The sequence below is a fragment of the Cibotium barometz genome, chromosome 53 (genome assembly GCF_041138505.1).
Source record: "Cibotium barometz isolate CiBa-2024 chromosome 53, ASM4113850v1, whole genome shotgun sequence".
In the NCBI taxonomy this organism is placed as follows: domain Eukaryota; kingdom Viridiplantae; phylum Streptophyta; class Polypodiopsida; order Cyatheales; family Cibotiaceae; genus Cibotium; species Cibotium barometz.
Genome location: NC_141098.1, coordinates 9,388,917 through 9,632,709, shown reverse-complemented (window position 1 = coordinate 9,632,709; position 243,793 = coordinate 9,388,917). Strand labels below are relative to the sequence as shown.

Below are 243,793 nucleotides of genomic sequence, written 5' to 3'. Positions count from 1 at the left end.
CTCTCACACACATGCAAAGTACTCGTGTTAACTTCAATGGCGCATGTGCACACTCACACACACATGCACACAAAAGAACACACAGAGGATATATCTTTAAGTTCATAATCAAGCTAATGGACAACATATGAACCATAATGCATGGAATGGGACTTCAACCCGAGGTATCATCGGTTAGAAGCCCGATGTGCAGAGAGAGAGAGAGAGAGAGGGAGGGAGGGAGGGAGGGGGGGAGGGGGGGGGTGCTACGCACATAGTGCAAGATGTTATTTTTTAATTATTTATGAACTGCCTGTAAAATGCACTGTATTGTACAACACAGCACTCTACATTTGCGATGATGTGCAAATGTGTGCTACTCATCAAATGAAAGAATAGTTGTCCCGTATCCAAATATGAAAGAATAGTTGTCCCATATCCAAATATGAGAAAGAGCATGTTTGCCATACAGAATTCACCTGTGAGAATTGACCCACCAACATCATCCTCTAGGCCTACACATGCATGTGATCCCTGAGAGACGAAGATACTCACACTGTCTTAGCAGAAACAGGTGAAGTTCCCCTTATTGTTGGTGTAATCTTGTGTGATGTACTGCTATTTCTATCCACTATTTTAGCTGCCTCCACATGCATTATCATATTCTCAAAGCACAGAGATAAGAGAGGTTTTGCTGCAAGTATTGCAAGAATGGACTTGTAAGAGAAGTCTTGATCTCCAATTTCAGCACCTTCACCAATAAAAGGGGTTGTGATAATTGCTGGCTTCACTGCTTTCACACTGCATCCCAATATCCCAGCAGATCCTTAAGATGCTTGTTAAAAAGCTTTGGTTTCCAGCAGGGAAGATAAACACTCAAACTGTAACTTGATATTAAAGAATTATGAAAACTACAAAGAAAAACAAGACTCTCTCTCGCTCTCACACACACACACACAGTAGCACAATGGAATTATGTGACCTGCAATTCAGCTGACACGAGTACTTCAAAAGGTGGGGCTGCTCTGGAGTCCTACCACTGCAAAGCCAAAAATTCGTAGTTCTTAAAATGAAGATTTTATTGATGAAAATACTTGTGAATTTACTTGATAAAAACTTAAGTACTAAAATACATGAGAATTTTAAATATTCCATATTCATAAGAAAAAAACATATGAAAATACTAGGGAGTTTTATCAGTGAGATTTTAATGATGAAATGCTAGTGAATTTGTCACCAAATCAAAAGATGCTGACCTAAAGCTGGGTAGAGACATGGATACTGATGGTCCGTGCCATTGTTTCCTTGACTCTGATAATGCCCCTGAAAAGCACAACAACTATCAGAGCTTGGACAAAGGTAATATTCAAACGTTCGGAATTTCATGATAATTTCTTTTAAGTGCTAGTGGAAAAATAGTCAAGATGCTTACGGTCGAATGGAAACAATATCTCGCATAAAGGTTTCTCAGAGGGGCCATCCATCTCCAAGATATCAATAGCCGGCCGTTTAATATTCAGGTCTCTTTGTCCAGACCAGAATTTAAATAAAGGGTTCCACCGCCACCACCCTTGCTGCTGCTGTACAGGCTTCAGTACCTACAAAGACAAACACATGCATTTCTCTCTCTATGTATACATCAAGGACACCCTTGCTGCTGCTGTACAGGCTTCAGTACCTACAAAGACAAACACATGCATTTCTCTCTCTATGTATACATCAAGGACACTATGTATACATCATTTTGGTCTCATAGACCCTTTGGGTCTTTTGAAGACGTTAATATAACTCTCTCTCATACACACACACACACACGCACACACACATATATTGGCCTGAGGCTATCTTGTACCCTTATGGGCTCGTTTTGTACTCACCTGATTACCATTGTATAGCTTTTCCTTTTCAGTTTTTATCCCATGACTCAATATATGTTCTCATGGATTCATTGTACTACTTTTGGTCTTATAGACCCATTGGGTTTTTGAAGATGTTAATATAACATTCTCTCTCTCTCTCTCTCTCTCTCTCTCAAAGACCAATAGAGATGCTAGATTTTCAAGAGGATACATTGATACTCCCTGAGGTCATGCCATATGAGGTAGACATAAACAGATGCGTAATGGACAAAGGGGCTACAGTCAACACTAGATTGAGATGGGTACAACACATGGTTTCTTCATATTCAATAGAATGAAATGCTGGCCCACATCTTCAAGCTCAATTTCCATCCACACGGAAGGGATGGGAGCATCGTTGTGGATTACTTCATTGGGTTCCCTGCCTTATTTTGTATATGCCTGATTTCCATGTTCTCCTGCATGACCATTGGCAGCTTGCTTTCAACCTGAAAAGCACCTACAACTCACCACCAACCCCTCCTTAGATTGTCACTTACCATCAGTATCTGCTCTGAAGAGCAAGACCCAGTCCACAACCTTAGCTTGTCTTACCTGATGGCCCCAATCAACACCCTTTTCACACTCACAGTGAAAGCCTCCCTTCTTAGCCATGCAGTCCACACCACAGCCCATCAGAAATTTCCATACATAGTCAAGTCCACCAAGAAAGCCCCAGATAGCACCACCCCCATGGTATGATAAGGAATGTAAGACATTACCTTAGAAATAGAACGAAAAATTCAGCCTTCACCACTCGCAGGCCAACCAAACAAAGGAGGTGTATAAGCACCAAGAAAGCCCCAGAAGGCACCACCCCCATGGTATGATAAGGAATGTAAGACATTACCTTAGAAATAGAACGAAAAATTCAGCCTTCACCACTCGCAGGCCAACCAAACAAAGGAGGTGTATAAGCGCCTTGTTAGATGCAAGACGCAAGAGTTTCTTGCAAAAAAAACACAAGAAAAGAAATGTTAGATACTCTCTGCAATTGTAACTCCAAAATTTTTTGGCTTTGCTTCCTAGAAAGGAAATTAGCATGCCCCCTCATCGACCCAGATATATGGCAATCATGCACGCACACTCCTTGATGCAGCAGCCAATCAGCCCCTGATGGATGTCACAGACAACCCTCACTCTAATCTTAGCCGGGCTTTTCAATGAGTCCATTTGCAAAGGCCTCCCCCAAACCCAATCTCAAAAGACCATTATACCCATTCACAAGGCAGGGCCTTAAATTGGCTGGTGTGCACATGAAAGTATATGTTGCCCGCACACTTATCCCCAACCAGTGAAACCAGTACAATATTTAATAAATCTGATAAATCTGAAAACTCGTCCTCCTGGGTTAGCTTTTTCTATGGACACAACACTAGTAAAAGCCCTTCCTCGACCTTGCAGTGCCAGCTGGTTCTTCCAATATTTCTGTTGAAAATACAAGTGATGAAGGGTGCAATAATTTGGCACCAAGGGGGGGCATGCAACCTTAGGATATAATGGCAGTGGATTTGATGTAGCGTGTACGCATAAAAAGGAGTGCAATGAGACCCAGACTAGCTCAAAAGAAGGTGCCTCCTTCAAGTGGGTCAGTGGATGAGTCGTAGTCAACAATCAGCATTTAAAGTAGCTAGCTACCTACTTGTGCTAGGAGGAAGATACAGCAGGCTCAGTTACACGCTATTAGCTCACAACTTGTGATCGAAGGGGAGCAACAAGCCGTGGTCCCCCCCCCCCCTCTCCTGCATAAATGGCTTGCCGCCTGGTGTCTCTCTCTCGAAAAACACAAGGTGTGAACAAGCTGGAGACCCCCTAGCACAGACTTGTCCCACCACCACCCCACCCCACCCCCTTCACCCTCCTGCGCAGCATGTGCGCCCCCCACCTCCTGCGTTTCCCTATCGCCCTCCTCCTGCCTGTCCCCCTTATCCTAAGCCACAGCTCGCACCCCTGCCTTCCCGCCCTTCTGCCCTCCTTCACACCCTTTCCGCTTTGGCCTCAGCACCCGCCTGCCGCCCTCCTGCCCAACTTTACTTTCGCCTTCTCCCTACTGCTTCCCCCCCCCCCAACAGCACTGCAGCCTGCCTTGCCCACCGTCTTCTCTTCTTCCACCCGCCCCCCATCTCCAGTTGTTTTTTGCCCCTCACACAGCCATTGCCTCTTCGCCCTCCCCATCCCACGCTGCCTCGCTCCCGCGCCTTCCTCTCCTACTTCCTCTCCTACTCCTTCCTCTTCAGGTTACTACATTTGGGTTTCTATTCTTTCCGTGAGTCTTCACCCCCTCACGAGGACTACATTGCACCCGCTCCATCCCCAAACGGAGGCTGCCGCCCCTTGCCTTTTCTTAGAAGCGGACCTCCAGCTCTTGGTTTCAATAGTTGCCTCCCTCAAGGCCCCTTCCTGGTTTGAAAGATCTGCCCCTGTTTGTGTACCCACTTGTGTCTATGTGTGAACAGCCCTTGAACACTCACTATGTGAGTGAGTACATGTGAACCATGTGACATGTGGAAGCTCTGGTAATCTTCTTTCAGCCCCAGCCCTAAGCGCTCCATAGGAACTCTTGATGCAAGAACAATCAACATAGACAAAGAAGAGAGAGAGAGAGAGAGAGAGAGAGAGAGAGAGAGATTTTATTAACGTCTTCTAAAGGCCAAAAAACAGCCTATGAGACAAAACCTGTGTACATCACCATCATGTCTCAATGGACATCAAATGGATACAAAAGAAAAAAAAAGTAAAAAGTACTCTATAATGTGCATTGTGGAGATAAATCACATACAGGGGTTAACTACTGTGGGGTGGGTGGGAGAGCGGGGGGGTAAATACATCCAATAAAGCAACTAGCTCCAACCGGTGCCAATGACTGGGTGTAGGATGTCATACATCGGGTTAGGGGCAAGATATCTCCCAATCTGTGCTAGATCAATTTGGGGTCTGTCCTCTCTGCTATGTCTCCTCAAGATCTCATCAATCTGTGTCTGGTGGATACCTGAGGGGCAAGGGCCAGGTGGACGCGGGCATCTCCTAGATCATAGCTCTCTCGCTCGGGCTGATGTCACTCCTCTACTAGTAGATGTAGAGATAGTGCATCTCCGAGTGACCCGGTTTTGGACCGAAGGAGCTGTGGAGGATGTCCCACCACTGAGTGGCTAGAAGAAGGTAGTGATCCGTGTCTGAGATGTAGTATCTCTCTGCTGTGGGGGCTGCTATAATAGCCGCTCTCTATGATGTCGTAACTCCATCAAAAACCCCCCTAAGCATCTCTAATCATGAAACTGCATAACTTTGTTGAGTGGACCAAATCCCTCCCTAAAGAGACAATAGTATCCCCCCCGAATCTCATAGTATACTAGGCAATGGCAAATATAATGCTCCTCTGTCTCCACCTCTATGTGGCACAATCTGCAAATACGTCTCCCTCGGGGCTCCTGTAGCTCTCCTTGCCTCTATCTCTAGAGTGTGAAGATACCCGAAGCTGCCCAATATTAGTGTGCATGGCATGAGACATATATACATCCATATACCCCGGTCTCTACACAAACCCATCCTCTGTGAGCTATAAGAAATGATCGTGGTAGTGCTGCCTCTTCACAGGAAGAGGCTGTGGAGGATCAATCCATGTATGACGTGTGTATAGCTGTATCCAATCCTGACATATCAATCGGTTCCTCTCCACATGGGAAAGTCTCATGGTCGGATGGTCCTCATCATACTGAAACGGAGGGAGCCTGTCCATACTCATCCCATGTAGTGAAAACCACTGTAAAATCTCTGCATACCATGACTGTCACCCTGATGCTGCTACTCGCTCTGATGACCCTAGGGCCTATCTTAGTAATCTATCTGGGGGCATGTGCCTAACCCGCTGAATAAATGTCACTGTCTGAAAGAGTGCCTCCACTAGCATGGGCAAACACGCAAACTCTACCAAAACTATCTCATGTGGCATCAAGGTTTTACTATGAATCATCCGTGAGAACATAAGTATTTGCAGGCGCTCTAAACCTCGCCATCCGCTCGCTGATAGTCCTCGAGCCCAGATGAGGGATGCATACATCAAGGCTAGTGTGACCATGGTATCAAAAATCCATCCCTTTGTATGGGGTTCCTGAAAATGCGCCTGGTGACATTGCCTCTCAAGTAAAGCTAAAGCTGCATACCCTCTGGCTACCCTGTCCTAAACTGCCTATCTCATGGAGAACCTTCCTGCCAGGCTAGTAAAGGTGACACCAAAATATACATATGAAGTCACTACATCCACACGTCTATCCTGGTATATGATGTGGGTGGTCTCTCGCCCCTGCTTCGTGGTATTGAAAATCATAACCTTGGTTTTACCAAGATTGACCGTCAGGCCCCTCTGATTACAAAACTCTCCCAAGGCATCCATGTGCCGCTGTAACCCCTGCTGTGTATCCGCGACGAGTACTACATCGTCTGCATAAAGCATCAAAGCTACATATAGATCTGCCAAAGATGATCCACTGCCCCCCCCTCTGCCCACAAAATCTGCTAGCTCATCAATGTATAATCCAAACAGGGTGGGAGATAATGGACATCCTTTCTTAACACCAATAGTGCTAGCAAGCTCCTCTGATAATCCACCCGGGCATCGCACACGACCCACAAATCTCTCATACAAAGCAATAATCCCCCATATCATCTTTGATGGTTCCCCAAGTGTCTGCAATCTCTGCATAAGTCTGTCGCGAGGCACAGTGTCAAATGCCTTGCGGAAATCCACAAAGCAGCAATATAATCTATGTCTATGTGCCTTCGCCTCCTCTATGAGGCTCCTGAATGTGAAGATATGATCAAGAGTGGAGTGGTTTCGGCGGAAACCAGCTTGCCCAGTAGCTCTGAATCCAGAGATCTCTGCCAATTTACAGAGCTCATGACTGACCCATAAAGTTTGGCCAATGTGTGGCCTACCATCACAGTCCTGTAGTTACCCGGATCCATAGGGTCGCCAGCCTTATGGATGGGGGCAATAGTGTGTAAAGTCCATGCGGGCGGGAACCCCTCTACGATAGCCGTGTTAAAGAGATGTGCTATAAATGGCGCCACCGTGTCGGCTGCATATGAAAAATGCTCACCTCTAAGGCCTGTGTGGTCCTCCACGCGTCTATGCTAGAGTCGGCGTATAGCACTCTCCACCATATTTGCTATAAAGAAGGTAGAGTGAGTGGGCCAAGGCTCTGAAGGATAGGGTATAGGCGGCTGATCTAGCACATCATATAGTAACTGAGCATACGTATGCCAGATCTTGAGGTCAGAGATAGGGGTGTGTGAACGGTGTTCTCGTAGCCTCCACCAAGCCTCAGCTGAATCGTTGCTCAAAAATAAGTGGTACATGTCCCAGTGTTTGGTTTCCTCAAACATGTGTTTCAGCGAGTTAAAGATTGGTTAAGTCTCTGTGCCTTGCGGCCCGAGATTTCACCTGTCTCTACCTCCCGTTTGAGACGTGAACGAGTAGCCCGACACTTGTCATCATACCAAATATTTTGGGGCATCTTTCCAGTGTTACTCTTGGCAGTACTCCTATAGGAATGTGGGAAGCTCAATAGGGCGGATGTATGAGAGAGAGAGAGAGAGAGAGAGAGAGAGAGAGAGAGATGGCTGTGCATTCAATATATTCATATAGTACAAAAAGGTACATGTATTCTAGCTACCTTTAGCAACCCCAAAAGGTCCTATCTAATTGACCAATCTCCATAGGGGAGAGATCTCTAACAATGAGCAATGTTGTGCCTTTTATAGGCTTTTGGAGGAATAAGCCAACTGGCCAACCTGCTATTGACCAATTCCATGGACACTAATAAAAATTGATGCTGCTGACTGAAGTACCCAACCTCCTAAATCTGGCCGACAGGGTTCTAGTCCACACCTAGGCCTCCTTATGCCAACAGCTGCTACTTCTCCAATCCTGATGTTTTATCTGCTGCAAATCCGGGATTAGCTTGGGATCAGGCATGTCCATGTGCATGCACATGACAAACCACCTCTTATAGCCACTAGTGTGTTTGTGTGGAAGCACTGATGTCATTGGTTTATCCAAGTGTCACTGCTGCATGAGTAGAGTGTTGAGAAAGACAAGGCATTCAGCCTATGAAAGCATGTACTTGGTGTACACTTTAATATATTAATCAACAGAGTATTAAGTCATGCAACACATTCTCTCTAGAGCTTCAATCGCTCTCTTATCTCTCTTTCTCTTCTCTCTCTCTCTCCATGGACAGTTTTGTATCACCCCAGTGAGATAGCTTTGTTTTGTTTCTATTTTATTTTCCGTTCCATGATGAGATATGCCAAGAACATTATTGTATCACTTTGGTGTTACAGGCCCATTGGGTCTTTTAGCAAGACGCTTAATATATCTTTCTTTCTTTCTATCACTCTGCACACATAGTAGCCATGATGGACATTTTTCACGCTCCTTAGCTTAGGCCTGTATAACCCTAACCCTAAGGCTCACAAATGGTATCAGAGCCATGTGTTTCACCCGCTGCCCGCTTAAGCACAGATTCACGCTATCTGGGCCACCACCCATTTCTATTCATACCGTCAATCACCTGTTAGGCCTGCACAGCTCCGGCCGTACACAATTGCGCAGCAGCACTTCGCCAATGTCAAGCTGTTCATGTGCGTACAGCAGCGTCGGACCTGGTGTATACACCATTAGTTACGCATGTGTGCCACCCTATCTAGTATCAGCAGCACCACGACTTGCTGCCTGTGGAAGTGCAGCCGAATTCTTGGCTACCGCCGCCCACCTGGTCGACTTATCCATCTCTGCTCCAGCTGCACCACGTCACATCTACAGCTGCCTGAGTCGAGTCCTGACATCGCCAGATCGTCCATGTCACCAAGGTCCGCTGGCAGCAAAAAAGCGCACCAGCCGTTGAGCAAGACCTCTTCGTCAATTTTTCCTCCGACTGTACCAGCTGCAAAGAGCACAGGACATGAAAAATCAAATTGGGGCTTTCTCACATAAATGGTAAAATCCTCTAATTAAATCTCCAATATCTTGAAAAAATTAGGGCTTTTGTTGAATCAGCAAAAATTGAAGACTCTGCATGTATCAAAATTTAGGGGTTTTCAAAATTGGGGCAAAATTTGCCAAATGGAAGCCTCCACAAATTTAGAAATTTGGGGCTTTTCCATTTTGACCCTATTTAAGGCCTTTCCAACATCCAAAATTTGGGGCTTTTCCAAATTGAAACTTCCTTCAACACATTGAAGACATTCCAAGTCCTCTGCCCAGGCCCCCAAGCCTAAAACAACTGGCCAAGCGTCAATTGCTTATCTTCATCGACACTTCACCACCAGCTTTGGACTTCCATAAAATATTTATTTTTAGTTTTTATGTGTGAGTGTCATGGGTCCTTTGTCTAGGTCGTCCGGGGGATGGGGAGGTTGGGGGGAGAAGGGATATTTCTGATAGACTGATGTAAGTGAAAGTCATGGGTGAAAAAAGCTCTTTTGGCACCTGTTCCCAAGACCTGTCTATGCGCGTCCATGCTTGTTAAGCCTCTGGGTAATGCTTGTGGAGTCTTTGAGCCTTTTGTGCCAAGCTCACTGAACCATGCTTACTAGCCTTTGACTCTGTAGTAGCAGGGAGAGTGAAGTGTTGAGCCCAAATCATAATGACTATTGATTGAAGGTCTATCTCGTGACATCTCCACCTTCACTTTGAAGGGGGGTTTGTTGGGTATTTCGGAGACTGTGTGTGTATACCCATCATGTACATGTACCCTTGTTTGTGTATCCCCTTGTGTCTGTGTGTGAACAGCCCTTGTTTGTGTGTGTGAACACTCACTTATGTGAGTGAGTGAGTGAGTGAGTGAGTAAATACATGTGAACCACCTCTTATAGCCACTTGTGTGTTTGTGTGTAAGCAGTGATGTCGGTTTAGCCAAGTGTCACTACCCCATGAATAGAGTGTTGAGAAAGATAAGACATTCAACCTATAAAAGCATGTGCTTGTTGTAAGCTTTAATATATCAATCAACAAAGTATTGAGTTGTGTAACACATTGCTTGGTTGATCAATCCCCAAAAGGCAATAAGCTTAAGAAGGCAGTTTTTTTTTTCTTGGGAGTAAAACAGGGCTGATTAAATCTCATACAAGCATGCGCTAGAGCGCCAAAAAGTACAAGTGTCACGGGACCCTTTAATCTTCTTGAAGCGAATAATCAAAAACTCATAAATTATATCAAATATTAAAACAACTACTTGAATTAAATTAAAAATTAAAGCACACAACAAAACATAAGGCAAGAGAAAGAAAAACATCACCATCAACACAAGGCAACACAAGACTGGGTGCAATCTCCCCCCCCAACGTGTGTGGCTCCACTCCCACACGCGGTATTTTAATCATATTAATAAATTTAGCCCTTGGAGCCATAAATAGCATAGCTTTTTCAAAATTGGGCTTTTACAAAATTGAACCTTAGTTCAATGCTTTTAAAGCATCTCATAAAAAATAATCCTTGCCCAACATATGTACAATGGGCCAAACCATACAAAATTAAATATTTAGTAGACATGTGCTTGGCTAGATAATCTCATCCAATGTCCACCTTGGTTGTCTTGAATCCATGATCTATAAACATAATCCACAATGTTAGATCATAATTACTTTGAAATCACTCACAAAAATAATTATAACAATTGAAAATCATTCATTACCATGCTTCACACATGAACCATGCATCACACATAATTAATTGGATTTACTCCCATGATAAAATATTCTGAAAAATCTCACTCCCGTGACAGTCCTCCCGTTTGGAGAAGCAATTGTCCTCAATTGCGTCAAATGATTTAACAACCTAACAAGGTTAACTCAAATAATTAAACATAGTTCAATCACCATTCGCCGGCAATAATATATACATCAATAACACTAGATGATTAGTATTTACCTGTGCGACACCTCATTTGGTATCCTCGCACATATTTCTCTCATATGACACCTCGTTCGGTACCCTCACACAATCTTTCACTGGTGCGACACCTCATTCGGTACCCTCGCACGCATCTCTCTCGTGTGACACCTCGTTCATTACCCTCACACAATCTTTCACTGGTGCGACGCCTCATTCGGTACCCTCGCATGCATCTCTCTCGTGTGACACCTCGTTCAGTACCCTCACACAATCTTTCACTGGTGCGATGCCTCATTCGGTACCCTCGCACGCATCTCTCTCGTGTGACACCTCGTTCGGTACCCTCACACCTGCCATCTTATTCCAATGATGATTTCAATAAGCATGTGTTTAAGGTAGGAATCTTGGTTTCCTGTTCAGTCTTGAAGATGGTGTCGTGAAAGGTACCTAGATCAATAGATTATTTCTAACTTGAAAGAGGTCTTGTTTACAATTGACGTTTGTAGACTTGAACAAATCTCTGTTTTTGAATAAGAAATCTGTAGTCTTCAGGAATCTTGTACTTGATTAAAGTTTTGGTTTGACCATCTCTTTTACTAAAATAAAACTTCCTCTTGAGCTTGAATAGATCTTGTACTTGTATCTTGTGAAAATTTAGACTATACTCTCTTGTGATTGATACTTTAATTCGTACTCTCAAGTGCCACCAACCGCACTCAAAGCCAAAAAAACTTGCCCAAAAACCTATACAAAATCTCAGGGAGGGAGATAAGAGATGCAAGACATAAACCACCGTGCAGGAATGTTGGGGTACCGCCCTGCACGTTTCCTCTCTGCCTCCCTTCTCTTCGCTGCACTTTCATCCGCCTCGCTCAAGAACGGACTACTCTTAAACAGGTTTCAAGTCATCCTTTTTCTCCGATTAGCATAATGGCTAATCAACCCCCTCCGTCCGGGCAAACCATCCAGTTTTCACAAGACAAGCTTGCGATCCTCTTCGCCGAAATTGAGAAAGACTCCAAGACGACACTCACTGGAAAAATCTTTGGCTCTCACTCCTCCCGTATCCAGGCCCGTGATTCGGTACTAGCAGCATTGCCTTCCGACTATGCACTCCATTTTAAAGATGTAAGGCTCCTTGGGAGACGATTCTTCCAAATAGACTTTGATGCAGAGGAGGCACCCTCAGAAGTGATCAAGGGCAGTCCCTTCCCTTTGGGCCAAGGAAGATTTTCTTCCTACCCTACACCAACTACTTTGACCTTGTTGAAGAAGACCGGAACCGTTACCCTATTACACTCAGATTCCTGGGTCTTCCTCATGCTCATTGGCCATTATTGGATGCCATTAGGGCAGCGTTTGAGCTGGGCCTATACATGATGCCCATCATCCCAGATTTTCCCACCTCTACTGCCAGCAGTAAGTCATTGCCTCGACTGATGATGTTCCCAAGGTTATGGTGTTGGCTCATGACAGTGAGCCCTTTTGAGGATTGTGTGCTACTTCTGGGACCTAATCCCTTGAAGCAACGTATGGAGACGTCAGGCAAACCTGACTAGTGCCGGGTCTATCACCAGATGGGCCACTTTGCGCCGGATTGCCCTAGGGCTAGGAGTCATCGGAGGCGGCGCAAACGCACTCCCCAAGCAACAGAGCCTAATGCTCCGCCTTAGCTAGCCTTTCGCCAGAAGTGGCGGGTCGTCTCTCATGGCCATCCTCCAAGTAGGAATGTTGGGAGGCCCTTCCCAAAGATGATGGACACAGTGATGATGTAAAGGGTCAGAGTGATGAGTTTGCAGAGTCATCCTCACAGAAGGATGTTGCATCAAGGCAAAATGACTATGTTGAGTCCTTGCTTGGGATGGACAAAATGCAAGATGCACTTGGTATGGATGCACACCACCTGTTGCCATTTTATGAGGCCTTACAAGATGTGCCACAGATATATGCCACGGTGTCCTGCAGGGAACCCATGCATTGCACACATATGCAGAGACTATGCAGAGTCAACGACAAAGTGAACATGCTGATATTGGACTTTGCTCCAAGGATTACCCCCTTCTACAGAATTATGAGAGGTGGGTCCACACTCTGGCCAAGCGGTTGCTCAGGTCCGGAATCAAAACCTCCTCTTTACCATGAGGAATATCTCATGGAATGTGCAGGGTCTAGGGAGGCTTCCTACACGCAGTAGGAAGCGCCTTGTTAATCATCAACTCCACCGTGCCATTACAGGTGGACCTATGGATGTGCTGCTTGTGAGCACAAATTGGATATGTTTCAGTGTGGTAAAACTGGTAAGATCCTTTCTGGACACACTTTTTGGTCCTGTGCACAAGGGACCAAAGGTGGGGTATGCATTTCAATGTCAGCATCACTTTTTCCAGAAGTTTTTGGCCATGGTCTTATTATCATACCTGCTAGAGTACAATGGATTTGGTTATGCAAAGAAGGGACGGAAACTAGATATCTTGAATATCCATGCGCCTAATATACAGGGACCTGGGGCACCATCATAGAACTGCTACCCCTGGCTGATCATTGGATTGTTGAAGGAGACTTCAATGGTTCAGTAGCCATTGGACAAAAAGGGTGGCCGTGAGGGTAGAATACACCCCTTGGAGAGAGCCTCCAGGGAGAGATTTATACTCTCCTTCTACAAGGATTGTTGGATAAAGGATGATTTCCAGAGGAGGCCTAACTCTTTATCTTACTCATGGCATAACCGTAGAAGTGGGGATGGATGCATCTTTGCACCGTTGGACAGATTTATGTGGATGACTGGGGCCTGGCTAGAGAAGGCTCTATTGCCATCTTGCCAGGTACTACCAAATCAGATCATTGCCTCAATCTTATGCATCCGGGAACTTGGGGGAAAAAAAAAGCGTGTACTCCATGCTCACATCCCAAACTCTCTCTATGAAGATGCAGACCTCCCTGGAGGTTAGAGAGATTTGGAGGCTTTGTAATGATCCTGACCCCCACAAGAGGCTTACCTTGGCCCTGGAGACGACTAGCCAGCACTATCATTCTGTAGCCTTGGCCAAGAAAGAAGAGGCTCTGGACAAGGAACCAGCTATCAAGACGTAGGTTGGCTGCGCTACAGAGAGAACACAAGAAGCATCCTGTGTCCTCTTGGATCCCAGACATCCTCCACTGTTAGAGCTGAGTTACAGGTGGCCATGGATAGGCGGACCAAGTTTGAATTTCATGCTAATGAGGCATTTTGGACACAGATGGGTGGAAGATGGGTGGCCCGCCTACCGACTTACCCCGGCGACTTCATGGTGCGCCAATGGGTGACACAGTCCTTGCCCAAGACCACCCAACAGAAGATTTAGGAGAGTCGGCCCCAACCAACCACCTTGTTGGAAATTCCAGGAGCTAGCCTCCCAACCAGAAAATGCATGTCTCATGTTTGAGCGTGATGTGGGCTCTATACATCCAACGGGCGTCACCACTGCATGACGCGGTGGCTCAGCTGAAGCAGGAGCTTGAAGCACTTAAAGTGAGCCAGAAATCTCAGAGTGAGGAAAGCACTCTGCTCCAACTCAGAAAGGAGATTGAGGAACTGAAGACACAACAAGAAGCCAAGAAGGGTCTATGGTGTGTCATATGCCAGTCACTGGGGACACACCGTCCAGGAATGCCCAAAGAGGAGCTGCTGCTCCTGCAAAAAGGGAGGACATGAAGATAAAGACCCTTACTATCTGAAGGGATTCTGTTAACTTCATCAGCAACAAGCCCCTCACCCCGTCTCAACAACCCCTAACCCCACCCAGTATGCCACCACCTCGCTTACCGTTCCGCCAACCTTCCACACTGCTACACCTCCCCTTTGCCAACCTACTCCTCAGGTGACCTACCTTCCACCACTCATTGCCAATCCTCCTGCACTAGCCACTATGGCAGCAGCCCCCATGAACCATTCTACTTGCCCTCTCCCATCCCGCAATCACCTCATCCTGTGCTACAGATGTAGGGAATATGGCCACTACCAAAGCCGGTGCCCCCTTCCTGAAGATGCACCGCCCTGCAGAGGCACTGTCCAGAATCTAAGGATCATTACACCCGGGATTGCCCCAAGCAACGGACGTCCACTTCAACCGACTTCACATTCCAACTTACCATTCAATTGGTCTCCCATCATTTGACATGTGAAACAGTAGTGCACCTGCTCCTTCACCTTACAAAGGTAACATACACACGGGTTATCTCCGTTGTCTCTCAGTCTGTCACACACTGGCACACCTAGAGGAGGAGGTCACTTCAACCTGCAGCTGCAATGTATCTGCACCTCTATAATACCACAAAACAATCAGCAGCCCCAGCCATTTTGCGCATATTTTTGACAGGCTTGTTAGCAAAGATACTTTCTAGCCATCCATGAAAATTTCCTCTAAGGATGCCAGGATGCAAAACATAACTTCAAAAGCACACTAGTCATACGAGAGAAGAGACTTAATGCAAGCCTACAAACTGAAACCATAACTTTGCAAAAGCTCTAAGAGAAGTTTACTGCAATAGTTAGAGCACAGAGTTTCCACCTTTGCCCCCATTCCATGCCTAAATACATAGCCAAATTAACTTATAACAAATCATGATGCAATTGACATATTCCCATGGTCCCACCTCCTCTAGTAGTACTAAGCTAGTACACTCCCAACTTATTAGCCCTATCTACCGACTACCAGCTCCAGAAACCTGCGAAGCTCCAAAATACCGAGGTAAACTATGCCAGCCCATGAAATTGCAGTCAATCTCTATGCAGCAGATTCTATAGAGCAGGCTTCAGTCTAATAAGAGAGAGTAACTCATATTTGGCCACACCCATTAATAGGTTTTCCCTGTCTTTCATCCTCTTACATTAGCATGCATCAGCATCAACAAGAAGGGGGACCCTGCAGCAGCAATGTATCTGCGCCTCCACATTACAGCAGAGTAGTCAGCAGCACCAATACATTTGTATTTGGGTGTGAACACTTGCAATAGGCTTTGTTAGCAAAACGAGATTCCTCTAGTCGTGCCTAATAAAATCATCTAGGATGCAAGGAACTTCAAGAACATTTTAGTCATAAGAGAGTGGAAAGGTAACAGCAAGCCTACAAATTTTGCAAAAAGCTGTGAGAAAAGCTTACATATAATAGAAGGAAGTTTGTTTGCACATTGTCTAGTTGAATTAGCTAAAAATGTGCTTTATGATAGTTGAAAATGTACATAAGGAGCATGAGCTTAAAGAAAATAACAGATGCATGCACGTATGCATGTGACCACATGTGCACTTGCAAGTGCATGCAAATGTGTGCAAGCAGTGGAGTTACATACATAAATACGCACAAGCAAGATGAGAAGGCCAAGGTTGATGTTGCACCCTATCACTCACCTGTGAGAAGCTTGCCAGCTTACTTGGAAGCCCAACCTCCTGCAATCAAACAAGAACAACACTGTTACTACAAAAAAAAATGTAAAGCAGCTCATCTACAAGAGCATTAAAGCTTCAATTAACATGCATGAATGCTAGGAAATATCGGACAATTCTGTACTTCATTCTTGACCATCCTTGAACCTGTACATAAACCATACTTGAAATGGCAATCTACTTTCTTTTTTCTGGGAAGAGATCCTACTATTCAGTCGACAATGTTGCACCTCTCTCGATCAACCCACCAAGAGCAGGGGGGAGGCCATCATTCACTAGTGAGGGAATGGGGGTTCATCGGTAAGGCGAGCAGGAATTGATTTCAAGACCTCCTGCTGAAGAGTCCAATTACTTACCAACTCACCTATGAAGCTGCAGAAAAAATGGCAATCTAGTTTGACATATTCTACTATTGTGCAAGGCTGTGAAAGTCTACCGTGTACTTTGCATGTGATGTGAGCCCAAGTGGCCATCTCCTTCTGCAGCATGTGAATCGAAACTCCCAATGAACCCTCGCCATGATGGAAACATGAAAACTGGAACTCAAAAAAAATTATTCAAAACTAACTATTCCCAAACCCTACTATGCTCCCTGAATCTTAGGACGACTCCTCAAGCACGTAAACAACATGCAAAGCGCTAGAAAATAAATTTTAAACTGGTATAAACCTGCCCTATGGGCTGCACACGCTGTGCCCATGCTACAACCCACACAAGCCTTGGATGCAGGCTGTGTTGTACTTGCAAGTGGGTCGCAGAACCAACTTATCCCCAATGCCAATGCACATAACTTTACCTTTTTTCCATGATCACATGCCTTTGTGCTATTAACAAGTACTCTTGCTGCCCACCTGCATTAAGTAAGTCAAAGCTCAGATATTTGCCTCCATTTAGGATTCATGCATGAATGATTCATTAATATGGAAGCCTTACGCGCAAGAAGTGGGAGGATTCCAAACTGTGCCTGCAATTACGACAAGCTGCAGAAAACATTCAAAGATAATAATAATCAGGTCTGAAGTTGAAAGCATGTTTGATAGATGACAGCATAGACATGGTGTCTACCAACTGAGTTCCATAGAAAGAGAAGAAACTCAAAAAGTTTCACTGTAATTCAATGTATACAGATTATTTAAATTCCTGACAGTAATTGAAGGAAGTAGTTTTATATATTAATATAACAGCCAAGTTACAAAGCATCAGTTTGGTTAGGTCTCTGGGAGATAATGCTGCTAGCCATGACACTGTGGTCCTAAATTACTAACAATTAAAAGATATTATTGTTATAATATAGAATATTAAAGTTACAACACATATATATTATTGTTTACTATAATAGTATTAGCATGGAATTCATATATATGGACTTTTTGGTTCCTATTTTGTGCGTACATGCGTGTGCATGCATGTGAGTGTGTCCAAAAATATAACTGTAATGATAAGCAATGAATAAACCTCATCAAAAGCTCCTGCTGGACTGCTATCATATTGAGCCAAATATAAGCCACCCAAAGTGTACCTGCCTCACAATAACCATCTGCAATCAGTAACTTTATCAGATCCTTAATCTTTTGGCTCAAGCAGCATGCAAGACAAAGTCCAGGTACATACCCAAAAGCCTGCACAATTTCTAAATCTGATGGAATAAACCTCTTGGCAACATCTACTTTCACCAAGTGTAACTGATAGAATGCCCTGAGAACAGAATATCATCTTGTAGTTTGAATAGTAAAACTGTAACATATGGTATATCAAAAACAAATATGTACAAAGTAGAAGAAGGAGATCCTTTGAACGGAGGGCTATAAAAAGGTTTCAGTGGGGTGATGACCTTAGTTCATAAATTTTTGCAACCCTCCATGGTAGATAAGCATCCTAATGACAGACTCTTATCCTGGAAGTATCTCTGGATGACCAAAAGTTCTGGGTGGCCAATATCTATGGCTAGCCCTCTCATAAAAAGAGAAAGCTTATGAGGGAATGGCTCTGAACACCCATGGATTTTGGTGGGTTTCAACATGGTAGACAAGCCAGGGGACAGGAAAGGTGGTAATGCTGTGCTAATGGGATCTTAGAAGGGCCAGTGGGACGAGCTCTGTTTGCATAAGAGGCTTGTTGATGGCTAGGAGTTAGGGGGATGAAGGTCTGAGTATGGGCACACTTATTTTAGCTTGAATATACTAATAGCTCATCTAGACTTGACAGAGTATATTTCAAAATGGAGCAGAAAGGTTCCCTCATAATCTGAGAATGTAGGTAGGACACCATTTTACAGGTCAAGAATGAAGATCCCATCTGGGTTGAGTATCTTGGGGGAACCCTATGCTCAAAGGAAGACTCTTCAGCTAGATATATCAAGCTTAGAGCTGGTTGCTTTACCTGATCCCCTCCTCCATATCTTCTGGGCAAGCTGACTGGATTGAGAGACCTATTTAAGATGATGGTTGTCTTGTTCCATATGGGTAGGAACAAAACCCCAGGCTGGGATAGGCTCATTGTTGAGTTCTTCCTAGAGTATTGGCAACCCCTTAGGAAGCATGTGGCTTTCATCATAAACAAAGCTTTTAGTATAGGTGAGCTGGCGAAGAGGGTAAAGAAGGGTCAAAGAAAGCTGGTTCTAATGAGATAGCACGAGACAAGCTCTGCCAATAAAGACCTATTACTATGCTCTCGGTGTTGTACAAGATACTGGCTAAGGTAATAGCTATTAGGATCTCCCCCTTTCTTTTTTTTTCTTTTTTTCTTTTTTTTTTTTGGGGAAAAACGATCCTTCTATTAGTTAATGAGAAAACGCCATAAGGCTACAAAGCTCACCTCACAAGGAGGGATAATAAACACAGTGAACACCGGAGCTCCACCCCCGTGGCTGGCCGCTCTCTGGGGGGGGGGGGGGGGGGGGGGGGGGGGGGGGGCGCTACCTAGTAGTACATGCGGGAGGTGAGAAGAGCCAAACTGGAGGCCTGTAGTGCCAAGTGACATCCTCGCCCCTCGCGATGAGGAAAGGGCCAGGCTGCCAAGTGCGGAGGAACGCCTTGCGGCGATCTCTCATGCGATCCGAGTCGCCCTGAAGTTTCCCCCAGTGTCCTCTCAAGGTGTGAATGATGTCCACCCAGAGGGCCTGTATGACCTCCGCCGGTGGAGTCACCTGGCGGTCTATGGCCTCCCTGCATCGGGCTCTCCATATGTGCCAAGCCGTCATGCTGCTGATCATCTCCCATCTGTGCCCGTCCCCCTCCTGGGAGACTGCCGAAGAGAAGTCTGGCGTCGGAACCACCGCCATCGCCCTGTCAGAGACCTGGATGCCAGGGACGTCCTCGTATCCAAGGGCCGGGCCGCTGTCCGTGGCCCAAGCCACCGCACCCCACGTCACCATCATCTCACCTGGCGAGCCTGCAAAAACCATCCTGAGAGCGCGCTGCCAAACCTGCTGTGCCTGTGGGCAATCCCATAAGCAATGCCGCTGCGACTCCTGTGCATGGCTGCACCGAGGGCAGGACGCTGGGTGTCTGCCAAAAGCTAGCCAAGCCCCCACAGCCAGTCCTCTATGCGCTGTAAGCCAGAGAAAAAGCGTCACCTTCCGGGGCCGGAAGCTGGCCCAAAGGCGCTGCCAGAAGTCCCTAAGAAAGGCAGGGGAGAGCCCCTGTCGCCGTCAATGCTCGGCCGCCGCCGGGGTGCCCACTATCCTGTGCCTCTAGATCCGCCGCCCCAGCCTCGCTGTGTACTGAAAAAAGGGGGTGCCTGGGCTGGTAGGGGCCGAGTAGGGATCTCGCCAAAGCCACTCGCCTGGATCCCACTGAAGGCGAATAAGCGGCCTGCTGTCCCAAGCCCATAATCTCCAAGAATAGTCCTCCCCTATCGAGGCCGGTGAGGGGTCTACATGCCACTGTCTCTGATGAAAGCCGACCACCCGCACCCTCTGAAAGATACAACCCTGGAACTCATCCAAATCTAGTCGGGTCCTCTGAAGCTGGCCTCCCTCTCCCACCTCGAAGGTGAGTGGGCGACTCTCTCGGCTGAGCCGCAGACCGCTAGAAGGATCTCATGCCGAGTAAAGACGCCCATCCACTGTGGAGGTGGAGGGTCCTGTACTGGAGTCCGCCACTCCCGGGGGATGGCCGCCTCAATGTCCTGCCTCATCAACTCTCTGCCCCTCATCCCGCTGAGTCTCCTCTCCTGAACCTCTAGAGGCAGCTGCTGAAAACATATCCAGTCGTCTAGGGACTGGGCTGGGCCGGAGCTCAACGGGCCCCACGACACGTGAGATCGCGATCCAACCATATGACCATTGGGAAGTCGGATCAAGGGGTTCCAGATCAATGGCTGCCTCAGGCGCTCCTCATCGGTGCCCGGGGGAGTCTGGAAGAGTGACGGCCTCAGATCCTCCCAGGCCCTCAGAAGGCTAGCTGCAAAACGCTCCTCGAAGCCAAGGCCCACTCCTCTGGATCGCTGCTCTGTAAAGATCCACCTGATGCTGGGGGTCCAAGGGCCGCTAAGAGAAGGAGTGCGGCTGAGAATCCTGGAAACAAGAAACTCCTTCCACGGCTCAGCGCCTGGTAGGAGGCCACGAACCACCAACTTGCCAAGCAAAGCTCGGCTCTGACAAATAGGATCAACTATGCCCAGGCCGCCTCTCTCCCTCGGCTGAGTGATCACAGCCCATGCCACCTTGGCCCTGGCGGGCCGCCCGTCGCCACCGGACCAAAGAAAGTTCCTGATGAGCCTCTGCACTTGGCCAACGCACGCCCGAGAGAAGGCCCAGCAAGAAGTGATGTACCACATGGTAGCAAGCAGAACCTGGTTGGCCACAACCACTCGGCCAGCCAGAGATAAACGAGCGGTACTCCAATACAGAAGCTTCTTCCGAATGCTCAGAAGAAGGGGGGCTATCTGCTGCTCCGGAGATATGTCAATGCCCACATAGCATCCCAAATAGCGCACTGTAGTGCCGGGGGGCAGCCACTGAAACCCATCAACTGGCCTCCAAGTCGGGGGGGGCACAGAACTGACCCACAACCCACACGACTTGTGCCAGCTGATCAAAGCGCCCGAAGCTCTGCAAAACCTGTCCATGGCTGAGGCGAAGCGGCGGAGGTTCTCCTCCCCTCCCTGAAGATAGACAGCAGTGTCATCCGCAAACTCCGAGTCTAGGAGCTCCTCCGAGGTGCGGATGGGGAGCTGGAGGCCCCGCAAACCTGTATCCTGTGCCGTCAAGAAAGTGCTCATGGCCTCCGCCACAAAAAGAAAAAGAAAGGGCGCCAAGGGGCACCCCTGCCGCACCGAGCGCGAGAGCTGGAACCTCTCTCCGCGCACGCCCTGTATCAGCACCTGGCTATGAGCCGATGTGTAGAGTGCAGAGACCCCACGGATCCACTGAGGGGGGAAGCCCATCCTCTCCATAGTGCCTTCCAAGAAGGCCCAGTCCACCCGATCATATGCCTTCTCGAAGTCGAGAAGGAGCACTGCCAGATCCTCCTGCCGAAATCTAGCCAAAGCCGTAGCCTCCCAGAAAGAGAAGATGTTATCCAAGATGCTCCTATCCTGGATGAAGCCTGTCTGCGTGGAGTGGATGATGTCCGGAAGGTGAGGCTGAAGCCGCCTGCTGATCGCCTTAGCTAGGACCTTGTAGGCCATGCCTAGCAAGGTGATCGGTCTCCACTGTCTAATCTCCAGTCTGTCTCCTCCCTCTTTGGGGATCAAGTGAATCAACCCCTCTGCCATGCTGTCCGGCATGTCTCCCGACTCCATGATCTCCTGGAATGCCAATCTGAAACCCCTATGCAAGAGACCCCAGTACCTCTGGAAGAAAGCCACTGAGAGACCGTCCTCTCCTGGGCATTTGCCCCGAGGAAGTGCCTGAAGAGCCGCCTCCAGTTCCGTATCCGAGAAGGGGGAGAGAAGGGAGTGCTGCAAATGAGCCGGCACAACCGGTCTCGTGAAGCTCCAAACTGCCTCCCGAGCCTCTCTCACCCTGTCATCTGCTGGCTCAGCAGAGAGCAGATCCCTGTAAAAATCTGTGGCGATCGCCCGAACCCTGGGGGGATCCACCACTACCTGGCCATCAGCCAGCCGAAGACGCCTGAGACCCTCTCGTCTGAAGCGAGGCCCTGTCGCCTCAAAGAAATCTCGAGTCACTCTGTCTCCAGCCTGTGTCCAAAAAGAAGCCCGAGCATGGAATCGGAACTCCACCCTCCTCTCCTCGATGGATCTGATCTCTGTGCGAGCTGACTCCATCTGCTCTGAAATCCAAGGGCTCGTAGGATCCCTCTCCTGAAGTCTCTGAAGGGAAGCTAGACTCCTTCCCAGGCTCCTCTCCTGCTCTCTGAAAGCCTCCAGACGGTCCAGGGCAGCCTGTCTGAGCATCTTACTGATCTCCTGCAAACCCCTGTCAAGATCGCTGGCTGCCGATCCTCTCCTGAACTGAAGCTCCTGCCAGACCTGCTCAACTCTGGTCGCAATCTCGGGCTCCTCTATGAGACAATCTGGAATCCGGACGCTCTGGCCTCGCTCTCCTCTCGTAGGGTCCTCGATCTGGAGAAGCACTGGAAAGTGGTCTGAAAACGAGGAGCCTGCAAGTATACCCACAGTGCCACCTCTATCGCAAGCCCACTCATCAATGTAAAACCTGTCGATGCGGGAAAGGTTAACTCCTGTGGCCCGTCTATCCGAGCGCGAGAAAGATAAACTCCCCTGCAACCTGCCAAACTCCGAGAGAGTCCACGGATCCTGGCCTCTCACCTGCAGCACTAGTTCCTCCGAGGCAGCGAGCTCCGGCCCATGAATGGTCTCTTGGCTGCCCCCCATCCTGTCCTCTGCATCCTCCAGCATGTTGCAATCCCCCCCTAGGCACCAATGGTCTGCCATGGGGAGGGACTGCCTAATGGTGCTCCAGAACTCAGCTCTCCCGGTCGCCCCATTAGGGGCGTAGAAGTTGAGGAAGCCAATGCGGTCTTTCCCAACCCGAAGGATGATCCACTGTGCTCGACCCTGGACCAGAGTGCCAGAATCCACAACCTCGGATAGAAGTTGCTCGCTGACTGAGATGCATACTCCACCCTAGTTCCCCTGGGAGCCATATGCCGGTGACCAAAAAGTGTGACTCCTGCCTGGCAAGATCTTCCCGCAGGTGCGGGTACGCCCGACAGAAAGGTGGTGCTCCTGGATGAAAAGGATATCTATGGGTCCTCCAACGAGAGCCCTCTGGATCTCCTGGCGAAGTCTGCCCCGACCAATGTAGCAGCGAGGTCCACCAAGACCCTGGATGTTCCATGAGAGGATCCTCATGGATGAGCTATGGCAAGTGAAGCAGCCGCCACTGGCTCACCCCTCTCAGCCGGCCCGGATGAGCTGCCCTCCACTCTGTGAGTCGTGGGCGCCGGCTTGGAGGGAGAATAGTCACTGTCTGTCCGGGTGCGGAGTCTCTCCAAAAAGAGGGTGACCTGTCTCTGTGTCCAGCCCCACTCCACCTTCGCCCTGTCCAGGGCATAGGCGTGAGACCAATCCTCTGCATATATGTATCTAAAGGTAGGCTGCATCCTCGGGGCGGCGTGGAGGAGAATCAGTAGCACCGCCTCAACTGAGGTGTGGACCGGATCCGCCCGCCAATCTCCTATACCAAACAAGCTCATGCGGGCTGAGTGTAATCGGGTCTGCAATAGGTCCGTGAGCCCCAAGTCACTGAAGTGGTGAGAAAACTCCAGTATCTGATCACGCAAAACTTCCTCTATAGAGTTGCAATCCCATGCTGTGTCTGGGGCAACACTGAGAGGAAAGGAGAAGGCCACCATGCTGCTCACCACTGAAGGAGAACGAGAGGGATGGCACACCACGCAAACTCGCAAGGGCGCGACCAGTGTCTCGAACGGGCCAGCATCCAGCTGGAGACACCTGAAAAAACCGTAATCCACTGGGAGCCCCATCACTCGCGGGGGCCCCCCAGGGGAGACTGGAGAGAACTCTGTGGCAGGCGAAGCTAGGATCGCCATCTCCACCGGCCCGGAGTGGCGGTGGAACAGCTGCTGAACTGAACTCTGGCCTACCCAGCTGCGCTGCCCCGGGGCAGTGGGTGGTCTGGAGGAGTATCCTGGAGAGGCCGAGGGAGGGATGGTGGCTCGCGGAGAGGAGGGGGGAGAGCGAGGAGAGGATGGAGAGGCATCTGCCAGAGGAGAGGTGTCAGGGGGGGCCGCCGGGGGAGGCGGGAGGGGGGGGGCTGGGGGGGAGAGGGGAGGGTGGAAGGAGTGCTCTCCGAGTGAGGGGAAGAGGGGCCAGGGGTCGCAGAGTGCGGCCCGGGATCCTCAGGAATCTGCTCCATGGAGGGGCCGGGGCCCCCCGCGGGGGGAGGCGGGAGCGGGGTCTCCACGTGGGGGCTCCACCGGCGGCCTCAACGGGCACTGAGATTGAATCCTCGTCCATCGGGGTGGGACCTGCTGGCCGCCTATCCCTGACTGGAGCATAAGTGCGGGTAGGTGCCTGGACGCCAGCCGGAGTCGCCTGTCCGCCAGCCTATGCTGCCTGCTGGCGTCTGTGACGGTCCCTACGGGCCGGGCGTTTCCGCCGACGAACCTCCTACCATCCGCCAGCCTCCAAGGTCTGCGCGGCATCCTCCGCCGGGGCCTGCTCGTCAGATGATGGCGCCTGCTGAGACGAGCCAGGGATGTCCGGTCTCTGAGGTGGATGGCCACCCCTCGGGCCTCCTGAAGGGGGTCCAGAGGCGGCAGAGCGTGAAGGATGAACCCCCTTGCGGGGACAGGCGCGTGCGAGGTGGCCCATCTCCCGACAGATGTAACACTGGCCGGGGAGGCCCGAATACTCCACGCGCTGTATCAGATGTCCTCCAGAAAGACAAGGGAGGAGGATCGTCTTCGGGAGGGACTCCGGTGACGGAACCACAACACGAATGGCCGGGAGTCCTGCTGCCCGAGCTATCACTGAAGCCGCTGTCTGAGGCGTCTCCACCACCTGCCCGAACGCCTTGCCAATGGATGACAAGAGGGGCAAGTACTCCCTGCGGAGTCCAGGAAAGCAGATAGTGATGGGGAAACCTGTCGCGCCTGCTAGGGGGTCAGAAGCGGGGTCGAAACCGTGAGTCCATCGCGCTAGGAACACCCGGGATGAGCGGAGGGCAATGGGGCTCCGAGCCAGCACCGTCTGAGCTGCCTGGGGGGACTCGAAATCCACCTGGTAGTAGCCACGTCCCAAAAAATCGACGCTGACGATCTTGGCAGGCACGCCAACGAGGCTGCCTTTAAGAAGGTCGCGAAGCTCTCTCCGCATCGGACGGCTACCCACTATCTTGCAGACCAAGGAGGAGGCCTCAAGAGCGGATACTGTGGAAACAAACAACTGATGATCTGCATTTGTGAACTCCAGACGGAGATCGGAATCGGCAGGGGTAGTCGGAGCGGCTTCCATGGAGTCCTCCAGAGGGAAAAGGCCAGAGACCGGGGTCACCAACGGGAGGGACACAGCCCTACGAGGAAACGGAGAGGCGGAAGGAGAGAGGATGGCGGGGGCGGAAGGGGGGGGGGGGGGGGGGGGAGAGATGGCGGGGGAGGAGAAGGCGGGGGGGGAGAGATGGCGGGGGAGGAAGCGAGGAAGGAGGCGGGGGAGAGAGGCGGAGGAGATGGCGGGGGACAGGCGGGGGGGGAGAGGGGGGCGCGCGACGGCGAGAAGCAGCAGGGGGAAGGTAGACGGGAGGGGGATGAGGCGGAGCTCGCAGGAGCAGATCCGACGGAACATTATCTTTGTTCCGATCTCCCCCTTTCTCCAAGCTGTGGTTGCTAAGAATCAACATGGATTCATTCAGAGGAGATCAATATTGGTCAACGTATATAGTTCTCTCTTTGCTGTGGAGATTGCTCAGATAACCAGGCAAAAATGCATTATACTCCAACTGGATCTTAAGAAGGCCTATGACAAGGTTCGCTGGTCTTTTCTAAGCAAAGTGTTGAATAAGATGGGATTTGTAACTAAAATTGCATCTATTATGTATGTCCTTTGCTAGGGGCTGAATCCAAACTCCTCAATGGTGGAAAAATTTACCATTCAAAGGTCTGTTAGACAAGGATGCCCCCTTGCCCCTCTACTTTTTTCTATGGTAACTCACCCCCTTATCCTAGCCCTGGAAATGGATGTAGAGGATAATCAAAGAAATGAGTAATAGCTGGAGCAGTGCAAACAGTTAATCATTCAATGTTTTGCTAATGTCTCCATCCTCTTCCTTCAACCTGAGGAGAATAACCTCAAGAGAGTACTAGCATATCATCCATTGCTTTCCTGAAGCGTCTAGTCCTGGATGCAACCTTAGCAAATCTAGAATTATAAGTCTAATAGAAAAGAACACTTTTGATTTGAATTGATGAGGTTGCCAAGTGGAGAACAAGGGAATGGCTTCAAGGCTCAAGCACCTTGGCTACCCTATGGGGGTTGAGTTTTCCAACAGGCAGCTTGTAGATTGGGTTATTCAGAAGATAGAGCTCAAAATTAAGAAATGAGACTTCATTCTTCCCTTTCATGCCAGAGTGATTGTCATTAGATTCATTCTGCAAGCCTTATACTCCTTTCTTAGAAATGTTGCTGGCTCAAAATTCTGAAGCCCATAAGAGCCTTTTTGTGGAGGATTGGAGTTCAGAAGAAACCTTCTCATTGGTTATCTTGGAATAGAGTGTGCAACTTGAAGGATTATGGGGGACTGAGTATATTGAATCTAAAAGTACATGCTAGAGCTAGGATTGCTTCCCAAATTGGCAAGTTTGTGGCCATGGAACAACCCTGGACTTATATGATTAAGGATAAAAGTTTCTTATGGGGCCCTCCCCTTGGGCAGCAAAATACTGCATAAGAACATGGGATATGAGAGGTAGATCTAAACTTGAGGATGCCTAGCATCTCTTCTTTGGGTGCCCTCTCTTTGGACTCAACTAAATAGATGGACTCTTGGGACACTTGAGCAGAGAGCTGCTTGAACACGCTGGGTGTTGGGCAAGGACATAATTCCTATAGATGAGTGCAATCAAATCTTTGGTGTCGAATGATATTTCCTTTGAGGGCTCTGATTCTCAGGGAGTTGATCCTAATTTGTTGATTTCAAAATGAAAATAAAATGTATAAACTGTAGCTGAAGTCAATGACTGGTCCTCTAGGAATTTTTGTACCTTGTTGAAGAGGTTTTGCTACTACTATTGCTGCTGCAAATGGAAGATATTGGTTCTCATATGTTGGCTTACTCCTTTTTGTACAGACTCCCCTTCCACTTTAGAGGGAGGAAAATCACTTTGTAGAACAAGCCAAAAGGGGAGGCAGGTGTATTGGTCAAAAATGCTGCTGGCTATCTTCACCTAGGTTGCATGAAACGTTTCTGTTAGGGAAACGTCATAGGACAGCCTGACAAGAAACACAAGGAAACGGCAAACCTACGTGGATGGAAACGCCGAGGGTAGGTTGAGTTTCAAAGCCAATATACAGTGCAAAACATAAATGAAACATTAAAACCGCATTTAAAAGAAAGACTTGCTCCGAGTTTCTCATGAATCAAACATTGAGAGACAAATACATAGGTGACATGTCAATGACATGATACAATTACATAGATTCCACAATTTCATCATCAAGTAGATCCTCAATACATGCTTCTAAAGCATCCTCCTCCAATACATCCCACTGTTGGCATGGCCCTGAGACATAGGAAGCCTCTTTCCTAGATATTAACCCGAGGTTGCTATGCACATACACCAGATCCTCAGCTTTCTTATGACCTAGTCGATTGCGATTAACCGAATGAATAATCCCATGAGTAGACCAATTGCGCTCACAAGCTGAGGCACTCAACACCTGAGACAACACCCGAATGGCCAATCTTTGCAAATGTGGAGCATTTGTGCCATGATTCTCCCACCATGCAATAGGAGACATTGTCTGCATAGTTTTTACACCGTCACCAAAGTCCCCCTTGAATCCAATGTAATTAGACAACTGCTCCTTGTATTTTGACTTCTCAGCAAGATCTTTGCCCACCCTATCCAATGTCTTCCTCCACCCTCTCATCACATCCTTGTCAATATGCGGCTTCTTTGAAAACCATCTTGGATTGAGAAGGAAAGCTGTTGCATGAAGAGGTGAATGCAGCATTTTCCACCTTTCTTGCGCAAGTGCTCGGATCTCCTCATAATGAGAACCCCCCTTTTTCTCTTCTTTCAATAGCTCCCTGATCTTCTCTAGCATCGCATCTGATCAATGCCTTCATACACAACACCCATGCATGGCTCATCTTTGTCGACCATGCGAAGCATGGCCATAACTGGCCACAAAACCTTCACATAATTCTCCACATTAGCCCAAAATGCGTCTGACAAGATCCTGTTTTCAATTACCTTTGCTGGCTCATTACAGGCCTTCCAAGCATCCCACTCATCACTTGTAACAAGATGCTTGAGTGAACTCTTTACCTTCACTAGTCGATGCAGCATAATGAAGTTAGAGGCAAACCGTGTATCCCTTGGACTGATTAGCTTGAGTTTGGACAGCTTACCAAACATGGCTCTTGTGGCATCATGACTTGCAATAAACTGTTGAACCTCCTTGCTGCTTGTGATTGCCTCCTCCATCCAAGTGATAGCGGCCAGATCCTTCAACAACGAATTCAAGCAGTGAGTTGCATAAGGAGTCCAAAAAATATGAGGGAACTCCTCGCCCACCAAGTGTCCTGCAAGCTTGCAATTTGCTGCATTGTCCATGATAATCTACACCACGTTCTCAACACCTACTTCACTGATGATATCCTTCAAAGCCTCTGCAATAAATTGTCCAGTTTTCTGACTCCCGCTAGTGTCAACAGATTTCTTAAATACAACACCCCTTGCACTTGAGACCATAAAATTACAGAGTGGCCTCTTAGCTGTATCTATCCATCCATCAGAGAATATGGAGCAATCATCATGAGGCCAAGTAGACTCAACGATAGAGAGACAGGAACATACCCTTGATCTTTCGTTGTCTAGAAGTGTGGTCCACAGCTTCTCGTAGTTGGGAGGCTTGTATCCTTTGCCAAAAGATGCTATCGCTGACACCATCACATGGAAATACAAGGAGCGAGCCAATGCAAAAGTAAGACCACCGAGCCACCACCACATCTACCTCCTCTCTGGACTGCTCCTTCAACATGCCTTGCAAAGAGGGTTGTGTAACTTGTGGCACCAATGTCTTCTTGGTTGCACCATGCTGAGTCTTTTGCTTCTTGAGAGCACTCTCATGGTCCTCCCGAACCACATTTGCCCAGTCTTCAGAGTAACCTTGCAACAAACCTGAATACCTTCCCTTGTTATGCCAAGCAAACGGGCTCGAGGATAGGAGCTAGCAAACTCGATCTTGCAAAAGCTACAGTTCCATTTCTTGCTTCCCCCTTTACTAAATGCAGCTATAGGAGTGGCATACTTCCAAAGGGGCTCAGGGGTAACTGGTGGTTTGGGCTTGAATGGAATGGGTTCACAAGAGGCACTGCGGAAGTCGATGGTGAGGAAAACATTGTTGGAGTCACCTAAATGCAGGGGCTCTTCTTGTTTGAGGTGGGTTTTTTCGCTCAGACTCAAGAGTCTTGGTGCAAAGCCACTCTGGAACCAGCACAAGCTCAATGCATTTGCAATTTAGGGCTCTTTTTCGAACAGCATCAAGTAATGAAAGAGTTTTTGAGGTCAAGGGGGCACCTGCAAGATGAGAAAAGCACGGTTCTCGGGGCACAATGAAAGCACAAGCACGGGAGAGGTTTGGTTTGGTTTGTTGAATTAATCTTCTCTTCCCACATGAACTTGTAGGAGTGCAGGTGCACACGGGAGAGTGCAGGTGCGCTGGGAAGCAAAAAACGTAGAGAATGTGTGCTGCGAAGCAAAAACCATAGCTGAGTTTTTTTTCCCCCCAAATCTTTGCCATGTGGCCAATTTTTGGCCATTTTTTAAGATGAGGTAGGATTTTTAAAGGGGGGTGGACCTTCGAAAAAAACGCCATTTTCCTCATGTTTCCAAGGTGGGAAACGTGCGCACCAGCCAAGAAATGGGGAAACGGCATTTCACCGCCTCCAACCCACGTTTCTTGTAACCAAGATCTTCACCAAAAGAAGTTTGATAAAGTCTAGGTTGATCTACACTTGGTGGAGTCTGCCTACATGTGAGAGCAAGCTAGGGTTCCATTAAGGTGGGTGAAACCCATGGCTGCCTGAGGGTAGAGACGAGAGAGAGAGAGAGAGAGAGAGAGAGAGAGAGAGAGAGAGAGAAACCAAAAGCTAGAGAGAGAAGCAAACTTTGCACGACTCAAAGCTGATTAGGATTTGATTGATTGATGTATCGAAATGAAGTACAAGGCCTTTGCATATATTAGCCTTTTCAATATGCCAAACCCTTTGTGGCCCTTATTAAATGCAAGCTCATCCACCTATAAGAGGTGGTTCACACGCGAATACTCTAAGGCACACTTACATCCATTAAAGGGGCTGTTCACACACATACAAGCTCCGTTATATCCCAACAATCCCCCCTTCAGAGCAAACGTTGTGAGACCCGAAAGCAAAAGATGTTGCAACCACCTACCCCATCCACCCTACCTCACCATCTGCACCTCCTGTGCCATGGTAGTCAAGGTAAGACCGAGGTAGCAAGGCTAGCACTTAGTCACCCCCCTAGTTCCTAATTGGGATAGAGAGAAAAAAAAAAGCCTTTAATAACTGAAGGCAAACACACATAGACACAATCAGATTTTAAGGGGACTACCCAAGGCAGAGAATCCTTATTTGACACACACATTGATAAAGGCAGCTAGAATGCCCACTCATCGTCTACCTCATCGAGGAAGACTTGGACCATTGCTGCAAATATGTTCTCCTCTTCAGCAAGTTCCTCTTCATCTTCAGCAACAAGATTTGCATCGTGTTTCTCTTGCTCTTTCTCTAGCTTTTTGAAGCAATTGGCCTCCTTATGCCCCATTCTCTTGCAATACCTGCACTAAATCTTCTTGTTGGTCCTCCACTTCTTCTCTCCTATAAAAGCTTTGTCATAGTTCACACTGTTGCTTGCTTGACTTTCCTTGTTTCTTCTATCTTTTTCAAGCAGCAATGCTACCATATCTTCAAATGATGTTGAAGCTATATGCATGACTTTGATGGTTTGCTGAAATCAGGTAACATCTTGCATACTTTTGGTGAGAACTTCCACCTTGTCCTCATCATCAGGCTCACACTTGAGGCTAGTGAGCTATTGAACTAGTGAGTAGAACTTGGCAAGGTGATCACTTAAGTCTTCATTATCTAGCATTTTCAACAGTCACAGGGGATGCCCGTCCGAGGCCTTCAGGACGGGGGAACGCCGTCCCGGCCTCCCTTTCATGCGGGGATGCGTCCCTCTGCAGGGAAGACATCCTATGTTCTGTCCCTCACCAGGGGACGGCCGTCCCCTGTCAAGGGACGCTTTAATTTTGTGGGACAGCTAGCAACTTTGTTTGGAGACGTGAAGAAAAAAACGAGATATTTTCTTTTTGGGAAGGCTTTGTCTCGTTTTATATTTAAAAGCCTGTCATGCGAGCGATCTCTGCTCTCCTCCGTCTCTGCTGTCGTGCGAGCGATCTCTGCTAAGTGCTCTCCTCCATCTCTACTATCACCTTTGCACACTTGCTCTCCTCCGTCTCTGCTCCTTCACTGCTGCTCTACTCCATCTCTGTTGTCGTGCGAGCAATCTCTGCCAAGTGCTCTCCTCCATCTCTGTTGTCACCTATGCACACTTGCAGTCTTGCTCTCCTCCATCTCTACTCTACAGTGTGCAGTGACTGCAGAGCAGCATAGGTTCTTGAGGCTTGAGCCTTGAGTGCGCCACAAGCCCACACCTCCATCTAAGCTGCCCAGGCCCAGTGCCATCAACAGCCAGTCTTTAAAGTTCAATGGCCTCTTCCTCGCGAGCACTAGTAGCCCCTGTTGGGGGCAAGGGTTCAAATTGGTCTTGGTGGGAAGAGGTGAATGCACAGAGACCCGGAAGCGGAGGAGGTTCACGTCAATGGTGCTGCAGGTTATGCCCATATACACGAACAAGTGGGGCAAACAAGGTGAGAGCTCACATTCTCCATGAGTCTGGGCATGAGGTGCAATTTTGCCCAAATGTAAGCCAAGAGAAGAGGATGGAGCTCTTAGAACGGGCTGCAGCACAAGCGTCTCTCTTTACAGCAAGGAGGGTGGCACGTCCTGTGGCAATTGACCCCGCAGCATTTGTCAGGCCGCCACCTGTGTATCGGAGGCATGTAGTAGAGGCTCTAGAGCTTCTGCGTCAGCATCAACTAGCCATACATCATCCACACCACACAGGCGTCCTTTAGCATGCCATCCACAGTTCCTACACGTCGACAAAGTACCCTGGATCAGAAATGGGATCCCAAGAGAAAGGAGGATGTTGATACGGTAGTGGCTCGCTTCTTTTTTCATGATCATATTGCCTTCCATGCTGCCAGATCTAAGTACTTCAAGGTTATGGTGAGGAAGATTGGCGAGTATGGTCCATCTTACACTCCCCCATCCTCAGAGACCTTGCATACCACTCTTCTTGAGAAAGAGAGGCGTGTTGTAGAGCAAGCTGCAGAGAACACAAAGCATATGTGGAAAAAGAATGGAGTGTCTCTCATCGCCGCCGATGGATGGAGTGATACACAAAAGAGGTCTATCCATGGGGTAGTGGCCTATTCTCGAGGAGAGATGTATTGCATCAGGGACTGGGAAGAGTGCTGATGTGCTTGCTTCAGAGTGGACAAAGGCAATAGAGTTTGTTGGTAGTGACCTTGTTGTGGGATTTGTTGTGCATGGCGAGGCTGCCAACAGGGCAGTAGGTGCCATTGTTGAAGGGATGTATCCACATGTGACAGTGTCATTTTGCATGGCACATTGCCTCAATAATTTGCTGAAGGATATAGGGAAGTTGCCTTGGATTGCACCCATCATTGAGAGGGCAAGTCACATGGTCACTTTTGTGTTGAATCATCAACTCTTACTACATGAGTTTAATAAGAAATCAAGCAAGCAGCTCTTGAAGTACTCGGAAACACGGTTTGCGTATAACTTTGATGTTGGGCCAGTTGAGTACATGTAGTGCCGCATTGAGGCAGGTTTTCATTAGTGATGAGTTCACATCTCCGTTAGCCTCTACACTACTGGAGGGCGGAAATGCAAAGATGATGCTGAAGATCTTGAGTTTTGGGAGCATGTGCGTCGCATTGATGCAATGGTGCAGCCCATAATGCATTTGTTGAGGCTTGTGGACGGCATGAAGCCATGCATTGGGAAAGTGTATAAGGCCATGGACATGATGATTGAGCAGTTGAAAGAGCTCATTAATGAGCAAGAGCAATTTGATCATGATGACGAGGATGAGGACGACACTCTCAAGAGCAAGTATGAGATGGTTCAAGATCTTTGTGTCAAAAGATGGAATGCGTATCATTCTCCTTTGCATGCAGCAACATACATTTTGGACCCCGAGTTTCAAGGCAAGGGTCAAGAAAATGATCGAGAGGTGAATAGTGGTTGGCAGATTATCTTAGAGAGATTGGTGCCAGAGCCTAGTGCAAGGCGCAAAATAAGAGACTCACTTGCAGAGTATAGATCTTTTCGTGGCATGTATGGTTGCCCCGATGCACAGGAGGATCAGACTTGGGTTAGGGCAGCTTTGTGGTGGGAGGATTTTGGATCATCAAATGGACCAGAGTTACAGCAGTTGGCTATTCACATTCTCAGCCAGGCTGTGAGCTCCTCTTGTTTGAAGCAGTTGTGGAGCTCCTATAGTCACACTGCATCAAAGAAGAGAAACGCCTTGGCATAGAAAAAGCCTGTGATTTGGTTTTTGTAAGTGCCAACTTGTGTATGTTGGGCAAGGGGGTGATTGCAAAAGCTGATCCTTTTGTAGAGTGGGAGCAGCAACAAGAGAAGGAGAATGAGCACGTTGAGGTCATAGAGACTGCTCATGACAATGAGGCCAGCGTTTCCTTCAGTATGGATTCTGATTGATGATCTTAGATTAGCGCAACGCCGCAGGCTTCAACCTTGGACGTCACATGTGGAGCTCAGCCTTTAGGGCCCACTACCCAAGCTATATTTATGTAGACATGGTTTATTTTCTAGTATCTGCATTCTAGAGACAGTAGACTATGCTTCAGCCGTGAGTCTCGACAGTTGTATTGTGTTTTGTGTACACAGTTACCAATACACTATTTTTGTAACATGAATCATGAATTGTGTCATTTTGTGTGCTTTCTTTCAGAGTACTCAAATGTAATATAAATACTTAACATTTGATGGATATATTGATGCATTATTTTGTGTACCGTCCCACCCCCTGTCCCCGTTCCCTGCCTCCACGCGTTCCCCATCCCCAAACCCTTCCCCATCCCCGTTCCTGTCCCCCGACCCATGTGACTATGATTTTCAAATCATAGAACTTTAACTTAAAGAAAATTCATTACCAAAAAGAGTCTCCAGTTTGTCCCAAATTTGCTTGGCGGTTTGCATGAAGTCTATGTGATGAACGAGAGTGTCTTCCAAACTGAGGCCGATTAGTGCAATAGCTCTCTCGTTGGTTGTCGCCAACAGCTTCTTCTTTTCTGGCTCGTTGGCTCCTAGGTACTCATCATCTCTAGAGATTATGCTCCAGACACCCTCCCTCATCAAGAGAAGCTGCATCTTGGTCTTCCAAGTAAGAAACCCAGCGCCGGAGAACCAAAGATGACGATGTTGAGTTGCTGATGGTGATGCCCTGAAGAAGCGTGGCTCGCAAAAACTGTCAGCGGTGTAGAAGTAGCATTAGCAATAGCTGCAGGAGAGGGGCACGCAACGAGAGGCGGGGCTACCTACGCGTTTCATTGCCCTGATAAGGTTTAATAAACCTTATTAAATCCACATTAGCACGTTCAGCCGGTGAATGCGTAGCACTTGCAGTTTTGAGTCGGAGTTGGAGGCAATCGTAAGGTCGGCGTGCAGGTTTGGCAGCACACAAGGCAACGGGCATTAGGAGCAGAGGTTCACGACTGTAGATGTAGAAGCGGTGGAGGAGCAGTGGGCTGTGGCGATCAACTCTAGGCATGGCAATTAACGGAAGAGATTTTTTTTTTTTTACCATAATGCTGAGGAGAAGCGGGTATGGGAAAAAGATAAAGGCGTGAAGCAGACTGTTAAAAGCTCTTATGCCAAGTGTGAAAGCAAGCTAGGGTTCCATTAAGGTGGGTGAAACTCCATGGCTGCCTAAGTGTAGAGACGAGAGAGAGAGAGAGAGAGAGAGAGAGAAACCAAAAGCTAGAAAGAGAAGCAAACTTTGCACGACTCAAAGCTGATTAGGATTTGATTGATTGATATATCGAAACGACATACAAGGCCTTTGCATATATAGCCCTTTCAATATGCCAAACCCTTTGACCCTTATTAAATGCGAGCTCATCCACCTATAAGAGGTGGTTCACACGCAAATAATCTAATGCACACTTACAGCCATTGAAGGAGCTGTTCACACACATACAGGCTCCGATATATCCCAACACTGCAGAGGGTTGGGGCTGGACTACTCTTGGAGTTATTGAGCATAGGGCTTCTGGCATTGTGACTGTTTGCTCTCAAATTTTTGATTGTACATGTCCACACTTATATGGTGCGCAGTGGTCTCTAGCTTTAGCCTTTTGTAGTGAAGTATGCGGGGCTGTTGTAATGCTCCCCCTAGAGATGTTTGTATATAAAAACTTCCTCTATCAGCAATTATTTAACTAAAACACTTACCATTTCCAAAAAAAAAGGTACATATAATGCATGCAGGCTGCATAAGCAAGCATATGGGATGCATGGATGAGGCATAAGAAAGCATATGAGATTAATGGATAAGGCATAGGGGCAACCTAATAAGGTATGAACTTCAAAATTTTTACATAGAAGCTTTTGCATTTTGAACGATGCTGCACGGAACATCTCGTACAGTACACATGCAGTATACAAAGTACCGTACAGATCACGAGGTTGAGTACAAGTACAAGATGCAACTATGCTTGGGTGGAAGCCCACTGACACAACACACACCTTTAACCGTTGCTTATACACAGATCAATCATGCATGCAAATCACTTGCATGTTTCGCACACATAAATTTTGAACGCACTTTCATATCCATTGCGAAAGATCAAAAGAAATGAAAAGCACCTTCCACTAAAAAGCCATGGTGGCCCAGCACTATAACCTGAAGAATCTTGAAGCTGAACGTGTTTACTTTTCATTGCAAGCCAACCACCAAGATTGACGTGCTCTTTTACTATAGTAAGGTACCTGAAACAAAAGAAAAAATTCAAGTAAGTCAAGCTAGCATAGAAAGAATAGACGTACTCCATGCACAATCTCAGAATCCATGTCTCACTTTTCATCATTGGGTACCAACCTGGTCTAGTTTGAAAAGCTATACAGATACAAGTGTATCATGACTCATTGAAGGATTCTTAATGATACTAGATAAGTGAGTGTCCATTCATGTGTAGACTGAATTAACTGAGCGTCCTTCGAGACTCTTCCTTTCTCATTTCATAGCTAAAAAGGAATATTGTGACCGAAATAAAATCCTTCCATGTGAAGTGCCTGTCTCTACTTGGTTGGATGGCATGTCCCTTTGGGATGGGCTTTACACGACACAGCCAAGTTGACAGCAGGTCATTTAAACTTTTCTGGCCATGCCCAAACTGTCCCACTCTGAAACCTCACACAATTGCGCAAACACCACAACTATGTGAATAGGACTAATTAAACCTCTTCCCTCTCCCGAAAAGCCTTTTGAAGGGTCTGTTACAGCTTCCAACTCTTTCACTGTCTGAATGTGAAGCCTAGCCACTACATGTGTCAGACAAGATGTTTTCCAGGTGCATATGAGAGCCTGGGTGCCCACAACTTCCAGAACCTTTCACTATATGCATGTGAACCCTAAATGTCAGATGTTACCCATGAATTCCATGAGAAACTTTACCACGAGGGCCTCTTGGCAGAGCACATCTCCCATGCGGGGCCCATGCACTTGCTTTTTTTAACAAAAAGCCGTGTACCTCTGTATTGAGACCATCCGCCCATGTTCCAGCCCATTTTAGTCTTGCAGTCTGCCCCTTAAGCGCACACGTTGTGGGGCGGAAAAGTAGAACACCGGATATGCCTCTATACTCACTCTACCCACACACTCTTTGACTCACACACATACAAGGGGCACCATATACAGCTCACAGAATACCAACACAAGCAAAACCAGCCCCCAAATTGGCAAGAGGAGGGGTGGCTCAAAGACAGGATAGCTTGAGCAATGGGTTTGCGACACTTGAAGACTCACACCACACACACCACACACATCAGCATGTGAGGAAGAGAACACCTTGAATCCATTAGCAAATCACTAATAGCAAACTCAATTAGGAGGAAGGAATCATGAACAGAAAGCTTTACACACAAGAAGGGCTACTGATTTCAATTGAAGATGCTACACACACTAGGAAAGGGCACCCTCAAACTGCAGCAAATTGGAGCATTTCTGGACTAAATGGACTGCACCAATGCGTTCGGAACGGCCCAAAACCCCCAACTACACTATCTATGCGCTCAAATCCGACCTCGGATGAGCGAATTAGAAGCAAATTACACTCCAAAATCACACCATTTTGGGTAGCGACTTCTGCACACCTACAAAGAACAGCAACTCTCCCCTCTTTTGCTGCAGCATTCACACTCTTTTAAGTGTCCCAAACTCCCCTTTTCATCCTTGGGCACCCTGGGCTTTTCGTTTGCCTCATTTTTGCCCCTGAAAGTGCTCGAAACGCCCTTTTTGTCATCTGCTGCGTCACCGATTCTTGCCAGATCTCCTATACATTGGACACTTGCCCATCGTAATCCACTTTTTTCATATAATGGCCATTATACGCATGCACACACATCAAGGTGACAACCCGTGGACCACACAAGAACCTTCGTTTCCCATGAATTGCCAAAAATTGGCACTGTAGCTGACCTCATCTGACAGGTCCCTGTCCAGCCTTCTCCAAATAATGCTCCGCGTGCTCATATCACATGTCAGCATCCTTGTCCACAACTGACGGTGCCGAAATCTTCTTTGTGAAGCTAACCCTCATTTCATGCTCCATTTATTGAAAAAACAAGGTAAAACCATCAAAGGGATAAAAACTGTACATATTGCATAGTCCTGCTAGATCTGTACACATGTGGGCCCCACAACCTTTCATCGGAGATGGACATCCCTTATTTGTAAATGCCATGCATGAGTATGTACACATGCCAAGAAAAACATTACAAAAAAATGCCTAACATAGTTTGGCCACCCCCTAGCCTGCTAGATCATTCATGATCAGCCCAGCAAGAAATAGAGATGCGAGACTTCCAGCATCCAATGTTGCAATATTCTTGAAAGTCACTGTCTCCACTCCTTCAATCTCTTCATCCTTCTCCACCATCATCAGTCGTGCATGATATAACTTAAGACGCAACCCATTCACCTTTGATGCATGTGGGGTCCCATCAAGGTCAGCCAATTGATATGTGCCATTTGCAAAGCAATCCACCACTCTGAAGGGACCTTCCCACTTCACTTGGAACTTCTTTTGGAAAGTTTTATCCAACATGCTATTATAGCGTAGCACTAAATCACCCTGCTCAATACCCTTTTTTTTTATCTTCTCATTTATCTTCGCTAATGCCCTATCTTGCATCTTCTCATAATGTTCTAAGGCACTCATCCTGTCCAGCTGAACCTCTTGCAAATGTAAGAGTCTCTCTTTGAACGCATCACTGGAATGCCCCAGTAACTTTTCTAACATCTTTACTGGGCAACTCTACCTCCACAGGCAACAAAGTTTCTTTGCCATACACTAAGTGAAAAGGCGTAAAACCTGTGCTTGTCTTCACTGATGTGCGATAAGCCCATAAAGCACTAGACAGCTCCAGATCCCAATTCTTGCCCTGATGCTCTGTCACCTTTGCAAGAATCTGTACAAGTTCACCATTGAATCTTTCATTCAAACCATTGCACTGCGGGTAATAAGGAGTAGTAAAATTATGCTTAATCCGCATTTTGGCACACAAGTGTTCTAGCAAGTCAGCTCTAAAAGCAGGCCCCTGATCAGAAAGAAGCTCCAAAGGCACCCCAAATTTGCAGCAGATGTCTTCATAAACAAATTTTGCAACATCTTTTGCAGTGATTTGCTTCACTGCTCTAGCCTTTGCCCACCTAGAAAGATAATCCACTGCTGTCAAAATATAACTCTTCCCTCTGCAAGTAATGGCTAGCGGTCCCACTGCATCAATTCCCCACTTCTCAAAAATGTCAAAGGCCAAAATTGTCTTGCGCAACTCTGGCTTCAGAACTCGTTTCCCATATGCCTGGCACCTCTCGCATGAGCTACACCAGTGATGTACATCTTTTTGTATACTTGGCCATATGTAACCTTCCTGTAAAATTTTGTGCAATGTAATTTTCAATGCAAAGTGGCCACCGCATGCTCCTTCATGATTCTCCTCGAGCACTCGGTACAGCTCTTCCTTCCACAACACACGCCTTAACACCAAATCAGCCCCTTGCATGTATAAGGTGTCACCAATGAGTTTGTACTTGGAAGCCCTGCATACAAAACCATACTTCTTTGCCTTCTCAATACTCTTGGGAATGACTCCTGTCAACAAAAACTCCTCCTCTAGTATCAAACATTCACGACCCCGATAAAGTGGCAGATCGGCCTTTAACACACATAACTCGCCAATCATTCCCTGGACTGCTTCATGTGCTTCTACATTAAGAGAACGCTCCACATGCCGAATGCTCCATGCTTCAAACTTCTTCAACAAGCTCTTAATCTTGAAACACATGTCCCTTAATGCAGGGTTTTTGCTCTTCCATACTCCCAGTACTTGCTTTACCACCAGTAGAGCATCACCTCTTATGCATAGTCTCCTTACACCATGCTTAATGCAAATATGTAGCCCTGCCTCCAATGTAGAATACTCCGCTTCATTATTAGTATGAGCATCAACTTTGAAACCTTGCTTGCAAACTAGCTTGCCCTGTGGGTCATACAACACTATGCCACCAGAGGCTGCATCATGACTTTTCCTATATGAACCATCAAAGAATAAAACATGTGCATTGCTGATCTCTCTCACATCTTCCGCTACTTTCTTGACAGCATCTTCTTTGATTAGTTGAGGACTCTCCTTATATGTCAGCAAATCTACGAGTGTTGCCCTTGTACTTTCTTCCACCAAGAATGAAAATTCAAACTCCTGCAGCTCTATCACCCACTTCTTCACTGCATTTGACATGTTCACCCCATTAACAAGCTGAGGTAAGAAAGCATAGCTTGTCAAGAAAACAAATGGTCACGGCAAAAGATAATGGCGAAAACGTCGACATGCGAAAACAACACTGACCATTACCAATTCCACTTCTGACAAGGCTCTTTCAGCCACTGTTTTCACTCTACTAGCACAATACACCGGTCTCATGAATTGACTTTCCTTCCCTTTTTGTAGTAACATAGCCCCAATAGCATCTTCTCCCACTGATGGATTCACATAAAAGACTTGCTCCCAATCAGGAGCTTGCATGGCCGGCATTGTCCCTAAAACCTCTTTGACATTCTGAAATACTTCTTCACACTTGTCATCCCACTGCAAAGGATCATACTTTACCACCTGTTGTAAGGGATATAAAAGCTGCGAGGACAAGGGAATAAATCTTGCCATGTACTTCACCTTCTGAATAAAAGTTGCCAATTGCTTTGTAGTATTTGGTGAAGGAAGAAGAACGATTGACTTAACCTTGTCTGGATCTGCCTCTATGCCATTCTCTGAGACTATGTGACCCAATAACTTCACTCTTGGTTGCGCCAAGTGACACTTCTCAGGGTTGAGTTGCCCTCCACATAACGAGCCAAAACTATCTGTAATTTCTCACAGTGTTCAGCCCTGCTACTATAGATGCAGAAATCATCAATAAAATCCTTCACAAAACTGCCAATGAATGGAGACAAAACCCAGTTTGCTCTCTTTTGAAAGTGGGCTGGTCCATTAGTGAGCCCATATGGCAAAACCTTATAACAAAAACAGCCCCATGGTGTAATAAAGGTGGTCTTCTTCTGATCTTCTGGAGCGATCTTCAGTTGAAAATAGCCTGAGAATCCGTCAAACACTATAACGCTCATGACCAGCCAAAGAATCCAACATCAATGAAAGGAAGAGGATACGGGTCCTTTTTGGTGGCTGCATTTAACGGCTTGAAATCAACACAAACTCTCCATCTCCCATCCTTCTTTGGCGTGACCACCACTGGGCTTACCCATTCTGCAGTCTCCACTGGATAAATGAAACCAGCATTTAACAGTTTGTCCACCTCTTCACGTAAGGCTTGCATCTGCTCTACACCCATTCTTCGTAGCCTTTGCCTAATTGGTTTTGCCCCATTCTTCAGCTCTATGCATAAACTCTCTCCCTTGAACCCCCTAATTTCTTCATAAGAGGTGATAAAAAGATTTGGGAAACTAGACAACATCTCCAAATACCTATCCTTTTCCATGGCTGAGAGATCTGGACTTAGCGTCTTCATAACAAGCTCTTGCTTTTTTGCCATATCCATTTTTGATTGCATCAATTCGTCAATCACTTCATATGACCCTGCTGCTGCAGGTTCTTCTTCTTCTTTATTCACCAATGCCATCACCTCATTTTCCTTATGCTCTCCATCCACAAGAAGAAAAGCCACTTCCATATCCTCTTCACAAGTGGTCGTGCTGTCACTATCAACATCTGACGTGGTGGATGATTCTTCATCACTTGACTCATCTTCATCTTCAAAATCTTCATTCATAGGCTTCCTGCCATCCATATTAAACGATTTTTTTACACCTGCCTTGCCATAGAGAGATATTGTGCCACTTCTCCAGTCCTGCACTGCCCTTACTGCTCGTAGCCATGGCCTTCCAAGAATGATGGGATAGGCTCCCAACCCTACTGGCATAACATGAAAGTCTACCACTGTTTTAACATGATAAGCCTCAATTTCTAGATCCTTGACCACTCCTATGCATTTGACTTTTTGGTAATTAGCCATCCGTATGCGGAACCCTGACACTCCCGCAACTTTGAGTCCCATTCTCTCTACACATGTCTGTGTAATCACACAAATCTGAGCTCCACCATCTACATAACCTTCTCCAAGGTTCTTTCGCTTGTGCCAGACTTCCACCACTGGACATATGTCCGCCAATTCATCAATTGAGAAAACCTTTACTGAGCCATTTTCACGCTCCCTCTCTGCTGGACTAACCAACTTCTTCCATTGGCGCTTCAGCTTAGGCACCATTTCCACCAACTGCCCAAACGTCACATCCGCCTTTCTACCTGAAAGGTCTACTTTGAGGCTGTAACTTGATTGCCCATTCCCTAGTGGAAAGTCTGACACATGAAACCTCCTGCGTGCTCTTCTCTTTCGTTTTGCCTTGACATCTTCACCTTCATAAGCCTTTCCCTTCTTTTTACTTGGACCTGTAACACCTCTTCCCTCTTTCTCTTCTGTAGTCCTCTTCCCAATAGGCATCACCAAGGTATCTTCGGGCATTGCTGCTTTCTCTAAAGAGACCACACTTATAACCTTTGTCTTCCCTTTTTGTGATGCAGTCAAACCACTAGGACCTCCTTCACCTTTTACTTCAATGCCAAAATCATTTGATCTGTTTGGGAGGTGTGCGGGCAATGGATACATGTCTCCCCCCATTCTTGGTGGCTTATCACATTGAAGGCTAATGTGACCCAACTCCCCACAGTTGTAACATGTAGGCGTCCACCTCCACTTTCTACCTTCACCTTGGCCATTTCCATTTTTGGGCTGTCCACCTTCACCACTATTCTGCCTTGCACGAGGGCGACTATTCCCCTGATTATTTAGAAGGTTAAGGCTGAGATTTTTCATTAAGTCAACTACTTGTCTCATTTCCTGTCTCAACCCATCCTCTTGCACAAGAGCAATGGGAACCACTGGCACTATTGGAGAAACAACTGGAGCTACCGTATGCATATGATGATGACCCTCTTCTGGAACCCGCCTCTGTACAACCTCAACTGGTTTAAATTCTGGCCTCCTAGGCAATGGCTCCTCTCCCAATTGGCTCATCCTCTTTAACTTCCACTCCTTGTTTCTAGCTACCTCCAAGCTATCCTCAAATGTCCTCGGTTTCTTCAATTCCACCCGCCAACGTAAACCCTCTCTAAGACCGGCCAAAAACCTGTCTTTCTTCATCATATCTGGGGGGGGGGGGGGGGGGGGGGGGGGGGGCACCTGTGGATGTAATGCCCTGCACAAACTCTCCCACAAGGCTGAAAACTTCTTAATGTACTCCTCCACTGGTTCATCTTCCTTTTGCGCCAAACCCTGCACCTCATGCCAAACCTTGTCAGGGTCTTCCTCTTTCACAAACTCTACTAGCAAAGCTTGCTTGAGGGCCTGCAACTCCAACGCAACTAGGGGGTCACTAGCTCGCAATTGCTCTTTATACCCTTTAAGCCATGCCCTTGCTTCACCTTTTAAGCAAATCTGCAAAAGCCTCAAGATCTGAGGGGGTTCCTGTATATGGTTGCTTATGCAAGCAACCTTCATCCTCTCCATAAAATCCTTTACATTCTCATCCTTTCTCCCATGGAACTCTGGGTATGCAAACGCCATGGCCACTTGCTCTCAAGACCACCTGAAAACACTTTCTAATGCAAACTCCAGAGAGAAAACTCTGCCAAGATAACACCAGCCACTTCAATCCCTAGAAGAGAATAAAGATATGCACATCGAAGGATGTCTCGTAATAGATAATGGGAATGATGACTGGCAAGGGAGATTCCAGTATATCCCTCAACCTCTCTGGGCCGAACATGTACACAATACGCTGATGATAAAATATCTTCCTGTCCACATGCACATTCACACTGATCCTCTGTGTAGCATGAAAGGGCAAGAATGGCGGTCTTTGCTGGTTATTCATAAATGCCTAGAAACCTGCTGATTTTTGCCAAAATTTTGGTAGCATAACGGCTGTACAGTGCATAAAAGTCCAAACAACCAGCCAACCAAACGAGACCAAGGATTTATGGAAAACTTTGGGAAAAATTCGGCGGAGTCTCTCGTGTAAACCGGCTCTGGAAAACCAAAAAACTATCTCAAAAACTGAGTTTTCTGATCAACTGTGCATATACCAAAACAATGCCTCAACGGCGTCAACAAGCACGTGATGCAATCCACTGACTAACCACAGTCAAATACATCTAATGTCGATGCGGAATAGAGGTGCTCGAGGGATATGCTCCAGCAACCTAATCCACCAATGTGTTCCTACGCCACGCTAAGAACACACTGGCTTCACAAAACCTCACACAGGGCCCTCACAAAGGCTATGCAAACTACCCAAATACATAAAAATGACCACAGTCTAATACATCCACAATAACCAGGTAGATCTGACAACCGCAGCGGCGGTATGTCCGTAGGCATGATTCACAACCCACGAACCCACAATCACAATACATGTGAATCTGCTTACTGCATGCCGCTGAGTGCAGCCGCCGAATGGCTACACTCACCCTGCAATGAATGCGGGGCCGGAGCCGTGTACGTGTAACCTGTAACCGTCGAATCTGAAGGTACTCGAAGAAGCTCCTCAGTGGGGGCACCAAAAAAGATGTGAGGCGGAAAAGTAGAACACCGGATATGCCTCTATACTCACTCTACCCACACACTCTTTGACTCACACACATACAAGGGGCACCATATACAGCTCACAGAATACCAACACAAGCAAAACCAACCCCCAAATTGGCAAGAGGAGGGGTGGCTCAAAGACAGGATAGCTTGAGCAATGGGTTTGCGACACTTGAAGACTCACACCACACACCACACACATCAGCATGTGAGGAAGAGAACACCTTGAATTCATTAGCAAATCACTAATAGCAAACTCAATTAAGAGGAAGGAATCATGAACAGAAAGCTTTACACACAAGAAGGGCTACTGATTTCAATTGAAGATGCTACACACACTAGGAAAGGGCACCCTCAAACTGCAGCAAATTGGAGCATTTCTGGACTAAATGGACTGCACCAATGCGTCCGGAACGGCCAAAAACCCCCAACTACACTATCTATGCGCTCAAATCCGACCTCGGATGAGCGAATTAGAAGCAAATTACACTCCAAAATCACACCATTTTGGGTAGCGACTTCTGCACACCTACAAAGAACAGCAACTCTCCCCACTTTTGGTGCAGCATTCACACTCTTTTAAGTGTCCCAAACTCCCCTTTTCATCCTTGGGCACCCTCGGCTTTTCGTTTGCCTCATTTTAGTCCCCGAAAGTGCTCGAAACGCCCTTTTTGTCATCTGCTGCGTCACCGATTCTTGCCAGATCTCCTATACATTGGACACTTGCCCATCGTAATCCACTTTTTTCATATAATGGCCATGCATACGCATGCACACACATCAAGGTGACAACCCGTGGACCACACAAGAACCTTCGTTTCGCCAAAAACTGGCACTGTAGTAGCTGACCTCATCTGATAGGTCCCTGTCCAGCCTTCTCCAAATAATGCTCCACGTGCTCATATCACATGTCAGCATCCTTGTCCACAACTAACGGTGCTGAAATCTTCTTTGTGAAAGCTAACCCTCATTTCATGCTTCATTTATTGAAAAAACAAGGTAAAACCATCAAAGGGATAAAAACTGTACATATTGCATAGTCCTGCTAGATCTGTACACATGTGGGCCCCACAACCCTTCAAGTCATCGGAGATGGACATCCCTTATTTGTAAATGCCATGCATGAGTATGTACACATGCCAAGAAAAACATTACAAAAAAATGCCTAACAACGTGTGGGCCTAAACTGGCCACTGTACACCATTGTTATGTACATAGTACTAGTCCTCGGGATTAGTGGCCTGATTCGGGAAGATTAGGGGAGCCCTGGGATCAGGAGGAAGCACGCTAATACGGTTGCCTAACGTTATTATTAATAAATCTGTGTACTGGCTATTTATAACAAGTTGGTTATTTATAGCAGGCAATGGGCACTATGTAAGTGAAACATGGATTATTGTTGTCATAACCTCACCATTGGTCAAAGTTCGACCAAAACTCCGGCTGCGCGTGTGGCAGAACATAGATCGGCATGCCAAAGGACTGGCATGGATCTGTGGGAGTCATACCTTAGCATGGCTAGCCTGCACCGTACAAACCCCTCTTAGGGGTTTGTACTAATCACTCGTGTTTTGCAATTAGGAGATCCATGGTTTGTAACCACCATGTGTCTCACGCAAACAGCACTATACAACAGCCAAAAAGCACGCCTCAGCACGCTACAGTTCACAACTTTTCTCCTTCACCCTTTGTAGTTCCACCCCATACACATATGAGTTAGGGTCTCTCTGTTAGCAGTCATCTCCTGTCTGTACCATAGTACTCACTGAGGGCCTCTGTGGCGGGTGTGCCCGCCCAAGAGTTCTCTCCATTTTTCCCCAGTTTTCCGTGTTTTTTTCCCTACTTTTTATGGTCGTGGGGCAATAGTGTGCTCGCCGACTCCTACTCTTCTAGCCAATTAGTTTATGTCCTGGCCGACTAGCTATTTTCTGGTCATGGACATGCAGTCTGTTGTCGGCTGCCTTTAGGCTGGCCGACCAGCACTAGAGGGTGGTATAAAATACCACCCTTGGTCCCCCACACCTTTTGTACCGGATCTTTGTGTATATAGTAGCAGAGTTTATACAGCTTCTCTCCCTCTCTTCTCTACGTTTTTCTCTCTACTGCATTTGTCTCATATTTCTGCTGTGCATTCCGACATGGTATCAGAGCCCCAGGTGGCTTGAAGCTTGGAGACAGTGGGAGCTTGAGGGTTTGCTGATTTGTGGTGCTGATTGGAGATTGCTTGGGCTGTTCGCGACTTGGAGATCGGATAGAAGGCGGCCATCACCATTGGACAGCCACCTTGCATATTATTTGCAGCCTCTTCTTCATTTTTTTTCCCCACCCACCCTCCCTTCACAAGACCTTATGAACCCTTTAGATGACAGATTTGCCTGATGGCTGAGAAGCACGTGAATATCCCTACTCTCCCCACATTCCTCGTGGATCGACAGTTGGACGGGACCAACTACGGCATATGGAAGGTAATGATGGAGTCTCTCTTGGAGTCTTAGGACTTGGCTGATTTCATTGTGGTTGGTGTTCCACGGCCAAAACGCAGTGGCGCCCCTTGCGGTATTTCTTTACTTGATTAAATTTGAGTACCAAGTACCACTGGTAGAATCCTCCACCAATAGGATCCCTTATAGTTTCACCCAGGACTTCCAAATGAGAACTCTCGTTATTACAGCACAGCATACCATAGAGAAGGCACACCTGTACAACACCTCCCTGCTTGAAAAGGTCTTTCTCCATCTCTACCATGGATCCCTCAAACCCTTTCCCAAACAGCAGTAGGGTTGTACCAAACCATATGTCCTTTCCTACAGTCACAGCTTGCATGTAACCTCGAGAAAACTACAACCTGTTCGCATGAATCCAAAGACATGCTTTCCACATGAAACCAAAGACCTGTATCCGATAAACCAAAGACCTGTATCCCATGAACCATAGGCATGTTTCCTCGATACCAAAGTCCTGTTTCCTCTCGAAAAACCAATGTCCTGTTTCCATGACAGATATACCATCCAATCACCGTTGCCAAAACCCAGAGAGGGAAAGATAGAGGACGTGTCAAGCAATCCCTGAATACACATAAGTCCAAGACGAAGAGTAACAACACCTCTTCCAAGAACATCATCCTCTGCATCTTAGCTTGATCCTCTGTATCCCAATCAGAGCCTGCAATTCATGATGAGAGAGAGAGAGAGAGAGAAAAAGCCTATCTCTATTCTCCTGTACCAAAAAGGTTTGGGGAATAAGGCCACCACCACCGCTCCCCCCTCCCTTGGTTTGAAACAGTAGCACTGTCGAACAGCAGCAGGAGCATCAATAGTCCACACAGAACCTCCACAACAGTAGTCGAGACGAGTAGCAGCGCGTCCTCCAACAGCCCACGCGCATGCGAAAAGGAGGAGGGAAGGTGATGATGACGATGCTGGCCTGTTCCACGCTGGAAAAAAACCGCCCACCTAGCTGCTTCCACACATGCAGCCGCCACCAACACGTGGCCTGCTCCATGCCCGCCAGCACCCGGCTGGTTTGCAGCTATGCGCCCATCCCCTGCACCGCCCTACACCAAACCTGTGGGCATCGCCCCGGCTGCATCTTGCCCCGCCTGGTTGCTTCCACACATGTAGCCTGCACGTGGTCTACTCCATGCTGCAGAGAGACTCCCGCCTGACTGTTTCCACACACGCTGCCCACCTGGCTGCTGCACTTCTAAACCTATAGTCCTGCAAGTCGCCTAAGAGCGAGAGGGAGATCGCCAAGATGATGTGCCACCGGACGACCATCCTTCGAAATCCGCCACCCTTCGCTTTTATAACCATGCGATTCGCTTTTCTCCCAAAAAAAAAAAAACTAAAAGCAAATAGTAAAACGCATGCTTCCAAAAATATTAATATTTTAAGTCATCAAAGGTTATAAAATCTTATAAACTCAAAATCCCTTTTTGTCCCTTTCACACTTGGGCTGGCCACATATGGGTTTCCTTTTCATATCCAAGCTGATGCCGTTCACGCTGTCCATCCCGGGCCCGTGTCCACCTGCTTGTTGTCCAGAGAAAAACACAGGTTCGTAACATTATTTAAGTATCTTATTGAGTCCATGTAGACATTTGGCCCACCCTAAATATATGACTCATTTCTATCTTCCCAATACAATCCAATAATATTACACTATCAAACCACTCTATTCCCAGACCAAGGTATTTATAATTCATACACATGGTATTTACAATGATTCACTCAACTCATACTCATATCTACAATCATTCTACTAATTATTCTAATTAGTAACAAGCCCATATTTGTTATTACATGAAATAAGTAGTCGTCATTAAATGATTGACAACGCAACGAGATTAGCCGCCAAAAGCCATCTCCCGCCGCCAGCTTCTCCATCACGCTTCTCGGTTCCCATGTCTCTATGGCTAGCTTCTCCATCACATTGTGGGCCCTACAAGATTCTCCCACAAGTTTCCACCTTATTGTTATTCTGAAAAAAAGATATCAATTTTTGTTGTCACATCTTCCCTCCCCCCCCCCCAAGATCCCCAAGCATGTCTTGGGGGTCTGCTGGCCATGGTATCCGAGGGTAGCCAGTATTCATTGGCACGTCCAGGAACCTCTTGACCATTTGCATCTGCCAAAAGAAAGGTGTTATTTTTAAATTTTTTCTTTATCCTAAAGGGGCTCTCCCAGCGTCAAAGAAGCTTCTTATCTAGCCGCTTTCTCTACACGACCATCAAATCTCATGACCAAGCTTCCTTCCTCGAATTCTGGCTTCTTCTTCTTCTTCGTAAGAGCGTCATGCCTTGCCTTGCGCCGTTGTTGTGCTGCCTCCAAATGTTGAAGTGCTTGAAGCCACTTCTCATCCAAGGTCTCCAGTTGTACTAGGCGTTGGGCATGAGTTTCGTCTTCATTACTTGATCGTGCAAAAGATGTGCGAAGGCTTGTGATTTCCAATTCTATTGGCAAAATGCCTCCACTCCATACACTAGCTGAAAAGGTGTGAAGCCAAGAGAGAGCTTATGAGTGGTTCTATAAGCCCATAGGACCTCTGATACATGCACATCCCACTTCCTTTTCATGGCATCCACTAGCTTAGACAAGGATCCACAAAGCAAACCATTAGTCTTTTCAACTAAACCATTGCACTAAGGATAATAGAGGGTTGACATGATATGATTTATTTTTAATGTGCACCAAAGACTTAATCAAGTCATTCCTAAAAGATCTCCCTCCATCTGTAAGGATTTCCAATGGGCACCCAAATCGGGCACATATGTACTCCTTGAGAAATGATGCCACAGTTATTGCCTTATTGTTGACCAAGGCCTTTGCTTCTACCCATCTAGTTGCATAGTCGGAGGCAACCAATATATAATACTTCCCATAAGAGGAGCGAGGAAGTGGACCTACAAAATCCAATCCCCATCTTTCAAATGGACCATATACTAGAATGGGATTTAAAAGTCCAAGACCCAATTGCTTGCGTCCATATGCCTGACACACCTCAGAACTTCGACACCATTCATGGACATCTTTGTTGAGTCGAGGCCAATAATAACCTGTGCTAAGGATCTTCCGAGTAGTGCTACCTAAAGCAAAGTGACCTGAACATTCATGACATAATTCCATAATCCTTTTAGATTCTTCCAAGCTCACCACCCTCCTAAGGACCTTATCCTTACCTTGCTTGTATAGAACGTCACCAAGGATTGTGTAAGGACGAGCTTTCTTTGTAAGTCTTTGCTTCTGTTGAGGGGTCAATCCATGAGGGAAGTATCCTTTATCCAAGTATTGTTGAACATCTTGGAGCTATGGCCAACCTGTATTCATCAATGCAAGAGTAGCTTCTTTGAAAGAAGCCAAAGCTTTAGTAGCCAATTCATCTGCCTTTTGATTATCCTTCCTTTGAATATGCACAAATTTGCAAAACTCAAAAACTTCTTTTAACTCCATTGCTCTTTTATATAAATCTTGCAGATTCAGACTCCTTGCTTTGTATTTTCTTTTCATTTGCCTAATGACTAGTTGAGAATCTCCTTTAACCTCTACCTCTTTCACCTCCTCCTTAGGCAATCTTCTAATCCAAAAATCAAGGCATTGTACTCGGCCACATTATTTGATATAGCTTTTGGAAATTCCCTACCCTTGGCCCGTACCTCTTTTACTTCTAGATCAAATAAGATTATCCCCCCCAGCCCCACATTGCTTGGAAGAGCTAAAAGCTCCATCAAAATACAAAGTGAAAATGGTTGGTGGAGTCTCCAAATCATCACATACTTCTTCCTTTGTCCTCGTTCCTTCTTCTTTTTCTTCCCTACCTGTAAGCAAATCTAGAAGAGAGGCTCTAGTGGTACTTTCTATGATAAAAGTGAAAAAGAATTCTTGAAGCTCACAAAGCCACTTTGCAAACTTTCCTGCAGGATTGGGTTTACGAACAAGGAATTGTAAAGAAGGCTGAGATGTAAGGAAGAAAAAAGACCGAGGCAACAAGTATGATCTGAACTTCTTCACTGCAAAGACCAAAGACAAATCTCCTTTCTCTATTTCACCATCTCTCTCCTCGGCATCAATGAGTTGTCGACTTGCATAATATACTGGTTTCATGCGTCCTTGATCACCCTTTTGCAAGAGTATAGCACCCACTGAATGTGATGACACACTTGGATTCACATAAAAGTCATCCCTCCACCTAGGAGGCTGCATAATCGGACCTTGACTCATGCATTCTTTAAGCAAACAAAAGGCTTGATTTTGCTCTAGTCTCCATTGGAAGGAAACATTTTTCCTTGTCAACAAATTTATAGGATACATCTTCTCAGAAAACATGTCAACAAAGCGTTGATAATACTTTGTTTTACCCAAAATCCTCCTTACCTCCCTTACATTGGAAGGTGGTGGAAGATCCATAATTGCTTGTACCTTCTCAGGGTCCATCTCTATGCCTTGCTCCGAGATAACATGTCCCAAAAGAACCACCTTCTTTCGTGTGCCAAGCGGCATTTTCCAGGATTGAGACAACCCTTTGCATCATCAACACTTTGCAAAGCCATCCTCAACTTTTCTAAGTGATCCACACGGCTTGAATAAATGCAAAAATCATCCAAAAAGACTCCTATAAACTTTTCCAAGTAAGGTGCAATTACCTGACTCATGAACCGTTGAAAAGTTGCTGGTGCATTGGTTAAGTCAAATGGCATCACTCTATAGACATACACAGGAGGTAACAAAAGAGGTCTTCCTTTGATCTTCCTCACAAATCCGAATTTGAAAGTACCATTCACACACTGAATACAATTCATGGCCTGCAACTTGGTCCAAGATATCATCTTGAAAGGGTAGAGGAAAATAATCACTCTTTGTACATGCATTTAAAGAGCGAAAATCCACACAAATACGCCATTTTTCACCCTTCCTGGGAGTGACCACCACTGGAGAAATCCACTCTGAATTTTCTATTGGAAAAATAAAACCAGCTTAAAGTAAGCTAGTTACCTTCTCCTTGAGCACATCTTCTTGCACCACTCCCAATCGCCTCAGTCGTTGCACCACTGGCTTGCTTTGGGGTTTGAGATCAACTTTGTACTCTACTAAGGTAACTTGGCGTACCTGTGAGTAGTTGTTTGCAAAAAGATAAGGAAAAGCATCCAACATTTTCAAGTAATTCTCTCTCTCAGTACCTGTCATGGACTCAGAAGAAGCTCATTTTGTTGGCGGAGATTGGCGAGTTCCTCTTTCTCGGGCATGATTGAAGAAGCTTCTTCCACCAAGGTTCCCTCTCCTTCAGTGTCCCCCCGATCGATGCCTAGGCAAAGGCCAAACACAACTCCTTCCACCTCTCCTTCTGAGATGGATGCCTCGGAGCTGCCACTTGTCTCCTCATCATCGGATGACTCTGACTCTGAACTCTCAGAAGTTGACGATTCATCTCTTACCACTTTCTTGTGGCGACTCTTAATGTTCTAGGCGGATCTTCTTATTCTCTCCTTGAAGAATGAGATCACATGTCTCCCACTTCTAAACTGTACTCACATGGCGAAGCCATGGCCTTCCCAAGATCAATGGGTAAGCCCTAGCATCTGGCTTTGTAGGAATAACCTGAAAAGTTGTAAGTTGCACAAATGATAAAACACCTACAAAGGGCGGGCACACCCACAACAGAGGCCCTGGTGTTTGGTAAAGACAAGAGATGACTTCTAACACCCCCTCTCAGCTCCTGGCTGTGAAACCAACCACAGGGAGCTGGGGTGCCGCCTGAGCAAATCCTGAGATAGCCACTTCATGAAGAGGTCCACCGCCTCTGGATGACAGTGGGTTCCTCCAGTGGAAGCCCAATCCTGCAATTCCACCACCTCACAAATAGCATCACAAGCAGCCCGGTACTCTGCCTCTGTCGATGACAATGCCAGAGAGACTGCCTCTTACTGCTCCATAAAACTGCTCCTGGGCCGGAAGTAGATCTCCTCGTGTCCGGATCTCCTCCCCAATCTGAGTCACTCCAACCGTGGAGTCCGACTCCATCAATCAATCCCCCTCCTGTGTAAAAGAGTCCATGATCCTTCGCATGCTGCAGAAACCACAAGATACGCAATCCTGCCTCCCAAAGAGTCATCTGCAACCATGAGTTCAACTGTCTCATCAGAAAGCTCCCGTCCAATCTAGTGTCCATCAACCAAATCAATGAACCATTCTGCTTCCGAGTCAAAAAGGCATCACACTGCTCACAAGGATCAACACCTGTTACGGTGCAAAGCCAAGTCCTAGAAACCTGCTGAAGGCCACGCAAGGCCTTCTAAAACCTGTCAACCACCCCCTCTGAATCTGGAACCACAAAGCCTGGAGAATCCACCTCCTTCTGCAAGTAATCAACTGCCACCTGCCTGGCTTTCCAAGAGGTCCCCGTGGAAAGAACATCCTCATCTACAGGAGTTTCTTTGCCCCGAATGCTACGAGACATCAGAGCATAAGTTACCTGTTCAGTTTCCTCTGACTGACGAACACAAGAACCACCAACAGCAGTACTAGAAAGTTCCTGCCAACTGCTGCCATCAACTGTCAAGCTATCCACCATCTGGTTCGGGAAAGCCTGCACCTGCAGCGTATCCACACTTAAGTGGCCATTACCAGACTGCCACTCATCACAAACCTGAGGACCTGGGAGAGGGAGTGCTGAAAGCTTGTAAACTCCATTCTCCACTCCTCCTTCCCAAACTACCTGGCCTGTTGTCTTGTCCCGGAGAGCAACAAAATGCTCATCAAACTCCACCCATACCCCAGTCTTGCAAACCTGATGCACTGACAACAAATGAAAACCAAGTGAGGGAACATACAACACCTAGGAGGAATGCTTCCCTCCTTTGCCATCGGGAACTATCTCCAACCTGCCCTCACTGTGAACTGGGATAGTGGATGTATCCCCAGTAAGAATGTGACCAAAATACCTGCAGAGACCAAGTGAGGAAACATACAACACCTAGGAGGAATGCTTCCCCCCTCTGCCATCGGGAACTATCTCCAACCTGCCCTCACTGTGAACTGGGATAGTGGATGTATCCCCAGTAAGAATGTGACCAAAATACCTGCAGAGATCCTGTAAATCTGAACGGGAAGGAGTCATGTGCCTGGAAGCACCACTGTCTAGAATCCACTCCCGAGTATCCGTTGTTGCGGAGAGTCCTCCAATCTCCTCCTTGCCTGAAGAAAACGAAACATCGGTGTCCATCACCTCCAAGTGCACAAAAGCCGGAGTCTTCATGATTGCTGCTGAGGAATCTTCACCCTTCTCGGTCTTCCGCTTGGGACACTGCCTCCAGTAGTAGCCTTTCTCGCCACAATCATTACAGGTCCTCTCTGCCTTTAGTTTCTCGCGATCAACGTCGGACTTCTTCTTAGAAGACTTCTCCACTGAAGCCTTCCCTTTGCCCGTCTTACGGTCTTTCGACCATTGGCCAGTTAAGGCCTCCGAACCTCCACCCTGTGGAGGGTTCGTGAATCGTTCATCCTGGTCCAAGACCATGGGCACAAACTCCTCCCACGTGATGGTGCTGAGCCTGCCACTGGTAATCAAAGACGAGTAAAATGCTGAGTACTAAGAGGGCAAGTGCGATAGCAACATTATGGCCATGTCCTCTGACGATATCTCCTTCCCAGCCTGAAAAACTTTCTGCTGAAGAGCCTGCAACTTGTTAATATGCTCTTGCATCGTCGACGACTTTGCAGGGCTCATAACCCGCATCTGTACTTCCAAGGAAATCCTCTTCATGGGCAATACCCTATTGTAAAGAGAAGCCAAATGCTGCCATATACCTCTGGCCAGCGTCATATGCTTTACATAATTGATTACCTGCGGTGTGCAGTTGAGAAAGATAAATGATCGGACCCTGGTGTTGACACGATCCCACAACTGTGCCTGTGCCTCCCAGTCCTACCTTCCATATGCCGTAGTTGTTCCCGTCCAACTGACGGTCCATCGCGAACGTGGGGAGTGTAGGGATCTTCACATGCCTCTCGGCCATCTCTAACAGATCTGCCATTGCGGGGATGTACTCTGAAAAAGGATGGGTGGGTGGGAACAAAGAAGAACTTACACCTGCAAGTGGCTGTCCAGCAAATCAGCCCGCCGTCCTCTTGCTTCTCCTCTTCCCGAACAGTCCCGTTCAGTCCACCAATCAGCAACACAACAGTCCCTCTCTTGCTCACACAAATCCCAAGAACTATCAAGAGCCTAGGGCTCTGATACCATGTCAGAATACGCAGCAGAGATGATGACCAAATCTGGAAACACAAGAGCAAGTGCAAAAAATAGACAGCAATGGAGAGAGATGCGTATAACTCTACTATGTATACACAAGAAGATTCCGAATACAATACACAATGTGGCAAGGGGCTGTGGGGCCATTTTATATAGCCCCAACCAACAGTCGGCCTGTTCATAGGCAGCCGACAGGACTCCAAGAGTGCCCACGACTGTATACACCAGTCGGCCAACTCAAAGGGGTGTCGGCCAGCACCAAGAAGGTCCACGACCTGTCCACATACGGTCGGCCAGCACCACTAAGAAGACTAATGTAGTCGGCTACCAACAAGGACATCCTGCCACCTCAGGGCTGCCTCCCAAGCCACAGAAAAAATGAAAAAAATGAAAAAAAAAAATACGAGTGAGTGAGGAAAAATGATAAAACACCTACAAAGGGTGGGCACATCCACAACAGAGGCCCTGGTGTCTGGTAAAGATAGGAGATGACTTCTAACAGATACCTGATACAGCCACTGCCAGATCCTTTACCACTCCTAGCGTTTTAACCCCTAGTATTATCAGTAAGTTTGATGCAATAGGAAAAGTTAACAGAAGACAACTTCAAATTAGCATCTTTCATTGTTTTTTCACTCATGACATTTATTGATGCACCTCCATCAATGTATGCATTAGAAATTGTTTGCCCATCAATGATGACATCAATCACAGGAACATCATCCCCCATATCTATGTCTACCTTTTGAGCCATAGGGATCCCATTATCCCTCTTCTTCTTTTTCTTGGACTCTCGTGCTGGCTAACTTACCCCATTCCTTCCTGAGTTTTGGAGAGAGTGCCAAAAGATGCCCAAATGTGATTTGTGCAGTTTTCTCCCTAAGGTCTGTTAAAAGGTCATAACTAAGAGATCCTTGTCCAAGAGGAAAATCCGATTGTCCAATTTTTCTCCTAAATGACTTTTTCTTCTTCTTTTGTTTCTCCTCTTTCTCTTCTTCTTCTTCTTCAACACTCCTAGTTCTACGATTCCTTCTTGCCATCAATGGCATCAAGGTTTCTTCTTCTTCTTCTTTGTGCGCTTTCACCCTACGAGTCGGAGCTGGGGACTTCCCGAACACCGTACGCGAGCCACGAATGGCTGCAAGCATACAACCAGAAACTAGCAAGCTCAAACAGAAAGCAAAGGTGTGTCACTCAACGCTCAAACCGCCGTCGTGAAGGATTCTCGCGTCGCAGTGAAGGAGGAGCCGCCACCGCTGCTCTACCGCCTCGCCACCGCCGTGCCGCCACACAGTGCTCGATCGCTCTCTCTCTCTCTCTCTCTCTCTCTCTCTCACACACACACACACACACACACACGCAGGAGAAGGGGACTGAGAAGATAAGGCAAGAGCACACTTTGCATTCAACACATTGAGAATGAGAGTTTTATGGTTACATTTGACTCTTATATGAAACCTAGCCGTTCACACATAGGCGTCCACACATGGCCTGCCGATCCTAACCCTTATCCTGCTAATATTCAAGGTGCGCCTCTCATCGGCGATCACCCAATCCCTTTATCCTTTACATGTGGTGCCGACAAGCCCGGCCCATGACTCAGAATACTTAAATTAATTACATGACGTAAAACATAGTACGTCTCAATGTCCGTCATAGGTTAACATGCCCCCTTTCCTGATGTAGATTCGGAATCTATGGTATGGTAAGCTCGATAGGGTTTGCTGTGGTAGACCGTCTGCAAAACAGGGAAGTACAGTAAAAGTATGCTGAAATTCAAAAGATATAAAGTGTAATAAATTCAAGCATGTTAGACTACAATGGATGTTGCATGAGAACTTAGTTTAAGGGGTCACATGAATGAGCTAGCGTAGCAATTTAAGAGGAGTTTAAAAATATTGAAAGGCGGCTCCTTCTTCACTGCGACGCGAGAATCCTTCATGACGGCGCTTTGAGCGGTGAGTGACACACCTTTGCTTTCTGTTTGAGCTTGCTAGTTTCTGGTTGTATGCTTGCAGCCATTCGTGGTTCGCATACGGTGTTCGCCAAGTCCCCAGCTCCGACTCGTGCGGTAAAAGCGCACATTTTTGGTGCCGCTGCCGGGAAAATGCCCTGCACCAAGCTCCAGTTTGCAGCTCGGGCTTCTGCGTGAAGTGAAATTTATACTGTAGGCAAATGTGTGTATGTTATTGACGTTTTTTGTGTTCTGCAATTCTGGTTATCCTGGGTATTCTCTTGTTTCGCGCGAAGCGCGTGCGCGCTCTGTTTTTTGGTTTTCTGCATTATGCGCGTGTGTGAGCACACGGACGAGGGGATCTCTGAATCCTAGAAAACTTTTTTTTTGAAAGAAAAAAAAATGAAAAAAAGAAAAAAAGAAAAAAGAAAATTAAAAAAGGCAAAATTAAAATTAAAAGAAAAAATAAAAAAATAAAAAATAAAGAGAGAAAAAAAAAAAGAAAACGAAGCCCGTGTGGAGAGGAAAGATTTTTTATTTGGAGAAAAAAATTTGAAAAGAAAAAAACCCCAAATGACCCCGACCCCGATCCCGGCCCCGGTCTTGGTCTCGGTCTCGGTCTTTTGATATATATATATATAGGAGAGTGAGCCTCCATAGCTTTCTTTCAAGTGAAAGCTAAAGGGAAGTGGAGCTCTATATGTAGTCCACCCCCCAAGGAGTGGAGTGAGCATGTGGGATAAAGCCTTCACCCTTCCCCCACAAGCAAATAGACTGTTCTGAGGACCACAGAAGCTCCGGATAGGCAAACACTGTGCTGTAAAGCACACTAGGACCCCTCGAACGATACGCTCGTCTCGAGCTATCACACGCCCTAGTCCAGGTTCGACCATAAGTAAAGGGATAAAATACGGGTTGAAAACAATACAAAAACAAGTAAAAACGGGGTGCGAAACACACGAGAAACCATTTGGGTGGGCTTCAAGGGTAGTTACCAACGCCCGTAGGGTACCCACGTCACATGCATCTACGCTCTGGTCGGATACTAAAATCTGAGCAACTAGAAAGTATTTCAGTCTACGCAGCTCACACCATCCCTTCACGTTAGCATCTTGGCCTTCAGTTGGAACCCAAGGAAGTGCAACCCAAGATCCACGAATAGCGGAGAGTGACTCGTCCTCTGACTCAGAAGCCATGGAAGGGCACCCTACCAAGAACCCTGAGGAGGCAAGCCAAAACATGCCAGTTTGGGCCCCACAACCCGGATCTAGCATGTTTAGTTGTCTAATAGAGACCTTTAGTAGAGCTACACGCTCTGAACATGCGACAAGTGAAGTAAACGAAGAAGGAGGGGTAGTGGATTCGCAATTCACATCTCATGTAGACCCTACCCTACCAAAGAGGGTCCATGTGGATATTCTACCCACTTCGTTTAATGAAAGACCCTACTGAGCTACCACCTTCTGACGCTCTTCCTAAAGTAGAGGTCCCTAGAAGTCAATCCATAAGAAGTGACATTACGTCCACTTCAAGAGAACCGTTTGGCACGCCGAGTCTAGATGGGATATTTCTCAATGAAAATTGGGAATATGATCTACACACGGAGACTCTGACTGACCTATACACGGGTTACACATACCATGTAGGTTGGTTAGAAGTCATACGATCTACATCTAGTGCCACTAATCTAGAGGAGCAACAACAAATGATATGTGAGGTTATTCATAGAATTATCCAACTCGAGAGGCAAAATAGGGGAGTGAACCTAGTTTCCACTGGCCCTATGAGATTTTTGGATACGGGCAAGGCCAAACAACCAACCCTGTCACAATTGGAGACTCCCTCGGTGAGTCCCATAGACCCTTCGTATGTTGTTTCGCCTGGAGTCTCAATGCAGGTTGAGCCCACAAGCAGTAACTTTAGCTTTCCAACCTTGGCTCAACTTTCCATTAAGGAATCCACAATGCCTACTCCTATGATGAGCATGACGGAAAGTGCACCTGTTACCACTGTAGTTAGTACGACACCGCTACCTAGTGGTACAATACCTACCACAGTACGTACCAGTGCATATCGACCATATGTACCTATTGCTACTCATGCTCATACGCCTCTTGTTATGCCAATGGCATATGCTCCACGACCGCCTTATCACGACCCTTATCCAAGAGGAGCCAGGCCTAGTCACATATCATATCCTACGTCAGCTGCATACATATCAAGACCAATGCCAACTCCTGTCAACCAAGCTATCCCAGAAGCGCCTCCACCTGCTATGCCTGCTCACCTAGGTGATCTCGCAGCGTTTGCTCAAACGATCGGACGATCTATTGCGGAAAACATGCGGAGCATGCCTGAGAGAGAACCTAGAAGCAAGGCGGTACAAGTGGCCAAGCTCACTCAGAACTTCAGTGGTAACGAAGATGTTAGGAAGCACATTGAAGTTTTTGAACACGTGTGTGATTCCTTGGAAGAGCACAATGAGCTACATAAGTGTAAAGCCTTAGACTTAACCTTGGGTGGGAAAGCCGGAGATTGGTATCGAACTTTAAGGGTTCAAGAGCGTACTCACTATCCCACTCTCAAGAGATTGTTTTTGAAAGAATACATACGTAAGGGTGTGCTTTGGGGAGTAGCATCTCAACTCCAAAAAGCTGAACGCGAGGAAGAGAAGTCAGTGAGAGACTTTATTAGTCGATTCTCGCTGCGCTCCCGATGAGCGCTTCAATAACAACCAACTGCTCGATAGATTCATCCGAGGATTGCGCCACGAGGACATATACAATGGCCTAGTCATTAGAGGTCTTACAACGTGGGAAGCAGTCACTGCCAATGCAATCCAGTTAGAAGACAACTTGATGATTGCAGGTAAAAAGGTGTCTTCGGAGAAGAAATCCGTTAGTTCGCAAGTATCTGGGCACGAGCCAATGACGGTAAAACCTATTGCCAAGGAGCCCAAGATATCCGAAATGTCTGTGACCGACCTTACTAAGGCTCTCCAAGAATACTTTAGGGGTAATCGAGCTCCTCAAAATAGCCATATGTACCCAAGGAGAGAGCAACAATGGTGTTCGGTTTGCTTAGGACCACACAGCACGAGTGAATGTCCCACATTCAGAGTCAAATTCAATGGGAATTGCAATGCATATGGTAAGTATGGCCATCAATCTAAGGATTGCCTAGTACTTAAGCGTATGTTGGCAAATCAGGCACCACTAGCCTGGTCAAACACACCTCAAGTACCCGCATTGATGCTTGCACCACCGGTCGAGCAACCGTCACAGCACATAGTTCCAAGGAACCCGAATGTAGTCCAGTCTGTGCCGTTACCACCGCCAGTGCTAGGACCACAACCTCCACATCCAAGGATTACCCCTATAAACCAGATGGGTTGTGAGTCACATAGTGCGTGTGGGGGTTATGAAGAGGAGATAGACCCCACTGTTTCATATGGGATTGATACGTTTGAAATGACTCCCCAGTACTACATGGAGGATCATTTCGGGCAGGTCAAGCCTGTATATCAAGCGGCTGCTCTCGCCACAAGAGGGCAAAACCTTAATACCTTGGCGAAGAGACCACCTCTTCAATGCTACGCTTGTGGTGGACCGCATCGTGTAGCGGAGTGCCCTAATAGGCTACAGAAGACCGCTACTCAAATGCAACCAAATCAAGGGAGCACATCGAGAATGCCGGTACTTACATGTAATCGTTGTGGCATAGATCATTTGATTGCTCAATGTCCACATAATCCTAGTGTACCCAAGATTTCGCCATTGAATTTGGTTGAGATCACCAACCAGGCACGAGGAACCACACCTGTTGTACCCGCGAATGTAGTTACACGGTCAACAAGTGCAACACTTAAGGGGTTTGGTGGAAGAAACACAAAGAGAACTGGAGCCAGCAAACCCTAAAAGAATCAAAATTCCAGACACAGTGTTTTCTACGTAAGTTCAGCCTCACGGGAACCATAAACCGTTAGCTGTACCTAGCATCATTCGAGAAGAAAGTGAGGATAAGACATCAGGAAGTGGGCAACCACCCTTCTTGCTTGAAAGAATGTTTAGTGAGGGAATGCCTGACCCCATCGAAGAGGAAGTAATTCCATCTTCACCAGTCTCTAGCCAGGGGCCGATATCTCGAAAAGTACTGTTGAATGTGTCCAAGCTAATGGATTTCATGTCCTCTGAAATCAGAACCACGATCATATCCAAGTTATACAGAGATCCTGAGCTATTCTTAGCTCTTCGGTCATTTCTCAATGGAGAACTGAAGGCAGGGTTACCACAATTTGCAAATATGAATAGACCCGACACGCTTCAAGATGAAGGGGAACATTGGGATCTACAACCCAACCTAGATGAAGACTCGGTCGTTGAAATACCTGTTAACAAGTTGGGACAGTACTTTGAAGGTGGCGAATCTAATGCAACCCTCCCCATTACTACCAAGGGATTAACTCTAAAGGGAATCCTTGATGGTGGTGCTGGAGTGAGCATTGTGACTAAAAACTGTTGGGAATCTATGGGAAGACCTCACCTTGAAGTCACAAACATAGTGGTTAAGATGGCAAACGGAACTATTGCCAAACCTATTGGAATGTTAAGGGACCTTAAGATCAAGGTCTTGGGATACAAAGTAAGACATACCTTCATCGTAATGGATTTCTCTAAGCATCCTATGTCATATCAAATGATCTTAGGACGTTCTTTCATGAGGGAAGCACAAATGGTGCATGACTGGTCGAAAAACCATGTCTACCTACAATTCCACGACTCTGTCATTCGAGTTGATCTTGAGAATGGTCGCGCGCATCCTTTAGGAAGCAAGGTTATCATCGATAATCGATCGGATACCACTAATCACTCATCCCCATGAAAGTATTGCTATACATGCAAAGAAGAGACTGATGATGGGAAAGATTCTCCTTATATGGATGTCCTACCAGGTATGACTGAGTCGGATAACGTGGATTGGGTACACCTAGCGGCAACCATAGACACATGGGGAAATAGAGGCACAAGTTGGGTAACGCCTGAGGGGCAAGATATGACACCATTAGTGCCAATAACCATGATAGGTGTTATGCACTTGACTTCTGATAGCAATAAAGTGGCAAACTCCATTGACACTGAAAGTAGCGAAGACTCTGACCAATGCAACTCTAAGTCTGAATCTCAAGAAGAAACTGACTCTGAGCCTAATGGGGGGGATGAATCAAATATTCACCCAAGTGTGGAAGCAAGGTGCTCAAGGCCTAGGACAGTGATCTCCTGCACTTCATCCGAGAGTGAGGGGGACACAAGTGAAGATCGCCCAAGTGAGTCCGAATCTGATAGGAACAAAAATCAAAAACTTGGTAAGAAGAAAACGAGACATAAGCGACAACGCTATCGAGCTAATGTACGAACCACAATAAACAAAGAGAGATCCACTGCAGAATAGCTTAGTTATGTAGGAGCTATGGACGCTCATCGGAAGTTAGCGGATAATTGGGGACAATACCTCCAAAGTGTCATGTGGTGTATTCCGCAACCTCATGACGTCGCCCAATTAGAAATCGAAGAGAAGCCAAAACTAAGTCGTACTGCGAGAAGGCGGCAAAACCAAGAGTTAGCTCAGCAACAAAAGAATGCGGAATTAAAAGAAAAAAACCTGGCACAACAGGAACCGGTAGACTTACACCCCGCACCCGAGCATTTCAAATCATTTACCACAGGGGAACGTAAAGTCGTCTACACAAAAGCCCAACGAACGCCTACCAATGAGAGTAGCGGTGTCTACGATGGCCCGGCGGTAGTTAAGGAGATAGAACTAGCAGATCCAGGTGAGGAGTCTAACCCAGTTTTTATTGCTCAAGACCTTACCCAGACGGAGGAAGCTACACTCAAGAAGCTTCTTAAGGAATTCAAAGACATATTTGCTTGGACATATCATGATATGAAGGGTGTTCCACCCTCGGTGGTGCAACATACGATTCCAATGATTAGCACTGCTAAACCAGTCCAGCAACGTCCCTACCCAATGAATCCTAAGTACGCAAAGACTGTACAAGAGGAAATTGAAAAGCTTGTAAAATGTGGATTCATATACCCTATTGAGCACTCAGAATGGGTTTCTCCGATAGTCATCGTACCAAAGAAGAATGGGAAACTCAGAGTGTGCGTTGATCTCAAAAAGGTTAATGCAGCCACCAGAAGGGATCATTACCCCTTGCCGTATTCTGAACATGTGCTTGAAAGAGTTGCAGGCAAGGAGGCATATAGCTTTTTAGATGGGTACTCTGGTTACAATCAGATCACAATTGCAGTAGAGGACCAAGCTAAAACAGCTTTTATAACGGAGTTTGGAGTGTTTGCCTTTCGCGTCATGGCCTTTGGCTTGACCAATGCACCTGCAACATTCCAACGATTGATAAACACAGCCTTTAAGGAATATCTAAGAACCATGCTCCACAGGAAGAATCACACGATGGTTATTGATTCTGCTTGAGTTTGATTTCACTGTTGTTGTGAGACCTGGCAAAAAACATGTCATGGCTGATCATTTGTCTCACATACCTAATGGTGAGGCTCCTACGGGAGTTGATGATGACTTACCTGACACTTCCCTGTTCATGGTGGAGACAATGCCTGAATGGAGTGAGAAGATTGTTAACTTTTTGGTTAATGGCTTTCCACCCAAGGAGCTTCGTAAAGATCTAGCGCGAAAGCTGATCAAGGAATGCGAACCCTATTGCCTAATAGCCGGGACTCTTTATAAAAGAGGAAAGGATGACGTTCTTAGGCGTTGTGCCCGAGAGGATGAGTATCTATACATTTTGCAAGAGGCACATATGGGCGTAGCCGGTGGTCACTTCTCAGGAGACTTAACTGCGCGAAAGATCTTACAATCAGGGTATTAGTGGCCCACTATGTTCGAAGATGCATCACTTTTTGTGAAGGGTTGCGATGAATGCAAACGCTACAAGAAACCCCAGCGGAAAGATCAGATGCCCCTACACCCAACTAAAGTAAACCAACCATTTGAAAAGTGGGGTTTAGACTTTGTAGGTCTGATTAGCCCAGCGGCCCGCAACACACAATCTCGCTATATTATTGTGGCCACTGACTATATGACCAAATGGGCTGAAGCGAAAGCGACACGTAAGGCAGATGCAAGGACAACAGCCAAGTTCCTTTTTGAAAATATAATCACACACTTCGGTTGTTCTTTTGAACTTGTGAGCGACAATGATACGCATTTTATAAATGAAGTAATTAAGGAGCTCACAACAAATTTCATGATATCCCATTATAAATCTACTCCTTATTATCCGCAAGCCAATGGCCAAGCCGAGAGTACCAACAAGACTTTAATCTCTGTTTTGACAAAGACTGTTGAAGCTCATCGCACGGATTGGGATCTATCAATGCCAAGAGTGGAAACAGGCAGTGTGGTCTCCAAGGCTCCACTTACTATACCAAAGAGTACATACAAATGGGTTCCAAAAGCTTCGTTAACAGCTACCTCCCCGCTCAATCTTGTTCAGACAAGAAGCCTTGTAGAAGGAAAGCAGCTACCCGCCCGAGAAAAGGCAACGTAACATCACGATGGATTCCTAAAAAATTATTAGTAGCCCAAGGGTACTACGAAGGGAATGACCAGATTTGGGTCCCTAAACATAAGCTGAATCCCTCTACATCACCTGTAAAACCTTGCAAACCAAATGTTGCCACCCCAACGACAATTCAAGACCGTGGTAAGGGAAAGGTAACAGAGTGCTCCGCACCACTTCTTCCAGAGCTACTTTGGATTCTCAAACGATATCGATCAATACCACCTAGCTCAGGAAGGGGGGAGCCACATGAAGCTTCTAGCTCCTCATGCCAGGCACACGTTGATATAGAAGTTTCTTCATGCTCTACACCTACTCTTGTCAACACCCAACAAGAGACCGATGAGTCTATGTCTCCCCTTGTAAAAGTATCGTCGGAAACCATTTCCTCCATTCGTCAATGGGAGCGTACACTACCATCTCTGCAATTTGATGTGGCCACAAGGGTTATAAAAAGCTATCTGCCCACATCACCACCTATGACCCGCTGGACAAATTGGTTCCAAGAGGCTGCAACATCATTGCAAAAAATATGATCTACCTAAGGAAAGGGGGAGCATGTACTCACGCTCGACATTCTATTGCTTCCTCCCTAACCTTCTCCCCTGACTATGTAATTGCCAAATTCAAGGGGATGTATATATATACCTTCATACACAAAAAAGAAAAGAAAAGAAAAACAAAAAATAGTAAAAAGAGCAAGAGCACATTAAGAGAAGAAATATCCGTATACAATCAGGAACTAGATTGACCTGTCATAAACCTACTGATGCTATATCTGTGTTTGCAGATATGGCAAATGCAAGAGCATCACACACTTCATCCACCTTTAGTGAGAGGTATCATCTGTACCTTTCTCAGATATTTCACATGTGCTATCCTGTAATTAAAACCGAATTGGATCATATAGATGTACTAGCCAGAGAGGAAAATGTTGAGGAATTAGAATGGCTAATTCGCCTATTGACCATGACTGACCCCTACTCCGTAGAGGACATATCCCCGATAGCCCAATGCTTTTCTTTTCCACAAAATGGCTATCCTCGCATGGTTACATTCTTGATGAGTTTATGTGGATGGGAAAACGAAAAAGATATATCTGACAACGATGAATGGACGGATGAAACTCATGGCACTACCGAGGCTGACTTTATTTATTTGGATGATGCGGATAGAGGCTAAGCCTTAGGGCTAGAGCCAGGACTCTACAACATCCTCTTACCATATCCTCAGTAGTAGTGTGGTGAGACTGGTAGGTAGGTTAGTGTTTTCAAGTTTTTTCTAGTTTGGAGTCCTTAAACGAGTCTTTAATTTTTCACACTGATGCGCCTCTCGAAGTATAGTGCTTGTTAGTTGGTTGTACAGGTTAAAAAGTTTGAGGTGGGTTCACTTTCAAGTCCTGAGACAGCCGCAACGTTCATACATAAATATCTCATCAAATTGCGAGCATTTCTCATCGAAACAAGGAGATCTTCAAAATACAGGGGTAATTCTTCCATGCCCACTCTCTTTCGTTTTTACTGTTCAATTAATTGCATGAATTATAATGCTAACCACATGGAACTTGTAAAAGCACTACTTAGTTTTTGCAGTTGCCTGACGTGCTAGAGTGAATCATTAATGAGTTTAACCTTATTGGATATATTCTTGAGAATGCATGAAGTCTTTAGTTAACCTGGGAATATGGTTGACTGAAGTCTAGGGTTATAACCATCTTAATGTTTGAACAACCTGGCTCTGTGTGTGTTGACCTCTAGGACATAGCTTTTACCCCTTTGTCGAAAGGATGTAAGAACACATTATAGTTCAGGAGCGAAGATCAAAAGAAATAAATAAATAAATAAATAAATAAATAAAAAGCCTACAATGAATGGCAAAACAAGTCTATTATGTGCTCTAATGTTGGCCTATCGTCTTATTGACACTTGGGAGGCGAGAAGTATTCTACTCCAGACCGATGCCCTGGGTTGGTAGGGGGTAGGCTTGCCTAAGCTGAACTAATAGATTCCTGGAGAATGCCTTGTGTTAAGCATGATACTAGGATCAATGTTAGTTTTGCCTTAGGGAGGTCGCCATTGTGTGTAAAAATGTCACGTGCATAAAGAAATAAAGGCAAAAGGCTACTGTAACTCTGATGTTTCTTATGTCCCTATGCTCGTGGTATTAACTTGTTCTTAGAGCAGACACATTGTGGTCATCTGTTTATTTATTAAGCTGGGTAATTTCCCTTGACTTAGGTCAGTTATAGACCTTGATTAACCTTCGACACCTTGCTAACTCTTGATTTGCTTTCAATATTTTTAAACTCCTCTTAAATTGCTACGCTAGCTCATTCATGTGGCCCCTTAAACTAAGTTCTCATGCAACATCCATTGTGGTCTAACATGCTTGAAATTATTACACTTCATATCTTTTGAATTGCAGCATACTTTCACTCTACTTCCCTGTTTTGCAGACGGTCTACTACAACCCTATCGAGCTTACCATACCATAGATTCCGAATCTACATCAGGAAAGGGGTCATATTAACCTATGACGGACATTGAGACGTACTATGTTTTACGTCATGTAATTAATTTAAGTATTCTGAGTCATAGGCCGGGCTTGTCGGCACCACATCTAAAGGATAAAGAGATTGGGTGATCACCGATGAGAGGCACACCTTGAATATCAGCAGGATAAGGGTTAGGATCGGCCGGCCATGTGTGGACGCCCATGTGTGAACGGCTAGGTTTCATATAAGAGTCAAATGTAACCCTAAAACTCTCACTCTCAATGTGTTGAGAATGCAAAGTGTGCTCTTGCCTTATCTTCTCGGTCCCCTTCTCCTGCGTGTGTGTGTGTGTGTGTGTGAGAGAGAGAGAGAGAGAGAGAGCGATCGAGCACTGTGTGGCGGCACGGCGGTGGCGAGGCGGTAGAGCGACGGAGGCGACTCCTTCTTCACTGCGACGCGAAATGAGTGACACACCTATGATTTCTGTTTGAGCTTGCTAGTTTCTGGTTGTATGCTTGTAGCCCTTCGTGGCTCGCATACGGTGTTCGGCAAGTCCCCAGCTCCGACTCGTGCGGTAAAAGCTATGTGCGTTTTTACCGCACGAGTCCGAGCTGGGGATTTGCTGAACACCGTGCGAGCCACGAATGACTGCAAGCATACAACCAAAAACTAGCAAGCTCAAACAGAAAGCAAAGGTTTGTCACTCACCGCTCAACCGCCGTCGTGAAGGATTCTCGCGTCGCAGTGAAGAAGGAGCCGCCACCACCGCTCTACCACCTCCTCACCGCCGCGCCGCCACAGAGTGCTGGATCGCTCTCTCTCTCTCTCTCTCTCTCTCTCTCTCTCTCTCTCTCTCTCTCTCTCACACACACACACACGCAGGAGAAGGGGACCGAGAAGATAAGGCAAGAGCACACTTTGCATTCAACACATTGAGAATGAGAGTTTTAGGATTACATTTGACTCTTATATGAAACCTAGCCGTTCACACATGGGCGTTCACACATGGCCGGCCGATCCTAACCCTTATCCTGCTGATATTCAAGGTGCGCCTCTCATCGGCGATCACTCAATCCCTTCATCCTTTACATGTGGTGCCGACAACCCTGGCCCATGACTCAGAATACTTAAATTAATTACATGACGTAAAACATAGTACGTCTCAATGTCCGTCATAGGTTAACATGACCCCTTTCCTGATGTAGATTGCGTCCTCGGAATCTATGGTATAGTAAGCTCGATAGGGTTTGTTGTGGTAGACCGTCTGCAAAAGAGGGAAGTAGAGTGGAAGTATGCTGGAATTCAAAAGATATAAAGTGTAATAAATTCAAGCATGTTAGACCACAATGGATATTGCATGAGAACTTAGTTTAAGGGGTCACATGAATGAGCTAGCGTAGCAATTTAAGAGGAGTTTAAAAATATTGAAAGTAAATCAAGAGTTAGCAAAGTGTCGAAGATTAATCAAGGTCTATAACTGGCCTAAGTCAAGGAAAATTACCCAGCTTAATAAATAAACAGATGACCACAATGTGTCTGCTCTAAGAAAAAGTTAATACCACGAGCCTAGGAACATAAGAAACATCAGAGTTACAGGAGCCTTTTGCCTTTATTTCTTTATGCACGTGACATTTTTACACACAATGGCGACCTCCCTAAAGCAAAACTAACATCGATCCTGGTACCATGTTTAACACAAGGCATTCTCCAAGAATCTATTAGTTCACCTTAGGCAAGACTACCCCCTACCAACCCAGGACATCGGTCTGGAGTAGAATACTCCTCGCCTACCAAGTGTCAATAAAGCGATAGGCCAACATTAGAGCACATAATAGACTTGTATTGCCATTCATTGTAGGCTTTTTATTTATTTATTTATTTATTTATTTTGATCTTCGCTCCTGAACTATAATGTGTTCTTACATCCTTTCGACAAAGGGGTAAAAGCTATGTCCTACAGCTCAACACACACACAGTCAGGTTGTTCAAACATTAAGATGGTTATAACCCTAGACTTAAGTCAACCATATTCCCAGGTTAACTAAAGACTTCATGCATTCTCAAGAATATATCCAATAAGGTTAAACTCATTAATGATTCACTCTAGCACGTCACACAACTTCAAAAACTAAGTAGTGCTTTTAAAAGTTCCATGTGGTTACATTATAATTCATGCAATTAATTGAACAGTAAAAACGAAAGAGAGTGGGCATGGAAGAATTACATCTGTACTTTGGAGATCTCCTTGATTCGATGAGAAATGCCCGCAATTTGATGAGATATTTATGTATGAACGTTGCGGCTGTCTCAGGACTTGAAAGCGAACCCACCTCAAACTTTTCAACCTGTACAACCAACTAACAAGCACTATACTTCGAGAGGCGCATCAGTGTGAAAAATTAAAGACTCGTTTAAGAACTCCAAGCTAGAAAAAACTTGAAAACACTAACCTACCTACCACTCACCACACTACTACTGAGGATATGGTAAGAGGATGTTGTACAATCCTGGCTCTAGCCCTAAGGCTAAGCCTCTATCCGCATCATCCAAATAAATAAAGTCAGCCTCGGTAGTGCCATGAGTTTCATCTGTCCATTCATCGTTGTCAGATATATCTTTTTCGTTTTCTCATCCACATAAACGCATCAAGAATGTAACCATGCGAGGATAATCATCCTGTGGAAAAGGAAAGTCTTGGGCTATCGGGAATATGTCCTCTACAGAGTAGGGGTCACTCATGGTCAATAGGCGAATTAGTCATTCTAATTCCTCAACATTTTTCTCTCTGGCTAGTACATCTATATGATCCAATTCGGTTTTAATTACAGGATAGCACATGTGAAATATCTGAGAAAGGTACAAATGATACCTCTCACCAAAGGTGGATGAAGTGTGTGATGCTCTTGCATTTCCCATATCTGCAAACACAGATATAGCATCAGTAGAGTTATGACAGGTCAATCTAGTTCCTGATTGTATACGAATATATTTCCTCCTCTTAATGTACTCTTGCTCTTTTTACTATTTTTTGTTTTTCTTTTCTTTTCTTTTTTGTGTATCAAGCTATATATATACATCCCCTTGAATTTGGCAATTACATGGTCAGGGGAGAAGGTTAGGGAGGAAGCAATAGAATATCGAGCGTGAGTACATGCTCCCCCTTTCCTTAGGTAGATCATATTTTTTGCAATGATGTTGCAGCCTCTTGGAACCAATTTGTCCAGCGGGTCATAGGTGGTGATGTGGGCAGATAGCTTTTTATGACCCTTGTGGCCACATCAAATTGCAGAGATGGTAGTGTACGCTCCCATTGACGAATGGAGCAAATGGTTTCCGACGATACTTTTACAAGGGGAGACATAGACTCATCGGTCTCTTGTTGGGTGTTGACAAGAGTAGGTGTAGAGCATGAAGAAACTTCTATATCAACGTGTGCCTGGCATGAGGAGCTAGAAGCTTCATGTGGCTCCCCCCTTCCTGAGCTAGGTGGTATTGATCGATATCGTTTGGGAATCCAAACTAGCTCTGGAAGAAGTGGTGCGGAGCACTCTGTTACCTTTCCCTTACCACGGTCTTGAATTGTCGTTGGAGTGGCAACATTTGGTTTGCAAGGTTTTACAGGTGATGTAGAGGGATTCAGCTTATGTTTAGGGACCCAAATCTGGTCATTCCCTTCGTAGTACCCTTGGGCTACTAATAATTTTTTAGGAATCCATCGTGATGTTACGTTGACTTTTCCCGGGCGGGTAGCTGCTTTCCTTCTACGAGGCTTCTTGTCTGAACGAGATTGAGCAGGGGAGGTAGCTGTTAACCAAGCTTTTGGGACCCATTTGTATATACTCTTTGGTATAGTAAGTGTAGCTTTGCGTACTTAGGATTCATTGGGTAGGGACGTTGCTAGACTGGTTTAGCAATGCTAATCATTGGAATCGTGTGTTGCACCACCGAGGGTGGAACACCCTTCATATCATGATATGTCCAAGCAAATATGTCTTTGAATTCCTTAAGAAGCTTCTTGAGTGTAGCTTCCTCCGTCTGGGTGAGGTCTTGAGCAATAAAAACTGGGTTAGACTCCTCACCTGAATCTGCTAGTTCTATCTCCTTAACTACCGCCGGGCCATCGTAGACACCGCTACTCCCATTGGTAGGCGTTCGTTGGGCTTTTGTGTAGACGACTTTACGTTCCCCTGTGGTAAATGATTTGAAATGCTCGGGTGCGGGGTGTAAGTCTACCGGTTCCTGTTGTGCCAGGTTTTTTTCTTTTAATTCCGCATTCTTTTGTTGCTGAGCTAACTCTTGGTTTTGCCGCCTTCTCGCAGTACGACTTAGTTTTGGCTTCTCTTCGATTTCTAATTGGGCGACGTCATGAGGTTGCGGAATACACCACATGACACTTTGGAGGTATTGTCTCCAATTATCCGCTAACTTCCGATGAGCGTCAATAGCTCCTAAATAACTAAGACATTCTGCAGTGGATCTCTCTTTGTTTATTGTGGTTCGTACATTAGCTCGATAGCGTTGTCGCTTATGTCTGGTTTTCTTCTTACAAAGTTTTTGATTTTTGTTTCTATTAGATTCAGACTCACTTGGTCGATCTTCACTTGTGTCTCCCTCACTCTCGGATGAACTGCAGGAGGTCATTGTCCTAGGCCTTGAGCACGTTGCTTCCACACTTGGGTGAATATTTGATTCATCCCCCCCATCAGGCTCAGAGTCAGTTTCTTAATGAGATTTAGACATTTATGCAATAGCGCCTTAGGTGTCAGGTCATCTTTCTTTGCACATGCTAGATCTATAGAGCTCACCAGAGTTTATGGCTGAAATGCATTGGTCAGAGTCTTCGCTACTTTCAGTGTCGGGAGAGTTTGCCACTTTTTTGCCATCAGGAGTCAAGTGCATAACACCTATCATGTTTACTGGCACTAATGGTGGCATATCTTGCCCCTCAGGCGTTACCCAACTTATGCCTCTATTTCCCCATGTGTCTATGGTTGTCGCTAGGTGTACCCAATCCACGTTATCCGACTCAGTCATACCCGGTAGGACATCCATTTAAGGAGAATCTTTCCCATCCTCAGTCTCTTTTTTGCATCTATAGCAATACTTTAATGGGGCTGAGTGAATAGTGGTATCCGATCGATTATCAATGATAACCTTGCTTCCTAAAGGATGGGCGCGACCATTCTCAAGATCAACTCGAATGACAGAGTCCTGGAATTGTAGGTAGACATGGTTTTTCGACCAGTCATGCACCATTTGTGCTTCCCTCATGAAAGGACGTCCTAAGATCATTTGATATGACCTAGGATGCTTGGAGAAATCCATTACAATGAAGGTATGTCTTACCTTGTATCCCAGAACCTTGATCTTAAGGTCCCTTAACATTCCAATAGGTTTAGCTATGGTACCGTTTGCCATCTTAACCACTATAATTGTGACTTCGAGGTGAGGTCTTCCCATAGATTCCCAACAGTTTTTAGTCACAATGCTCACTCCAGCACCACCATCAAGGATTCCCTTTAGAGTTAATCCCTTGGTAGTAATGGGGAGGGTTGCATTAGATTCGTCACCTTCAAAGTACTGTCCCAACTTGTCAACTTGTATTTCAACGACCGAGTCTTCATCTAGGTTGGGTTGTAGATCCCAATGTTCCCCTTTATCTTGAAGCATGTCGGGTCTATCCATATTTGCAAATTGTGGTAACCCCGCCTTCAGTTCTCCATTGAGAAATGCCCGAAGAGCTAAGAATAGCTCAGGATCTCCGTATAACTTGGATATGAGCGTGGTTCTCATTTCAGAGGACATGAAATCCATTAGTTTGGACACATTCAACGGTACTTTTCGAGATATCGGCCCCTGACTAGGGACTGGTGAAGATGGGATCACTTCCTCCTCGATGGGGTCAGGCATTCCGTCACTAAACATTCTTTCAAGCAAGAAGGGTGGTTGCCCACTTCCTGATGTCTTATCCTTACTTTCTTCTCGAATGATGCTAGGTACAGCTAACGGTTTATGGTTCCTGTGAGGCTGAACTTGCGTAGCAAACACTGTGTCTGGAATTTTGATTCTTCTAGGGTTTACTGGCTCCAGTTCTCTTTGTGTTTCTTCCACCAAACCCCTTAAGTGTTGCACTTGTTCAATCTCCTCAACTGGGTTTGGGTAAGTTTCAATCTTTTTCTTGAGGGTTTTTTGGCCCACGTGGCTTGTCTTGGGGAGTCTCAGTCACTTTGGGCGGCTGAGAGGGCATTAGCTGACTTGGTTGTGGGGCCGGGGGAGTTTCCTTTTGTTTCCCCTGATTTATGTATTCGCTTGATTCTCCTTCGTTGAGCTCCCGAGTGGGGTCTTCCCTTAAGGTAGTGGCTTTGGTCCCCATGGTTTCTGTTGAATCAGAATTATCTTCAGGATCATTCATATACACGGGGTCGTCTAATATTCCTATGTAAGTCTTTGAACTAGGCTTGGAGCTCATGGCATTAAGCGATCTCTTCCGCCGCGTTTTCTTTTTCTTTGCTCGAGTAATTGATGCAGTATCTCTCTCTTCGAGAATGTAGTTTTGATTTTGAAGCATTGACCGTGTAACTACATTCGCGGGTACAACAGGTGTGGTTCCTCGTGCCTCGTTGGTGACCTCAACCAAATTCAATGGCGTAATCTTGGGTGCACTAGGATTATGTGGACATTGAGCGATCAAATGATCTATGCTACAACGATTACATGTAAGTACGGGCATTCCCGATGTGCTCCCTTGATTTGGTTGCATTTGAGTAGCGGTCTTCTGTGGCCTATTAGGGCACTCCGCTACACGATGCGGTCCACCACAATCGTAGCATTGAAGAGGTGGTCTCCTCGCCAAGGTATTAAGGTTTTGCCCTCTTGTGGCGAGAGCAGCCGCTTGATATACAGGCTTGACTTGCCCGAAATGATCCTCCATGTAATACTGGGAAGTCATTTCAAACCTATCAATCCCATATGAAACAATGGGGTCTATCTCCTCTTCATAATCCCCACACGCACTATGTGACTCACAACCCATCTGGTTTATAGGGGTAATCCTTGGATGGGAGGTTGTGGTCCTAGCACTGGCGGTGGTAACGGCACAGACTGGACTACATTCGGGTTCCTTGGAACTATGTGCTGTGACGGTTGCTCGACCGGTGGTGCAGGCATCAATGCGGGTATGAGGTGTGTTTGACCAGGCTAGTGGTGCCTGATTTGCCAACATACGCTTAGGTACTAGGCAATCCTTAGATTGATGGCCATACTTACCACATGCATTGCAATTCCCATTGAATTTGACTCTGAATGTGGGACATTCACTCGTGCTATGTGGTCCTAAGCAAACCGAACACCATTGTTGCTCTCTCCTTGGGTACATATGGCTATTTTGAGGAGCTCGATTACCCCTAAAGTATTCTTGGAGAGCCTTAGTAAGGTCGGTCACAGACATTTCGGATATCTTGGGCTCCTTGGCAATAGGTTTTACCATCATTGGCTCGTGCCCAGATACTTGCGAACTACCGGATTTTGCCTCCGAAGACACCTTTTTACCTGCAATCATCAAGTTGTCTTCTAACTGGATTGCATTGGCACTGACTGCTTCCCACGTCGTAAGAGCTCTAATGACTAGGCCATTGTATATGTCCTCGTGGCGCAATCCTCGGATGAATCTATCGAGCAGTTGGTTGTTATTGAAGCGCTCATCGGGAGCGCAGCGAGAATTTAGATGCTTTAATCGACTAATAAAGTCTCTCACTGACTCCCCTTCCTCGCGTTCAGCTTTTTGGAGTTGAGATGCTACTCCCCAAAGCACACCCTCACGTATGTATTCTTTCAAAAACAATCTCTTGAGAGTGGGATAGTGAGTACGCTCTTCAACCCTTAAAGTTCGATACCAATCTCCAGCTTTCCCACCCAAGGTTAAGTCTAAGGCTTTACACTTATGTAGCTCATTGTGCTCTTCCAAGGAATCACACACGTGTTCAAAAACTTCAATGTGCTTCCTAACATCTTCGTTACCACTGAAGTTCTGAGTGAGCTTGGCCACTTGTACCGCCTTGCTTCTAGGTTCTCTCTCAGGCATGCTCCGCATGTTTTCCGCAATAGATCGTCCGATCGTCTAAGCAAACGCTGCGAGATCACCTAGGTGAGCAGGCATAGCAGGTGGAGGCACTTCTGGGATAGCCTGGTTGACAGGAGTTGGCATTGGTCTTGATATGTATGCAGCTGACGTAGGATATGATATGTGACTAGGCCTAGCTCCTCTTGGATAAGGGTCGTGATAAGGCGGTCGTGGAGCATATGCCATTGGCATAACAAGAGGCGTATGAGCATGAGTAGCAATAGGTACATATGGTCGATATGCACTGGTACGCACTGTGGTAGGTACTGTACCACTAGGTAGCGGTGTCGTACTAACTACAGTGGTAAGAGATGCACTTTCCGTCATGCTCATCATAGGAGTAGGCATTGTGGATTCCTTAATGGAAAGTTGAGCCAAGGTTGGAAAGCTAAAGTTACTGCTCGTGGGCTCAACCTGCATTGAGACTCCAGGCGAAACAACATACGAAGGGTTAATGGGACTCACCGAGCAAGTCTCCAATTGTGACAGGGTTGGTTGTTTGGCCTTGCCTGTATCCAAAAATCTCATAGGCCAGTGGAAACTAGGTTCACTCCCCTATTTTGCCTCTCGAATTGGATAATTCTATGAATAACCTCACATATCATTTGTTATTGCTCCTCTAGATTAGTGGCACTAGATGTAGATCGTATGACTTCTAACCAACCTACATGGTATGTGTAACCCGTGTATAGGTCAGTCAGAGTCTCCGTGTGTAGATCATATCCCAATTTTCATTGAGAAATATCCCATCTAGACTCAGCGTGCCAAACGGTTCTCTTGAAGTGGACGCAATGTCACTTCTTATGGATTGACCTCTAGGGACCTCTACTTTAGAAAGCGCATCAGAAGGTGGTAGCTCAGTAGCGCCTTCATTAAACGAAGCAGGTAGAATATCCACATGGACACTCTTTGGGAGGGTAGGGTCTACATGAGATGTGAATGGCGAATCTACTACTTCTCCTTCTTCGTTTACTTCGCTTGTCGCATGTTCAGAGCGTGTAGCTCTACTAAAGGTCTCTATTAGACGACTAAACATGCTAGATCCGGGTTGTGAGGCCCAAACTGTCATGTTTTGGCTTGCCTCCTCAGGGTTCTTGGTAGGGTGCCCTTCCATGGGTTCTAAGTTAGAGGACGAGTCACTATTCGCTATTCGTGGATCTTGGGTTGCACTTCCTTGGGTTCTAGCTGAAGGCCAAGATGCTAACGTGGAGGGATGGTGTGAGCCTGCGTAGACTGAAACGCTTTCTAGTTGCTCAGATTCTAGCACCCGATCAGAGCGTAGATGCATGTGACGTGGATACCCTACGGGCGTTGGTAACTACCCATGAAGCCCACCCAAATGGTTTCTCGGGTGTTTCGCACCCCGTTTTTACTTGTTTTTGTATTGTTTTCAACCCGTTTTTTACCCCCTTACTTATGGACGAACCTGGACTAGGGCGTGTGATAGCTCGAGACGAGCGTATCGTTCGAGGGATCCTAGCGTGCTTTAGAGCACAGTGTTCGCCTATCCGGAGCTCCTGTGGTCCTCAGAACGGTCTATTTGCTTGTGGCGGAAGGGTGAAGGCTTTATCCCACATACTCACTCCACTCCTTGGCGGGTGGACTATATATAGAGCTCCACTTCCCTTTAGCTTTCACTTGAAAGAAAGCTATGGAGGCTCACTCTCCTATATATATATATCAAAAGACCGAGACCGAGGCCAGGGCCGGGGTCGGGGTCGGGGTCAATTGGGGGTTTTTTCTTTTCAAAAATTTTTTCTCCAAATAAAAAATCTTTCCTCTCCACAGAGGTTCTGTTTTCTTCTTTTTTTTCTCTCTTTTTTTTAAAACTTTTTTTTTATTTTAATTTTGCCTTTTTTAATTTTGTTTTTTCTTTTTTTCCTTTTTTTTTTCTTTCAAAAAAAAAGTTTTCTAGGGTTCAGAGATCCCCTCGTCCGTGTGCTCACACACGCGCACAACGCAGAAAACCAGAAAACAGAGCGCGCACGCGCTACCCGCGGAACAAGAAAATACCCAGGATAACCAGAATTACAGAAACAAATTGCAGAATACAAAAAACGTCAACAACATACACACAATCGCCTTTCCTACAGTATAAATTACACTTCACGCAGAAGCCCGAGCTGCAAACTGGAGCTTGGTGCAGGGCATTTCCCTGGCAGCGGCACCAAAAATGTGCGTTTTTACCGCAGGAGTCGGAGCTTGGGACTTGCCGAACACCTTACGCGAGCCACGAATGGCTGCAAGCATACAACCAGAAACTAGCAAGCTCAAACAGAAAGCAAAGGTGTGTCACTCACCGCTCAAACCGCCGTCGTGAAGGATTCTCGCGTCGCAGTGAAGAAGGAGCCGCCGCCGCCGCCGCCGCTCTACCACCTCGCCACCGCCGTGCCGCCACAGAGTGCTCGATCGCTCTCTCTCTCTCTCTCTTCAACACACACACGCAGCAGAAGGAGACCGAGAAGATAAGGCAAGAGCACACTTTGCATTCAACACATTGAGAATGAGAGTTTTAGGATTACATTTGACTCTTGTATGAAACCTAGCCGTTCACACATGGGCGTCCACACATGGCCGGCCGATCCTAACTCTTATCCTGCTGATATTCAAGGTGCGCCTCTCATCGGCGATCACCCAATCCCTTTATCCTTTACATGTGGTGCCGACAAGCCCGGCCCATGACTCAGAATACTTAAATTAATTACATGACGTAAAACATAGTACGTCTCAATCTCCGTCATAGGTTAACAACGTCATAAGTTTACCGCACGAGTCGGATCTGGGGACTTGCCATACACCGTATGCGAGGAATACCTCAAACTTGTCAACCTGTAGAACCAACTAACAAGCACTATACTTCCAGAGGCGCATCAGTGTGAAAAATTAAAGACTCGTTTAAGGACTCCAAACTAAAAAAAACTTAAAAACACTAACCTACCTACCAGTCACCACACTACTACTGAGGATATGGTAAGAGGATGTTGTAGAGTCCTGGCTCTAGCCCTAAGGCTAAACCTCTATACGCATCATCCAAATAAATAAAGTCAGCCTCGATAGTGCCATGAGTTTCATCCGTCCATTCATCGTCCTCATATATATCTTTTTCGTTTTCCCATCCACATAAACTCATCAAGAATGTGACCATGCGAGGATAGTCATTTTGTGGAAAAGGAAAGCATTGGGCTATCGGGGATATGTCCTCTACTACGGAGTAGGGGTCAGTCATGGTCAACAGGCGAATTAGCCATTCTAATTCCTCAACACTTTCCTCTCTGGCTAGTACATCTATATGATCCAATTCGGTTTTAATTACAGGATAGCACATGTGAAATATCTGAGAAAGGTACAGATGATACCACAGGTCAATCTAGTTCCTGATTGTATACGAATATATTTCCTCCTCTTAATGTGCTCTTGCTCTTTTTACTATTTTTTGTTTTTCTTTTCTTTTCTTTTTTGTGTATCAAGCTATATATATACATCCCCTTGAATTTGGCAATTACATGGTCAGGGGAGAAGGTTAGGAAGGAAGCAATAGAATGTCGAGCGTGAGTACATGCTCCCTCTTTCCTTAGGTAGATCATATTTTTTGCAATGATGTTACAGCCTCTTGGAACCAATTTGTCCAGCAGGTCATAGGTGGTGATGTGGGCAGATAGCTTCTTATGACCCTTGTGGCCAATCAAATTGCAGAGATGGTAGTGTACGCTCCCATTGACGAATGGAGCAAATGGTTTCCGACGATACTTTTACAAGGGGAGACATAGACTCATCGGTCTCTTGTTGGGTGTTGACAAGAGTAGGTGTAGAGCATGAAGAAACTTCTATATCAACGTGTGTCTGGCATGAGGAGCTAGAAGCTTCATGTGGCTCCCCCCTTCCTGAGCTAGGTGGTATTGATCGATATCGTTTGGGAATCCAAACTAGCTCTGGAAGAAGTGGTGCGGAGCACTCTGTTACCTTTCCCTTACCACGGTCTTGAATTGTCGTTGGGGTGGCAACATTTGGTTTGCAAGGTTTTACAGGTGATGTAGAGGGATTCAGCTTATGTTTAGGGACCCAAATCTGGTCATTCCCTTCGTAGTACCCTTTGGGCTACTAATAATTTCTTAGGAATCCATCGTGATGTTACGTTGCCTTTTCTCGGGCGGGTAGCTGCTTTCCTTCTACGAGGCTTCTTGTCTGAACGAGATTGAGCAGGGGAGATAGCTGTTAACGAAGCTTTTGGGACCCATTTGTATGTACTCTTAGGTATAGTAAGTGGAGCCTTGGAGACCACACTGCCTGTTTCCACTCTTGGCATTGAAGCGTTAGAGGGGTGGCAAACAATCAAAGATGGTTTTGCCACTTGACTTTGTGATTTTTCGTTATCTAGCATTTTGTCTTGAGTCGATGGCTTAGGTGCGGGATTTTGAGCGGTGAGACCGAGAGCGGGTTCTTGCGTTGTAACTCGCCTGGTTGCCCAATCAATATTGCACTTGGTGGCTAACATCCATTTGCGCCCTAAGTTTACGGTTCCCTCCATGGTACCACCAAGCATAACCAAAAAGCTTTGAATTACGGTCCCCTTGTCATAGGCAACCGAAGTGTTCAGAATTCCTGAGACAAGGGTTTTCTTCTTGTTGATACCTTTAACTTGGATAGCACTCTTGGATAAAGGTGGTTTTCCAAGTTGACACCACACGCCATATGATAGCAAATTGTGTTGAGCTCCTGTATCCAATAATGCATTATACAGCACCTCCCCGTAAGGACTCTGTAACTCAATTGGGTATCTTAGAGGCGGGTCAGATTCCAGTGAATCCTCCTCTGCCTCCTCGAAAAATGCTTGCGTAATCCCCAAGTTGGCTTCTCGTTGGCGCCTAGCACGCTGTTGACGTTCTTTGGCTTCAATTCTTGCTTGTATCTTCTTAAGCTCAGCTTGTTCTTTAGCTGCCTTCTTCTGATGGATTGCATGTAACTCCTCTTGGCTCAAGGGGGTCATAGTATCTTTTGAATTTACTCCCATTAAGGAATCCAATAGTTTCAACTCCGTCGAGAGTCTCCACTCGGATGGTACCCTGCGGGGTAATTTCACATACTCTATACGGTCCATTACCAGCATATTTGAGCTTCTTCTTTTCGTTACGCACTCCATACATCAGGACTTTATCCCCAACCTTGATGTCCTTGTCTTTCAGGTGGCGATCAAACCATTTTTTCCTTCTATCCTTCTCCACAAGGGCATTATACACAGCCAATTGTCTTTCTTCGTTTAGCCGCTCAAGGATATACAGACGCTCTACTAAGGGATTACCATCCCAACCCTCTTGAGTAGCAACACGAAGACTAGGAATGACAAATTCCCACGGCATGACTGCTTCTTGGCCATATACCATTTTGAATGGTGTGCAATTAATAGCCACTTTGTACACAGTACGATAGGCCCATAAAGCTGTCGTAAGCTTTAGATCCCAATCCGTGCGATGAGCTTCAACAGTCTTTGTCAAAACAGAGATTAAAGTCTTGTTGGTACTCTCGGCTTGGCCATTCGCTTGCGGATAATCAGGAGTATATTTATAATGGGATATCATGAAATTTGTTGTGAGCTCCTTAATCACTTCATTTATAAAATGCGTACCATTGTCGCTCACGAGTTCAAAAGGACAACCAAAGCATGTGATTATATTTTCAAAGAGGAACTTGGCTGTTGTCCTTGCATCTACCTTACGTGTCGCTTTCGCTTCAGCCCATTTGGTCATATAGTCAGTGGCCACAATAATATAGCGAGATTGTGTGTTGCGGGCCGTTGGGCTAATCGGACCTACAAAGTCTAAACCCCACTTTTCAAATGGTTGGTTTACTTTAATTGGGTGTAGGGGCATCTGATCTTTCCGCTCGGGTTTCTTGTAGCGTTGGCATTCATCACAACCCTTCACAAAAAGTGATGCATCTTGGAACATAGTGGGCCACCAATACCCTGATTGTAAGATCTTTCGCGCAGGTAAGTCTCCTGAGAAGTGACCACCGGCTACGCCCATATGTGCCTCTTGCAAAATGTATAGATACTCATCCTCTCGGGCACAACGCCTAAGAACGTCATCCTTTCCTCTTTTATAAAGAGTCCCGGCTATCAAGCAATAGGGTTCGCATTCCTTGATCACCTTTCGCGCTAGATCTTTACGAAGCTCCTTGGGTGGAAAGCCATTAACCAAAAAGTTAACAATCTTCTCACTCCATTCAGGCATTGTCTCCACCATGAACAGGGAAGTGTCAGGTAAGTCATCATCAGCTCCCGTAGGAGCCTCACCATTAGGTATGCGAGACAAATGATCAACCATGACATGTTTTTTGCCAGGTCTCACAACAACAGTGAAATCAAACTCAAGAAGAATCAATAGTCATCGTGTGATTCTTCCTGTGAAGCATGGTTTGTTTACCAGATATAACAATGCTTGATGATCCACATAGACTCATCGGTCTCTTGTTGGGTGTTGACAAGAGTAGGTGTAGAGCATGAAGAAACTTCTATATCAACGTGTGCCTGGCATGAGGAGCTAGAAGCTTCATGTGGCTCCCCCCTTCCTGAGCTAGGTGGTATTGATCGATATCGTTTGGGAATCCAAACTAGCTCTGGAAGAAGTGGTGCAGAGCACTCTGTTACCTTTCCCTTACCACGGTCTTGAATTGTCGTTGGGGTGGCAACATTTGGTTTGCAAGGTTTTACAGGTGATCTAGAGGGATTCAGCTTATGTTTAGGGACCCAAATCTGGTCATTCCCTTCGTAGTACCCTTGAGCTACTAATAATTTTTTAGGAATCCATCGTGATGTTACGTTGCCTTTTCTCGGGCGGGTAGCTGCTTTCCTTCTACAAGGCTTCATGTCTGAACAAGATTGAGCAAGGGAGATAGCTGTTAACGAAGCTTTTGGGACCCATTTGTATGTACTCTTTGGTATAGTAAGTAGAGCCTAGGAGACCACACTGCCTGTTTCCACTCTTGGCATTGAAGCGTTAGAGGGGTGGCAAACAATCAAAGATGGTTTTGCCACTTGACTTTGTGATTTTTCATTATCTAGCATTTTGTCCAGAGTCGATGGCTTAGGTGCGGGATTTTGAGCGGTGAGACCGAGAGCGGGTTCTTGCGTTGTAACTCGCCTGGTTGCCCAATCAATATTGCACTTGGTGACTAACATCCATTTGCGCCCTAAGTTTACGGTTCCCTCCATGGTACCAGCATGCATAACCAAAAAGCTTTGAATTACGGTCCCCTTGTCATAGGCAACCGGAGTGTTCAGAATTCCTGAGACAGGGGTTTTCTTCTTGTTGATACCTTTAACTTGGATAGCACTTTTGGATAAAGGTGGTTTTCCAAGTTGACACCACACGCCATATGATAGCAAATTGTGTTGAGCTCCTGTATCCAATAATGCATTATATAGCACCTCCCCGTAAGGACTCTGTAACTCAATTGGGTATCTTAGAGGCAGGTCAGATTCCAGTGAATCCTCCTTTGCCTCCTCGAAAAATGCTTGCGTAATCCCCAAGTTGGCTTCTCGTTGGCGCCTAGCACGCTGTTGACGTTCTTTGGCTTCAATTCTTGCTTGTATCTTCTTAAGCTCAGCTTGTTCTTTAGCTGCCTTCTTCTGATGGATTGCATGTAACTCCTCTTGGCTCAGGGGGTCATAGTATCTCTTGAATTTACTCCCATTAAGGAATCCAATAGTTTCAACTCCGTCGAGAGTCTCCACTCGGATGGTACCCTGCAGGGTAATTTCACATACTCTATACGGTCCCTTACCAGCATATTCGAGCTTCTTCTTTTCGTTACGCACTCCATACATCAGGACTTTATCCCCAACCTTGATGTCCTTGTCTTTCAGGTGGCGATCAAACCATTTTTTCCTTCTATCCTTCTCCACAAGGGCATTGTACACAGCCAATTGTCTTTCTTCGTTTAGCCGCTCAAGGATATACAGACGCTCTACTAAGGGATTACCATCCCAACCCTCTTGAGTAGCAACACGAAGACTAGGAATGACAAAATCCCACGGCATGACTGCTTCTTGGCCATATACCATTTTGAATGGTGTGCAATTAATAGCCACTTTGTACGCAGTACGATAGGCCCATAAAGCTGTTGTAAGCTTTAGATCCCAATCCGTGCGATGAGCTTCAACAGTCTTTGTCAAAATAGAGATTAAAGTCTTGTTGGTGCTCTCGGCTTGGCCATTCGCTTGCGGATAATAAGGAGTAGATTTATAATGGGATATCATGAAATTTGTTGTGAGCTCCTTAATCACTTCATTTATAAAATGCGTACCATTGTCGCTCACGAGTTCAAAAGGACAACCGAAGCGTGTGATTATATTTTCAAAGAGGAACTTGGCTGTTGTCCTTGCATCTGCCTTACATGTCGCTTTCGCTTCAGCCCATTTGGTCATATAATAGTCAGTGGCCACAATAATATAGCGAGATTATGTGTTGCGGGCCGTTGGGCTAATCGGACCTACAAAGTCTAAACCCCACTTTTCAAATGGTTGGTTTACTTTAATTGGGTGTAGGGGCATGTGATCTTTCCGCTGGGGTTTCTTGTAGCGTTGGCATTCATCACAACCCTTCACAAAAAGTGATGCATCTTCGAACATAGTGGGCCACCAATACCCTGATTGTAAGATCTTTCGCGCAGTTAAGTCTCCTGAGAAGTGACCACCGGTTACGCCCATATGTGCCTCTTGCAAAATGTATAGATACTCATCCTCTCGGGCACAACGCCTAAGAACGTCATCCTTTCCTCTTTTATAAAGAGTCCCGGCTATCAAGCAATAGGGTTCGCATTCCTTGATCACCTTTCGCGCTAGATCTTTACGAAGCTCCTTGGGTGGAAAGCCATTAACCAAAAAGTTAACAATCTTCTCACTCCATTCAGGCATTGTCTCCACCATGAACAGGGAAGTGTCAGGTAAGTCATCATCAACTCCCGTAGGAGCCTCACCATTAGATATGCGAGACAAATGATCAGCCATGACATGTTTTTTGCCAGGTCTCACAACAACAGTGAAATCAAACTCAAGCAGAATCAATAACCATCGTGTGATTCTTCCTGTGGAGCATGGTTTGTTTACCAGATACAACAATGCTTGATGATCCACATAGAAAACAAACTTGGTGGCAAGGAGGTAATAACGAAATTTCCTTACTGCATATATCATTGCCAACCCTTCTCGCTCCGTAGTGGTGTAGTTCATCTCAGCATCGTTCAACTGGCGACTGGCAAAGCTAATGGGGTAGTCTAGTTTATGTTCTCCAGGTTGAGTTAGCACACACCCAATAGCAAAGTTTGATGCATCAATATGCACATGGAAGATTAAATCCCAGTTAGACATTCATAAGATTGGAGCACTCACCAAGGCCTTCTTTAATAGCTCATATGCACGGTCACAATCTTCGGTCCAATTAAACTCAATGAGAAGCTTATACAATGGTCGAGCTATCTCAACGAAGAATAAAATAAACCTTCGATAATAACCAACATGGCCCATAAAGCATTGGACTCCCTTATAGTTGGTGGGTGGGGGCAATTCCAGAATGACCATGATTTTACTCTCGTCGGTGGAAATCCCATTTTTGGACACTATATGCCCTAGAATAACTCCGTGTTTAACCCAGAATTGGCATTTGAAAGGATTTAATGAGATGCGATATAATCTACACCTTTCAAATATCTTTCGTAAACACATCAAGTGCCCGTCCCCAAGAGGAATGAACACAAAGATCATCTAAGAAAGCTTCACAAAAGTCCCTTAGATATTCCTTAAAGGCTGTGTTTATCAATCGTTGGAATGTTGCAAGTGTATTGGTCAAGCCAAAGGCCATGACGCGAAAGGCAAACACTCCAAACTCCGTTATAAAAGCTGTTTTAGCTTGGTCCTCTACTGCAATTGTGATCTGATTGTAACCAGAGTACCCATCTAAAAAGCTATATGCCTCCTTGCCTGCAACTCTTTCAAGCACATGTTCAGAATACGGCAAGGGGTAATGATCCCTTCTGGTGGCTGCATTAATCTTTTTGAGATCAACGCACACTCTGAGTTTCCCATTCTTCTTTGGTACGATGACTATCGGAGAAACCCATTCTGAGTGCTCAATAGGGTATATGAATCCACATTTTACAAGCTTTTCAATTTCCTCTTGTACAATCTTTGCGTACTTAGGATTCATTGGGTAGAGACGTTGCTGGACTGGTTTAGCAGTGCTAATCATTGGAATCGTGTGTTGCACCACCGAGGGTGGAACACCCTTCATATCATGATATGTCCAAGCAAATATGTCTTTGAATTCCTTAAGAAGCTTCTTGAGTGTAGCTTCCTCCGTCTGGGTGAGGTCTTGAGCAATAAAAACTGGGTTAGACTCCTCACCTGGATCTGCTAGTTCTATCTCCTTAACTACCGCCGGGCCATCGTAGACACCGCTACTCCCATTGGTAGGCGTTCGTTGGGCTTTTGTGTAGACGACTTTACGTTCCCCTGTGGTAAATAATTTGAAATGCTCGGGTGCGGGGTGTAAGTCTACCGGTTCCTCTTGTGCCAGGTTGTGCCTCTCAAAAGGATCGACATTAACTATCTAATCAACAACTGTCTTCTAAGGTCCACCGACACACGACTGTACCTTGAAGACATTTCACATCTGCCGATTTTGGGGCATTCCAAAAATCTAGTAAAATTCACCTAATGGGAGTATCTACAAGAGTTTAAAAATTGGGGCTTTTCAAAATTTCTGCAAATCTTGCTTAGTTAGAGCATTTATCTTGAATCCCCCATCATTTTTCAAAATTGAAGACATAAATCGAGCATTAGAGTGCTGCTATAGGTTCCTATAGCATCGTTTTCAAAAAGCTCTAACTTTTGAAAAACCCTAAATTTAGAAAATCCTAAATTTAGAAAAATTCCGCATCCTTTTGTTGTTGAGCTAACTCTTGGTTTTGCCGCCTTCTCGCAGTACGACTTAGTTTTGGCTTCTCTTCGATTTCTAATTGGGCGACGTCATGAGGTTGCGGAATACACCACATGACACTTTGGAGGTATTGTCCCCAATTATCCGCTAACTTCCGATGAGCGTCAATAGCTCCTACATAACTAAGCCATTCTGCAGTGGATCTCTCTTTGTTTATTGTGGTTCATACATTAGCTCGATAGCGTTGTCGCTTATGTCTCATTTTCTTCTTACCAAGTTTTTGATTTTTGTTCCTATCAGATTCGGACTCACTTGGTTGATCTTCACTTGTGTCCTAGGCCTTGAGCACCTTGCTTCCACACTTGGGTGAATATTTGATTCATCCCCCCCATTAGGCTCAGAGTCAGTTTCTTCTTGAGATTCACACTTAAAGTTGCATTGGTCAGAGTCTTCGCTAGGAGTTTGCCACTTTATTGCCATCAGGAGTCAAGTGCATAACACCTATCATGTTTATTGGCACTAATGGTGCCATATCTTGCCCCTCAGGCGTTACCCAACTTGTGCCTCTATTTCCCCATGTGTCTATGGTTGCCGCTAGGTGTACCCAATCTACGTTATCCGACTCAGTCATACCCGGTAGGACATCCATTTAAGGAGAATCTTTCCCATCATCAGTCTCTTCTTTGCATGTATAGCAATACTTTCATGGGGATGAGTGATTAGTGGTATCCGATCGATTATCGATGATAACCTTGCTTCCTAAAGGATGCGCGCGACCATTCTCAAGATCAACTCGAATGACAGAGTCCTGGAATTGTAGGTAGACATGGTTTTTCGACCAGTCATGCACCATTTGTGCTTCCCTCATGAAAGGACGTCCTAAGATCATTTGATATGATATAGGATACTAAGAGAAATCCATTACAATAAAGGTATGTCTTACCTTGTATCCCAGAACCTTGATCTTAAGGTCCCTTAACATTCCAGTAGGTTTAGCTATGGTTCCGTTTGCCATCTTAACCACTATGTTTGTAACTTCGAGGTGAGGTCTTCCCATAGATTCCCAACAGTTTTTAGTCACAATGCTCACTCCAGCACCACCATCAAGGATTCCCTTTAGAGTTAATCCCTTGGTAGTAATGGGGAGGGTTGCATTAGATTCGTCACCTTCAAAGTACTGTCCCAACTTGTTAACAGGTATTTCAACGATCGAGTCTTCATCTAGGTTGGGTTGTAGATCCCAATGTTCCCCTTCATCTTGAAGCGTATTGGGTCTATCCATATTTGCAAATTGTGGTAACCCCGCCTTCAGTTCTCCATTGAGAAATGCCCGAAGAGCTAAGGACTAGTGAAGATGGGATCACTTCCTCCTCGATGGAGTCAGGCATTCCCTCACTAAACATTCTTTCAAGCAAGAAGGGTGGTTGCCCACTTCCTGATGTCTTATCCTCACTTTCTTCTCGAATGATGCTAGGTACAGCTAACGGTTTATGGTTCCTGTGAGGCTGAACTTGCGTAGGAAACACTGTGTCTGGAATTTTGATTCTTCTAGGGTTTACTGGCTCCAGTTCTCTTTGTGTTTCTTCCACCAAACCCCTTAAGTGTTGCACTTGTTCAATCTCCTCAACTGGGTTTGGGTAAGTTCCAATCTTTTTCTTGAGGGTTTTTGGCCCACATGGCTTGTCTTGGGGAGTCTCAGTCACTTTGGGCGGCCGAGAGGGCATTAGCTGACTTGGTTGTGGGGCCGGGGGAGTTTCCTTTTGTGTCCCTTGATTTATGTATTCACTTGATTCTCCTTCGTTGAGCTCCCGAGTGGGTTCCTCCCTTAAGGTAGTGGCTTTGGTCCCCATGGTTTCTATTGAATCAGAATCATCTTCAGGATCATTCATATACACGGGATCGTCTCCTGTTCCTATGTTAGTCTTTGAACTAGGCTTGGAGCTCGTGGTATTAAGCGATCTCTTCCGTCGCGCTTTCTTCTTTTTTGCTCGAGCAATTGATGCAGTATCTCTCTCTTCAAGAATGTAGTTTTGATTTTGAAGCATTGACCGTGTGACTACATTCGCGGGTACAACAGATGTGGTTCCTCGTGCCTCCTTGGTGACCTCAACCAAATTCAATGGCGTAATCTTGGGTGCACTAGGATTATGTGGACATTGAGCGATCAAATGATCTATGCCACAACAATTACATGTAAGTACCGGCATTCCTGATGTGCTCCATGGATTTGGTTGCATTTGAGTAGCGGTCTTCTGTAGCCTATTAGGGCACTCCGCTACACGATGCGGTCCACCACAATCGTAGCATTGAAGAGGTGGTCTCCTCGCCAAGATATTAAGGTTTTGCCCTCTTGTGGCGAGAGCAGCCGCTTGATATACAAGCTTGACTTGCCCGAAACGATCCTCCATGTAGTGCTGGGGAGTCATTTCAAACGTATCAATCCCATATGAAACAGCGGGGTCTATCTCCTCTTTATAATCCCCACACGCACTATGTGACTCACAACCCAATCGGTTATTAGGGGTAATCCTTGGATGGGAGGTTGTGGTCCTAGCACTGGCGGTGGTGGTAACGGCACAGACTGGACTACATTCGGGTTCCTTGGAACTATGTGCTGTGACGGTTGCTCGACCGGTGGTGCAGGCATCAATGCGGGTACTTGAGGTGTGTTTGACCAGGCTAGTGGTGCCTGATTTGCCAACATACGCTTAAGTACTAGGCAATCCTTAGATTGATGGCCATACTTACCACATGCATTGCAATTCCCATTGAATTTGACTCTGAATGTGGGACATTCACTCGTGCTATGTGGTCCTAAGCAAACCGAACACCATTGTTGCTCTCTCCTTGGGTACATATGGCTATTTTGAGGAGCTCGATTACCCCTAAAGTATTCTTGGAGAGCCTTAGTAAGGTCGGTCACAGACATTTCGGATATCTTGGGCTCCTTGGCAGTAGGTTTTACCGTCATTGGCTCGTGTCCAGATACTTGTGAACTAACGGATTTTGTCTCCAAAGACACCTTTTTACCTACAATCATCAAGTTGTCTTCTAACTGGATTGCATTGGTCGTGACTGCTTCCCACCTCGTAAGACCTCTAGAGACTAGGCCATTGTATATGTCCTCGTGGCGCAATCCTCGGATGAATCTATCAAGCAGTTGGTTGTTATTGAAGCACTCATCGGGAGTGCAGCGAGAATTTAGATGCTTTAATCGACTAATAAATTTTCTCACTGACTCCCCTTCCTCGCGTTCAATTTTTTGGAGTTGAGATGCTACTCCCCAAAGCACACCCTCACGTATGTATTCTTTCAAAAACAATCTCTTGAGAGTGGGATAGTGAGTATGCTCTTCAACCCTTGAGAGTGGGATAGTGAGTATGCTCTTGAGAGTGGGATAGTGAGTATGCTCTTTAACCCTTAAAGTTCGATACCAATCTCCGGCTTTCCCACTCAAGGTTAAGCCTAAGGCTTTACACTTATGTAGCTCATTGTGCTCTTCCAAGGAATCACACACGTGTTCAAAAACTTCAATGTGCTTCCTAACATCTTCGTTACCACTGAAGTTCTAAGTGAGCTTCGCCACTTGTACCGCCTTGCTTCTAGGTTCTCTCTCAGGCATGCTCCGCATGTTTTCCACGATAGATCGTCCGATCGTCTAAGCAAACGCTGCGAGATCACCTAGGTGAGCAGGCATAGCAGGTGGAGGCGCTTCTGGGATAGCCTGGTTGACAGGAGTTGGCATTGGTCTTGATATGTATGCAGCTGACGTAGGATATGATATGTGACTAGGCCTAGCTCCTCTTGGATAAGGGTCGTGATAAGGCGGTCATGGAGCATATGCCATTGGCATAACAAGAGACGTATGAGCATGAGTAGCAATAGGTACATATGGTCGATATGCACTGGTACGCACTGTGGTAGGTACTGTACCACTAGGTAGCGGTGTCGTACTAACTACAGTGGTAAGAGATGCACTTTCCGTCATGCTCATCATAGGAGTAGGCATTGTGGATTCCTTAATGGAAAGTTGAGCCAAGGTTGGAAAGCAAAAGTTACTGCTCGTGGGCTCAACCTGCATTGAGACTCCAGGCGAAACAACATACGAAGGGTTAATGGGACTCACCGAGCGAGTCTCCAATTGTGACAGGGTTGGTTGTTTGGCCTTGCCTGTATCCAAAAATCTCATAGGCCAGTGGAAACTAGGTTCACTCCCCTATTTTGCCTCTCGAATTGGATAATTCTATGAATAACCTCACATATCATTTGTTGTTGCTCCTCTAGATTAGTGGCACTAGATGTAGATCGTATGACTTCTAACCAACCTACATGGTATGTGTAACCCGTGTATAGGTCAGTCAGAGTGTCTGTGTGTAGATCATATTCCCAATTTTTATTGAGAAATATCCCATCTAGACTCGGCGTGCCAAACGGTTCTCTTGAAGTGGACGCAATGTCACTTCTTATGGATTGACTTCTAGGGACCTCTACTTTAGGAAGAGCGTCAGAAGGTGGTAGCTCAGTAGGGTCTTCATTAAATGAAGTGGGTAGAATATCCACATGGACACTCTTTGGGAGGGTAGGGTCTACATGAGATGTGAATTGCGAATCCACTACCCCTCCTTCTTCGTTTACTTCCCTTGTCGCATGTTCAGAGCATGTAGCTCTACTAAAGGTCTCTATTAGACGACTAAACATGCTAGGTCCGGGTTGTGGGGCCCAAACTGGCATGTTTTGGCTTGCCTCCTCAGGGTTCGTGGTAGGGTGCCCTTCCATGGCTTCTGAGTCAGAGGACGATACACTATCCGCTATTCGTGGATCTTGGGTTGCACTTCCTTGGGTTCCAGCTGAAGGCCAAGATGCTAACGTGGAGGGATGGTGTGAGCCTGCGTAAACTGAAACGCTTTCTAGTGGCTCAGACTCTAGCACCCGACCAGAGCGTAGATGCATGTGACGTGGGTACCCTACGGGCGTTGGTAACTACCCTTGAAGCCCACCCAAGTGGTTTCTTAGGCGTTTCGCACCCCGTTTTTACTTGTTTTTATATTGTTTTCAACCCATTTTTTATCCCCTTACTTATGGTCGAACCTAGACTAGGGCGTGTGATAGCTCGAGACGAGCGTATCGTTCCAAGGATCCTAGCGTGCTTTACAGCACAGTGTTCGCCTATCCGGAGCTCTTGTGGTCCTCAGAACATTGCTTGTGGGAGAAACGTGAAGGCTTTATCCCACATGCTCACTCCAATCCTTGGGGGGTGGTGGACTACATATAGAGCTCCACTTCCCTTTAGCTTTCACTTGAAAGAAAGCTATGGAGGCTCACTCTCCTATATATATATATCGAAAGACCGAGGCCGGGGCGGGGTCGGGGTCAATTGGGGGTTTCTTCTTTTCAAAAAAAATTTCTCCAAATAAAAAATCTTTCCTCTCCACACGGGTTTCGTTTTTTTTTTATTTTTTTTACCTTTTTTAATTTTGTTTTTTCTTTTTTTTTCTCTCTTTTTTTTTAATGATTTTCTAGGGTTTGTTTTCTAGGGTTTGACCGCGGCGACTTGCTGCTCGCGCACACAGCGCAGGCCTAGGGATTCAAAAATCCCTCGTCCGTGTTCTCGCATACGCGCACAACGCAGAAAACCAGAAAACAAAGCGCGCACACGCTACGTGCGGAACAAGAAAATAACCAAGAAAACCAAAATTGCAGAACACAAAAAACGTCAACAGCATACACACAATCACCTTTCCTACAGTATAAATTTCACTTCACGCAGAAGCCCGAGCTACAAACTGGAGCTTGGTGCAGGGCATTTCCTCAGCAGCGGCGCCAAAAATGTGCGCTTTTACCGCACAAGTCGGAGCTGGGGACTTGCCAAACACCGTACGCGAGCCACGAATGGCTGCAAGCATACAACCAGAAACTAGCAAGCTCAAACAGAAAGCAAAGGTGTGTCACTCACCGCTCAAACCGCCGTCGTGAAGGATTCTCGCGTCGCAATGAAGAAGGAGCCGCCGCCGCCTCGCCACCGCCGTGCCGCCACACAGTGCTCGATCGCTCTCTCTCTCTCTCTCTCTCACACACACACACACGCAGGAGAAGGGGACTGAGAAGATAAGGCAAGAGCACACTTTGCATTCAACACATTGAGAATGAGAGTCTTAGGGTTACATTTGACTCTTATATGAAACCTAGCCGTTCACACATGGACGTCCACACATGGCCGGCCGATCCTAACCCTTATCCTGCTGATATTCAAGGTGCGCCTCTCATCGGCGATCACCCAATCCCTTTATCCTTTACATGTGATGGCGACAAGCCCGGCCCATGACTCAGAATACTTAAATTAATTACATAACGTAAAACATAGTACGTCTCAATGTCCGTCATAGGTTAACATTCTTCTTCTTCTTCTTCTTCTTCTGAATATATTTCTTCCAGAAGTGCTACACTTTTATCCTCTCTTTTTCTAAATTTTGGACATTTAGGACGATAGTGTCCCTTTTCTTGACATTCATAGCACGTAACATTGCTTTTATCCCTAGGCTTATCCTCAATACGTGGATCCTTAGGCGGCCTTGCATTGACTAAGTGCAACTTCAAATCAACCAATTCTGCACAATATTGTGATCCAGTGACGGAGCTGGTACCTGAGATGTTAAGGCTATCTCTACCCAAGGTAGTGGAGTTGGCACACTTACAGAAGGTTGGAACGCAGCCTCAATTTTAAGGGCAGCCTCCTTTTTCAAAGCAATGCGAAGCACCTCTTTGAAATTACTAGGATTCTTGCTAAGAACTTTTCCACGCAAGCCAGGATCCAAAACCATGATAAACTTGCTCATTTTAAGGTACTCAATTGCCAAAGAATTTTTAGAGTCCTTTGTAGAAGATGATGAGGAAGAAGCAACATGTAAAGCAACCTGTTGATACTTAATAAACAAGGCCTCATACCTCACTAACAAGGTAGAAACTGACTCTCCTTCCTTTTGGGAAATCTGATCCAGCTGCAATAGTAAAGCATTTGGCGACTCCACTATCCCAAATCTCTCCTTCATTGCCCCAATCAAGTTGTCCCAATCACTCTTGGTATCTTCTGGCAAAGCCTCATGCCAAGTTAAGGCCACGCCCTCCAAGAAGTCTGGAAGAATTTCAGCCCGCTCCTTCGTAGACCAACCCATTAAGCGGCATGCTCAGTTGAACTCCCGGAGATAACTCCCCGAGACTTCTCCTTCCGATCCATGGAACATTGGAATGTTGAACATCTTGCACCAAAAGATGAGTAAAAGCCAGAAAATTTTTCTTTCAAAGATGATCTTCCCTTCTTTCAATCAAGCAGGATCGTGAGGTTATGATAGAAGGATTCTAAGCAAAACCTACCCGCCGTCTCCACCAAAAAGATATGACACAAAGTTCGGGATTTAACGTCGGTCACGTCTCAAACCCAAAGGTTGAAGAAGGGGAGGCGGTCTCGATGCCAAAGAAAGCAACAGGAACAAACTCTCACCCTCTATCTTCCTAGATCAAAACAAATACATGGACATCGAAGGTGAGATTGTAGTCTAGAAGAGGAAATAGGAAAGGCTTTGGGAAAGCATTAATTTGAGCCAAGCGATCAGCTCCAAAAGTGAGGGCAAGTCCTTGTTGGAAGAAAATCTTTCGGCTCAATACGATGTGAATTGAAGTGAAAGGGATATATTGATACGGCTCATTTGGACGGATCGGATGGTTGGCCCGCATCATTTTCAAAAACAAAAAAAAAGAAAGAAACCAATAAAACTTTCCAAAGTGAAAAATCTACTTTGATCAGACAGCTATAACTTTTTCTGTGCTACTCAAAACAAAGTCTCAAAAACATCAATGGATAGAGCTTGAAAAAAACAAAGATTTTCATATAAGTTTCATGAAAATCGGAGAAGCGAGCACAAAGTTATGACTTTTTTAGTGAGAAGTGTCAAAATTGTCCCAAATACACAGTCTGCTCTGATCAGACAGCCATAACTTTTTATGTTCTGCTCATAACAAAGCATTGAAAACATCAATGGACAGAGCTTGAAAAAACGAAGATTTTGATATAAGTTTCATCAAAAACAGAGAAGCGGGCACAAAGTTATGACTGTTTTAGTGAAAAGTGTCAAAATTGTCCCAAATACACAGTCTGCTGTGATCAGATAGCCATAACTTTTTCTGTGCTACTCACAACAGAGAACTAAAAACATCAACGGATAGAGCTTGAAAAAACGAAGATTTTGATATAAGTTTCATAAAAAACAGAGAAGGGAGCACAAAGTTATGACTGTTTTAGTGAACAGTACCAAAACTGTCTATACCCGCCTGCAGCTGTGAAGAGAGGCAACGATTTCCCTCACTAGAGAAGTAACTTCCAAGAGGCACGGTGGGTTGAGGTTGCCCAAGGGAGTAGAGGATCCTCTTATGACAGATCTGGAAGCAAGCTACTCGTGGACACACTAAGCTTTGAAGCGAAGAGGGAAAAGATAGAGAAAGGAAGCAAAAGCTTGATTCATGAAACAACAAAAAACTTCCAATTGGAGAGCACTACACGAGTAGGATGAAAAAGCATAGGAAGAGCTAGATACAAGGTTATGGTATAGGTACAAAGAGAAAAAAAATGAGGTGCTTGAGAGAGAGGAGAGAGGCCTCTTTTATGGAGAAACTTTCACCCTGTTACATTTCCAGCCAGTAAATTCCTTCACCCCTGGTGGTGACATAAGGACATGGGTCACCATCGATTGTCCTTTTGGGCACATTTTGACAAGTGTCCCATCTATAGATGCTCATGAATCTTTTAAAATTGAAAAAGTAAAGAGTCCTCTCACATGGAGCCCATAGGGACCCTCTCTTTTCCACATGTCAACATCTTCCATATTCCACTTAGGATTTCTAGAAGAGTTCTTCTTGATCCCACACTTCTCCACTCTTCTTCACATGACCTTCATGTACTTGGCATGTGGTCTCCATATTATTTAAGTATCTTATTGAGTCCATGTAGACATTTGGCCCACCCTAAATATATGACTCATTTCTATCTTCCCAATACAATCCAATAATATTTCACTCTCAAACCACTCTATTCCCATACCAAGGTATTTATAATTCATACACATGGTATTTACAATGATTCACTCAACTCATACTCATATCTACAATCATTCTACTAATTATTCTAATTAGTAATAAGCCCATATTTTTTATTACATGAGATAAAGTAATCGCCATTAAATGATTGACAAGCCGCAACGAGATTAGCCGCCAAAAGCCGTCTCCCGCCGCCAACTTTTCCATCACGCTTCTCGGTTCCCATGTCTCCATGGCTAACTTCTCCATCACATTGTGGGCCCTGCAAGATTCTCCCACAAGTTTTCACCTTATTGTTATTCTTAAAAAAAGAAATGAATTTTTGTTGTGACAATATCTACAAACTCTCCGCACTCTCTTCTCTGACATGCACTCAGATCGGTGATTTGTGGCACTTCCGTTTTTGCCACTTAAATGTGGATGCACTACAGCGAGCTTTCCGAGACCAAATGGTGGATGGCTTGCTGATGTTGGCAGCAAGCAGGGACGACGTAGTTCTTGCATTCGTGGTAAGCAACACAGGGAATCTTTTCCGAAGCAGGCTACCAGGCGGGTTTCGAAACCTTTGGAGTTAATACACACTAACTTGTGTGGACCTAAGCAGACTCCATCCTTGGGAGGTTCTTTGTACTTTATGCTGCTGCTTGATGATTGTAGCAAATTCACATGGGTTTATTTCCTTTCCCAAAAGGACCAAGCTTTAGCTCAGTTCAAGGAGTGGCATGTTATAACTTATGGTGGAGGAGTATGGATTGTAGGTGAAGACTCTTCGGGCTAACAAAGAAGGAGAGTTCGCTTCTAATGCGTTTGTGCGGTTTTGTGCGGAACATGGCATCAAGCGGCAGCTGGCCAACACAAGTTCGCCTTCGGAGAATGGAGTGGTTGAGCGAAAGAACCGGACTGTGGTGGAGATGGCGAGGGTGATGCTGGAGCATCGTGATTTTCCTCGTCCACTCTGGGGAGAGGTTGTGGCTATGGCTATCCATATTCTCAACCAATCTCCGACCACTTCAGTACCAAAGATGACTCCATTTGAGGCTTATTTTAGCAGGAAACCAGATGTCTCCTATTTCCGTGTGTTTGGGAGTGATGCCTAAGTTCACATTCCAAAGAAGAGGCGGAAGCTTAACTCGAAGTGGTTGTTAGACACCCTTCAGGAGTCAGGTGTTACGGAGCTTCCCTTCGAGTGGACCACAGAGGACGAACCTCGAAGATCGCACCACAGAGTTCGTGACAAAAATCATTGAGCGGAGCTCTTACAGGTAAACTACGCTTTGATGTCTTGTATCATTCGGGACAAAGAGCCCACATCCATGAAGGAAGCTGTTTCTCAGGAGACTTGGAGGAAAGCCATGCAAGTGGAACTAGATGCCATAGAGAAGAATAAAAATTGGGAGTTGGTTCCGAGGCCGTCAAAACGGTCAGGCATTGGTGTCAAGTGGGTCTTTAAGACCAAGTATACGTCTGATGGGTTGGTGGACAAGCACAAAGCCAGACTTGTGGCTAAGGGCTATGCTCAGCGGCCTGGCATCGACTATGAGGATAGACAGCGAGCGTGGCCCTTTTTGGCAGGGGTCACGTTATTTTTGGAGGGGGGGGGGGGGGGGGGGGGGGCTTCTTTTGGGAGAGGTCGGCTGCAGACTGAGGACTCTCACGCTTTTGAAAGAGCTGGCGGACTGTTTTGAAGGCACAGGGGCGGAACAGCAGGAGGGCTCCTCCTCTCTATCTCGCCTGGAAAGAGCTGGCGGGCAGGGGGGCAGCGTTGGACTGAACTGCCTTCACTCTCTTTTGCTAAGAATCGGGCTGCAGCACCAGCACGTTTCTCTGGCTGGCGAAACAGGTGGGCTGGACAGCGTGGGTCTCTTTCTCTCTCTTTGGTGAAAAACAGGCAGGTCTGCAGAGAGGCTTGGTCGGGCAGATGCAGCCAGGAGAGGATACTTTTTCTCTCCTCTTCTTGCTGGCTCACGGTTGTCTCGGAGGTTCTCCTCTGGCCCTTTGTGAGAGGAAGGGTTTGGCGGCTTGGAGGGCAAGAACAGGGAAAGCTTCAGGGCTGTTTTGGATGAGCTCGTGGGCTGTTTTTAATGGCTGCGTTTACAGCTGTATGCATGGACACTTGGCTGCATGTACAGGGACTCAGGGATGTATCTCAGGAAGAGACAGGAAACAGGCTTGTGTGGGTTTGTGAACTCGAGGCTGTTTGGCACTCCTTGTCTTGAGATTCCAGGGACCTGGTCAGAACGCTGCGTTCATGTATTTTCAGTTGACAGCCTATGCAATTCAGCGAGGGATCTCTGAGGCTGTGGAAAAAGTATATAGTTTGCTGTGGAAAACAGCCTTGGTTTTAGCACTGTTTGTAGATGGTGTTGTGTATGTTTGCACGTGGGAACAAGACATGGGTTTCATGCTGAGATCGACCAAAAGTTTCATGTGAAACAGGCTACTGGATGTATGCTGAAACAGGTCTTTGTTTACATGTGGAATCAGGTTGTTGGTTTCTCGTGGGAAACATGTTACATGCAAGCTGTGATGGATGCAAGGAAGGCACAGGCTTGGGTACAGCCCTACTGCTGATGGGACAAGGGTCTAGGGTTCCATGTTTGAGATGGAAAGCATCCTTGGAAAGCAGGAAGGTTGTACACGTGTGTCTTCAGTGTGCTATGTTGTGTTGTAACGAGAGTTTTCCTTTGGAAACAGCTTGGAGTCTTTTGCGTGTGGACAGAAGCACTGATGGATCAGGGTGTATTTTGCTCATAGGGTGAGAGACTATGAGTAGTGGAAGTCACCCGATCAATGGAGAAAGCTTCTATATGCAGGACTCATTGTATGAGAGTCTTTTGATTTTGTATGGCTGAGCTGTATGGCTGGGGGTGGAGATGAAGGCATTCCTCTCTCTCAGTTCGATTGGGCTCTGAGGCTATGTTGTACATTTTCAAAGCTCTTATATGAATTAAAGAAATACCGCAAGGGGCGCCATTGCGTTTTGGGGCCAATCGGTGTTCATGTACTGTTTGCAGGAGCACTCTAGCTCCCCCTGTTTATTTTCCTTTTCTAGGTCTTCAAAGGTGTTGAAGTGTTTTGTGTGCGAGTGTTTGTTTTGCAGCGCCCTTTGGTTTTGCCTGAAGACCAAAGCCGGTTTACAAGGTTCTGTTGCTGGGACATCGTCGACTTTCTCAAGGAGGCGAGCCCATGGTTGCTCTGGCCGGGGCAATCGCCAGCAGCAGCAGCAGGCCCCTGATGGCCCGCCCACAGATGCGGCTCGGCAAGCAGCCTCCGGGACACCTGCTCAGCCCACAGAGACCTCGGAGTGGTAGCCTGGACAAGGGCGCCGCCGAGGGAGACAGCCCCAGCAGCACGCCCAGAGACCGATGCAGCAGCAGCCACAGACTCAGCATCACTGGGTTCCCGTGAGGAACAGCTTTGCTCCCCTCCAGGAGGAGACCCCAGCGCCGATTGAGGACCAGGAGATGCCAGCACCCCCTCCTTCGCCCCCACCCCCCCTCCCCCGTCCCCCCCTCCAGCCTCGCTTTCTCCTTCGCCTCCTCCCGTCCCCGTTCCGGTTTCGGCAGCGGCTTCTTCCCCACCCCCCTCCTCCCCCCCCCGCTCGCGTCAGCTCCTCGGGAGGCCCTGGCACTCCCCTGGCATTCACCTGCAGTCCGGAGGGCTTTGAGCACCGACCTTGCTCGAGCACCGCAAAGGAGACTTACCATGCCGATTCGGGCTTCACGGATATCCTCTATCCGCAGTCGGCTGAGTCGTCTCGACACTAGACAGCGCTCGAAGGTTTTTGATTACTCCTTCACACGGCTTTTTGGAGCAGAGGGCCCCCATGAGCCAGCACCCATCCGAGTTCATGTAGTGATACCTCCGGCCCGCGGGGAGGAGGCACTTGATTCAGCGGTGGCCTTCTCATTCCCTCTCTGTGGCCCTTGCCACCGGGAGTGGACCTTGGAGCTTGCTCTTAGCACTTTGAAGACTCAGGCAGTTGAGTTTTCTCACCATGTGAGCAATCTGGAGGTGACAGATGTGATAGGCCGACTATGGGAGTTGGCTCATTTTTTTATTGATCCCGGGAGTGTGGATGCCTCAGGGATTCGACATTTGGTCGTTCGCATTGTGGCAGACTTAGCACGCGACCCTGGATATGTATGTATACACGAGGGTGCTCTGTCTGAGCGGGAGGCAGTCGCCATGGGACACAGCCACTAGCGCCTGATCCGAGATTCTTGCAGTACACCGGGTGGGCAGATTCGTAGCCGCTCGGATGGGGACTATTCTCCATCCAAGCCGCTTGCGAAGGCTCGCCGTACGGCTGAGACAGCATCCACCTCAGCAGGTCATCCATGAGGATCATCTCATGGAATGTACAGGGCCTTGGCGGCGCACATTATATACGTTATCGTGGTTGCTTGAGGCAGGAGCTTCAGAGATGCTTGGTTGGGGGCAGTATTGATATTCTGTTGATGCAGGAGCACCATTTGGGTGAGAGCAGGATCCGGAGATATGGTTCGGTGATGCCTGGTAGATGGGACACCTTTTGGTCTGCAGGATTTGGCCCTTTGGGTGGGCAGGGAGGAGTATGTATAGTCATTGCGGATGTATGGCGGCAGGCCATTGTGGATCGCGGGATCATTGTGCCTGGTAGAGCACAGTATGTCATTCTGAGGACGCATGATGAGCTCTTTGGCGTGCTCAATGTCTATGCGCCCAACCATGCTAGTGCCAAAGCAGAGTTCTGGACCCAGGTTACAGATGCATTGCCAGAGGCCGCACATTGGTGTGTCGGGGGAGACTTCAACATGCTTGAGGACCCGGCCGATAGGGTGGGAGGCAGTCATGTTACAGTGCACGGTACGGAGCTTGCAGCTTGGGAGCGATTTTGCATGACACTGAGGATCACTGATGCATGGCAGCATGAGGCCTTCTCCCGCTCTCAGGACAGTCTTAGTTTCTCTCGGTCGGATCGCCGGCAGGGAGGGACTAATCTATCACGGATTGATCGCTTTTATGTGGGCGACAGGTTAGGGGAGCGAGGGGGCTCCGTTGGCATTCTCGCTGGCACCTCTTTTTCAGACCATGCGCCAGTTATTTTGACTCTTGAGGAGAGGACACGGGAGACCAGCTTGCAGTTGAGGATCCCAGAGAGGGTACTTACAGATCCTAGTCTTGCTGAGGACATTGAGAGGATATGGCATGATAGTCAGAGCTCTGACCAGGATGCAGCAGGCCAGTGTGCCCAGGGACTCATCGAGCTCAGCTCTTTTTTGCACGCTGCAGCCTTGACACGGCTGGGAGAGGCCCGCGAGAGGGAGCGTCGGTTGAGACGTAGCCTTGCTTCGCTTCAGCGCCTTCAGGAGCAGCAGCCTACATGTGAGTGGGTGGCGTCCCAGCTGAGCCAGGCACGCCAGGAGGTTAGAGAGGCAGAGGAGCAGAGACATGAGTTTTACTATCGCAAGCATTCTTTGCATTCGTGCATTCGCATTCGAGAATGCCGAGTTTGCAAAAGAATGCATCAAGGGTGGATGCATTCGCATTCGTGGCGGGAAAAAAATTTATTTTTTTGGGCATAAATAGAATGTTCAAAGTCAATGCTTGAAAACACAATGAAAAACTTGAAAGCTTGAAACTTAAAAGATGTTAGAATTTAGAACTTAAGACTTAAGACTCAAGAGTGCTGGAAATGTACTCAATACTCATATTATCGCATAAAGAGTGAAGTACATAAGTCAGAGTACTAGACTGTAGTCCCAAGGCAAAGAGCCCAACACACTAAAAGTGAAGTGTGCTCACACGAGAAAAAACCCTTGTCCAGCCAAGGGAAAAAGTGCCCGTGTGTGAGAGGTCATTTACATGGTGAATCGTGATCATTCATCATCTTCCTCTTCAGAGGAAGAAGATGAAGTAGCATCCTCATCTGGCTCAACAATATCAGCTTCAGCTTGCTCAGTACCAACTGCATGCATGTCCTCTTCTTCCTCATCCTCCATAGACTCACGAGCCTCTTGTAGAGAAACAAGTCTCTCATCATCTTTCTCCTTGTTGATCTCGAAGGCTTGAAGGCAGGAAGTCCTGCACTCGGTAGTAGAGAGAAGCTCGGGAGTCGGAAGCCCCTTGGGCGGCCGGGCCTCGCCGTGGGTGAGTAGAGACTCGCAAGGGAGCCGAGAGCGTAGGCGTGTAGTGCTGGTCGACAGCGCGTAGGGAGCGGAAGTGTACGCCAGAAGAGTCGTTATGTTAAAACTACCCAAAATTGGCTGAATTTGTAAGTGTTAAAAAAATTGCAGGCAAAGTTTGCAAAGGGATGCAAACTGCAAACGTTTGCCAACGTTTGCAAACGTTTGCAAAGCCTTGCATTCGAGAATGTTTGCAACTATGATCGTCGCCAGGCCTCTCAATGGACGCAGCTTGGTGATAGAGTGACTGGGGAGTTTTTTGAGATTACTGGGCCCCGCCATGCTCGAGCAGGAGTCCGCCAGCTTGGGAGGCCGGACGGATCGGTAGCTACTGAGCCAGAGGAGATCAGAGCCATAGCCACTGGGTTCTATAGAGACCTGCTTTCAGCGGAGCCAGTCACTGACGCGGGATGCTTGCAGACAGACTGTGTGGGCCCATGTGCAGAGGAGGGTCACTGATCGTATGCGTACAGTTCTGGGTGAGCCTCTCTCAGAGGTTGAGCTTGCTGAGGCCTTGAGGGTCCTTCCGCGCCATAGTTGCCCAGGGGAGGACGGATTGACGCCTGCCTTTTTTATGCGCTATTGGGACCTTTTGGGGCCAGGCCTCCGCACGGGCTTTCAGTATGTTTTGGACACTGGGGTGATGCCACAGAGCTTTACAGAGGGCTTGATTTTTCTTATCCCCAAGGGGGAGGGAGTATCAGATGATATTCGGCATTGGAGGCCTATTACGATCCTCAATACTGTCTACAAGGTCTTGGCAAAGGCCTTGAGTTTGAGGACCCAGCCCTTCCTGGGGGAGTTGATTCATGCTACCCAGACAGGATTCGTCAAGGAGCGTAGTATCCTTGACAACATTTTCACCTTCTGGGAGGCGACAGCTCGAGCTAGATTTCTTGGTGAGGACTTGGTCGTGATGCTTCTCGATTTTGAGAAGGCATACAATAGAGTCGATTGGGGTTTCTTAAGAGGGCACTATGCTTCGCCTGGGCTTTGAGCCAGGTTCGATTCGAGGGGTGGCGGCTCTATATTCCACAACTCGTAGCCAGGTGCTGATTGCAGGAGGAAGGGGGCCGAGTTTTGAGTTGACCAAATCAGTCCGTCAGGGGTGTCCTCTCGCCCCGTTTCTTTTTCTCTTCTTTGCGGAGGCTATGAGCATGTATCTGACGGCAGAGGAGGTTGGTTTGAGAGGACTCCAGCTCCCAGTCAGGGGGGAGAACCTACTCGATGCTGAGTTTGCTGATGACACGGGTTTATTTTTGCATGGCCAGGAGGCCAATCTTCAGCAGGCAGAGCAGTCGCTCCAGGTTTTTAGTGCAACTTCGGGAGCATTGATCAATTGGCGCAAGACACTGGCCTTTTGGATCAGTAGCGCTCCCACTCCGGCATGGAGCCCAAACCTGGGTTTTAGATGGATTCCTCCTGGCACAGCAGTGCGATATTTGGGATGCCAGATTGGACTAGATTTGTCACCGGAGCAGCAGATTGCCCCGCTTCTTCTGAGCATTCGGAAGAAGCTTTTGTACTGGAGTACAGCTCGGCTATCCTTGGTTGGGAGGGTGGTGGTGGCAAATCAGGTGCTTTTAGCGACCATGTGGTACATTACGTCTTGCTGGATCTTCTCGAGCTCTTGTATCAGCCAGGTACAAAGGCTGATCAGGAACTTTCTTTGGTCTGGGCGGGATGGTCAGCCAGCCAGGGCAAAGGTTGCTTGGGCAGTTATTACACTTCCGTTGGCCCAGGGAGGCTTGGGCATTATAGATCCAGTTGATCAGAGTAGAGCCTTATTGGGGAAGCTTATTGTTCGGGGGCTGCTTCCAGGCGCTGAGCCTTGGAAAGAGCTTCTTTTGCAGCAGCTGCAGGCTCGAGCTCCCCCAGCAGGGGGCACTTGGGCACCAGAGATACGATGGATCTTCATAGAGATGAGGAGGACAGGCCTTAGTAGAGGATGGGAGGACAGATTTGCCTTGAGCATCCTAAGAGCTTGGGAGTTGCTGAGACCGGGGCTCTCTCAGAGACCTCCTTCTTGTGATGAGGAGCGGGCCAGACAGCCGCTCATCTGGAGCCCAGCGGTTCGCACAGAGCAGGGTCATATGCTGGGTTCTCGGCCTCGTCTAGCCTGGGGACCATTGGCGGCAGGCCCAGCACGCAGTTTTGGAGACTGGCAGGCCTTCTGCAGTCTCCCAAAGGAGATCCAGGTGGAGAGGCTGGGTCACTTCAAAGGGGGGTTGATTATGAGGGATGACATTCAGGAGGCACTCACAGAGGAGTGGTTCACGCCTCTCGAGCCCGTGGCCCCACGGTGGATGGGAGCCTTTACTCAGTTGGAGATCCTGATTGCTGTCAGAGCTTGCACTGAGGATGGCAGATGCCTCTACTATGAGATCCAGGATGAGGGCAGACTTCAGAGAGTGGAGGTGGAGTCGCCTTTGGTTGCAGAGTGCATCTTTCAGAGGATACGGGTGGTGGCCGCCGCTTCTCGGAAGTGGCATATTGACCCAGACCCTGCAGATGTGGACTCTGATTGGCGTATATGGGCATATGCAGCGCGCCCCTTGGCCCGGCTCCAGTGGGACCCTGGCGAGTACGAGTGGCATGATCCTTATGCATCCCTTGAGGCCACAGAGATCACCTTTTTCCAGTATACTGTTCGGTTGGGGCGACATATTTTGACGGCTAGATGGTCTCTCCAGCTGCATCGGGGCACTGGCGGCTTCAGGGACTCTCACCGGAGTTCCTGGAGGACTTTTCGACCAAGCTCTGGGCTAGTCGACAGGCACGCAGGATCTCGACTTTCCAGTGGCTGGTCGCCCACAGGGGTTCTGCAATTGGTGCAGCTTTTGTCTCACCCAAAGGTACTGACAACTGACAGTACATCTGCTTATGGGACTTCTATGATATTGTGTATTAGTCACATGAGATGATAAAGTTGGGTATGGTTCACAGTCGGCTGCACCTACAGAACTATAACTGCAACTATGGATAACTGTCTACACCTATGGTTAACAGAGATGGTTTTTGCCTTTGGAACTAATGTATGACGGAGGAAGATTGGGACATTGATCTTTGTCATATGATTATGGCTATTCTTGACCACAGGATTGGTCAATTGGATATTGAGATTGATGCTATTTGTGGAGCTGGTCTCCTTTGGAATGGCATGGTTTGGTAGAGCTCAAAGTCTGCGGCAACCTGAGCTAGCACTTCGAGACTCTATGGAGAGCATAAGTCTTGCGAGCAGTCCTAGAGTTGGTTTGGTTCATGGATATATGGATCGAACTCTATTTGTTCATGTATTCATACACTTTCTTAGGTATTATTGTATTTTGGTGCCATTGGATCCTGGTACCCTTGAGAATACATCAGGAATACTCCGGATTGTGTCGTGTGAGGCATGTATGTTGGTATGATACATCAGGTACTTTACTATGTTCATGGTGTACCACTAGTTGTGGGTCCTACGGAATGGCCATACGAGGAGTGGGTAAAGCATCAGGAAGGACATATGTAGAAAGTACATATTGAATGTATTGTTTGGATGCATTGAGTGCTTTCATATGCTCATGATGTACCACCAGTCATGGGTCCTGCGCATGGGCGTCAGGCTTGCGAGCAACCCTTAGACTTTAGAGTGGGTAAAGCATCTTGAGAATAATGTTGCTTGCGAATGCATACGTGTGTCATATGTCGAATGACGCATGGTTTTGTTTTTGGCTAACACAGGTTATGTATTTCCACTTGGTTTTTAGACTTTTGCTGCAGGTTCTAAAGGAACAAGCAAGAGTTGTTTGTCACTCTGACGTGACGGTGTGCCCACCTTGTGCAGGATGATTGTTTCATCACCCAGATGCACTTGAGGGCGATTGCTTTTGTTATATGAGGCGTCTCTGTTGAACGGATGCCTCACTGTGCCATTGAGTGCAATCGAGGACGCTTGCCATTTTTCAAGAGGGGGATATGTCACAGCCCTATGTTTTTCCTCTTGACATTATGCAAGTGTGCACAGGAACATGGTAGACAGTGTGAATGGCATCAGTTTGGGGCAATAGCTTCATGGACAGATTGGTACAGTTTTTGGGGTCAAAGGTGACTCTAGGAATTTTTAAGGTTTCTTTTTATCACCCCATGTGGAGGGAGGGGACAAAAGGTTTAAAACCTTTTAAAATAAAAGAACCTCTTTTTTTTGTGGATCGTGGCCCTTTTTGGGAGGGGTCACGTTATTTTTGGAGGGGGGCTTCTTTTGGGAGAGGTCGGCTGCACGCTGAGGACTCTCTCACGCTTTTGAAAGAGCTGGTGGACTGTTTTGACAGCAGTGCACAGGGGCTGAACAGCAGGAGGGCTCCTTCTCTCTATCTCGCATGGAAAGAGCTGGCGGGCAGGGAGGCAGCGTTGGACTGAACTGCCTTCACTCTCTTTTGCTAAGAGTCAGGCTGTAGCACCAGCACGTTTCTCTAGCTGGCGAAACAGGTGGGCTGCAAGGCCGGTTTATAGCAGCCTTGTCAAAGGAGTTTGAGATGACCGACTTAGGCTTACTCCATTTCTTCTTGGGATTGAAGATTTGGCAGACCCAGAGGGGGTTCATTGTTTCTCAACAGCAGTATGCTCATGAGTTGCTGGAGGCCTTAGGGATGGAGAACTGCAAGCCTATTACTTCCCAGATGGACCCGAACACCAAGCTTATTTGTGAGCAAGTTGATGCCTCTCTGTATCGGAAGCTCGTTGGTTCACTGATTTGGTTGTTGAACACCAAATTGGATTTGAGTTTTCCCAAGGGGCTGTTGAGCTCATTCATGCAAACGCCTTTGAAGACTCATTGGGACGCAAGATTGCGAATCTTGCGGTATCTGCAGGGCACGAAGAATCTTAGACTCTTCTATGACACTAGAGGGGGAACGACGGATGGAGTCCGACTCCAAGGTTGGAGTGACTCAAATTGGGGAGGAGATCCAGACACGAGGAGATCTACATCAGGCTACAAGTTTACCCTTGGCTCAGGAGCTATTTCATGGGGCAGCAAAAGGCAACCAACTATTGCCTTGTCATCTACAGAGGCAGAGTACCGAGCTACTTGTGGTGTTGCTTGCGAGGTTGTGTGGCTGCGGAGGTTGCTTGGCGAGATTGGGTTTCCACAAAAGGAACCCATGGTCATCAAGTGCGATAACCAGAGCTGTATAGCTATTGCTCGGAACCCAGTCTTCCATGCCCGGACCAAGCACATAGAGATACAATATCACTTTGTACGTGAGAAGATTTTTGGCCTCTGTTGTGGGTGTACCTGCTGAAGAGTTCTCCCCATTTTTCCCCAGTTTTTCGTGTTTTTTTTCATATTTTTTATGGTCGTGGGACAGTAACGTGCTGGCCGACCAGCACTAGAGGGTGGTATAAATACCACCCTTGGTCCCCCACACCTTTTGTACCGGATCTTGTGTATATAATAGAATTTATACAGCTTCTCTCTCTCTCTCTCTCTTCTGCGTTTTGCTCTCTAGTGCATTTGCTTATATTTCCATTGTGCATTCCAGCACTCTCCCCCCCCCTCCCTTTCCTCTCAGTCAAATGACCATCTAAGCTAATGTTGTTGCTCGGCTATACACAACAAAAGCATGTAAAAGAGTCCCAAAAAGCATAAGCACCCGGCACAACCAAAAGCACAGGTTACAACCTTCTGCAGAACTCGACCAGCTCTCTGCTTGTTACAGCCAACAGTCACAAAACTTTATGAGCATAAAAAACGACCAAGACTTGAGGTTTCACCCATAAACATGTGGACATGAGGACTGTCACAGAACAAGCAGCACACACAAACATAGTAAAAGCTCTTTCTTTTTCCTTAGATATGCAACGATTCCAAGAACCGTCTATGCACATCTAACCATGGTGTCTTCCCCGTTCATCTCTGAAGACTAACTTTGCTCTGTCCTCCATCATAAGTGTCCCATACCATCGGGCCTTGGAGGACAAAAAGCAACCCACATATTAGAACCCGGAAGATCTACGCGATTTGATTTTATCCTCTTCTTCCGGAGTGTTTCGCACCTAATTCCAGCTGGCTTTGGAACCAAGGTCAAGCCCCCAGGCTATCAAACCTTGCGATTAAGTGTAAACAAATGGGAAAACACATAGACTCAGGCATCTAGTGTTGGAATTAGGGTTGCAGGAAAGCACACAAAGCTTGGAGAAGAAGAAGCAAGAATGCACACAACACACAGTGTATTAGATTGTGTCAATGTACAAAGATAAGTTAGCCCTAGAATGATGGGCATATATACAAGCCGGGGAAAAAAACCTCCTAAGGAGGGAAAAAGTGCCCCGGCGGTCCTAAGTGTGTTCACACACATCACTGCCTATATATATGGCAACAAATCTCCCCTGGAAGTGATGGTGTGAACGAGAGCTAGCACTCATGTATAGGGAAGTGCCATGCCCGAAGTAGATCAGTCCACAAAGGGGAGCAAGCCCAAAGCTTTGCGGAAAGCTTCAAACTTCTCACGAGGAAGCGCCTTTGTGAAAAGATCGACGAGGTTGTCCTGTGTTGGCACATATGCCAAGCTGATCTCTCCTGCTAAGAGTCTCTCCCTGACATAGTGATAATGCACCTCAATGTGCTTTGTGCGAGCATGAAAAACTGGGTTTCTCGCGGTGTCTAGTATGTGTGAAGAGGAAGAACCTCTTTCATTTGATGAGGCACAAAAATCAGAAAATTGGTTGGCTGCAATGCAAAGTGAATATGATGCTATAATGAAGAATGGTACATGGTCTTTGTGTGATTTGCCTATTGGTAAAAAGGTCATTGGATGTAAGTGGGTTTTTAAGTTGAAACGACAGCCAAATGGCAGTGTTGATCACTATAAGGCTAGACTTGTTGCAAAGGGTTATGCTCAAGAAAAGGGCATTGATTTTGATGAGACCTTTGCTCCCACTTGTCCTATGACTACCATTCGTAGCATTTGTGCATTAATGGTTGGAATGTACATCAGTTGGACATAAAGACTGCGTTCTTGAATGGAGATTTGCATGAGGAGGTGTATGTATCGCAGCCTCGTGGTTTTGTTCAAAGAGGGCAGGAAAACAAAGTGTGCAGGTTGAAAAAGGCTTTATATGGTTTAAAGCAAGCTCCACGAGCTTGGTATGAAAAGATACATGCATATTTGACTGCACATGGTTTTCAGAATAGTCCAAAAGAAAGCACTTTGTATATTAAACGTGTGGATGATGTACATCTAATCATTGCTCTCTATGTCGATGACATGTTGCTCACAAGACCAAATGAGAGTCATATTGTTGATTTTAAGGCTGGTTTGAATGCCTCTTTTGAGATATCAGATTTGAGACATTTGCATCATTATTTGGGGATACAATTTAAGCAGTGTGATGGAGGTATTGTTTGTGTCAGACAGAGTATATTGAGACATTGTTGCGGAGATTTGGCGTAGCCCTGGGAGCCGATGCCTGCTCTGATACCAATTGTTGGAATTAGGGTTGCAGGAAAACACACAAAGCTTGGAGAAGAAGAAGCAAGAATGCACACAACACACAGTGTATTAGATTGTGTCAATGTACAAAGATAAGTTAGCCCTAGAATGATGGGCATATATACAAGCCGGGGAAAAAAACCTCCTAAGGAGGGAAAAAGTGCCCCGGCGGTCCTAAGTGTGTTCACACACATCACTGCCTATATATATGGCAACATCTAGCTCACCGCCCACCCATAGAGCCGTTCATGCTCACCCCCGAGCACTAGGGGATAGTAGCATCAGAGACATAGCTCCACCTGCAAAGTCCTTAGCGTCCCATACCACCAGTTTACACCCATCAGATCTTAGCACGGAGTAGTCTCAAGGCCTAAGGAGCTCTCCCCCAAACTAACTCTTAAAGTCACTTATATAGGCCTCCTTTGAACCAAGAGCCAAATATAGCACATGTCTCATAAAAGCTACTGACCCCCACTTAAGATGCCTAACCACTAGGCTATGCTTAACCTAGCCTAAAGGTCTTAACCTTGGTTAGCCTTGAGATGTAACACCCTCACTCAAAAGGCTGGCCGACTTCAATTGTGGCAATTTTGCAATGCTTAAATACCGAGATGCTAGGCTCAAAAGGGGGGATGCTCCACCTTCCTAAGCTTATAGAAACCCAATAGAAATTTCTTATTTAACAACAGTTTTCACATGGTTGCTCTATCTGGCAAAGCCAACAGCTTGTTAAAACGCAACACCTGACCCCGAAAGTGCTCCAAAAACAAGCTCTAGACCCATCTGACTTGTAAAAAGGTCCCCGACAGTCGCTTAAAAAATAACTGTCAAGGCTTAGGGCTTTAGATACTTCGATGCTATGGGCGGCTGCATTCAGACATGGGCGGTGATCTATGACACTATGCTTGTAGCTGTAAAATGTCTAAAGGCTCTTACAGGCATGATCATGAGGCTGCATTCAACACTTTAAACCAATTTTCCGAAAAGGAAAAAAAAAAACTCTAGAAAGATTTTCCTCTCTAACCTCGCAATTATCTTTATCTTTACAGGGTTTCCTTCTTAATCTTCTTTTGAGGGCAATTATGTATGTATGTAGGTGCCAGGGTTCTAACCCTACACTTGCAGGTGGGCAGGGAAGGGTGTTACCACTCAGGCTAGAGCCCGCAAGAAAGAGAGTTTCATTTCAAATAAAGTTGCAGGTCATAGGAAAGATAAGATGCCCTGTTTTATTTTGATTTGTATGATTCAAAGGAGCAGGTGATGAAGCCTTTGCTACCTTTGGAACTGATCCCTCTGACTTATAAAGCAAAAACAAAATGCAAAAAAGCAAAAGAAGCCATTAGGTCACTAATCAGAAGTTAACTCATTAACATTAAGCTTAATTACAAGCATAGCATTGCAAACAGACCTGGGCAACGCAGTGCCTGGCCTCGACTCTTGATCTTCAATTCAATGATTGCCTGGGATTCCATGTATTAAATCTGTACACACAGGCCTCTGCGCAAAAAATCTGTGTTTCATAAGCACACAATCGCATGGATTAGATGCACTGAGAATATGCACAGCCAAAGATCTAGTTTCTCAATCTGAACATAAACATCTCCTTTTTGGATTGGACCAATGATTTTCGTATGATTAGATAAGCCATCACTTTTGGGAAATGTTTCAAATTTTCAGCCTGCCTTTAAAAATTACTATCCCCCACTGCTCGGGTATGGGTAGGCGGTGAGTTAGATGCCTGAGTCTGTGTGTTTTCCTTTTTGTTTATACTTAATCGCAAGGTCTGATAGCCTGGGGGCTTGACCTTGGTTCCAAAGCCAGCTGGAATTAGGTGGGAAACACTCCGAAAGGAGAGTATAAAATCAAATCGCGTAGATCTTCCGGGTTCTAATACATGGGTTGCTTTTTGTCCTCCAAGGCCTGGTGGCATGGGACACTTACGGTGGAGGACAGAGCAAAGTCAGACTTCAGAGGTGAACAGGGAAGATGCCATGGTTAGATGTGCATGGACGGTTCTTGGATTCGTTGCATATCTAAGGAAAAAGAAAGAGCTTTTACCGTGTTTGTGTGTGCTGCTTATTCCGTGACAGTCCTCATTTCCACATGTTTATGGGTGAAACCTCAAATCTTGGTCATTTTTTATGCTCATAAGGTTTTGTGACTGTTGGCTGTAACAAGCAGAGAGCTGGTCAAGTTTTGCAGAAGGCTGTAAGCTGTGCGCTTCTGGTTGTGCCAGGTGCTTATGCTTTTTGGGACTCTTTTGCATGCTTTTGTTGTGTATAGCCGAGAACAACATTAGCTTAGATGATCTGTTGACTGAGAGAAAAGGGGGGGGCCCATGAAGCCACTTCGGAAGCCTTATGCACAACCAAATCTGCTGAGGGAGATGCAAGAATGAAGGCTGAATGCTGAAGAGAGCTTCGGATTGCCTTGGATTGTAGCACAATGAAGTGTTTTGGCTGAGATGATGTATGCACAAGCCCTAAGACTCAAGCACACATACCTCTGCACTTGTTTACTGCTGAATCTATGAAAGAAGGAGATTATTTATGCAAGGGACTGAGGGGATGCTTATATATGAACATAGGATGCTGGTCGGTTATTTATACTGTTGTCAGCCTACTTTATTATGCCCACAACTGCTGAAATAAGCATTAAATGCTGAGCTTTATTCCTTGCATGGGCTGGTGGTTTATCTGCTGGACGACAGGCTTGTATGGGCTGGCCGACTCAGCCAAGGCTGGCCTCTTGTTAGCCCCCATGCCTAAAGCCCAAGTGCATGCCCCTTTTTGGGTGGCTATGCTGCCTATTAAGGCTGATCCTAAGACAAGCCCTACATGCTTGCTATGGACTCCTATGCTAGGATGATCTACATGACAGACTCTAACTGGGTTGAGTGACTGAATCTGACACCTAAGGCTTGGAAAGACCTACAGAGCTCATGCCTGACATGTCCCTGGACTAGGGCTCTCAATGGGGTCACGGCATACGACAAATAATCCTTAAAAAAGGTACTAATACTGTACAAGTATTGCACTGATGATGAGCTAGTGTGTCCTTGCCAAACGTCAGCCCCAAATCAGAGCCAACACAACTTCACAAAGGTCTATGCAATCCAACAAGTCAAGTCAATTGGTAGCATCTTTGTACTCAGCAGTAGTAGAATCAAAATACACTGTAAGGAGGGGGGCCCTTAAGTGGGTGAATCGAGACCCAATCACGTGTCATCTCTCTTCTTCTCTCAGTTTCTTCAAGCTAAAGTAATTGCATCATCAACCCACACCTTAATCTTCAGTCTTCTGCTCCGCATGTAACAGGTTACAGCACATCTCCACAAAGCATAGAGCATCCCATTTCCAGCTACAACAGGTCTGCTAAACCCTAACTCTCCTTGACTACCCTGTACATGTCCTCAGTTGTCTTGGCACATGCATCTAAGGACTGATGCATGTGACATCTAGAGTGCCCAATGATCATTGGATAGAACGTCAGGATCTTCTGGACTCACGTCTTCCAGAAAATTGGCAAAATAATAAGGAAAATAGAAGGGAATTAGCTAAAAACAGTTTGCTCTTTCATTTTAATAATGCTCTTTCACAGATGCAAAGCCAGAACCACAGTTGCCCAGAGTTCAGCAAGGTGTGGTTTCATGTTCTCCCAAGTTTCGGCCGGGACTATGCAATCCACAACAAATGGCTCTTCTTCAAAGGTCGTCTGTGTGTCCTCCCAGAGTTCACAAAGACATTATTGCAGGAGCAGCATGATTACATATAAGGCAAACACAGGGGTATGCAATGTACTCTTTTGACCTCACATGAGATTCAATCATATCAGCCAATGCCCAATTAGTGACAAGATAAAGAGACTGCAGCTTATGGCTTTAGAGATTCTAGAAATTTCTTTTGAGCAAATCAGTATGGACTCCGTGACTAACTTATGTCCTAGTTTGGAAAAGCAGAACACATAGTCATTGACCGTTGTAGACAGGTTAAGCAAGTTCATGATGTTGATGCCATGCAAAGGCAATGTCACAGCTGAAGACACTGCCCGATTATTCATATGTTATTGGTACCCCGAGGCAAGCATACCCAAGACTATTGTGTCATAACGGGTTTTGGGATTCTGGAGGCAGTCAATCAGTGGATTAATCAAGTTCAAGCATATTACAAACATTGTGCATATCAGCACAGGAAAGGTGTAAAGTTTAAAGGTTGGTGTAGTTGTGCATCACTACACAGAAGTTGAAGCAGGTTGGAAAGAAGTGCCCGAAGATGCTCTCTAGAAATTATGGCCCTTTTCCCATCACCAATGTCATGAGGTGAATAACGAGAGCTGGACAATGCACAACAGATTTCATGTCTCTCTACCCACAAACATATTGGTCCCCACTCACAGTAGTACAAGAGGAGGATCAGCCTGACCTACTTTTAATAGTGAGGAGATTCTAGTTCTAAAGAAATAGTGTTGCATAGATTTAAGCATGGGTCCCGAAGGAGAGTCATGCAGTATCTGACGAAGTCTTCTGACAAAGTTTTTGCACAGAACCTTAAGCACCATTTGAATGACGAACCCTTTTTCAGCGATTATCCAACTTTATTATCAGTTGATAGGAAAGCCATGCAGTTGCCACCTCTCAAACAAGCTAATGGTGATGCATTGGCTCACGCTCCTATGCATCCAGACTCCAGAGGTGCCATTTCCCTCGCAAATATGCAATGTCATTACACATGCCTCACCTTGGCATGGATCCATGTGTCCACTTGTGAGCCCTATTTGATAAAGGGACAAAGGCCTATATGCCAGTGAGGATGAAGGGCGCACATAGGTAGATTGGAATGCATGCCTATGAATGGGAGGATCATGGCCTTAAGGCATTGGCTTATGTAAATGAACAGACCAGGAACTTAAGCACAAATGTTGACAACCGAGTTTGGACATAAACCATCATGGAAGGGAAGCGCCCAGCTTTGGAGGCCTTAGACAGCCCAAATGCAGCCCTGGCCAGGCTGTAGTTGTGGGAAGCAAAGGTGGAAGGAGAGGTGGGGGTGTGTGTGTGTGTGTGTGTGTGTGTGTGTGTGTGTGTGCGCGCGCGCGTGCGCACGTGCATGTCTGGATGCTTGCTATTAGGACATTGCACAAAATCAAATGCATTTCAATGACCCGATATATCATGCATTCATAATGGACAATGTTCTGTTTTTTCTTTATGCAAATGCATGCATGGATGCCAGCTATGACACAATATTGCACAAAATCATGCATTTCGATGACCCAATATATCATGCACATATATAGTGGGTCAGGTTCTGTGTTGACAGAATTTCAGTACCTGGTTTTATGCAAACCCCCGTCCATTGATTCATCAATCTTCATGCAGAAGAGCTTAAAAATTGATTCTCTGCACAGTACAAACACACACACAGAGCTAAGAGCAAGAATTATGCTACCTGGGATAAGGTGGACGCTTGGGCATCATGGACTGCAACCTTAGCTTCTTTTGGAGGAATGCGAGCATTTGTGAAAAATAAGACTTTTGTCGACAGCGCATGAAAACTGAGCTTAGTGGTAGTGTAGTGTGGTGGCGATCGTGTAGGCACACTGGAAGTCATGTTCTGCATGGGATGATTCCCCCAATCTTTAGAAACTTCACTATCCGCTCTTTACACACTGAAAATACTACGTATGCCCAGCTGCCTAGGAGGTGTTCAAACTAGGGCGGGCCTTACACGCCCATCACCCAAGGGCTCAAGACACATGATGTGCTAGAGAGGATGTGGATTGCAAGCTCACGGCACGAACTATCCATCTCTCTTCCTACCTCCCACCTCTAACTACAATGAAACTCTTCTAGCGACAACCAATCAGAACCTTTGGCCTGACACCTTGCTAGCTAGCCAGATAGTTGGCACACGATCCTTCTTCACACTCTGGCAAGGCATGCAAACCACGACGATCAGCTTCTTGCCATATACAAGCATCGGACACGAGATAAGTATTGTTTCACCCTCACTTTTCCACGACGCTCACTAGTGTGACCGGGCCTTAGAGCTGCGCTCGCCGGATACTTGCAACGCATCAAGTATCCCCATAAAAATGTTGCCCAGTCCCACCAAATTTTTTATTTTTTCCCCTAACTTGGGCAAACAGCTAGAATAAAAGTGGTCACAAAAGAAAAAACATTCCTTTTTCACTGCTGCACATTTTTTAACGAGGCCCCTCCCAGCTTACGACATCTGCACGACATCTGCAAGGCAACTCCATTCCCTGCAGAGCAAGCACCTCTTCATCACTCTCTGTCTAAAAGTCTCTCGACACAAATACACACACACACAGGCAGTTTCGAAAATAGCCCAGCACAGCCCTGCTGATCGGACAGCCATCGGCATTCTACTTGCTACAATGCCAGTGGTCATCTCGTCGGCTAAGCAAGCAATGGAGAACCTAGTCGAGCGCAACTCCAAGCTTCCTTCGGAGGACACCAATAGCTTCGAAACGGGGAAGATCGTGCTTGCGATTTTGCCATTACTTTGGGCTTCTGCTTGCATCAAGCGTCGGACATACTTTCAAGACCAAACTGACATCTCGTTGATATCCTGGTATGTGAAGCCTCGTTCCACCATACACTGGTGGAATCACTTTGTATTGCACGTCGAAGCTGATGATGATAGATGGAGGGAGATGTTTCAAATGCCCTTCGCAATTTTCAAGACTCTTGTGGATCTTGTTTGTGAAAATGTAAAGCAAAGTCCACCCTTGCTTACAGTTTCCAAGCTTGCTTATTACTATTAGGGTCTCTTTATTTTGTTAAAATTGATGCTCATAACATCAATGACAGTAGTTTCTCTTGAAAATCAATGATAGTTGATGATTTTAGTGGTTTATGTTACTTCGAGCATATGACCAATGTAATACAACTACGTTGGTGTTTGAATAATTGTTGGCATTACTTGTTTTTTTATATGAATGACAGTTCATATAAGGAATGCAATTCAAAATCGTTTTTGTTGTGCTTGAATTTGTGATATTCTAATCGTTTTTGTTGTGATATTCTAATCGTCAACAATGAAAATGTTCGAACAATGGTGCACACAAACTGGGTGAGAGGGTTACTATTGTAGAAATCTCTATGTATATGATAGATAAGTGTTAACCCAATTCTAGGGTTAACAAGAGCTACCGTCCATTATCTTACATCAAGGAGTCACGGTAGATACACCAAAGGGTCATACATTCAAGATATGAAGCCATCGCCCGTAATGGTGTCACGGAGTATTTATGGTGATTCTCGCTTCAAGAGCGTGTGGCAGCAAGATAGGATGAATTCCTAAGTGATGTACTTCATGTACTTCAAGAGCGTGTGGCAGCAAGATAGGATGAATTCCTAAGTGATGTACTTCATGGATATATTATGAGAGTAGTCATTGTAATAGCATTAGGCCTCTTATGAGCCTAAAGTGCCCGGCCGGCCACAATTTAAGTGAGTGTAAACACTTATGGCCATGTATATAAGTGAATTTCTCTAATAATACAAGGGACTCTCCCATTGTCTAATTGAGTCTTGATCTTGCTAATCTCTCTCCCTAATGCGTGCTAGTGAGTGTGTGTGAGTGAAGTGAGGTGAGAGCAGGGACGAGGACGCATAGTGCAACGTGGCGGTGTGACAATGCTCACGCGAGAGACATAGTGAAATTGCTTCTCAAGGAGTTGTAGAGCTTGGAGAACTCAAGGGTTATGAGCTTGGCCATTGGAAAGATCCTCACCAACCACGATAGTTGCGGTTCACCAGGGAATCTCTTTTTGGATGTGTTTCAAGGAGCGTTAGGGTGAGTCATAACATTTTTGGCGCTGCTGCTGCTCTGCCGGGGAGCCATCCCTTGGCTTTCTCCATCCTTTTCCCTCTAATCTACACATAACCCATTGCCCATTATCTTTATTAATGGTTTCCCATGAAAAAGATGTGGATTTGATAGTGATTTGTGTGAGATTTAGTGTAGAATAGCTCTCTTTTTTGTTTTTGAAAAGAACGCTTTTTGCTTAAAATAGCTCTCTTTTTGGTTTTTGTGGTTTTTCATATTCTAAGGGCTTGCACATAGTTTGTATTAGACGTAGTTTGCATCCATTACATCAAACAATGCAAGAGAGTGCAATTTTTAGTGAATGTTAGCTCTCTTTAGTGTTAAACATAGAACTAAGATCATTAATTTTAGTTTAATCGTGTATCTGTTTATTGAAATTATTTGGAATAGAGTGCTAGCAAGCATTAGAAGTAGCTTAATCTTTCAAAAAAATTCTTAAAACCATCAAAAAATCCTTGAATTAGACTAATTTCTCTTAATGGATTGATTTTTGTCATTAAGGGTGATTAATCTTGTTCAAGAGGCCAAAAATTTAGAAAATGTGTTAATGGGGGTCTAAATGGATCATATGAGTAGTCGAAATTAGTGTTTTTTAGTGTTTTGAGAGCATCTAGATACATCAAAACACCTAATCACATCAAATTTTCCATCAATTAGAGAAATTTAATTCTTGTTGCTTAATTTTACCTTGAAAGAGGAGACCATAATTAAGAATCTAGTTAATCCCCTACTTTAGATTAATTTACACAATTGTTGATGCACAAAGATTAGCATTCCCTTGCTCTATCCAATGATGTGCTCAATTGTGTGAAGTAATTAAGGATTAGTGGTTAATTAGAGTCCTTGATTAGCGTAAAAGAGAAAACAATTAGTGAAAGGATTAATCTTAAATTAATTCTTAATTACTTTTTTACATAACTCATTAAGGCTAATGAGCATTCAATGAGTAGATGCTCATGAGTTATCAAAATTGTCCATTTTGGGGGTCATTTGAGGGGTGTAAGGGGTGTCATTAAAAGGTTGATTTTTTTTAATTTTCTCACTTACCTTTTTGGGAAATGCCCATACCCCTTTCCTTTTAAAATTCAAAAAATATTCCCCCCCAAAAGAGGAAATTCGTATTTCCCACTAGACTCCCAAAAAAAAAGTCCGACCGTAAAAAAATTTCGACCGTGAACAAAATTCCGGCCATGAACGAAATTTGGGCCGTGAATAAAATTTCGACATGAAAAAAAAAATCGACCGTGAAATAAATTTTGGCCTAAACGAAATTCTGGTCATGAAAAAATTCCAGTCGTAAACAAAATTCCAGTCGTGAAAAAAAAAATCCAGCCGTGAAACAAATTTCGACATGAAAATTCTGGCCGTGAATAAAATTCCGACCGTGAAAAAGAGTTTCAATCGTGAAAGTTCGGGTCGTGAAAAAGAGTTTCGATTGTGAAAGTTCGGTTCGTGCAAGTTTCGGCCGTGAAAGTTCAGGCCGTGAAATTCCGACCGTGAAAAAAAGTTTCGACCGTGAAAGTCCGACCGTACGTGAAAGTTCAGGCCGTGAAAAGTCATACGTAAAAAAAACGAATTTAATATTCCGTGAAGTCTGGTTCACGGTGTTGTGAACCATTTTCTACAATTTCACGGAACTAGAGTTCACGCGCCCAAAAATAATTCAAAATTTATAAAACTCGTGAAGTCCGTCGACGTGAATAGGTGTCCGTCTCGGCACACACAAAAAAAAAGGACTCTACAAAACACCCCTGAGGCCCGTATCTCCTAAGCTGTATATCCAATGAAGGCGCTCTAGGGCTCATCGAAAAGCTGACATTGAGCTCTTTAACTTTGGACTCGGCTGTCCGAAGTCAAAATCGACCATTTTGGCCTTTGACCAGTAGCCTCGAAATTTGACCCGGAAATCGAGGCAAAAAACTGTCCAAAAACCACGAAAATTCGTAAAAAACAGCGCGAAAACAACAACAAGCCATATTCAGGCTACTTATTGAGGGTCCAAATGACAAAATCACGGATGACTCAGGGAAAAAAAGTTGTAAATAGGAAAAAATTTCTTGAATTTTTTTTTCGTCTTGAGGCAATGATGGAAAATAGGTTTTAGAACCTCCTCTTCCATCTGGGAAGTTCCTAGCATACGCTTTTTTCGAAAAAATATCTCTAAGAGGTCGTTCACGTTTATATAGCGCCTAATCTAATTAGGGCAAACGGACACCAGTTTGATCCAATAAAGAGTATGCCAAGCCTCTTGAGGCTGTAAACGGGCTGTGGGAAAGTATAAAAAGCAAAAAAAAATATGTGATTGCTCATTAAGGAGCATTTAGGCACTCTGACATGGCCACGATAGAGGGATCACACAAGGACTAAACCCAATGGCTGACATCTTCAAGCCATTGAGATCTATACCACAAATTCACCTCCCAATGCCATTGGCCATGCCTATAATAAGCATGTCATCTGGTTTTACACCCCCTTTCACTTCGATCCCACTGGGCTTCGATCCCTTACCTAACATTCCCACAAATCCTATAAGTACCAACCCTTTCCTGGATGCCCACACCTTAGACATACTGACTAGTCTAAGAAGGGGGTGGCCCAAGGACTCACTGAGTCTCATACATCCAATAAGAGCACTCACATACGGCCTCAATGACTCATATAGAAATACAGCCGTACAAGTTTCTAAAATTATGGGCAAATATGACGGAACAACAGACCCTATTCAATTCATTCAAATGTTTGAACAGAGATGTGAAGCCTTTGGATATCCCAACTGCCCCACTAAGGTACATGCATTGAACTTATGCTTAGAGGGAAAAGCTAATCGATGGTTTATCACATTGATGTCGACGATCAAGACTAACTTCAAAACCTTGAAATCAGCCTTTATACATGGCTTTTCCAGACAAGGTGATCGGTGGAGTGCAACAACAGAACTCTATTCAATTGAGCGTCAACGCAATGAATCCATTCGAGATTTTATCCTTTGGATAAAACTCTTCGACTCACGTTGTGAGTCATGGGAAAAATTAAACGATGTTCAATTGAAGAGATGTTTCATGATGGGCTTAAAGAATAACAGCTTACACAACTTGATCATTGTATCCAATCCGGAAACATTCGATCAATGTTGTAAAGAAGCAATACGTTTAGATGACAACATGCTAGAAGATGATCATGCTACGAGATGTTCCTCATCTAAACCAAGTGAAGCAATGGCAAAAGAAAGATCGATCTTGTAATTGACATTCCCATAATTTTATGCAGCCTTGCTTAAAACCTTACGGCGGCCAACATCTCTAAGAGAGGATGAAAACCTTCAAACCAAACATCCTTAATGCCTCTAAAAGTGAGGAACGAAATGCCTTGTGTTGAGTGCAATCACTACGATCATCCCAATCCTCATTGTGCATACAAAAGGCACATGTTCTTCTATACTGCATATATTGTAAAACCTTTGACCATGATACTAAAAAGTGTCCCGCTTCATCCACAATGGACTCAAAACCGCCATCTCTCGTGCACCAAACAGAAACAGTCCAAAGGGTAGAAACTGCTTAGGAAGCAGTTAATCGGACACTTCAGTGTTTCTATTATCGTGGACCTCACAAGGTGGCAGACTGCACAGTTTGGAATACTTCCATGCCCATAGTCACTGACACCTTGTTGTTGCGAGACGACCAATGTGTGAACGATGTGGCATTAATCACATGTTCCAAGATTTCCCAAGATGAGTTGCTTCAATGCAACTTGTCTCACAAAATACAACTCTTAACATCTTAAGTGTACAAAACGGGCAATTGTCCATGGTGCCCTTGAATGTGCTTATTACAACAAGGGCAATTGTCCATGGTGCCCTTGAATGTGCTTACACGCTTACAAGCCAAAGCACGAGAAACAGTCAAAATGAATGTAAAAGACAATACCTCAACATGGGTAGAAGAACATGCTTTAAAATATAACCCAAAAGAGAAAATAAAACCTTCTAGACCCAAAAAAAAACAAGGGACTACAAACTATCGAAACCAAGGTCGAATTAAAAGACAGGGAAAAGAAGTCTGTAGAGGACATAAACCAAAAAAGGGACATAAACATGAAAGAACCAAAATCTATACATGATGCAAAAGCATCCACCTCAAAGACCACCACACAAACCTTGACACCCATATGTGCGACAAAAGAATACCAAAACCCAAAAGAAAATTCGATCTCGCCGCATGGGTAAACATAATGAAAAACTGACAAACCAAAGAAAGTCAAAGAATGAAACAAGTTCTAGTACATCACTAAGTGAGGATGAAACAAGTTCTTACTCTTCGCTCAGTGCACCACATAGACCAATCAAGAAACTAGAACCCACCCAACTACCCCAAATGGATAATAATGATCACATGACATATGCAGAACGCAAAAAGCAAGCTTAGGAGAGCATGCTTAGCTTGGTTGAATGTCTTATAGGGTCACCGGTTGTGATTGAGCACTCCTAAAACAGTAACCAAAATACAAAGCCCAGAAGAGTACCGCTTCCCCTTTCAAGAGGAAGACATACTCTCTACAGAAGAGTCATTTGAAACAGATTGTACGAATTATACGCTTGAGAAAGCACGTGAGGAATTCGATAATTCCCTTATAAGATTAAAACAGTCTCTCAAAACCTCATTTGGAGGAATGCTCTTCTCTCATGGATAAAGTCAGTATCACATCAGCACTTGCACCTTTAAGGGCTCAACCTAAGTTATACAAGGACATAACGAACTCCATAAAACAAGAGTGTGAGGATTCGTAAGTTTTCAAACAGACCTCATTAAGAATTGTCAAAGGGCCAAGTGTGCCAGTGTACACATTTGGTACTCTTGAAAAAGCTGAAAACCAAAATGAGAATAAAAGTGAATGGCAGTATGAAACAGAAACGAGATCTGAAGCAGAGTTAATAACTGAAACATCCATGGTTCCTTTGGAAGATTCTATCATGGTATGGTTGGATTTCCCTACATTCAATGATGTTAAGCATAAACGCGCATTGATTAGCCCTCGAGCTAGTCATAACATCATGACAATAGACACTTGGGTGTCATTGGGACAACCTAAACTCATCCCTACAAGAAATAGTCTTGCAAGAAGAGCCAATGGATAAAATATTGAAGTTCTAGGTTACTTTAGATACACTACTCAAACAATCGACGGCGATATGGAATTTACATTCCATGTTACCCCAAATTCCCTTGAGTATAATGTCATCCTTGGTGGAACTTGCATAAGTGAATTGTTGTATTCAATAGATGAATCCATATACACAGTCACCTTGAGCACTCTTATAAGCAATGTAAAATTGCTATTACGAGAGGAAGAAACATTGCAGGAGCTGGAACTTCCAACATATCTTACTAAAAAGATTCCTAGGATTCTGGTTGGATTGGAAATTGCAAGTAAAATCACCACAGCTCAAGCACAGCTTTATCCAACACGAGAACACAATCTTAGGACCCTCAAGCTATGGAAATTGTTAGGTCAACCAACACTCATGGCACATCCTGAAAGGATTACCTATACACAAGACTTGAACATGCCATGTTTGGGGTATTTTGAACATACAATGTATATTGAAACTAACTCCCTTACTTGCAAGTTTTTTGTGGTTGAGTATGTGTTGAAAGTAGATTTAATCTTGGGTCATAAATGGACTATTGCTGCCCAAGCACCACTGTGCTTTGCTAGCGATAGAGTCATCATGATGGTCAATGATAAAAAGTTGACAATACCATACTGCAAGGAAGAGGATCCAACTTTAATGGATTTCTATGATGATGCTGAACGCAAAAGGATACAAGCCTCTTCCACAAAACCTCTCTACACAATGACCTACCATCTGCATCAACGACCGACTTCGATAAAGCATCTACTCCTTCAACCCCATCCTCACCTACGAAGTTTGATGCCAAGACCTCCCAATCAACATCTATTCCTGAAGAAGTTCCCATAGCCAAACCATCTATCTCTAACAAGGAACTCAAAGGAAAGACCCCAGAGCCTATGCATCTTCATCGATAAACCTCACCAAAGGAGACAACCACATGCTTAAAGGCCTCGTCATCGACAGCCACTCCACAAGAGATTCTAACCTCATCATCATCAACAATGCCCATGAGTCTCAAACTTGCAGCCTCAGTGTCACCAATGTTAAGGAGGGCCCCAAACTTTCCATACCAACCCAAAAGAAAACTCCACCAAGATTACCACAATCACGATATCTTAATAGTATCAAAATGTGGATGAGAAGCAGCTACTTGTAGCTCAAGGCTACTATGAAGATGCCAATCAAATTTGGGTGCCTCGACAGTCAAAACCTCTTCCTCAACACAGCACTTGGAGGCCAAGGAAGAAGAAGAGTACTCCACAACACCGTCCACAAAAGCCTATGCAAGTTCCTCAAAGAACTCCACCAATGCAACAAGTGTGGATACCAAAAACAGTACTATAGGCACAAAGGGTACTACTAAAGAAATACCAAAGCTTGGGTCCCCAAGTGAATCACAAAGTCCCCTAAGCTTGCACAAAGGGTACTACCAAAGAAATACCAAAGCTTGGGTCCCCAAGTGAATCACAAAGACCCCTAAGCTTGCACAAAGAAGAAAGCCTCAGCACCAAGCACATCGGCCGCTAGTTTACAGTGTTCATCAAAGATGGGTGCCTGTGCCTGTGCTATGATGGTAATTCCATCATATGGTTGCCAAAATCGAACAATGTGAAGAAAACCTCACCACCAACTTCAACCCTAACAACTTCACCTAAAGTTCGACAAGAATGGAGGCCCAAGCAACGACAAGCAAATCACTCAACCACTCTCGTACATTCAGCACCAACACAATATCTTGTCTGTTCAAGCAAACAATCAGCAGTCTTCCCTACTGCCTCGACAACATTTGAGCAACAAATTCAAGAATCAATACCCATGTCTGCAACATATAAGCGCATCAAGAACAAAATAACAATGCTCTTGTCACTCCTCTGGATGTGATAAATAAGTGCATAAGATGATGTTGTTTGCAAGTCATGACCTAGGTGACCCATAATTTTTTTTAAAAAAATCCTCGGGGGGGTCGAAATCTGCAACTTCACCGAATTAGGCCATTTCACGAAATAACCCTTCACGGTCTCACGAGTTCAGGTCTCTTACGAATTATAGTCTCATGGCTTAAGAACCTGCACTTGCACGATTTAAGCCCCATCACGAATTAAGCCATATCACGCATACTATATATTTGTTAAGCTTATTGCTTACTATTCTTTTGGCTAAATTAATGTAGCAGCTGCTCCATGAGTACATATCCATACTCAAGCACTCGAGAACATTTGCACCAAGCCTCACCATCGACAACTTCCAAGTACATCTCTGGATGGGGGGACCATGTTGGGCGAAAGCCTTGTCAATGGTACCATCGCTTAGAATTTTCCTTCAAATTACAAACCTCTCCAAACAATGACACCATCTTCACAAATCAATGATCTTCAATACTTACTAAAGATATTTATATTAGCCTCGCAAGTCGACATAATTTTTTCAATCCTCACCAACAAGTGGCTACTTTAACATAGAGCAGTTCGATAAGAGTCTATATGACTCAATTCTTGTACTTCATGTAAATCTGCTTCATAAGAGCACTTAAATATACATAAAAATATAAAAAGCACATGGGCAGAAGAAGATAGGAACATGTCCTTCTCAACAACATTTGACAAGAATCCTGCCACACAAAGGGACATCATCAAAGGCCAAATTCTTCAAATGATGAATGGCGTTTCAATGAATCAAATGAGGAACTGAGAATCACCATCTCGTTCTGATGATTAAGTCTACATTCCTCTGGGTCCTTCCCTCTCTTTTCTCCCATTATTAACATCTCTTAGTGTCCCCCCACTAACAATAACCACATGTAACCTTGCCGATGATTGCCAAAAACAAATTGAGCAAAAAATAAGGGCTCACACAAATATAAAAATGCAATCATTCGCACAAAACCCACCACCCTATTAAGAATTCCCAATACACCACTAACCTATTCATTCATTAACTAGATTTTCTTATTTCTTCCGGAGGAACAAAGACCATTGATGAATGCCATCGACAAAGCTTGTTCATTCTCCCCACACAACGGTCTTCAACGTGATTACGCGGACGGATCACCATTAGAAAGGGGGGAATGTTAACCTAATTCTAGGGTTAACAAGAGCTACCACCATTATCTTACATCAAGGAGTCACGGTAGATACACCAAAGGGTCATACATTTAAGATATGAAGCCATAGTGTCCAAAGCTACAACTTGGGGACGGGTGCCCGTAATGGTGTCACGGAGTATTTATGGTGATTCCCGCTTCAAGAGCGTGTGGCAGCAAGATAGGATGAATTCCTAAGTGATGTACTTCATGGATATATTATGAGAGTAGTCATTGTAATAGCATTAGGTCTCTTATGAGCTTAAAGTGCCCGGCCGACCTCAATTTAAGTGAGTGTGAACACTTATGGCCATGTAAATAAGTGAATTTCTCTCATAATACAAGGGACTCTCCCATTGTGCAATTGAGTCTTGATCTTGCTAATCTCTCTCCCTAATGCATGCTAGTGAGTGTGTGAGAGTGAAGTGAAGTGAGGTGAGAGGAGGGACGAGGACCCGTAGTGCAATGCGACGGTGTGACAACGCTCGCGAGACGCAGTGGAATTGCTTCTCAAGGAGCTGTAGAGCTTGGAGACCTCAAGGATTACGAGCTCGGCCATTGGAAAGATCCTCATGACAATTGCGGTTCACTAGGGAATCTCTTTTTGGATGTGTTTCAAGGAGGGTTAGGGTGAGTCATAACAATAAGGACATTAATTTTTCCCTTACTCCATAACCAACATGAGCTACAACAATACTACATCAAAGCTTTTCTACAATCATCCTCAAGGCATCATTCAAGCCCTCGATGCTGGTATAGCAAATCATACTGAAGCAACCACCTTGCTTTGCTCGATCTCAACCTTGCTCTGCTCGATGTCCACCAGCGTTCTGCGTGGCGTCGATCACCCTCACGAGACCCTTCTGCAGCTTCCAGCACCAAACACTGTCCTTGGTAGCTTCCTTTAGTCCCACGTCATACACATGAGTCCTCTTTATGTTCTTCTTTGCCACTCCTCCATTGCTAGGAGTTTGTTCATATGGCAAATTCTCCTTTGTAGCTTCGGAGTTGCCTGCAAAAGCATTCGTAGGGGAAGTGGAGGAACTCGGTCGATTTTGAGATACTGAAAAGAAACAATTGTACAAGTTGTAAGCATCATGTCACATAATAGAAACTGAAGCTCATATAGGCCTAGCACACTCGCTATTTGTTGTGTCGATAACCAAAGCAGGTGGATTTATAACTGAAGCTCATATAGGCCTAGCACACTCGCTATTTGTTGTGTCGATAACCAAAGTAGGTGGATTTATAACTGGGTCCCTTCCATAGTGCAACTCTATAACATCAACAAACAAGTCCCTATCAAATTTAAGGTGGCTGAATCTACCCTCCTCCTTTCTCCCCCAAGGAGCCAGTAGCTACTTTTTCCCAAAGGGGTGTTGCGCTCCCAGTCGGATATCTCTTTGTGGACTGCCGACAAGCGTTTCCACTTGCCATTGGCAATTTTCTTGTCAACGTGCACCCCCTTACCGGCCATAACACCCACTATCTCTACCCATTGCTCTTTAGTGGTCTTTGCCCTACCACCTATTCCTGCATGGAATCGTCCCTCATCCTGGGCTTTCTTGACCTCCATGAGAATAATAGTCGACATGTTGTCCCAACGGAAGCGACCTACTGTGTTTCTTGGTTGGTTTGAATTATCCTTTGCCCTTTTTCTATTTCCTAGCACTGGTGGCTTGTCTCATGAGGGTTGGCAACATTACTCCTATTTTGAGTTGGTTGTTGCACCACGTTGGGGACAGACTAAGAATTTAGATTGGAATGGGACTCCAACGTGGTGCATATCTAAGAATAATACACTACCTCATGTACTTGGGACTCATTGAGATCCATGCCATATAGGCCTACATGGGGGTTATGTTGGCAAGGTGTTGGGGTGTAGTATTCTTGGGCTGCCTGACTTTGTGAACCATTAAAGGCAGAAGAGTTATTCGACATGCTCTCACAAGATGGGCTACATAATGTAGACCTATAAATGGGTGCACCCCCAAAAGAGAAAGGAGTCGAGAAAGACATCGTGCACAACCTGAATCACATGAAATCGTGACATGATTGTGACCAATCTTAACTTTACGAGTAGCTATAGTAGTAATTGCAGCAAACATGCAAACAACACACGTAGCAAGTTCTTTTAAAAAATTTCTTGAATCATGACACATGAAAATTTCTTGAATCACTATCTGCATGCAAACTTGTCGCCCAGTTTGCAAATAGCGAAGATACAAAAAAAAATGTGATATAACAAGCGTTTGTTGCACTTAAAAACTACAGATGAATGAAGTCAAGAGGCATTCCTTCTGTGACCAATCTTTACTTTGAGTAGTAATAGCATCAGACATGCAAACAACACACGTAGCAACTTCTTCAAAAAATTTATTTGATTCACTATGCATGAAAATTCCTTGAATCGCTATGTGCATGCAAACTTGTCGCCCAGTTTGCAACTAGCAAAGCAAAAAAAAAAAACATGATATAACTAGCCAGGTGCCCTTAAAAAACTACACTTGAATGAAGTCGAGAGGCATACCTTCTGGTTGAAAGGTTTACTTTGCAAGCAGTTGCAGTAGTAATCGCAGCAGCGAACATGCCGACAACACATACAACTTCTGCAAAAAAATTACTTAAATCACTATCCAGGAAAATTACTTGAATCATTGTCTGCATGCAAACTTGTCGCCCAGTTTGCAAATAGCAAAGCAATAAAAAAAAAACTATATAACAAGCGTTTGTTGCCCGTAAATACCAGCAGTTGAATGAAGTCGAGAGGCATACCTGCTGTGAAGAATGATATGGACGAAGGGGAGGGACGAAGGGGAGGAAGATTGTGTTGGGAGAGGTGATTTAGAAATACATCCCTGGAGGAGTTCTCTGCGTCTACCATGGCTGTGGGATCACGGGGATCTCGCAAACTACCTCCTTTCATCTCCACATGCGATCGCTCGCGTGACTGTAGGAGGCGCTCCATGGCACAAGGAGGACGAATGGTAACATGTTGCAAGCGGTGAGTTGTGCCCATGCACTACAAAAAGTGGGCATTCGAGCTATTCTTAATGGCTGTGTGGCGCTTCAAACATGCACCACATGTCCTAGTTAAGAATAGTGGGACTGCACACATGTGGCACATGTATGCGCCACATGTCCCACATGTCCCTAGTGGGACTTAGCTCTTAGTAGGTGTCTTTCCATGATACCAAATGTTTTTTGGACATGCACCCTTGTATATTGAGAACATGTGATCCTGCGCCACCATTTTCAACCATCTCATCGTACATTAGTTTGATTATCTCAAGGTAAATCGACATGACCACAAGCTTCTACTTGCCCTTCTCTTTACCTGGTGGTAAACATATTGCTTAATGAAATTCAAGCATTAGAAGCCAAATCCTAGTTTTCATGCTAGACCAACAAAGCAAAGAGCATAGGAGAGGAGTGATAAAACGAGAGTTGCACTTTGGAGCTCGCTTAGTGTAGGTGCTCTGTGTGTGTAACAAGTAAGTTCCCAACAATAATTATATCCATTCTAGCCATAGATTATAGTTTTTTTTGGGGGGGGGGGGTGGGGATATCTTTGGTCTTGTTTCCTATTTTGGATTCCTAGCTTGGCTCAATAAAGTAGATAAGTAGAACTTGCCCATGGCTCTTGTGAGCTGGTGGTTGTGTGTGTGTGTGAAGGAAAAAGGGTTTGTTAAGTGTTTTGAAAAGAAGAAAAGATTGTTTTTGTGTGGTGTGTTTTACAACAAAGGGACATTGGAAAACAATGGGGAGACCTTGTCAATGGGTTTCATTGTGGATAGATTGTATTACATTGAAGGGTTATGGGAAACAATGAGGGAAGCCTTGTGATGAATGGGTGTCATTGTGGATAGATTATATTACATTGAAGGGTTATAACCATTGGAAACAGTGAAGGGTTATGACCATTGGAAACAGTGAAGGGTTATGAACCATTGGGAACAGTGAGGGAAGCCTTGTTGAATGGGTGTCATTACAACGATTAGAATCATTTGCATCAATTTTGTAATTTTTGTTTTTTGTTTGTTTTTGTCAAAAATCCATAGAAATTGTGATTAATTGCATACAAAATTGGGTGCGCATAGTCTTTATCTACTCTCATTGATACAACAAAATAGCTTGAAAACTCAAATTATTATTTAAAAAAATAAATGCCTATAATTGCAAATCCAAATACCTACACATGTTATATCAAACCATTCCAACAATACATTATGAGAAAAAATTTGGATAGCATTATCTAAATCAAATCGAACCATTCCAACAATACATTATGAGATAAAAAATTTGGATAGCATTATCTAAATCAAATCAATTAGATCGTGACATGTGGCATGTGAATCATTAGCTAACATGTCGCATCTTCTCCATCTAATTGGATTTATACATCGGACCTTTAGAAAATGTCATGATGTGAGCCTAGTCTGAGATGTGACATGAGCCTCTAGTAGATGTACCTAATATTGAACCTGATAGTTCAACACCACCTTGAAAACTTGCAAGGTCTCACCCCTGTCCTAAAAATATTTTCACATTAAAAAATATGTACCTGCCTCAATTTCAAAGAAAAAACATTGTCCTTTTTTATTACGAGTATTAAAGGCCCAATTATTTCTCACAACACACCAACCCTATCATAATCATGGGCCACATGGAAACTAGACCTACGGGAGTCTAGCTCATGTAGGTCTAGTTTTGGTAAGTCTAGTTCACCAAAACTATGTCAGCCCAACTAGACGTGACACCAAATTTGTTTAAGCCTAGCACACTAGACCCATGTGAGTCTATTGTATCCAAAATTATGTGAGCCTATTTCATCCAAATCGCATGAGCCAAGGAAATCACAATTGTACGTGATGTGAACCTACGCACACATGACGTAAGCCAAGCTCACTGAAACCACACAATCCTACACATCACCAAATTTGTGTGAGCCTAGCAAGTCAAAGTTGCTTGAGCCTAGACCAGTTTCAAGAAAGTCCAATTTGACGTGATGTGAGATTAACCAGATGTAACATGAGCCTAACTAGATGTGATGTGAACATACTACTAGGAGATGCCGTGATCTTACCAACTAGTGTGAGCTAAGTTCACCCAAACTAGCTTGATTTTTAAAAACAAAGCAAAACAAAACAAACAAAAATTTAAAAAACACCCAAAAAAGAGAGAAAAAAAAAGCCATTTATTTTTACATACAATTTAAATATTCAAAAACCAGCATGATTCCACAATTCTATTCAAACTTGTTGGAGTGGCCTAATCTCAAATAATCTTAGAGGCAAGCACATACAAGATCATCAGTGCCATTGGAAACCATATAGCCTGTAATCTCAGAGCCAAGCACATGCATAATCATTAGTGCCATTGGAAGCCATACAATCCAACCCCACCATGGGGCTTGAAACTCCACATGCATGTAATCTCAGAGCCAAGCACATGCATGATCATTAGTGCCATTGGAAGCCATACAATCCAACCCCACATGCATGTAATCTCATAGCCAAGCACATGCATGATCATTAGTGCCATTGGAAGCCATACAATCCAACCCCACCATGGGGCTTCAAACTCGAAACCCAGAGGTAGACAATTATGTATAACCATTCCCTTACATTCCACCCCACCATGGATCTTGAAACTCCAAACCCAAAGGTAGATAGTTATGCATAACCATTCCCTTACATTCCACCCCCACACCCATATAACAAAGACAATTTTAAGATGGCACATGAAGTAGGAAGAGGGGTTGTCATTCCCTCACATTCCACCACCACCCATGCATATACCAAAGACAGGTTAAAGATGGCATAGAAAGTAGGAAGAGAGGTTACCATGTATATGGCACTTGGAACCATGGAATCGACCAAGAAAATTCACATCTCAAAGCTGACGACCAGATTTGATGGAAGTGGAGATCCCATTCAATATTTGGAAAAGTTTGAACAAGTCTATGAAGCTATGAAAAAGGATAGATGATGATCCACCCAAGATCTCCTCATTTGGACTTTAGCCAATGGTTTAGGTCACTAAATGCACTTGAAAAGACCACTTATGAGCTCTTGAGACACACTTTCATAGTTGGATTCCCACCAAGTGGATCCAGATGAGGCCCCATTACTCAAATCTATAACCTCAAAAGTAAAAGGAAGGAGAATCGCCACATCTAAATAACTCCATATGAGATGCAAGCCTCCCAGAAAGACTAGATTACTTATCGCTCATCAACCATTTCATGATTGGTCTAAAGAGCAAGAGGCTTCACAACCATCTCTACATGTCTAGGCACTATATCTTTGATGAGTGTTTCTCTGAGAGCAAGAGGCTTCACAACCATCTCTACATGTCTAGGCACTATATCTTTGATGAGTGTTGCTCTGAGGTAGTGGACCTAGTAGACAATCTACAAGATAGTCCATGTGAACCAAGAGATAGGGGATGCATCATCCAAAGCCTTAAGATCTAAAGAAGACGACAAGAAAGGGCTCTAGTCAAGGACATGAGCATGGATGAGTTGACAAACATAAGCTACTCACAAAATACTAGACTACCATTGGTAGGGACAATGGGCAACCATAGCTACTTTCACAAGACGAACACTGCTCAATTTAAGCTCCTCCACACTCAAAGATTTCTCTAACTCCACTGCTTTCTTTGACTCTTTTACTCCTTTCCTTGGCATTTACTCAACATCTCTTTTCTTAGGGAGTCAAGATCAGTGGACTTTGCCTATACCTTCAATGGAGTTGGGTGGCCTCTCTCGCTTGAGTGATATGGCATTATTAAAGCACCGGAGATATAGGCTATTTGGAGCAACAATTACTGTGGTTGAAGAAGAGGCCACAGAAGGTTTCTACTAATTTGGGGAAGATCCATTCAATGCATCGTACCATGGGCCAGGCATGCACCCACCATGGTCCTCCTATCATCTAGAGAAATACCTAAAGAGCTCTCTATCGTGCCATGGGCCAGGCATGCACCCACCATGGTCCTCCTATCATCTAGAGAAATACCTAAAGAGCTCTCTATCGTGCCAATGAGTCTACTAAATGCTGAGAGAATACAGAGAACGTTTGTATATTGCAGGTGTCATCATGCATGGGAATTGGTCTAAAGGTGTGCCCATGTGGAAGCAGGATCCAATGAAAACTCTAACACACCATTTTTCATGAATCTTATTTTTCTACTTTCTTCGACTCTTTCCATGCAGCTAGTTTTGGTGGCATGCCTGGATGAGGGTTTTGTATATACTTTAGGCCCATGAATAATTGTAAGGTTGTAGATGATGCCTAGAATGGGGGTGAGACTTATCAAGTTGCATTAGTGCCAAACATACTGCCGTCGTCTCATGGAAAGATGTGATGAAGGGCTTGCAAGAAAGCCAACATCCAGAGCGTTGCATGAATCCAAAGATACCACCGGTCATCTCATAAAAGGACGTGATGAAGGGCTTGCAGGAAAGCCAACATTCTAACTACCACATGATATCAAAGGGTTTCTAGAGCTTGATATCTAGCATGTTTTTGAAAGGTACCACCCTTATGGACCGTGGAAATATTTGACCATGCCATAAAGCAGAAGTTGGGACCTTCATTAAAAGGCAAAGACCAAATGCTCTTTACTTGTTCATTGGTTCTTGGGAAACTCCTCAAGGATGAGGAAAATGAGCTAGAAGAGTCGGCATGTGGCTAGTATAGCAGGGCCAGGGAGACCTTGTGGGTCTGGTCCGTTATTGTATGGGAATTTATAGATGGGGCCTTTGCCTTTCACATCTGTAATAACTTGCCCTAAGACCACCTTCTTTTGATTAGCATGAACCTGGGGGATTGATTAGACTTCTTTGTGTGCAACCATGTACTCTTGCCACATTTAGTGGTTGGTAAGGATATAGGGCATGCACCACTTAGGTTGCAATCCTATGTGACCTATAACTGTAGTCCCTTGGATTGACAAAGTGTCTGCCTCCTCTGCACGAGTGGTTGATCTTCCATTGGGAAAATATATTATCCATGAATGTGTTGATTTAACTAGGTAGATTTTGGGCATGTCAAAAGGTATATCAAGGCTATTATGGAAGTTTCCTTGGAATGTCAAGTCTGAAACATTGGGTGGGTATGTGAGTTGATGTTTATAGATTCTCTTGGGTCCTTCCCATCATTTTTTATTAGCTTATGGCAGTTATGCCTCATTGAGATGCAACACCTTATGTAATGATTTGATGTGATGGGGGGCTCATGGATGTGATTGATGAGGTGGTTAAGTTGAGGGATAAGCTCTAGGCTTGGGGTTTGAATTGTGATGAAGTATGTAATCCCATGGGAGGATAATGTGGATGAGGTTGATAGGAGGGTTATGGGTGGGGTGTAGATTTGGATAGGGCGGAGTAGTGGGTGGGGTGGCTTTGGGATTTCTTATGGCCAAGGTTAGATTGGCTCCTAGGTACTAGCTTTGTTGTGCCCAAACCATCAGAAGAACTATGGTGTGTTGCTCCAGGTAACATAGAGTATTTGCTATAGTCAAAGGATGCCTTGTGGGTCTTATTGGTATTTGAGCATGTAATAAGGTTAGTGGTAGGTTAAATTCACTCCTCGTGAACAAGGGTCTTCATGGCTAGCATGGCCAAGTGAATTAAATCTTCATTAATGGGGTAGTTGAGGCTATTGGGGTGGGCCCTAATTTTAAGGAAGTAATTGCAGTATTTAACAGAGTTGGACACAGCCAGATGGGATTCAATGGAGTACAAAAGTGTGGTGTCCACCAACAAGGAGATGGCTTAGTCAAAGAAGAGAGGTTGTGGCACACTGTTGATGTAAGCTAAGATTGTGTGGAAGGTGGGGGCCGTGGTGTTGATGTAGACTAAGATGGCATGGAAGGTGGGGGTTGATACAAGGTCTGATAAAAAGATATTGAATTGAAATAGGTACAAGGCTAGGGTACGGTTGATGATCTGACTCATGGTTGGCAAGGTATTGAGATCAGTGGCCCATGAGAGAAAGCATACCGAGCTTCTTTTAGTTGCATCATTCCAAATGGGTATCATCCCAAGCAATGGTTTCCAACATATGGATTTTGGTGTGTGCCTGGGTGATGAGGGTTTCTTTTATGGTGGAGGAGTACTTGGTAGGCCCACTTCTGAAGCTGCCCACTTGGCCATGCCTTGGTTTTACTCCTTGTGGAAATTAGTGAGGGCTTTGGTTGCCTCTTCGGTTAGTGCAAGAAGGGAACCTTCACACTCCTTTGCAAACTGGTTAGCAACTTGGGCTTTAGATTTTACTTGACCTCATCTAGGAGTTGGTCCCTTTGGTGGGTTGCATGTGCCGCAATCTTGGCTATTTTCTAGTTAATGGTATTATAGCCAGAGGGCATCTATGTATTACTTATGAGTGTTGGCTAGCTCCTCCTATGTGGCCTTAGATGCAACAAACTCGTTCTAAAGCCTCAGAACTTCTCTTTTTTCTTTCTTGATCTTAGCTTCTACTTTGTAATTATTATCATTTGTGGCTTGAAGAAGTTGGGAGAGGTTGAACTTCCGACCCTCTTCTTGGATAGACTCATGCTAGCACTTAAGCTCATACTATTGTTGGAGGATGTGACTCTTGGATGTCTCAGACACATGGATATTCCTCTTAAGTGGATTTGGGAATGGGGATTATAGCCTTTGGAGATGGTTGTTGTGGTTGCTCTTGTGCCAAACGTGCATGGGCGGGTTGAAGGTTCCTGGGTGGCCTTGGTGAGGAGATTAAGGGATTTTGAGGTGTCTCTAGATTTTGCGTCTTTGGAGGAAGTTAAGGCTTAGGGTTGTTTGTAATGCTACTTCATGAGCTAGGAAAGGGTTTGGTAAGGCACAAGGGGTGGAAGTTCTTTGCCAATGGCATGACAAAGGATCTTTGTATGCATGTGGACACAGTGTACCTTGCCTACCAAAATCTTGCATGAGCTTTGGAGTTCATTTAGTAAAGGCTTTGGCCCCCAATTTGCTGGCTGCTAGCATGAAAGCATCTTGGCTAGGATGATGAGGGATGCCCTATTGTGATCTTATCTAGCCTTCTAGTGTGAGTGAGGAAAGTGAGCATGCACAGGCCGCTAGGGCACCAATTGGAGGACAAAGATGTCTTCAATTTCAGCCCCATTGGAATTGGTACCTTCTTTGGTGAGACCATATGCCATAACCTCAGTTATTAGGGCTCCTTCTCTCACGAGCTGTGTTTCTCGTGATCTCTCGCGCTGCACGAGCTCTTTCTCACTCTAACTTCTTCTCGTGATTGATGCTGCTCTCTTTCTTGCGAGGTCTTTTTCTCACTCGCTTCTTCTCTCACGAGCTCTTCTCGCGCTTTGGCTGGTGCTTACGCTTCTCGCCTTCTTCATGGGAATCTACACTGATCTACTGGCAAGAATGCAGGTTGGGGCCGTGGTTGTGCACTTAGGGGAGGCCATCACATGGACATTTGTGAGTGGGTGTTTGTGGATGTCGTGCAAATGTGTGTAGGTGGTTGTGTGTGTGTTGAGCGCAATACATGCGTATGTGTACACATTTATATGTGTATTATGTTTTATTTGTATTCCCAATTATATGTGTAGAATTTTACATATATACAACTAGGGTATTACGTTATTACGTTACCTATATACAATTGATAGGGGGTATTACATTACATACATACAATTGGGGTATTCAAATACATATGTACAATTGATGGGGGGTATTATATTACATATGTACAACTGGAGTTTAAGGTTTCTAGTTCACTAAGCAAAAGTGAAAAACAATGCTTACCCATCCGCCCGTTAACATCGTTGTCGCCTTTGCTCATGCATTTGTTTGAACTTTGGCTTTCCAACTTACAAGTTGTTTTGCTTAATTCATTTTGGCTTAGTGGGTTATGGTACAGATGGTGAGATTTTTGAGACCCAAACAAAAGGGTTTCCCTCGTAGAAGCCTTGAGACTTTAACACTTTGACTGAGATCCAATGGCACTCGGGTTAAGAGTATAATACCTTTACTTAAGGGTCGTCTCGCTTAGCAGATATATATGCTCATAGATAGGCTTCAAACTAAATGGTGGTTATTTCCGTGTGTTTGCTTTGGTGTTGAATGTGCCTTGGCTAGCTAGGGTACTATTGGGTACCCACAATTCTTCTTAGTCACTCTCCAAAGGTCCCTTGAGATTGACGTTTGTGGGGTGGTCTTTATCTCAGTCGGTGGAGATTTAGATCTCCACTAGTATGGTTGGAGGGGGTGGCCGATGCATTGAGGCAAGAGGAGTATTGACTATTAGGGGTTACCTAAGATGGTGGTGTGTGATGAGGTTTGGGATGTTAAAAGTTTGAGATGTCCTTTTCCACCTAGGGTATGATAACCACTCTGTGAGGGAGCTTGAGTGTCGTGGTTCTTTTGCCAACAACTGACTACGGAATCAATGACCGCGATGCAAGATGCAAGTTTAGGTCTAAAGAAAAACTCCACTTCAAAATAGCTAATGGTCATGGATTGGGTGGGTAGCCTAATGAAGTCTACGTCTCCCAAGATAAGACATTGTGACTAGCCCTGGTATCAACCAAGGCTAACCACGGAGCTAGGTTGCCTTTCTAGGGAACTCTAGCTCAAGGTGAGCAGGTTCCACCATTGTTTGTGTCTGTGAGTCGCATCATGAAGGTCGACTGCATGTATGTAGATTTAAATGCTTATGGTCCTATGGTCTCTTTGGCTCTTTTTTGGTTCTCGAGGCATGCCCTCTCATTTTTTGTTGTCAGCCTCTCGTTTCTCTTTCTTTTTCTTATAAATTTAATATAGCCTATTCTAGGTGAGAGGTCCACATAGTTGTGTTGTCAACTTGCTACCATTGAAATAGCCTTCCATCATCGCCATTTTTAGGGTTTTTATCTTTATTTCCCCTTGAGGAACAATTTCAATGCGGACTCGATAGGTACTTGGGCCTTTGTACTTGAGTTTTCGTTTGGTGTTCTTGACATTATATATAAGTACCATGTCTCCTACCTTTGTGCATTTGTCCTTGAGTTGGCCTTACTTTGTAGTAATGTTATGTACATGGATCATAATCTTTGCTCACTTAGGTGCTCTAAGGAAACTAAGCTCTCTGTGTGACAAGGTTTCCCTTGAGGTTATGCCTTATTGCAATGTCTCCTACCTTTATGCATTTGTCCTTGAGTTGGTGATCAAAATCACTTGCTCCATAGCAATCTATGTGGATCATAATATTTGCTTGCTTAGTTGCTCTAAGGAAACTAACCTCTCTTTGAGCACTTGAGGCTATGCTTTGCTATAATTCGAAGGCTTGAAGCCAAGTACTTTATTGGCATAAGTGAATCAAGCCTGAATATAAGTTAAAAAGATGTGTTGTTGACAGCAACCACCTTGTTGTTGGCAGTGCTTGCTTAGTTGCTCTAAGGAAACTAACCTCTCTTTGAGCACTTGAGGCTATGCTTTGCTATAATTCGAAGGCTTGAAGCCAAGTACTTTATTGGCATAAGTGAATCAAGCCTGAATGCAAGTTAAAAAGATGTGTTGTTGACAGCAACCACCTTGTTGTTGGCAGTGTGGTAGGCCCGTAGAGTAGAGTGCAACTTGTATTCCCAATTACCTCTTGATGCCTCTATCATCTTGGTGAGAATCATGCAAAAAACCTTGATTGTATTTTTGGTTTAGCTGATTGCTTTTGTGGGTGGGTAGTAAGCTATCAAACTTTTGTGCACCACAAGAGCTCCCACAAGGGATTCTTTGAGCAAGAACTCCACCACTTTATTGATGAAATGTGTACTATGGTCGCTCATTATTTCTAGTGGAAAACCAAAACAAGTAAGCACATTCTTATAGAGAGGAACTTGGTGATAGTCCTTGTCTTAGCATTTTGCATAGCTTTGGCCTCATCCCACTTTGTAAAGTAATCAGTGGTGTTGACTATTAGAAAGCATGAATGGGTTTCCTTAGTGGGTGGGCTGATATGACCCATGACATCCAAGCCCTATTTCTCAAATGGTTATTAAAAAATTACAAGGGTTAGGGGCATCTCTTAGAGCATGGTGAAAATTTTAGCATCCATCGCAAATGTTGACAAACTTGACTATGTCTTTAAAGAGCATAAGCCACCATAGTCCAGCCTGGAGAACCTTGAAAGCTATTATGTCCCAAAAAAGTGTCCTCTACCAATGCCAAAATGGCCTTGCAAAAAGCAACAAAGTCATCTTCATGCATGCATTTCCTTATGATGCCATCTTGACCCTTCTTGTAAAGCATTCCTACTATCAATTGATAGGGGCTACCTTCTTGATGAGGTTTCTAGTTCTATCCTTTTTAATGGGACAACCACAATTAGAAATCCATTAGCTAAGAAGTGGGCAATGTATTGACTCCATTATGGTACATGGTCAATGTGGAATAATAAAGCATGGGGAAGATCATCTTCTACTCCTAAAGGAGGTTCTCCATTTGGAATTTCGAAAAGGTGATCAACATGGACATGCATGAATCCCTTGCACAAATTTTGCACATTGTAGTGGAGAAATCAAACTTCTTTAAGAATGAGCAACCATCTGGTGAGATGTGCCCCTTGGTGCAAGGCTTCACTAAATAAAGCAGTGCATGATGGTACAAAGAAAACAAACTTGGTATTTAGGAGGTAATGTCAATTACATTGAACATCATTGACTTGATAGCTAGAAAAGGTCATAGGAAGTGCTCCCCTGATAGCTAGCAAAGGTCATAGGAAGTGCTCCCCTGGTTGTACTAACCTGTATTCAAAAACGAACCCTAAAGCATCAATATGCATGCGGAAATTTAGATTCCAATTTAGGCATATCAAGATGGGTATGCTTGCTAATACCTTCTTTAGTTTTTTATGTGCTCATTATTATTCATCTATCCATTCAAAGACAATTTGAGCAGTTTATATAAGGGTTTGGCATATATGGCATACAAGAAGATGAATCTTCTGTAATAACCTATGTGTCTCATGAATCTCTACACCCCCCTTTTGTAGTTGATGGACAGTGGTAACTCCAAGATCACGCATATCTTATTCTCGTATATGGAGATGCCATTTTTGGAGAAAATGTGTGCAAGGATAATACTGTGTTTAACCTAGAATTTACTTTGAGTGGGTTCAATGAGATGCAATAGTGTGTGAATCTTTTAAAGACTACTAGCTTGAGATGAGTGAGATGTTCCATCCACTTTGAGTGCACACATAGGTCATCAATGAATATCTCTTTTGAAGGCTATACACATCAAGCCTTAAAAGGTGGCAGGGGCAACATCATGGTGCGATACACATAGGTTCCCCATTTCATAGCAAACATTATCTTATGTTGATTGGATGGGCCATTCAATTGTCACCCTAAGAAGCCATCCAAGAAGCTGTAATTTTCTACCTTGACGACTCTTTTCAACATGTGGTCAATGTAAGGCATGAGGTAGTAATTGTAAACTATGACAGCATTAAACTTTTTGAGGTTAACACATACTCTAAGCTTTCCATTCTTTTTGGGAATGATCACTATGGGTGATGACCACTTGTTGTGCTCAATTTCATACACAAATCCCATGTGTTGATGAGCTCTTCTTTGACCATTTGCCTGTACTTGGCATTCATATGGTAGGCTCTCTATTAGGATGGTTTTGTTCCTTCATGGAGAGCGATGCCGTTTTTCATTGCTTTCAGGGGAATTTCCTTCGCATCACTCTATTTCCAACTAAAAAAACATCCTCAAATTCCTTGAGCAAGGCTATCAAAACTCCTTATTACTAAAGGAGTGAGTTTTTTAGTAGTAAAGATTGGCTTAGGTTCTTCACCTTAGCTAATAAGATTTACTTTTTTTACCTCACCAGGGCCATCATAAGAGGCATGAGGCACTCTGCCAGGCTTGTTTGAGCCTTCTCTCACCATTGCCCTATGTTCTAGGGCTTAAAGTACTCTGCACTTATACCAATTCTCTCTTGTTGTGACTCATCGACCAGTTCTCTCTCTTGTGACTCTGCACTTATACCAATTCTATCTCTTGAGTTTTACTTCCTTCCCTACCTCAACCTTGATTTTGTTGAACTTGTGTTTGGTGTACTTGGAGCTCGTGGGCTCCCCATCAACTTTATTGGCCATAATATTAGATTGAAGGGTGATCTTATTTAAGCCTCAATGTAGAGAAGCCAATGAAGATATATCTCCATGGGGAGAACATACTTCTTTGGATTTCTATGCGATTTTCTCCCTCGTGGTGAATGCAAAAGTTGATCCTTCTACACGAGTCATTGCTAGATGAATCACTAGATACTCTTAGTTCAAAGTCACAGTTTTCTCCCAAAAGGGACACTCCATTAAGCATGAATTGGAAAGTTATTTAAGTCAAGTCCAGTCTGGCAAACCTTATTCCAAGCTTTTGTAGAAGAGTGTCCATTGTTACTAAGACATGAATCCAATCCTCAAAGTCCATTGTTGCTAAGACATGAATCTAATCCAATCCTCAAAGTCCATTGTTGCTAAGACATGAATCTAATCCTCAAATTCGTCTAGGATCTAGAAGAGCCAGTAGTCCTAGTTCTCATCTTCACTATCCACCAATAACTTGTTGCAACATTTGCACCTGATTACCGAAGGCATTTTGGACAGTTATTTCAGACTCATTGGTGAGAATGCATCTACACATGGGATGGTCTTCTACCTATTTTCAAGTTTATTTTAAAGTCTTCATATATGTAACTATGATTGGTTTCCCAATCATAAACTTGCCTTCGGAGGACCATGGTGTACGACCCTCTTCTCTAGACATCTATCACCATGAATGTGTGGAAACTTGGTTAAAAAGTCTTAGTATTTGCATCTTACGTGATACCTAAGGGTTTTCTTGTGTTCCTCATCAGCAAGCTTGACTAGGAGGTTTGTACCTATGAGTGGTGGGATTCCCTAGGCGTCCCAGTCCCAGCCACCCTTGGTGATTATGTGGACACTAGCACCACCATCTCAAGATCATGGAGAGACTGTCATTCCTTTTTATATGATAGGTAACATGACGTTCATTTCGTTGCTTTAATAGTGCCCCAGCTTATTCATGGGAACTTTTGATTATGCTTTGGTTTTTGTCATGGAGGGAGAGTGCTTAATGTAGCATGACTCATCCTCCTTTCAGGTTTGATTATGTGTGGACTCTTAGGTTCCCATTCATCTATCCATATGTCTCTCCAAAGTTGAGGATTTCCTTTAAAGAGAATTTATCAAAACTCATACATCCAAGGACAAGAAGAGTGTGAGGTGTGCCATGTCTTGCATGGCAATATTCACACTCACTTGGTCTATACTCACTCTACGGTGGGCTTAGACTTGCTATGGTGTAAGGGACGTACATTGATCCTTCTCCAAGAGACTGTGCCTCTGAAGGGGACGAAATGAAGTCATTGCCAAGAGAAAATGTTACAATGACTATGATGACAACTTTCACCTTCACTGCATCTAGCAATATTGGGTCTGGGTGAATCGGTTCTAAAGGCAAGGGCTCCAAAACTAGCTTCTTTTGTGGTCCCTTGAGAATGGTCATGCATTGGTTAAGGCCTTTGATGAGCTCTGAGCTGCCTCATTGATTCTATCATTAGCTCTAGAATAGGGTCTTGGATACACTCAGGTGGGGTGATTGGTTGGTATAGTATTGATGGCTCTAGTTCATCCTACACCTTCCTCAAGCTCTCGGGCTTGTTCATTCTCTCCGACATAGAGTTGTCCTTGAGTTTCTTTGGAAGGTTTTCATAGTCACTTCTGTTGTGGGCTTATTTGCTTTGGGAGGAGTGGGAGATTGCTCGTGGTCTCTTTTCAAGGCAGGTAGCTTTAGAGCTCTTGTTCGAATTGATTTTGATAGTCACAACATCGTTGTCCTTGATGCGACTGATCACGTGTTAATTTCTATGTGCTCTTTGAGGTCTTCTTATTTTGGACCTCTGCTTCTAATTCATTAGTCTTTTTAGGGACTACTACAACCTTTGGATTTTGTGCCTTAGGCTCTTTGCTACTTGATTTAAATTTTAAGCTTGAGTTTTCTGCTTATTTGGATGTTCCCTTGATTGTTGCCCTTGTCTTAGCTCGAAGCCTTGTGATGGTATAAGAGGGATTGTATGGATAAGTTCTCCTTGTACACTCAAAAAATTAGGCTTGATGAAGTGGTAACTGATGCTTCTACCACTAGGGCGATTATCATGCTATTAGGACAATCCTTGTAAGCATGGTCAAATATGCACTTGTAACATGTGCCCCTATAAGGAATTACATTAGGGTTTGGTATGAGATTTGAAGTACTTGGGCATGATGAGAGCGATAAGTCATTCAACCTCTCTGAGAGGGAGGGGACTACAACTCATGTGTAGATACTTGGTTTTAGTAATATAGTCCCACATTGTCTTACTTAAGGTTAAGGTTATAGATCTGTGAGATGGGGCTCCATCTGCTTCACAGCTCTATAGGCTCACGACTCACATAGGTTAAGGTTATAGGTTTGTGAGATGGGGCTCCATCTGCTTCACGGCTCTCCATGCCCTTCTGTGCTGACTCACCTTGAGAAATAATTTAGCCTAGATTTTAGATTTTTAAAGGTTTTCAGGACTTGATGGTGGTGATTAAGGTTCCTAGTCCTAATTAATGAAGGTTGTGCAAGTGATTAAATGATTTTAGATTATTTTTTTGTTAATTTTGCATGCTTCTATTCTACTAATTCCAACAATACATGAAAAATATAAAATGCATGAATAACAAAATTAACACATCCAAAGCCCCAAAACCATATGCCTTTTGGGGTATGACCTCCTAATCAACACCGGGCAATAATGGGTGATCCCAATAGCTAGGAATGGATGGAAGAATAGAGTTAAACACTAGGCAAGTCCTCGATAGGTGCGTCAAATATGTTTAATTCAAGTGCTTATCTTAGCCTTGGTGAATCATGTGTCATTGGTCTTTCCTTTCAGCTGTAATATGCAACTCCCCGACATGGGTACAATAGCTTATCCATTGCATCCTCACTCTATTGTCACACTGGAATTCTCTTTTGCTAAGGAGGTGCAGGAAGAGCTTTCTATGCCTAGATGGAGGCAAGAAGAGATAGTCTTCGCTCACAGTAGTTCGCTCTCACAAAAGGTGGATAGGGATGAAGATAATAGAAGAGGGAAACCTACAAACAAACCTATCTAACATGTTTCCATCAAAAGCAAGCAAGATTCAATAGCATATATGTAGAGAAGAGAAGAGCTCACATGCATTCTATTACAAAGGATTGAATGTGTATTGCTTATTAAGTAAATTGACTTATATACAAGTGACTAGTGTTCATAATAGGCTAACCAAACTTAAAAATGGTCCGACCACTATTACTAGTTTAAAGCAAGTATGTACACGAAGTCCTTAGGAAAGTCATTGGACTTTTCCTATTTCACATTGAACTCATGGTAAAGCCGCTTTATACAATGTCATCTTACAAAAGGTGTGCCTGTTTGAACGAGCAAGATGGTAAAGCATCTTAGAGGCAGGTGAAACCATGTTAACCTACGAAGTGGTTAACATACACCCTCACCTATTTCCACAAAGAGAGATGCTTTGGTGTGCAATTTTCTTTCTCGTCGAAACCATACAAGAATGAAGTGTACAATACCTTTTTATGCTCATTGCCAACACAATGGGACCATGATACCCATGATACATCTCATTGTAAGTATCAAGGAAACCTAGCAGGTGTGGTAGACTCTGGTACCATGCTAGATGCTTCCAATGCCACCACGATAACCATTAGACCTACTACTAGCCCCTATTGTTATGGACCATTCTGGCTATCTCTAGAACTCTCTCTTGTTTATAGAAAAACAAGAACACTTGCCTCAAAGCTTAGGTGTCTTGAAGCCATCCAGGCTATTAAGTAGTGGTTTCTCCTCTACTTTGAGCACTCTCCTCCAACCTATCACCCAAGGAAACTTGCAAGGACTCACTCTCCTTTCATACTCTCTCTTACACAAGCATAGATAGGAACATGTACCTTATAAGAACTAATCTAGCTTCTACTCTTATTCCATACATCATCCACGTACTATATCCATTAGCACTTTGGTCATTACAAAAAGAAGCTACTACTCCTCATGATGATTCTTTTGACTTATTAAAAATCCTAATATGGGATTGATCATGGTGTTGATCACGGTGTTGTATAACATAGATTAAGCATAAACTATGGTGAGTTAAACCACACCACGAACTCCATGGCTAGAGAGAGAGAGAGAGAGAGAGAGAGAGAGAGAGAGAGAGAGAGAGAGAGAGAGAGTAGCACAGTCAATAATACTCTATTGCATATGTTGTATATTCAAATGAGAGGCTTCTAATATAGATAGCCTCAAGCCCAAATATCCATACATGTGTCCATCTATGTGGCACTCTTATCCATCCACACACTTAAGATTATATCTAGCACTGCTAGGGTGCGTTCACATACTCAAGTCCAAGATTCATTCTCACACATTTTACATTGCACATTTCAACACCGATTCTCAATGTAAACTTAGAAGTATGCGTGCAATCTCTCTAACCAAATTACCATTCAACTCTCACCCTCGACAATTTGGCATTGCCAATCTCAACACTCCCTCTCAATGTAAATTGGAGTGTTCAACAGGTGTATGTACGTGTGTCTAGCCAACCTAGACACTTCAAGTCCGTTTCAAGCACCATTTTGCTCAGGCAGAACCACCCAAGTGCTTTTTGGACACCCATGTGCCCAAGAGAAGGAACCAACCCACGTTGTCGTGACGTGGGCGGTGTCGCTGTGGGAAAGTGCGAGACTTCTGGCTGTGAGAGTAGCTTTCAAATCCCAGCAAGGAAACAAAACATATAACTCTTCAAGGGAAATCACCAGCAGAGGCTGGAACCATCATATTTACATACTAATCTCAGCAATATGAGTTACACCAAAAACCATCATAGGCATCATGGCTCAAACCAAAATCCATGGTTGATAACATTATAACCCACTCTTTTGATCCACAAATCCACAGAAAAGACAGCCTCAAATGGCTCACAAATCTCTCCTCGTTATCGTCAGCAGAATCACACCATAGAAATGCTCATCACCCCTTCTCTTCCACAGTACAGCCCGAGCTAGCTGAGCTCATTTACATGCACAAATGACACGAAAGATTTACAAAGAAACTTTAAGCTTCCAGCTGAGATCATCCCTTCACAGCCCTTCCTCCTCTCTGGTTACCTGTCGCGCCTCAGTAGGGCCATTCCTCCCTTCTGGACCCCGGCCCCTTCACGTACCAAGCGGCCCTTTCCTTTTACCAGCCTTGCGACTCTGGTTTCCCAGCAGCCCTTTCCCAGTGCGGTTCCCCCCCCCACACACACACAGAATCCCTAGGCCGGTTCTTCCCACACCAGCTGCGCCTCGTGTACTCAACAAGAACCCCTTCCCATCCCTCTGCTCTCTAACAAACTCCCAGCCATTCACGTACAAGGCGGCCAACAGGCTGACGCAGGCAGTTCACTAGTGCCCCCTCAGCGCTTCCCCTTCCCTTCAGACCTGTCTGGGAGCTCTCTTTAACCCCTCACAAAGACAACCTGCAAAATGTGTTGGATAAGACCCAGAAACGATGAGTTTCTCTCCGCAGGCACCTCCGAGAGCTCGAACCCGGTAAAGAAAGATGCGGACGCGGAAGTGGAAATGGAAGTGGAAGTGGATCACCCTTCTGTCAGCAGCTGCTGCGCTCTTTAGACGCCTCTTCCCCTGCAGTTCAATTAGAGCCCTTGACACCCGGTCCCCTCTCTCAGGCGGCATACACTCGCCTTTTTCTTCTGCAGGCTGTGCCGACTCCTTGCGAGCTCCACGCTTCCTTCACGTGCATCGCCAGCTCTGGCAGCCACTCAACCCTCCACGTTCACCTACAGCTGGCCACTTTATTATATATATTATTATTCTTTATTTTCCCTAAGGCCTAAAGATGGCCACCCTCACGCCTTCATTTCACACCAATGTCCAAGGCAATACTGGTCCTCTTTCACCTTTAAATTACCCATGCCCTCCACACACCTTCTTCAAATGCAACTTAGTGCCCGCTGTACTTGGACGCATACACACTTCAAAGCAACATTAATCCCCATGCTTTCACATCTTTCGAGATGCAACCCTCCAGTGCCCAATTATATATTGGATGCGCACATAAATTCAGGCTACCAAGCAGCTGATCATCTCCAGTGGACCTCTCACTGGACAGGCCTGCAACAAGCTCAACACAAACCATTCCACCCTGTACATCTGGCAACGCATTCCAAAGCAAAACTCTCCACACGCCATACATCCCATATGTACACAGGCACTTAATCCCATGCATCTGGATTTGCATTTAATGGCCTCACATGCATGGTTTCACACCATAGACGTGCCACAGCACGACATCCACCCCCTCTAAACCTGCACATCCTCCGGTATGTGCCACACAGGTCCTGGAATTCAGTGTCCATGCATTATTTGCACACCGACATTGGTATATGTACAAGCATCCAACTAGGCGTCTTAAACCCTGTCAAACCTGACTCAGTTGGTATCACCCTAGTAAACATGAAACAGCAGAAGAATATACATAGTGCCACTCACAAGGGGTTATCCTTTGTTGAAACATAGCATGACATCTTAACCTACCCCCTAGCCTGCAAGATATTTATATCTTAGCAATCACATCTGAATGGTTCTGCTTTCCCACCTGGATCAAATACCAATCGCTTTTGGCATATGTGCCATATCCTTTGCTCATATGAAGCCCTATCCTCACTTAGATTCTCTGCATATGCATAATTACCCTCATCATTCAAAGTGGGATGCTCTTCAAAATAATTTCCTTCAAAATTTTCCTCAGACCATGTTTGAAGCCTTTGCACCACATATTGTATGGCCACAAAGGAGCTCACTACACTTCATGCACGCCAAATACAAGAGCTCCAAGCCAATGCTAGGGCCAAAGAAGAAGATTTAACAACTGCATTAACAGCATGGAACACACACTTGGTAACATCCCATCCAAATCTACCTTGCCCGGATCCAGCTCACCCACTGACAAACATTCATTCTTCTCATCCAAAGACGGAAAAGCATGGTCTTCATTGGCTTCCTCTATGCTATTATATACCTCTTCTTTAGGCCGTTGCAAAGTATGCAAAGCATCCACACCATCAACACATACAAAGTCCAACAAGGCATCATCGAGAATAGCCTCTAGCTCTGGATCAATCTCATCACAATCATTTGGCTTACATAACACCTGCACATCCTCACTTGCAACCGACAGTTGACTAGCATCAAGCATAGAAGAGCCCAAAGCTAATGGGAATCTATTATATATCATGAAATCATCCAATGCATCATCTAGGATAGCATCCAATTCAGGATCAATCGCATCGAAGCCATTATCTTCTTGCAATCTCACATGTTGATTATCATGAACATTCATACCCCCATAGCTATATCCATTTGGTTGCTCATATGCAGCCTCATGAGGCTCTGTGACCACACTTTGCATATCCTGCATTATCTCCAGTATTTCTTGATACCTGTCTGCAGATGGGCTTAGAATTATGGGTCCCTCACCCGAGTACCCTTGAATCTGTATGTCATTGAACCCTGTATGATCCAAAAAGACAGATTCAATTTCCCTCTCCAAATCATCGTCATAAACAGGCTTCCAAGCTCGAGATTGTTGCTCACAAATGTGGTTGCAAGGTAACCCTGACACTGATGACATAGCATCACCCTGTTTATTGTTGGAACACCCAGTTAGAATTCCAGGATAACCCAAATCCAAAGAACCTTGGCAACCAGCTTCAGAAGCAACATCACTGTTGGAATCACCCATATCACTCACCCCCTCTAAATCAATCACACATACTTGTGGCCCATCTTGTAATATTTTATTTTCCTCGCATGCATATTCATGTATACCCTCTATTAAAACCTGCTCTTCAATTAGCAAAGTAGTTGGTCCCTCGTCTTCAAGTTCAAAATCTTGATCCAGACCTTCATCACAAAAGCCACTCACATCATCCTGCTTATAAGCATCCTAACCAGATAAGAATGCAGTAATGATAGCATCTTCTTCTTGTCCTAGATCTTCAAACTCTGCAATCATGCTTTCAGCAAAAAACATTGGTTCTTGTAGCTCTTCGCACATACGATATGTCACCTGAGGAATACCCTTTGAATGGGTGCTTTTGTCATGAGAATCCTCGAGTTTAGAAAGCTTACATGAGAGTTCACCCACTGTATCCTTTCTAGGTTGCAGCAAAGCATCCCTTTTAGCACTGTGAATGTCTTGCTGTTCACTAACGGCTACTTGCAGTTCCAATTTAGCATAGACAGCCTCAATGATCTCTGCATCAGTCTTGAATAGCAATTGATTATCCTCCATATGACATAATTCCACGACTGCTTCTAAATTGGCCCGGATTGTTGCTGGAACACTATCACAGCTCACATTATACCTCATTTCATCACCCTTTTGCTTTTTCTTTTCCCAAGTAAGTTGCTCCTGCTTTAGGTTCATGGAACTCGCATAAATAAGTGCATCTGCAAAATCACTCCATCGTTTGGAGTGATACTCTGCTAGTTCCAGCACTTCATCTTTTAAATCAGGACTTATAAGATGTGCAAAAGATGCAATCATCATGTTTTCTGGAACCCCTTGATTCTTCATCTCTGTCTCGTAACACCTTAGATAGCTTTCTAGATCGAAACCATCAAATATATTGACCCTGTCATATACCAATTGCACCGCAATTTCAACCGCTTCCTGAATTCGCTTTTCTTCTTCAATCTTCTTGAACTGCTCTTCAAGCTCTTTCATCTCTGCATATAAATGCTCCATTTTGCTAGCCATCTCTACGTACTCTCACCCCAGCGGTTTCACGTCGGGTTCACCAAAGCTGTCGTGACGTGGGCGGTGTCGCTGGAAAAGTGCGAGACTTCTGGCTGTGAGAGTAGCTTTCAAATCCCAGCAAGGAAACAAAACATATAACTCTTCAAGGGAAATCACCAGCAGAGGCTGGAACCATCATATTTACATACTAATCTCAGCAATATGAGTTACACCAAAAACCATCATAGGCATCATGGCTCAAACCAAAATCCATGGTTGATAACATTATAACCCACTCTTTTGATCCACAAATCCACAGAAAAGACAGCCTCAAATGGCTCACAAATCTCTCCTCGTTATCGTCAGCAGAATCACACCATAGAAATGCTCATCACCCCTTCTCTTCCACAGTACAGCCCGAGCTAGCTGAGCTCGTTTACATGCACAAATGACACGAGAGATTTACAAAGAAACTTTAAGCTTCCAGCTGAGATCATCCCTTCACAGCCCTTCCTCCTCTCTGGTTACCTGTCGCGCCTCAGTAGGGCCATTCCTCCCTTCTCGACCCCGGCCCCTTCACGTACCAAGCGGCCCTTTCCTTTTACCAGCCTTGCGACTCTGGTTTCCCAGCAACCCTTTCCCAGTGCGGTCCCCCCCCCCCCACACACACAGAATCCCTAGCCCGGTTCTTCCCACACCAGCTGCGCCTCGTGTACTCAACAAGAACCCCTTCCCATCCCTCTGCTCTCTAACAAACTCCCAGCCATTCACGTACAAGGCAGCCAACAGGCTGACGCAGGCAATTCACTAGTGCCCCCTCAGCGCTTCCCCTTCCCTTCAAACCTGTCTGGGAGCTCTCTTTAACCCCTCACAAAGACAACCTGCAAAATGTGTTGGATAAGACCCAGAAACGATGAGTTTCTCTCCGCAGGCACCTCCGAGAGCTCGAACTCGGTAAAGAAAGATGCGGACGCGGAAGTGGAAATGGAAGTGGAAGTGGATCACCCTTCTGTCAGCAGCTGCTGCGCTCTTTAGATGCCTCTTCCCCTGCAGTTCAATTAGAGCCCTTGACACCCGGTCCCCTCTCTCAGGCGGCATACACTCGCCTTTTTCTTCTGCAGGCTGCGCCGACTCCTTGCGAGCTCCACGCTTCCTTCACGTGCATCGCCAGCTCTGGCAGCCACTCAACCCTCCACGTTCACCTACAGCTGGCCACTTTATTATATATATTATTATTCTTTATTTTCCCTAAGGCCTAAAGATGGCCACCCTCACGCCTTCATTTCACACCAATGTCCAAGGCAATACTGGTCCTCTTTCACCTTTAAATTACCCATGCCCTCCACACACCTTCTTCAAATGCAACTTAGTGCCCGCTGTACTTGGACGCATACACACTTCAAAGCAACATTAATCCCCATGCTTTCACATCTTTCGAGATGCAACCCTCCAGTGCCCAATTATATATTAGACGCGCACATAAATTCAGGCTACCAAGCAGCTGATCATCTCCAGTGGACCTCTCACCGGACAGGCCTGCAACAAGCTCAACACAAACCATTCCACCCTGTACATCTGGCAACGCATTCCAAAGCAAAACTCTCCACACGCCATACATCCCATATGTACACAGGCACTTAATCCCATGCATCTGGATTTGCATTTAATGGCCTCACATGCATGGTTTCACACCATAGACGTGCCACAGCACGACATCCACCCCCTCTAAACCTGCACATCCTCCGGTATGTGCCACACAGGTCCTGGAATTCAGTGTCCATGCATTATTTGCACACCAACATTGGTATATGTACAAGCATCCAACTAGGCGTCTTAAACCCTGTCAAACCTGACTCAGTTGGTATCACCCTAGTAAACATGAAACAACAGAAGAATATACATAGTGCCACTCACAAGGGGTTATCCTTTGTTGAAACATAGCATGACATCTTAACCTACCCCCTAGCCTGCAAGATATTTATATCTTAGCAATCACATCTGAATGGTTCTGCTTTCCCACCTGGATCAAATACCAACGTGCACCCAATTTGTGCACAACTTACGCACACCACTATACAACCATTTTCTCGTCTCGGGCTGGGCATCCTACGTGACGAGCCAATTGCTCTCATAGCATCTTGAACTCCATTGAGAGCAACACATGCATACAATTTCTCGTTTTGAGCTTCCAACGAGCTCGGGTACGATTACCCTAGTAAATTGGAAAATTACACAACATTTCGGGTGTCGCCGAGCAAGGAGCCTGCATAGTAACATCTTCCGTGAAGGTTTTAACGTATGTCTTCACCACATGTGAACAAGGACAGAAAAGGTGCGTGTGATTACACCCTTACATTTAATAAGGTCAATAGTTTCGTATCTTCAAAGTTCACGCTGTTGTCTGTTGCATCGCTAGCAACGTTGCACGCTACAGAGGGCGGTTGACCGTTGTAGCCTTTTCCGCACAAACAATGCCTGCTCCCTTTTTAAAAATTCTGCATCTCTGACATCTGCACACGGCCATCTTTTGGAGATGTATTGAATTTGCTTCACCTGCCCTGGCCGGTATACACAACAACCAGCACATGTGTGCCATAGTTTCCCTACACGCGACAACGCTTGCTGCTCTGGGAACCTTCGACTCCTTTCTGTCATGGAGACGTGAGCTGTCGCCTCTCTGTATGTGCTACTTCTCTTCTTTTTTGATGCACTACATCAACGCTTTTACTCGACTGCACCTCTCTCTCGTCCTTCAACGATGAGGTCGCCAAGCTTCACTGCTCTTGCAAAACACTGAGAACAGTGTTATGCTGTTGCCTACAGCTCAACGGATAGGCACTTAAGGAAGCTATTTGTCTGTTAAAGCGTGCTACGTGTTTTCTTCATGCTGCTCGGCTGTGGGGTATGAATGACGGCTATTTCTCTCTATGCCGCTCGTCGTCCTGAGATTCACTGATTATTGACATTGTGTGTGCCTCTGATGGACTGCCACCAGCAGTGAGATCGCTTCTTTGCTGTTGTATATGCTATTTGTTGAGCATGCTACTGCTACTCTTCTCTGGTCGGTCATTGCTTAAGCCACCACTGCCAGACGGCAACTACTTCCTTGAGCAAGACATGCTTTCTTTGCTTGTCTGCACTCTCTGTATATCTTCATTTTTGCTCACTTCATGACTTTGGAAATACCTTGCTTTGACAGCTTTCTTTATGAGTCTGCATTGACCAACAGAATGGCCTGTTGTAAGCTCCCGTTTGAGCTCCATTTGCAGCTTCTCTACTGCAACTTCTTTGCCTCTGTATAATGAACCTTCTTGAATCTTCCAAGGTTCCTTTGACTATCAATATGGTTATATTGAGCTCTCCATTGACCTTCAAATCTGCATGCTTTTCCTTCAATGCATGCATCCATTCATGGGTGCCTTTACATAACTGATTTCTTTGAAGAAACCACAAGTGCAAACCTTGTGAAAGCTCCAATTGCTTTCACCTAACACTGCCCATACTTCATGAGCATACCAATGAGCATCTTCCCTTTCCAATATGCTCAACCTGCTCAACTGTGGACTTCTTCCGAGCCCATAACCACTTGTCCCTTCTTAGACAAGCATTGCACCTCCATATTCTTGCCAAATTGCAAGGAATCAAGTAATGAATCCACATTCCTTTCCAATAGCAACCCTTTGCCAAAAATTGAGCATTCCTACATGCTCAAACCAAACTTATGAGACAAATAATCACAAAAACCAACCTTCTTTGGTGTAATCTTCTTCTTGGCAGCTTCTTTGATGACAACACCATCCTTCAATATCTCTATATTGTTGAAAATATTCATTTTCAGCTTCCATGGACAGCTTCAAATCTCCAAATGCAAGATTCTTGCAACTCCAATTCACAGCTTCATACTCTCTTAATGCAATGATAATGATAATGAGTGTGCAATGATACCGAGTGCTACACAAGAGCTTGTGAACTCCAAGGCTTTGTCACATACCTTGGCAAAGAAACCTATAACAAAGAATGTAGATAAAGTCATCCTATTATGCAAGGAGAGTGCAATCTTTTTATTTCGCACCACCCAAAAAGTAGATGTTTTGGTTAAGACAGCCCAAGGTTTTAGCTCTAAAAGGTCCTAGAAAACATAGGCAAACATAGTCTGGTAGGTGATGATAATCCAATGAATATCATCAAGCATTTTGACGTTAAAGATAAGAAGCCAGAACCTTGTAAGTTATTAGATTTACAAGGTACGTAAGTTACCTCGTAAAGAATAAAAACCTATCCTTAAGCAAGTAAGAAGCAAGCAAGGACATGATTAGTATGGGAGATTGATTAGTGGAATGATTAAATTCTTAAATTTTACTTAGTATTTTTTTCTTAGGAGCAAGTAAGAAGCAAGCAAGGGGATGATTAACATCGAAAATTGATTAGTGGAATGATTAAGTTCTTAAATTTTATCTAGTATTTTGTATCTAAGGAGCAAGTAAGAAGCAAGCAATGAGATGATTACTCTAGGAGATTGATTAGTGGAATGATTAGTATGAAATATTGATTAGTGAAATCATTAAGTTCTTAAATTTTACTTCATATTTTATGTCTATCTTAATCTTTGATTACTATCTTTAATTGTATGTTTAATCATGGTATTTGAACCTCTTGGGATCCAAGTTTGAACTTGGTATTAAACATTCATTAGGAGGTTTACTATCTTTCATTATGTATTCTTAATCTTTGATTTACTATCTTTAATTATGTGTTTAATCATATTACTTGACCCTCCTTAGATCTAAGATTCAACTTTGTATTAGACCTTCACTAGGAGGTTTACTAGAATGATTGGATTAGGTATACGGTTGTGATTCATGAGTAATAAGTACTAATCATAATTAGGTTTAGGGTAGGATTTCTCTTCTTCTTTCTTTGCCCCCATCTCACTTTTATCAAACTCAATATGAGAGAATTAAAAGAAGTCTGAATAAGGCCAATAGACCTTGTACCAATCACAATTAGGTTTAGGGTAGGATTTCTCTTCTTCTTCCTTGCCCCCATCTCACTTTTATCAAACTTAATATGAGAGAAGAGAAAAAAGTTTGAATAAGGCGTATAGATCTCGTCTGGAGCATCATATATCAAATTAAATTTTCAAAAGAAAGTTTACATATCCCTCCAACCAACACAAAGCGATTAGGGCCATTTTGGCAGTTTGCCAGAGTGGCCTTGGTTGCTCCATGTTGGTTGGAGGGGTGTTTAAACTTTTTATTTTATTTTATTTGTTTGTGGAATGAAGGGATGTAATGCATGAAAAATATGAGTAATCACCATGTAAACATGATGCCTAAGTGTGTTTAGTCTCTCACCAAGAGAATGGAAATAGCCTTCCACAAGCCAAGAGAGAAGCCATGAGCTCCAAGAAACATAAGTTTCCATTTCTAAAAATGATCATCAAAAGTTACAACCATGGTCCAAGTCCCCTCCTTTATACATGGACTTGTCCCATTATTAACCCTATTGAATAAAGTTCCTACTTTATTACAAACCATCCCTTCCCAAAGATTTTGTCCTCAAAATCAATAACATGTACAATCTCAAAGTATGAGGCTCTAATGTCATCAATGGGAAGTGGTTAAGAGTTCTCAAGTACATCCAAAGCACATATACAATGAAAATCCGGATGTATACAAGTCCACAAAGCTTCAAGCCCAAAGTGTATGAGTGGGACTGTTATGACAGCCCTTCTAGTCGATGAAGACCCTTGAAAATCCTTCATTTAGACTCCATATATTGGGCTGAAAATGATATGTACACTCAGCCATATGTAGCCCACATCATAATCTTTCATTAGGATACGCCATGAAGCTTGTTGGAGTAGAAAAATAGGCCCAATAGTAGACCTTCCCAAAGCTGTCCAAAAATTACAGCATGTATACTTCTCCTCATATTACCCAATTTGCTCAAGTAAACCATACCACTTGGTCACGGAAAGTCATCCACAAGTAAGCCATGTTGTTGGACATACTCCAATGATTGCCAAGTAGCCTCATCCATGGGTAATTGCTTCCATTTGACAAGGTATTCATCAATATTCCGATTCCTCAACTCTCTTGTCCTCTTGCCAATAACCCTCTCCGGCTCATAAATGATCTCACCTTCTTCATTCATGGGTGGAAGCTCTTCCATCTCTTGAGGCAAAGATCCCATAAACCTCTTAAGGTTAGATACATGAAACACATTATGGATCCTTGTCGAAGAAGGCAAATCCAACTTGTAGGCCAAATCACCAACCCTCTTGATAATCAAGTATGGTCCATAATACCTATGAGCCAATTTTGAGTTGGTTACACCTTTAAGAGTGTTATGCTGACTCTTGGGAAGCTTCAATAGCACATAATCACCCTCTTCAAACTCCACATTCCTTCTATGAACATCCGCATTAGCCTTCATGACATCTTGAGCCTTCTTCATATTGTCCCTACAAAGTTGAAGAAGTTGTCTCATTCTTTCCAACTCTTCTTTTGCCAATGGATTGACCACTTTGTCTTCATGGAAGGCTATCGATGGCACATGTACTTGATATCCATAGAGAGCCTCAAATGGTGACATGCCAATACTCAAATGCTTGCTTGAATTATGGCAGAATTCAGCAAGATAAAGCCACTCATCCCAAGATGTTTGCATGTCAAGACAATAGTGCCTCAAGTACACCTCAAGCCATTTGTTTGTGCACTCCGTTTGCCCATCCGTTTGAGGGTGATAGGCCGTAGATGGAGTGATTTGAGTACCCAAGCTCTCATATAATGACCTCCAAAAAGTCCCCATGAACTTGGTATCTCGATCACAAACTATGTTGAGTGGCAAGCCATGTATCTTGAATACATGTTCCAAAAATTGCTCGGCAATATGAGATGCTCCATAAGTGGTCTTTGAAGCAATGAAATGGGCTGATTTTGTAAGCCTATCAATCACCACAAATACCAATTGGAATGAAGGGATGTAATGCATGAAAAATATGAGTAATCACCATGTAAACATGATGCCTAAGTGTGTTTAGTCTCTCACCAAGAGAATGGAAATAGCCTTCCACAAGCCAAGAGAGAAGCCATGAGCTCTAAGAAACATAAGTTTCCATTTCTAAAAATGATCATCAAAAGTTACAACCATGGTCCAAGTCCCCTCTTTTATACATGGACTTGTCCCATTATTAACCCTATTGAATAAAGTTCCTACTTTATTACAGTTTGATATGTGATATTCTAGACGAGGTCTATAGGCCTTATTTAAACTTATTTGATATGTGATATTCTAGACGAGTAGGCCTTATTTAAACTTATTTCTCTTCTCCCAAATTTAGTTTGATAAATGTGTCAAAAATTTAGAACCGTTGTAAGTTACTAGATTGACAAGGTAGGTAAGTTACCTTGTTAATAACAAAATACTATCCTTAAGCAAGTAAGGTATGCTTCTTCATCTTATATACACATATCCTTTCCTTTCCCAAATATTTTTTCTACTAACACTCCTTGTCTAGTTGTTTAACCATCTTAAAGTCTTGTGCTAGTTATATAACCACCTTGAACAAGGTGTGATACTCCTTCTCTTGTTGTTCGACCATCTCAAAGTCCTCTATTAGTTATTTAACCACCTTGAGCCAGGTCTAAAACTCTTTTTGTAGTTGTTTGACAACCACCTCAAACTCTCTTTATAGTTGTTTTTGACAATCACTTTAAACTACTTTGGTAATCTCCTAGTTTGTTGTGAGGGTAAGAATGAGTTGTCATGGCTCACCCGAACCCCCCTTGAAACACATCCAATAGAGATTACCTGGTGAACCGAAAATATCGTGAGGATCTTTCCAATGGCCGAGCTCTTTAACCCTTGAGGTCTCCAAGCTCTAAAACTCCTTGAGAAGTAATTCCACAGCACCTCCCGTGAGCGTTGTCACATCACCGTGTTGCACTACGTGTACTCGTCCCTCCTCTCACTTCACATCGATCACACACACTCACTAGCATAAATTAGAGAGAGAGATTAGCAAGAGCAAGACTCTATTGCACAATGGGAGAGTATCCTTGTATTATGAGAGAAATTCACTTACATACATGGCCATAAGTGTTCACACTCACTTAAATTGTGGTCGGTTGGGCACTTTAGGCTTATAAGAGGCCTAATGCTATACAATGACTACTCTTATAATATATTCATGAAGTACATCACTTAGGACTTTATCCTAACTTACTACCACATGCTCTTGAGGTGGAAATCGCCATAGATATTTCGTCAGACCATTACGGGTGGCCGTCCAAGTTGTAGATTTGGACACCATTGCTTCATATCTTGAATGTATGACCTTTTGGTGTATCTACATTGACTCCTTGATATAGGATGGTAGTAGTAGCTCTTGTTAATCCTAGAAATGGGTTAACATTCCTCCCTTCTTCCTGATGTCGATCACGTCCTCATGATCGCGTTGAAGACCTTTGTGTGGGGAGAATTGACAAGCTTGTAGATGGCTTTGATGTTGAGTGACGTTCAATGGTCTTTGTTCCTCCAGAATGAATAAGAAGGGCTAGTTAGTAAATAAAAAGGTTGGTGGCTTTTTTTGGAATTCCTAACGGGTGGGTGGGTGGAGTTTTTTACGAATGATTGCATTGTTGTAATTTTGTGAGCATGTTTTTTTTTGGGGTATATTATTTGCTCACTTTGTTTTTGGCAATCATAAGCAAAGTTACATGTTATGTGTGTTAGTGGAGAGACTAAGAGATGTTAAAAAATGGGATAGAAGAGAAGGAAGGATCCGTAGGAATGTAGACATAGTCATCACAGAACGAGATTGTGTTTCTCAGTTCCTCATTTGATTCATTGAAGCCACATTCATCGTTAAATATGCCTTTGATGAAGTCACTTTTTGTTGAAAGGATTCTTGTCAAATCTTGTTGAATAGGACCTGTTCCTGCATGCTTCTTCCCATGTGTGGTTTATGTTTTTATGTATATTTAAGTACTCTTATGAAGTAGATATACATAAAGTACAAGAATTTAGTCACATAGACTCTTATTGAATTGCTCTTGTTGAAGTAGCCACTTGTTGGCGAGGCTTGAAAAAATTACGTCGACTTACGACGAGGCTTAAATAGATATCTTCACGAAGGATTAGAGGTTATGGTGTTGTGAAGACTTGTGTTTGGAGAGGTTTGCAATTTGAAGGAAAGTTCCACGTGATGGGTTGTACCATTGACCAGGCTTTCGCCCATCATGGCCCCCCCCGTCCAGAGATGTACCTAGAAAGCTGTTGATGGTGTTGATGTACCTAGAAAGCTGTTGATGGTGAGGCTTTAGTGCAAATGTCCTCTAGTGCATGAGTATGGATATGTACTCATGGATCAGCTGCTACATTAACTTAGCCAAAAGAATAGTAAGCCATAAGCTTAACAAAAATATATTGGCTTTTGAAGATCATTGGAAGTTGTTTGTGATATTCTATCATTTTTAGGTAGGCAATACTGTGACTTCCTTTTGTTTTGTTTTGTTTTGTTTTTCTTTTCTTCTTATTCTTCTTCTTCTTTTTGCTACCGCCTTGTGAGCAATAGGTTCTAGTGTCTACCTCCTATTTTAGAGAATAGGTTCTTATGTAGCTCGCATAGCTTCTACACTTATGCTTCACATCCAGAGGGGTGAAAATAACACTGTGAGTTTGTCTTTGATGCACTCATAAGTCTCCATTTGCAGACGTGGGAATTGAATCTTGAATTTTTGGTCTAAGTGTTGTCAAGGCGATAGGTGCAGCTTCTGGTTGGTTGCCATTGGGGTTGACCAAACACACAAGCTCTTATGCAGGTGCTGAATGCACGAGAGGGGTTGAGTGATTTGCTTGGTGTTGCTTTGATCTCCATACCTGTCAAACTTTAGGTGAAGCTGTTGGGGTTAAAGTCAGTGGTGGCAAGGCCATCTTCACTTTGTTCGATTTTGGAAACCATATGATGGGATTAATATCATAGTATCCTTGTTGTTGAAGCATGTGCATAGGCACCCATCTTTATAAATTGGTGGGGCTGATGCTTTTGGTGTGCTCAGGCTTATTTCTTTGTGAAAGTGTAGGGGAACTTTTGATCTGCTTGGGAACCCAAGCTTTGGTGTTTCCTTTATAGTACCCTTGTGCTTGTAGTAATCTTTTTAGTACCCACACTTGTTGGTATGTTGGAGTTCTTTGAGGAACTCGCATGCATAGGCATTTGGGGACGATGTTGTGGAGTACTTTTATTTTTCCTTGGCCTCTGAGTGTTGCGTTGAGGAAGAGGCTTTGATGATCGAGGCACCCAAATTGGATTGATACCTTCATAGTAGTCTTGGGCTATAAGTAGCTACTTCTCCACCCACATTTTCATACCATTAAGATACCTTAATTTTTGTTGTCTTGGTGGATTTTTCATTTTGGTGGAAGTGGAAGGTTATGGGCCCTCCACATTGGTTGTGGCACTGAGATTGTAGGTTTGAGACTCATGGGAGTTGTTGTTGATGAAGCTTGAGTCCCTTATGGAGTGGCATTCGATGATGAGGCTTTTGAGCATATTGCCGTCTCCTTTGGTGAGGTTTGTCGACGAAGAGGCGTTGACTCCGGGGCTTTTCCTTTGAGTTCTCTGTTAGAGATAGATGGTTGCGCATGGGAAACTTTTTCAGGAATAGCTGTTGATTGCAAGGTTTTGGCATCGAACTTCATTGGTGAGGATGGAGTGGAAGGGGTAGATGTTTTATCGGAGTTGGTCGTTGATGTAGGTGGTAGGTCTTTGTGTAGAGGGTTTTCCGTGGAAGAGGCTTATAACTTTTTGCGTTCAACATTATAGAAATCTATTAGGGTTGGATCCTCTTCCTGGTAGTATGGTATTGTCAACTTTGTGTTGTTGACCATCATGATGACCATATCACTGGCAAGGCACAATGGTGCTTGGACAGCAATAGTCCATTTATGTCCCAAGATCAAATCTTCTTCCAACACATACTCAACCACAAAAAACTTGCAAGTAAGGAGGTTAGTTTCAATATACATTATATGCTCAAAGTACCCGAGACATAGCATGTTTAAGTCTTATGTAAATGGAATTCTTTCAAGATGAGCCGTGAGTGTTGGTTGACTTAACAAATCCCATAACTTGAGAGTCATGAGGTTGTTTTCTCGCGTTTGTTATGCTTGGATTGTGGCGATCTTATTGGAAAGTTCTAATCCAACCATGATTCTTGGGATATTCTCAGTAAGATATGCTGGAAGTTTTATCTCCTCCAAGGTCTCTTCCTCCCGTAATAGCAATTGCACAATGCTTGTAGGAGTGTTCAAGTCGTTTGCATGAATTCATTAATTGAATACAACGAGTCACGTATCCAAGTTCCACTAAGGATGACATTATGCTCAAGGGGATTTGGGGTAACATGGAATCTAAATTCCACACCTCCACCGATTGTTTAAGTAGCATAGCTAAAGTAACCTGGAACTTCAATGTTTTGTCCATTATCACCACTTGCAAGACCATTGTCTTTAGGGATAATTTTCAGCTGTTCCCAATGACACCCGTGTCTATTGTCAAGATGTTATGACTAGCTCGAGGGCTAATCAATGCACGTTTGTGCTTAACATCATTGCGCGAGAAATCCAACCATATCATGATAGAATCTTCAAGAGGAACCGTGGATGTTTCAGTTTTTGTTTCAGCATCAGATCCTGCTTCGGTTTCATATTCCGATTCACTTTCATCCTCTTTTTGGCTTTCAGCTTTTTCAAGAGTGCCTAATGTGTACACTGGCACACTCGGTCCTTGGAGAACTCTAACTGAGGTCTGTTTGGACACTCATGAATCCATATAGTCTTGTTCTTTGGAGCTCTTTATGTCTTTGTATAACTCATGTTTAGCCTTTAAAGGTGTAAGTGCTAATGTTATGCTGGCTTCACCATGAGAGAAGAGCACTCTCCAAATGAGGATTTGAGAGATTGCTTTAATTTCGTAAGGTATTCATAAAATTTGTCATGTGCTGTTTCAACCGTATGATTCGTGCAATCTACCTCTAATGACTCTTCTTTAGAGAGTACATCTTCCTCTTGAAAGGGAAGCGATACTCCTCTGGTTCTGGTATTTTGGTTTCTTTTTTAGGATTGGTATTATGAGGTTCAATCATAACCAGTGATCGTGTATGACACTCAACCATGCTAAGCATGCTCTCTTGAGCTTGCTTTTTGTATTTCGCATATGTCACGTGATCATGATTTGTAATTTGGGGTGGTTGGGCAGGTTCTAGTTTCTTGATTGGTCGATTAGGTGCACTGAGTAACGAGTCATAACTTGTTTCATCCTCACTAAGTGACGTACTAAAACTTATTTTATCTCTTGAATTTCTTTGGATCGTCAAGTTTTCATTATGTCTGCCCATGTGACGAGAACGCAATTTATTTTGGATCGTCAAGTTTTCATTATGTCTGCCCATGTGACGAGAACGAAATTTATTTTGGATTTTTGTATTCTGTGTCGCACATGTGGGTGTTGTGGTTTGAGTGGTGGCCTTTGAGGTGGATGCTTCTGCATCATTTGTAGCTTTTGGCTCTTTTAGGGTTATGTCCTCCACAGGTTCCTTTTCCCTGTCCTTTATTTCAGCTTTGGTTTTCGATAGTTGGTGCCCTTTGTTTTTCTTGGGTTTAGAAGGTTTTGCTTTCTCTTTTGGTTTCTACTTTAAGGCATGTTCCTCTACCCATTTCGAAGTATTGTCTTTTGCATTCTTTTTTACTATTCTCATGACTTGGCTTGTAAGTGTGTAAGCACATTCAAGGGTACCATGGACAATTGGCCATTTTGTACACTTAAGATGTTAAGAGTTGTATTTTGTGAGACAGGTTACATTATTGAAGTAACTTGCCTTAGAAAATCTTGGGACATGTGGTCAATGCCATAACCCACACATAGGGATTGCAAGGTGTTAGTGACTATGGGCATGGAAGTATTCCAAACTGTGCAGTATGCCACCTTGTGCGGTCCACGACAATAGCAATACATACTGAAGTGTTTGGATAACTGCTTCCTGAGCAGTTTCTACCCTTTGGATCATTTCTGTTTGGTGCACTGGAGATGGAGGTTTTGAGTCAATTATTGATGAATTGGGACATTGGATAGTGTCATGACCAAACATTTTGCAATATATGCAATACAGAAAAACAGGTGCCTTGTACGCACAATGGGGATTGGGATGATCGTAGTGATTGCACTTAACACAAGGCATTTCACTCATCACTTGGAGAGGCATTAAGGATGTTTGGTGTTGAAGGGGATGTTTGATCATCCTCTCTTAGAGATATCGGTTGTAAGTTATTAAGCAAGATTACATAGAATTCAGGGAATGACAATTCTGAGATCAATTTTTCGCTAGCCATTACTTCACTTGGTTTAGATGAGGAACATTTGGATACAATGATCAAATTATGTAAGTTGTTTTTCTTTAAGCCCATCATGAAACATCTCTTCAATTGAGCATCATTTAGTTTCTCCCATGGCTTACATTGTGAGTCCAAGAGTTTTATTCGAAGGATAAAGTCTCTAATGGTTTTGTTTGGTTTACGCTCAATTAGAGTTCTCTTGCCGCACTCCACCGATCACCTTGTTTTGAAAAGCCATGGATAAAGGCTGACTTCAAGGTCTTGAAGTTTGTCCTGATCGCCGGCATCGATGCGATGAACCATCGACTAGCCTTTCCCACTAAGCATAGGTTCAACACATGCACCTTGGTGGGGCAATTTGGATTTCCAAAGGCTTTGCATCGCTGTTCAAACATTTGAATGAATTGAACGGGATCAATTGTTCCATTGTATTTGCCCATAATTTTGAAAATCTGTATGGCCGTATTTTTGTAAGTCATTGAGGCCGTGTGTGAGTGCCCTTGTGGTGGTAGGGACTTACTTAGTCCTTGGACAACCCCCCTTCCTAGACTAGTTAGTATATCCAAGGTGTGGGTATCTAGGGGTTGAAAAGGGTTGGTATCTATAGGATTAGTGGAAATGTTAGGTAAAGGACTAAAGCTCGGTGGGATTGAAGTGATAGGGGGTGTAAAACCTGATGACACGCTTGTTGTCGGCATGGCAAATGGTATTGGGAGGTGCATTTGGGGCATGGATCTCAATGGTTCAAAGATGTTACTCATTGGGTTCAATCTGTGTGTGAGCCCTGGCAATCCCTCTATCGTTGCCTATCTTGACGTTACTAATGGCTCCTTTAATGAGCAATTAAACTTTTTTTTTTTGCTTTTTATATTTTTTCACAGTTCGTTTACACTTCGTTGGGTCAAATGAGTGTCCGTTTGCCCAAATTAGCTTAGGCGTTACATGCACATGAACCTTAAGACATATATATATATATATATATATATATATATATATATATATATGAAAAAAGTGCATGCCATTAGCATCCCAAATGGAAGAGGAGGCCCTAAAACCTATTTTCCATCACTGTGTAAAGATGAAAAAATTTTATGGGAATTGTTTTCCTGTTCCGCAGCCCGATTTTTAAGGTGCTCTAAAAGGAATTTGGAAAAACTCTGCATGAGAGAGTTGTAGTATTTTGGGAGTGCTACAACTTTGTCTCTCTGAGTCTTTCGTGATTTTGTCGTTTTTAGACCCTCAAAAAGCAGCCCGAATATGGTTTGTTTGAACGCTATTTTGGGTGATTTTTAGTGCTTTGATTGTTTTTTGCCTCGATTTGTGGGTCGAGTTTTGAGGTTGTTGGTCGGAGGCCAAAACGATCGATTTTGCGCTCGGATGGTCAAGATCAATTTCGAAGAGCTTGATGTCGGCTTTTCGATGGGTACTAGAGTGCACTCATCGGACTCACGGTTTAGGAGATACGGGCCTCAAAACAGGGCTGTTTTTTTTGGCCGACGGGCCCCTCATGTCATGAAACAACAGGGCACTCACTATTCATGGCGTGAAACGGACTTCACAGATTCTATCAAATTTTATTTATTTATTTATTTTTACCAAGAGGGGACTGTTTCACGCCGTGAAACCTTAAGGCGTGAACCGGGCTTCATGGATTTTATCAAATTTGAATTTTTTTTTTCAGGCGGACTGTTTCACACTGTGAAATAGCAGGGGTTCATGCCATGAAACCTTAAGGCGTGAACTGAACTCACGGATTTTATCAAATTTGATTTTCTTTTTTGCGCGGACTATTTCACACCGTGAAACAGCAGGGGTGGGAAACCTTAAGGCGTGAACCAGACTTCACAGATTTTATTGAATTTGAATTTGTTTTTACGTGAACTGTTTCACGCCGTGAAACAACAGGGGTTCATGCTGTGAAACCTTAAGGCGTGAACCACACTTCATGGATTTTATCAAATTTGATTTTTTTTTTGCTGCGCAGATCCCTAGGACGTGAAACGTTTAAGGCGTGAATCGTGAGACACGTCTCTCACGTGAATTATTTTATTTATTTATTTAATAATAATAATAATAATTATTTAGATGTGAAACCTTAAGGCGTGAAAGTGCAGAAATGGTTCACGACATGAGACACGTATCTCACATGATTTTTTTTTTCATTTTTTTTAATTTTATTTTTTGGGCGTAAAACCCTAAGACGTGAAACCTTAAGGCGTGAGTGTGCAGAAATGGTTCACGGCGTGAGATGTGTCTCACGCGATTTTTTTTTTGTTGGAATCTAGAGGGAAATTCGATTTTCCTTGTTTGGGAGAAATATTTTTTGAATTTTTAAATCAAGAAGATATTGGTATTTTCCCAAAAAGGTAAGTGGGAATAAAAAAAGTCAACCTTTTTATGACACACCGTTATATCCATCATAAATGACTCCCAAAATGGAGAATTTGACAACTGATTGGCATCTTCTCATTCAATGCTTATTAGCCTTAATGAGTTATGTAAAAAAGTAAATAGAAATTAATCAAAGATTAATCCTTTCACTAGTCTTTCCCTCTTTTAGACTAATCAAGGGCTATACTTAACCACTAATCTCTAATTAATTCACAAAATTGAGCACATCATTGAATAGAGCATGAAATTGCTAAGCTTTGTGCATCAACTAATGTATAAATTAATTTATAATTAGAGATTAATTACACTCTTAATTTTAGTCTTTTCTCTTTATGCAAAATTAAGCATTAGGTGTTTTGATGCATTTAGATGTTCTCAAAACACTGAAAAATACTAATTTCGATCCCAAAAAACACATTTTTTTAAAATTTTACGCCTTGAATTGGATTAATCACCCTTAATGACAAAAACTAGTCAATTAAGATAGATTAGTCGATTTTATGGGTTTTTTTATGGTTTTGAGAAATTTTTCAGTGATTAAGCTACTCCTATTGCTTGCTAACACTCTAATACATACAATTCAAACAAAAAACACACAAATCAAGCAAAAATTAATGATTCTAGTTCTATGTTTAACTAAAAATTATATCCAATGGGGATGCAAACTAAACCTAATACACTCTATGTGCAAGCCCTAGGAACATTTTAAAAAAAAAGAGAAACAACAAATTAAGCTAGAAATTAAGCAAAAAGACATTCTTTATAAACCAAAAAAGAGAGATGTTTTTCATAAAATCACACACAAACTCCATCAAATCCACCTCTTTTTCATGGGCAACCATTAATCAAGATAATGGGAAATGGGTAATGCATATATTAGAGAAAAACAATGGAAAAAGCCAAGGGATGACTCCCCGACAGCGGCGCCAAAAATGTTATGGCTCACCCTAACCTCCCTTGAAACACATCTAACAAGAGATTACCTGGTGAACTACAACTCTCGTGAGGATCTTTCTAATGGCTGAGCTCATAACCCTTAAGGTCTCCAAGCTCTATAACTGCTTTGAGAAGCAATTCTACTGCACCTCTGCGAGTGTTGTCACACTGCCACATTGCACTACGTGTACTCGTGCCTCCTCTCACCTCACATCACTCACACACACTCACTAGCATGCATTAGAGAGAGATATTAGCAAGAAGATTAGTAAAAGCAAGACTCTATTACACAATGGGAGAGTATCCTTATATTATGAGAGAAATTCACTTATATACATGGCCATAAGTGTTCACACTCACTTAAACTGTGGCCGGCCGGGAACTTCAAGCTAATAAGAGGCCTAATGCTATTATAATGACTACTCTCATAATATATTCATGAAGTACATCACTTGGGACTTCATCCTAACTTACTACCACACGCTCTTGAAGCGAATCGCTATAGATGTTCCGTCGGACCATTACGGGTACCTGTCCAAGCTGTAGATTTGGACACCATTGCTTCATATTTTGAATGTATGACCTTTTGGTGTATCTACCTTGACTCCTTGATATAAGATAATAGTAGTAGCTTTTGTTAACCCTAGGAATGGGTTAAGATGAGTTCTCCCAAGTTTTGAACCTTTAGCACAAAGGTACATTTGTTTGTGTGAATATCAAAGTGGAAAAGGGTAGTTAGAAGAAGATTCTAGTTTGAATTTAAAATTTATAGATGAAGACACATTTATCAATCTCGATATGGAAGAAGAGAAATAAGTTTGAATAAGGTCTATAGACTACCCCTCTAACTAACATGGAGATAGAGCGACCAGGGTGACGCTATAGACCTCTTTTGGAGCATCACATATTAATAAATAATAATAAAACTTTACACACACCTCCAACTAGCATGGAGTGACTACGGCTATTAGCATTGCTTGATAGCATCACCTTGGTTTCTCCATGTTAGTTGGAAGGGTGTTTAAACTTTCATTATTATTTATTTGATATGAGATACTCCAGAAGAGGTCTACATGCATCTCTCTCTCTCTCTCTCTCTCTCTCTCTCTCTCTCTCTACACACACACACACACACATCTACATATATATAAATTTATATAATTTCACAATGATTCTTGTAAGTACATATGGCACACATAGAGAATAGACTATATGGAGACCAATTGGTTCACAAAAATAGCAAAAAAAGGAATAAAATATTTTTTACTCAACCAAAGCCAAAGACTATTTTTGAATTTTTTATTTATTTTTAAAGTTGATTTTTGTTATCCCTTAGGCATGTTCAAGGTCTGTAGAGTCACCCATGTCAAACCATACGAAAAAAAGTGCAAATACACCCCCAACCAACACGATGCGACTAATTTGTTAGCGCACTCATGTCAAACCATACAGAAAAAAAGTGCAAACAAACCTCAACCAACACTACTCAACCACCTCGCCGGATTTGGCTGTGGTCATGTCGTGTTGGTTGGGGGTGTGTTAGCACTTTTTTTTTAGTATGATTTGCATGGGTGTGTTGGTTGGGGGTGTGTTAGCACTTTTTTTTTGGTATGATTTGACATGGGTGACTCTATAGACCCTATTGTTGTCATTATACCAAGAAAATTTATAGAAAACAATAAATTACTTCCTACCCCACCGGCACAACCTTGGTCATGTGGGCTAGGCTAGGGACGTGGTAGCTTAAGTTATTGGTCCCTCTTAAAGGGTGAGATCTTAAACTATCAAATCAAATGCATACAAATATAGATTTTTGAAGAGAAAAAATCAATTGCAATACTTCCATTAAAATTAAAGGGTTACAAGTAAATAAAGGATGAAGTGTTAAAAAGAAACTTCTCTATTTGACCTCTATATCATAAGGTACAATCACCACAAATTCTCTTATCCAGCTGCATGTCTTTATCTTTTACTATTAGGTTAGTGTCTTCAAATAGGCCAATAAGCATATGCTCTAAAGCTTCTTGCATAGCCTCTAGTGCATCTAGGGTGAACCTTATAACAAGACTATAGTCTTGAGCTATTTCAAGAACCACACGTTGGAAAGGTACTCTCTAACATACCTAACGATGAGTTTTTTTTATTGTTCTTATTTTCCTAAGTTCCTTGAGACCATGCTTGGTCCTTTGCTTCTTCCAAAATGTTGGGGGTGCTAGTGGCTTCACTTTAAGTGTAATTGTTAGTGTAACTGTTGGCTTCTCATCCTTTCCCCAAGGCTTAGATGACCTAGCTTCTTCTTTTTTCTACTCTTTCCTGCTGTGGAGGTATTTCATGAACCACACATTGGAAAGGTACTCTCTAACATACCTAATGATTATCTCAAGACTATAGTCTTGAGCTATTTCACAAACCACACATTGGAAAGGTACTCTCTAACATATGTAATAATAAGTTTTTTGCATTATTCTTATTTCCCTAAGTTCTTTGTCACCATGCTTGGTCCTTCGCTTCTTCTTAAATGTTGGGGGTGCTGGTGGCTTCACTTTAACTGTAATTGTTGGCTTCTTATTAAATGTTGGGGGTGCTGGTGGCTTCACTTTAACTGTAATTGTTGGCTTCTTATTGAAGCTCTCCTTTCCCCAAGGCCTAGATGGCCGAACTTCTTCTTCTTCTACTCTTTTTTGTAGGCTTCTTTTGACAATTTTAAGAGATTTTCTTGGGAATGAGGGAGGTGATGGAGGCCTCTCTTGGTCTACTAGTTGCTCTAGTTTCTTTTGTAGTATAGACTTCATCATACTTGAAAGGTATTTCTTTCTCTCTCTATGGTGGCGATTCTTCCCTATGTGCTCCATTTGCTGGTCATTCCTTTCTTGGGAACCTCCTTATGGTCTCTGTTAGAGGCTCTTATACTTCTTGGCCTTGCACCAATTTTTCTATTGAGGAGGCTCTTTGTCCATAGGAGTAGGTTTTTGTTTTTTCTTTGGCTGCTTTTATAATTGCTCTTGTGGGGGCTCCTATGGTTGCTGGTCACTTTTTCTATCTCTTGGACTTACCTTGGGGGGGAACAGAGAATTCTCATCTTACTATGGCTATCCTTTTTTGTTTTAGGAGATTTAGGTTTGTAGAGGTATGGACCTTTGAAGGATAAGGACATGGGTATTCTCATATTTTGTTGTGATCAATGAACTTTTTTTTCCATTAGTTTTGTTAGTGGATGTTAATCCCATTTTGGATTAACAAGCATGCTCTTCCAATTGAGGACATTAAATAAGTGTCATGAAATGGCACTATAAAAAGTTATACATTATGAGATATTGGCCACCCAAGGCCTAGTTAAGTAAGTTTTGGGTGCCCAAGTGTGAATAAGGGCCAAATCTATATAAGGCATTTTCTCATAATGAAAAGACACAATCCCCTTTTGTGCTATAGAGAGCTCTTCCTTGTGTCTTGAGAGAGATTGAGAGAGAGAGAGAGAGCATTCTAGCATTGTACCTCTTCTGTGCTTGTATGATTCATGCTTGTGTGGGAGAGTGAGAGAGAGTGATTGCCTTATGCAACGGTATGAGCGACTCTACGGTAACAGCAGCGTGGAGGTGGAGCTTAGCAAGTGAGCTTGGAGGCCTCAAGGGACTCAAGTTCGAAGAATTAGTAAGTGCCCTACGATGGTTGTGATCTATTGCTCTTCCTTTAGGTGAATGTATTGAGTTCCCTCTTGGAGGTGTAAAAGCCCATAACATTTTTGGCGCCACTACCGAGGAAACACCTTTGTTTCTTACTTCCTCTTGGAGTTTCAGCTTCCATTGCATAAGATTCATGATTGCATTTGCATTCTGGTAGTGCATTGTGTAGGAAATGAATGGATAAGAATTGTGTGGAAGTAAAAAATTGTGTGAAATTGGTTGTGTTTGTTGTGTATATGTGTGGTGGAGTGGTCTTGGAATAGAGATTCACCGTTTTTTCTGGTTAATTTTGATATTTGCATCATTGGAAGCATCCACATGAATGAGCATGTTGGTGTTCTATTTTTCTTCTTTTAAAAAAATCCACAAAAATCTAAAAAATAAGGAGCCATTGACTGTGCCTTGAACTTGTATTCCACTCCTTAGATGTGGCACAATCATTTTGGGAATGGTTGGATAAGTATTTTGCACCCAAAATCATAATAGTCGATGCGGGAAGTTTCCGCGTGAAACTGCAAAAAAATGTTCACGACATGAACCATTTTCTGCAACTTCACGCCGTGAACTGCTCTCGACATCAGCGCCACGACTAACGTCGCAAATCGTGGGATTACCTTGCCAAAAATAAGTAACCTTATCCTGACACCTATAACGCCAAGAGGTCTGACAAAATCAAGAATCGTGAAGGTGCAGAAATTTGTTCATGATGTGAACATTTTCAGAACTCCTCAATCACGGCGTGAACCATTTTTTGTTCACGACGTGAACCATTTTAGAAGACTTTCATGGTGTGAACCCATTATTTTTCACGACGTGAACTTTTTCCTGCTGCAAACTCTCAGTTTCGTCCAATCAACGCATGAATTTGGTATAGTCAGGGTAAGGCCATGAAGGTCCGGAAAGAAGTGACACCTACAACAAGGAAGAGGAATTCTGAGCCCAAGAGCAAACATTTTTACATGAAAGAGCAGAAAAACGTTCATGAGACGTGAACTGTTTTCTGACTTTTCATGCCGTGAACTGTTCTTTGCAATCTCACGGCCTTAGGAACAGTTTGATAGAAACTGATCAAAACTAAATTGGGTCATTAAAGTAGCTTATCAAATCATACATATATACACTTAAGATCTGGAAAGCTCATCGGAGACAATCTTACACCTGACGATAGTGCATCGAATCACCCACGATCTTCCTATCAAAAAAGTGTGGGTACAAGTCACTCAGTAAGCACTCACTTGAGTGTTCTATGGAACCTGACCATCGTTGAAACTAGTAGTGAGGAGTCCATGGAAGAAGGGCTGAGGTACTCTGGGTTTGGGGAAGAGGAGAAACCACCCTCCCCAACCGGATCCAGTGGTATCATTCATCGCACAGGGATTTTTTGGTCTCCAAATGAGTCATGAAGAAGAAGCGCAGTCTGTGGGCATGGATCCGTCAACCAGCGCTAGACTTGGACCAAGACAAGAAGTGCCCATCCAAACGTCAAATTCAAGGCTGTTGATCACCTCAGAGGAATTAGAGTTAGATCTAAGAAGGATCGAGGTGGAACGCCAGTTTTATGAGAGTTGAGCTTAAAGAAACAAGAGCTCGACACTCGAAGGAGGACGAGATCTGAACTAAAGGAGATGAGAGGTTTTAACTTACTCTAATCACGGGGTCAGGAGCCGGAATTAGTCATGGAAAGAAGTGAGGGAGAAATTCCAAAATTAGAATCCATAAATGAAGAGCGAAGAGGCCAGAGTGGAGGAAGGGTTTGTAACCTTAGAAGAAGAGGATAATCTAGCAAGAACAGCGGGTGAAGTGGATGATCGTCTGTACACCAAAAAAGATATTGAGCACATGATCAATCATCCAACGTTGCTACAGGACATGGAACTTTTAATTTTGCAAAGGCGCACAGAGGCAACTAATGATGAACCACTCCAAGTGCAGTGGTGGCTGGACCATCCCATGGATTGGAGATACCTAGAAGAGCCAACACAAGAAGAGGACGAGGTCTAGGAAGGGGGGGAGAAATTCCTCAAAGACCAACCACCATTGACCTTATGTAGCCACAAGGACGGATCTGTTGAATATGGCTGTAGAGATGGGCCAAGGAATGGTTAGGAATTAGGCACTACTCTAGAATCCCAACCCTCCCAGATGAAGCCACACATCATTTTCAAACTCATCCAGAAATTCTCTGGGGGGACGGAGACCCTATCCAACATGTAGAGATTTTTGAATCCACATGTGAAACCTGCGGACTTGTCAGTGATGTGACAATGATTCATGCTTTCTCACTGACCCTAGAAGGGAAAGTGCGTCAGTGGTTTCGAACCCTCAAGGTTAACTTTACACGACTCAAGAATGTGTTTGTACCCAGCTTTGCCAGAAGTGGTGATTGATGGAGACCGGTGGCACAGCTGCACAATATCAAACAAAAAGAAATGGAGTCAATGAGAGACTATGTGTCTCAACTTAAGCACTTAAATTCAAGGTGAAAACTATGAGAGAGGTTATTACCTTGTTTTTGGAGAAGGGTTAGAGACCACAAGATGCATGATTATCTGGTACTATCCTGACCAAACACTCTAGATGTATGTTGCAAACTGGCAATTGAGTATGAAGATAATATGCTAGAATTGCCGCAAGAAGATGTTAGAATATCTTCAACAACTATGACATCTCGTGTCTCGAGTCACCAAGAAATTGGAACTCAGCTCAGCAACTTGGAAACATGACTGCGGACGAGCTCTGTGGACGAGCTCAGTAATGCAATACTAGAGAAATTCAAGATAAAGGAGGGAAGAGAAACATTTGGGCATGGGCATAACCATCTTTACCTCCGCAGAGAATTGGTGTGGTGCTCTATGTGTAGATTGAATCACACTACCACCGAATGTCCACAATTAAGAGCAAGGCCCTTATTCTATTGTGCACAGTGTGTAAAATTAGGAAATGATGACACTTCAATGTGCAGTTATCCAAGATTCAAAAATGTGGCATATCTACTTGCACCACCTAGAGCTCCATTGGCCTTACCAGCACCACTTGGACAGATCACTGCTGTTGTAGGAAAACCCAATTCTTCCTATTTACCTAGGGGGATGTTCTGGGTACAAGACGCTTCACCTCTACCACCACTAGTTCTACCACCACAACCACGGCAGGCTAAAATCAACCAAGTATTGATTGAAGATCCGTCAGAAGATGTTGATGTGGTACGTGAAGTAGAACTTAGCGAAGAGTACTATGAGAAAACTGCGGAGGTCACGCCTAAATTCTACGTCCTACAAAATAACACGCCAATACATGTGTTTCAAACCATGGTACAGTGGAAGGGCAAGGACATGAACTCGAGCATGAGGAGAGGACTGCTACAATGTTTTGGCTATGGGAGGGACACATCGAATCGCTGAGTGTCCAAACAAGAATATGGTTCATACGAACCAACCCCAACAAGTGATTGCTACACCCAATGACATGCTAGTACTCACTTGTACTAAATGTGGAATTTATTATTTGATTAAGGATTTTCCATACTGCGCAAGTGGTTTCACTTCCACTGCTAATCAGGCCACCATCCGAACCATTAGTGTGTAACTTGGAAATATCACACCACTCAATGTCCTGACACGAGCCCAAGCCCAATTAGGGGACAAGGGGAAGAACCGAGCAGATTCGACCATTTCCAAAACTGACTGTAGGAGGAGTGGAAAAAGTGGGTAAGGGTGACACAAGGGTCACAATCCAATATGGGTCCAAAGAAGATACAATCGACACCCGGAGCCACCCATTCGAGAGAAGAAGGGGATCAAAGGATCAACCACAAAGTGCCGGACCTAAAGGAGAAAAGGGAGCAACCCTCAACTCCGAAAGGAGTCAGTGAGTACCCCAATGCCGATGAGGAGATAAGAAATCTTGAAGACACCAAGGCCTTAGTAGAAAAATGTCAATGGCTTCATGATGCCAAGCTAAGGGCTAACTGGGTCAGCGATACAATGTATCCATGAAACAAGCCAACAAAGGAAAGGAAATTGGATGTACCTACTCCTATTCCAGAAGTAACAGAAGAGGGATCTCAAGCAAACACGGTGTCTAGAATGTTTGAGGAAAATGCGCCGAGTGAGTCCATCCATTCCTTCCCTATGGATGAATATGAGAGACACACCTGTGAAGAACCCTCAATCACCAGAGAACCCAGACATATCAGAAGTCTCGCAGCTATATTGTCCACACCTGTACAAATGCCATTGGGGCAAATATTACGCAATTCACCAACCCTATGGACAGACATAAAGGAATGGGTAGAAGGTGGACTAAATCTAGTTGAGATTATAGAGAAGGTTTTGCCACCTCTGGCAGAAACAACCTTAAGACACACAAGGAAAACTCGAGTCATCTCAAGATACCAATTAATCAATTGGGACGTTATTACGAAAGCGACGACACAAATACTACAATCCAAATTCATCATGGTGGATACCAGGCACTGGCTATCTTGGATGGTGGGGCGGGGGGTTAGCATCATCACAATGCGTTGCTGGGAGAACTTGGGAAAAGCTGATCTAAAAAAGGCAGATCTAATCGTTAAAATGGCTGACGAAAACTGACTCATATGACATAATATTGGGGAGACCTTCATGAGGGAATCCCAATTGGTGCATGATTGGGAATTAAATCATGTGTATGTGCATAGGGATTCACAAATTTTAAAGATAGATCTGAGAACATGGAAAGCACATCCCATGAAAGGGCAATTGTTTGGTAATGATTCAGTCGTCACAACAGAGCGGACCGCAAATATGCCAAATGAGAGTAAATTCCAAGGAAGAAGAAGAAATGGAAATGCATGCATCACTTTCTCCTCCGGACTTCAGTGAAAATTGGATGCATGTGCTAACTACCATAGATGTGATGCAACCCAGGGGAACCTAGTATGTGGAATCTAGAAATGTCCCTACGACCTCTGTCTGTATGGTTAAGTGGCAAATCATTGATGAAGAATCAGAAGAGGAAGCCTCTAGCATAGAAGGGACCATAACACAAGGTTGTACCAACGCTCAAAGCCTCAGAAGATGGCAAAAACAGAAACGGTGTATCGCTCGACGCAATGCCCTATTTTACGAAGAAACCCCACGGATGCCCAGTGGCTGAGATACCTCAAAGCCACTAAGGTACATGTTGAGTTTTGTAAGGATTGGGGTGAGGAGTTGAATAAGATATCGTTGGAAGGAAGACACAAGGAGATAGTCACACTTTAAGAGCTAGAAACACCTAAGCTTACAAAAGCTAGTCGTCAAAAACACAATAAAGCTTTGGCAGAAGTTGAACATGAGGCTAGAAAAGTCGTGGCTAAAACAAAAAGTGAGAGCGAGGATAAACCAGACTTACTCTCAGTGTCAGACCACTTCAAAACCTACACTGTTGAAAGTGGTCCGACTGATGGCAGCAACAAGGGTTAAAAAGAGGATGGGCTATCCACATCATACGACGATGGCCTGGCACGGAAGTCAAGGAAGTTGACATTGCAGGCCAGACCTCTATACATTGCTAAGGACTTGACTTCAGCTGAAGAAGATGAGCTCGTTGCCCTCCTTAAGGAATTTAAGGACTGTTTTGCCTGGAATTACAAGGAGATGAAGGGTGTACCACTTGAGGTAGTGCAATATACGATTCCAATCATAGAAGGATCAAGACCAACTAGGTAGAAACCATACCAGATGAATCCTAAGTATGCAACAATTGTAAAGGAGGAAATAGACAAGCTCATTGCTGCGGATTTCATATTTGAGATAGAACACATAGATTGGTTGGTCACCAATCGTAATAGTGCCAAAAAAGAATAGAAAACTTAGGGTATGTGTCGATCTTAAAAAGGTCAATGAAGCTACTAGGAAGGACCATTATCCATTACCCTATAGAGAACATGTTTTGGAGAGAGTGGTTGGTGAAGAAGCTTACAGCTTCTTGGATGGATTCTTCGGCTACAATCAGGTGTCCATAGCACCAGAAGACCAGCATAAGATAACTTTCAATATAGGGGGACATTTGCATACAAGGTTATGTCCTTTGGTCTCACTAATGCCCTAGCAACATTCCAATGATTGATGTGCATAGCCTTCAAAGACTACTTGCAGAAGTGGTTGGAGGTATTCATTGACAATTTGTGTGCACACTCTCGATGGGTGGACCATCTGGCTTGCTTAAGGAAGGTGTTCGAGCAATGTTGATTATATCGTATATCCCTGAACCCTTTAAAGTGTCAATTTTGGGTCAAACATGTTGTGATATTGGGACACATTGTCTCAAAGAATGGTATATCCATGGATGATAGCAAGGTCAAGTTGATATTGGAGCTACCACCTCCCACTTAAGGTGTGCAAAGATTTATGGGCCACATGGGGTATTACCGCCGCTTCATAATTTTCTATGCTGAAATCTCTAGGCCATTGTACAAACTACTCACTGTCTTTGAATGGACTGAGGAATGCCAGGAAGCATATGATTGACTGAAGTAGGCATTGGCTAGCGCGCCAATTCTACGACTCCCCAATTGGGACCTCATATTTCATGTGCATATTGATGCATCAAACTTTCCTATTGGATCCGTACTAGCCTAGCTTGGTGAGTTCAAATTGGACTATCCACAGTCTGCTTTGCTAGTTTTTAATTAAATGATGCAGATGTGAACTACACCACCACAGAGAGAGAGAAGGATTGGCCATGGTTTACGCTATCAAGAAGTATCGACATTACCTATTGGCCAACAAATTTGTATTCTTCGTGGACCATCAAGCCTTATTGTACTTAGTGAATAAGCCTTGCACCATGGGAAGAATCACACGATGGTTGCTATTATTGTTGGAATTCGCCTTTACAGTCACGGATAAGAAAAGGAACATAGCATGTGTTAGGCGATCCTATGTCAAGAATTCCAAATGGGGAACCAGCAAAACTGGTGTCGAAAATGATCTCCTTGATGCTTGTTTGTTCAAACTGGACATGGTACCCAAATGGAGCAAGGAGATATCGAATTATCTAGCTCATGGTTTTCCAAAACACCCTTGAACAAAGATAAAATGAGGTAGCTTATCAAGCTTGCTGCACCTTATCAATTGATTACGGGAGAACTTTATAATCTAGGTAAAGATAATGTGCTAAGAAGATGTGTGAGAAGATGAGTTCGTCTCATGATATTGGATGAAGCTCATTCAGGGATAGCAGGCGGGCATTTTGCTGGAGAGATCATGGCTCACAAGGTACTTCAAGCAGGATTATGGTGGCCTACATTATTTGAAGATGCCATAGAATTTTTCAAAAGGTGTGAAGAATGTCAGCATTTCGCTATCCCACAACAAAGGGACAAGATGCCGCTCACCCCTATTATTGTAAGACAAACCTTCAAAAAATGGGGTGTAGATTTTGTTGGACCTATTAGTCCTATGGCACACCCATCCACAAGCCCAATATGTGATTGTGGCTACGGAATATTTCACCAAATGGACAGAAGCCAGAGCCTCGAAGCGAGCTGATGCACGAACAATAGCAAAATTCTTATATGGGCAGATTATCTCGAGGTTCGGCTACCCATTAGAATTAGTTAGTGATCGCGGCTCACATTTTATTAATGAGGTGATCGATCATTTACTTGCGGGATTCTGTGGTCCATCGAAAATCATCACCTTATTATCCATAGGCTAATAGCCAAGCAGAGAGTACAAACAAAATTTTGTGTACTATCTTGACCAAAACCTTGGAAGCAAGTCGGACGAACTAGGAAAATAAGCTGATAGCAGCCCTATGGTCATATCGAACATCTTATAAGGTAGCAACGGGATACACTCCCTTCCGTCTAGCTTATGGTGTTGAGGTAGTAATGCCTATGGAATACCTAGTTCCGAGCCTAAGGATTGCAGTGCAAGAACATCTGATGGAGAATGCATTAGCTGAAAGGCTTGTTGACTTAGAGAAGCTTAATGAGACGAGGCTAATAGCATCACATGGACTCATGATCGAGATACGCAAGAAACATTGGTTTGATAAAAATTTGAAATAAAAATAATAAAACACGGGGGACCTTGTCCTCATGTACAGTGTAGGAGGAGCACCAGGAAAAAGAAACTCAAATACCGAGGCCTAGGACCCTTCTGGGTGTTTGAGATCACACCTTAGGGGTCGGTTAGAATTGAGAAAATTGACGGCATATAGATGGAGGGTTACGTCAATGGAAGAAAACTCAATAAATATTATGGACCACTGACCCAAGAGATGCTCTCACAAGAACATATCTTAAAATAACAAAAACAGCTTGCAAAGGAAAAAATCCAACAAGCTCAAGAAGAGGCTAAGGCAAGGGAGGCCAAAGCTAAACAATTACTCCAGAAGAGGATGTTAAACATCAACATGGCTTCCTTGACTCTCTTAGACAACGAGGAATTGAACATTGAGCCAGCATGACTCAGGGTGGAACTCTCTACAGCTAAAGGCCATGCAACAAGCATTGCACTAATAGATACAGGATCAAGTCATAATTTGATCTCATATGAGACATGGGAAGCCTTAGATAGACCACACCTTGAACCCACTGGTGCACAAGTATGCAGTGTAAACTTGAAAACTATGAAAGCTGATGAGGGGTTTTTAAGTGTTAACATTTCCATCAAAAATAATTCCTCAGTTGGGAGAGTGTTTGTCATGCATGTAGGTTCCATAGAAGAGGAAATGATTCTAGGACGATCCTAGACCTACACTAGCAAATGTAATATCCAATGGGAGAAGAGGACAATGCTGTTGAACGAGGGTGACAAGGTCATGTCCATACCCTTATGGAGCCTGACAAACAGAGGGAAACAGATCATGATTGATGGAAAAATGACACCGAATATAGTAGCATCAACTCATAAAACAGAACACGCATCAGTCCCACAAAGCATACACAAACAATACCCAAAGTTGTAATAAGATGCACAAATGTGGGTGCCCAAGGTTCAACTCAAAAACCAACCCCACAAGAAGGAGAAGAAGAATAATATGGGGACAGTAAGAAAAATCCACAAAGGACTCAAAAGTCAGACCTGGTTTACATAAATAGATTGGCACGACTCCAGGCATACCAATAGCCCAGGCTTTCATAAGCAATGGGTCCAAAAAGACTTACTACTATGAGCACAAGGATACTACTAAGGCAATATGGCAATATGGGTACCCAAACCCCACTTAGTGGCCACCATCACAAGCAGTTGTGTGGAAAGAGTAGTAAAAGCATACAGCATTAACTCCCAACTAATGCTAGAACTGCACCAACATTGGTATGGAGGAAGAAGACAACTCAACAAAATGGGTTGGGAATTACCAAAGCAATGTCAGTAACCACTTCGGTCACAGAACTGAACAGGGACCCTAAAGGTAGAAACAAAGAAGTTTAGCAAAGGGACATGGATAAAAGCCCCCAACCACAAGACCCAATAATAACATTGTTTAGTTGGGTGGAAGGAAGATTAAAAAACTCCCACACGGAGCTATACCATGCCACTATTATATTAAAATACTCATATTTTCTATTATCCCTTAAAAATCCTCTACTTTTGGAGAGCTTGGAGCTTCTCTCTCTCTCTTCAACAATCCTTGGAGCTTTCTTCTCAACATACTAAACTAATTGATTGGTTGGGGGCTTTCTTCTAAGATAAAGAAGCAAGCCAGAACTAGAGGTAAGAAGTAATTTCATGGTTTTCATTAATATTCTCAATGATTTCACTTCTCAATCCCTCTCAATCTTGAGAAGTTTTAAATTAATTATTTTCAATGCAAATCAAGCTTTCTATAAGAATTCTAATGATTAATCCATAAAAAGTTAGTCTTTATGCTTAATTAGGATGCTTTTTATGTATATCTCTCTCTCCCAAAAGAATAGTCATTCCTATGACTAATTCTTTATTCAAATAGATGCTTCTCATTGATAAATTCTCAATTCAAAAATCAAACTCTATGCTAGTTAAGCTAGAGGTTAAGAAAATGGTTTTTTTATGCTTTTATGCTAATAAAATTATGGTAAACTTATGATTTAATTTCATAAATTGGATTTAAGTCTAAAGATAGTTATTCTATCATAATTGTATTACAAAGTCTTATTCTATCATAATTGTATTACAAAGTCTTATTCTTTCTAGAAATATTAAAAATTATCAGTAAGCTATGGTAAAATTTTTAGAAATTAATACATACCTCATTTTTATGCATAATGTGAAAAGAGGACTTCCTACCATATTCTAGGATTAGTCATTCTATGCTAAAAGAATGATTTTCATCAAATTCATGGAAAACTAATTTTTAGTATTTATGCATAAATAATTAATTAAAGAAAAGAGAAATTTTTGGTATTTCTATTTTTATGCAAAAAGAGAAATTTCCATGATAATGGAGATCCATGTAATTAAATGGAAAAAGAAAAGATTTGATATATTAAAAAAATAAATATTTTTATTTAAATTTAAAGAGAATTTTAGATAAATTTATTTTTATGCATGAGAAAATTTAAATGATAAAAGAGGAATTTCCGTGACATTTGGAATTCAATCATTTAAATGGTACAAGTGGAATTCCTGGCATATTTGAATTAATGAATATTTTTATTTAATTTAAAGAGAAAATTTAGACAAATTTATTTTATGCATGAGAAATTTTTAAATGATAAAAGAAGAATTCCCATGACATTTGGAATTCAATCATTTAAATGGTAAAAGTGGAATTCTTGCACAATTGAAATAATGGATATTTTTATTTAAAAAAAAGAGAAATTTTAGATAAATTTATTTTATGATAAAAGAGGAATTCCAATGACATTTGGAATTCAATAATTTAAATGCAAAAAGAGGAATTCCCATTATATTTGAGATCCAAGAAATTAAATAGTAAAAGAGGATTTTTTTAGCATAATTCAAAGTATGAGTATTTATCAAGAGTGAAATTTTGAGCATTATTAATTTTATTGGAAAATATGGGTAGAATTGATTTTTGTAAATCCCATGAATCTTTTACTCAAAAGAAGAATATTGAATATATTTCACTTGAGAAATTTGAGAAAGAAAGAATATGAAAATATCCGTCGAGAAAAAGTACCTTTAACTAGGCCAAGCAATTGGCAAAAATTTAGAAAAATCCCATCGGTATCGAAAATAGAAAATGTTACTGAATGTGAATAGATGTGAATGCGATGTGATAAGATGTGATAAGATGTGGTGTGATGTAAATGAATGTGGATTGGATGTGAGGATCAGGATGTAAATGGATGTGGATGTGAATGATGAGATGAGAACGAGATGTGAGGATATGTGAAAGGATGTGATGTGATGTAAATGGATGTGGATGTAGATGTGAATAAAGAGATGAGAATGAGATGTGATGTAAATAAATGTGGATGTGGATGGGATAAGATGTGATGTGATGTAAATGGATATAGATATGGATGTGGATGAGATGTGATGTGATGTAAAGGGATGTGGATGTGATGTGATGTAAAGGGATGTGGATGTGAATGTGATGAGATGTGGATGAAATGTGATGTGATGTAGATATATGTGGATGTGAATGTAAAGAGATATGAATGAGATGTAATGATATGTGAATGGGTGTGACGTGATGTAATGTGGATGGAATGAATGAGATGTGATGTGGATAAATGTGGACGTGATGTAATGTGGATGGAATGTATGTGATGGGATAGGGATGCAATGAATGTGATGGATGCGATGAGATGTGAATGTGACGTGATGAAAATAGATGTGAATGGATGTGAATGTGACGTGATGTAAATAGATGTGAATGGATGAGATGTGATGTGAATGGATATGATGTGATGTGAATCGGGATAGATGTGAATGGATGAGATGTGATGTGAATGAATGTGACGTGATGTAAATAGATATGAATGAATGTGACGTGATGTAAATAGATGTGAATGGATGAGATGTGATGTGAATAGATGTGATGTGATGTGAATTGGGATAGATGCGAATGGATGAGATGTGATGTGAATGGATGTGATGTGATGAGATGTGAAATGAGATAGATGTGAATGGATGAGATGTGATGTGAATCGGGATAGATGTGAATGGATGAGATGTGATGTGAATGGATGTGATGTGATGTGATGTGGATCAGGATAGATGTGAATGGATGAGATGTGATATGATGTGATATGAATCGGGATAGATGTGAATGGATGAGATGTGATGCGAATGGATGGGATGTGATGTGATGTGGATCGGGTAGATGTGAATGGATGTGATGTGGATATGGGTAGATGAGAATGGATGAGATGTGATGAGGATAGATGTGATGAGATGTAATATGATGTGATTGGATGAGAATGGATGAAGGACGATGGGAATACATATGATTGGATGTGGATTAAGCAAAGTGAATTGATTTAATATGATATAATATGATGTGATTGGATGAGAATGGATGAAGGACGATGGAAATACATATGATTGGATGTGGATTAAGCAAAGTGAATTGATTTAAAAGAATGTGGAATAACGAGAAATGATGTGGAACGATGTGGAAAGATGAGAGTTCATTAGAAACTATATTTATGAAACCTGTTTTCAAATGACTGTTTTATGTCAAGAATGCTAGGAAAGCATTTTGGCCATCTTGTGAATGAGGTCGTGGAGAGACCTAAGTGATAAAGTTACAACAGCTGACGGAGAGTCAATGGAGGACGTCTCACGTAGCAAGGTCGGCCGAGGTCTTGACGATCCTCGGTTCGATTTAAATGGTGAGCTTCCGGTACGGTGGATGAGGGACCAAGGAAGCGGCCTATGAGTGAAGTGCTAGGTGACCTGCGAGACGAAGGATCCTAGAGGGGTGTTGACCATATGGTGCTCGGGCTCTGGGTCACCGAAGATACCCACGTGTGTTGAGGAAGAAAATGGAACAACGCGTTAGAGTTGTTTTCTGAACTCGGGCATGGATCTGGTTGATTGACCTTGCTAGTCAACGGATGAGTCCATGGCTCTTTTATATGGATGTGTTGGTTGATCTTGTTGATCTTCAACAGAGAATTCATCTGGATTTTTATAAGTGAATATATTTTCGGGTACTATGAACTAGGAACTATTGAAAAGGCCCCTGAGTGGATAGGTGGTGAGTGTTCTGGTTCCCAATGATGCCATAGGTACACCGATGAAGGAATGATTGAAAATTAGAATTCAATCGAATATTTTGGAGGATTATGATCAGTTATACTATGGTTTCATTAAAATATTGTTTTAAAGAGAGCCGAATTTGTGAAATAGGCAATTTCATATTGGGTGTGTAAGTGGTGTGACTATCTTGAAGTTTGCTTGAAGCGCCGACTAGGGGGCTTGGGAACTCTTTTCCCTGGTACCCGGGACAAAACATAACCAAATTCCTAAATGGATCCTATCACTACAGTTGTTGGGCGGTTGGCTAACCCATGGGGTTGAGGCTGGACTGATGGATCCCTAAAATGAGACTCAATTATGTTATGGTACTATAGATAAAGTAAATCCTAGATAGTCTCTTTGTTCTATAGAAAAGAATCAACAGCTGTGCCTCTCGATCATGTGACTTACGGGTTTGGTCGGATCAGTTTGGTTAGTTAAGGCTCTTGTGACTACATTAGAATAAAAATATTCTGGAGGAATCGCTCGTGCTTTCTGGGCGAGGGAAGTTTTTTCGGGTTCGGTTTTGGAAGAACCGAGGGATTAGTCTCTTGTCCGGATATTCGTGGGCGAGGCCTCGAGTGAGAGGCCCTGCCCTACGCAAGAAGTGCTACTTTCACTGCTAGCACCCTCGATTTCTTTGCATGAAGGGGCCAGGGATCTCTCACCAGCAACCACTCAAGCCAACCAACGCTACAGGCTCCCCAGCAGCAAGTCAGAAGAAGAAACTAGTGCGGGTACACAAACTGAATTTTTTGGGCCCATATGCCCAAGCCTTCCATGGGGCCATCATTAGCAAAGAAGCCCTTAAGGCCCATGGAAAGGTCGCACTGCATTATCATAGCCCAGAGTGCCTCCAAATTCTGGACGAGACAGAGGTCAAGGAGAAGCTGGAGGACATGGGCTTAGGGAGAATGGCGCAAATACTTCCAAGGAACATCGACACGGAGCTCTGTGTCAAGTATATCAAGACCAGATGTGATGTGATGTAAAGAGATGTGGATGAAATGTGATGTGATGTGAATATATGTGGATGTGAAGTGATAGATGTGAATGTATGGATAGATGTGGATAGTTGTGCATGTGAATGATTGGATGGATGTGGATGAATGAGATGGGATGTGTATGAATGAGATATGATGTGGATGTGATGTAAAGTGTGGATGGAATGAATGAGATATGATGTGGATGTGATGTAAAGTGAATGGAATGAATTTGATGATATTCTGATTTACTCAAAGAATGCAACTGACCATGAAGCTCACGTCCGTAAAGTTCTTGAAATTCTAAGGAAGCACCAAATCTTTGCAAAAAAGAGCAAATGCACTTTCTCTGTCGACCATGTTGAATACTTGGGCTTTCTGGTATCCAAAGATGGAATTTCTCCAGATTCCGCAAAAGTCCAAGTAGTCATAGATTGGCGTGAACCAAAGACAGTGAAAGAAGTCAGGGGATTCTTGGGATTAACCGGTTGGTATAGAATTTTTATACCTAAGTATGCTCTCACAGCTTCCCCCCTAACTAATCTTCTCAAGAAGAATGCCCCGTTTCAATGGTCTGCCAGGTGTCAGAGCGCTTTTGATAAGCTGAAGACCGCCTTGGTAACCAATCCCGTTCTGAAGTTGCCAGATTTCTCTCTACCCTTTGAGGTAGTAAATAACTGATGCCAGTGGTTTTGCCCTGGGAGGTGCGCTCATGCAGGAAGGTCATGCAATGGCCTCCTATGAATCCCGAAACTCAGAACGCATGAGAGAAATTATGCTGTCCACAACGTGGAGCTACTTTCAGTAGTATATGCCCTGAAGTTGTGGAGACATTACCTACTGGGTCAAAGATTTACTTTGATGACAGATCATCAGAGCTTAAAGTGGATCTTCACTCAGAAGGATCTCAACATGCGCCAAAGAAGGTGGATGTAGACCTTGTAGGAATTTGATTTTGAAATCAAGTACCGCCTAGGCAAAGAAGATGTGGTAGCAGATGCCCTCAGCAGAAAAGCCTCCTTGCTTCCAATCACAATGGTGTTAAATCTATTGATTAATGAAGCAAGAGAGAAGATCATGCAGGATAGATTCTTTGGCCCTATTACTACACTACTCATGCAGGAAAGCAAAACTCCTCAGGAGTTGAACTAAGTTCAAGGGTACAACCTAGATGAAGGAATTATGTATTATAATAGCAGGCTATGCATTCCCAATGATGAGGGAACTAAGGTTCAAATTTTGAATAAAGTCCATGATAGCCTTATAGCATGACATCCAGATTTCATCAAGACCTACATGTCTGTAAAGAAAAGCTTCTTTTGGCCTGGACTAAAAAAGGATGTACTTAATCATGTACGTCAATGCCTGATATGTCAGAAAGTCAAAGAAGAGAGAGTAAAAATGCCTGGGAAGTTATATCCATTAGACATCCCCCAGATGAAGTGGGAATGTATCAGTATGGATTTTTATTACTGGACTACCTTTAGTGCAATCAGGTTACAACTCCATCTTCGTGGTAGTTGACAGACTAACCAAAGTTGCCCATCTAATTCCAGTAAAAGAAACCTACACTGCCCAGTGGATGTGGCCAGAGTGTTCCTTAAGGAAATCTTCAGATTGCATGGCCTACCCAGGAGAATAGTAAGTGATCAAGATCCCAAATTCACGTCAAGATTCTGGACTGCATTCTTCGAAGCAGTAGGAACTTTCTTGGATCTCAGCACAGCTTACCACCCCGAGACCGATGGTCAAACAGAAAGGGTGAACCAAGTAATCGAAGATATACTTCGGTCATGCTGTGGTGGCAGGGAACCCAAGAAGTGACTAAGCTATCTGCACCTAGTCGAATTCGTCTACAATGCTTCTTTTCACCAAAGTATCAGGATGAGCCCTTTCAAAGCTCTGTATGACAAGACTGCCTAACACCATTAACTTGGTCCGACCCATTGATTAGGGTCAAGATGTCCAGACAGATGCTTGATGACATGGAGCAGCAGATGCAATCAATCCGCAAGGATATAAAAGCTGCCCAGGATAGATAGAAGTAGTATGTAGATAAGAAGAGGTCAGATAGAAAATTCGAAGAAGCAGATATGGTCTTCATTCATAAAAATCAAGCTGACATTCACTGTCACAATAGAACCATTTCCTTCCGTAACCTTCACGAGAACAAAGTTCAAGGAGCTGGAATTTTCGGATCCCCAGATCTGCAATTAGTTGTAAGGTCCCTCCCAAGCCATGTATGTATGTGTCTCTTTTAATATAGAATTCAATAAAGAAAGAGAGTGTAATTAGAGAAGAGTGAGACAACAAGGCTAGAAACATTAGGAAAGGTTAGAATAAAAATATTAGCTCCAAATATCCTAAAAGAAATAAGAACATAAGAATAGTTCTATTAAGAGATAAGTATTCCTTTTCCTTTATACCGCCGATGATCTAGAATTCGGCCTTCCAGCCTCTACATGCTGGGCAAAACCCTACGGGACCATACACCTCATCGTCGGCCGCTGGCGAGGACTCAAGCCGGCCTGTCGTCCTCTCAGGCTCCATCGCTCGATCTCCCGCCCCTCAGAGGGATGTCTGCGCACTAGGGTGGGCTAATTCACCGCACTAGCCTGGGCCCTCAGAACTAGGCAGCATCATCACAATCACTTGTCTCAATCGGCAAACCTCATTCTCCCAATGGTATGAGGGATACCATGGGCCAACTCCGGGCCTTACTAACGTCTCCGCCGTCCGGCTACACAAGCACAAGAACGGGGCAGCGTCAAGGCAGGGAGAAGTTGTACCTATACCTTAATTTAACCAAGATAACAATCCATTTACTCACTAAACCATATGACTAGGATCCATGTCACCTTCTTTAAGAAAACAATCTTTTTCACAAAGATTTTAGCATTTCAACTTGAGATTGCGATAAGACATTCTTTATTAAGGCATATGCTATTGCTTAAAAGAATACAAACTTTAAATAGTAAATCAATCAAATAGATCACTATTAACAATTAATAGAGAAGCCGGGGCCATACCTCAACCCCTAAGAATGATATATAATTGAAAAACAAAATATGTATATACCTCATAGAAATTTGTCGTTTATCGTTGCCTTTGCTCGTTATTAATAAGAGCTTTAGAATATAGAGTCTTCTAATACCTTCTCTTATGATTGAAATCATCCAATCATCTCCAAGCTTTATCTCCTCTTACTCATACTATGACTCTTCTCTCTTTCTAAGATCTATGGCAAAATAGCCTTCTCTTACAGGGCTACAGCATACTATTCTTTCTCTAAAAGAAAAGCTATGGAGTTTTGGTCTCTTCCTCCGAAAGACTATAGCAATCTAAGCTTCTTTTCTGAGATATTAGATAAGAATAAACGGATATATGCATCTCAAACTCTAGGATTACCTTGAGGCTACTTGCTGTCTTCTCACAGTTTTCTCTATGTAAAGACCCTGACAGAAACAGCAAACTGTTTCGGCCATAACTCTCTGATAAAAACTCAGAATATGGTCATGTAACCAGTCAAAAGAACGAAAAGGCATCTGGTCTACAAGCCTACGCGAGCAGAATAGGCAAAAACGTGTGTATATAGCCACAAACGCACCATCTTTAGAAATGCGTTGTTTTTTCACATTTTTAGTATGCATGGACTCTAAATGTGTAAAAGTACTCTAAATATGACCTCTTATCACCTAAACTCGAAATTCTATTTTTCACAAAGATTTTAGTATTTCAACTTGAGATTGCGATAAGACATTCTTTATTAAGGCATATGCTATTGCTTAAAAGAATACAAACTTTAAATAGTAAATCAATCAAATAGATCACTATTAACAATTAATAGAGAAGTCGGGGCCATACCTCAACCCCTAAGAATGATATATAATTGAAAAACAAAATATGTATATACCTCATAGAAATTTGTCGTTTATCGTTGCCTTTGCTCGTTATTAACAAGAGCTTTAGAATATAGAGTCTTCTAATACCTTCTCTTATGATTGAAATCATCCAATCATCTCCAAGCTTTATCTCCTCTTACTCATACTATGACTCTTCTCTCTTTCTAAGATCTATAGCAAAATAGCCTTCTCTTACAGGGCTACAGCATACTATTCTTTCTCTAAAAGAAAAGCTATGGAGTTTTGGTCTCTTCCTCCGAAAGACTATAGCAATCTAAGCTTCTTTTCTGAGATATTAGATAAGAATAAAGGGATATATATGTATCTCAAACTCTAGGATTACCTTGAGGCTACTTGCTGTCTTCTCACAATTTTCTCTATGTAAAGACCCTGACAGAAACAGCAAACTGTTTCGGCCATAACTCTCTGATAAAAACTCAGAATATGGTCATGTAACCAGTCAAAAGAACGGGAAGGCATCTGGTCTACAAGCTTGCGCGAGCAGAATAGGAAAAAACGTGTGTATATAGCCACAAACGCACCATCTTTAGAAACGCGTTGTTTTTTCACATTTTTAGTATGCATGGACTCTAAATGTGTAAAAGTACTCTAAATATGACCTCTTATCACCTAAACTCGAAATTCTATTTTTGGGAATACTTATCTCTTAATAGAACTATTCTTATGTTCTTATTTCTTTTAGGATATTTGGAGCTAATATTTTTATTCTAACCTTTCCTAATGTTTCTAGCCTTGTTGTCTCACTCTTCTCTAATTACACTCTCTTTCTTTATTGAATTCTATATTAAAAGAGACACATACATACATGGCTTGGGAGGGACCTTACAATCTCTCCCACTTAAAAGATTCGAGATGTCCTCATCTCGCGAGCTAGGGTAGTATCTAAGTAAATCCTCCTGTCTCTTTCAAAGCGGTGTCCCCACTAGTTAAAAATCTTCTTTTATCTAAACATTGTTCCGAGTCCCTTATTTCATGTGTTTGGCTTGTTTTATTTTACCTCCAAAAGGTCTTTATTATTCTAGAGTTAATTAGCCTTATTATCCTAATTTCTTGCATCCATATACCTCTCATATGATATGAACCTTAGAATTCCTTATTCTATACCCCCATGTAATATGGTACTTAACAAATTATCATGGTGGAAAAATATAAGGGAATCAATTCTTTACGCAATCTAACCTATGATAGTAATTTCATAATCTTAGAATTGTCTTGTAGAATACTTCTATTCATCATGCATATTACTTCACATGAATCTTGCACCAATCATCTATTTACTTATAGAAATACTTGTTAAATTCGATTATCTTTAACCCTGCTATCCCTATTTCTTGACCTAATTTTTGCTCTAGCTCATGATTCCTTGTAGCCAAGAGTGGACTTGACGTTCCTCTTGAATTAGGGGACCTCTTCTTGATTAACATGGAAGGACTCATGTCCTTCTCGATACTTTCTATAAAAAAACTTTATCACAGTCTCTGGCTATAATTATGGCTTCTGAAATAGAGGATGGTTTCACATTCTTGATGAGGTTATTCAAAGATAGATTAAGCTTCTAAATGAATCGATGGAGAGGAGTTACCTCATCCATCTCTAGAGCAAATTGGAGAAGTTTAACAAAAGTTTGGTGGTATTCTTTTAGGGTCTTTCCTTCTTGGGTTAGCTCCAAAAATTCGTTCATTTTATCCTCTCAAAATTCTAGAGGACAAAACCTTTCACGAAGGTGTACTTTCATGGCATCTCATAACTGATTCTAGCTCCAGTGGTTAGATTGGCAACAATGCTTCTAACTTTTTAGCTCCAATGGTTAGATTGACAACAATGCTTCCAACTAATTTAGCATTTCTTACGATTTTTAGACGCGAGCAAGGGTGAGCTTGCTTCTTTCATTATATCCATTAAAAGTTCAAAACTATCAAATACTTATCATAGCACCACATTTGAAGGCAGTCAGGATTAATACATCTGAGATCTTCATTTTCTTGAGAATTACACATCTGGTGCCTTGGGATTGACACATCCAAAGATTATCAGGATTGACATATCTGAGATGATTAGTTTTCTGAAAATTACACACCTAGTATCTAGGGATTAACACATCTAAGAGCGTGATCCTTTGGGAATTACACATCCGAGATTCATGTTGTCTCAGATGGGTTCTAGATCTTGGATGATCGTCCTAGTGTAAAGCATCCAATGGATGGCATTCACATGTCAACTATTCAAATCTTAATGGAGTTATAATCTTAATAATTTATAATACACAAATTAATGAGATATCCTGAAAATTTCTCTAAACAAAGTTTCGGTCTATCCTTCCAGTCTCTCACTAGTTTCTTAATTTGATCACCCTATGTTTTTTTCTCACAAAAAGTTTTGCTCCCCAATCTTATTTCTCAAATTTATTGTACAAATATCTTGCGTGTGCACCCCCAAGATATAAGCACAATTTCATAGGATGATTGTCTCAACATGTGAGGATATTCAAATCACTTCTATGGCCAGTAGAGATGATTGATTCGTCCTCATATGATAAACAATCACTTGTTTTAATCCCTTTGATAGTTAACCTTTGAAAAATAAATCCTAGGAACTAAGATCGGTCTTAAAGAAGGTGACATGGATCCTAGTCATATGGTTTAGTGAGTAAATGGATTGTTATCTTGGTTAAATTAAGGTATAGGTACAACTTCTCCCTGCCTTGACGCTGCCCCGTTCTTGTGCTTGTGTAGCCGGACGGCGGAGACGTTAGTAAGGCCCGGAGTTGGCCCATGGTATCCCTCATACCATTGGGAGAATGAGGTTTGCCGATTGAGACAAGTGATTGTGATGATGCTGCCTAGTTCTGAGGGCCCAGGCTAGTGCGGTGAATTAGCCCACCCTAGTGCGCAGACATCCCTCTGAGGGGCGGGAGATCGAGCGATGGAGCCTGAGAGGACGACAGGCCGGCTTGAGTCCTCGCCAGCGGCCGATGATGAGGTGTATGGTCCCGTAGGGTTTTGCCCAGCATGTAGAGGCTGGAAGGCCAAATTCTAGATCATCGGCGGTATAAAGGAAAAGAATAAGAGAGCCGGTTTGGCTTGTATGAAATTGATTCATGTTTAAACTTTGTTTTTATAAATTTTGTCTTTGATATGATTGTATTGTAGAAAAAGGCTGTTTTAACAAACCTTATGAAAAGGGCCTTAATTAAGGAACATGTTTATTTATGTCAAACAGTGTGGTAGGATTAATTAGAAAACAAATTGACGCGTGAGTAGGGTGGAAAGTGGGAGGATGGAATGCCCCGACGGCACCATCCTACGGACGGGTGGACCCGATTAGTTGGGTAGCTTTCCAACACATTAAGTGAAAGCCCTACGCTAGATAAATAGGTTCTCGGGCAACTCTATTCTAGAAGACTAGGCCAGCGGCGGCTGTGCCTTGCATAAGATGAGGAAAAAAGCGTTGTCTCTAGAAATCAAGTCTAGTAGTTGCCCAATTTTTGATCAATTACCTTATGGGTGATTTGATGTTTAGAAAATCACGCTCCCCTTGCGGGATAGAGCTAGGTCATACCTATGAATCGTATCCTTGAATCTCTACAGGGTCAAGGTGTCGATGAATAGGAAATTTTTCCCAAGATAAGACTTAGCGGACTATCTTAAGTGTTTCTCCCATTTTTAAAGGGAGGAACCTTACAAGTGGTATCAGAGCCGATCTTAGTTCCTAGGATTTATTTTTCAAAGGTTAACTATCAAAGGGATTAAAACAAGTGATTGTTTATCATATGAGGACGAATCAATCATCTCTACTGGCCATAGAAGTGATTTGAATATCCTCACATGTTGAGACAATCATCCTATGAAATTGTGCTTATATCTTGGGGGTGCACACGCAAGATATTTGTACAATAAATTTGAGAAATAAGATTGGGGAGCAAAACTTTTTGTGAGAAAAAAACATAGGGTGATCAAATTAAGAAACTAGTGAGAGACTGGAAGGATAGACCGAAACTTTGTTTAGAGAAATTTTCAGGATATCTCATTAATTTGTGTATTATAAATTATTAAGATTATAACTCCATTAAGATTTGAATAGTTGACATGTGAATGCCATCCATTGGATGCTTTACACTAGGACGATCATCCAAGATCTAGAACCCATCTGAGACAACATGAATCTCGGATGTGTAATTCCCAAAGGATCACGCTCTTAGATGTGTTAATCCCTAGATACTAGGTGTGTAATTTTTAGAAAACTAATCATCTCAGATATGTCAATCCTGATAATCTTTGGATGTGTCAATCCCAAGGCACCAGATGTGTAATTCTCAAGAAAATGAAGATCTCAGATGTATTAATCCTGACTGCCTTCAAATGTGGTGCTATGATAAGTATTTGATAGTTTTGAACTTTTAATGGATATAATGAAAGAAGCAAGCTCACCCTTGCTCGCGTCTAAAAATCGTAAGAAATGCTAAATTAGTTGGAAGCATTGTTGTCAATCTAACCATTGGAGCTAAAAAGTTAGAAGCATTGTTGCCAATCTAACCACTGGAGCTAGAATCAGTTATGAGATGCCATGAAAGTACACCTTCGTGAAAGGTTTTGTCCTCTAGAATTTTGAGAGGATAAAATGAACGAATTTTTGGAGCTAACCCAAGAAGGAAAGACCCTAAAAGAATACCACCAAACTTTTGTTAAACTTCTCCAATTTGCTCTAGAGATGGATGAGGTAACTCCTCTCCATCGATTCATTTAGAAGCTTAATCTATCTTTGAATAACCTCATCAAGAATGTGAAACCATCCTCTATTTCAGAAGCCATAATTATAGCCAGAGACTGTGATAAAGTTTTTTTATAGAAAGTATCGAGAAGGACATGAGTTCTTCCATGTTAATCAAGAAGAGGTCCCCTAATTCAAGAGGAACGTCAAGTCCACTCTTGGCTACAAGGAATCATGAGCTAGAGCAAAAATTAGGTCAAGAAATAGGGATAGCAGGGTTAAAGATAATCGAATTTAACAAGTATTTCTATAAGTAAATAGATGATTGGTGCAAGATTCATGTGAAGTAATATGCATGATGAATAGAAGTATTCTACAAGACAATTCTAAGATTATGAAATTACTATCATAGGTTAGATTGCGTAAAGAATTGATTCCCTTATATTTTTCCACCATGATAATTTGTTAAGTACCATATTACATGGGGGTATAGAATAAGGAATTCTAAGGTTCATATCATATGAGAGGTATATGGATGCAAGAAATTAGGATAATAAGGCTAATTAACTCTAGAATAATAAAGACCTTTTGGAGGTAAAATAAAACAAGCCAAACACATGAAATAAGGGACTCGGAACAATGTTTAGATAAAAGAAGATTTTTAACTAGTGGGGACACCGCTTTGAAAGAGACAGGAGGATTTACTTAGATACTACCCTAGCTCGCGAGATGAGGACATCTCGAATCTTTTAAGTGGGAGAGATTGTAAGGTCCCTCCCAAGCCATGTATGTATGTGTCTCTTTTAATATAGAATTCAATAAAGAAAGAGAGTGTAATTAGAGAAGAGTGAGACAACAAGGCTAGAAACATTAGGAAAGGTTAGAATAAAAATATTAGCTCCAAATATCCTAAAAGAAATAAGAACATAAGAATAGTTCTATTAAGAGATAAGTATTCCCAAAAATAGAATTTCGAGTTTAGGTGATAAGAGGTCATATTTAGAGTACTTTTACACATTTAGAGTCCATGCATACTAAAAATGTGAAAAAACAACGCGTTTCTAAAGATGGTGCGTTTGTGGCTATATACATACGTTTTTTCCTATTCTGCTTACGCTAGCTTGTAGACCAGATGCCTTCCCGTTCTTTTGACTGGTTACATGACCATATTCTGAGTTTTTATCAGAGAGTTATGGCCGAAACAGTTTGCTGTTTCTGTCAGGGTCTTTACATAGAGAAAATTGTGAGAAGACAGCAAGTAGCCTCAAGGTAATCCTAGAGTTTGAGATGCATATATCCCTTTATTCTTATCTAATATCTCAGAAAAGAAGCTTAGATTGCTATAGTCTTTCGGAGGAAGAGACCAAAACTCCATAGCTTTTCTTTTAGAGAAAGAATAGTATGCTGTAGCCCTGTAAGAGAAGGCTATTTTGCTATAGATCTTAGAAAGAGAGAAGAGTCATAGTATGAGTAAGAGGAGATAAAGCTTGGAGATGATTGGATGATTTCAATCATAAGAGAAGGTATTAGAAGACTCTATATTCTAAAGCTCTTGTTAATAACGAGCAAAGGCAACGATAAACGACAAATTTCTATGAGGTATATACATATTTTGTTTTTCAATTATATATCATTCTTAGGGGTTGAGGTATGGCCCCGGCTTCTCTATTAATTGTTAATATTGATCTATTTGATTGATTTACTATTTAAAGTTTGTATTCTTTTAAGCAATAGCATATGCCTTAATAAAGAATGTCTTATCGCAATCTCAAGTTGAAATGCTAAAATCTTTGTGAAAAAGATTGTTTTCTTAAAGAAGGTGACATGGATCCTAGTCATATGGTTTAGTGAGTAAATGGATTGTTATCTTGGTTAAATTAAGGTATAGGTACAACTTCTCCCTACCTTGACGCTGCCCCGTTCTTGTGCTTGTGTAGCCGGACGGCGGAGACGTTAGTAAGGCCCGGAGTTGGCCCATGGTATCCCTCATACCATTGGGAGAATGAGGTTTGCCGATTGAGACAAGTGATTGTGATGATGCTGCCTAGTTCTGAGGGCCCAGGCTAGTGCGGTGAATTAGCCCACCCTAGTGCGCAGACATCCCTCTGAGGGGCGGGAGATCGAGCGATGGAGCCTGAGAGGACGACAGGCCGGCTTGAGTCCTCGCCAGCGGCCGATGATGAGGTGTATGGTCCCGTAGGGTTTTGCCCAGCATGTAGAGGCTGGAAGGCCGAATTCTAGATCATCGGCGGTATAAAGGAAAAGAATAAGAGAGCCGGTTTGGCTTGTATGAAATTGATTCATGTTTAAACTTTGTTTTTATAAATTTTGTCTTTGATATGATTGTATTGTAGAAAAAGGCTGTTTTAACAAACCTTATGAAAAGGGCCTTAATTAAGGAACATGTTTATTTATGTCAAACAGTGTGGTAGGATTAATTAGAAAACAAATTGACGCGTGAGTAGGGTGGAAAGTGGGAGGATGGAATGCCCCGACGGCACCATCCTACGGACGGGTGGACCCGATTAGTCGGGTAGCTTTCCAACACATTAAGTGAAAGCCCTACGCTAGATAAATAGGTTCTCGGGCAACTCTATTCTAGAAGACTAGGCCAGCGGCGGCTGTGCCTTGCATAAGATGAGGAAAAAAACGTTGTCTCTAGAAATCAAGTCTAGTAGTTGCCCAATTTTTGATCAATTACCTTATGGGTGATTTGATGTTTAGAAAATCACGCTCCCCTTGCGGGATAGAGCTAGGTCATACCTATGAATCGTATCCTTGAATCTCTACAGGGTCAAGGTGTCGATGAATAGGAAATTTTTCCCAAGATAAGACTTAGCGGACTATCTTAAGTGTTTCTCCCATTTTTAAAGGGAGGAACCTTACATTAGTAAAAGCTTCTAGGTTACTGAAAGGACTTAGAAAGAAGCAGCTCATTTATGTTGTCAAAATGAATCCGGTAGACACAAAGTTAAAGGCTAAAGAACCAGAATGGTTAAGTGAGTATGATGATTTATTCCCAGCAGGGCTAATTGAGATGCCTCCGATTCAGGAAGTAGATCATGAGAAAGAATTGACCCTCGGAGCTCAATGCCCACAGTGCACGTACAAAATGCCAGTTGAACTCAAGGAACAGCTTAGGCAGCTGTTAGAACAAGGGTTTGTAAGACCCAGTGTTCCACCTTGGGGAGCGCTAGTTCTCTTTCAGAAAAGAAGGATGGAACGTTAAGACTCTGTGTGGATTACAGAGGTCTCAATCAGCTGATAGTTAAGAATAAGTATCCTATCCCTAGAATTGATGAGCTTTTGGACAGGCTAAATGGAGCCCAGATCTTCACAAAGATAGATCTCAAATCAAGGTATTACTAGATCAGGATTAATGATCAAGATATCCCGAAGACAGCCATCAATACTCATTATGGGCACTATGAATTTACTGTCATGCCATTTGGATTAACAAGTGCCCTAGCTACATTCAATCACCTAATGCAGGACATTCTCAGAGAATACTTGGATGATTTTGTTCTTGTTTTCTTTGATGATATTCTGATTTACTCAAAGAATGCAGCTGACCATGAAGCTCACCTCCGTAAAGTTCTTGAGATTCTAAGGAAGCACCAACTCTTTGCAAAAAAGAGTAAATGCACTTTGTCTGTCGACCATGTTGAATACTTGGGCTTTCTGGTATCCACCAAAGATGGAATTTCTCCAGATTTCGCAAAAGTCCAAGCAGTCATAGATTGGCTTGAACCAAAGATAGTGAAAGAAGTCAGGGGATTCTTGGGATTAACTGGTATAGAATTTTTATACCTAAGTATGCTCTCATAGCTTCCCCCTGACTAATCTTCTTAAGAAAAATACCCTGTTTCAATGGTCTGCCAAGTGTTAGAGCACTTTTGATAAGTTGAAGGCCGCCTTGGTAACCAATCCCATTCTGAAGTTGCCAAATTTCTCTCTACCCTTTGAGGTAGTAACTGATGCCAGTGGTTTTGCCCTGGGAGGTGCGCTCATGCAGGAAGGTCATGCAGGTGGCCTATGAATCCCGAAAACTCAAAACGCATGAGAGAAATTATGCTATCTACGACCTGGAGCTACTTTCAGTAGTCTATGTCCTAAAGTTGGAGACATTACCTACTGGGTCAAAGATTCACTTTGATGACAGATCATCAGAGCTTAAAGTGGATCTTCACTCAGAAGGATCTCAACATGCGCCAAAGAAGGTGGATGCAGACCCTGCAGGAATTTGATTTTGAAATCAAGTACCGCCCAGGCAAAGAAAATGTGGTAGCAGATGCCCTCAGCAGAAAAGCCTCCTTGCTTGCAATCACAGTGGTGTCAAATCCATTGATTAATGAAGCAAGAGAGAAGATCATGCAGGATAGATTCTTTGGCCCTATTGCTACCCTACTTATGCAGGAAAGCAAAACTCCTCAAGAGTTGAACCGAGTTCAAGGGTACAGCCTGGATGAAGGAATTATGTATTATAATAGCAGCAAGCTATGCATTCCCAATGATGAGAGAACTAAGGGTCAAATTCTGAATGAAGCCCATGATAGCCTTATAGCAGGACATCCAGGTTTCATCAAGTCGGTCATGCTGTAAAGAAAAGCTTCTTTTGGCCTAGACTAAAAAAGTGCCTGATATGTCAGAAAGTCAAAGCCGAGAGAGTAAAAATGCCTGGGAAGTTACATCCATTAGACATCCCCGAGATGAAGTGGGAGTGTATCAGTATGGATTTTATTACTGGACTACCTTCAGTGCAATCAGGTTACAACTCCATCTTTGTGGTAGTTGACAGACTAACCAAAGTTGCCCATTTGATTCCAGTAGAAGAAACCTACACTGCAGTGGATGTGGCCAGAGTGTTCCTCAAGGAAATCTTCAGATTGCATGGCCTACCCAGGAGAATAGTAAAGTGATCGAGATCCCAAATTCACGTCAAGATTCTGGATTGTATTCTTTGAAGCATTAGGAACTTTCTTGGATCTTAGCACAGTTTACTACCCCGAGATTGATGGTCAAACAGAAAGGGTGAACCAAGTAATCGAATATATACTTCGGTCATGCTGTGGTGGCAGGGAACCCAAGAAGTGGCTAAGCTATCTGCACCTAGTCGAATTCGCGTACAATGCTTCTTATCACCGAAGTATTAGGATGAGCCCTTTCAAAGGTCTGTATGGACAAGACTGCCTAACACCATTAACTTGGTCCGACCCATTGATTAGGGTCGAGATGTCCAGACAGATGCTTGATGACATGGAGCAGCAGATGCAGTCAATCCGCAAGGATATAAAAGCTGCCCAGGATAGATAGAAGCAGTATATAGATAAGAAGAGGTCAGATAGAAAATTCGAAGAAGCAGATATGGTCTTCATTCGAGTATGCCCCAAAAGAAGTTCTCTATCTCTTGGGAAGTACAAGAAGTTATCCCCTAGATACTGTGGACCATATCTGATTACAAAGAAAGTAGGTGACTTAGCCTATGAAATTCTTCTGCCTCCTCATCTCAAAGTATATAATGTATTTCATGTCAGCCTACTTAAGAAGTATGTACCAAGCCCGAATCATGTGCTTAATGATGAACTCTTAACTTCTTCAACCCAAGGGCAGATGGAACTCCAACCTGAAGAAATCCTTGATGTTCGAGAGAAGGTTCTCAGGAACAGAATTCTGAGAGAATTATTAGTCAAATGAAAGTTCTATCCTTTTGAAGATGCCACCTGGGAGAAAGAAGCCGAACTGATGCGGGATTACCCCCAGTTTGCGAGATGAGGACATCTCGCGTTTTTCAAGTGGGAGAGGATGTAAGATTCCTCCCCAACCCCTCAAGATGTCCAGTTTCTTCCCCTGTAATAAAAGATCAATCCCCTTTTCAGAAAAATAAAAGATCTTGTTTCTACCTGTTTTGGTCTAGAGAGAGAAAATATTCTAGAGAGAGATAATTCAGCTTTTAGATATCTTTGGATGGAAAAATATCCCTTCTTATTAAAATAGATTCCCCCGAAACAGAAGTTTGAAAAGAAATTCCTAAGGTGCATTAGAAATAAATTGTAATGTGCATAAAAGACCTTAGCCTAAGAGTCAAGATTTTCTGAAAATTTTGGATTATAGTCCAATTAAGATTCCTATGGACCAATAAGATTAATCCAAATGTAGGGAGGAGATAAATTGAATAATAAAAGAAAAACCCCCCAAAACTGAGTAAATGCTCACATAAGATGAAGAGTGGACTAAGGACCAAAGAAAAGAATTAAAAAACTGAATTTTGACACCTCAGAAGAGTGGGGATCTCCCCTCATGAATTAGGTGCCTTTTTCTCATCATTACCCCTAATTTTTAATCAATAAAATGAAATATTTTCATCTCTCCTCTCTCATGTTTCAAAACTAGATCCAAAAAGTAAGCTGAACTGACCCAAAAATGGTCAAAAATTGACCAAACTGATCTAGAAAATTCTAGAATCAGTTTGCTTGGTTAGAGGCTCACTTTTTCCTATAGATATAAGCCTCCCCCTTTGTAAAAGCTTAATGGTGTTTATGCACTGTTACTCTACTCCTGTCCTGAGCCATCTACATTGAATTTTTTTAATAATTCAACTGTTTTTGGCCTAATCCTCTCCAAAGTGAATTGGTGGCCACTCTTACTTCAAACAAGAGTAAAACCCTCAATCCCTCAAGCCAAAGGAGAGCTTACAAGCTCCATGTAAGCTATTTTTCTTACTTTGTTTACGAATTTTAATGAAAAAAATCTATGGTTTTCTTGTTTTTTATGTTTTGCAATTGATTGAATTAAATTCAAATGCTATGCCTTTGATGAAAAGGCCACCCCCTTCTCTTCTTTACATTCCAGCCTTTCTTAATCCTAGAAAGTTAAACTAAGGGATTAATTAAACTCTTCTTATTGTTTACCCTCTTGAATTTAGAAAAGTATGTAGATTAGAGTTCTATAATTCTAAATTGGGTTAATTAAGTTAAGTGTAGATAGATAAAAATGAGAAATGGTCAGCCATACAAAGGAGGTTATAGTAAAATTTTCTAGAATTTTATGAAAAAGAAAGTTTGTTTTTATGTTATTCCAAAAGTGTAATTCCTACCATTTTTGCATCTAAAAGAAATATTCTAATTACTCCATGTACATATTCACCTATGAATATGCATGGATATCTCTCATATTAATTATTAAATTTGATTTTTATGCATAGAAAGATGCATAAAGAAAAAAAATTTTATTACAAAAGTGTTATTCTTATTAAATTTGATTTCTATGCATAGAAAGATGCATAAAGAAAAAAAATTTTATTATAAAAGTGTTATTCTTATTAAATTTGATTTCTATGCATAGAAAGAAGCATAAAGAAAATTTTTTTATTACAAAAGTGTTATTCTTATTAAATTTGATTTCTATGCATAGAAAGATGCATAAAGGAAATTTTTTTAATTACAAAAGTGTTATTCTTATTAAATTTAATTTTTATGCATAGAAAGATGCATAAAAGAAAATTTTTTTATTAAAAAAGTATTATTCCTATTAAATTTTATTTCTATGCATTGAAAGATGCATAAAGAAATTTTTTTTATTATAAAAGTGTTATTCTTATTAAATTTTATTTCTATGCATAGAAAGATGCAAAAAAGAAAATTTTTAATTAGAAAAGTGTTATTCTTATTAAATTTGATTTTTTTATGCATAGAAAGATGCATAATGAAATTTTTGTTATTATAAAAGTGTTATTCTTATTAAAATTAATTTCTATGCATAGAAAGATGCATAATGGAATTTTTATTATTATAAAAGTGTTATTCTTATTAAAATTGATTTCTATGCATAGAAAGATGCATAATGGAATGTTTTTATTATAAAAGTGTTATTCGTATTAAAATTGATTTCTATGCATAGAAAGATGCATAAAGGATTTTTTTAATATAAAAGTGTTATTCCTATTAAAATTGATTTCTATGCATAGAAAGATGCATAATGGAATTTTTTTATTATAAAAGTGTTATTCGTATTAAAATTGATTTCTATGCATAGAAAGATGCATAAAGGATTTTTTTAATATAAAAGTGTTATTCCTATTAAAATTGATTTCTATGCATAGAAAGATGCATAATGGAATTTTTTATTATAAAAGTGTCATTCTTATTAAAATTGATTTCTATGCATAGAAAGATGCATAAAGGAAATTTTTTATTATAAAGGTGTTATTCTTATTAAAATTGATTTCTATGCATAGAAAGATGCGTAAAGGAATTTTTTTATTACAAAAGTGTTATTCTTATTAAATTTGATTTTTTATGCATAGAAAGATGCATAAGAGAATTGTTTTTATTATAAAAGCGTTATTGTTATAAAAAAGTGATTTTTATGTATAAATAGATGCATAAAGAAATTCTTTTTATATTAAAAGTGTTATTCCTATTAAATTTGATTTTATGCATAAATAGATGCATAAAAGGATTTTTTTTTCATAAAAGTGTTATTTCCATTGAAGTTGATTTGCATAAAGAATTTTTATATCAAAATTAGAGTTCTCTTAAATTCTATGAGTATTTGATAAATAAATAAGTAAATACTCTAAGAGAGAAATTTTTATCGTTTTATATTAACACGGATTGTAAAAAATTCAAGAAATCTATCGAGATCGAAATATTCAGATAAATGATGAATTTATTCCTCATTGGAATTCGTAAACTAATTCAGAAATTAGTTAAGTGAATATTCAAAGAAAGACATTCAGTAAAATAGTAACTAAATTTATTCCTCATTGGAATTCATAAACTAATTCAGAAATCAATTAAGTGAATATTCAAAGAAAGAAATTCAGTAAAATAGTAACTAAACTATCAAACCTTTTCGAGAAAGATAGTTCAGGAAAAATCTTATCCGACTCGAACCTTGAATCACACTATGACCAAGACCAAACTCTTTTGTTAGTTTCGAGGAAAGAAGGTGTGACTAGTTTAGAAAAATACACTCAAAACTCTCGCCAAATCTAAAACTAAGTTTGAGACCCTTCGAATTGATCTCTGGATCAAGGTTATAGAATTCGAGGAATTCTGGTATAAAATTCAAAATGCCGATCAAGAAGTTTTGGGGATACTGATTCAAGAAATACTCCTTGTATTCAAAAGAAAATCAAACTGAAAACTTGCATAGAAATGTTGTTTTCTTAAAGGACTGTCTTACGCCAGAATGCTGGAGGGAGCATTTAGTTTATGTTTTTCAAAGGGAAGTTCAGTTGCAACAGCTGGCAGGGAGTGTTCAAAGGACAGCTCACGCGGTAAAGCTTTACAGCTCACGCGGTAAAGCTTGACTAGCCTCGGTATGGTTGAAAAATGGTGCGCTTCTGATACGATGGGTGAGGGCCGACGAAGCAGTCCCTGAGTGAAGTGCCAGGACACCTAAGGAGGATCCTGGAGGATTCTGACCAGGCGATGCACGGGCTCGCGATGCCTAGGACACCCATATGTATGGCGTGAAAGATATGTATGATGGACGAAATGATTATTGTAATCTGATACTGGATCTCGCTGTTGCTGACCAGTTGGTCCCAAACAATGGAGAGTCCACAGTGATACTATTTTTTGAGAAACAAGGGACTGGATGGAATTTTTGAGTTATGACATCTGTAACCAATAATTGTTTGTCAATGGATTATTTTAAATGTTAAAGTTTTAAAGAGGAGTGTGTGCGTATCTGTATTCGAAAGCAAAAGTTAAGAAAGACATTCAATTATGGGTGGGTGAGTAATTGTCTGGTTCTATCGATTCTAGTGGTTGGGTGGTAGTGACTATGGGCTGTGGATAGGCTGGAATCAGTGGAGTTTTAATAATTAAATTGAAATAATAGGAATACGCTTAGAATTCAAGTAGTTAAATAAAAACCTGAAGAATTTCTCAAATGAGTAGATCAATGGCTGTGCTTGACTTCAGTTAGGAAAAAACATTGATTTCTTCAATCTAAGTCAGTGATAGTTTTCGTTCTATCTGGTTTAATCAGGTGAAGGATAATTTAGTCTCTTGACCCCGTTAGAAAATTCGTTAAGAAAATAAAAAAGGTGGAATCGTCCCCATTTTCCGGGCAAGGAAAATTTTCCCAGTTTCGGTTTCGGTTTCGGAATGACCACCAAATTAGTCTCGTGTCTGGACATTCAAGGGCGAGGCCCTGAGTGGGAAACCCTGCCCCGCGCAAGAGAAAGCTACTTCCGCTGCTAGCAATCGGAATCCGCCGGTGCGCGGAGGGGGCAGAGGGGTCTCACAAGATTGACAAGATCTTCATTTCTCAGTAGAAGTATGCAATAGAGAACTTGAAGGCATTTGGTATGACAAATTGCAAGCCAATAAGTACACTAATGGAGGTAAACTCTAGGCTTCCTTTTTAGGACGCTTCACCTTTGGTTGACATTAAGATGCATAGGAAGCTCATTGGGAGTTTGATTTTCCTGTGTAATACTAGACCAGACATTTGCTATGCAATTGGTTTGTTGAGCAGGTTCTCTAACAAACCAAGGGAAAGCCATTAGAATGCAGCAATTTGTGTGCTCAGGTACATCAAAAGTACCAGTGAGTATGGAATTACAATAGTGGGATATTCTGACTCCGATTGGGCTGGAGATTGTGACACTAGAAATTTAGTTTCTAGATATTGCTTCTCACTTGAATCCGGTGTGTTCTCTTGGATTAGTAAGAAGCAACCCACATTGGCACTTTCTTCAACTGCTGAAACAGAGTACAAGGCTGTTTGTTTTGCTACCTGTGAGGCAGTATGGTTGAGGAGGATTCTAGGAGATATGGGAGTTTGAGTGAGGTCACCCACGACCTTATGATGTAACAGTCAGAGTTGCATGGCCATTATAAAGAACCCTGTGTTTCATGCTCGCACAAAGCACATTGAGATTCAGTATCATTATATGTTGGAGTTGATCGAAGATAAGATTGTGAAGCTGAAGTACTATTCTATAGAGTAAACCTGCGTCGACATCTTCACCAAAGCTCTTTAGAAGGATAAGCTCAGTCGACATCTTCATGAACTTTGCATTGGGCCAAGAAACTCTTAGTTCATCTTTGGGTGGACATTGAGGGGGGTGTTAGTATGTGTTCAATGCCTGCCTCTTAGCATGTATCTCACATTGATGTATGGTGCACATTTGTACGGCCCCCATCATGAGGAGAAGCCATTGGTACACATATCTTTAGTGGGAACCCCATCTTAGATGCTGGAAGGGGTCATAGTGACCGTTGACGGTTACAAGATAATGAGGGGTATAAGCATTAGCTAGGGCCTGAAAAGGTACAAGGAATATTCCTTAGAATATTCCATTAGATACTAATTTTATCATTAGTGGTGGGCGGTGGTCAGTTGTTGTTTGTGATGCGTTGTGAATACGCATGCGATGAGCCGCGTCAATGCAACGTAGCTACCCACATCTTGGACACGTCCATCACACTACCTGCATCACTATAAATGGACATAGTTGGCACAAGCTAAGGTATACAATGCTTATGAGCATATATTCCCTATACTCTCAATATGCCCTCCAGTGGTATGGACATAATAGGGCTAAGGGCTAAGGCCACAAGGGTGGACATTAATAGGACATGAATAATTGGTGTGGACATAATAGGTCTAAGGGCTAAGGCCACAAGGGTGGACATTAATAATGTAGTGTGTAATGGAGCTCTAGTGTATAATATAACTATGAGCTTAGTTATGTAACTAATCACTTTAATAATCAAAGATTAATCATCTAGGGTTTCTTCATGCAAGATTCCATGACAATAGTGCAAGCCTATGATACTCCATGTCAAGAGTGCATTCCGTCTTTCATTAGTATTAGAGCTTGGCTTTTGATCCATGTTTGAGCCATTTTTTTTCTAATAGTTTTTAGTTTTTGATATTTCTTAATTTTTGAAATTTTTTTAAAATTTATTCAAACCCTAGATCACATTTCCATCTCTATGATTCTTTGGTTGTTCTAAGATCTAGTGAGATTAGGATTTTTTGAGCAATCTTTGAGCCTTTTCTTAATATTAAGGTAAAAATTAGGCATTTTCAATTTCTTCACAAATTTGAGAATCATTTTTTTCTTGAGGCCGTTTTCTCCAAACCTAGCCTTCTCCCACATTTCTCAAAGCAAGAAGGACAAACATTGAGCCATTCGTGAGACTTTTATGAGTCTTTCTTGGTGATCAGGAGCAAGATTTTACCATTCTACAAAAAAATATCACTCACCACCCACAACAAATTCACTCTCCATGGAGCTACATTTTGCAATCACTCCTTCCTCGTGGTTTTTGGAGCTTCACTTGAGACTGTACAAGCCTTAGATTGCTAATGCAAAATGAGAGTGGTCGTGCTGGAAATCATGATCAAATTCCTTCTTCATTTACGGAATCAAGACAAAGGGAAACATGTAACTTATGATTTCACATGCATAGATGGAACCTTCTACAAGGATACATTGCACAACACTAATGAAGAGAGAGATAAACTCAAAGGGGTCAAAAATAAAGGCATTCTCACCAAATTCAAAGGAGAAAGCAATTCTAATGCAGAGTTTGAAGAATGGGTCAACAAAATGGACATGTATTTCCAGCTCAATCCAAGGAGTGCAAGGGACAAAGTCTATTTTGCCACTCTTCACCTTGAAGGATATACTCACACGTGGTGGTGGAGACACATTTATTCTCACAATTATGAGGTCACTACTTAGACATCCTTTAAGAAGAAATAAGAGAGACTTCTACATTAGAATTGCACAACAATAAGGTCATTAGTACTTAAAATTATTTGGAATAAAAAGAAACGAGTGTTAAGGAGTACTCATACCAATTTCTCAATCTTGCTTTGCATGTAGAGGGGGTGAGTGAAAAGTACCAAATGATCAAGTACATCAAGGGCTTGAAGCCTAGCATTGGTGTTGATGTGAATACTCAAAGGCCTCTTTCTCTCAAAGAGGCTATGATGTTGGCCAAGATATAGAGGGGGTGAGTGAAAAGTACCAAATGATCAAGTACATCAAGGGCTTGAAGCCTAGCATTGGTGTTGATGTGAATACTCAAAGGCCTCTTTCTCTCAAAGAGGCTATGATGTTGGCCAAGATATATGAGGAGAAATATGCTCATGATTGAGAATACAAAGGCCCTCAAAAGAGTGATTTGACCCCTAGCTCTCATGTAAAGGCTCTATATGATTCTACAATGGGACCTACAATTTTGAGATACCCTACCGTCTATAGAAGAGGTGTAAACTCAAATTTCAGATTTTGGAACGCTAGTGTCTGAGTGGGGATGGAAAGCCTTTAAGTGGCTTGACCTAGAGGAATGTGATTAAGGAGGATCACATTAATGAGCTAAAAAACAAAGGCTTATGTTTTAAATGTGGGAAAAAATGGAGGAAGGATCACTATAAAGCATGCAAGGCTAAGAAGTTATCTTTGAGAAATGTGGGGAGAAATGGAGCGAGGATAACTATAAAACATGCAAGGCTAAGAATTTATCTTTGAGCATGATTCTCCTCATGGAACAAGATGATGAAGGAATTGAGGATGAGGCTAAAAATTTGGTGGATGGCAATGAGCATGAGGATGATGATCATGATCATCATGAGCTTAGAGGGGAGTTTCCTTTCTATCCCAATGGAATTCATGATGGGGATTATGATGATGGATTACCCCACTACCTAGCATGTTACGAACTCATCAAAAGGAGTTGTGTTCTTTCCCTTATGATGGATATGTTGGTTGTAAAGGTACAAAAACCTTGAGACTTAAAGCTTTGGTAAATTCAAGAGTGGCACATGTATTTGTGGATAGTGGTATAACACGCATAGTTTTGTGAAACACAAGTCATTGTACAACCTTAAGTTGCATCCTATGGATTTGTCTTATTTTTATATAGTTCAAGTGGAAAATGGAGCAAAGGAGTATTGTACAATGGTTTGTTATGATGTGGATGTCATTCTCTCTAATGAATATACATGAAAAATTGATTTACTAGTGTTGGACATGGGGCCAATAGGTATTGTGTTGGGATGCAATTGGTTGTCCACACTTATGAAGGGTGAAGAGGTTGGTGGGGTTGTGTTGGGATGCGATTGGTTGTCCACACATAGGAAGGGGAAGAGGTTGGTGGGGTTGTCGAAGGAATCTTAGTTTTAGAAAAAGAGGGTGACAAGGAGGTTAAGGGAGGTGTGGGGGATTTTGGTGAGGTTAAGGGAGGTTAAGGGAGGTGTGGGGGATTTTGGTGATGAGGTAGGAGAGGGTGGATGAGGTGAGGGGTTGGAGAGGAAAGAGGTTGAGTAGGGGTGTATTGGGAGAGTTGGATGATAAGGGCAAGTGGGGTAGCTGAGGTTGATGGGAATATAACTGGTGGAGACAGTGAGCAAGGGTGGCATGGCCCTAGTTTTGTAAGACCCCTGCCCCCTCCGCGGCGGTGCCCCCTCCAAGGGTGCTGGCGGCGGAAGCAGTGTCATCCTCTCGCATGGGGCAGGGATCCACACTCAGGGCCTCGCCCACCTACGGATGTCCAAGAGACTAGTTTGGCGGTTCCTCCGAAACCAAACCTAGAAAAACTTCCCTTGCCCGGAATGCACGGGCGATTCCTCCAGGGAAAATCTTCGAACGGGAGAATTAATCTAACGGGTCAAAGTCTTAACTATTCAAACTGATTCGACTGAACCTAAAGTCACATGGTCAAATCAAAGAAGAGACTTGCACTTGGTCCATAGAATCACCGCTTTTTTCCTCCTTTAATGAGGCACAGGCACTGTTGATTCCCTCCCACAGAACAAGGGTCTTCTCAGGACTTAATCTAACTAACGTAACTAATCGTAACTTAATGGTATCGCAGGAATCCCCCGATCCAGCCTACCCCGACCGGCCCATGGGTTAGCCAACCACCCGCCGACCACTATATTAGTGGGATTCCTTTATAAGGATTTGGTTATGTTTTGCCCAGGTACCGAGGAAAAGAGTTCCCATGTCCCCTAGCCGGCATTTCATGCAAAAATTAAGGTAGTCATACCACGTGCACACCCAATATGAAATTGCCATTATAATAGAATCGGCTTGTCTTTAAAACAGTCCTTCAATGAAAATCATAATATTACTGATCATCATCCTCCAAAATTTTAAGTCCATTGTATTACAAAATATGTCATCTGGACTCTCCGTTGAAGACCAGCTGGCCAACCAACGAGATCCAATATCAAAATTTGATTCACAAAAGTCATTCTTTTTAGTCCATCCGAATCTTCCTCGACGCACGCATGGGTGTCCTAGCAACTGTGAGCCCGTGCATCACCTGGTCAGAACCCTCTAGGATCCTACTTAGGTGTCCTAGCACTTCACTCAGGGACCGCTTCGTCGGTCCTCGCCCATCATACCGGAAGCACACCATTTTAACCGTACCAAGGCTGGTCAAGACCTCGGCAGGCTTTGTCGCGAGCGACATCCCTCGACGACTCCCCACCAGCTGTTGCAACAATGAGCCTCTTCTTAGATTAAACACATACCAAATGCTTCCTCCAGCATTCTGGTGTAAAATAGTCCTTTAAAAGAAAACAGAGGTTCTATGCAAGTAAAATTTCCAGTTTAAGATTGGTTCCACAAAACCCTCTTTACTTAATCCCCAATTTCATAATGAGAATCCTTGATCTCTCATCAGGGTAATCTACCCATCATTTGACTGACTGTCCAACTAGATTCTTGGTGATTTTGGTCAAGGAAAAACTAGTTAATTCAATGGTAGTCTATTCTTTGTATTAATAACTGGAATCGGTCATGAGATTTTTGCTTGATTCAGATCGAGAGATGGTCAAGTAGTTTATTGATTGTCCCTCTCGTTGTCGTGATTTAACCAAAATCATTCGGTTTAGTTCTAGCTTTGATTCCAAGGATTTCCTTCAAATAAACATCTACTGAACTTCTAACCGTAAGGAAATTCCAACTTCGTGAATTTCTTCCTTCTTAACCATAATAGATTAAGAATTGGTTTTATACGAGAATATCGGATTTTAATGAAAATACTCTTCTTCCATTTAATCTAATTTTGGGTAAATACCAATTTAGTGATCATAAAATATCTAAAGATATTCTTTCTACCACTTAATTTATCAACCCTAATTCTCTAGGTGGAATTTTGGTGAAAATTCCTCTTTTGTCACCAAAAATTAATTCAATTCTTTCTCTACTTAAATACCATAAAAATTCTTCTTTTTAACTAAATACCAATATCTATTTTTTTGAATAAGCTTAAAAATTCTCTTTTTCTCATTTAATGATTGGATTCCAATTGTCACGGGAATTCCTCTTTTATCATAAAATAAATTTATCTAAAATTTCTTTTAAATTAAATAAAAATATCCATTAATTCAAATATGCCAAGAATTCCGCTTTTACCATTTAAATGATTGAATTCCAAATGTCATGGGAATTCCTCTTTTATCATTTAAATTTTCTCATGCATAAAAAAAATTTATTTAAAATTTCTTTTAAAATTAAATAAAAATATCCATTAATTCAATTATGCCAAGAATTCCACTTTTACCATTTAAATGATTGAATTCCAAATGTCATGGGAATTCCTCTTTTATCATTTAAATTTTCTCATGCATAAAAATAAATTTATCTAAAATGCTTCTTTAAATAAAAATATTCATTATTTTAATATATCAAATTTTCTCCTTTTCCATTTAATTACATGGATCTCCATTATCATGGAAATTTCTCTTTTTGCATAAAAATATAAATACCAAAAATTTCTCATTTCTCTAATTAATTATTTATGCATAAATACTAAAAATTAGTTTTCCATGAATGTAATGAAAATTATTCTTTTAGCATAGGATGACTAATCCTAGAATATGGTAGGAAGTCCTCTTTTCACATTATGCATAAAAATGAGTTATGTATTAATTTCTAAAAATTTTACCATAGCTCCGCTACTATTACTAATAATTTTCAACATTTTTCAAAAGAATAAGACTTTGTAATACTATTATGATAGAATAACTATCATTTAGACCTAAATCCAATTTATGGAATTAAATCATAAGTTTTTCATAATTTTATTAGCATATAAGCATTAAAAAGCCATTTCTTTAATCTCTAGCTTAACTAGCATAGAGTTTGATTTTTGAATTGAGAATAAGTGAAGGTCCTTCCTCCTCCCCTACCTCTTCCTCCTCCTTGTCCTCATGCAAGGCCTCCTCGAGTGTAGAGTGCTTTCTCCTCTTCAGTTGTTGGGTCCAATCCTTTCTTCTCTTTGACCTTATTCTCTTGCTCTAATAGAGCTCCTTCTATCTCATGCAACTTCAAATCTGGTACATTCTTTAAGGTTGCCACAATGTTCTCATACTCTCCCTTGTCCACACTCTTTAGAAGCACTGCTAGTGCCTCATCATCTTCTACTTTCTTTCAAATGGCTGCAAGTTGTTGTTTGATGCTTTTATATTTGTTCAAGTGTGTGGTTAGAGGTTCACTTTCCTTCATGTTAAGTTTGTAAAATTGCATTAGCAGATTTATCTTTTTTGATGCTTTTATATTTGTTCAAGTGTGTGGTTAGAGGTTCACTTTCCTTCATGTTAAGTTTGTAAAATTGCATTAGCAGATTTATCTTTGAATTTTTGCTTGAGTGCCAAATAATTTGTTAAGTTCATCCCATGCATCTTTAGCTTGTTGTATCCTTGCAATATGGTGTGAATGATTTCATCATTTAAGCTAAGTGCAATGAGTCCTAATGCTTTCTCATTTCTGCTCTTCCACTCATCCTTCCCATGCTCCTCTGGACATTCATCTTTTCCCTCAACTAGCCCCCATAGATTCTTCCTCATGAGCAAATACATGGTTTTTGTTTGCCATGTATGGAATTGCTCCCCGTTGAATTTAGCTACTTCTTGTGCAATGCTCATGATGATGATGCAAAGGGGGTCTTACCTCTTGATCCAATTCAAGATTCAAGGGCAGTGTCCACCCTTTTACAACTCCAATTTGGTGCTTAATGATGATTACAACAAGTTTACAAGCATGAATACACCAAAAATTGCATAAAGCCAAGGAAAGTTGGTTTTGTACTGGAAGGTTGAGATATCAAACCAACTTCAAATTGCAATCTAAAGTGATAGAGATCTATATCAGATACTCAATGGTAAGTTTTAACCATCAATTACACCAAAATTAAGTGATTAATGCTAATTAATCACTAATTAGTGAGATTGATCCCCTGTTTTGTGTGTAGAAAATAGAGTGTACGGGGAGGTTAGATCTGGTGCCTTAGAGTTCAAATGAGCTCAAATCCTTTTAAGGGCATCAATAGAAGTTATTCTAGTAGAGGATCAAGACCAAAAACATAAGATTTGACCAAATAATGAATGCCTAATCTCTGTTTTACCAAAGTCACTTGCAGATTTGATCCATGGCTGGATATAGCTTTCTCCTTGACAAATTTCAAAATTCTAAAGCCACTAGCGTGTTCAGCACACCCAAAAACCCCTTTTGCTAGCTCCAATGGTTCCAATTCACTTAGGATTTTTGAGGAATCACATATAAGTAATGACCCAACTCATATCCTCCTCCATGTTTGTGGGGATGATTGTCCACTTTCTATTTGATATAGGGCTTCTTCATAAAGTGGATGTCTCTATCACATTGTTGGTAGCGATGATGAGTTTTTGGAGGTATTGATTCATCAGCTCCCATGCACATAGAGCTGATGTTCATGGGTCGGGACGTAGTTGCTTTGATTCATCAGCTCCCATGCACACAAGGTTGATTAAGGAGTTGATCTTCATGGATAGGGAGGTTTGCTGGTGGCTCTAGTGGCAAGTTTGGCCTCCTCTTTTGTTAACAAAGTGGTGTTCTTTAAAAAAAGTGGACTAGTGATTAATTGAGAGACAAGTATCCAATAAATTATACCTCAAAGTTCGTGAGGTCAGTGTGATGAGGGGAATTTTGAGGAGGGGAAAGCACAAGAGAGTTACTAGTAAAATAAGGTGGAAGAGTTGTGTGCAAGGAGGAGGTGCTCTCTTTGGGTCATGTATCCATGGTTTGTAGAGGGCTCAATAATTAGTAATGAGGGTGCTATACCCATGGGTTGGTAATGATGGTGTTACATCCATGGGTGGCTCAAAGGTTGGTAATAAGGGTGGAGCTCTTTCTCATTTCCCCCTTCTACTTCCTTTGGCTCTTTAGCTTTTTTATCTTCTTAATTGCTAAGGTGATCATGATTTTTCCCTTCAACTGCCAATGGGAAGAGAGATTACAAAGCATTGTGGATGATCTTGATTTTATCCTCTTCTATGTCTTGAGGGTAGGCCACATACATGCATTCCTTTGACGGTGTACTAGCTCACATGGAGAAGATGTTGGAATACTCAGATGCATAAGAGAGGGTTCTACCGCCCTCCGAGCAATCAAAGAATGGAAAACTCTCCAAGAAAAACAAATTAAGAACCATCACTTGTCTATGAACCACAAAGATCATAGAGAAAGCCTACTATACAAATCAAGAAGGATAAATGGTAAAACCAAAGACAATGCCCCATTCTAGAATTAAGCATAGAGTTGTAAGAAACATTGACAGTTCTACCTTTGTCCAGAAGCCACCACTCTCATATTGACAGTTCTACCTTTGTCCAGAAGCCACCACTCTCATATTGACAGTTCTACCTTTGTCCAGAAGCCACCACTCTCATATTGACTATACGGGGAGTGATGCTTGACAACAATACATAGCTAGATCTCCGGATGTGATACATGGTAGTACCAATCTACCCAACCAATAATCTCCCCTACAACCCAATGCAAAAATGATCATTGCATTAGAACCATTTGCAAATTAAAAAATTCAAAGAAAACAAGGAGTGTGTTTAGGGAATACCTCCCATGGATGCCATAATCAACAACCATCCTGAATCAAAGAGTGTTGATGTAGCCAAAGAAACTCCATATCGCACATGGTCCTCTATGATAGTGTCTCAAGGAGGACTAGAGATGGCACTGTGTATAACACTTCCAAAGGGGAGGTCCAAAAACACAAGATCTACCACCCCAAGACATGGACCTATATTCAAAGAGAGTCATTTTATATTCAAAGAGTTATCTTCTATATTTTTGGACAATAAAGTCCATCAAGACATAAATGAAAAAAGATAAAGTTCAAGCTCAATTGAAGTGCAATCTCATTGACTCTCGTTGGATCTATGATGGTACATAAAACACAATAATGCTTTGTCCTTGTATTAAGTCTATTGAGTAAGGAAAGATAACTATGGAATTAAGAGATCAGAGATGGAGGGTGAAACATAGGCAGAAAAGGAGGAAGGCAAGGGGATTGTTGAAACTCAAGCGGAAGAATAACAACAAGCTACCTTAGCATAGCAAGCTACCTCAGCATAGTAACCTGTCCCAGAGTTTCCAAGACAACCACCTCTGATGATGCAAAGTTGAGCCACCCCCTCTATAATTTTCATGCAGTTGTTGTTGCAAATGAACAAGCAATCATACGAACTCTCAAAGAATGCCAAAAAAAAGGCCAACTACTTCTAGCTCCAAATGAAGATGTAGATTTTGCAATTGTACCGAGCTTGAATGTAGAAAAGGAGTGTGTTAATGAGAAAATTATCTAAAATACAGCTTTTGTAGTCACACGTGGAAAAAATGCAAATATATAAGAATGCCTTAAAGGATACACAAGATGCATGTCAAAAACACACACAAAAAACCAGGACCCTCCATGTTGAATGGATTGTACTTGAATATGACATTCAATAGTTAAGAGTAGATGTAGAATTTAAATAGAAGGAGCCTTCGGATCTCACCCACAAGATAGCATTGCTGGAAGACCATCTAGGAAGATCCAATAAGGTAATTCAACAAAAGAATCGTATCATTAATAAAAGCAGTGCTAATCTTGAAGAAGCATGCTCTAAGGCATCTAAGAGATTCAAGTTAAAGTAGATACAAAGAGCCATGCAGTATAATGCTACGGATATGTTGATGCGTCTTGTAGGTCAAATATGACCACATAAGGCCATTGTTGGAGGAGTTGAAATACTTAAAGAAGCTTAGAAGCAGGCTGAAGAGCCCTCCACTCCTAATACTCCTGTCAATAGCTATAAGGAAAGGGAGGTAACTTTAAAGGATGAAGACTTTATGCTCCTTAATCTTCTATATGATAGCAAGAGCCCTCAAAATGAGGCTGATATGATATAGATTGGGCCTCACATTCATTTGCCAAGGGATTGTTGAGAAATGTGGTGCCAAAGAGCACAAGAAAGAGGTAGGGAGTGAGAATGAGTAGCCAAGAAAACGCAAACCCTAGCATAAAGCCACATGAGCAAAGAGATTTGTGACACATTGATAAGGGTGTATCTCTTCATATAAAAAGGGGCCAAGCAATGAATCATATCACTAGTCCACATCTCAAGCCTCTTTATGAGTACAAGTCTTAATCTTGTAACCTAATTGTGCTTGAGTCTATTGCATAAACTCATCATCATGAGTGTACTTAGGCACCATCCACCCTAGATTAGCTTAATCATGTGTCATTAGAGAAACCCTAATCTCCATAGCTATGTGTAGGAGATATCATGAATTTTAACACGGTATCAAAGCCACCCCTTTTCCCATGAGCTTCTCCAATCTTGCTATTATCATCATCTTGCATTATTATAATCACTTTGTGTTAGCTCTAATCCCACGTCATTAGGCTTATCCACTCACTTCACTAGTGGTGGAAGATTTCCAAGCTTGCCATTGCCAAATCTCTACACCATTACCTCTCATTGCAAGACTAGGTAATCCTCTCCACTTTTCACTAGCTCTTTAGTACTTCATTAACACTAATTACATCGTTCGAGCTTTAAACACCGACCTTATCCACAAGATTAAGGAAGTGGCTGAATTTGCAGCTGAGAAATCTTCTCATTCCTTTGAGCATCACCCAAGATCTTCTAGGAGCATCTGAAGCTCTCCAAGGTGAAGCCCTATAGCCAAGCATTCTATCGGACTCAATCAATTGCGTCGATTTTCGCTCTGCAGGCAGCAGCCCGCTAGCTCTACGAGAAGCTTGTTCTCCTTATCTATGTAAAATTAGGGCAATATCTTCCAATTGAGGTTTCTACATGGTATAAGCTACCTACAGTCTGAATCTTGTGTCAAGTTGTTTAATGTACTAGCTATAATCTGCACACAAAAAAAAAAAAAAGTCAACAAAATTTGCCTCTATGCGCCTGTTTCATGAGGAATTGGGCTAGATCCACCACTTGGGGAAGTGTGCCTCTTCAATGGTAAACATACTATCACAAAATCCCCTTCAACTCTTGCATCTATAAGCTCAATTCGAGCCTCCACGTTTGTAGCTCATTAAGCACCCAATTAAGTTGCTAATCACTATAATTAGTAAGAAATTAACAAACATTAGGCTTAATACATACTAACATTGAAAAAGAGGGTGTATTTGGGTTTGCTAAGCATCAAGTATATCATACTGCACTTTGGGCATGTTGGAAAGGTCCGAAAAGAAAAAATCTCATATCTTCAAAAGTTTTTGGCATTAGATCTATTGGTAGGCTTTATCAATCTTACATTAGCATTTTCATCACCATAAAATAGAAATATTTTTTTAAATCTTTTCAACAAGATTGAAGAAAATCATTCCAAATCAAAGCCTATTTTGCATGCTAAATCATGTAAGAGGCATAGACACTGTCGAGAGTAGTACTCCAATAAGACTACCTCAAATGGCAAATACACACATGACATTCAGCATTGGGTAAGGGTCATATATCCTTAGGAAAATCAAGCACCACGCAAAGCAAAGCATATTCAAAGCACAAGTGCATGAGATGATCAGAGAACATAACATGGCATCCACACTAAATGCATCAAAGGCACATAGAGAAATCAAGAACAAAGCATCAAAGCACCAAGCATCAATAAGAAAAACAACGTCTGCGCCAAAAGAGCTGACAAAGAGCCAAGAGTTAAGCCAAAGAGCAAAGACAAAGAGCAACAAGCATCTAGCAATCCAAAGAAGGACACGACATCGAAATAAAGAAAAAAAGAAGCAACAAGGGATCTTCATCAAGCAAAAGCAAGGAGATCTTGAACCAGTATAGCAGCACTAAGCAACATCGAGCTACCAACAACCACTACCCAAACCTAAATCATATGTTGTAAAAGCCACCGAATGAGTAGGCAAATTTGTATGTTTTGAGAACACTCAACCACCAGAGAGTAGCCAAAGTAGCATCCTGGGGGAGTGAAAATCAACCTGACCTCCTCTACAGTAATCTTTAAGCTAGAGGCACCATCCAACCTATATTAGCTTAATCATGTGTCATTAGTAGGTCATTAGATAAACCCTAATCTCCATAGCTATGTGTAGGAGATATCATGAATCTTAACAAGGATGATGCGCTTTATGAGACACTTTCCCTATAGTAATTTTCCAGATTATACAGGTAGGTCCCCTAGGCTCTAAAGCCATATGTAATGATGATGTTTTTTAGGGGACCTAGCTTTGTGAGATTTACTAACTTGTATCAAGCCCAAATGCACCCACAATGGTCATCAACTACATTGATGGATGTTCTTGTTTGAGAAAGCACCCCCCCTTGACTTATCAAAAGAGTGCATCGAGCTAATGGCACGATGATGAGCACTTGGCAAGATGGATATAGCCATATGTGAGGTAGACTTGACATGGCTAGAGGACATGGGAAAGAGGATGATAGCAAAGACTTACAAGAAGCTTGTAAATATGGCATGCCCATGGCATATGCACCAACAAACTTTCTATTGGCTATATCTACATGTCCAATAGCTTGTTGAAATTGTAAGAAAATGCTTGTTTCTTTGAGAGTAATCATGTGGCATATCCTTATTAAGAAATCCCACAAGAAGACCACGGAGAAGTCAAAGACATCCTTGAGGAATTGAAGCATCTGGAGAAACACAAGGGCCTAGAGGGTCCAAGGAGTGGGGAGATAAAGATGCCCAAGGAAAGGATAAGGATAATAAGCAAGATGGTAAAGAGTAAACTGAGGACAAAGATAGTGTTACCATATTATAGTAGTGATGTGTGTGAACACACTTAGGACCGCCGGGGCACTTTTTCCCTCACTAGGAGGTTTTTTCCCCCGTGCATTGTATATACGCCCATTATCTTCTAGGGCTTGTTATCTTTCATTTTTGGCACTCATAATACACTACTGTGTTGTGCTCAAGCTTCCTCATCTTCTTGAAGTTGTGTGTGCATTCCTGCAACCCTAATTCCAACAATTGGTATCAGAGCAGGCTTCCTCCTCCCGGGCAGCATCACCGGCACCTGCCGCTTCATCTCCTCCGATTGCAACGAGGTTTCACGAGCGTCTGCAGGTTAGTATATGCCGTGGGTGAGCCCGTAGGGCTCGGTCGTTTCAGAATTTTGATCTGAAGTCATTTCGCCCTCCGTTTTTGCATTCCAAGTACTGCGCAGGCAAAATCGTCCTACTGTGCAGATTTTCTGTCAAGATTAAAATCTGCAGGACAGGTGCCCATTCGTCTGTTTTGGGCTGTGCTATATAGCACAGGTCGATTTTATACAGGTTTACCTCTTGCAGACAGCATTTACATCTAGTAGTACAGTCATTGGCCATGGCTGACAACAATGATGTATTCCGCATGTTGGCTGCTGAGGATAAGTTGGATGGCACCAACTATCCATTGTGGGCATATATGATGCGACATGTATTGGTAGCAAAGGGGTTATGGAATATTGTGCAGGGTATTGATGCACGTCCTATTGTGGCTGGGAATGCTGCAAATACATCAGAAACAGGTACTGTTGATGATGGTGCAGGCACAAGTGCTGTAGCAGCTGTTCGAGAACCACCACTTTCAGCAGAGCAGATTCATTGGGATGGTAGAGATGCGCAGGCTCATGCCTTGATTGCGCTGTCTGTCAAACGTACCATTATCCCACATATTCGCTCCTGCAGGACTTCTAAGGATGCTTGGGATGTACTTGCCACATTGTATCAGGCAAGAAATGAGGCTCGTGTTGCTTATCTCCGAAAACAGTTGGAGAATGAGCATATGAACGAAGGTGATTCTATGGATAGCTTTTTGACAAAGATCAAGGATTTCAAAGAGCAGCTCATTTCTGCAGATGAAATCCTGTCAGACAGTTCACTTGTGCAGACTGTTTTGAATGGTCTACCAGATTCTTATCAGGGTTTTGCTTCCACTCTTCGCTTGATGATGAAAGGCAATCCCAATGCCTTATCATTTGAGGAGTTAGTTTCTGTTTTGCTGCAAGAAGACCAGTCAAGGCAAAACAGGAATATTATGCGTGTCGCAGATCAAGCTTTCGTTGCTAGTCAGAGAAGCGGGAAAGGTAAAGCTGGCTTTTCTTCTAGTAAGCAGAAATCTGCAAATGCTGCGCAACCAAAGAAGGAAGACAAAGATGAGAAGAAGGGTGACAAACAGAAGACATTTTGCAAGTACTGTAAGGGAAATGATCATGTCATCAAAGCGTGTCCTAAGCTGGCTGCGAAAGAGGCTAAGAAGAAAGAGGCTGGTATGGCTGTTGCAGATGCCTCTCCTTCTAACAATGAATCTGCTAATGTTGTGCTAGATACAGAATGGGCATTCAATGCGCAGTGCAGTTATGACCCATCTTTGCATGACACATGTATGTCTGCAGTAGATTCAGATGTATGGTACTTTGACAGTGGTGCCACTAAGCATATCACCTCGCAGCGCAGTTTATTCACTTTCCTTGAGTCTGCTCCCACAGGGAATACTGTCACTTGTGCCAATAACTCCTCTTATCCCGTTAAAGGAGTTGGACAGATTGTGCTGAATGTTGCAAATGGCAACACCTTTACACTTTTTGATGCATTGTATGTGCCAGGGATCAAAAAGAATCTGCTGTCAGTCTCCGCATTTGCCAAAACAGGTTTGGTTGTAAAATTTGTGGATGACAGATGTACTGTTCATGATCTCTCTTGTGGTGACATCATTGTAGCATCTGGTTCACTATGTCGAGGGCTGTATAAGCTCAATATGGATGGCAAATGTGTAGAGGATTCAGCATGTGCTATTATGGATACGCAGGCTATTTCAAATGCAAAACTGTGGCATGCACGTTTTGGTCATCTGAATTTTGCAAGTTTGCTGCGCCTGCAGAAATCTGAAATGGTGTCTTCTTTGCCTAAGCTTGAGGCACCTGTCAAGCATGTTTGTGAGGGCTGCATATTGGGTAAAATGCAGCGTGCTTCCTTTCCCAAAGATGGATCAGTGAGAGCTGAACGCAGATTGCAGCTTGTTCACAGTGATGTTTGTGGTCCCATGCAAACTCCATCATTTGGAAACTACCTTTACTTCGTGACTTTCATTGATGATTTTACCAGGCATGCATGGGTATATCCTTTGAAGGCAAAGTCCGAAGTGTTTTTGTGCTTCAAACAGTTTTTGGTTATGGCTGAAAATGTGTCAGAAAGTAAGATGGGCACCCTCCGTTCAGATCGAGGGGGGGAGTATATGTCTTCAGAATTTAATGCATTTCTGGCTGAGCGTGGGATAAAACACCAATGTACAGTGCCGTATACACCACAGCAAAATGGTGTGGCTGAGAGAAAAAACAGGTCTCTCATGGAAATGGCAAGATGTATGGTTAAGAGTCAAAGTCTACCACATGGTTTTTGGCTTGAGGCTGTCATGTGTGCCACTTATGTACTAAACAGGTGTCCCACCAAAGCATTACAGGTTGTCACTCCATATGAGGCTTGGCATGGCCGCAAGCCATCTGTTGGCCATTTACGTGTTTTTGGTTGCCTGGCATATGCATTAGTGCCTGTGCAACATCGCAGAAAATTGGATGACAAAGCTGTCAAATGTATTTTTGTTGGATATAGTGCTGAGAGCAAAGGCTATCGTTTGTATCATCCACAGACAAAGCGCATTTTGGTTAGCCGTGATGTTGTATTTGTGGAAGATGCAGTTCAGCCCTTGGTTTCATGTACTAAAGAGACAGATATCAGCTCACGTGATGTCTATGATACATTGTTGCCTCTTTTCAGTGGTGCACAGTCAAGTGCAATACCTCATGAGGCAGTTTTTCAGCCTATGCAGGTTTTAAATGATGGCACAGATCAGCCTATATCTGATGCAGATGTGCATGATGCACTTGAGGATGAGAGACAAGAGATTGAGGGCTCTAGGAATATGCCTAGATGGCTGGTGCAGACTTTGCGTGACAGCAAGTTGGATGCCCCTTTGTCTAGTCGCACTCGTTCTGGCTCTCATGGTGCCTCTTATGCGTCAGATTGTTATGCATTGGCTGTTTCTAGTATGTGCGATGAAAGTGAGCCTGTTTCATTTGATGAGGCACAAAGTTCAGAAAATTGGATGGCTGCTATGCAAGCAGAATACGATGCTATTATGAAGAATGGTACATGGTCTTTATGTGACTTGCCCCCTGGCAAGAAGGCCATTGGCACTAAGTGGGTATACAAATTGAAGCGTAAGCCTGATGGCACAGTGGATCGCCATAAGGCTAGGCTTGTTGCAAAAGGTTATGCTCAAGAGAAGGGCATTGATTTTGATGAGACTTTTGCTCCCACATGTCGTATGACCACTGTTCGTAGCATCTGTGCATTAGCAGCTCATAATGGTTGGAATGTACATCAGCTGGACATAAAGACTGCGTTCTTAAATGGAGATTTGCATGAGGAGGTGTATGTATCGCAGCCTCGTGGTTTTGTTCAAAGAGGGCAGGAAAACAAAGTGTGCAGGTTAAAAAAGGCTTTATATGGTTTAAAGCAAGCTCCACGAGCTTGGTATGAAAAAATACATGCATATTTGACTGCACATGGGTTTCAGAATAGTCCAACAGAAAGCACTTTGTATGTTAAACGTGTGGATGGTGTACATCTAATCATTGCTCTCTATGTCGATGACATGCTGCTCACAGGACCAAATAAGAGTCATATTGCTGATTTTAAGGCTGATTTGAATGCCTCTTTTGAGATGTCAGATTTGGGGCATTTGCATCATTATTTGGGGATACAATTTAAGCAGTGTGATGGAGGTATTGCTTTGTGTCAGACAAAGTATATTGAAACATTGTTGCGGAGATTTGGCCTTGAAGGCTGCAAGCCTATTGCTACTCCAATGGAGACAGGTTTGAAGTTGAGTCTTCATGATGCTGGAGATCACTTTGATGTCACACTCTATCAGACAGCTGTTGGTTGCCTCATTTATGTATGCATTACGAGGCCAGACATTCAGTTTGCAGTCTCACAGGTGAGCAGATTTATGCATAGCCCAGGCATTAAGCATTGGCAGGCAGTGAAGCGTATCTTTCGCTATTTGAGCGGTACTCGGCATCTTGGGTTGTTTTATCCCAAGGGGGGATCATTGCCGCCAGATTTACATGCTTTTTCAGATTTTGACTGGGCTGGTTGTTATGACACACGCGTGTCCACGAGTGGTTTTTGCTTCATGCTTGGAAGCTCATGCATATCATGGTTGAGCAAGAAGCAGCCTACTGTGGCCACTTCTAGTTGTGAAGCTGAGTACAGGGCAGCTTTCACAGCTACGGTTGAGTGTGTGTGGCTCAGACGCCTTATGGCTGATTTGGGTGTTGGGCAGCCATCTGCCACCACCATCTTCACTGACAGTCAGAGCGCATTGGCAGTTGCGCGGAACCCAGTGTTCCATGCTCGTACGAAGCACATTGAGGTGCACTACCATTATGTCAGGGAGAGACTCTCTGCAGGAGAGATCAGTTTGGCTTATGTGCCAACACAGGATAACCTTGCAGACCTTTTCACAAAGGCTCTGCCTCGTGAGAAGTTCGAAGCTTTTCGCAAAGCTTTGGGCTTACTCCCTTTTGTGGATTCGTCCACATAGCTAGACACTTCCCTATACATGAGTGCTAGCTCTTGTTCACCGCATCACTCCAGGGGGGATTTGTTACCATATTATAGTAGTGATGTGTGTGAACACACTTAGGACCGCCGGGGCACTTTTTCCCTCACTAGGAGGTTTTTTCCCCCGTGCATTGTATATACGCCCATTATCTTCTAGGGCTTGTTATCTTTCATTTTTGGCACTCATAATACACTACTGTGTTGTGCTCAAGCTTCCTCATCTTCTTGAAGTTGTGTGTGCATTCCTGCAACCCTAATTCCAACAGATAGGGAAGGCCGAGGGTTGAATGCTCTTGGACAAGAGTCAAAGATAAAGGCCCGGACACCCAAGGCCAGCTAGATAAATAAAATCAGCCCAAATAGATGAAGCTACAAAAGGACTGAACAAGGATGGAGAACACAATGAACAACCAAGGGAAGAAGAATAGCTTACTCGGCCTCAACACTTTGAATTTTCTAATCTACCTTCTTCTTCAAGCTCACAAAAAAAATAGCATAAGCTGCTTGGCACTACCCTATTTGAAGCACAGTCAAAGTCCCTAAGGCTTTTCCAATGGCCATTCCAAAGGAAGAACCCTAGCCAGCACGAACCTTGATCTCTTGGCACATGACTAGAACAAGCGGGAGAGAGGAAACTTCATACAAGGAAGGGGAACTCCTTAGGAATTCAGAAGTCAACCACCTCTTGTGCAAAATAGAAATACGTAGGTATAACACTTTCATTTACACAATAGCTCGTCCACCACATAGTGCAATCTTAGGTAATGTCAGATATCTACAAAATAGAACTGCCTTTGCTAAAGGAATATTTAGAATCCAAATTGCCACAGTGGAACACAAAGCACATAGAACATTAAAGGGTAGGCTACTACCATAGGTTGTTGAAGGAAAATTTCTTCACCAAGGGTACTATGGAAAATGAGCCAGCATACATGAAGACCCCCATGCTTTACGAGAGGAGCCAAAAATATAGAAACACATACTGTAAGGCACCATCTTAGCAATGATGTGTCTCAATTATTGTAAATTGGTAGTTTTGTTGAGCTACTTGGTGGTGGTGTGGTCAGCTTGGGATATTCCTAACTCAAGATCGACACCAAATGTTTGAAACATTATGGCATCCAACATGGTGATGACTTCCTAAGTGAGCAAACCTTGAGGTTCGTGGTCCTATCTTTGTTCCTTCACTAGAGATTCACCCAAAAATAGGGCGATTTAATTTCCTTTTCATGATGTTTACAGAGCTAGTTGGATGAATCTGGGGCTTGGAGAGGACCATGACAGCTCCTAGTTTTTCAAATGTTTCATTGTTCCTCAACTCATGTCTATGTTTAGGATCATCTTGTCCAAAGCTCCTTGCTTGAGGTGGATCTCCGAAGGAGAGTTTCCTTCTTAGTAGGGGAGCACTCTATTTGGTGGACAAAAAATTGGTTGAGTTTGAGTAAATATTGTTTAATGTATTATAGTCGATTGTATTGTTATATCTAACAATTAGTTCAGATTGGGTTTGAGGAAATATTGTTTGATGTACTATAGACAACTGTATTATTGTTTCCACTAGTTAGTTGAGCTTGGGTTTATATCAAAGGTTCCACTCTCGTGAAATGGTCTATAATGCTTCATGAAGCAGGTCTGAGTAGGTTTAAAACTGATTCCAAACACATATGTTCTTCTGAAGCTACAAAAATACAAATTTTTAAAGTTTAATACTTTTTGATTTTTTTTTGCCTAGGCTCACATCTCTAAACGTGTGTGTTGACTCGTGTCTCTAGACACACCTCTAGAGTCACGCCTTTAGCTTCACTTGTGTGATGATTCGTGTCTCTAGACTCACTCTAGAGTCATGCATTTAGGCTCACGTGTATTGACTCATGCCTGTTAACTCATGCTTTGCCATCTTATCCATGCAAACAGGCATTAACTTTTATAATCTAGCATTGGGATATATGAAGCAAGCTTACCATGCACTTATTATTGATGTCAAATAGGGAAAGTCTATGGACTTAGTGTACATAGTTTCTTAAGATTAGTAATAGAGGCCATACCATTTTTTTGGTTGGCCGGCCTATTGTGAAAATGTGTTAAAGCTAGTCACTTATATAAGTCATTTTTTACAATAAGCAATACACACACAATCATTCCTTTGCAATAGTTTTCTTATGAGCTCTCCTTCTTTCCTCTTATTGCTTTCTTGCATGATATTGAATCTTTCTTGCTTGATGAATGCATGCTAGATAAGTTTGATTGTAGGTTTTCTTCTTGTGTTCTTACCCCAGCTTTTATGAGAGAGAACCACCCGCGCAAAGACAGATCTCTTCTTACCTCCATCTAGGCATTGAGATCTCTTCCGGTGTGATAACAAAGTGAGGATGAGCTAGTACATACACAATGGGAAGTTGCATTTACATCTCAAAGGCAAGACCCAATGGGACATGCTTTAGCAAGGCTAAGGTAAGCTCTTGACTTGAAAATATTTGGCATCACTATTAAGGACTTGCTGTCTCAAATTTTCTATCCATTCCAAGCTATTGAGATTATCCAATATTGTCCAGTGTTGATGAGGTTACATTCAAAAAACATATGGTTTTAGAGCATTGGATGTGCTTGTTTGTGTGTGTAATTTTTATTATCCAATATTGTCCAGTGTTGATTAGGAGATCGCACTTCAAAAAACATACAATTTTAGAACATTGGATGTGCTTGTTTGTGTGTAATTTTGATTTAAAGTTTATTTTACATTAGGGTATTCTATTTTCATATATTGGTAGGAAAAATTCATGGTTTTTCGTTATTTGCATGAAATTGAAGCTCGAGAGGCTTAGATTTCATTGCTTTGATCTATGGATTAGCTTAGCAATTGTGATTAAGAGTGGAATCTACTCTAAAAACATGAGCATGGAGCTCCATTAGGTTGACTTAGAGTGGGATTGTCAATTTTTATTTATGCATTTCATATTTTATTCATGCATTATTGGAATTGGTAGATTAGAAGCATGCTAAACCATTAAAAAATAATCTAAAAATAGTTAATTAGTTGCATCAAATCCATTATCTATGATTAGGATCATTAATCACATCCCAACAAATCTAAAATCTCTCAAAAAACACCAAAAACTAGGCCACATCAGCTCTCGAATAGGAGACATAAGCCCATAGTCCTACACAAAAAGACAAGTCACAACAAGTGAGCTGTGAGCTGTGAGCTGTGAGCTTGGACACGTAAACTTGTAGATGTGAGTCTGTAGATGCGAGTCTTGAGGTAGGTATAACTAATATTCTATGGACCAATTATTGTTGCTATAAAAACTCGCATAAACATACCTACCCATGTCCTTGGAAGATTTTCTTATCATACAATCTATATCGGCTACAAATTCCAAGGAAATTCTTTCTCTTTTGTAATTATTGGAAAATTAAGTACACTTATTACCTAATAATTACATACCAACCCCATCATCATAGACCTATTTCTTAGATTTATGTGCCCCAAGTACCCTCACTCTATACAAGGGACGTACATGAGGCGAGTTCATACAAAAAGGCATAAGCATGGAGGCGTGACTCTAAAGGCATGAACTTGGACACGTGAGCCAAGAGACTTAAACCTACAAATATGAGCCTAGAGATGTGAGTCTAGAGGTGTAAGAATAGATACGTGAACTAGCAGTCAACTTTTTTAAAATCAACTTAAAAAAAACTTGTTTGAAACCATTCTCAAACTTGATCCAAAAGCACCAAGGACCTTTGATGTGAACCTGCTGATCTAGACTAATTGTTGGAAATGATAATATAATCAATTGTAGTACATCAAAGCACACTTCCTCAAACTTACCAAGCCTTTAAACCTAGTAAATGTCTAACACTTAGCACAGTGCACCCCACTTAACAAGACTACACTCCTTTGGATCCACCTCAAGCGAGGAGCTTTAGGAGGAAGAAGGAGCTAAAAAACATAGATGTGAGTGGAGAAATAATGGAACCCTCTGGAAAAAAGAGTTGCCCGAGGGCCTCCGAGCTCCGTATCCACCAAATAGCTTTGTTAACATCGCCATAAATTTTATGAAGAAGGCATTCAATCACCCCTTTTTTGGGTGTAGTTCCAGTGAAGGAGTGAGAGTAGAACCTCAAGGTTTGCTGCCACAAGAAACGGTCAAACCATGTTGAGTGCTAGAATGTTTCAAACATTTGGTGTTGATCGCGTGAGCATGATTTATCCCAAAAAGATCTTGACCAACAAGCAGCCAGCAATCACAATTATACGACAGTTTCATACTTCACCCTAACAGCAAGTGCACATAGTGCAAGTAGGAGTCTTGCTCTCCATAAGAGCCCATTATAAATACACCTTTACCACAAAACCTAGTTCTAGTTCTTCTCCGTTTGTACATGGAACAAGAAACACAAAGAGGGGTAAGGAGCCAATGTCTGGGACTACCTTGTCACAAAGAGATCCATAAATAGCATTCATAGAATGTGTCCTCAGTCTCGCGCAAGCCTGCAGACTCCAAGCTAGGCCGATGGAGGACAAGTGCTATCAGAAACTATGTAGCCCCTCCCCATAGGGAAAAAGATCTCATACCTTAAAACAAAGGGTTTTGTGTAGCCACCTCCCTATATTCAACCACCACATGAATACATATAAAGATACGATTCTGAGAATGGCATTTGAAATGGGAAGAGGGATTGCATGATGAACATAGCACACATGAAAGGTTATATGAATTATTACATCGATCAATTTATGATCGGTCTGAAGAGCAAGAGGCTTCATGACCACTTGAACCAAGAGGGCAAACATCATCCAAAGTCTCAGTAGCCAAGCGTGCCTAACTACTAGCACCAATTAGTGTCCTAGTCAAGGACATTTACATGGATGAGTTGGCAAAGAATCTACTTAATTGTTTAGGCCATTAGTGGGGCAAGGCTAGCCCAGCCAACACCTCAAGCAAGACACCCACTACCACCAATGTCATACCCACCAAGGGATATGTATAGACTGCCACCAATGCCATACTCACTAGCGCTACCACCCATACCAAATGCTTCTTAACCAACATATAAGAGAACCCTAACCAAGAGATATGTATAGACTACCACCAATGCCAAACCCACCAAGAGATATGTATAGACTGCCACCAATGCCATACCCACCTTCAATATTGCCACCCTAACTGATTCCTTTTGGAACTACACTAATGATACTAACAAACTGACAGAGATTAGAACAAGAGAGCTATGAGTCATATGAGCAATATGATTCATATGGATAACTAGAGCAATCCCCAAACACCTCTGCTATTACCACCCTAACCGGTTTCTCTTGGTGACATTGCTAGTGAGAGAGTCAAGAACAAGAGAGTTATGAGTCATATGAGCAATATGATTCATATGGATAACAAGAGAGTTATGAGTCATATGAGCAATATGATTCATATGGATAACAACAGAAATCCCCAACCATAGACTACACCTCTCTATTTAAAGACAAGGTGCAATAAAGAGTGAGAAAACCTTAAGAATATTATGGCATGCATGCCACCTCTTCAATGTTTCCATGTAAGGACCCACACCTGTGTTACTGAGTGTCCTCATAGAATTGTCACACCTGTGTTACTGAGTGTCCTCATAGAATTGTCACACCAAGTATCTCGAATCCAATGCCAAATCCCAATGTCATTCTATACAGTGGTACATGTTATCAGTATGAATTTAAACGTGCCTTCAAGGATTGTCCCAACAAAGTGACAGTCACCCCAATGGACGGAGATCATCAGCCACTTCAGTGAGCCTTAACTTGTTAAGCATACAAGGAGGACTTATTCATATAGTCCCGCTTAATGCTATCACAAGGCTCCAAACCAAGTTGAGGTTAGCTTCCAAAGAAACATCAAGGCAAGGAAGAAGCATAATCCAATGCTCAAGCTTCAACCTTGAGGCTAGCAGCCCAAGAGCCAGATGTGCAAGCCCTAAAGACTGCAAACAACCCCTAAAAATGCTAATGAAAAAGAATGAGAGTTCTAGAAGACGAAGACCTCAAAGAGAATGAAGAAATGCAATATATGATCAATTTGCTAAGGGCATTGTGGTCGTTTGACCATTGAAAGTGGTTCACGCAATAGCTCCAAAATTGCCTCCGATGGAGACAGCTAGCGATCTCCCACTCAAACTTGCTCTTCTCAAAGAAAAGAAACCCCTAGACTACAAAAACCTTCCTACAAAACTCAAAGAGTAACCCAACCCCATGTTGGAGAAAGAGTGAATAAAACAAGCCCAAGAGGCTAACGTAGAGCCAATACTTGAGCAAGCGGTCGAGTACAAACCACTGACCACACCTAAGCCCCATTCTAGAGCCAATCATAGAATCAGTGAGGGAACCTCAATGCCTTCCAAAGGGCCTGCCTGAAATCATAACCATTCTTAAGAGGCCACAAAGAGAGCCTATTCCAGAGCCTTTGCTCTAGAACCAATCCGACTAGATTCCGCATTGCTAGATGTAGTGAAAGAAGACTCAGTGGGAGGCAAAAGTTGGCCTTCAATGGGTCATCATAGTCACCATAATATTTTCTCCGATGTGATAGGCAATGCCTTCATTTTGACCCCATTAGGGGCACAGCCTCCTAGAGAAGCCTACACATTGGCATATTCAAGCCCACCTCCAAGTGGGTTCGAGCTTAGTGAGCATGAATATTACAAGAGGGACATAGCATGCTTCATAATCTTCTTATCCGTGGAGTCGGAATCCCAATAAGTTCTCTTTAATGATAGAATTCTTAACTTTGGAGAGACTTATCTAACTGGATGAATGCAAATTTAAGAGCCCTCATAGCTGAACCTAAACTTGAAGAAGAGGAGAATGAGTCAGGACACCATAGTGAGTGCTCTCCTTCTATAGCCAAGACAAAAGGATAGCTAAAAGTGCCCATAAACAAGCTGGGATACTATTTTGAAAGCAATGAAATGAACACTATGTTACCTATCCTATACAAGGGACTTACGGTCTCTACCATGACCTTGGATGCTGGTGCTAGTGTTAGCATAATCACCAAGGATTTCTGGGAGGCCTAGGGTAGCTCACCACTCGTAGACACAAGCCTTTAGTGAAGCTTGCCAATAGGAACACAGCTAAACATTTGGGCATCCTTTAAGATGCAATGATTAAGACTTTCGGGCAAAGCTTCCACCACACATTTGTGGTGATGGGTTTTCAAAGAAGAGGGTCATACACCATGATCCTCGGATTACATGAGGGACTTAAGGCTACTTCCTGATTGGGAAACCAATCACATTTATATATGCAAAGGTAACGTTCTTGAAAATAAACTTAAAAATAAGAAAGACTCATCCCATTGATTGAGGCATTCTTCCCAATGAGTTTGACACAACTGCTTGGACCGCTTCAGATGTTTGTAGAGCAGCATGCAACACAAAAGCTCATGCCACATCGATCGATATATGTAGAGCTTGTAAAATAAGATGTTGGATGGTGAAGATGGGGACCAAGAATATGAACCCCTCTTAGAGCCTACTGGTTCCAAGTCTTGGATTCACATTCTTGCAACCATGGAAACTCTTCCACAAAAGCTTGGGTCAAGGTTTTTACGATTGGACAGTGCCAAAATCACATCCCTTTTCATGCTTGATGCATTCAAAATAGATTTAGCAGTGGAACTGGCTTGCCTTGAGTTAGAGTTACCCCAAAAGACCATCTAGCTGCTACCTGGCTCTCGCCTTGGTTGAGATCAAGGCTAGTCATAATGTTTTGTCTTGGGAGTTGTGGACCTCATTAGGCTACCCACCCCTCGCACCATCATCTGTAGTAGCAACTATTACCATGGTAAACAGTTCCCAATCCATGACCATCGGTTGTGGAACTGGCTCTCCTTGAGTTAGAGTTTCCCCAAAAGACCATCTAGCTGCTGCCTGGCTCTCGCCTTAGTTGAGATCAAGGCTAGTCACAATGTTTTGTCTTGGGAGTTGTGGACCTCATTAGGCTACCCACCCCTCGCACACCATCATCTATAGCAACTATTACCATGGTAAAAAGTTTCCAATCCACAACCACCAGTTGTTTTGAAGCTAAATTTCATATTAGATCTAAACTTGCATCTTGTAGGCTTTATGTGACCACCCTCCCCGCCCCCCCTCCCCCCTGTTATATGTACATTATGTGTGCTATGTTATATACACATTATGTGCATATACTAGGAGGCTAACCCACATAAGGCTTGTGAGAATGGGAGCATGGGAACAAGCTCTAGTGGAGCATGGGTTAGGACTAACCTTAAGGATTAAGGTTAGGTTCAGGCATCGAATAGTCACACATGAGGAATGGAAAGTCAAGAGTCACTTGAGGGCCCTCCTATATAATAGGGGCATGGGGCACACTCTTCAAGGGGGCTTGGGGGCTTGGAGGCTTATGCTATGGTCTCTTGTGTAGAGGTTCATATCTACTCATCTACCATTTCACACTATAGCTACATGCTATTGGATTGTGTTATACCTCTTGATGGTATGGGACATCAAGGTAGAGGTATGATGTATTTCATTTATAATTCATGTGTGCATCCCTTGGGGGGTGGTTGAGTTTATGCCTGATTTATGCATGTTTATGCATAACAATTATCTAGAGAGATCTTGGGGTTTATGCCTGATTTATGCATGTTTATGCATAACAATTATCTAGAGAGATCTTAGGGTTTTAACAGTGGTATCAGAGCAATCTCTATTTAATTGTTGTTGATTTTTTTTAGTAAATTTTAATATTTACTAATAAAAATGTTATTTTGTTGATTTGTGTTGATGAATTTCACGTGGATCATCGATATGGTGATTGGAACACGTGTTACTACAATTAAATGGATGAATCGACGTTGCGGGGGAATTTCGTGAGTTTAATGCTATTTTTCTATATTTTTTATGGTTTAAATCAAGCATTAATGGAAATTTTTACAAAAATACCACATATTTTATTGTAGATATTTTTGGTAGAATGGATTTCCTAAATTCTTGGATTTTTTTCCTAATTTTTTAGGAATTTTTTGAGCATTTTTATGATTAAAAATGTATTTTTATACATTTTTACGAGTTTTTTACGCGGGAATGTGATCCAATTTCTGTCAATTTTCTACTGAAATTCAGTAAGGGGACAGCGTGTTGATGCATTAAATGCTCTCTCGTGTGTGTGGGACTCTCTCCGCCTCTCAAATCTGATTTTTTCTTCTTTTTTTCGTGAGAAATTCTCTTAAAAATGATTTTTTAAACATTAATCATAATTAATGTTAATTATGATTTGTTGAATTAAAAACTTTAATCAAAGATTAAAGTTAATCTCTCTGATTAAGAATGGAAGGGAGAAGAAGGAGAGGAAAGAGGGGAGAAGAAGGAGAGGAGGGATTTATTTTTTACTCCCTCCCTCTCTCCTTCCTTGCGCGCAGGCACACCGCCGGGGGGGGGGGGGGGGGGGGGGGCTGGGGGGGCTGCAGCCTGGCGAAAAAAATCGCCCCCCTTTAAAAAAATCAAAACCTTAATAAGCTAGAAAACTTATTTTTTTTAAATGAGTTTTTTATTATTAAAAAAAAAGCTTTTGAAATCTTTTTCAAAAAAAGCTTGGAAAAAAGCCAGAAAATGTGAAATTTGAGATAAAAATTCTCTCCCGAAACCTTTTGGCTTTCCGAATTCTGGAAAAACTTTTGACCTTCCGTATTCCGGAAACCTTTGACCTTTCACATTTTGATTTTTTTTTGTCTTTTCATTTTCCCAAAACTTTTGGCTTTTCGTATTCCGGGAAAACCATTGGAATTCCAAATTTTTTGACCGTTCATATTCTAATGCGTTCAGGGTTGATTAAAAATTTTAAAAAATTCTTAAAAATTAGTGAAAAATTAGACAGGTTATTTTAAATTTTGAGAAAATGTGGAGTTGGTGTTTGGCATGTGGTGTGTCCATTCAGGCACCTGTGACCATTTAAATTCCTTTAAAAATATATTTTTGACCCAGAAAATTAGAAAATCCATTAAAATTGTAAATTTTCATTGGATTTGAGAATTGTCGGGCGGAATTGGAAATTTTGTGAACGATGGGATTCTCAGGAAAAATTAGGAAATTTCTAGAAATTATTTTTAGAAATTCTAAAAATTAGTATTTTAAAAAAATATCAATGGTATTTTGGCAAATTAAATTGCTAAACATTTTTTGAAAAAATATAGGTTTGGAATGCCATAAGATAGGTTTGGTGGAATTCAAAATTATCATATTTTGAGGCCCTAGAAAATTAGGAAAAATTGGAAAAAAATCATGATAAATTTTTTTCTCGAGAATTTAATATTTTCGAGGATCATTTAATGTTGAAGTACGTTTTCTTATGCTGACATTAGATAGATGCAGGTTATTCGCATATTATTAATACGATTATACCTCGTATTAGTAGTTATATCTGTTTGGATTAATTCTAAACTATGTTTTCATGATTTTTGGACTTTGTTTAGCCATTTGTTTTGGACATGTTCCTTAATTTCTTCAATGATGGCTAGAATTTGAGTTCAAAGTATGTTTCACCTTTGACACTTTTCCATGGTAATTTATTTTGCACTTATTTAAGTGTGGTTTGTGCTTAATTTCTTAAGCCTAAGATAAATTCTATCATGGGTTAGCTGATCTGTTTGTTTTGGTGGATTTTTTTGGATGTTTTCCAAGTTTTATATGGACTCATCAGGTGCTGCCTAGATCACTTGTGTCTAGGGGTATTTTATTGAGTGTTACACATATGTGTTTCACTTGCTTACTTTGGAGTTTTGCTTGAACGACACAATGTTCATATACTCCGGATTGATGAGTTGGCAACCAATTTTAATGCTTCTTTTGGCATGATTAATGTCCATTAGATGGTATGCATTGATTTTTATGATCAACTATGGTCTTTGTGGATTCAAGGAGCTTCTATGCTTTTATCCATGGTTTTATAAGGATCTTTTAATCTTTTGAATAATTACATGTGCTTTGAAGGTAGCATTTGCCTTCGTTTTTTGCACGTAATTTTGGAGTACATTTCTTGTACTCTTGTACTTATTCCAACTCGGATACTTAGGTGCTTATACATCTAGGTGAGTTATTTTTATACCTTAACTTTATTGTGTTTTGGATAGTTATCATTAGAAAGGCGCCAATAATTCAATTTATTTTCTAATGATGTACTCAAAAAGAGTTATTCCTTGATGTAGTCTCAAGTATATAGAGACAGGTTTAGTATGTGAAAGTCTAGATAAGGCCATCTTATTCCTTTCATATAGGATTTTATTCATATTTCCTAGACGGCATACTAGGGAGTTTCAAATTGTTAAGGTATGTATGGGTGGTATCATGGTGGTATGGGACGCTAGTGATCCCTCACGTATATTATCTTATGGGATAATTTGGGCTCAAGATTGTTGCTTTGCTTACATCACTTAGCATGTTGACCTCAACATTCAAAGACAATCTTATTTTCTAAATTCACTAGAAGTTATAGTATGGGCATTCTCTAGATAAACTTCTTTTATCTATAGCCTACATGTTTTGATGAGGGAAATTCGATCGGCATTTTCACTTGTTGAAATCTCTTTCTTTAGAGTTCAAACGAGTTTATCTTGTTGTGTTCGAAAAAGGAAATTTGGATTCTTCCTTTGTTGGCATTTCTTTCTCTAGTTCCGTACTTTAGGTGATTTATATAGTTAACCTGATTGTTTACGGATGGACATATGTGACTCATCGAGACATTGACAACTCTCTATGTTGATATGGGTAACTCGGGACATCGATTATTCCATATGTAAATGTGGGTATGTCGGGGAACCGATAAATCCTTGGTTTCTGCTGTTATAATGCCATGTTTTTCTACTTTATTCCGAATGGTTTACAACAAGGAAGTTACTTTGAATGTGATTTGCTCTGATCATCCGCAGTCTGATGGGCAAACAGAGTGTATGAATCAGATTGTAGAGTATATGCTTCATGTATATGTCTCTAGAAAATCATCATATTGGAAAAAATATCTTCCAATGATGTAATTTGCCTATAACAATTTTAAATATACGGCTATTGGTTTTTAGTCCGTGCATACTTATGTATGGGTATCAACACAGGGCACCTATTGATGTCGGTCTTAAGGACATCGAGCTTGATGCATCGAGGGATTTCTTGCGTGATATGTAGGAAATGCTGCCCGAAGCTCTAGATTCTATCAGGAGTGCTCAAGATAGGGCACGGTTTTATGTTGATAGGGGATGCTCATCTTGGTCTTTTGAACCAGGAGCATTGGTTTATTTTAATGTTCTTAAAGATTCTCAGACTTTGTCAATAGAAAAATGCTCGAATTTATCTCCTAGATATTGTGGTCCATTTTCGAGTTATACATCGGATTGGCACGGTTGCGTTTGAACTTAAAACTACCTCCACATGTTAGAGTTCATCCAGTCTTTCATATCAATAGATTGAAAGCGAAACTGGGAGGTGAGGATAACACGGTTACTCCTCAAGAACTCGTTGGAGTCGAAGAATTATCCTATGTTCCACATGAATCTGATAAGGTACTTGAGTTTAGGGAAAGAAAACTTTCTAGTTGACTAATCTTTCCCTGAGGTTAAATTTAGGTGGAAAGATAGGGAAATGGAGGATTCGACTTGGGAGTCGTTTGAGATTGTTTAGTGCAGTTCTCCTTCTTTTCATTGCAAGAGTGCAATGTTTTGAGAGAGGAGAAGTATGTTATATGTACATTATGTGTGCTATGTTATATACACATTATGTGTGCATATACTAGGAGGCTAACCCACATTAGGCTTGTGAGCATGGGAGCATGGGAACAAGCTCTAGTGGAGCATGGGTTAGGACTAACCTTAAGGATTAAGGTTAGGGTCAGGCATCCAAGGGTCACACATGAGGAATGGAAAGTCAAGAGTCACTTGAGGACCCTCCTATATAATAGGGGCATGGGGCACACTCAAGGGGGCTTGGGGGCTTATGCTATGGTCTCTTGTGTAGAGGTTCATATCTACTCATCTACCATTTCACACTATAGCTACATGCTATTGGATTGTGTTATACCTCTTGATGGTATGGGACATCAAGGCAGAGGTATGATGTATTTCATTTATAATTCATGTGTGCATCCCTTGGGCTTCGGGGGTGGTTGGGTGGTTGAGTTTATGCTTGATTTATGCATGTTTATGCATAACAATTATCTAGAGAGATCTTAGGATTTTAACAGTGGTATTAGAGCAATCTCTATTTAATTGTTGTTGATTTTTTTTAGTAAATTTTAATATTTACTAATAAAAATGTTATTTTATTGATTTGTGTTGATGAATTGCAGGTGGATCATCGATATGGTGATTGGAACATGTGTTACTACAATTCAATGGACGAATCGACGTTGTGGTAGAATTCCGTGAGTTTAATGCTATTTTTCTCTATTTTTTATGGATTAAATCAAGCATTAATGGAAATTTTTACAAAAATACCACATATTTTATTGTGGATATTTTTGGTAGAATGGATTCCCTAAATTCTTAGATTTTTAAGGATTTTTTTCCTAGTTTTTAAGGAATTTTTTGAGCATTTTTATGATTAAAAATATATTTTCATACATTTTTATGGGTTTTTTCCACAGGAATGAGATCAAATTTCTGTCGATTTTCTACTGAAATTCAGTAGGGATAGCGTGTTGATGCATGAAATGCTCTCCCGTGTGCGTGGAACTCTCTCCGCCTCTCAAATCTGATTTTTCCTTCTTTTTTTTGTGAGAAATTCTCTTAAAAATGATTTTTTAAACATTAATCATAATTAATGTTAATTATGATTTGTTGAATTAAAAACTTTAATCAAAGATTAAAGTTAATCTCTCTGATTAAGAATGGAAGGGAGAAGAAGGAGAGGAAAGAGGGGAGAAGAAGGAGAGGAGGGATTTATTTTTTACTCCCTCCCTCTCTCCTTCCTTCTGCGCAAATACGGGGGGGAGGGGGGGGGGGCTGCGCCGCAGCCCGGCAAAAAAAAATCGCCCCCCTTAAAAAAAATCAAAACCTTAATAAGCTAAAAAACTTATTCTTTTTTTTATTTTTTTTTAAAATGAGTTTTTTATTATTTAAAAAAAGCTTATGAAATCTTTTTCAAAAAAAGCTTGGAAAAAAGCCCGAAAATGTGAAATTTGAGATAAAAATTCTCTAAAGAAATTCTAAAAATTTCTTCTTGAAACTTTTTAGCTTTTCATCTTCCGAAAAACCTTTGGCTTTCCGTTTTCCCGAAACCTTTTGGCTTTCCGAATTTCGAAAAAACTTTTGACCTTCCGTATTCCAGAAACGTTTGACCTTTCACATACCGATTTTTGTTTGTCTTTTCATTTTCCCAAAACTTTTGGCTTTCCGTATTCCGGGAAAACCATTGGAATTCCAAAATTTTTTGACCGTTCGTATTCTAATGCGTACGAGGTTGATTAAAAATTTCAAAAAATTCTTAAAAATTAGTGGAAAATTAGATAGGTTATTTTAAATTTCGAGAAAATGTGGGGTTGGTGTTTGGCATGTGGTGTGTCCATTCGGTCCATTCGGGCGCTTGTGACCATTCAAATTCCTTTGAAAATATACTTTTGACCCAAAATTTTAGAAAATAAATTTCTAGAAATTATTTTTAGAAATTCTAAAAATTAGTATTTTAAAAAAATATCAATGGTATTTTGGCAAATTAAATTGCTAAACATTTTCTGGAAAAATATAGGTTTGGAATGCCATAAGATAGGTTTGGTGGAATTCAAAATTATCGTATTTTGAGGCCCTAGAAAATTAGGGAAAATTGGGAAAAAAACATGATAATTCTTTTTCTCGAGAATTTAATATTTTCGAGGATCATTTAATGTTGAAGTACGTTTTCTTGTGCTGACATTAGATAGATGCAGGTTATTTGCATATTATTAATACGATTGTACCTCGTATTAGTAGTTATATCTGTTTGGATTAATTCTAAACGATGTTTTCATGATTTTTGGACTTTGTTTAGCCATTTTTTTTGGACATGTTCCTTAATTTCTTCAATGATGGCTAGAATTTGAGTTCAAAGTGTGTTTCACCTTTGACACTTTTCCATGATAATTTATTTTGCACTTATTTAAGTGTGGTTTGTGCTTAATTTCTTAAGCCTAAGATAAATTCTATCATGGGTTAGTTGATCTGTTTGTTTTGGTGGATTTTTTTGGATGTTTTCTAAGTTTTATATGGACTCATCAGGTGCTGCCTAGATCACTTGTGTCTAGGGGTTTTTTATTGAGTGCTACACATATGTGTTTCACTTGCTTACTTTGGAGTTTTGCTTGAATGACACAATGTTCATATACTCTGGATTAATGAGTTGGCAACCAATTTTAATGCTTCTTTTGGTATGATTAATGTCCATTAGATGGTATGCATTGATTTTTATGATCAACTATGGTCTTTGTGGATTCGAGGAGCTTCTATGCTTTTATCCATGGTTTTATAAGGATCTTTTAATCTTTTGAATAATTACATGTGCTTTGAAGGTAGCATTTGCCTTCGTTTTTTGCACGTAATTTTGGAGTACATTTCTTGTACTCTTGTACTTATTCCAACTCGGATACCTAGTTGCTTATATATCTAGGTGAGTTATTTTTATACCCTAACTTTATTGTGTTTTGGGTAGTTATCATTAGAAAGGCGCCAATAATTCAATTTCTTTTCTAATGATGTACTCAGAAGGAGTTATTCCTTGATGTAGTCTCAAGTATATAGAGACAGGTTTAGTATGTGGTGAAAGTATGGATAAGGCCATCTTATTCCTTTTATATAGGATTTTATTCATATTTCCTAGACGGCATACTAGGGAGTTTCAAATTGTTAAGGTATGTATGGGTGGTATCATGGTGGTATGGGACGCTAGTGATCCCTCACATATATTATCTTATGGGATAATTTGGGCTCAAGATTGTTGCTTTGGTTACATCACTTAGCATGTTGACCTCAACATTCAAAGACAATCTTATTTTCTAAATTCACTAGAAGTTATAGTGTGGGCATTCTCTAGATAAACTTCTTTTATCTATAGCCTGCATGTTTTGATGAGGGAAATCCGGTCGGCATTTTCACTTGTTAAAATCTCTTTCTTTAGAGTTCAAACAAGTTTATCTTGTTCGGATAAGGAAATTTGGATTCTTCCTTTGTTGGCATTTCTTTCTCTAGTTCCGTACTTTAGGTGATTTATATAGTCAACCTGATTGTTACGGATGGACATATGTGACTCATCGAGACGTTGATGACTCTCTATGTTGTTATGGGTAACTCGGGACATCGATTATTCCATATGCAGATGTGGGTATATCGGGGCGCCGATGAATCCCTGGTTTCTGCTATTATAATGCCATGTTTTTCTACTTTATTCCGAATGGTTTACAACGAGGAAGTTACTTTGAATGTGAATTGCTCTGATCATCCGCAGAGTCTGATGGGTAAACAGAGTGTATGAATCAGATTGTAGAGTATATGCTTCATGTATATGTCTCTAGAAAATCATCATATTGGAAAAAATATCTTCCAATCTGATGGGTAAACAGAGTGTATGAATCAGATTGTAGAGTATATGCTTCATGTATATGTCTCTAGAAAATCATCATATTGGGAAAAATATCTTCCAATGATGCAATTTGCTTATAACAGTTTTAAATATACGGCTATTAGTTTTTAGTCCGTGCATACTTATGTATGGGTATCAACCCAGGGCACCTATTGATGTCGGTCTTAAGGACATCGAGCTTGATGCATCGAGGGATTTCTTGCGTGATATGTAGGAAATGCTGACCGAAGCTCTGGATTCTATCAGGAGTGCTCAAGATAGGGCACGGTTTTATGCTGATAGGGGACGCTCATCTCGGTCTTTTGAACCAGGAGCATTGGTTTATTTTAATGTTCTTAAAGATTCTTAGACTTTGTCAATAGAAAAATGCTCGAATTTATCTCCTAGATATTGTGGTCCATTTTCGAGTTATACATTGGATTGGCACGGTTGTGTTTGAACTTAAAACTACCTCCACATGTTAGAGTTCATCCAGTCTTTCATATCAATAGATTGAAAGCGAAACTGGGAGGTGAGGATAACACAGTTACTCCTCAAGAACTCGTTGAAGTCGAAGAATTATCCTATGTTCCACATGAACTTGATAAGGTACTTGAATTCAGGGAAAGAAAACTTTCTAGTTCACTAATCCCTGAGGTTAAATTTAGGTGGAAAGATAGGGAAATAGAGGATTCGACTTGGGAGTCGGTTGAGATTGTTCAGTGCAATTCTCCTTCTTTTCATTGCAAGAGTGCAATATTTTGAGAGAGGGAAAGTATGTTATATGTACATTATGTGTGCTATGTTATATACACATTATGTGTGCATATACTAGGAGGCTAACCCACATTAGGCTTGTGAGCAGGAGCATGGGAGTGGAGCATGGGTTAGGACTAACCTTAAGGATTAAGGTTAGGGTCAGGCATCCAAGGGTCACACATGAGGAATGGAAAGTCAAGAGTCACTTGAGGGCCCTCCTATATAATAGGGGCATGGGGCACACTCAAGGGGGCTTGGGGGCTTGGAGGCTTATGCTATGGTCTCTTGTGTAGAGGTTCATATCTACTCATCTACCATTTCACACTATAGCTACATGCTATTGGATTGTGTTATACCTCTTGATGGTATGGGACATCAAGGTAGAGGTATGATGTATTTCATTTATAATTCATGTGTGCATCCCTTGGGCTCGGGGGTGGTTGGGTAGTTGAGTTTATGCCTGATTTATGCATGTTTATGCATAACAATTATCTAGAGAGATCTTAGGGTTTTAACATCCCCCCACCCACACATGTAAAATGAAAAGATAGCATCATCCTCAGGAGGGGATGGATGGTGGCCATGGATCAGATCGTTAGCAATACCTAGAAGAAGGGCTACAACACTTTATCTCCCCTTTGGAATGGTTACCGTACCCTTAGTGGATGAGGGCACCCTAAACCTATCAACATCTCAAGCCTCGTCCCTCCACTTATAAGCCACCACCTTAGGTAACCTCTAACACTACACAACACCCTTGCCTTGTCAGCGTCAACTAGCCCCTCAAACCTTTATGAAGATCTAAACCCTCACTGAATGAAGATGAAGACTACCCCCAAACCTCAACCCTGGTAACCTTTCAGGGTGTTCACCAAGAAGGGATGGGTACCCAAGAGTAGCCTAGCTAGCCAAGGTAGATTCGATACCTAAGCAAATACTTGCATTTAGCCCAAATCCCAACCATGACCAGAGATTTGTTAAGCAGAAGCCCTTGGAACAATGTTCTACCCAAATCCCGAGCTTGTCAAGCTATTAGAAACCCAAGGCTTCTATTATGGAGGAAACTTGGTTTTTGAGTCCCAAAAACCTTGTCATCTGCACGATCCTTGAAGCCAAAAAGATCCAAGTAATTTCCTTAGTAATCATAGTACCACCTTAGATGTCGATGCTTTGTTGTATCATCTTAACTAAATTTCTAGAAACACATGGATTCTACGAAGGGAACCTCTACATCTTGGTGCCGAGATCAAAGAAACTTGTGCCACGGACCTCGTGCAAATGTAGCCTTGAATGCCAAATCCAAGTGGGAGTGGAGACCCAAAGCCATGTCTCTGAACATGAACCTCAAAGCTTAAGCAACAGTGGAGACCTGTGGTTTCCACCTCAATTGATGTGCCGACACCACCTTCAGAGAAGTCGAAAGAGCCCGAGGATTTCAAGCAGCAAGAGGAAACACCTCGCTCATATGCAATGGCCTTACCCATGTCTATGCCCATAAATGAAGTCTCCCATGGTGCCATGCACACACTTTGTAGCACCGCAGAGCAACCCCAGGGCTCAAAAAGATAACCATGATCCCACAACACATAAGTGCGCCATGCCATAAAACACTAACTCTCACAAGATAGAACCAGTAAGGTAAATCTTAATCAAGCGTGCCAGCAAAGCTGACCCTCAGCAGTGGCATCCAAACTTTCATCATGGACGGGAAAATGATTCTCCATCCTTGCTTATTGAATGTGCACACGGTAAGTCTCAACCCTAAGCCCATGTGTACATATGTAACATACTACCCTCACTCAAGTAGACATTGCTACTACCCTTACTGAGAATGATTTATATATAATAAAACACACACACACACACACACACACACACACACAAATATAAAAACATAACAAGAAACATAAAAAACAACTAAAAACTCACACATGCACACACATTCTTATACCCGTACGTGCACCCACCCCATACATTTTTACATGCACATGCGTACCTACACATGGGCACCCACGTTTATACATGTGGCACCAACATTTATGCATGTCGTATATGCACACAGTTGCACCCACCTCCATGCACATGCACACACACTCTTGCACGTTTACACGCACACTCGCACGTGTACACCACACACTCATTTACTCTTACACACCCCCACACATTCATGCATGTGTGCACATCCACCCGCATGTGCACCCCACATTTGTGCTCCACACCTTTGCATCGTGCACACACATCATGTATGTGCACTCACCTTGACACATTTTCACATGTGTGCCCATTCACCCATGTGCACTCACCTTTGCATCATGTATACACATCATGCATGTGCACTCACCTTCACACATTTTCACCCATGCATGCCCATTCACCCATGTGCACTCATTCATACATGCATGTGCACACACTCTTACACATACATGTAACCCCCACATTGCACGTGCATGCACATTTGCACGTGAACTGGGATTTCCATTTGCACATTGTGCACGCACATTTATGTGTGCATGAACACATTTACACATTTTCATGTACATCCTATACAATTACAATGCGTGTGCACATTCCCCCAGGTGTGCACATTCTTTCACTCAAGCACATCCATGTGTACTCATTCGCACACACACATATGTGCACACCCATTTACTTTCATTTGCACATCCATTTACTTTCATTTGCACATGCACACGCACAGACCCATTCACATGTGCATATCCCTGTGTGCCCATCCTCACGTGCACGGGCACACTCATGCCTTTGCATTCGCACATACACCCCCATTCATTCGTGCCCGCATGTGCACACACACGTACACCCCACGCATGTGTACACACTCAATCACATGCCCACCTTGCGCGTGTACGTTCACTTGCACATTTACATCCCACACATCTGTATGTACATGCATGCGCATAAATACTTATGCTCCATTCATTCGTACCCACACGTGCACACACGTGCACCTTGTGTGTGCGTGTGTGTACACACTTACACCACACACACGTGCGTACACTCTTATACATGCACACTCCTCATTCATATTTGCACACATACGCTCATGTGCGTGCATACCACACCCGCATGCGCACATGCACGTGCACATTCATTTACACCTTTCCACGTGTACCCCATACACTTACACTCGTGCACATACCCATTCACCCACGTGCGTACACACCCTATTCGTACACATACACATTCATTCACATGCACGTACTCGACATGTGTACTTTCTCGCCCACATTCCCACGTACACACATTCTTACATTCACATTCACACTTGCATATTGTGTACCATTCACTCATTAACATGCGCACACCAGCACCCCTCACGCGTGCACGTTCATCCACTCGCATGTGCACCACACCCCGCATGGGCACACATGCGCACGTGAACACACATTAACACACACACATGCACATTCACATGTGTGCATGCCCACACTCTCTTTCATCTCCCTACCCACCAGACCTTTTTTTATTTTTCTCTTCTTTTTTATTCTATTTTATTTTTCTTCTTTCTTCTTTTTTAGTGTTTTATTCTTCTTTTTATTTTCTTCTTACTTCTCTTGTACTTTTCAATCCTTCATTTTATTTTCTTCTTCTTCTTTTTTTCTTTTTTATTCTTCTTTTTATTTATAATTTTACTTGTTTATCCTTCTTAGTATTCTATTTTTCTTCTTTTCTATCCTTTTTTAATTGAAAACCAAAACCCTATATTTCTTTTTTTTCTTATATATTAAAAAACCCATATTCTCTCTTATTTCCCTTTATATTTATTTATTTATATTGATAAAAAATAGCCCTCCCTTCTTTTTTTAACTTTTTCTATTTTACTATTTTATTTATAAAAAGAGACTTAATTAATAAAATATTAATTAATTACTTATCTATTACATATTAACCATGGACAACCAAGGCACAAGGAGAGGAGAGAAACGAGAAATCCTGGATTTCTAAAAAATAAGAGGAAAAAATCCCTTCAATTGATATTATCTATCAACATGTGCTATTGCCTTTTTTGACCCTTTGTATTTTGGCTTCCATTCTTGCGTTTCACGTCTTAATGCCTTTTACATACCACAGCAATGCGCGGGTTGAGTACTAGTATTTATAAAAAACCTAAGGTTTCCCTTACCGTGGCCCACAGGTTCCCAAAAAAAAGTGCATACGTGCCCTAGTCTCGTCCCTCTCTCCGAGGTGCAACCTCCCATGCCCCCCTTTTGCGCCTCCACTGCTACTAGAGCTGTGCCCCTACTCGTCGGCTTCGTGTGCAGTCTCAATGCCTTTGCCCTCTTCGCTTACTGCATTACCTCCCCCTTCGCCTATAACTCCCGTTGCCTAACAATGCTGCCTTGCCCTCTTTGCTTCCTACATTAGCTCTCCCTTCACCTGTAACTCCCATTTCCCCAGTAATGCTGCCTATGCCTTTGCCTCTACCCCGTTGCCATGTGCTGCCCTCCACTTCACCCCACTTGTGTGGTTATGTGTGGATGGTGATAGTAATAATGGCACCCAAGTCCAAGGCAAGCAACTAGCTGATTAAGACAAAAAAGATCTGTGGCTACTATGGAAGCTGCTATGAGCTAAAGTGATGATGATGCAAAGTTCTGAGCTAAGGTGGATGATGCCTAAGTGGACTCATAATTATGATAAAATAAATAAATTAAGCTTTCGACTCAACTTTAGTTAGGTTACAAGATTGAAACTTGTACTTATACAAAGATTTGAGAACTTGCTTGATTTGATTGCTTAAAAGTGATCTCTTTTATATGAGGTGGGTACATCTTGGCTTTGTTAGCTCGTGTGGGACAATTCACTAAGAGGGAAATCATTGAGCTTCACTTTGATAAAAACCAAAGAATCCTGCACTCACCTCTTCTAGC

At 42.9% G+C, this 243,793-nt stretch overlaps 1 protein-coding gene across 10 annotated transcripts; it reads right to left on the bottom strand.

Moving 5' to 3' along the window:
• Positions 1-257: 257 nt before the first annotated feature.
• LOC147608261 (protein NEOXANTHIN-DEFICIENT 1-like) lies at positions 258-128,505 on the bottom strand. 10 transcript variants are annotated; one of them, XM_086788869.1, is made up of 14 exons: positions 128,352-128,392; positions 128,107-128,185; positions 110,916-111,017; positions 70,604-70,652; positions 36,375-36,497; positions 17,801-17,884; positions 17,645-17,708; positions 17,123-17,169; positions 16,986-17,040; positions 16,154-16,192; positions 1,412-1,577; positions 1,236-1,302; positions 962-1,018; positions 258-780 (listed from the first exon to the last, which is right to left on the bottom strand). In XM_086788869.1, exons 3-14 carry the CDS (start codon positions 110,977-110,979, stop codon positions 531-533), a joined length of 1,065 nt encoding a protein of 354 aa, XP_086644995.1. In that variant the 5' UTR covers positions 110,980-111,017; positions 128,107-128,185; positions 128,352-128,392; the 3' UTR covers positions 258-530. The 10 variants fall into 10 exon arrangements, with proteins under 10 accessions (XP_086644995.1, XP_086644994.1, XP_086644996.1 ...); XM_086788868.1 differs by having other exon boundaries at positions 110,916-111,004; positions 128,107-128,490; XM_086788870.1 differs by lacking the exons at positions 128,107-128,185; positions 128,352-128,392 and adding an exon at positions 114,955-115,509.
• Positions 128,506-243,793: the final 115,288 nt, after the last annotated feature.

Excerpts from the sequence above, each read along its gene's own strand:
- LOC147608261 (XM_086788868.1), bottom strand. The coding sequence starts at position 110,979 with ATGGAATCCCAGGCAATCATTGAATTGAAGATCAAGAGTCGAGGCCAG. Across the intron at positions 70,653-110,915 it reads CCAGGCACTGCGTTGCCCAG|ATATGGGAAATGCAAGAGCA; the intron begins GTCTGTTTGCAA and ends CTGTGTTTGCAG. Across the intron at positions 1,019-1,235 it reads ATGTCTCTACCCAGCTTTAG|TGGTAGGACTCCAGAGCAGC; the intron begins GTCAGCATCTTT and ends TTGGCTTTGCAG.